Below are 268,628 nucleotides of genomic sequence, written 5' to 3' on the forward strand. Positions count from 1 at the left end.
GATTCTTTGGGAAAGGGAAGTTTTGAAGTCATCCAATGCAAAGATGGAGACTTCTCCCTGCTCCCCAGTCAGTCAAGACCCTTCATGTGGGACCAGCCCTCATGGAGGTCAAAGCTTAAATGCCCCAATCCTCACTGAGGCACTGCCAGGTGACACAAAGCTGCTCCCCGGATGTCCAACCCCAATTAAATTGTAGAATCACAAAATCACAGAATGGTTTGGGTTGGGAGGGACCTTAAAAGGTCATCTAGTCCACCCCCGCTGCCATGGGCAGTGACATCTCCCACTACATCAGGTTGGTCAAAGCTTTGTCCAGCCTGGCCTTGAACACTTCCAACGATGAAGCATCCACATCATCTCTGGGCAACCTGGTCCGGTGTCCCACCACCCTCAGCGTAAAACATTTCCTTATATCCTATCTAAATCTGCCCTCTTTCAGTTTAAAGCTGTTGCCCTTTGTCCTGTCGCTACAGGCCTTGGTAAAAAGTTTGTCCCCACCCTTCTTAGAAGTCCCCTTTCTATACTGAAAGGCCACAAGAAGGTCTCCCTGGAGCCTCCTCTTCTCCAGGCTGAACAGCCCCAGCTCTCTCAGCCTGGCCTCACAGCAGAGCTGCTCCAGCCCTCTCAGCATCTGCGTGGCCTCCTCTGGACCCTCTCCAACAGCTCCACGTCCTTCTGATGTTGGGGGCTCCAGAGCTGGACGCAGTGCTGCAGGTGGGGTCTCACCAGAGCGGAGCAGAGGGGCAGAATCCCCTCCCTCGCCCTGCTGCCCACGCTGCTGGGGATGCAGCCCAGGATGCCGTTGGCTTTTTGGGCTGCAAGTGCACATTGTCAGATTAAGTCCCATTTTTCACCCACCAGTCCCCCCCAAGTCCTTCTCCGCCGGGCTGCTCCCAATCCATCCATCCCCCAGTCTATATTGCTACTGGTGGTTGCCCTGACCCAGGTGCAGAACTTTGCACTTGGCCTCATTGACCTTCACAAGGTTTGCAGGGGCCAAATCCTGCCAGGGCTGCCAAAATTTCCATCCCTGCAACGTTCAGGTTCTGAAGACTCCATCACCAGGACCCTCAGGTGCCTGAGCCTCCATCCCCAGGACCCTCAGGTGCCTGAACCAGGAACACCAGGACCTTCAGGTTCCTAAGCCCCCATCACCAGGACCCTCAGGTGCCTGTGCCTCCATCACCAGGACTCTCGGGTGCCTAAGCCTTCATCACAGGGACCTCAGGGTGCCTGAGCCTCCATTGCCAGGACCCTCGGGTGTCTGAACCACCAACACCAGGACCTTCAGCTTCCTAAGCCTCCATCAGCAGGACCTCCAGGTGCCAGAGCCTCCATCCCTGCGACCCTGATATGTTCCAGGAGTCTCAGAGCCCCAGCACCACAAGATCCCCTCCTGGTCCAAATCGCCAAAGCGCGGTGAGGCTGGGGCGGAAGCCCCTGCCCACCCTCCCCGTCCCTGGTCCCACTTCGCACCCCTGGCTTGCCCCAAATCCCTGCACGATGCATCTGCCCCCATAGCATGGGGGAGTCTTTGGCCATCCGTCACCCATCAAAGGGACAAAAGAGGAGCTGTGTCACCAAGCCCTGTCCCCTGCTGCCTTCCCCCCTCCGTCTGCGTTTCTTTCCCCTCACCGCAGTCCCCAACCTTTTTTTTTTCCCTTATAGTTGAGGCAAGACAAAACTCATAACACCAATGACTCCAGTCGCAGTCGCTCACGGGGCTTCCAGTCCTAGACCAGTGTCACAGTGGGGGCAGCCAGGAGCTGAAGCCGCAGCAGCCACCTTCCTTACCTTGAACCCTTTTTTCCCCAAACATCCACATTTCCACCCAGGCGACACCCGTCCCCACCCCAGGGTGCCCCCCAGCCAGCAGCGGGGCCTGGAGCACCCCCACAAAACTGGTCCCCAGTTTGAGTTCCTCTAGATGTCACCCTCGGCCGCCTTTTCCCCTGCTCGGATTTTCCTTTCTCCAAGATCCTGCTTTTTTTTTTTTTTTTTTTTTTTTTAAATTCCTTTCTGATCTCTTTCCGGCCATGTGTGATTGCAGTTTCCTCTGGGCGTCCATTTCATCAGCCCGAAATTAAGGAGCGGAGGAGAGGGGCGGCGAGCAGCCGGTGGGAGCCCCCCCCCCGCCCCCACCAACCTCCTCCCCTTCCCCACCCACCACCACCCCAACCCCGCATCCCGCATCCCGCCAAGACCCCGCTGGCTCCCCAAACCGGGCGAGCACCCCTCGACACCCCCTCGCCGCACCCCCTCTCCCAACCCCGGCCCCGCTTGGCCTGGAGGCCGGGGTGGGGGGGAATCTGCTGCCTCAATGCAGGCACCGCCAGTTTTGGGGTGACTTTGCTTTTTTTTTTGGCTGGGTTCCCCCCCCTCGCCACGCCACCCTCTTCGCCCGCAAAGGTGCCCCCGCCACCCTGCGGTGACCGGATGGTTTTTCTCCCCCTCGGCTCTGAACCGCAAGGCCCTCGCCACCAACGCTGCCCATCTTCTCCCACCACCGCTGGATGCCAACGCCGGGGCCGGATCCAACCTCAGCGAGAAGGTCACCGTACCTCCAACCCACCCTTTTCCTCCTCGCCGCCGCCAAACCCGGCTCCGTGCCGTGGCCGTGGTGCGGCGGAGAAGACGTCGGCCGTAGAGGAAACCCAGCGGAGAAAATCCCCGGGGAGGTTTCGCCTCTTTGGTTTGTCCTCTCCTGCATGAGACAACCTCGGCTCTGCGGCTCCGCCGGGCGATGGCCGCGCAGTGAAGATGTCTGCGGCCAGGCTCAACAGCGTCAATGGCTTTCTGGAGGACGGCAGGATGGAGGCAGGGGACATGGGCAGGATCCTCCGCTGCCTGGAGATGGGCACCGTCCTCACTTTGTTCTATCAGAAGAAATCGCAGAGGCCGGAGCGAAGGACCTTCCAGGTGAAGCTGGAGACCCGACAAATCATCTGGAGCCGGACGCCCGAGAAGGTGGAGGGGGACAGTGAGTATTGGTGGCAGCGGCTCTGTGGGCTGGGGATGTGCCAGTGAGGTGCCCACCCATGGTGGGGTGCTTGGCTGGGGGGTGCCTGGCCGTGGTGGGGTGTCCTACCGTGGTGGGGTGCCTGGCTGTGGGGTGCCTGGCCGTGGTGGGGTGTCCTACCGTGGTGGGGTGCCTGGCCATGGTGGGGTGTCCTACCGTGGTGGGGTGCCTGGCTGTGGGGTGCCTGGCCGTGGTGGGGTGTCCTACCGTGGTGGGGTGCCTGGCTGTGGGGTGCCTGGCCGTGGTGGGGTGTCCTACCGTGGTGGGGTGCCTGGCTGTGGGGTGCCTGGCCATGGTGGGGTGTCCTACCGTGGTGGGGTGCCTGGCTGTGGGGTGCCTGGCCGTGGTGGGGTGTCCTACCGTGGTGGGGTGCCTGGCGATGATGGGGTGCCCAGCCCCGGTAGGGTGCCTTCTGCGGTGGGGTGACTGGCCATGGTTGGATACCTGGCCACGGTGAGGTGCCTGGCCGTGGTGGGTATCTGAGCCATAGTGGGGGTCCTGATGGGGACTGGTGGCACCGGGGTCCGGCACAGGAGACTCTCCCACTGGAGCATCCATAAAAATCGCCTTTCCTTGTGGATTCACTGGTGACTAGTAGGCTGTTGAGGCATACTGGGAGGAACCCAGTTTTGGGGTATCATCTCACTTGGATGATGGCAAAGCCCATCTTGGAGGTTTGGGAGGTGACAAGTGCCTTGTCCTTGGGAGGACTCAGGGGATGTCCTTACAAATCGCCCAATCACCCATCTCAAAATCCCCACCCGTCGCTAATTTTGCGCAAGATGGAGCAAAATTTCCGGGTGGGTTCAGTTTCTTACTCAGGGGCACCAACCTCGAGCCAGGCTGTCAGCCATGGCAAGATGGTGGCACAGGGAGGTGAACATCAGCATGAGGAGGACACGTGCTTGTCTGGACCTGCTGGGCACAGGAGCGGATTTATGGGAGGAGGAGGAGGAGGGATGGACGAGGGGAGGAAGGGCACCCATTTTTGGAAAGGTAGTTTTTGGTCCTCTTGGGGAAGAGCCTGTTCTCCACTCACGGAAACAACGCGTTTCCGGCTGCTTGGGTTTTTTTTTAGGAGCACCAAGCGCCACCGGGTCGGGGTCTCAGGTCGCTCTAGATGCCCTGCCTCAGTTTCCCCACCGGTGCCTCGGGATCTGGCTTCTCCTCTGCGATGGCCCAAAACAACCACATGAGTGAGCATCCTCTGAGGTCATCCAGAAGGGGGGAAAAACCCCCAAATCCCTCTGGGAATGATATAATCCTGCCACCCAACCCCACCACTCACTTCTCCCAGCCCTGAGTGCTGGACTGGAGCATCTTCACCTCCTTGTCCAGCCCTGCTCCGTGCTCCCACGTCCTTCCACTCGCCGTGATTTTACGGAAGCTCTAGGGTCTCCGATTCAATCCTGGGATCTCGATCTGACCCCGCACCCGGGGGTCATTTTAAATCCCCTCTCCAGCCAGGCACCCCGCTTGCACTGGGATTAGCGGGGACGACCCACGGCGCTGATGTCTCTGTTACGTGGATCCTGCCTCTCCCCGAGATGCCCCCGCAACGTGCGGGCTAATTACACGCTTCGTTAAGCAACCCATGGACGCCTGCCCCTACCGTCACCCGTAGCATCACCTCCAAAATCGACCTCATCCCGGAGGGTTTCCGGCTCATCGCCTTCGGCAGACCCTGGTCCCCAGTGCAAGGAGGAAATCTAGCGGAAAATAGCCCAAAAAGGGATCTTTGCAAGAAATCCATGGAAATGGGGGTGAAGGCAGCTTGGCAAACCCAAGGGCATTGCGGAGCGGTGGTTTGCAACGGTGACGGCGAATTGGGATCACGCCTCCAGCATCGCTAACGCCAAGTAATTAGAAAAAGGATCGTTTTGGGGAGGAGAAAATCCAGCTGGGGTTTAACGCCACTGGACCAGGGCGGGAAATCTTTTATTTCAGGTTTTCAATCAGCTTCACAACAGCGTGAGGAGCCCTGGGGGACGCGACCACCCGGTCCCCGCCACACAGGAGGGTCTGAGGTGGCCGTGTCCCGCTAGAAAGAAGCATGGACGCAACCACGACGGGACACGGCTTGTGCCACCGCGGCTCTTCCCCGGGCCAGCAGGATTTCCCAGCACAACCATTGACTCCAACCTCTTTGTTTTGCTTTTTTTCCTAACGCCTTCAGAAAATTCCCAGGCTCTCAGCATCCCTCAGACCCTGGCCCCACATCGTCTCCCCCCAACCCCTAGATTTAAAACCTCCTTTGCGCCGCGCCGCTCGTTTTGCATTAGAAGAGAAAAGGGATTTTCGCAGCTGGAACCGACTTCCAGAGTGTTTTAATCGCCCGGGACCCCTGAGACAATGCGGGGAGGAGTTTTGGAGACATAGTTCTGACATGATGGCTGCAAATCCGCTGCAGATGTGGTTTCCAGGAAGCCACCGGCCGCGTTGCATTGTGCGGCCCCGCGCCGCTCCCTTTTCCTCCAGCTCTTCGCTGGGCCGGGCTGTTTGCCCCGCAAAACAGGAACTGGGGGGACTGGTGGATGAGAAACTGGACAGGAGCTGGCAATGGGCGCTCGTGGCCCAGAGAGCCAACTGCACCCTGGGCTGCATCAAGAGGAGCGTGGGCAGCAGTTCGAGGGAGGGGATTCTGCCCCCCTGCTCTGCTCTGGTGAGACCCCACCCGGAGTACTGCGTCCAGTTCTGGGGTCCCCAGAATGACACAGACATGGAGCAGTTGGAGAGGGTGCAGAGGAGGCCACGCAGATGCTGAGAGGGCTGGAGCAGCTCTGCTGTGAGGCCAGGCTGAGAGAGCTGGGGCTGTTCAGCCTGGAGAAGAGGAGGCTCCGGGGAGAGCTGAGAGCGGCTCCCAGTGCCCAAAGGGGGCTGCAGGAAAGGTGGGGAGAGACTCTTCAGCAGGGCCTGCTGGGACAAGACGAGAGGTGATGGTTTTAAACTAAAAGAGGGGAGATTCAGACTAGGTCTAAGGAAGATGCTGAGGGTGGTGGAGCACTGTCCCAGATTGCCCAGAGAGGCGGTGGATGCCCCATCCCTGGAAACATTCCAGGCCAGGTTGGCCAGTCCTGTAAGCAACCTGATGTGGTTGGAGATGTCCCTGCTCCTGGCAGGGGGGTTGGACTGGATGGGCTTTAAGGGTCCATTCCAACCCAAACCTTTCAACAATTACTGGCAGCACCCAGAGGTCAAGTCTAGGCCAGATCCTGGAGACGTTGAATCGGAAGAGTGGCTGCATTGGACTTGTTGGCAGAGCCACAGTAGCCACTGGCTTCTCGTTCCTCTCTGTCACCCCATGGCTGGGCAGGTTTGGGGATGAGCATCCGGTTTTTTAACTACAAACCCATTTTTACCCCCAAATATGTGCCTGTTTGTACCAAAGTGGGTTTGCTCCAAGCCATGAGGACGGCACAGAATCAGCAACGGGGCTTCGTTTCTCGAGATCTGAAATCCCACCACCATCCTTGAAATTTGGCTTGCGGTCATCCAGCAAGGAAAGGCTGGATAAAGCCTCCAGTGTTTTCCCGAGCTTTTCTGCCAAGCAAAACTATTCTGCACCTCTTTTGTTGCTTAATCAGCCCAATTTCCCCCCCGTCCCCGATTCCTCCCTGCGTTCGGCTTTTCTTTCCCCGCTTCGGATTAGACCGCGGCTTTCCATCAAGGCACCGGCACGCCTGCGCCCTTCCCCAACCGCCACATCGGAAATGCGGCCGAGCTGGAAATTCTCCGGGAAATGACCCATTTCCTCGGCAGGACAATACCCCTGCGCGGTGGTCCGGCCACTTTTGGCCGCACAAAGCCCTTTCCGGTGCTGGCGCCTCAACCCTGGAGAGCAAAGCTGCCCAGAGGTGATGCTTGTGGTATGGAGACCAACTTTTTGTTGTCGTGTTATCATTTTTCTTCTCCTGGTGGCACACATCCACTCGGCAAAACCAGGGATTGGAAATCTGGTAGCGAAGCAGCGAGGAAGACCGCGGTCCGGAAACCCAACCCTCCTGCCGCCAGCGGGGCTTTATATAGCGAGATAATGAGAGAGCGGCGCGGCAGGAAAGAAACGCCCTGCGATCCGGGCTGCCAGGGCTCCAAATTGCCACCTTTGGACAGACGTCTTCAATTAAAAGATGAGCTCAGCCTGGCCCGGAGCAGGGTCTGTCTTGGGGAGAGCCTGGACAACACGTGGCATCCACAAAGCAGGGAAACCAGTGGGGAACAGTGTGGTGACACCCTGTCTTGGGAACATGGGTCCCTGGAGGACACACAGCAATGGGGTGCCATCACAAACCTAGGACCAGAGCTCTAAGGGCCTGAGGATGTGGGTCTTTGAAGGACGCATGGCCATGGGTGCTGCAGGAGCACCCTCTCTTGAGGATACGGTTCCTTGAAGGACACAGTTCCCTGAAGGACACGTGGCCATGGCACCCATGGTGCTGTCACACAGCTGCAATAGTCTTGGGGGACTATTTTTCCCTGTCTTGGGGATGTTGTTCCCTGGAAGACGCGTGGCCATGGCACCTATGGTGCCATCATGCACCAACAGGCAGTGCCACAGGGATGCCCTGTTCTGAGGACACGGTTCCCGGAAGGACGTGCAATACCCATGGTGCCATCACGCTAGCAGACATGTCACTGGAGGGCAGTGGGGACACATGGCCGCAGCATCCACAAAACCATCATACACCCGTGGGCAGTGCCATGGGGACACCCCACCCTGGGGACAAGGCTCCCCAGAGGGCACGTGGTCTCCTGGCAGTCCCATCTCCCCCGTCCCACACACGTGTCATGGTAGCAGGGTGGCTGGGGACAGTCCCATGTCCTTCTCTCCCCGCAGTCGACATTCGGGAGATCAAGGAGATCCGCCTGGGGAAGAACTCGCGAGACTTCGAGCGCTACCCCGAGGACGCTCGCAAGCTCGACTTCACCATGTGCTTCATCATCCTCTACGGGATGGACTTCAGGCTGCGGACACTCAGTGTGGCTGGTGCGTGGGCCCCTCCCCGTTCTCCCCGGCCACCCTCCTGCTCTGACCCCCTCCCCAGCATCCCATCTCCTCCATCCCAACCTCACCACCCTCCTCTTCCTCCTCCAGCTTTCTGTGAGGAGGACATCAACCTGTGGATAGCGGGCCTCAACTGGCTGGTGGCGGACACCCAGAAAGCCCAGACCCCATTGCAGATCGAGAGGTGAGGAAGGACCAGCAGGTCCCAGAAAGCCCAGTCCCTGTCTGGGGTCTGAGGGACAAAACCCCCCTGGGTTTGGTCGCCCCTGTGACTTCGCGTCATCTCTCCATCCCTTCCTTCCCAGGTGGCTGCGGAAACAGTTTGATGGGATGGACCGGTCGCGGGAAGGCAGGTGAGCACCAGCACAGCCCCGTGCTGGGAAGTGGCCGGTGGGTTCAGCTGGACAGGGCCCTATCCCTGCAGTTTCACCCCAAATCTGGAGGCTGAGGCGGGCTGGGAGCAGTGGTGGTGGGACAAGGTAGCACCAGGTTTTTTGGGGTGCTCAAAGGCACCAAAAATTGGGGACTCTAGTGCAGATCCCCTCCTCGCCACTATAGGGACCATGGGGACCTCGATGCCCCCTGTTGCATTTCCACCAGTGCCAAGAGGGGCCGGACCATTAATGCATCCCATAAACATCTCCCCAAGACAGGAAAAAAAATCCCAAATCAAGTGAATTTGGACTTAAATGATTATGGGGATGGGAATGGGCATCACCTCCAGACGGAATGATGGCTTGGAGCACCCAGTTGGTTCTTGGATGTGCTCCCTCTCCCTGACCTTCTGCTCACGCTCACACCAGACCCCGTGTAATTAGGGGTCCTGTGCCACTGCGGGCGTCCACAGCCCAGGAGGGTGGGAGCCCCACACCAGAGACACCAGAATTTGGGGTGAGACTTTTGGTGTCGGGAGCTGAGACCCATCCGGGGGTTGTCCGCCCTCTGCGGGGTCTGGCCGGTGCCCTGACGCCAGCTCGCTCTCCCACAGCATCACGGTGAAGGACCTGAAGGCCATGCTGCCCCAGGTGAACTACCGCGTCCCCAACATGAGGTTCCTGCGGGACAAGCTCGTGGTAAGGACCCCCTGGCCACCCCAACTGTGCAGGGAGAGGGTCTTCCAGCCCCCGCAGCCAGTCTGGAGCCAGCCCTGGTGTTGCTGGCTCCAGTTGGGTGGCCCCGCTCTCATCCATCACCCTCTCCCGCAGGAGGTGGAAGCCAGGAATGAGATGACTTTCTGCCACTTCATCCAGTTCTACAAAAACCTGATGTTTGATGCGCAGAAGTCGGTAAGAGCCACGACGTGTCCTCCCGAGCATCCCCCGCCCGGCGTGTTGTGTCCCCCACCAGCTAAACCTGGTCTCCTTTGCCTTGCAGATCATCGAGCAGTTGGAGCTCTCCTTCCCCTTGCGGTGAGTACCCAGGAGACCTCCAGCTCCCATCTTGGTCAAACCTCCGAGGGTTGGATCCATCGGATGGGCGACGCAGCCGGACCACGGGGCAGAGCCTGGGGAGAGCGGGGGGTCCGGGCGGCGCATGTGGCCCTGGATTGTCTCCCAGCATCGGGGCAGGATTGGGGTGGAGGGGATGGTGGGGATGGCACGGGTGGTGTGAGGGGCAGGGATGGGAGTGGGGATGAGAGAGGGGATGGGAGCAGGGAAGAGCAGGGATGGGAGAGGGGATGGGAGTGGAGATGGGAGAGGGGATGGGAGTGGGAATGGGAGTGGGGATGGAAGGGGGATAGAAGTGGGGATGGAAGTGGGGATGGGAGCAGGGACGGGAGCAGGAATGAACAGGGATGGAAGCAGGGATCGGAGGGGGAATAGGAGCAGGGATGGGAGAGGGAATGGGAGAGGGAATGGGAGTGGGGATGGAAGTGGGGATGGGAGTGGAGATAGCAGTAGGGATGGGAGCAGGGATTGGAGGGGGAATAGGAGCAGGGACGGGAAAGGGGATGGGAGCAGGGATGAGCAGGGATGGAAGTGGGGATGGGAGTGTGGAAGAGAGTGGGGATAGCAGTAGGGATGGGAGCAGAGATGAGCAGGGATGGAAGTAGGAATTGGAGCAGAGATGAGCAGGAATGGGAGTGGGGGTGGGAGCAGAGTTGAGCAGGGATGGGAGCAGGGATGAGCAGGGATGGGAGTGGGGATGGGAGTAGGGATGAGCAGGGATCAGGTGGAGACGGGAGTGGATATGGCAGTAGGGATGGAAGCAGAGACGAGCAGGGATGGGAGAGGGGATGGGAGTGGTGATGGGAGCAGGGACGGAAGAAGGGATGGGAGCAGGGATGAGCAGGGATGGGAGAGGGGACGGGAGTGGGCGTAGAAGAAGGGATGAGCAGGGATGGGAGAGGGGATGGGAGCAGGGATGGGTGTGGGGATAGCAGTAGAGATGGGAGAAGGGATGAGCAGGGGTGGAAGAGGGGATGAGCAGGGATCAAGTGGAGATGGGAGCAGATATGGCAGTAGGGAGATGGGAGCAGAGATGAGCAGGAGCAGGAGAGGGGATGGGAAAGGGAATGGGAGTGGGAACAGGAGTAGGGACGGGAGCAGAGATGATCCCAGAGGGGTGCAGGATTGGGAGCAGGGATTTGAGCCAGGATAGGCGTGGGGATGGAAGCAGGGATGGGAGCAGAGATGAGCGGGGAGGGATGCGGGGATGGGAGCAGGGATTTGAGCCGGGATGGGAGCAGGGGTGGGAGCTGGGATGGGAGCAGAGATGAGCGGGGAGGGATGCGGGGATGGGAGCAGGGATTTGAGCCGGGATGGGAGCAGGGGTGGGAGCTGGGATGGGAGCAGGGATGAGCAGAGGTGAGCGGGGATGGGAACGGGAATGTGAGGGGGAATGGGAGCAAGAATTCGAGCAGGGATATGAGCAGGGATGCATGCCAGGGATGCAGGGACATGTCACACTGTCCCCCTTCCCACATCCTTGGGCAGTGCTGTATGCTCTGTCTGGGTGCCTGCCTCTCCCAGATCACAGCGTGACACTGGGAGCGTTTGCTCTGGCAGCACCCAACAGCGCAAGGTGCCCCTGGTACCCCCATGGCCTGCACTTTCCCTGAGCCCCTTGCCAGCTCCACAGAGGGCAGGAGTGGGGCAGGAGTCAGGGGCATCAAGGGGGCGAGCTGCAGGTGGATGCTGGCAGCCTCGACTCCCCCCACCCCAACTCCTGCTCCCAGTCCTCGCTGACGGCCACTCCATGTCCCAGGAATGTGGACCGACCCGAGCTGTGCCAAGTCTCCCTTTATGACTTCCAGAAGTTTCTCCTCCACGACCAGAAGGTAGATCCTCTTAGAGACCCCTGTGGCATCCTTCTCAGCCCCAACCTAGGGCACCCTCATGGGATGCCCCAGCCCAGTTCCCACCATAACAGTGGCCACGTTTGCACCACAGGAACCCTGGGCCAGCGACGTGGGCATGGTGCGGGACTACATGTGCACCTACCTCAAAGAGAGCTCCAGCGAGGCAGCAGACCCCTCCTTCCAGCTGGATGAGGTGGGTGACCCCATGCAGCACCCACCCAGGGGTGTCTCCCCAGTCCCAGCAGGCTCTGACCTCTCTGCTTCCCCCCTAGTTCCTCACGTACCTCTTCTCCAAGGAGAACATGGTGATGGACGCCAAGTATGAGCGCGTGGTGCCCGAGGAGATGAACCACCCTCTGTCCCAGTACTGGATCTCCTCCTCCCACAACACGTAAGGACAGAGTGGGCTCTTCTTGGGGACCCTGATCACTCTGGCCGTGGCAGCTCTAGCCACTGATGGTCCTTCTCATTCTTCACAGGTACCTGACAGGGGACCAGTTCTCCAGCGAGTCCTCTCTGGAAGCGTACGCCCGCTGCCTGCGCATGGGCTGCCGCTGCATTGAGCGTGAGTCCCCTCAACACCCTGCAGAGATGCTGAGCCCCCCTCAGCGCTCTGAGTTGCGTCAGATGACCATCCCCTGTACCCATCCCATGGCACCAGGGTGGGGGGATCTTCCATGTCCTTAGGGGGCTCAAAAACACGGTCCTCAGTGCACAGTTGCTGATCAGCATGTGTTAACCGAGGTCTCTCCCCACTCAGTGGACTGCTGGGATGGCCCAGATGATCTCCCTATCATCTACCATGGCCACACTCTCACCTCCAAGATCAAGTTCCTGGATGTGCTGCACACCATCAAGGAGCATGCATTTGTCACCTCTGAGTAAGCCCCAGCCCCCAAACAACAGCCCAAATCTGTGCTGGGTGGGCAACCTCTCCTTTGCCTTCATCCCAAGCCACAATTCCCACCTGCTTCATCCAGGTTCCCCATCATCCTCTCCATCGAAGACCACTGCAGCATTGTCCAGCAGAGGAACATGGCCTCCCACTTCAAGAAGGTCTTTGGGGACATGCTGCTCACCAAGCCGGTGGACATCAATGCTGACGAGCTGCCCTCACCCACCCAGCTCAAGAAGAAGATCCTAATCAAGGTGCAGGGCGGGCACCACCCTGAAGCCCCTCTTTGTGGGAGGGATAAGGACCATGTTGGGCTGGGATGGATGGTGATTATCCCAAATCTTGGGACTCAAGAGCAATATCTCTCCGTGCACACACAGTAGGACACCAGAGAGATGTCCTACTGCAAGAGACGGTCAAGGGGAACAGGGGGTGGTGGAGGGGGATCTGCACGACTGCAAAAGTGACCAGAGGGCTGGGAGCTCAGCATGGTTGGGACACCATGCCCACCACTGAGCTCCTCTTTCCGGGCTGTCCCCAGCACAAGAAACTGGTCGAAGGGAACCTGTACGAGGAGGTCTCCACCGCCAGTTACTCAGAGAACGACATCAGCAACTCCATCAAGAATGGCATCCTCTACCTTGAAGATCCCATCGATCATGTAAGGGTCTCCTTGCTGATGGCAGCCAGAGGTGGAGGAGGGTCTGTCAGATGAGGATGACCATTGGGGTTTGGGTTGGGCAAGGGGCACGGGCTCTCCTAGATCATTGCAATGCTGTGGGGGACGGGGTGGGGCAGAAAGAGGGGTCTCAAAGCCCTGTCCCTCCATGCCATCATCCTCCCTGCCCTCTGATACTCTTCTTCCCTCCCAGACCTGGAGCCCCCATTATTTCGTCCTGACGAGCAACAAGATCTACTACTCGGAGGAGACGTCCCGCTACCAATTCAACGAGGATGAGGAGGAGGTGGAGCAGAAGGAGGTACGTGTGGGGCAGGATGCATCCACGTGGTAGGGGCATTTAGGGACGATTCCATGGGGAGGGCAAGAGGGCGGCAAAGGCCATTTTGGGGTGAACTTGCAGGAGTTCAACAACAACGAGCTGCACTTCATGGAGAAGTGGTTCCACGGGAAGCTGGGAGGCGGTCGTGACGGGCGGCAAATCGCCGAGAAGTTGCTGCACGAGTACTGCACTGAGACGGGCGGCAAGGACGGCACCTTCCTGGTGCGCGAGAGCGAGACCTTCGTGGGCGACTACACCCTCTCCTTCTGGTAGGAGCCCCGGGGGGGAGGCAGGATCCCACCCTCCTCGAGCCAGGCTGGGCATCCCACCGGGGGTCCAGCTGATCCCCAGTTTGGTGGCTGGCATGGCGTTTTGGGGTGGAAATGCTACGTTTTTTCGTGGCTTGTGGACCCCTGAGCGTGGGATGGTGGGAATGTGGACCCAAATTGACTCAGTCCTGCCTTCTCCCCACCCCCATGGCAGGAGGTCCAGCCGAGTGCAGCACTGTCGGATCCACTCGCGGCAGGAGGCCGGTGCCACCAAGTTCTACCTGACGGACAACTTGGTCTTCGACAGCCTCTACAGCCTCATCTGCCACTACCGCGAGGTGCCGCTCCGCTGCAACGAATTCGAGATGCGCCTCACCGACCCCGTCCCCCAACCCAACGCCCATGAGAGCAAAGAGTGAGGATGGTCCCCATCTCCATCCCCTTGGTCCCCTGGATCCGCCAGCCTCTTCCATCCCCATTGTCAGGTCTTGGGTGCCTCCTGGGGCACGGGAATGCCAGTGTCAGCCCATGACCTCCATTCTCTGCCCGGCCAGGTGGTACCACGCCAGCTTGACACGTCTGCAGGCTGAGCACATGCTGATGCGAGTCCCCCGGGATGGAGCCTTCCTGGTGCGCAAGCGCAGTGAACCCAGCTCCTACGCCATCTCCTTCCGGTGAGTGTGGCCATCCCGGCACCTCGAGGCTGGTCGGGGTGAGCCACGGTGCCCACGTTGCTGGCCAAGCTGAGAACTGCCTGGCTTGTCTCTGTTGTGACTCCATGCTGGGTGGCAGGGGTTTGCTCTGGGTCAGCAGGGTGACATGGTGGGACACATGATGCCATCACAGGGAGGCTGCGGTGATAGGAAAGCCACATCCTCATGGCGGTCACCCCGGTGACATCTCGCACTGATTTAGCACTGGGGCAAGGCATCATCTTCTTCCCGTCTCCATCATGGAGCCAGGGTCTGGCCACCACTCACGGCCACCCTGGCTTTCTTGGCCCCAGGGCGGAGGGGAAGATCAAGCACTGCCGCATACAGCAGGAAGGTCGGCTTTTCATGCTGGGCAGCTCGGCCGAGTTCGAGAGCCTCGTGGACCTCGTCAGCTACTATGAGAAGCACCCGCTCTACCGCAAGATGAAGTTGCGCTACCCCATCAACGAGGAGACTTTGGAGAAGATGGGCACCACCGTGAGTGCTCCTGGTAGTGGGGATGGTGGGGATGGGGCCTCTGTGCCATGGGCAACCAAGCCCCATTCCCAGCTCTACCATGGTGGGCAGGGCTCCTCCAGCCTCTTGGTTGAAGCCCAACCATAACCAGGCAAGCTCGTTCCGCAACCATTGCCCACGGTTATAACTCCACCGTAATTCCTTTCCAACAACTTTCAAAGGGATATTAGGTCCCTCTCAACCTCCTCTGGATCACACGTGGTGGCCCACATCCCCTTGTAGCCCCTGCCTGCATCCAGGTGACCCACTCAGGTGTCTCTCCTTGCAGGAGCTGGACTATGGAGCCCTCTATGAGGTGCGGACGCCCCACTTCTACGTAGAGGCCAACAAGATGCCAATGGCCAGGGTAAGGGGCCAAGCTGGTGTTCCTGGGAGGTGGAGGGTGGTGGGACATGGCGATTCTAGTGCTGGGGCTCCTGGGCAGTGTTCCCCCGGACCCATCGCATCTCCCACCACTGACCTGAGAAGTGGGGATGTTTTGCTGCATTTTTCTGACCCTCGAGTGATGCCAGTGGGACCTTCCCCACCTCCCCATCACTTGGGGACAGTCCGAGTTCCAGTGACAGCATCATAACCACGTGGTAGGTGAGGTCTGGAGAATGCCCACCCTGAAGAAAGGACCTGACACAAGTTTTCCCCAACAGTGAGGAAACCCCCATGGATCCCTTTGCACTGGAGAACCCCAAAAGAGCAGGTTTAGGGTCAGTTCCCAGGTGATGCAGTCTTCATCCTTGGAGGTTTTTGGGACCAGGCTGGTCTTGGAGGTGACCTAGTCTCCATCCTTGAAGGTTTTTGGTACAGAATTGGTCTTGGACCTGACCCAACTGTTCTTGGAGCTGGCCCAGTCTCCGTCCTCGGTGATTTTTCAGACCAGGCTGGTCTCAGAGCTGACCCAATGTCAATCCTTTGAGGTTTTTTTTGGACCAGGCTGGTCTCAGAGCTGACCCAGTCTCCATCCTTGGAGGTTTCTGGGACTCAGCTGTTCTTGGAGCTGACTTAGTCTCTACTCCTCGGAGGTTTTTGGGACTGGGCTGGTCTTGGAGCTGACCCTGGAGGAGGCTGACCTGCAGCCCCAAGGTTCCTTCCCTGTGATCCTACAATCCCATGGTCCAGCACTGCTGTGCCTTTAAGGCCCCTTTGCAGCAGAGCAGCTCTCAGGCTGAGACCAGACTCAGGAAAGCTTAGCCTAAAGGCTTTCTTTTCCAGGGAGTGTGGGACTATCAGGGGATTAACCCCTTCAGTACACCAGGAGAAACCACTGGGAGATACAAAGAAGGAACCTGCTTTGCACTGAACATGGTGGTCCTACGGGACACGGGCACCTCCAGCTCTCATTGCTGGCATGGGCAATTTTGGGGCATCATTTGGGGTGTTGGACCCTCAGGAGTCCCCGTGCTCCACCACGGGGGCTTGAGGCGCTGGGCCGAGTGGGACACTGGGTGGTGACACGTGTCCCTCTCCCCCGTGGTCCAGTGCACGGTGAAGGCTCTCTATGACTACAAAGCGCAGCGGGAGGACGAGCTGTCGTTCTGCAAGCAGGCCATCATCCACAACGTCGACAAGCAGGACGGTGGCTGGTGAGGGCGGTTGGGTGGCCCCTGGGCGGGCATCGCTGTGGGTGGAGGGGACACTCCGGGTTTTCCCACGGGTCTTCCCGTGGTGGGTTTTAACTGCCTCCTTTTCTGTCCCTTCACCCCTTCTCTGACCGCTCCCCGACATGGCATGCAGCATGAACACCTCCGTCCCCCCCCAAACTGGTCCACTTGCCTTGATCCTCTCACCCCTTGCAGGTGGCGAGGGGACTACGGGGGCAAGAAGCAACTGTGGTTCCCGGCCAACTACGTGGAGGAGATCGTCAGCACGCAAGCGCAGGAGCAGGATGAGGCAGTGAGTGCCCCATCCCCGCGCACCCGGGACCGATGCTGCCCGAGATGCTCCCAGCCTTGTGCCCACCCTTCTCCAGAGGCTGGGGGATGCTCAACAGCGGAGCAGAGCATGCCAAGGAGATGTTTTTTTTCTCAATTTTTGCTCAAACTTGGCCGATTCAGAGGGCTGGAGGGAGGCTGCCAAACGGAGTGGGCACCGGACTCAGCCCTGCGCGGCCACCCCTCACCGTCCCCTCTTCCTTCCTCTCTCGCAGTCGTCGGAAAACAGCCCCTTGGGGAACTTCTTGAAAGGCTTCATCGACGTGCCGTCCTGCCACGTCGGTGAGTGTCCCCGCCGCCTCCCCGCCACAGCTGGGATGGTGCTCACGCCCCGTGCTGAAGCTCAGTACCATGAGCTGAGGCTCCTCAAACTCATCACGCATTGCCAGCCAGGCTTATGCTTGGTGCAACGTGCCAGGGAAGAACGTGGGGCTGGGTTTGGGGGGAATTTGGCTGATTTTAGGGGGATTTGAAGGAATTTAGAGGTCCAGACGGTTTGGGGGATTAGTACCCCTGGCTGAAAGGAAAACACAGAAAACGGGACGGGACGAGGACTCCGAAGGCTGGAGGGGCGCCAGGTGGGGCTGGTGGGGGCCCGGGAGCGGGACCGCTGAGGTTTCGTTTGCTCCACAGAGCCATCCGTTGGGAATGTCTTCGAGTAAAGCCCCCCCTCTGATGTCCTTATAGTTATCTCCAAAGACGGGAGGAGCTCCAAACCATTTGTCTTCACCATCCATTCCCAGCAGATGTCCCACGCAGCCCAGTCGCTGGACGTGGCCGCGGACACGCAGGAGGAACTCAGCGAGTGGGTGGCCAAGATCCGAGAGGCCACGCAGAACGCCGACGCCAGGGTGAGGGGCACCGTGGTGCAGAGCATGGGGGTGGATGATCTGATCTGCCAGCAGATGCTCCTCAACATCTCCAAAGGAGGAGGCTGGGGGAAGACTTTCAGCTCCTCTTTTCCCTTGTGCAGATGCAAGAGGGGAAGATCATGGAGCGGAGGAAGAAGATTGCACTGGAGCTCTCCGAGCTGGTTGTGTATTGCCGCCCAGTGCCATTCGACGAGGACAGTAAGAGCTGGAGAAGGGGGGTGATGGGATGAACATGGGAAGAAATGGGTAGGGGGAACCAAGTGGTCATGGCGGACCAGCCACCAGGCCACTGGAGAGCCCTGTGTCCTCTGCTGATGGCCACCTCGGTGCTTTCAGAGATCGGCACGGATAAGGCGTGCTACCGGGACATGTCTTCCTTCCCGGAGACCAAGGCGGAGAAGTATGCCAACCGCAGCAAGGGCAAGAAGTTCCTGCAGTACAACCGGCGCCAGCTCAGCCGCATCTACCCCAAAGGGCAGCGCCTGGACTCCTCCAACTACGACCCGTTGCCCATGTGGATCTGCGGTAGCCAGCTCGTGGCCCTCAACTTCCAGACGCCCGGTAAATCCTGCTCCTGGGGCGGTTGCTGGGCTCATCCCTACAGGTCACACCAAAATTCACATCCCCAGTGGCTCTGCCCTGGGCCCTGTTGCTGGAGGTGGTTTGGATGATCTCTCCAACCTTTGTCCTCACCCCGATGGGGATCTCTCCATGCAATTCTTGGGTGCTTCATGCAAAAACCAGCTGCATCCCTTCACCAATTAGGGTTGGGGGCTCTTAGCAGGAGGTTTGGCAGGACCTTCTGCCCAAGGACCTTGGGGAGGTTCCTGAGACCCATGGCTCAGAGCTGCTCTGTCCTCACGGCCACAGACAAACCGATGCAGCTGAACCAGGCGCTCTTCATGCTGGGCGGCCGCAGCGGCTACGTCCTGCAGCCTGACATCATGAGGGACGAGACGTTCGACCCCTTCGACAAGAACAGCCTGAAGATTGTGGAGCCCATCACGGTGCAACTGCAGGCAAGTGAGCGAGGACAGCAAGTCCTCCCCGAGGTGGTTACCATGGGGATGGGGGCTTGCTTCTTCCACCATTTTTGGTCAACTGGGGGTGGTTTTTACATGTTTCAGCCCCGTATTTGCTTCATGGAGATCATTACCCTGTGATCTTTTCAGTTTGTTGGTCTTTCTCCACTTGTGACATCATTTTTCCCAGGGCAGAATCCCACAACTGCACAGAGCTGAGCCCAACATGAGCAGGAGCTGGGTAGAGGATGAAGTAGCTAAAACAAGCCCAGAAACACTTTACCCAATTCTTGGGTAATTTCGGTGTTAGAGCTGGGACGGGTTTGTTTTTGGGCACCTCACTTTTGAGCAGGTCATGAATGCAGCAAGCATTTCTAAAATAATTTGGCAAATACGGCTAAAATCAAGCTAAAACTCGCCCAAGGTCATAAATAAGGTGTGGTGTGGCTAATTGTGGCTATGAAGCCTTTGGCAAGCCCAAAACACTCCTTTTTTTTTTTTTACAATGAGGGTGATGAAACACTGGTACTGCCCAGAGAGGCGGTGGATGCCCCATCCCTGGAAACATTCCAGGCCAGGTTGGCCGGGGCTGTGAGCAACCTGATGTGGTTGGAGATGTCCCTGCTCCTGGCAGGGGGGTTGGACTGGGTGGGCTTTGAAGGTCCCTTCCACCCCAAACCGTTCCATGATTCTGTGATTCAAAAATGGCCAAGCCATGGGGTTGCCCTAGAGAGTCCTTCCTCGTCTGACATAGCCAGGCCTCACCCTCCTCTTCCTCTTGCAGATCCTCGGTGCCCGGCACCTACCCAAGAACGGGAGGAGCATCGTGTGCCCCTTCGTGGAGGTGGAGGTGTGCGGCTCCGAGTACGACAACAGCAAGAACAAGACGGATGTTGTAGGTGAGGGTCCACAATGGGCGACGTTCTCACCCAGCCCTTGCACCCCGGGGACAGTTGGAGACGCTGGGACAACCCTAACTGTGTCCTTTGGGGTCCTCTTGGACATGTGGGTGGTGGGGCTGGACGAGAGAAGAGGACAGGCATCTCCTGCTAACGTGCTGGTGCCATGTTGGTGGTGTCCATGTGTCCAGCCCCGCTCTGACCCTCTCGCTCTCTCCTCACCCCTCAGCCGACAACGGCTTCAACCCCGTCTGGCTCTTCAAGCAGTTTGTCTTCGACATCAACAACCCCGAGTTCGCCTTCCTCCGTTTCGTGGTGTACGAGGAGGACATGTTCAGCGACCCCAACTTCTTGGCGCAAGCCACATTCCCTGTCAAGGGCCTCAAAACAGGTATAGCTCCTCCATCCACACCATCATCATCATCGTCATCATCAAATAATAAAATGGTTTTGGTTGGAAGGGACCTTTAAAGGTCATCTAGTCCAACCCCCCTCCAATTATCATTATCATCATCATCTCCTTGGGGATCTGGTCATGGTGAGGGGCTTGAACCCTGCCATGGGGCTGAGCTCATGTTGTGGTGTTGTGTCCAGGCTATCGGTCGGTGCCATTGAAGAACAGCTACACCGAGGACCTGGAGCTCGCTGCCCTCCTCATCCACATCGAGATCATCAATGCCAAGGCAGGTGGCCCAGGCAGCTTGAGGAACCCCGTGCCTCAGTTGGCCCAGCTGGAGCAAGGGGGAACAGCACCCTGGGATGTCTTGTCCACCCCACCAGCCTCATACTCTTCTGTTGGAGCAGGAAGAAGATGAGGAGAACCTCTACTCATCCATCCAGCAGCTACGGGACCGCGCCAGCGAGCTCTCCAGCCAAGTCTCCAGCTACGAGCGCACCAACGGCTGCGACTCCCGCTACCAGCAGCGCCTGGACGAGTTACGGGCGGCCCAGGAGCGGCTCATGGAGCTCACCGAAGTCCGCAACCGCAAGTGAGTGTCCCCTCCCTGTGGCTTCAGAAAGTCCTTTTCAGGAAGGTCCCTAAGGCCACCACCCTGCTCCCCACCAGGTTGATGGAGAAGAAGAAGAGGGACAGGCAGATGGTCACCAAACGCAGCTGAGCTGGATGAGTGCGAGCCCACCAGCCCGCCGCAGGCCCCCCCCAGCCACCTCCTCTCCCGCCACAAAGGGAGATGAGGTGGCCGGATCCAGATCCCACCACACCTGGGGCTGGGCGATAGTGATGTGACAAATTGGGGGATGAAAGGAGATTTTGGGTAGCTCTACCTGGGACACTTCTCCGTCTGGGCGAGGCAGGAGGTGGGACGCTCTGGCGTAAATCCCGAGCACCTCCAGCTTCGTCCCATGTCCCCTGGGGCTGGTGGCCGCGTCCCAGTCCCTGCGGGGTGGTCACCATGGCTCCTCTTCATCTTGCATCGTCCATGTCCCACCACCCCATGGCGGGGGGGGAACTCTGAGCCCCACAACAGATGGGGAAACTGAGGCATAGGAAACGTCTCCCGGTATCCAGCCAGCCCAGGACAGGGCAGGACCGGCCACCTCCATCCTGGGGACAGGGGACAGGAGAGGCTGGCAGTGAAGCACCACAATGGGGACACTTTGCGGGGGCTAGGGGGGGACATTTTGTCCCCCCCCACTATAAATATCTGTATTTTCTTCTTTTATCTAGCGTGTACATACGGCGCGGGGAGGGGGGGTCTGCACCAGCCGCAGTATTAGGGCACAGGGGAGACCCCAAAATGGCCGGGGATGCCCCTGGGACAGGCACAAGGGAGCAGGGGAGCGGGTCTGGGGGTGCCCCGCAGGGCAGGGTGGCCAGTGACGGGGTGGCCCGGGCACCAAGGTGGCCCCGGGGACAGGGGGGACAGGGGTGTCCCCGAGGCGATGCCAGCACTGGCACCAAACCCTGGGAATGGGGACGGATCGTGCCGGTAAAGCCAACGGAGGTGGCGCCCGGTGGGGCGGTGGCTGGGGACATCTCGGGGTGTCCCCTGGAGTCAGGACATCCCGGCGGGGGGGGGATCTGTGTATTCTTTGTATGAAAATAAATCTATTTAGCCAATATTTATACCCCACCGCGTGGTCTGGTTCCCCCCCGTGCTCTGCCCCCGGTGCCGATGTCCCCAGGACGGGTGACGTCCCCACAGCGGTGGCTCGGTGGTCCCAGATCCGATGCGTCACCTTTGTCTTCGTGACACGTGTCCCAGAAGCGGTGGGGACACCCGGGTGATGTGTAGGCGTGTGACGCGGCGGGCAGCGCCGCCCAGGGAGGGGACATGGGGTGCAGGACGTGGGACACAGGGCACAGGGTCAGGGGGATGCAGGACACAGGGCCATGGGGACACAGGGACATGGGGACAGAGGGCTCAGGGGACACAGGGACATGGGGACATGGGGACACAGGGACATGGGGCTATGGGGACATGGGGACACAGGGACATGGGGACATAGGGCTATGGGGACATGGGGATGCAGGGACATGGGGACACATGGACATGGGGACACAGGGCTATGGGGACATGGAGACACAGGGACATGGGGACACAGGGACATGGGGATGTAGGGACATGGGGACATGGGGCTATGGGGACACAGGGACATGGGGACATGGGGACGCAGGGACATGGGGAGATGGGGCTATGGGGACACAGGGACATGGGGACAGAGGGCTCAGGGGACACAGGGACATGGGGACACAGGGACATGGGGACACGGGGCTATGGGGACACAGGGACATGGGGACACAGGGCTATGGGGACATGGGGATGCAGGGACATGGGGACACAGGGACATGGGGACACAGGGACATGGGGACACACGGCTATGGGGACGTGGGGATGCAGGGACATGGGGACACAGGGACACAGGGACACAGGGACATGGGGACACACGGCTATGGGGACATGGGGATGCAGGGACATGGGGACAAGGGGCTATGGAGAACAGGGACATGGGGACACAGGGCTATGGGGACACAGGGACATGGGGACACGGGGACATAGGGCTATGGGGACACAGGGCCATGGGGACATGGGGACATGGGGACACGGGGACACGGGGACATGGGGACACAGGGACATGGGGACACGGGGCTATGGGGACATGGGGACACAGGGACATGGGGCTATGGGGACTCGGGGACATGGGGACACAGGGACATGGGGCTATGGGGACACGGGGACATGGGGACACAGGGACACAGGACCACGGGGACACAGGACCATGGGGACACCGCGCTACGGGGCCATGGGACACGGTCCCGGGCGCACACAGCGAGCAGGACGCGGCGCCATGGGGACACTGGTGACCCGCACGGCCCCTCCCGCCCCCTGGGGGCCCGGCAGGGGGCGGGGCAGTGCCGCCCTAAGACCCGCCCCCTCCCCTTTCATTGGCCGCTTGCCCTACCCTCTCCTCTCCCCATTGGCTGCCGGCGGGGCGGACCGGAAGCGCTGGTGCCCGGCGGTGCCGCTCTGGGCCGCGGCCCTCCGCGACTCTGTGGTGGCGTCCCCTGAGGCGGAAGAGCGGGGCCGGGAGCCGGTGGGTGACGAGCGGGGGGGGGGGGGCGACACACACGGGACCCCCCACCCCACCCCACCCCACCCCACCCCCGGCCTCCCCTCCTCGGCCACCGCCCCACAGCGGGGCCTCCCCCCGCTGCCTTTTGGGGCCCTCCTGCCCCCCCTCAGACCCCCCCCCCAGGGAGCCTCAATCTCCTGCCTTAATTTCCCTTTAATTTTTAATTATCTGGCGCTCTCCGCGTCCCCCGTCACGGTTCAGCGCGCTCCGAAGCACGGCCAGCCCAAGTGTCGCACTTTTGGCCTGGATGTGCTTTTATGTCTCTTGCCCTGGGAGGGCACGGAGCCTGTTCCGTGTTAAACAGATGGTGCGGGCTTGGTTTTCATGAGCAAAACGGTTTATTCTTCATTTTTTGATGAGGAAAATGGTTTATTCTTGGCTTTTTGATGAGGAAAACGGTTTATTCTTCATTTTTTGATGAGCAAAATGGTTTATTCTTGGCTTTTTGATGAGCAAAACGGTTTATTCTTCATTTTTTGATGAGCAAAGTGGTTTCTTCTTGGGTTTTTTGACGAGGAAAATGGTTTATTCTTCATTTTTTGATGAGCAAAGCGGTTTATTCTTGGGTTTTTGATGAGGAAAATTGTTTATTCTTCGGGTTTTTAATGAGAAAAACGGTTTATTCTTGGCTTTTTGATGAGGAAAATGGTTTATTCTTGGGTTTTTTGATGAGGAAAATGGTTTATTCTTGATTTTTTGATGAGCAAAGCCGTTTATTCTTGGCTTTTTGATGAGGAAAACGGTTTATTCTTCATTTTTTGATGAGCAAAGCGGTTTATTCTTGGCTTTTTGATGAGGAAAACGGTTTATTCTTCATTTTTTGATGAGCAAAACGGTTTCTTCTTGGGTTTTTTGACGAGCAAAGCGGTTTATTCTTCATTTTTTTATGAGCAAAGTGGTTTCTTCTTGGGTTTTTTGATGAGCAAAATGGTTTATTCTTCATTTTTTGATGAGCAAAGCGGTTTATTCTTGGGTTTTTTTATGATAAAAAAGGTTTATTCTTGGGTTTTGGTGAGGAAAATGGTTTATTCTGGTTTCCCTCTTTTGGCAGTGTGTAAAGCACAGTAGGATTTGTTGTATTCCTTGTGGAGAGAGAACTTTTTTGGGAAAAAAAAAAAAAACAAAAATAAAATAAAACTGAGATCCTGAAAATGAAAGCTTGGGGGGGAGGGGGCAGGGCCACAGAATGTTATTTGTTGATTCTGCCCTTTAAAAATTGCAGCATTCCAAGCCTTTGCTGCGGCAGCAGAGTTACAAAACGTTGGCAGCGAGTTGCGTGGACGGGAAATAAGGGAACTGCCGCGCGCCGCAGGATTTCTTCCATTTGCACGCTCTGCTGTCGCCTCCCAGTTTGCTCATTGCAGAGCAGGAGCCTTGCCCTGGCACCAGTATCCCCAGAGTGCCCCGTGACTGGGAGGTGGACGTTCTGGAGGGAATCGCGCTGGGTTCCCTGCGGATTCGGCGTCCTGCTGGTGTCCCTTGGAGAAAGACGGAAGAGCGTGAGCGTGGTCCCGCCTCGGCGCCGCGCGTTCGGCTCTCAGATCGCTGGCTGTGCGCGTGAAATTAGCCACGCTGGCCGACACTTTAGGAGAGCCGTAGTTTTCTCTGGGATTATTCCTTTTTGAGACTGGACCTTCAGCCGCAGCGAACGAGCGTTGCCCGAAAGCGGTCCAGCAGCCTTTCATCACGTCTCCGAGCTCCAAGACCATCAGGTCTTCCCACCCGCTAAGGTTAGAAAACAGGAGTGAAAGGCAGATGTCTCCCATAGGAAGCTGCCACGATGCACCCAGACAGCTCTAGGATCCGACCAGGCGTCGGGTGGTTTCTCTTCCGACACAAAGAGTGATTTATCTTTTCCTAATGCTTTAAAAACTGAGCTCTCTCATATTCGTCTCCAGCGACGTGCCCAGTAGCGCTGCCCTCCTCGCTGAGCTCTGCGCAGCCTTTCTGTCCAAGCTCTGCCTACGTTTTCCTCCCAACCCACCCGTTTATTTTTCTTGCGTGCAGCTGCATTTGTGCTTCCTGCCGCAATGCCCCGAGTGTTTCTACTTCCCTTAATTGCATCTGCTCAATTCCTCCTCTCCTCACTTTGAACTCTTAAGAAACTTCTACCAGGTAAGCCCATAGCGGAGACATCTTTATTTTTTCTTTCTTAATTTCCTCCCCAGCCTAGAAACGAGCACGTCTCTGATCTTCTCTAGCTTGGACAACCAGTTCTGTCCTCTTGCAGGAAGAAGTTTCTATATTCACTCCTTTTTTTTTTTTTTTCACGTTGGAACAAAAAGTCTGGGTCCTAGCCATGCATGGTGCCATCAAAAGTGAGGTGGGAGGGGTAAACGGCATGAAAAGGGAATTTAGCTAGAAAATAAGCACCAAAATGCACTTCTGATTCCAGATATTTGAATTTCTTTTGACATATTTGTTTTGAAAGCTGGTGGTTTTTACTGCCTCAGCATAGTGCCGCCGTAGGTGCTGTGCTTTGCGTATGTTTTGAATATTAGCGTGCTTTAACACATCAAAGAGCTCGAGTTGCAGGCTAGAACTCTCTTTTTGGAGAAGTTTTAAAAGGCAGAATTTAGCCTTTGCCCCATTCCTGAAAGAGAGCAGGCGGTGGAATTTAACGAGGCCGTTCTGGCTGTACAGGGTTGTAGAGAACAGGACAGACGAGATGCTGCGCGGTGCAACTTCGTACTGGGAGGGTTGGGTAGAGAAGACGGAGCCAGGCTTGTCCCGTGGATGCACAGGGAGGGGCCAGGAGGCAACGGGGACAAGCAGGAATGTAGGAAACCTTGGTTAGATGGATTTTTTTTCTTCTCCACCGTGGGGGTGATCAAACTCTGGAAGAAGGGACCGAGGAGGCTGTGGGATCTCTGTCGTAGACACCCAAAATTCAACCGAGTGAGGCTTTGAGCACGGGGTTGGGCTCCAGACCTCTTCCAACCTGAATTCTTCTGGGACTCCGTGATATCCTGTGGGGTATCTTCACCGGTGTGACTTCTCTCCTTTCTCACAGCGCAGGGGAATGACGATGAGCAGCCTCCTGCCTTCAGCAGGGGACGGAAACTGCTACTACATCCTGACGGAAGACTGCGCCTACGGCAGCAAGTACTTCCAAGCTGGGAACATGTGCTTCTGCAGCGAGAGAAGTTACCTGCGCAACTTCTCCGATGACAGGCCCCCGGCTTGCTTCTTGAAAGTCATCATGCTGGATGACAGCTCCACCGTCACGATAAACGTAGGAATCCTTCAGCCTGTGCGCCAGGAGGCCGCCGTCTTCCTCCTGGCCGTCAGCGGCCACAACGAACGCTTAAATTACTTCTTGGAGAGGGTGAGCCTTGAAGCAGCGATGCGGGCTGTGCCAGGTCAAAAAGTGATGGTGGAGGTCGACCGGCAACATTTTCCCGGTGTCATCCGCTACGTCGGGAGCATTTACAAAAACACTTCGGCTGTGCTGTCGCCATTCTTCTTCGGGGTGGAGTTACAGGTAGAGCGGCCAAGAAAGCATAAGTTGCTTATTTTCCCGTAACGTTTGCGTGTGTAACGTGCGTTTGTGATGTGTTTTCAGGGCGAGGGTGAGAACAGGGGGCGCAGCGACGGATCTTATCACGGCACCGAGTATTTCAAGTGTAAGCGGAACTGCGGGATCTTCCTGCCATTTAGCAGAGTCCAGTTTGCTCCTGCGCCGGATGACAACTCTATGAAACAGAAGCCAAAACCGGACGCGGAGGAGGAGGTTCCTGTGAAAGTGGGAGATGCAGTTAGCTTCTACGTGGACGAGGTCCTCACGAAAGGAATAGCGATGGCGGTTTACAGGGAGGGAACCCAATGGTTCGTTAAAGTTTGTCCGGTAAGAGCAGTCCTGCTGCCTTCTTCTGATTTTTTTTTTTTTTTTAAACTACATTACAGTGAGATGTTAAAAAGAAGTAGGAAGGATTGCCCAAAAGGGACATGAGATTGCATGCAAACTTTCCAAGCCTGTTTGAAAAATTGGGGCATATTCCAGCAATTCCCCGTGTCTGATAAAGCATTTAGCTGATGGATTTTTGTCTCCTTTCAGGAAGAAGAAGGAACGACTGACATTTTCAGAGAAATCCCCATGGACGCTGTTGCGAAGGAAAGCTTGCAAAGTAGGTTATCACGGGATGTGTCTGCCCTGCGTACGTTCCTGGGGATTTCCCGTTTATTTCTTCGCTGCAGGGTGCTGATGAGCTGAAAGGCCAACAGAAGCTTCAGCTAGTCCCAGCTTAGTTGATCAAGAGGCAGAGGAGGTCTGTAGAAAAGTCTCAAGTTCTGGGCAAAATTCCTTGCGTTGGGCAACGAAAAGCCGAGTCTCCCTGTTTATCAGGAAGAAGAAGAGAGAGTGTGATTGCAGCACATACCTGTTTCCTGGGGGGCGAGACGCTAGTGATTAAAAAGTCTTTAATTTAGCAGCAGAAGGTGGAGCAGGAGCCTCATCCTGATGCCAGACAAATTCAGAAAGGCCCAGATGCCGGCAGTGATGGTGCGAGCCATCGGAGAAGACGAGAAATTAGTGGAATCTCTCTGTTGCCATCAAAGGACGATGGCAGCGAGGGGCTGGAGCGTGCAGCCTTGAGCAGGGAAACAAGGAGCAGAATCATCCTCTCCACCTGTTAGACCAGCTTGGCCATATTACTGGGAATTACACCTTGTTTCTCAGGTGCTCGGCTTCCTGCTTCTCCGTATGGTCTATAATTTCAAAACAGACCTGGAATTAGGTGAGATCCAGAGGTGTCTGTCGTTGGGCGTTGACTTCCTACCTGACCTGACATTTTGTATTGCCCACCAGGTTTATATTCACCGTTTGAGTCCGACATGGGCTTGGGACACCCAAACCAAATGAAACAAGAGATAAGCGAGAGCGGTGAGGAGTGTGAAGGTGGGAATTCGTCCCTGGAAGTGAACTCTATGGTCCAGATCACCTTGGACAAGGGGAATCAGGTTTCGGGAATCATCCGCTGGTTGGGCTACCTGCCCCAAATTAAGCACAAGATGGCAGGAGTTGAACTGGTAAGGAGATGGACAAGTCTTGGTTGCTTTTCTCTTCTCTTTGAAGTCCTTTGGCTTGTGGTTGCGTCTCTCACGGCTTGACCCGGGCCTCTGTCGTGTCGGAGTGTGAACTGGGAGGGCAAGCGCACGATTGTGCCCTCCCTTGGGCTGGGGAGGGAAGCCTGCGGAATGATTGGGAGGGTTGGATTGCTCTCTTCAAGAGCAAAGTTACTGGAACGTGGGATGGAATAAGCCTGAATCCTACGAGCGGCGTCAGTAGGTTCAAAGCTTAACCAGAAGAAATGAAAACAGCCAGCAAAATAGGGCCAACTTAAAATATTAAGTGGCCATGTGTGGGATCGCACATAATTTGTGGAAAGCCCGCTCTCATGTTAATCCTCAATGCCCTTTTCCCAGGATGAAGATAAGGGGGTCACTGCTGGCGAATGGCTGGGCAAATACTACTTCCGCTGCGCTCCAAAGCGCGGCCTCTTCGTGAAGCTGCAGTCCTGCCAGCCCGACGTTCGCTTCCAGTGTTCGCGCAACAGTGAGCTGAACCTCGTGGACTGCAGTAAGTTCTGTGAGGAGAGGGGAGACAGCGCCGTGCTGGGACAAGGCACGCTACGGAGAACCTCATGCGCAGTGTCCTCAACAGTGGTTTAATATTCATCACAGAATCATAGAATCATGGAATGGTTTGGGTGGGAAGGGACCTTCAAAGCCCACCCAGCACAACCCCCCTGCCAGGAGCAGGGACATCTCCAACCACATCAGGTTGCTCACAGCCCCGGCCAACCTGGCCTGGAATGTTTCCAGGGATGGGGCATCCACCACCTCTCTGGGCAACCTGGGACAGTGTCCCACCACCCTCAGTGGAAAAAATTTTTTCCTAATATCTGATCTGAATCTGCCTCCCTCTATTTTGAAACCATGACCCCTCGTCCTGTCACAGCAGGCCCTGCTGAAGAGTCTCTCCCCACCTTTCCTGCAGCCCCCTTTGGGCACTGGGAGCCGCTCTCAGGTCTCCCCGGAGCCTCCTCTTCTCCAGGCTCAACAGCCCCAGCTCTCTCAGCCTGGCCTCACAGCAGAGCTGCTCCAGCCCTCTCAGCATCTGCGTGGCCTCCTCTGCACCCTCTCCAACAGCTCCACGTCCTTCTGATGTTGGGGGCTCCAGAGCTGGACGCAGCGCTGCAGGTGGGGTCTCACCAGAGCGGAGCAGAGGGGCAGAATCCCCTCCCTCGACCTGCTGCCCACGCTCCTCTTGATGCAGCCCAGGATGCCGTTGGTTTCTGGGCTGTGAGCGCACATTGCCGGCTCATGTTGAGCTTCTCACCCACCAGCACCCCCAAGTCCTTCTCCTCAGGGCTGCTCTCCATCCATTCTCCGCCCAGCCTCTGTTGGGATTGCCCCAGCTCACCTGCAGGACCTTGCACTTGTCTTTGCAAGGCACTGTGAATGCTGCAAGCAAGGCAGGGCTCTTCTGCCTGTGGTTTTCAGGGCAGAAGAAACAGTCTTGTGAAATTGAGACCTGAACATGGACAAGTGTTTTGGCTGTAGGGCCTGGCCTAGACCATGCCCATGGCTCTGGAGAACTGGAATGGGTAGCTCAGGCCCACGGTTGAGATGTCAGGTGATAACGGTCTTGCGCCTGAGGACTGAGAAATAAGAGGGAGCTTGGAAAAGGAGAGGGGATTAAATCAATTTTAGTCATAGACTGTCTCGAGTTGGAATGGACCCATAAGGATCATCGAGTCCAACTCCCTGCTCCTCACGGGACTACCTAAAAGTAAGCCGTGTGACGAAGAGCATTGTCCAGAAGCTCTTTGAACTCTGACGGGCTTGGATGTAGAGCTTGATGTGACAATAAGACATTCCCAAGAAAATGCTGGCAGGAACAGGTCGGTATTTTCATTTGAAGAGGAAGAAATTCCTCCAGAGCAGAGAAGAAAGTCATCTAAAAACTAAATGAGATCATAGTAAACAAGAAGACAGGATTCCTGTAGGAACTGGCCAAAAACTGGGAGCAGGGACAAGTAAGAATGTCTGAAGGACATGCTGAAGAGAGGTTCCTTGCAGGGGGGTTGGACTGGATGACCTTTGAAGGTCCCTTCCAACCCAAACCATTCCATGATTCTAATTGCACGGGGAGAATGCTGAAGAAACCACGAAAGACCAGATTGAGAAAGCCACCTTTGAAGCTTCAGGAGAGGACAGGACAGCAGGATGAGGCCATTAAAGCCCAGTTGCCTGTTTGTCCTCTTCCTGCTGGGGTCGCAGGTCTTTCAACAGAGAGATCCCAAGCCAGCACCGGCTCGTTTGTAGCTCTTTTTATCTTCGTTGCACTTGGCATCACGATAGCAGAGACAGTACGGATTGCCAGGGCGTGGCTGTGGTGAAGAAGAGATGGTTTGGTTGTGTCTCCATTTCCAGCAGATGAATTACTAAAGAGAGAAGTCTTCATCCCAGCATGGTTGAGTCCCAGCAGGAGCAGCGTGGAAGAGCGTGGCGCTGACTTCTGAGCGGAGCAGACCTCTGGGGCGTCGGGGAAGGGAAGAGCCAACTGAGGAAGACCCAACTGAGGTGGGAAGCTAAAGGGAGTCACCTCTGTTGCTTCTCTTGCAGGAGGGCAGGAAGTTCTTCCACAGGCTCCAGACAGTTTTCCTCCCCTCAGGAACGAGGCGGCGGTGCGTGTCCTGCGAGGACGGATGAAAGGGATCCAAGGCCACTGTAATTCCTGCTATATGGACGTGGCGCTCTTCAGGTAAGGACCTGCTTGGGTGGTGCCGTTTCATTAAATGAGTACTTTTTTTAATTGGGCAGAGCCCTAAATTGCAACTGGAAATTTACCCAGTATAGAGCAGAACGTAACTGTGGAGATGCAGCCTCCGTGCTTGCTGCTTTTCGATCTCCTTCCTGCTCTGGTAGGTTCTCAGGCCCTGAAGAACCCCTCGTGAGTACCTAAGGTGTGTCTGTCATGCAGGGTGGTGAGAGATCGTAGCTCTCTGGACTCGGACCGTGCTGACTCCGTCACTGGAGGTAATGGCTGGAAACATTTCAAAGAAACTACCCAGGAGGTCCCAGCTTCACTGTTTGGAGAGGAAAAGACTCAGTGGTGCCCCCTCATGAGCAGTTTTGGCTGCAAAGTACGAGATTTCATTCTGTCTGAGCTGTTTCCTTGCTTACTACCAGTGTTCATTAAACCAGAACGTGGTTTATCTCACTGTCACTCACCTTGCTGTCGTTGCATGCATGAACTGTTGAAAATAAAAGCCACCAACTCACCAGGCGCAACGGTTTGGTTCGAACTTGCTGCCGCAAACGCATCAGGCTTACGCGGCGCCCTCTTTTCACAGCCTCTTCTCCTGTACGTCCGTGCTGGACTCCATGCTCTTCAAGCCTTTCCCACTGTGTGACAGGAACGTGCAGAGCATTCTGCGGGATGAGATCGTTCATCCCCTTCGAAAGTGAGTAGAGTGTGTGGGAATTCTGGAATTCATCCGTCTGCCCTCGTACCGTCCCTGCTGCTCTGTCAGATGGGACCTGTCGCTGAGGGAAGGGGTTACCTGGAGGGGTTAATCCTGTCAGCCACAGCCAAAGGCCTTGATATCAGGCTTATAGAATCATGGAATGGTTTGGGTGGGAAGGGACCTTCAAAGCCCACCCAGCCCAACCCCCCTGCAAGGAGCAGGGACATCTCCAACCACATCAGGTTGCTCAGAGCCTCATCCAACCTGGCCTGGAATGTTTCCAGGGATGGGGCATCCACCATCTCTCTGGGCAACCAGAAAGCCCAGATGAGGGGCTCACAGCCCAGAAAGCCAACAGCATCCTAGGGCACATCCAAAGCAGCGTGGCCAGCAGGTCGAGGGAGGGGATTCTGCCCCTCTGCTCCACTCTGGTGAGACCCCCATGGAGTGCTGCGTCCAGCTCTGGGGTCACCAGCACAAGAGAGACATGGACCTGCTGGAGGGGGTCCAAAGGAGGCCACGAAAACGATCAGAGGGCTGGAGCAGCTCTGCTGTGAGAGCTGGGGCTGTTCAGCCTGGAGAAGAGGAGGCTCCGTGGAGACCTTGCAGCCTTTCCTTCTAGGAAAGTTGGAGAGACTTTTTACCAGGGCCTGTAGGGACAGGAAAGGGGCAATGCTTTTAAACTGAAAGGTTTGATTTAGATTGGACATAAAGAAGAAATTTGAGATGAAGGTGGTAAGACACTGGTCCAGGTTGCCCAGAGAAGCTGTGGATCCTTGGAAATGTTCAACACCAGATTGGTTGGGGCTCTGAGCAACCTGATGTGGTTGGAGATGTCCCTGCTCCTTGCAGGGGCGTTGGACTGGGTGGGCTTTGAAGGTCCCTTCTATGATTTACCATTGGAGAGATCATCTGCTTCTTGTTTCTAGGACCGGCTTTGTCAGGGCTGGGAGTGTGATGCACCTCAGGGAGCAGCTAACCGAAAAGGGCCAGTGCTCAAGCTTTACCAACGCTGAGAAAGGTAACGTGCTTTTGGGGCCTTCCCCCGGCTGCTTCGCCACGCGTCGCCTCGTGCAGGCACCAGGCTGACAACTTAATTGTGTGCTTTTCCCGGGCACGTGCATTAATATGGAAAATGCTTTCAGCTTTTACATTTCTACAGGCTTTTCAGCTGACGTTCATCCTGAAGTCTGGAAATACTGGAATTGCTGGGTCTCTTCCTGGTGGCAGCTGTTGCCAGGAGGGGAGAGGAAGATCTGCGTGAACAGAATTTAAACCAGGGAAATTTCCTTGACCTTTATACTTTGAGTTACACCCTGATAAGTCCGTCCCTGCTGTCCCTGCTAGAATCCAGCTTGATTTCTCCTTTGCCATCAATTCTGGCTCTGAGACAGCGTCGCCGTGATGGCCCCGCTTGTAAGAGCGCTGTATCTGAGAGCTGGTTTGCTTTTTTCACGCGCAGCCTAGGATTTACGCATTGACCCATTACTCTCAGCTTTTAGCCCGATTGTCCCCTTATCTAGAGTGAAAGAGGAGATTCCAGGTTCACCAAACGTGTTTATCTGGCAGCTTTTGCCTTCTGGATGCAGCGGGCCAAGGCAGTGGTCCTGCTGTAGTGTGACCCTTGCTTTTCTCTCCCCTTCCAGATCCTGAGGAATTCCTCAACCTCATAATGCATCAGATCCTGGGAATAGAGCCGCTCCTGAAACTGCAGTAAGTTTCCCTATCTAAGGGATGCAATTAGGCTCGTTAGTTACCCACCTCATGATCACAGGGGGTTAACTTGCACCTTTTCACCCAGGCTTTAGAGGCAGAGCTCAGCGATTTGTTTGCGGCTCCTCTCTGCTGTCCGTGTGATCTTGCCTGTTGTGATCTTGTCCCAGGTGACGCATCCAGAAAAAGACGCTTCTAAGCTCTCCCTGGAGGTGCCGCCTTCCGAAAAGGCTGATAAAAACCCCTTCTCTCAACCTTAGGGAGAGCCAGCAGTGGTTTGTGAAGTGTAGTGTCCCACTTCAGTGCAGAGCCAGCGCTGTCTGACAGCCTTTGGATCGTTTTTTTGGGATGTGTCCAGACTCTCAAGCTGGCTCCGGTCCCGCAGCCTCTCAAAGAGGCAGTCCATGGATGCAGTCCCAGTTTTTCAGAACTCTACAAAAAAGATGAGAGGCTGAAGGAAGCCAAAAATAACTGCGCTGTTCAGGAGCACAAAAGGGGATTGTTGGGTTTCTGCGCTCCTTTGTGGAGATGTCAGTCAAGCCGTAAATGGTGGAGTACTCGGAAAGGCTGAGCACAAAACCTGCTCTGTGCTGCAGCTCCCCTGCAGAGGGTCATCCGAAGGAAATCCTTTCTGTGCTGGCTCAGGGGTGTGGGGGTTGTGGATGCACCCGGTTTTGCTCTGTGGCTTTTGTACGTGCAGTGATAAACAGACCTTTCACCTGAGGAGCTTGCTGATTGTGCCATAGTGCAGTTGATTTTAAAAATATTGAAGTGTTTTCTGATGTTTACATCAGTGAGTTTGGCTCGTAGGAACAGGATGTGACGCTATGGAGGGAGAATGAGACTGAAGTTGGTACTTGTAGCCTCCTCTCGTGGCTTGTATTGATTATTTGGAGAGGGCCAGTTGGAGAGGGTGCAGAGGAGGCCACGCAGATGCTGAGAGGGCTGGAGCAGCTCTGCTGTGAGGCCAGGCTGAGAGAGCTGGGGCTGTTCAGCCTGGAGAAGAGGAGGCTCCGGGGAGAGCTGAGAGCAGCTCCCAGTGCCCAAAGGGGGCTGCAGGAAAGGTGGGGAGAGACTCTTCAGCAGGGCCTGCTGGGACAGGACGAGGGGTCATGGTTTCAAAATAGAGGGAGGCAGATTCAGATTGGATATTACAAAAAATTTTCTACCCTGAGGGTGGTGGAGCACTGTCCCTGGTTGCCCAGAGAGGTGGTGGATGCCCCATTCCTGGAAACGTTCAAGACCAGGTTGGCCAGGGCTGTGAGCAACCTGATGTGGTTGGAGATGTCCCTGCTCCTTGCAGGGGGGTTGGACGGGGTGGGCTTTGAAGGTCACTTCCAACCCAAACCATTCCATGATTCTATTTCTGGGTGGAAAAAGCACTTCGTGTCCGTGTTGCACCAAGCAGCCCTGGTGCCTTGGGCCCAGAAGCTCTTGCAGGACAAAACCAGTACGTCCTCTGGGAGCTCAGATATTCACGGTGCCGCGTAAACAAGCCCCCTGACCACTCCTTGCAGGTCAGGAGGCCAGAAGGAGCAGGACTGTTACTGTTACCAGATATTTATGGACAAACAGGAGGACCTGGTGGTTCCCGACGTGCAGCAGTTAGTGGAACGCTCCTTCCTCTCCTCCGATTTGAAGCTAGTGGAGGTGAGCCCAGCTATCTTCCACCTACGCCGCTATCTCCTGCCTCTTTTTTTGCTTCCTCCAACGTACTCGCGCCTGCCAGGGATGCCGCGGCGGGGTCTAGTGTGTCTTATAGCCAACACTGCAAAGCAGCAGGATACAGCCTCAAGAGAAATGTCTCAGGGAACCGGAGCGTGACGTGGGAAGAGGGCTGTGCTTTCCCTGTTGCCATTTTGTCGTGAATAACCAGAGCGGAAAGTCTTTACTCCCAGCAGCGATGTGAAGAAAAGAGTCTCTAGGATTTGTCTCTTCTGGCCTGGTAACTCATTTGCTTTGCTTTTCCCAGATCCCGTCTTGCTTCATTATCCAAATGCCGCGTTTTGGGAAGGAATATAAAATGTTCAGCAAAATCATTCCTTCCTTGGAGCTGGATATAACCGATCTGCTGCTTGACAGTAAGTTGTTGGGCAACGGTAAAGCTGCTGGCTGGGACGGGGAGCAACTGGATTTCGGGTGAGACCCGGAGAAGACACATCCTCTGACTCCTCTTGCCCCTGCAGGTCCCAGGGAGTGCTGCGTGTGCGGCGATGTCGCCACCCTGGAGTGCTCAGAGTGTTTCAGAGACAAAGTATTCGCAGCTACGGGGCTGAAGCAGTTCTGCAGCTCCTGCTCCAGACAGGTATTCCCTTTCTCCGCGTGTTTGTGAATTCTGTCTTGGTGGCTGCCAGCGGATTGAACCCCCCCGAAACACCCGCGTTTCCCTTGCAGCCGTTCAGATTGGGCACAGAGGGGCACCAGTCCCACCACCCACTCCGTGAGCAGGGTTAGGTGTCACACGTTATTAAACCTGCTGCTTAGGTAGAGCCTAAGTAAGAGCCTAAGTAAGGCTCTGGGTAAGCAGATCCTGTGCTGACTGAGTGCTGGGCCCTCCGCACTGTCTCACCATGAGTATTCCTACAGCTTTCTGGCCTTTCTTGAAGGGTGGCATGCTCCCATCTCACCTTCTTGCTGCCAGCCCGTTGACACAACACTGTTCCTTGGCGCGCAGGGACCGTAGGAGTCAGATCAGCGGGGAGTAAACTGGGGGTCTGAGCCCTGCACGCTCCTCTTTCTGGCCAGGTTCGGTTCTGCCCGCTCAGCGGTGCTATCCCCTCGTCTCTCCTCAGGTTCACTCCCACTACCGACGCAAAACGCACAAGCCAACCAGGCTGCACGTCCCAGAAGAGTTTCACAGCTGGAGCCACCGAGGCAGCCAACAGGTCCCTCGCGAGAAGATGGAGCTCTTCGCAGTGCTCTGCATCGAGACCAGTCATTACGTCTCCTTCGTGAAATACGGCCCCGAGAACGAACACTGGATGTTCTTCGACAGTATGGCTGACAGGCATGGTGAGGACACGGTGGTGGGCCGGAGCTGGGCGCCACGCGGCGGGCAGACGCAGGGGTCTGCAATGCTCGTTTGTAGGCATTGGGCAATCTGCCTTTTCCTCTGAAGTCCCCTACGCAATTTAGAATCATGGAATGGTTTGGGTTGGAAGGGACCTTCAAAGCCCATCCAGCCCAACCCCCCTGCAAGGAGCAGGGCCATCTCCAACCACATCAGGTTGCTCACAGCCCCGGCCAACCTGGCCTGGAATGTTTCCAGGGATGGGGCATCCACCACCTCTCTGGGCAAGTCTCTCTGTGGAGTCTCTCTCTTCCAACGATGACCATTTAAGTAGGCCCCAGAGAAAAGTATGGCCAGGCCAAGCACGCATGAGTTCCTCCTCGTGCTTTCATCCTCTGGCTGCCTTCAAACGAGGGACATACCGAGCCAGCTGGGACTGGGTGCCGTGTGGGCGAGGACCCTGTCCTTCCCCACTTTGTTGGCTTCCAGATCTCTCAGCTACGGCACTAAGTTATGGTTGAGTGTGATGGTACCTGCTTGAGCTGTAGGTACTCATCCCTTGCGACCTGGTTTGGACTTTTCTTCTTTTTGGGTTAGGTGATGAAAACGGCTTCAACATTCCCACGGTAACGCTGTGCCCTGAAGTTGCCAAATACCTGGACCTGCCGCTGGCCATGCTGGCCCTGGAGCAGCCTCGGGACATGGACGGAGTGGCCAAGCGCCTCTTCTGCGACGCCTACATGTACATGTACCAGAGCAGGAAGATGGCGCTTTACAAATGACGCTGCCTCGGGCCGGTGCCGCAGAGCAGCGAGGAAACGTGAGCTTGGATCGACCCCGCAGCTCGTAATCGGGGAAAGCAGTGGAGTTTGGGTGCAACGAGCTTGCACTTCTGCCTCTTCTTACCTCTTCCAGCGTCTGGTATCAAGCTGTCCACGTCAGCCGGTCCGGGTTCGTTAAATCCTGTACCTGGCCTTACTGAGCGATAGTTTGTACTTCCAGCAGACCTGGACTCTGAATTATTTACACTCAAATTCATTCTCATTTCCTGCCTTCCCTTTCCACTCTCCTTCCTCCCTCGGAGTCCTCCCCAACATCCTTCCTTCCAGAGCTGAGGACCAGCATCTAGTCAAACCGCGAGCGGTTATCCTCAGGATTGCAAAGAGCAGGAGCAAACCACAGCCTCCCAGCGCAAGATGTCTTCACGTGGAGCGAGAAAACCAGGAGGTGTGAGCTGCACTGACGTGGTTAAGAGATGGGTCAGGACAAGGGTTTTTCTTGACGTCTGGGATGTGACCCCATCCCTAAAGCCGGGTCCGTAAGTTGTCTGTACTTCCCTTCTCCAGGAATTTTACCCCCCACCCCTTATTTTCAGCCATGAGATTAATTGGATGGCTTAAGCTGCAAATATGCTTTAAAAATACGATTTCATAAGAACAAAACTGGAAGAAAGATGGAGCGGAGGAACAGCGTGTAAGCTCATTATCCTGTCCTCTTTTTTTTTGCAAAGTCTGCACTGTTGCTACGTCGTCGGGCGTTTTAACCTCACTTTGAGCGCTGTCCCACCTTTGCGTCTGCTTCCGAGATCTGTGCCAAAGAGCAAAACAATTCCAAAGGCAAAAATGGAAAAAAAAAAAAAAGAGAACTTTTGGATTTTCTACTGTGACTGTAGTAAGGATTAGGGTCTCTGGGTGGGAACTGGTATTTCTTAAGTTAAATAACGTAAATTTGGAAAGTGGGGCTTCTCGCATGCTCTCCTGGCAGCGGGAAGCTGGTACAGGAGTCAGCGTCATGAACTGGGTTGCCCAGCTTCCAGATTTCCCTGACAGGACACCAAAACCTTGAGGGATGCAGCCAGGAACTGCAGATGTGCAGCTGTCATCTCCCTTCTGCTCTTTTTTTTTTTTTTTTCCTTCCTCTTTAACTGGGTCCAGTTTTGCGCTTCCCAGTATGAGAGAGATGAAGAAAGTCCAGCGAAGGACCACGAAGATGATGAAGGGGACTGGAGGATCTCTCATGTGAGGAAAGGCTGAGGGAGCTGGGACTCTTGAGGCTGGAGAAGAGAAGGCTCAGGGAGATCTCATCAAGGTCCATAAACACCTGAAGGAAGGGTGCAAAGAGGACAGAGCCGGGATCTTCTCCGTGGTGCCCAGTGGCAGGACCAGAGGCCCTGGGCACAAACTGAAACACAGGAGGTTCTCTGAGAACGTCAGGAAACGCTTTTTTTTTTTATGGTGAGGGTGACGAGCAGTGGCACAGGTTGCCCAGAGAGGTGGTGGAGTCTCCATCCTTGGAGATACTCAGAGTGGTCTTGGGCAAAGCCAAAGCACCAGCAGTTGAAGTCTCTCTAGGGGTAGGAGAGGTGGTGGAAGATCTATCAACGGATCGTCCCGAGGATGGATTTACCCTGCTTCTCCATGTGAACTGACCCACAGCCCGCTGGCTGATCCTCCGTGGCTACGGAGAGGGCCGAGGCGCTGCAGGGTGCTGCTGTCTCGCTGTCTTTCTTCATCTACTTAAAAGTTCTTCATTCCTTCTCTCTTAAGAACTCAGGACAATCTCTACTCAGGTATGCTGGAGGTTGGGCTTTTGTGTCTCTGGTACTTCTGCTCTAAAAATTGAAGTTTTAATAGCAAACTCTTGGTTTTCCTGGAGTTTTTTTTTTCCTCTCTTAAAACGCTGAGCGGGGTACAGTGCCCGCAGCTGGAGCAATGCAACAGGGAGCTCCAGGCTGTTGGGTTTTTTTTAGAAACGAGACCATCAGACCATGCTTCGTTAAGCTCTTTTAATAGTTTGGGTTTTTTTTTCCCCATCAACAAGCGTTGCAAAGATCTAAACCACGGCTGATCCTGGGAGGGCGCGCAATGCAGCTGCAGGATTGGTGCCTGGGGATGCGCCGGTGCATCGCGCCGGAGATTTCCCTCTCCGTTCTTGGGCTGTACCTTCTGCAAGCTCAGGAGAAAGGATTTACTGCCTCCCTGGTACAGATTTGGGTGGGATCAGAGAAAATACAGCTGTCTTGGATGTTTTCCCCCCCCTCCCATTCCACGCAACAACTTTTCTTGACCCGGTTTGGATAAAACCTTCAAGCAGTCATGGTCTGTGCATGAGACCCACCCCCAGTGGAGCTCCAAAGGGGTCTTCACCGGAATTTGAGTCCTGAGACGCCACGTGGCACCTGCTGGGGCCACCCCCAGATGCTCTTGGGGATCAGCTTTTTCATTCCAACTTTGTTTTCAGTCATAAACCATGAAGTGAAGGATGTTGAATGAAACGTTCAAGCCGAAGGCAACGAGTGTTTTGAAGGACCAGGGTGGCCACGCCGCGTGGCTGGAGCCAGGAAAGGCTTTTATTTCTTTTATTTCTTTTTTTTTTTGCTTAGGATGAAGTTAACTGCAGGGATTAGTGCCACGCTTCCTCTGTGAACATCAGATTAGAAAATGCAGGTGTCAGCCTGGAGCCAGGGTCAAGCTGGAGTTGGCCTCCATGCCCTAGGGAACGTGTACACAGTGGAAGGAGATGAAATGTGGCCGCAGAGCCAAAGCCGAGAAGAGAGAGGACAAAGTGCATCTGGCACGGATGGCCCGCAGGACGTGGGCTGGGGGACAGGCTGGCTCTTCCCGTTGTAGGACCTCTTCTTGTGCATTCAGGACTTGGTCTCTAGTGCCATCAAGGAGCTTCAGGGTGGGTGGCCACAGCAGAAGGCACAGGGTTGGTAGGGCCACCAACGTGGGCAGCGTGGCCACAGCAGAAGGCACAGGGTTGGTAGGGCCACCAAGGTGGGCAGCGTGGCCACAGCAGAAGGTGCAGGGTTGGCAGGGCCACCGAAGCGGGCAGGGAAGGACCATTGCTTCCAGAGGTGTGCCTCATCCCTCTCTGCTCAGCTTTGCTACTGGGACCCCAGCGTGCTCTTCCAGTTCCTGCTGGTTCCTTGGACCAGCACCACGCAGCAGCCAACATCATTAGAACCATTCATTCCCAGTGTCACCTGGTCTTCAAACGAGCGCGGAGGGAGGAAGAGCTGGTCCCAGGCAGGGGTTGGCGCAGCGCGGGGGGCGAGCGGGGACCCCCTCACTGGCTGGCCTGCCGCAGCTCGGTCAGGAGGCCATGCAGCCTCTCCGTCATGGCCACCTGGCAGGGGAGCGAGAGGGGACGGTGAGCGGGCCACCGGTGCCGGGCAATGGTCCTCGGTGCCTACAGATGGCGCCGGCAAGCAGCAGACGTACCGGGTACGGCTCGGGGTCACGGAGCCGGCGGTGAGCGGGGCTGAGCAGGTTGAGGGACACCTGCGCATGGTTCCTCACCTCCGACAGGCTCGGCAGCGGCTCACACACCTGTGGGATGGAGATGGACATCCCTGTCCACGTGGGGTGCTGGCCACCCAGCTCCAGTCCCCAGTGAGCCAGCTCCAGGCTGGACTCTGATGCCACCATGTCCACCTGCGTTCTTGTGCCATCTCAGATGCAAGGAAACCCTTTGAAACCCTTGTTGTTACTGCCGAGACACCACCAACCCCTCTGGCTTGGTCCTTCACCCAACGTGGGGGAGGGCACCACCTCTGACCTGGCCATCTCTGAAGTATGTGCGATGGAGAGGCTCCACAGTGGTGGGCACGACCTTGCTGATCTCACCGAGCTGCCCCAGGACACGGACCGCCAGCTCCTGCCCCGCGCTGGGTGAGGGCTCCTCTTCCAGGGCCATGAGGTCCATGAAGGGGTGACCTGGAGGATGCTAGGTTAGGGGGCGTGGGACAGCAGAGAAAGGGTTTTGGAGCAGGAGGAGGACGCAACTCAACGGGGCAGCACCGTGGCAAGGATCTCCCAGCTCACCGGCAGCGTCGTAGAGCCGATAGATGGTCTTAGTCCCTGGGATCGTCATCTTCTCCTCGTCTTCTGTGAGCTTCAGGCACGGGAAGCCATTGACCTCCACCAGCTGTAGAAGAAGGTGGTTATGGAGATGGCCACCAGCTCATGCTGGTGCTGGGACCACGCCGAGCACCCTTTGCTCCTTAGCTCCACGTGCGTGAAGCCCGGGAGAAGCCGGAGCACCCAACGCTCCACAAGCCAAGCGGGGCAGAGTGCCACCACCCCCACCTTGTACACGCAGCCCAGCGATGGCTGCAGGGGACACGTCACCAGGTTCGTCCCGACGCCGATCATGTCAATCTCGCTCCCCTGGTGCGGTGGAGAAGACAGCGGCCATCAACAGCCCAGACCCACCTCAGGGTTGGGCAGAGGACGCTCTGCCTGAAGGTGGCCTGTGCTTGTCCCACCCAAAAAACCTTTTTTAATCTGTTCTCACCCAGGGAGAAGGTCCCAGGTGACCCTCATGTCCACCCCACGTCGCCCCAAACCTCGGTGGCACCAGCGGAAGCCACGGTGACGTCCCCAGCCCCGACCTCACCTCCCGGCTGAACTCCTCCAGGCTCTGCTCACTGATGTCATTGCTGACGGCGATGGGGATGGTTCCCAACCAGGGCACCTGGAAACTGGAGAGGGGACGGGGGCAGCAAGCAAGGGAGATGGCGGGGGGCTTTAGGGGGGGTGATCTGCGAAGAGCGAGGGCTCCCACCCCAGCAGGACGAGGTGCTGGGTGCCCGAGGTGGGGTCTGGTGGCAACCAAGCCAGGCATGGTGGAGGGACTCACTGAGCGCCGCAGGCTCGGAGCATTTGGCGGATCTCCTTGGACTGCTGGGCCAGGTCCCCACTGTCCAGGCGCACCCCGATGGCCCGGTACCCCAACTGGTGCAAGGCCAACGCTACGGCGCAGAAGTTGGGCAAGCCGCTCCTGGCGCGGGTGAGGAGAAAGAACATCAGCGTCCCTCACCCGGTGGGACAGGGACAGAGGGCAGATCCAGCAGCGGGTCCAAGCCCTGCATCCGGCAACGGCGCAGCACGGGGACGCTTTGAGGCCACCAAGCAAGGAGGGACGCGACCATCCCCTCTGCCACGGTGACCTGGCCTCCTCACCGCCGGACGCAGTAGGTGTCCAGCAGCCCCTGGAAGTCCCGCGGGAAGGTGACGGCGTAGGACACGAAGGCGGCCAGCTCGCCCCGGATGGCCTTCTCGGGAGGGGTCCGCAGCACCTCGCACACCCGCCGCAGCCACCGCTCGGCCAGAGCCGGGAGATCCACCGGCTCTCCTCCCGCCAGCGGCGACAGCTCCTGCGCGGCGGGACGGGGCGGGGGGGCGTGGTGTCACCCTCCACCGCGCCGGGCCGTGGGGAGAGCATCCCACCCCGTCCCCGTTGCGATGCTCACCCGCGGCCGCACCTCCTCCAGCGAGGTGAAGGACACGATGAAGGAATGGGCGATGGTGCCGCGCACCGGGATGCCGTAGAGCTTCCCCGCCAGGACGTTACTGGTGTAGTCGAAGCCTGCGGGGACAGGGGGGACACGCGGGTAACGGCACGGCCGCGGCGCCGCAGGGCACGGCGGGGCGGCACTCACCCCCGACGTAGGAGTACTTGGACGCTGAAAGGGCGCCGTCCGGCCCTTGGGCGCGCCGGAGCCCCATCTCCATCAGCTTCACGTCCGGGCCGGCCAGGAGGCGGAAGCGAGCGGCGTTGGTGGCCACCAAGCTGGAGGAGGAAGGGAGAGGTGACACCAAGCCGTGGTGACTCGGGCACCCCGTGCGCCGTGGTCCCCGCCGCGTCTCGGAGATTTTGGCACGGCGGAGACAACCGCGGTCCCCAACGGCTGCGGGGGACCGGAGGAGGACGCGTCCCTACCTGGCGTAGCTGACCAGGCACAGCAAGGTGGTCTCCAGCAGCTGCACCACCAGCAGCGGCCCCTTCACCTGCAGGAATGGGACCTGCGGGGACAGCCCGGGCGGTGACGTCCCCGTCCTCCCTGGGGACGCGGGAGGCCCCGAAGCCGGGGAAGGCAGCGAACGCGTCCCACCCTGGCGAAGACGACGGAGCCCTCCGGCGCGGCGGACACGGTCACCTCCGAGGCGTCGAGGGTGGCCAGGTAGTCGAAGAAGGCGTCCTCCGTGGTGCTGGGCAGGACGGAGCGCAGGTAGGCGACGTCTGCGGGGACAAGCGGGGCGGGTGGCCCCCCCCCAGGTCACCCTGGAGGGACTGAACCCCCCTCCCTCGCCCCGTGCCACGGGCGGGTGACAGCTCGGGGGCAGCCAGCCCGTGGAAGGCACCGTGGTCCCCCAGGTCCCCTCCGAGGGCTTGTCCATGGGAGCGCTGTCCTCCTGGAGGGCGTCCCAGTGTCCCCCAGGTCCCCCCGAGGGCTGTCCCTGTCCCCCACGTCCCTCGAAAGGGCTGTCCATGTCCCCCGCTCACGTCCCTCTGTCCCTCTTTAGTCTTCTCTGTCCCTCCAGAAAGATGTCCCTGTCCCCACCGGATCCCCCACCAAGGGGTCTCCTGGTCCCTCGGAGGGACGTCCCTGTTTCCCCCAGGTCCCCCCGTGACTTAACCTTGTCACTTGGAGGGATGTCCCTGTCCCCACAAGCCTCCCTGAAGGGTCCCCTTGTCCCTTGGGTCCCCCTGAGGGCTGTCCCTGTCCCCCTCAAGTCCCCCTGTCCCTCTTTAGCCCTTCCTGTCCCTCCAGGTTCCCCTGAAAGATGTCCCTGTCCCCTCCAGGTCCCCCCGAAGGACCCTCTAAGGGATGTCCCTGTCCCACTCAGGTCCTTGTCACTTGGAGGGATGTCCCTCTCCTCACCAAGTCCCCCTTTAGCCCTTCCTGTCCCACCAGGTTCCCCTGAAAGGTGTCCCTGTCCCCACCAGGTCCCCCTGAGGGGTCTCCTAGTCCCCCTAAGGGATGCCCCTGTCCCCCCAAGTCCCCCTGTCCCCCAGGTCCCTCTAAGGGATGTCCCTGTCCCCCCAAGTTCCCCTGAAGGGTCCCCCTGTCCCCCTTAGGTCCCCCTGAGGGTTGTCCCTGTCCCCCCCAAGCCCCCTTGTCCCTCTTTAGCCTTCCTGTCCCTCCAGGTCCCAATGAGGGGGGTCTCCTGGTCCCTCTAAGGGACCCTGTCGTCCCCGTCCCCCCCCACCAAGTCCCCCTGCAGGGTCCCCCTGTCTCCCAGGTCCCCCTGAGGGATGTCCCTGTCCCCTCCCCAGGTCCCCTGTCCCCTTGAGGGATATCCCTGTCCCCCCCAAGTCTCCCTAAAGGGTCTCCCTGTCCCCCAGGTCCCCCTGAGGGCTGTCCCTGCCCCCTCCAGGTCCCTCTCGGGACTGTCCTTGTCACTTTGAGGGATGTCCCTGTCCCCTCCAGGTCCCCCTGTCCCCTCCGTCCCTCTGCAAGATGTCACTGTCCCCCCCCAAGTCCCCCTGTCCCCCAGGTCCCCCTGAGGGCTGTCCCTGTCCCCCCCAGGTCCCTCTGTGAGCTGTCCCTGTCCCCCAGCTCCCACCGGAGGGGGTGGGGGGATCCCCTTGTCCCCCAAGTCAGCCCCCGCGGGTTGCCCCCCCGGTCTCCCCAAAAGGCCTCCCCGTGGTGGGGGGGAAGGGGGGGTGTCCCGTCCCGCCCCAGCCCCACGCACCCGCGGCGGAGAAGCGGAAGGCGCGGAGGCCGCGCAGCCCCTCGGCCAGGCCGGCGGCCAGCGCGCAGGTGCCGCCGAAGGGCCCGCGGCGGAAGAAGAGCTCGGCGGCGGCGGGGGCGCGGTGGCGGCCGGCCCGCCAGTGCCCGTAGGCCATGGTGAGGTGGTAGAGATCGGCCAGCGGCGCCATGGCCCCGCCGCGGGGCAGCCTGGGAGCGGGGACGGGCGCGGAGGGCGGGAACGGGCGCGCGTGGGCCCCGGCGGGGGGGGGGGGGGGGGGGGGCGGGGCGGGGCGGGGGTACTGGGCGTGGAGGGGCACGCGGCACCGGGGACGGGGGGGACACGGGACACCGGGGACGGGGGGGCACGGGGGACACGGGGGATGGGGGGGACAGGGGACACGGGACACCGGGGACGGGGGGGGACAGGGGACACGGGGGATGGAGGGGGACAGGGGACACGGGACACCGGGGGTGGAGGGGCACGGGGGATGGGGGGGACAGGGGACACGGGGCACCGGGGATGGCGGGGGACAGGGGACACCGGGGATGGAGGGGCACGGGGGACACGGGGGATGGGGGGGACAGGGGACACGGGACACCGGGGACGGGGGGGGACAGGGGACACGGGGGATGGAGGGGGACAGGGGACACGGGACACCGGGGGTGGAGGGGCACGGGGGATGGGGGGGACAGGGGACACGGGGCACCGGGGATGGCGGGGGACAGGGGACACCGGGGATGGAGGGGGACAGGGGACACGGGGCACCGGGGATGGCCGGGACAGGGGACACCGGGGATGGCGGGGGACAGGGGACACCGGGGATGGAGGGGGACAGGGGACACGGGACACCGGGGGTGGGGGGGCACGGGGGACACGGGACACCGGGGGTGGGGGGGCACGGGGGATGGGGGGGACAGGGGACACGGAGCACCGGGGATGGGGGGGGACAGGGGACACACGGGGCACCGGGGATGGGGGGACAGGGGACACGGGGGATGGGGGGGATCGGGGGGACAGGGGACACGGTACACCGGGGGTGGAGGGGCACGGGGGACACGGGGGATGGGGGGGACAGGGGCACGGGGCACCGGGGATGGGGGGGACAGGGGACACAGGGGGCACTGGGGACGGGGGGGACAGAGGACACGGGGAACCGGGGATGGCGGGGGACAGGGGACACACGGGGCACCGGGGATGGCGGGGGACAGGGGACACACGGGACACCGGGGATGGTGGGGCACGGGGGACACCAGGGATCTCATCACAGAGGGGACACAGGGCACCGGGCATGGCGGGACACAGAGGACAGGGGACACCGGGGATGGTGAGGGACACGGGGGACACCGGGGATCTCATCATACAGGGGACACGGCACCAGGGATAGCAGGACACAGGGGACACACAGGACACCGGGGATGGTGGCACACGGGGGACAGGGGACACAGCATACAGGACACCAGGGATGGCGGCACACGGGGAATGGTGGCACACAGGGGACAGAAGGCACACGGGACACTGGGGATGGCGGGACACATGGGACTCGGGACACCAGGGATCTCATGATACAGGGGACACAGGGCACCGGGGATGGCGGGACACAGAGGACAGGGGACACCGGGGATGGCGGGACACAGAAGACACCGGGAATGGCAGGACAGAGGTGACACACAAGACACTGGGATGGTGGCACATGGGGGACAGGGGACACTGGGAATGGCAGGACACAGGGGACACGGGACACTGGGGACAGGGGACACAGGGCACCAGAGATGGCGGCACACAGGGGACAAAGGGCACACGGGACACGGGGAATGGCAGGACACCAGGGATGGCAGCACACAGGGGACAAAGGGCACAGGGAATGGCAGCACTCAGGGGACACACACGTGGCACCAGGGATGGCACCATACGGGTCACACAGGACACGGGGGATGGCGTCATGCGGGGGACACAGGACACACATGGCACCGGGGATGGCAGCACATGGGACACTGGGGACGGGGGAGAACAACCAGCACCAGGCACACAGGACACTGGTGGCACCGGGGAGAGGACACACACGCCACAGCCGGGAGAGGCGAGCACAGGACACTGAGCACGGGGACAGCTGGCGCAAGGGACACTGGGCAGCAGGGACAGCAGCGAAGGGGACACGTGCCGCGCACCGGGCGTGACAAAACACGGGCCACGCCAAGAGCAGGCGCCACACGCACGGACCCCAGGCCAGGACCGGAGCCATCGTCACTTGGCTGCTGCGGCTTGGGCCAGCGCTTCCCGTTTGCTCGGTGTCACCGCGCGACCGGTGCCAGGACCTGGGACTCCGGCTCCTAACGAGCCAAACGAGCGGCTGACCTGACCTGGGCAGGGCAGCGAGAGCAGGCAGGAGAAAAGGAGAGGGAAACTCAGCCCCAAACCAGCCGTGCTGAATGCTGCCCAGTGCTTCATCCTGGGTTTGTTTTTTTTTTTATTTACTTATTTATTTTTAAAAACAGAGCCTGAGCGGGGCGTCCACCTCGGGAAAGGTGAGAGGAAACCCCCTCAGCACAGGATGCCGCCGCTCAGAGCTTCATTCCAAGCCAGAACTGTGAGCCTGAGGGGGACAAGGAAGGGAAGCACCCCCAGGTCTCCCGCGAAATCACTGCGGAGAAGTCGCGTTCGGCAGAGAAAAACCACCACCTGATCTGCACTCCCAAGCTTCATCTTTATTGGTTACGGTTTCGGGGGCCGGGGTGGGGGGTACGGTTTTGCTTCTAGATCTTGTTGAAAGCAGCGATGTCAACGCTCTGCACCTGAAAGAGAACAAAAGCAGCGGCAGGAGGTCAGCCGCGGCGTTTGCAGCTGTTTAGAGCGGAGAAAGGCCCAGGTTAGGTGTAACAGCGGGGGATTCCCCGGAGGAACAGTCGGCGCGGGCTGGAGGAGCGGCAAGAGGCTGCAAAATGGCTCTACAGAACATCCGCGAGCTGTCTGCATCAGCCAGAAAAAAAAAAAAAATATATATATATTTAAATATACGAGCGTCTCAGCCAGCAGACGCCATCAGCTCCACGCAGTTTTCTTGTAAAAACCCGAAAAATCTGCAAATGAACCTGCGTTACGAACGACCCCGGGGCTCAGGCATCGCCCAGCCGGCTGACAGACTTACGTAGTCTTCAAACTTGGTGATCTCCTCCTCCAGGATGTCTGTCCCCACTTTGTCGTCCTCCACGACGCACTGGATTTGGAGTTTCTTAATGCCGTAGCCTACTGGGACCAGTTTGGAGGCCCCCCACACCAGCCCGTCCATCTGGATGGATCGGACGCACTCCTCCATCTTCGCCATGTCGGTCTCATCGTCCCACTGCAAAAGCGTGAAGCGCCAATTTTAGAATCATGGAATGGTTTGGGTGGGAAGGGACCTTCAAAGCCCACCCAGCCCAACCCCCTGCCAGGAGCAGGGACATCTCCAACCACATCAGGTTGCTCACAGCCCCGGCCAACCTGGCCTGGAATGTTTCCAGGGATGGGGCATCCACCACCTCTCTGGGCAACCTGGGACAGTGCTCCACCACCCTCAGTGGAAAAAATTTTTTCCTAATATCTGATCTGAATCTGCCTCCCTCTGTTTTGGAACCATCACCCCTCGTCCTGTCCCAGCAGGCCCTGCTGAAGAGTCTCTCCCCACCTTTCCTGCAGCCCCCTTTGGGCACTGGGAGCCGCTCTCAGCTCTCCCCGGAGCCTCCTCTTCTCCAGGCTGAACAGCCCCAGCTCTCTCAGCCTGGCCTCACAGCAGAGCTGCTCCAGCCCTCTCAGCATCTGCGTGGCCTCCTCTGCACCCTCTCCAACTGGTCCACGTCCTTCTGATGTTGGGGGCTCCAGAGCTGGACGCAGCGCTGCAGGTGGGGTCTCACCAGAGCGGAGCAGAGGGGCAGAATCCCCTCCCTCGCCCTGCTGCCCACGCTGCTGGGGATGCAGCCCAGGGTGCCGTTGGTTTCTGAGCTGTGAGCGCCCATTTCGGGCTCATGTTGAGCTTCTCACCCACCAGCACCCCCAAGTCCTTCTCCTCAGGGCTGCTCTCCATCCATTCTCCACCCAGCCTGGATTTGTGCCTGGGATTGCCACGACCCAGGTGCAGGACCTTGCCCTTGGCCTGGTTGAACTTCATGAGGTCTGCACAGGCCCACCTCTCCAGCCTGTCATTTTAGGGTATTTATTATTAGGGAATTTTAGGGTATTTAGGGAATTTTAGGGTATTTCTTATCTGTCTTTTCTTCAGAGAAGGGCTGGTCGTGGTCAGGGGAAATCTCAGATATCAGCCTGCGCTTGCCACGGTGCAAGGAGCAGGGCAGCAGATCCCAGCCGCAATATCCCACCTCGCTCTGACCCCTCGGTTTGGAAATCCGCAGGTCCTCTGTTCACCAATCCACCGGGACGTGCGCGCGAGGCGATTTACAGCCTCCTGCAGCAAAAGGCTCGCGGCTCCCCCGCTTCCGGTACTCACCGGCTTCACGTCCAGAAGGATGGAAGACTTGGCGATGAGACCCGGTTTCTTGGCCTTCTTCTCCGCGTACTGACGCAGCCTCTCCTCCCGGACTTTGGCAGCCTCTTGGTCTTCCTCTTCATCGTCACTACCGAAAAGGTCAATGTCATCATCATCATCTTCCTCCGCAGCGGCTGGCTCGACTTTCTTTGCCGGTGAAGCAGACGGGAGCTCCACTTTCTTGGAGGGAACACTGAACGGTTCCACTTTCTTCGTCGGGGCGAACGCGCGTTCAAGTTTGCGTTAAGGAAAAAAAGGAGAGAAGATGAACCGGAAGATGAATCACAGCAGCGCTCAGGAAGAGAAGTCTACGTTGCTCAAAATTGTGAGCATCACCCACACCACGTGTTTTTTGGGAAGAATCAGCTATCGGCCATCAAAGTAGGACAACTGAGCAGCTGTACCTTTGAAACGGCCCAGCATGAGCAAAACCCACCGCGTAGCCGAGAGCTGATCCTTCTCCTGAGGGCTCAGGGAATCCAGACGGGAAGAACCCGAGTGGGACAGCAGTTGGGGACACAACCAAGAACCTTCCCCTAGCGTGAGGGGCCTACGCGTTTCGTAGGCTTACTGCAGAGACCGCTGGTAGCAAGTTCTCCAAGCTACAAGGATCGAGCGTATCGTGGCAGCGAAGCATCCGAGAGCAGCGCTTTGCCGAGGCTCACCTGGGTCGGAGGAACCGGTGAGGGCTGGTGGGAGGTAGAGGACTTTTCCAGAGCATTCAGGCGGCTTTCCAACTTGAAGATGGCCATCTGAAGGTCTGCAACAACTGCGAGAAGGGGGGAAAGAAAAAAAAAATAAAGAGAACCTTATGTTGTAGGCTCTACAGCAGCTCACAAGTCAGGACAAACTTGCGTCTGCTCAAAGCGGGCTTTAAAAAACACCGGTTGTCCCAGTTAGGAAGCCTGCAAAGCTCTGACCAAGTCAGGTGCTCACCTGGTGCCAAAGTCAGCACGGGACACACCCCACAGGAGCAGGACCCCATCCACTTTTGCTTTCACGCCAGAAGATTCTCCCACTTACCACTGCGAAGGTTTTGATTTTCTACCTCCAGGTGAGAAATTCTGGAGAGGAGCTCGTTTTGGTCACCAACAGGCCCCGAAGAGGCTGCGCTTGCGCTCTGCAACAAGGAAAAGGGAGATGAAACCGATCTGTCCACCTGCTCCTCCCGAGCTCAGTGGTTCAGTGAAGCAAAGCAGGGTCATGCCTTCAGGGGAAAAAGAAAATACGAGAGCTAGGCTAAGAGCAAGGAGGTTTTCTCTAAAGCTTTTGTAAAAATAATAAAGTGGCTCTACAGAATAAAGCGTGGAACGCATCTCCAGAAATTCCAGCTGATGAGCAAAGGATAAAATTCCTCACAGTCTCGGCTGACAAATTGCCATTAGAAAAAAAAATAACTGAAATAAATTTTGAAAGTTTCCCACCGCGCCCCTTAAACGCGGCAGCTGGTCCCCTCTCACAACCTGAGGCACAGAGCGCGGAAGCGACCTGCGGAACGACACGCGGCGAGTCGCTGCGGAAGCTGGAAGGAGATCCCGGCATTTCTGTGCTCCCGCTTTCCCCGCTCCAGCCTTCGGCTCCTCTCAAAACAACTTAAACCTACTTCAGGACATCCTGAGGGAGCAACTATACCGATCTAGCTTCAAAAATATATATTTTTTTTTAATAAATTCAAATCACAAAGGGGAAAGAAAACAACAGGCCTTCACACTTGGCTTTAAGTAAAATTTATAACTGAATATACCAGAGAAAATCAGTTCTACTCTTTCAAGTGCACCCTGCGTCTAATTACGCCGCGGTTCTCGGTTGCAGATGACGGGCTTCCAACATCTCAGCCGTCACGGAAGACGGAGAGAGGGAAATACAGGGGTTAAGATGAGGAACAAGCGGCTCACAGACAGCAGGTTTGGGAGGTGCACGGAGCTGCTCCTAGCAGGAAGGTCAAAGAGACCCTTTTCCACCCCACCCGAAAAGGCGCGGGGGTGAGAGGACAGAAATCCACCTCCGACGCGGCCTTTGCAGCGGCTGCAGGCTCAGGAACGCGAGATCTTGTTACAAGCTCGATTCTATAGGGTGAGCTACGACCGCGTGCCGAAGGACAAACGCTTCTCGTCGGACGGAGGCAGAGCTCGGTCCGCCTCTCCAAGCTTGTCCATGCCCTACAACCTCCTCTCACCTCACGCACCCAGCTCCAGCCGCGCGCAGGTGACTTACAGTTGAGCGGCCTGACTGCCTCTTGTGACGGGCAGAAGGAGCTTCTTTGCTACGAGGAGCTGTCTTCTGCTGCAAAGGGCAAAAGGTTTGGAGGACGTTTGGTTCCGCGCGGAAGATAGGAACGGGTTTTGCTTCATGCTGGAGGCAGTTGAAGGGCAGGATGCGGATCCACATGCAGGACAAATGGTCAAGCAACGAGATGCAGCCTCACACTGACCGCACACCCAACAGAGCCCGCGCAGAAACGTTTATCCGCAAACTCTGCCACCTTCTCGTTAAACACCTCGACACCGGTCTGCGCTAACAACCTGATGAGACCCCCGCGGGGCGGGGGGGGGTGGTCTCTCACACGCCACAGCGCGCTCACCGCACCAGCCTAGCCCTCAGCCTTGCGCGCCCAGGAGAAAAATTAAAGCTCAGAGGAAGTCGTCGCCTGACCTCTTCCCGTTCTAGTCACACCGGCAGGGCCGAGGTCTAAGTTAATTCAGCGAAAAGTGAGTTCTGGCAACAGTCACATCCACCCCTGCCCTTCTTGTTTTGACTCCTGATCAAACACAGGAGCTCTGTCACCTGTAAGAGATACGCAGATTTTTATTTTTTTTTTAATTTTTTTTTTTCCCCCGCTGATATTTGGCGGTTTGAAGGCCCAGCCACGTTCTCAAGCCAAACGCCGAAGCATTTCGGCAGGCTGCGGCTATCCTGCGCGTGACCGCGGATATTTGAGACGCCGCAAGATGGCTTCGCTTGCTCGGTGCCGCGGAACAGCGCAATTTAAACCCTGGCTCTCAGGTTTAGCGGAAGCATTCGTCACAGAAACCAGCTGTGCCTCCACATTTCTCTTCCCTGTTGGTAATAACCCCTCAAAAAACTGAGAAGTCTAAATTGAGGCGGTACCGTCTACCTTTACACTTGTCGCCGCCATCAGAACAGGTCAAGCGTTGCTCCTCCCTGCAGTCCCGCAGGAAAAAAACATCTACGGCTCGGCAGGACGCCTCCAGCTCAGGACAAACCTGCCAGCCTTGTGTGGTGGTGTCATTTGGAAGAGCCTGAGGAGAAAAATCCCAGCCATTTTCCCAAAAGAGGCTGGTAAGAGTAAGATGAGAGGGCTTTGAAACCCTCTGCTCCGCACAAAGCTGTTCTCAAACAAGGAAGAGCGAGGAAATACGACTTTCTGTTACTGCAACAGACCTTTTGAGTAGCACAAAACCCTGGGATACAAACCCAGCTGTATATTGCTGCCAGGGAGCCGCGGAGAGCAAGGCAGAGCTCTACACCGCACAAATTCCTTCCCTTTTCACCCTTCCCTTGCCAGCTTACGCTAAGCCTGCAGGTGAGACGACACTAAGGTCCGCAAATACAGATCCTGAAGGCCCCAGAGGAGAGGCAGCACCCTCGGCGGGGCGTTTACGTACGCACCGACCCGTCAGTACGCGGTTAACGCGGGCAATGCAGGCGCTGGAGGAGCCGCAGCGCGGGTATCTGGGCGGCTCCGTGAGGAATCGTCTCACCTCTGGGATTTCTCAAGCTGCAAGTTGCTAGCGAGGTCTCCGCAGAAACGGCAGGATTAATTAACAGCCTGGATGCACCTACAGGTTAAACAGCCGCAAAATTCATACAAGTAGCTCAGTGTTGTCCACCTGGATGAACAGATTCAGCATTTTACATCTTAAACCCGGATTCGCTCGCTCCTCCGTGCTGTATTTTTCCCAGGGGAGGTTTTTTTTACAAGATGGAGAGGGCTCACAGGGCTCTCAAACGGCACCGCAGTTAAATCAGCGCCCCGGGGAACGCAGGCTCTTGTTAGTCCTCAGCAAACTCAGGACACAGCCATCTCTTGCTGGCAGGAAGAGAGCATCGCCTGCCCCCGGCTCAAGCGAGGAAAGAGATAAAAACTCTTCACAAATCAGGCCAGCTGTCCTTTGGGAACCTGTAACCTGCGTCAAGCAGAGTAAAAGAGGCAAAATGCTGAACCAAGTTCCCAATTCTGGGAGGTGATCAAGCCATACTTTCTGAAATTGTAGACAAGTTGTCTTTACGAGACTGTGGGCTTTCCCCCGAGGCGAGAACGTTCTAAGATTTGAGAGATGTGGTCACCAACCCAAGCTACACGCTACCTAGGGTGTGTTTTTTCCTCTCCTGACTCAACTATGCCAAGAGGAAACTGGAGACGAGCGTTTCTGAATTCTATCAAGGAGAATAATTCCAAATGCCAAAGGTGGGGAATTCCAGAGCTTGGCCTCAGTCACTTCCTGCACACTGTCTCATAAACAGAGCTCTTAAAACTTTTGTTTTTCCTAAGCTTAAGCCGCAGCTTTTGTGCTGAACCCACATTAGTGATACGCTGACCAGTGCTGCAACCTACTTGGAACATTCGTAGCGTAGAAGAAGCACTCAGCAAGCCTGAAGCCACACCAAGGACTGCATATAAATTTAATCACCCCAGCAAATTAAAACGCTAGGATTTTTTGCTTATGAAAGGTAGAAAACGGAGTCTCTAGCCTCAGCCTCAAAGGGCTTTCAACATCCGGCCCTTTCTAGTTTGACTCTTTAAAACAGACTTTAAAAATCAGAGACAGGAACACCGACAAAAGAAAATGTTGGCAAAGGTTACATTTCTACATATCAGCTCTGGAAAGACTGGAGGTTTAGCCACGCTCAGAAACACAAAACTGAACTGTGGGGAAATTATTTTGAAGAACTAGAAGAGGCTTTCCCGTGTCCGAGACCAGCAGGATGGATCCCGGCTGGTTTCCTGCAGAAGGTGTGAACGTTTCCCGCACAACAGATGCATTTCTGAATGTGGTTTCCAAACACTTCAGCAAGATGAGAGGTTTTCTGGGAGCTTTTTTTCTCCAAAACCCACAAATATGGCGGCTTTGTAAGAGGGAGCTTGGGCAGAGAGGGGAATGAGAGCTTCGGACTCCCACAGCAGCCACATCCCCTCTGTTACAGCCCCCAGGGAGGGTTTAGGAAGCGAGAGTTCAGTCACCCGCTCCGTCAGACTCGCTTACGACGGCAGGCAAGTCGATCCTTTCCGTGCCTGCGGTCCCCCGCCGTAAGATCTCCCACCACCACCTGCGGTCTCAGTGCCACCAGCTGCAGCACCGCGCGCGTTAAAACAAATCTAGGAAAGCACGAGCGATCGAGCAGATGTCAACCGGAGAAGCTGTCGAAAGCAGAGATGACCATGCAAAGCGAGATGGAAAGGTATGTGCAAACAAATGTTTCCAGCATCAGAGCTTCGCGTCCTCCTTCGGGAGCTACAAACCTTCACCTTGACCCTTCCAATGCTCCTTCACATGTTTCAGACCAACGCTACCCAGCTGAAGCAGATCTGGGACCGGCCTCGGCTGAATTTCACAACAGAAAGCATCTTATAAGAGCCAAGTCTTCACGCGCTACACCTTTAGAGTCCTGACAATAACTCTGCACGCTCAGGTGGAAGGAAAGGCTGAATTCTGACTATAAAAACACGCCTCACTATCATTCTGTAGATCCCACGGTGTAAATCTGGCTTTCCGGAACATAAAAGCAAAGTTTAAGCATGTTCTTAAGTCACGCCTGCTGTCCACGATGAACGATGATCCCTCCCAAGTGCACGCTACGAAATATTTCAGATTAATTTCTGAGCAGCTCGGTCTTTCTAACCCACGCGCTAAAAACGGATCCGACCGTGGTTTATCGCCTCGGGTTCCAGGGCAGAGAGACGGCAACGCGTGGAAAAAACTGAAAGGCTGAGCTCTCCGGGGTATCGCATCAGCCAAGGTAAGGCAGGATCAGGGGAATGCGATTCCAAAACGGAAGGGAGAGGTGGTCACCGTTGCCACGCGCTCTCCTCATCCGAGCAACTTCATATTTTGGGAGCAGAATGGCAGCTACGGGTTGGGTAAATTAACCCGATGCCCCGAACTGCGCTGCAGATCAGGGTGCGCAGATGTTTTCCTTAACGTATTAATGCTTTTTCTTCAAGCCTTCTCTGGAGAGTCCCAGTCCACCTCTTGCCACGCCCCAGTTTCCAGTTTCAAGGCCCTATGGCTCACTCCTGACCTTAAATCCTCAAGCCCACCAAAGCTTTCCTCACAGGAACAAAAATAAAATCCAGCAGATGATTTTTTTTTTTTATATTCAGCACTAACCCAAACAAGTGCCACAGGGGTACAGAGGATTTTACATCCCCAAATTTCTGTTCTGGTGCTTCGCCAGTTCCCCCACAGTCTTCCCCATTACAGGACCCAGACAATCCAAATTTACACGCTTCTTGCACAAAGCGGCTCTTGAACAGGAGTCACAGGCCAGGGCAAGAAACTCCTCGTCTTCGGCAAGCCACAGACCCTTCTGCAAGATGAGAACACGCCCCAGGGCGGCCCAGCAGCGCTGCTGGGCGATTTCTCTTTAGGTTTCCCGTCCCTGCTCACCACATCCAGCCTCTGCTCCTGGAGGAGGCAAGCTCTCGGAGGGAGAAGCAACCTTGCCCAGCTTGAAAATGCCTTCAGAAAGACATTTAAGACTACCTGTGCGAAGATTTCTCCGACCCTGTCTGGGATGGGGGCTCTTTTCCCCACTTTTTTGCCTTACTAAAGTCCAAACCAAAACTCTTTGCCAGGAGCTGACAGCCTACCGGAAAGCCAAACGCGTTATTTCAGATCTGAACTCAAACGAGGCAGTTCAGGAAAATCCTCCCTAAGCCGTCGGCTGAAATACTGACGTTGACGTAAGAAACCAGCATTAGAAAACTTCCAACTGTTCTCCTCCTCAACGTATTTTAGTTTGCTTTTAATATTACTCAGATGTTGCAACTTTCCGCTGATTCCCATGCTGTACACCGAATCTAACCAAAGCTAATTTAATCCTTTCCCAAAAATCCTTTCGTCACATTTGCCCTGCTCTTCCTGCATCCACGTCCAAGTTTCCAGTGCAGTACTGGCCACCTTGGATCGCTCACCCGAGCGGAAGTTGCTTTTTTTAGCGAGACCACCGTGGGGAAAGCAATTAGCCTAATTCCTTCGCGTCCACCCCAAATATCCGGCTCCCTTCTGCTTGTGGTGAGGAATACGAACTATTCCCCTTGAGGAAGGCTCGATTCCCTGTTTTTGTACTGGTTTAGATCCAAACTGAGGGTGTAAATACCCCAAAGAGGGAGTGAGGAGGCCCAATCAGTACAGATAAAGGATGGCTACCCTCAGGTGGAAGATGTGCGCAGGTACGCAGCAGTCCCACTGCAGAGAAACCGAGACACACGGGCTCTATTCTGTGAATTTTCTTCACCCATTAAACCACTCCACTTATTAATTTAAGATCTCAGCTATTTTGAAAAAAAAATTAAAAAATTCAAGAGTTTTAACACTGCTGGCTGTGCGGATCAGCACAAAAACACTTCCAAAAAAAGGATGTGACTGAACTTCAAGATGGCCCAAGCTTCGAGCTAGTAGCCAAGCCGGATTCCCTGGATGCAGCAGCTGTACGGTACCATTTTTTTGCACATACCCTAACTGAAAGCAAAATGGGAAAGAGAAGGTGGCAGCCCAGTGTACCCCAAGAGACACACACCCTCCTGCTGGCAGCTCAGTGCTCCGCTACTCAGCAAGGTTCTTTTAGCAGCGACTCGTAACTTGTTAGGTAAGACCCGTGGGAACAAACTCTAGCATTCCACCAGGAGAAAAAAAAAAGAAAAGAAATGCACAGTTGGAGACTTTGAACCCAAATGCAGTTAGTTTTACAAAGCACTGCAGGCTAGCAAGCAGGTAAGCAGCATGCACTCTAGCAGCAACGGTGCTCTTGATCGGATGGAGCTACGCTGGCGGTACACAGCGCTGCACACCTTAGTCTTCTCCTCTAACTCAAAAATAAGAGGTGATACGATCTACGAAAGTGGGCACAGCGGAGTTCTGTGAGATGCACCACAGCTAAAAATGGTTGCGGGTAGCCAGCTGGTGAGAGAGCTCGGGTACTCACTCCGGCCAGCGATTTCTGGATATTCTCCCTGGCTCTGGCAATGTCGCGTAGGATCGTGCTGGCTCCGTTCTCCTGCAAACAGTGCAGAAAGAACCAAGATTTTTTTTTAAAAAAAAATAAAAAATATAAAAAAATATACGAAACATGGGAAACTGGTCAGGGAAGTTAAAAAAAAAAAGGGGGGGGTAAAAGAAGGGGAGGGTTTCTTCTAATGACTCAGCGAGTATCACAAAATTAGCTGCAAGGAGGATTGGATCTCAATCAAGCAGCACCAACTGCAATCCCTGGTCACATCAGGCCACGTGGCCCGAAGATCAGCCAGTCAAGAGCTCTTCAAATTCTCTGATAATACCCCGCACGGCTCCAAGAGCTGCCAGCCAGGCAGAGGGCCGGGATCTCCTTCGAGATCCATCGTTAGGCAGCTCTCTTTTCGCAGCATCACCTATCACTGCGTTCAGGAAAGAAGCGACGGCCCTAACCGAAGGCTTCCGCCCAGAGAGGTGTGACCCAGAGCACGGCAGCAAAAATTCTTTCCCCCCACATCCTCCTGCCGCCATGCCTTCACCTGGATTTGGAAAATTTGCTTCCGAGGGCAAAAATTCAGTTTCCACGACCCGTTTACTCCTTGCCTCTCCCAGACCGCAAAACCCCACAAGCAAGATTTGAGACGTGAAACTGTACACGAGCCCAAAACCCCACGGAAGAGGAAAAGCCCGGACACGTTCTGGTGGATGCCACCTCCGGGTCGCAGGAAGGTTTTAAGGAGCGTGGATCTTTTCCCTTGGCAGGGAAGAGGTTGATAAACCGCTGCGGATTCTCCCCCAGGGCCTTCCCACCACCTCTGGCAGGCAGAACTTCACCGGAAGGCATGAAATAGCCTAACTGTTCTTCTAAGAGCACTGTAGAGGTTTGGACTTTAACATCTACTTCAAGCACTCTACAATCTACAGCTTCTGATTTTTATGCAAGTGTCCTAGGTGCTGTGCCACCGCTATACGAGCACGGGCAGCAGGAACAGACAGAGGGTGCCCAGAAGCTATTACTTCAGCAAAAAGCTTCCCCTTCAACACTTGCGAGACAGCCGTTTCGAATTCTTAAGCAGCTTTCTACATCACCAACCAAATGCATAAGCAGTTAACAGCTCTTGAGGCAGCAGGAAGAGGTTACGATAGCTCTGCACCTTTAAACAGGACTAATTTGGGGCTCATATTTAAGCTTGAACTACTTCAGCAGCACCATGCTTGCCTTCCGACTCACCGGTACCGCGATGCAGTCTTCTGCAGGAGCACACTGAGTATTGCAGGGGGGGACAAAGAGAGAAACATAATTCCTGCTCTCTCTGGAGCCACGGTGCTTCTCTTCAAAGATCAGGTCTTATATACCCACTACATCCCTCGCCGAGGGAAGCTTAGCCTCTCCAGAACGTCAATTCTTCACCCAATTTGGAGCTCAGCTGCTCCAAAAGGTCAATTCTTCGCCCAGTTTGGAGCTCAGCTGCTCCAAAAGGTCAATTCTTCACCCAATTTGGAGCTCAGCTGCCCCAAAAGGTCAATTCTTCGCCCAGTTTGGAGCTTAGCTGCCCCAAAAGGTCAATTCTTCGCCCAGACCAGCCAACAGAACCGCAGCTTTTGGGGCTGGTGGCTGGACCTGCGTCCCCGTTAGATTGCAGACAGCACTCACACCCTGCCAGAGCAGCCCGAAGAGATTTAAGAGTAACCGCTGCAACCTATAACTGGTTTGCACGTTGTTACAAGGGTGTCTGATCTGGTTGCACCAGAGAAATTCCTCACAGGCCACAGGAGATGGGCCGTAACTGGGGGGAGGCTTAGAGAGCCCCGGAGAAGACTCTCACACCCGGAAAAAAGCAGCACCCAGAGTGGAAATAATAAAGAAGCGCACGTCCAGGCGGATCGCGTCCTCTCGCCCAGCTCATAAAGCTCCAGCACTCTACGAAACCCCGTCAGAGAACGAGCGTTACCTGCTGCTGCGAAGAGCTGCTCACGGGCCCGTTCATCTGCTCGTAGTATCTTCTCTCCGCATCGTCGTACTTGTATTTCTCAAACCAGATCTTATCATGCAGGAAGTAGTCGACCGCCATTTTTCTGTAGAACGAGACACACACACAAAAAAAAAAAAACCACAAAAACAAACCCCAAAGTGAGTCTCTGGAAGTACTTAAGGTTAGAAGCTTGCAATGGGCTTGTCAGGAGAGCGGTTTCTTCCCCCGCAGAGCTGTGCCTGTGGCTCTCTGCTCACCGTTTTCCCCTCTGGTGGAAAGCTTTAAGTAAACAGGATCCTATTAACGAAGCAGGGCAGCCTAATCACCCACCCATCTGCCTGGCCTGACCCGCCGTTTAGCGACAGGGTACCGAGCGGGGACAGGATGAATCAGCTGATCTGTACCTTCTTCCACAAAAAAAAAAGCTTTCAGAGCGGGATTTTCTAGATCACGCTAGAGCCTGCTGCTAAGAAAGACGTCTTGTGTCTAAGAATCAAAAGGAGAACAATGCTTTTAATTCTTAAGACGCCTGGCCACGGTGAAAGCAAAGACAGGCAACTCCGGAGACTACGGCTCACAAATTTAAACGCGTTTCGGTCTTCCCTGAACACAACTCCACAGCAGCTGCTGGCTGTCTTAAGCTAGCACGTGTAAAACACTTCCACAGAAGCCAAGAGATTGACTTTTTTTTTTTCGGTAAAACAAGCACCCTGCTCATCCACCCGTTCAGAAGAAACCAGAGGCCACCACACCATCCAAGCCCTCTACGCTGAAGCCATTTCCCAGCGCCCAAGCCACCAAGACTCTGCTTGAGCCGACCGGGATCGTTAAAAAGAGAATCCCGGTTACAGACGACGACGACCCATGGGAAGGCACGACCGAGTAGCTAGAGAAAAGAGAAAGCTATCCCAAACAGGGTGAAAGACGTGCGCTCTGAAGCTTGGCTGTAACCCTCTGTACCACTTGACATAAAGATCTTAAAATTTTCCAAGAAATCCTAAGGAACTCAAGGATCCAAAGTGTCAAACAAGGATTGATGCCTTTTTTTTTTTTTCCCCCCCAAAAATATCAGTCACTGCAAAATAATATTTAAGCGCTGGCCTTCGGACAGGCTCCCAGGGCGCTACAGCCCTCCGTGTAGCAGATTTCAGGGCTCAGGCAGCGATCTAAAAAGCACATTTTGAACACAAAAAGCGCAGTATCACACCACACCTAATCCAGGAATTAAAAAAAAAAACCCAAAAAACCAAAGAGAACGCACTCTTCTTGCTTAGCTACACACATCAAACAAGCTGTAAGCCAGCTAGCCCTGTCTCCAAATTGACAGCAGCTTCCAGAAACGGTCTGACAAATGACATTCTCACACCAGACTGGTGCCCCGAATTATTATTTTACTGCCACCCCCAAGCCTCCTTCGAGCCGGACGTTGGCAGCGATGCTCAAACGTAGTCGCGCCTGGCACGGAGCTCGACGAGCAGCCTAAGTGCTCTGCAGGAGAAGTGAGGATAAGCGCTTCTCTGAAGGAACTTGTGGCCTTTTAACGGAAAAAAAACCAGCAAATAACCACCGCTAATTTCTCAAATTCAAACAGGAAACGCTGCATCCTCTGCCCTCTCAGCAGGGCTGTTTAAAATACGGGATTATTCCTCCAGCTTCTCGATTTTACGGCTTTTTGTGTGTAACAGGAATATGGAAAGGGGCACGGCCCTGGCTTTCCCCCGTGTAAAGAGAGGGTCAAAGCTTGGCTTACCTTAGCCCTGACTTTAAACGCTTAACCTCCAGCTCCACACAAACACTACCTTTAGCCATTCTTTAGCATTCCTCGGAGGGGTTTCCCCCCAGGTTACCCTGCCCACAAACAGGCTCCCCGGCTCAGGAGTCTCCCTACAGCCGCACGCACGCTCGGTCGGTCCCGCGGCTCCTACGCACGCAAATTCCTTCAGCTCAATCCCGACCCGGCAGTTTTTCAGGTGTGTTACCCCCCAGAATAAACATCTCCTACTTCGTTTCTGGCGCAGGTACGCTCGAAGCGTTAGCAGCTGGCCGGGAGGGTTTGACTACTGCGGGTTCCTGCACCTCCACGCTCTCTCCTGCTCCTGACATTTTCAGAGCCTCGGCTGCGTAGTATCGTGACTCAGCACTGTCATACGCCGGCTTCTGAAGCCACACGGTTTCGCTGTCCTCATGCAGGAAAAAGAAGGAAGGCGGAGGTTGCTCAGCATCACTGGGAAGCAGAGAGGTGGCGGCGATCTCCGCGTTTTTGTCGTCCGCTTGCTTTTCAGCGTTGTGGTTCTTCCCGTCCTCGGGGCGGTTCTCCAACGCTTCGGGGCAGCCGCGTTGCTGCTGTGTGTCTTTGCCTGACGGGTGACCATCAAACATGTTCTCGTAGAAGCTCTTCTCAGCGTCGTCATAGAGAGGTTTCTCTAACCACACCTCCGACATGAGGGCCTCCAAGCTGGAAAGCTGCGGCTTACCGTTTACCGTCTGGTGTTCGGGGTCAGGCGAACCGGTAACGGAGGAAGCGGCAGAATCGGCAACGACGTCTGGAGCGAAACTCGGCGTGGCAGGAGTAGGCAGGGCTGTCACGTAGCCCTCATCCGGCGTTCTCAGCCCAACGTAGCCAGCATCTGACTCCACGGCCGGGATGGCTAGGACGTTTGGAGGAACAAAGAACTGGGATTTTTCAACAAACGTCTCCTCGGCCTTATCAAAGTCAAACTTGTTGACCCAGACACCCTGAACGACATGGTGACAGGCAGACAGAACACCGTGGGAGCAGGGCTTGGGAACATCTTGGACAGCTTTTGACCTGGCCGCTAACGGGGACTGCTCCGCAGTTAGGGCGGGCTCGGGTGGCTCCTGGTTTTGACAATCCGCTATTTTTTTCCTGTACACGCTCTCAGCGTGATCATAGAGAGGCTTGTCAAACCACACGCTGTCAGCTAACAAACCGCTCAGAACAGAGTCTAACTTGGAGGCCAGGGCTTTGGGTTTTGGAGAACGCTTCCGTTTCCTTTGTTTCTTCCCATTCCTCGCTCTCTTCAGGTCTCCCTTCAGTTCACTTTCAACAGAGTCGTCGTTGCAAACTCCGTTTACAGCCTCTACCTCCTGGCAGTCCTCCGGGGCCGCGGCAGCTAGCATCGCTTCTCTTTCGTCATGCTGTCTCTCTGCTTCATCGTATTTCTGCTTGTCTACCCACACTTTTTCTAGCGGGCAGGGAGGCTTCCTCGTCCTCATCCTCCAAAGAGCGGCAGCATTAAAAGATAAGCACAACAATGTAGCGGCAGCAGAACTAAACAAAGCAAGGGCATGCATCAGACTTTAGTAATTCGTTAAGCAATACATGCTGTTACTGCTCGTGGTAAAAGAACCGAAGCGTTTAGTTCAATTTTCCCTTTGTTAGGAATTTTAAATCAAAGAAATTAAACTGCCTAAACACATCCAGTTTCTGAAGGCAAAATAAGCCTCCTCCTAAAAATACTTCAGCTGATCTGACAAGTATTCTGCACTTTACTGTTTGAAAATAAAGGCACTGGCTGAAAGCACTTCGAATTTCACTTTTGAAGACAACTGGCAGGAAAAAAAAAAACCACCACCAAGGTTTTGTTTAAATCCCTGGTAATGTAGATAATTTTCCAAGTTAGTAGATTAGCCCCTAATTACTTGTTAGGTATTTTCAAGCAGGCAGTGATTGAGGAAGACAGGCTGAAAACAGAAAGATGCTCTAAGTCTTGAGCACATTTAGAGGTCACTGCTTACAGATGTGTGTGTTCTGCTCCTAGAAAGCCAGCAGAGGGAGCTGACAGAAAAACTATGACTCCGTTTTCGTCCAAAACCCCAATTACTGGCGAATTAAAACCGACCAAGAGCTGGAGATCTCACTCTTAATTTAGCTTCGCAAAAAGATCTCCTATTGAAAGGAGAAACGTTGAATCTACTTTGCATCTTCCTGCCCTATTCATATTTTACAAGGAAAAAAAAAAATAAAAAAAATCAAGCGGTTCCAAGTATGTGTAGACGTTGCCAAATAAAATTCACGTTCAGCTGAAGCGTCCCTCAGACTTCAGTCCACGCTTACAGGTTCAACTATTTCTGGAGGATTTGACAAGCCTCAAGTCCAGGGCTTGACAGACCAGTAAAAAAAAAATAAACTATTATTACAAGTAAACACTTTTACCTTTTTAAACTTTTAATTTAAATGTACATAGCTTAAACCTGTAAAGTAACGTAATATTTCAAACGAGGAGAAGCAGAAGTAGATATTTATTTTTCACTGTGACACTGCTCTTCTACCAGCTGCTGAAAACACTGCGATAGAGCTAAAAACATTTAAAATATAAACTGATTTTGAAGTTTTTATTTAAATTGACACTCTTCTCTAACAAACAGCATCCCTTTTAAAAAATAAAAATCCTTATAGATGTCAATTTAAACGGGATTCTTGGAGGGAAGGCCACGTCTGCGAGAGAAATCCCTGCATTTCAGTCAGCCGGCAGACTGGAAAGGGATTAAACGACGCAAATTAAAAGCGTTGCGCACAAAGGTCCTGCCCTGGGGATCTGCCGTAGCAGCCCGTCAGCGCAAAATCCACGGGAAAAGCAAAACGAGCACGGCCATTTGATAAAAACAAAACTAAAATGCAGGGTTTAGCTTATTTTAAGAAAAAAAATTACAGGCGATTTCGCTCCATTCCGTAAGCAAACAGCTCCAAGCACCGGAGTTGTGGCCCCCGCGTCCGCTCACCTCAAGGGTGAGGCGCATTATTGAGGACTCCCAGCTATCAGGAGGGTCTCTCAAACCGAAGAACGGTCTTGCCTCAAAGCAAGACGCGGCCGAATTTAATAAACCCGAAAAAGCACACTTCTTTCCAGGGGAAATCAGAAAACCGTGCAATAATCTGGCCGGTAAGAAGCATCAGAGCAGTGCCTATATTCCCCTGATTTTCCTGAAAGCGTAAAAACCACACAACAACTAGAGAGTACTTACTTTTTTAGCTCCTACGATAGCATTAAGGAAAAAAAAAAAAGATAAAAGTTAGAGAAAGCTTCCAGCTCTAGAGACGCAGCAGCCGGTCAGCAAGGACGTTAATGCTCCCCACACACAATACAGTTAATTAAACTTACAGATCTACGTTATCTTCATGAACCAGCACCGCAGACACTCAGTTACTTTTAATTTTCAATAAAAAGCAATAAAAAAAAAATAAATTACACATATCCTAAAGGATTTACCCTTTAGGGAAGCAGCTAGAGAGGCTCCCAACCTGCCACACCAGTACCAGCAGCTGGTGCCAGAGCGAAGCCCCCCAGTTACCTGAAACTGGGGGGTCTAAACACCAGCAGCAAATAATTTAAAGAATTCTGAAAAATGTTAACAATTATCATGCCAAATAATGAGTTCACGTGACTGTAGTTGTTTCCACCAGAAGTCAGCGATCTGTACAACGTTTTGTGAACGAGATAGAAATAAAAAAACAGCAGCGCCAACACTCAGCCTACTAATTTTTCAATAAAAGCATCAGTGTGACACGGGAAAGCTTGCAGAAGAATTTAAGACTTAGAAAAAGCTTTTTCAGCGCAGCTACACCTTCAAAGTGCGGCGAGACGCGGCTTCTCACGTCCCCAGTTCAACGTTACTCATCAAAACGAGTATTTCCGCGCGGGACTCACACGAACCCTCAAGTCAAAGTCACCACAAACGTTCCCCATCGAATCTAGCTCACTGGAATTCAAGTGTTTTCACAAATATTATTACCAGGGGAAAAAAAAAAAAAAAAAATCTTTGTAAAGGGAATTTACCACAACAAGCAGCTTTTCCAAAAACGAGCCCCAAATACTTGCAGCACTTTTGTTTCCATGAGGGGCCAAACCTTAGGTCCAGTTGTGATAAAAACCAGATTTTCAGTGAATTAAAAGTTCGCAAACACAAGTAAAAATTGACAAAAAATAAAAAAAAATAAATAAATTCCACTCTGTGTTCCTAAGTTTTCCCAGAGGAAAATGGGAAAAGGCATGCGCAAGGATTTTAATTACACAAACCATCACCCGAGCGGGCGCAGCCAGCCCGATTAAAGAGAGACGAGCTGCAGACCAGAGCGCTACCAGTTCTCCCAGTAAAATCAGAGCAGAGAAGCTGGAGCTGAATTAGGGACCCACCGGTCCGCGTTTCTAGCGAAGCAACGCGACGTGAACGCGGCCACGCTCAGATCTCTCCCTCAAGCCGCTCTTGGGAACGCATTCATCCGCTGCCTCGTCGTATTTTTCAGAAGTGAAGCAGTTTTTCATTTAACCGGCGTTCATCCGCATTCATCCGCTGCCTCGTCGTATTTTTCAGAAGTGAAGCAGTTTTTCATTTAACCGGCGTTTTTTTAGCACGAAGATAAATTAATGCTTTGAGACAGAGGCAGGAAGCTTTCTTATAAAGTGTCTGAGAAACAAAAACTCGTGGGTGGAGTAGAAAAACGTAAGAAGGGCTCTCACTGCACGCACCAGAGACCGGCTCCTGCGTACCCAGGACAATTTTGCTTTTCCAGCGACAGCGCAGACAACCCACCAGCTGCTTCGCAAAGCACAAAGCAAAGGCAAACGCTATTATCAACATTTATCGATGCCAAATAATCAAATACCCCCAAGCAACACCAAGAAAAACCCCACAGGTCAACGCTGAGGCCTTACACGGACCCTTAAAGAGGGCTTACAAAAACCTGACAGAATTTTTAATCGTAGCCGCTGCTCCAGAGCGTTGGGCTTGGCCTCGTCACCAGTTCCTGGGTATTTCAGGCCAGAACAAACCTACGTCGTACGTCCAGCGCCGCGGGGAAAGGCGCGAAGTTTAAAACAGGCAATGAAAAGGTCCCTATTGTTCCCTAAATCCCAAATAAGCTCTGGACTTCAGCTGTTCGGCTGCATCATCCCCTGAAGCCTAGCTACTTTTCAAAAAGTCAGTAAAACAAAAGCGTACAGCAGATTACCCTAAGGCTGTGGCCAAAAAAAAAAGTTAACGCCGTTTACTGGTTTAACGAAAGCCACTCTTTCTCTTCTCGCCATGAGAAAGTCGCATTTCTCAGCAACTGAGAAGCCTATAAAATAAATGTGTGTTTTTGAGGGGGAAAATGTGTGTTTTCGAGGTTAGAAATAAGTTGGCCACAGCCTCCCAGAGAGCCAAATTCCGTCGGGCCCTGCGGAATCTCTCGCGCTGGAACTGAACGGCGATTTTAACCTCAGCTGCGCGCCGGGCTGACCTGTCAGCTCCCAACGAGGCACAGCAAGTCGGGCAGAAATAATCTAACAGTTTGATGTAGCTTCAGCTATCCCAACAGCCTTGAAAAAAAGATCTTTAGAGGAGCAAGAGAGCAAATCTAATCCGTCACTGGTTTCTGGAGGGATGTCACAGCTGCTTTCCGCAAACCGTAAGCAAGGGGGCGAGATTACAGTCAGGGTTCAAGCCCTTTCTTCAGAGGAGACGTCAAAAGCGGGTTTCGGGTGGCAGCGGGGGACACGGGGTGACAGAGACACAGGGCAGCTCGCTGCGGTTCGGGGCGTTATTCGCTCACGTGCCCTGGCGCAGCTGGTTTTGACCAGGTCAGCGCGGTTGCGTATTTAGCGCTCCCGTCCTATCGCACGTCACAGCGGCGGCTCCCGAACGCTCATCCCAGCAGCTGCCAGAAAAATAAAACGCCAGAAAACCCAGAAAGGGCTCACTTCATGTCAGAGAGAGGAGTGAGAACGTCCAGAGATCACCGAAAAAGGTGACTCTTCGCTCCCAGCAACGATGCTGCTGACGGCTAACGAGGAGATAATCAAGGACACGGGGAAATCAGCAGTAGGGAGAGACAGGGAAGAAGTCACCTTCAGAGGAAAAAGCCAAGTAGTTGAAAACAGCTTAGGTGAAGAGGGAAAAAAAAAAAAAAAAAGAGGCGTACCTGCAAAGTCAGGGACAGAGAGGGCACACCTAGAAAAGGAGAGGGAAGAATTACAGCTCCGCGGCCATGCAAAGTTATTTTCTCCTCCATACCGAGCACAACAGGACCGTGAACATCAAACTGCAATCCGTTCCAAAATATCAACGATCTAGACGCGAAAGAACAAACCCGTATCGATTTCGGCGAAAACGGGGAGGGGAGCAGGGGAGGAAGGACGGGCTGTAGCAGCCTCAGCAACTTTAGTTACTGCTGTAATCCTTCGCGAACCCGCGGGGAGCACGTTAGCAGCCTCCGCGCAACCGCTCCTCCCCGGCTCTGCCCGTTCCCCAAATATAGCTGTGACACAGATACCTCCCGAGAGAGCTGGGCGTTGAAACGAAACGCAAAAAAAAAAAAAAAGGAGAAAGAACAGGACGGGCCGCCGGAGGCACCGCCAAGGTTACAGAGGGATTGGGAACAGCGGGACGTGGAGAGAGACGAGACGAAGAGAGCGAGGGCAGGACGACGGGGAAGCCTGGGGCGCTCCCAGTTCCACACCAAGTTTGGAGAGGCGGCTGCGGGTGCCGGGCCACGGGCTGGATCGGGCCGCTGCTTCAGTTACGGAGGGCTGCCAGGCGCTCTGCGCCAGGACAGGCCGGCAGCTGGTGTTTCCCTTCGCAGCAGGCGACGAGAAACCCTGGCCAAGATGAGGAATCGGGAGAAAGGCAGACGCCCGAGAGCTGCTGGGGACAGGGGGGGTCCCCTAAACTCTCTCTCCTCCCTGCCAGGGCAGGAATCGCACTGACCCCCTCAGACTCAAAGGGGGGAGTATCAAAGTAGCAGGGGTATCCCCAAAATCCACACCCCAAAAAGAGAGGGAGTCTGCCCCTCTCCTTTACCAAAAGCTGGACAAATTTAGGGAGACCTCCAGCATCAACACCCCTACGATGGGATGCTCTTGCACGCTTCCCTAGGGCCCGAGAGGGGGAAGGGACCCCCCAGGGAAGGGAGAACGCTGTAACTCCTTCTCCCTAGGCCAAGGAAGGGAAAAGGGATCTCGCAGACGAGGGGCCACCCCACATCCTCCCTTCTTGGGGTGCGAGGGAAGAAAAGACTCCACAGGGAATGGTGGGGGGGGCGGGGGAATCTCCCACACCTCCCTTCCCAGATCTAGGGAGAGGAAAGGGACCTAGGAGATTGCGGGGGGCGTGGGGTGGAGGCCGTGTCACCCCGCTATCCCCTGAGACTCTGAGTGGGGAAGAGCAATCCCAAAGAGCAAGGGCACCCTGAGCCCTCTCGCTCAGGACTCTGGGGTGAAGGGACCCCACAGATAATGGGGGAGAGGGAAAGAACCACCCCAATTCCCACCCCCTGTTCCCCAGGTCGTGAAGAGGCAGGGACCCACAGACAAGGAGGGGGAAATCCACGACCTCCCTTTCCCTGGGAGGGATTCCCACATTGGATGGGAGTCCCTCACACCCCCCCTTCCGCCATAGTGGGGGCCGGGGGCCTCACCGACAACGAGGGACCCTCAAAACCCCCTCCCCTCGGCCTACGAGGGGGAAAGGACCCCACAAATTCGGGAGGGGTGGTCCTGGGCGCCGTGAGAGGAGAAAAAGACCCCACAACCCCCTCCTCACGGCGCCCGAGCGGGAAAAAGGCCCCACGGATCACGAGGGGCTCCCACACAGGCCGGTGAGGGGAACAAGGGACCCTTGGGCGGCTCAGAACTCCCATCAGCGAGGCCCGGCGAGGGGGCGAAGGGCCCCACGGAGCCTCCCCGGTGACGGGAGGCGGCGGGGGAGAGGGGGCAGCACTCACCGGCAGCGCTGGGCCCCGGTCAGGCCGCGGCCCGCTCCGCTCGGCTCGGCCTCCACCAGGCAAAGGGAGGCGGCGCCCGCCGCGCGGGGGGTTGTGGGGGCGGCGCGGACCACGCGGGGCGGGGGTGGGGGGGGGTGTGAAGACAACGCGGGGAGGGGAGACAACGCGCCGCACTCACAGCGTGGGTGCGCTCCCCCCCCCCTCTTTTCCCTCCCCTTCCCCACGGTGGAACAGGCGGGGGAAAAAAGAGGGAAAGGGGGGAAGCAGGGAAGCGGGGAGGCGCGCTCCCCCTCTTGGCGCTGAATGGTACAACCCGAACGCGGTGGCTGAGCTGCGGGGAAGAATCCAACAGGGCAAGGTAGCGGGGGGGGGGGGGGCGGGGAGAGCGGCTCAACATCATCCTTACTGGGCGGGGCGGGGCGGGGGGGGCCGCGCATGCGCACTGCGCGTCGCCCCGCCCCACCGGCTCGGCTCGGGGCCGGAGCGGAGACAAAGCCGCCGCGCCCCCCCCCCCCCCCCCCATTCCCCACCCCGCCCCGGTTATAACGCGCCCCCCTCCTCCCTCTCAGTACCGCGCCGGCCCATGGCTGCGGGGGCTCCTTCATGCCCGGGGGGGAGCCGGAGGCGGGCGGGGGGCCGGCCGGTATGGCGGGAGGGCGGCGGAGCGGGAGCGGCGCAGGCGGGGGAGTGTCGGTGAAGATGGCGTTGCGACGGGCCTACTCCATCAAAGACAAGCTGCAGGCCATCGAACGGGTGAAGAAGGGAGAGCGGCAAGCGTCGGTGTGCCGGGCCTTCGGGGTGCCGGGGGGGACGCTGAGGGGCTGGTTGAAGGACGAGGCCAAGCTACGGTGGTTCCTGGAGCAGCTGGGGGGTGAGGTGGGCACCCAACGCAAGAAAATGCGCTTGGCCAACGAGGAGGAGATCGACCGCGCCGTCTACGCTTGGTTCCTCGCCCTCCGCCAGCATGGCGTCCCGCTCTCCGGACCCCTCATCCAGGCCCAGGCCGAGGCTTTCGCCCGACAGATCTACGGCCCCGAGTGTACCTTCAAAGCCAGCCACGGTTGGTTCTGGCGCTGGCAGAAGCGTCACGGCATCTCCAGCCAGCGCATCTACGGCGAGGGCGGCCTCCCCGCCGAGCCCGAGCGGGCTCCTGCCGCCTGCCCCGAGATCTCGCCCGTGCCGGCCGCCGATGCCGGGGGCTACGGCGACGAGCAGATCTACAACGCCAACGTCACCGGCCTTTACTGGAAGCTGCTGCCGGGGCAGGCTGGCGGGGTAGCGGTGGCAGCACGGCGGCGGCCGGCTCCCCGCGAGCGGGTCACCGTGCTGCTGGCCGCCAATTTGACCGGCTCCCACAAACTCAAACCGCTGGTGGTGGGGGGTTTTCGTGATCCCCCCAGCCTCCGTCATCACAACCAGGACAAATTCCCCGCTTGCTACCGCTACAGCCCCGAAGCCAGACTGGGGCCGGCGCTTCTCCGGGCTTGGTTCTTTGAGGACTTCGTGCCGGGCGTCAAACGCTACCTGCGCCGGAGCTGCTTGCAGCAGAAGGCCGTCTTGCTGCTCAGCTCCCCTCCGCCCTCCTCCGGGACGGGCCCGGAGGAATCCCCTCCGCTGCAGACGCCCGACGGCTCCATCCGCGCCCTCTTCCTCTCCAAGGGCCCTGCCGGGAGCGGCTCGGCCGGAGGAGGAGGAGGAGGAGGCCGAATCCCGGCCCCGCTGGAGCAGGGGGTGGTGTCTGCCTTCAAGCAGCTCTACAAGCGGGAGCTGCTGCGCCTGGCCGTCTCGTGCGTGGCCGGTGGCTCCGGCGGTCCCATGGATTTTGTGCGGTCTTTCCTCCTCAAGGACATGTTGTACCTGGCTGGCCTCTCCTGGGACCTCATCCCACCCGGCTCCATCGAGAAATGTTGGCTGCTGGGGCTGCGGGCTGCCTTCGAGCCTCACCCCGGGGAGGAAGAGCACGGAGACGCCCCGCGCGGGGAGGAAGGCAGCGGGGACAGCAAAGTCTTTAGCGACCTGACCCACCTGGCCGCGTTGGCCTACAAGCGCTTGGCTCCCGAGGAGGTGGCCGACTGGTTGCACTTGGACGACGCGGCGCCGGGTACGGAGGAGGACGATGGGGAAGAGGATGCCGAGGAGGAAGGCCCTGGTGGCTTCAGGGCAGAGGAGGATGAGGAGGAGGAGGCAGCTGGTGGAGACGGGGGCGGCAGAAGGGGTGGAGAAGGAGGGGACGGCTTGTTGCCCACGGCTCGGGAAGCCATCAGAGGTCTGGAGACGGCGCTGCGCTGGCTGGAGGGTCAGGACCCCCGGCAAGTGGGGCCGCTGAAGCTGGTGCAGCTCCGGTCCCTCATCAGCGTGGCCCAGCGGCTCCAGCGCGGCGGCAGCCCCCGTTCCTAGGGCAGGGCGAACCGCGACCTCTCGGCTACCGACCGCCCCGGTCGGGGTGGAGGGGGGGGGGCGGAACGCGGGGTCGGGGACACCCCGAGGTGCCAGCTCCCCTCGCCCCTCTGTCGCGAGCGGTTCCCGGGGCTCCGGAGGCTCGAATGCCCCTGGGTCGCCACGACTAAGGGAGGGGGGGGGTGTTACAATTTAGGGCTAACGGGGGGGGTTTTTTGGCGCAATGACCCCTCCGCACGTTGCGTATGCGAGGGTGTTCCTCACCCCGAGCGCGTTTAGGAGGTGCTGTTTTTTTTAAAAATCCCACGAGACTGAGCAGGGGTGGCCCCCTGGTCACTGGCACCGCCAAAAAGGGGTGGACGCCCCCCCCGCGCCGCCCGCTCCCCCCGGGGAGAGAGGGGCGAGGGAGGGAGCTGCTCGGCGTCGGAACGCGGGGAAGTGACGCTGAGTAACTCCTCACGTCTCGGAGCGGGGCTGAGGCGGACGGGGACCGCTCCTGGGGTGCTGTAAGGCGAACGTCCTGCCCCGGAAGAGGCTGGTGAATTTAGGAGCTCTTGACCTAATTTGGGTTAAATTTTCGCCTGCTTAGCTAAATTATTGAAAGAAAGGGAAAAAAAAAAAAAAACCCCAAAAAAAAAACCCCACCCAACTCATCAGAGCTGCCGTGCCCCGCGTGGGCAGGCAGGGTGGGTGACGTTACTTGTCGGGTCTGCCTCAAAACTTCCGAGTTTATGAAAATTAAATGGATTTTTATTCCCACTTCGGGGCTGTCGCCTGTAAAGGGTCACGCGGAGCCATCCCAGCGGGATGGGGTGGAGGGGGCGGCAGAAGAGGGATCTCCGTGCGGTTGTGTCCTCTCGGCGTGGTCTTCTCCATCACGTTCGCCGCCTCTCCGCAGCCCATCTCACGCGGCGGGGCCGGGGAGGCGCCCGAGTTGCCGCAGCCGCTTCCCGAAACCGTTTTGGAACTTGGGATTGTGGCTCGCTGCAAGCAGGGGTTCGTGAACTGAAGGAGCCTTCAGCTGTTTTGAGGAAAAAATGTTGCCAAGCTCAGCAGAAGGTACTGGGCTGGAGGTCTGCGCTTCTCCCGTAGGTCAGCCTGGAAGTGCTCACAGCACCGTTTGGCCTGGTTTGGGGAGGTGAGGACATCCAATCATGAATGGTTTGGGTGGGAAGGGACCTTCAAAGCCCACCCAGCCCAACCCCCCTGCCAGGAGCAGGGACATCTCCAACCACATCAGGTTGCTCACAGCCCCGGCCAACCTGGCCTGGAATGTTTCCAGGGATGGGGCATCCACCGCCTCTCTGGGAAACCTGGGACAGTGCTCCACCACCCTCACAGTGAAGAATTCCTTCCTTATCTCCAACCTAAACCTCTTCCAGTTTAAAACTTGCTCCATCTTTCTTACAAGCCCCCTTTGGGCACTGGGAGCCGCTCTCAGCTCTCCCCGGAGCCTCCTCTTCTCCAGGCTCAACAGCCCCAGCTCTCTCAGCCTGGCCTCACAGCAGAGCTGCTCCAGCCCTCTCAGCATCTGCGTGGCCTCCTCTGGACCCTCTCCAACAGCTCCACGTCCTTCTGATGTTGGGGGCTCCAGAGCTGGACGCAGCGCTGCAGGTGGGGTCTCACCAGAGCGGAGCAGAGGGGCAGAATCCCCTCCCTCGACCTGCTGGCCACTCTTGATGCAGCCCAGGATGCCGTTGGCTTTCTGGGCTGCGTGCGCGCACCGTCAGCTCATTTTCCATTTTTCATCCAACAACACCCCCGAGTTCTTCTCCACAGGGCTGCTCTCCACCCCTCCGTTCCCCCAGCCTGTACCGATATCGGGAATTGCCCCAACCCACGCGCAGGACCTTGCACTTGGCCTTGTAGAACCTCAAGAGGTTCACACGGGCCTGCTCCTCCAGGCTCTCCAGGTCCATCTGGATGGCATCCCTTCCCTCCAGCAAACGAAGCGCACCACGCAGCTTGGTGTCATCTGCAGACTCGCTGAGGGTGCGCTCAATCCCGCTGCCCATGTCGCTGTTGAAGATACTCAATAGTATTGCTCCCAGTACGGACCCTTGAGGGACGCCATTCGTTACTGGTTTCCACTTGGACATTGAGCACCCTTCGGACACGGCCATCTAGCCGATTCCTGATCCGTCGAAGAGTCCATCTGTCAAACCCACGTCTTTCCAATTTAGCAGCAGGAACGTTGCGTGGGACCATCTCAAAGGCCTTACGGAAGTCTACGCAGGTGACATCTCTAGCAGCAAGGTAGCAGCAATAATTTACTTGCAGTGAGTGCTGGATTTTTTTAATAAAATTCATGAAATTTAAGCCATTTTTGTTAAAACTAGCGCTTAGCAAAACAATGAAGGTCATCAACGCCTTGGCTTTGGGGTTGGACACGCCGCTTCTCCAAAAAGACAACCTGAAAACCCAAAGCTCAAAAGCCTTTAGGAGGACACGTGGCGGTGGGGAATGGACAGGGGCTGGGGTCGGCCACGTCGCGAGCGGTGGGGACGGATTCAGCCGAGGCTTTTTGGCCAGCTGGAGGGGTGTGGAGGACACAGAAGGGATGGAGGCGCCCGCGAATGACATCAGAAGGCCGCGTATTTCAGAGAGGTCGGCGGAATCGCCTTGAGGGACACAGAAGGACAAAGGAGCTACCAGGTGGCTTGGAGACCTCGAGGACCACAGCTTCCTTGCGCCGTCAGCCTGTAGAGATGGGCAAGCTCGAGCTCCATCTCCAGTTCGTTTGCAGCTTTGTTAATTAATTAGGTGCCTCATGAAGGTGCCCGGGGAGGTCACGCCTTGGCACGACCCGGCTGCGGCATCTTTCCTGGCTTGGCACCATCGGCGTCCGAGGTGACGGGGTCAAACCCAGAGGCTCAGCACCCAGCTGTTTCTCCAGCTGTTTTGCCTGGAAGAAGCCTTTCATCTTCAGAGCGGTTCACAAATCATCACTAATTGCACCCGTGCAGGTGCCGGGAGGCAAACGAAGCTTAATTATGGCGTGTAAGACTCCAGTCCTCTCCGGATTGGCCACCTTTGAGTTTCTCCTCCCTTGACGTGCAGCACCGCGAGGCGGAGAGCGGGTCTGGGCTTCCATCCCGCCGCCGGAGCCGGACCCGTCTGCAGGACCACGGCGCGATGCCGGTGCCTGGCCAGTTGGGAAATCATCCTGCCAGCTCCTCATTTTTCGAGGTCCCTCGACATGCTCACGGCACCCGCCACGGTCCTTCCTTCAGGCCGCAAGCTTGGCTTGGGCTCACCTCGTCCCCAGTGCCACCCATCCCGGCACGGCGCTGGCGAGCGCGGAGCCAGCGTGGCATCAGCTTCCGTCCCTGCTGGCCCGGGGACCCGTGGCTGTCACCTCCCCGTGGAGGTGGCACCGCGTTGGGCGCGGGATGGAAGGGACCAAAAAAAAGAGCCGAGCCTACCGTCGTGCTGCCCACGTTTATTTGGTCCCAGCCCTGCAGAGGTAGCACGTGGCACGCACGCGGGTCCGCGCCGTCTCCCACCCCCAGCCAGGGTCTCCTGGGGGTGTCAGGGTCCCCTCGCTCCCTCAAGGGGTTCGGTCTGGTCCCCGTCGCCCCTCTTGCTCCGCGGGGGACGGGATGGAGGGGCTCGTTCCCAGCCAGGATGCTACTCCTTGGCCATGTCACATGCCCGGTTGGTGGCCGCCTCCACGGCGTTCATGACGGTGGCCCGCAGCGCGCCCTTCTCCAGCTGGTGCAGCGCGTGGATGGTGGTGCCCCCGGGGGTGCAGACGTCTCCTCGTAGCTTCGCCGGGTGTTCCCCCGTCTCCAGCATCATCTTCGCTGCGCCCTACAGGAGACCGGGGTGGGTCAGAGAGACGGGGACCTCCCAAATTCCCCTCTCCTTGCCCCGGGGATTGGGTGGCAGCATCCTCCCGCTGGCAGGGGACAAGGTGCTGAAGCACCTGTCCCACCACCATGCCCTTCACGGTCTCCTGGTGGCCTTGCCTTTGGTTTCAAGAGGGGAAACTGAGGCAGGAGGCCATTCAGTACGTCCTCCCTCGCTCTGCCACCATGCCGGGTGCCACAGAGGCCAGGGCAGCGACGGTGACCGAGTCCCCGAGCTGGGTGGGAGCCGGGGAGCAGGAGGGAGAGGAGCGATGGACGCTGGGTGTCCCCGAGCGATGGCACCGACTCACCAGCAACGTCTGAGCCGCGATCTTGCTGGCTAAGCCGCCCGGCATGCCCATCTTCACCGCTCCCTCCGCCAAGGCTTCGGCAAACAGGTAGACCTGGGGGGGGAGAAGAGCATCGGGGGTGAGCGTGGCAAAAGAGGGGACCCCCAAACCCCAACCCCGTGCGCGGGGTGGGATTTCGGCCGGCGTCCCACGTCCCGCCGGTGAGCCGGTGCCCGCCGAGCGCGGGTGCTTACGTAGGCCACCCCGCTGCCGCTCAGGCCGGTGTGGATGTTGATGTAGGATTCGGGGACCTCCTCGCAGAGCCCGCAGGAGGACAGCAGGTTCTTCAGCAGAGCGGCTTCCTCATCACCGGCACGGCTGCCCCGGGCGAAGACCATCGCCCCCGCCTGCACCACGCACGGCAGGTTGGGCATGAGCCGCAGCACCTTGGTCCCGGCGGGGAGAAGCTGGGGAGAGACAGGGATGGGAGAGAGGTGCCAGCTCCGGGCAGCACCCAAGGGTGCCCTGAGATGCTGGTGGGTATCACCCGTTGGGGCCGGTGGAGAAGCGAGGTCCGTGGGTTGGACCTGGGTGGAGACAGAGCCGCAGCGGCGTGTCCTTCTCCGCGGGTGCGAGTGGGAGGAGGAGGAGGAAGAGGAGGCTCACCCGCTGCAGTGTCTGGAGCGCGACGCCGGCCACCAGCGAGACGACGACGTGGTGGGGTCCCACGGCAGGACGGATCTCCTGCAGGACCCCCGGCAGGACGTGGGGTTTGGTGGCCAGGAAGACCAAGGTGCTCTCCTGCAGCACCTCCAGGTTGCAGTGCGTGGTCCGGCAGCCCGACTCCTGCCCGCGGGCGGGGAGAGGTGTCACAGCCTGGCCACCCGTCACCTCCCCAGCACCCTCACGGGCACGTTCACGTGCCTCCCGCCACCGCGGCCACCGAGCGGGATGGCTTCTCACCCCGCGTCCCCACTCACCCGCCAGGCATCCAGGTTTTTGTCCGAAGGAGCGCTGGCCAAGATGCTGCTGGCTGGTACCTTCCCTTGGGGAACAAAGGGGGACCTGGGTGAGCAGCCGAGGTGGCCCCAGGGTGGCGGGGACCGATCTCAGCCGGGCTGTGCTCCTCTCCTCCCAGCACGGTCAGCCTGGGGGACACGGGAGCAAAGGGGGCCAGATCCTGCCAGTCTGGCTGGCACGGGGACGGCTGTGGGCACCCGGTCGTGCCACCGTGCAGTGACAAGGGAGGTGACCCCCAAAAGCAGGGGCCATCTCCTGGCTTCTGAGTACAAGCAGGGCTGTCCCCACACTGCCCTATGGGGCAGGGACCCCAAGGAGGGAGGCAGGACAGGGTTGTCCCCATGTCCCTGCACTGGTCTGTGGGGCAGGGACTCCAGGGAGGGCACAGGATAGGGCTCTTCCCCTGTCCCCAAACTGATCTGTGGGACAGGGACCCCAGAAGGGGAACAGAACAGGGCTGTCCCCGTGTCCCCACACTGCTCTATGGGGCAGGGACCCGATGGAGGGCAGGGACCTCAGGGAGGAAGGTAAGATGGGGCTGTCCCAATGTCCCCGTGCCACTGTATGGGGCAGGGACCCCCAGGAGTGGACAGGACAGGGCTGTCCCCACACTGCCCTATGGGGCAGGAACCCCATGGAGGGCAGGGACCCCAGGGGGGGATAGGACAGAGCTGCACCCATGTCCCTAAACTGATCTATGGGGCAGGGACCCAATGGAGGGCAGGGAGCCCAGAGAAGGAGGCAAGACAGGTCTGTCCGCATGTCCCCACATCGCTCTGTGGGGCAGGCACCCCATGGAGGGCAGAGAGCTCGGGTAGGATGGGGCTGTCCCCATGCTACTTTATGGGGCAGAGGCCTCATGGAGGGGACAGGACAGGGCCATCACCGTGTCCCCAAACTGATCTATGGGGCAGAGGCCTCATGGAGGGGACAGGACAGGGCTGTCCCCAAACTGATCTATGGGGCAGAGGCCTCATGGAGGGGACAGGACAGGGCTGTCCCCGTGTCCCCAAACTGATCTATGGGGCAGAGGCCCCACGGAGGGAACAGGACAGGGCTGTCCCCGTGTCCCCAAACTGATCTATGGGGCAGAGGCCCCACGGAGGGGACAGGACAGGGCTGTTCCCATGTCCCCAAACTGATCTGTGGGGCAGAGGCCCCACGGAGGGAACAGGACAGGGCTGTCCCCGTGTCCCCAAACTGATCTATGGGGCAGAGGCCCCACGGAGGGGACAGGAAGGGCTGTCCCCGTGTCCCCAAACTGATCTATGGGGCAGAGGCTCAATGGAGGGGACAGGACAGGCCTGTCTAGATGTCCCCACGCTGCTCTATGGGGCAGAGGCCCCACGGAGGGAACAGGACAGGGCTGTCCCCGTGTTCCCACGCCGCTCTATGGGGCAAAGGCCCCACGGAGGGGACAGAACAGGGCTGTCCCCGTGTCCCCAAACTGATCTATGGGGCAGAGGCCTCACGGAGGGGACAGGACAGGCCTGTCTAGATGTCCCCACGCTGCTCTATGGGGCAGAGGCCCCACGGAGGGGACAGGACAGAGCTGTCCCCGTGTCCCCACGCCGCTCTATGGGGCAAAGGCCCCACGGAGGGGACAGAACAGGGCTGTCCCCGTGTCCCCAAACTGATCTATGGGGCAGAGGCCTCACGGAGGGGACAGGACAGGCCTGTCTAGATGTCCCCACGCTGCTCTATGGGGCAGAGGCCCCACGGAGGGGACAGGACAGAGCCGTCCCCGTGTCCCCACGCCGCTCTATGGGGCAGAGCCCCCCCCCGGGCCGCCCCCCTTGCCCCTACCTGCCTGCAGCAGCCCCCGGGCCAGGCCCCCCGCCATCCGCCCGGCGCCCACGAACCCGACCCGCAGCTCCGCCGCCTCCATCCCCCGCCGGCCGCCGCGCGGACACGCCCCCTCTTCCCCACCTCTCGGCTCCCATTGGCCGCCCTTTCCCGCCCCGCGCCCGCCCATTGGTCGCGCTTGGCTATAAGGGGAGGGGCCACAAGACCGGTGCCGGTGAGCGGGCGCCATTTTGGGGGAGGCGGGGAAGCGATGGCTGCGGCCGGGGTGGAGCCGGTCCCGTTCACGCGTGGGCGAGGGGCCGGGCGATCCGCAGCCCTTCCCACCGCCTCCAGGCTGCGGTCGAGGCCCCTGGTAGCCCTGGGTGTATGGGGGACAGGTCCCCTCAATGGAGGGGGGAGAATCCCCTCAATGGGGAAGGGTCCCCCAAACCTCTCCCTGGATTTGGGGTGGGGGAAGCTGCTCACCCCTTTTCTCCCCGCAGGACCCCACCACCACCACCACCACCACCACCATTATGCGGCCCTGGAGCTGCTGGGTTTTGCTGTTCCTCTGCGGTGCTGCCGGTTTTTTTGGGTGGCTGGGCCTCAGGACCCGCCCACAGGAGCTGGGGAGCCCCCCAAACGTTCCCTTCGAGGTGACCACGGGTGACAAGAGGTTCCAGGCTGAAGCCACGCGCTGGGAGATGTCACCCCCAGACTCCTGTCACCATCAGGTGTGGCAGTGGGGCTCCCCCTCCCACCCCAGCTGGAAAATGGGGGTCCCTGGGAGCCCCCCACCCTGGGCTTTGTCAGGTGTGGGGTGCCGCCGTGTCCACATAAGATGGTTTTGGGGAGGGGGGGGGGTGAAGGCCAAGTGCTGGGGTGGGTTCCCACCTTCCTCCTTCATTTCCCGCCCAAAAAGCACCCCTCTGCACCCCCTGCCCCCTCTGTGCTGGGAGCACCCATGGGTGCTGAGCCCATCACTGCCGCCAGGTCATGGGGCAGCTCCACCTGAGCGAGGAAGAGGAGGATGAAGAGAAGGCAGCCAAGCTGGGGTTGGACCTGTTCAACTGTCAGGCCAGCGCCAAGTGTCACCGGACAAAACCCCGCACCCCAGGCATGGTAAGATGCTGGGACAGGGCACCCCAAATCCTGTTTTCTCCAATTCCACCCCAAATCCAATGCAGTACCCCGCCAAAATTCCAAATGTTGTAGCCACAGCACCCAAACTGTACCCCGCTCCTTCTCCTCAGCCCCTCATCATCATTTTGGGGTAAAACCAGCCCTGTTTAGCCCATTTCCCCCATAGCAGGTGGGGATTTCCGCTCCTGATCCCCTTCCCACCCCCAGCATTGCTCGCTTTCAAAGGTTTTTTTTCCAAAGTCTTTTCCCCCAGCGCCATGGGATGGAGATTAAACGCTGAGGGCTCATTTTGGGATGCCCGTGGGGAAAGCCAGCATCCACCGGGTACCTGGTGGTGGGCATCGCTCTGAGGGGGGCTGTGGGGCCACCACCCCAATATGCATCCCCAGGAGGAGCTGCGACAGTCGGCGCTGGATGTGACCCTCATCGCCAGCAGGCAGCACCGGATGGCCCAGCTCATGGAGGACGTCGCCCAGCAGATAAGTAAGAGCTGCCGGCTGGGGTGCCGCTACGTCCCCTTGCCTCACCTTGGGGACCAGCCCAAGCTTTTGTGCCTCCTTACAGGGAACATGAGCAGCCGTGGGGCCACGGGGCTCCGGGAAGAGCACCGGGTTGTCCTGTCCAACCTCGACCACGTGCAGGAAAGAGCTCGGCATATCTATTCCCAAATAGGTGGGAACGCGGCAAACCCCGTTCCCGGCTCTTTTGGGACCAGGACACCCCTGGGTGCAGCTTCCCCGGCTCATCCCGCTGCCGTATCCGTCTCTTCCTCTTGCAGAGAGCAACCTGGCCCTTCTCCTGGCCCAGGAGCGCTGGGTAGAGGAGGCGATGGAGGAGCTGCAGCGGGTCAACCACAGCTGGGGGCTGATTCTGGTGGCCACGGAGGGCGCACGGAGCTGGCTGGAGAACCGTCTGCAGCGCCTCCACGCCGTCTTCTACCCAACCGGTGAGCCGGGGATGGGTGCTGGAGGGTGGATGGGTGCTGGTGGGCGCCAACGCCGGGCTCTTACTCCTCGTCCCTGCAGGTCAGAACCCAAGTGCCGTCTCCACCTGCATCCAACACGGCTCCTACTTCGTGTTACTGGTCGCTCTGCTGGTGGCCACGCCACCCCGTGCCATCCTCCTCCCCCTCTTCCTCGCCTCCAGCGTCCTCGGCAAGCTCCTCGGCATCCCGGCACTCTCCGCTCTCCTGGCCGTCGCCGTTGCAGGTGGGGACCTGGGTGGGGACACACCACCCTGGGGGTGCTGCAGGGGTGGGCTGGGGGGGGTGTTTTGCCCTCTCCCACCCTCTCGCTTCCCCACAGGCCACTGGCTGGTGGTGGCCACCCGCCGCAATGCTCTGGAAGCCCGTTCAGTGTTTCACCGCCACCGGCTCACCTCCACGCCAAACAGGTAGGAGATGGTTGTGGGGAACAGGAGGAGCACCCTTGGGACCTGCTAGGACCCAACCTGGGCACCCGTCCTGGATGTCACCTCTTGCTGCCACCTGGCAGGGGTCCTCAGGGTGGGCTGCTGGTCTCCAAAAGGGAGCAGGACACATCTTGATGGCTCGCCTGCAGCTTTTGGGCGCTTCGTCCCAGCTCTCTGCCCCATTTCTGCCCAGAGCAGGGTGCGGGGAGGCTGGAGAGGGGGTTGCCATCGTGATGGGGGTGAGGAAGGAGCTGCCAAGGTGATGGAGCTGCCAAGGTGATGGAGCTCCGGGTGTCCTTCTTCCCGCGTAGGGAACACAACGTGGAGCTGTTGCGGGAGGAGCTGGACAGGATGGAGATCAGCTGCCTGCGAGGTGAGAGCTGACCGGGCAGCGGCGATGCGGGAGGGATGGCCGTGGCGTGGGAGGTGCGGTGGCTGTAGGACAGGGGTCTGAAACGCAACGTGTCCCTTCTTGCAGAGCCCTCGTGCCTGGAGCACCCCCCAGCGACGGCAGGGGACGCCCCCGGCTTGGCGGGACGGCCGTCGTCCGTCTCCGGCCGCTGGAGGACAAAGCTGACCTCGTGTCGGGTAAGCTTGAGCTGGGGGTAGGCGCTGGGCGGGATGTCCTCGGGTTGGGCCAGACCCTGCTCCTGGGGGCCGGCTGAGACCCTCTGAGGGTCATGTCCTCTAGGGCTGGGGTGTCCTTGTCGTGATGGCGCATCTGGGTGCTGGACACCCCGTTGGGAGAGGGGCAAGGGCTGGTCCCGCAGCGCTTGTGGGGACATGGCGCCCAAGGAGGACTTCTGGGTGGACGAGGTGTCCTCCAAGGATGGATGGCCAAGGCACCTACCCTGGATGACCCACATGTGCCCAGGTGACAAGGGACATCTCCTGCAGGACAGAAGGGTCACCGGGGACAGAAGGTGCCCTGCCCAACCTCTTCTTCCCCAACCAGGTGATGCTGGAGCCGGCCCTGGGTGCCAGGGAGCGTTGGGAGCCCAAACCCTGCAGCCCGAGCCAGTCTCCGGCCAACGACCCGTGAGTGCCAACCGCAGGGGACATCCCTTCTCCAGGGACACGCTGGGGCTGGTGTCACCTTGGCGTGCAGTCCCTCTGGGACCTTCCCGGGGTGCTGATGGGTCTCTCCTCCCTAGGTCCCCGCGGTCCCCGTGCCAGGGGCTCACCAAGGCCGGGCAGCGATGCCGGAAGACGGCCACCCCTGGGCAGAACTTCTGCCACGTCCACGCCACCCCTCGAGCCTCGTGCGGTGGCTTGGCCGTGGACTCCCCCGTCTCGTGTCTGACTCCACACCCCTTCCCAAACAGGTTTTGAACCTTTTTGGGTCTTCCAGACCCTGGTGGAGAACACGTGGGGGTGCTCAGGACCCCAAGGGTGCCATGTGACGTGGGTACGGGGCTGTCGTGGGGGGCGGACGCCCCTCATCACACCAGTTTTATATTATTTGCGTATATTTTAATAAATGCTGAATTTACAGCCGGAGCCTTCCCCGCTCTGGTTCCTCCACCCCCATCCTGACGCTGGGGCTTTGCTGGAGACCTCAGGACCACCTCCACGTGCCCAAAGCAACAGCAAACGCCCGGCTGCCGTTCCTGTGCCAGAGGAACCCCGGTCACCTTCCCTTAATTACAGCCTAATTACAGGTAATTGGCAGTGTAGCCCGTTACGGCTCAGGCAGAGCCGCCAGCCTCTTTGGACGTGGCCAAGGTGGTGGCTCCGGTTGGGTGCCACCACCTGGTCTGAGGATCCAGCCCTCGCCCCGGGGGCGTCCTGCGGGCGGGAACGTGGGGGGCTGCTCCCTGGGCTTTGGCCCCTTCTTACTTTGGAAATGTCACTGTCACCCCCCCACCCCCGCCTCCCCCAGCCCCGTCCTCTGCCCCAGCAAAGGACAGCCCTGAGATGAAGAGGATGATGCCGGTCCCGGGGCCGCGTCGGCCCGTCACTTCCTGGCGTTGGCGTAGTTGGCGCTGAACCAGGCGCAGGTCTCCTTCACGGCTGGGGAGGGAGAAGGCGGGATGGGTTTTGGGATCGGGAAGGCAGGTTCTTCACAGAATCACGGAATGGTCTGGGTGGGAAGGGACCTTCAAAGCCCACCCAGCCCAACCCCCTGCAAGGAGCAGGGACATCTCCAACCACATCAGGTTGCTCAGAGCCCCGGCCAACCTGGCCTGGAATGTTTCCAGGGATGGGGCATCCACCGCCTCTCTGGGCAACCTGGGACAGTGCTCCACCACCCTCAGCGTCAAAAATTTCTTCATCTACTCTGCATCCCCCCTTTTTTAGCTTAAAACCATCCCCCCCCTTGTCCTATCGCTGCAGGCCCCTCTGTCCCCATCTTTCTTAGAAGCCCCCTTTAAGTCCCGCAAGGATGGAGCACCCCGCTGCCGCCAAGGCTGACTGCAGCAGGTAGGACCTCCGTGTTTCGTGGAGCGCCCCCCTCCATCTCACCTTGCCTGAAGGGCGTGAACCGGAAGCCGGGCAGGTAGCGCCGTAGCTTGGCGTTGCTGGCCGTTTTCTTGAACTGCCCGTCCGCCTTGGTGCCGTCGAACTGGGACGCGAAGGATTAAGGGAAACCAAAACGGGGGGAGAAAAAAAAAAAAAAACCAAAAAAAAACCAAGCAGCTCTGTCCCACCGCGTCCTGGCTTGGAGCAGTGGAGGAGGTGCTCTTGGAGCCCCATGGCTGCTGGTGGAAACTGGGGTGCCCCCCACGCCGCAGCAGCCTTGCGTTGAAGGATACGACAAGTTCTCCCCTGAAGTCCATGGCCTCTGCGATCGCCTCCGCAGCCTCCTTGATGGAGACCTCATCTTCTTCTCCCACTGCGGAGAAGAGCACGGTTGTGGCCGTTCCTCCATCTTCTTGGAGCCCCTTGCAGGGGGGAGCAGCTGGGGCTTACCTGACAAAATGATGGGCTCCACCTCATCGTATTCCCGCAGGACCCACAGGAAGAGCCGGGCCAGGTCCTGCAGATGGACAGACGGCTCTTGAAGTGGTGGCTGCTGTCTCCCAACCCTCCCGTTGCAGGGGAACCCAACCCAACGGTGCCCAGGACAACCCAGGCCCCAGCCCCAAGCGCTGCCCTCCCGCCGAGGCCGCGCGTACCAGGGAGTAGATGAACTGTCTCCTGGGCTTGCCCGTGCCCCAGACGGTCAGAGCTGAGCCGGTCTCTGTGGGACGAAGGAGAGCACGTCCATGAGGATCGAAGCCACCTCAGCTCCTCCACCCACCCTGTCTACGCTGCAAAGCAGCTCGTGGAGCAGGCAAGGGGCAAAAAAAAAACAAAAAAAAAAAAAAACCAAAACCAAACCCACAAAAAAAACCCAAAACCAAACCAACTCTCCCCAAAAAAAAAAACCCGTAAGTTGTCCTGCCGCGCTCACGTTTGGCCAGGTAGACCTTATGGATGAGCCCCGGCAAGACGTGGCCGTCCTCAATGTTGAAGTTGTCGTGCGGCCCGAAGACGTTGGTGGGGATGACGGCGGTGAAGCGGCGGCCGTGCTGCTCAAAGTAGCCCCTGGGTGAGAGCAGGGGAGGTGAAGATGGGTGGTCAACCAGCCGCAGTCGCCTCCGGCACAGAGGTGTCCCCCAGAAGACCTCCCCCAACCAGCAGCGTCTCCATCTCCAGGTATCTCCCCATCTCCATGTAACTCCTGGGAGCCCCAGGGGGTTCTCCTTGCCCTGACAACTGGAGGATCTCCGTCCCGTACCTATTTTGGATGTCGATCATCCTCTTGGCGTAGGAGTAGCCGAAGTTGGAGCTATGCGGTGGCCCGTTGTGAATCTGGGGACAAAGAGAGCGGCGAGTTAAGCGGGGCAGAGCCCCCTCCTCGGGCCGCGCATCGCGACGGAGACGCTCACCATGCTCTCATCGATGGGGTATGTCGTCTTGTCCGGGAAGATGCAGGTGGACAGGCAGGAGACCACCTTCTCCACCCCCATCTCATAGGCCGAGTGCAGGACGTTGTCGTTGATGTGGACGTTTCTCCTCTAGGGATGGAGATCAGCGGGGCTGAGGACCTCCAAAACCCTGAACCCTACGTGTAGTAACTCCAGAAACCGGAGGAGCTCCGGTCTGGCCCCGGGGACCAGAGCAAGCCCCATCCCCATGTCCCACCTTCGGGAGCGGGGAGGGTTGCGGCATCCTCGGGGATCCCAGTACCACCCGTTTGCCAGGCGCTCACCCAAAAATCCAAGTTGTAGCGGATGTTTTTGAAGAGGCCACCAACCATGGCGGCCAGGTGGATGACGTGGGTGGGCTTGTGCCGCTCGAACAGGGCTTTGGTCTCCGCGGCATTCCTGGGGTGGGAAATTTTGGGGGTTCAGTGGTGTCAGGGGGAGAAGACCCGGAGAGCTTCCAAGTGCAAACCCAACGCGGTCAACTCACGTCAAGTCGGCGTCTTTGGAGGACGCGAAGATCCACTCCTCGTCCGGCCTCCCCTCTCCATCCGCCACCGCCTTCTCGATGGCTCTTCCCACCAAACCGGTGCCACCCGTCACCAGGACGCGCTTGGTCACCCGTCCCGCCGCCTCCGTCATGGCCAAAACCCTGCGGGGAGCGGTGGCGGGGGTGCTCAGGGTGCACCCCGCCGTGGACCACCCCCCCACCCTGGCACGGGCACCCACGAGCATCGGCCGCGTGCCGGGCCGGTGGGGTTATTTTTTGGGGGGTGGGCTTCCGCTGGCCGAAGCGGAGTGTTTGGCGGTGACGCGGGCGGGCGGGGGCGGCAGCCCCCACACCTCCCCGGAGTGCCCGGTCTGCACCCCAGATCTGCGCCCCAAATCTCCTCCTGCACCCCAACTCCCAGGTGTGCACCCCGCACCCTGAACCCCAGCTCTGCGCCCCAAATCTCCTCCTGCACCCCAACTCCCAGGTGTGCACCCCGCACCTTAAACCCCAGCTCTGCACCCCAAATCTCCTCCTGCACCCCAACTCCCAGGTGTGCACCCCGCACCCTAAACCCCAGCTCTGCACCCCAAATCTCCTCCTGCACCCCAACTCCCAGGTGTGCACCCCGCACCTTAAACCCCAGCTCTGCGCCCCAAATCTCCTCCTGCACCCCAACTCCCAGGTGTGCACCCCGCACCCTGAACCCCAGCTCTGCGCCCCAAATCTCCTCCTGCACCCCAACTCCCAGGTGTGCACCCCACACCTTAAACCCCAGCTCTGCACCCCAAATCTCCTCCTGCACCCCAACTCCCAGGTGTGCACCCCATGCCTGCCCTGCACCCCAAACCCCAGGCTGGCACCCAAGCCTGTACCCCGCACCTCCCCTGCACCCGAAACTCCAGGTTGCGGCCAGACCTGCACCCCACAGCTCCTCTGCACCCCAAACCCCAGGTCTGCACCCAGGCCTGTACCTCAGACCCCTCCCTGCACCCCAAACTCCATGTTTGCACCCAGACCTGCACCACACACTTCCCCTGCGCCCCAAACTCTATGTCTGCACCCAGATCTCCACCCCACAGATCCCCTGCACCCCAAATCCCAGCTCTGCACCCTAACCCCCAGGTCTGCACCCCATGCCTCCACCTGCACCTAGATCTGCACCCCAGGCCCGCTCCCCACGCCTCCCCTGCGCCCCAAACTCTATGTCTGCACCCAGATCTCCACCCCACAGATCCCCTGCACCCCAAATCCCAGCTCTGCACCCTAACCCCCAGGTCTGCACCCCATGCCTCCACCTGCACCTAGATCTGCACCCCAGGCCCGCTCCCCACGCCTCCCCTGCGCCCCAAACTCTATGTCTGCACCCAGATCTCCACCCCACAGATCCCCTGCACCCCAAATCCCAGCTCTGCACCCTAACCCCCAGGTCTGCACCCCATGCCTCCACCTGCACCTAGATCTGCACCCCAGGCCCGCTCCCCACGCCTCCCCTGCGCCCCAAACTCCAGGGCTGCACCCAGATCTGCATCCCACAGCTCCCCTGCACCCCAAACCCCAGGTGTGCACCCAAACCTGCACCCCATGCCTGCCCTGCACCCCAAATCCCAGCTCTGCACCCCACACCACCCCCGCACTCCAAATCCCCGCCCTGCACCCCAGCCCCTCTCCCGCAGCACAGCCTAGGCCCCCCCCAAACCCCCACCCCCCTGGGGCTCAGCCCTCCGTACCGCCCCCTCCCTTTGGGGACCACCCACGTGTCCCCCCCCCCCCCCCCGAGCACCCCTGCGTGGGGGGAGGCTGCCCCCCAAACGCCCCACGACGGGAACGGGGGGGGGGTCCCGTCTCACCCCGCCACGGGGCTCGGCTGCGTTCGGCTCGGCTCGGCTGAGTTCGGCTCAGCTCGGCCACGTTCGGCTGGGTTCGGCTGGGTTCGGCTCAGCTCGGCCACGTTCGGCTCGGCTCGGTAGATCCCGGACGGGTTCGGCGATGCTCGGCTGAGTTCGGCTCGGCTCGGCGGTGCTCGGCTGGGTTCGGCTCGGAGAGGCTCGGCTGGCTCTGTCTGGCCTTCGGCTCTGCTCGGCTGGATTCGGCACACCTCGGCCGGGTTCGGCAGGATTCGGCCGGGTTCGGCGGAGCTCGGCCGCGCTTCCTGCCGCCCCGCCGCCATCACCGGGCGCCGCCGCTCGGCTCCTCGGGAAATGGAGTCCGCGGCCGGGGTGACCGGTACGGGGACCTCTCACAGCACCGGGGGACACCGGTACCACCACCCGTCACACAGCGGTGCAGGGAAAGGGGGTGCGCAGGCTCCCTCCCCTCCTCCCTAACGCAAAGGGCTCCTCAAAAGGGATTTTGATGAGAAAAAGCTTAATTACCGTTAATGCTCTTAAGCTGAGATTAAAAATGAGCAGGGCTTTGTGGTGGGTGGCTTCAAAGACAACCCCCTTCCAGCTGGCTTTTCCTTGGGGATTTCTGCGAGGCGATGGCACTGCTCTAAATGAAAATGTTGGAAAATAAAGATTAAGGGAGACGCAGCCAGGAATTCCCATTTTCCCCGCAAAAGCGCTACGGCCCCGATGTCAAGGAGAAGCAGGATACCGTGAGTTTCCACTCCTCCCCTCCTCTTTTCTCCTTGGTGAGACCTCCCGTTCCCGCTCGGGAGAAGAAGAACGCGCTGTTGTCCTTTGGGAAAGTGAGGAACAGCCGAATCCTCGGGGTCATTTTTCCCTCCTGCGCATCCAAAGATGTCGCCTTGTGCTCCCGTGCCCAGCCGCGTCCCGTAGGAGCGTCCCAGCATGTCCCCAGCCCTTCCAGGGCTTTCCCAGCTCCAAAATCCCGCTCCCCCGAGCGACTCCGACCTCGGTGCTATTCCCCCTGCGCCCCCCGGCCACGATGCCCGGGCTGATCTCGTACGCGGAGACAGAGATGAAGCACTGAAGCTCCGTCTCCATGCCGGCTAATCCGCCCTGCGAACAGCGTCGCCTCTTTCATCCTCAGCCAGACACCAAGGTTGGGCAAGGAGAAACCTCATGTTGATGTTTTCTGCATGTCCCACCCCACCTGCAGCAGCTGAAGGCAGAGGGACAAATCGCAACCACCCCACGTCCAGCGGCATCCACGCTTCCAGCTTGCCATGCGGTAAAAATTCTAGAATAGAAGGGTTTGGGTTGAAAGGAACTTTTAAAGATCAGCTGGTCCAACTCCCCTGCCCCAGGCAAGGACATCTTTCTCTAGATCAGCTTTCTCAAAGCCCCATCCCACCTGACCTTGAAGACTTCCACTGATGGGGCATCCATTAGCTGAGCTGTGGAAATGTTTTTGCCCAGGAAGATTTTCCAGGTGCCAGGAGGACAGGAGCCTCGGATAATCCCCGTTTTGGCCAAGGAACCGCTGGTACGTGGTGTAGCCAGAGCTGTGGCGGCGGCAGCTGAATAACCACGGTGCTGGATTTAAGTATGGAAATTTTGGAGCTAATTAATGAAGCAACGTTAGGGCATGAGGGAAGATCACAGGGGAGAGGTGTAAGCTTGCGGTGACTGCATGGGATGGAGCAGGACTCTCTTGTTAACAAAATATCACCCAGGCTTTTGATATTGCCTAGGAAGATCTTGCGAGTTGAGGATGACAGCCTGGAGGAGACCCATTGGCTCAACTGGGCAGGTCCCCGGCGTGACACGAACCGGAGGACAGCCCGGGACCTTGCGGTAGGCAGGATAAAGCTTGGGTGGCTTGGTCAGATCCCGTCGCCGTCAGAGAACCGCTGCTTCATCTGTTGTTTCCATAACGAAGCTTCCTTGTAGGTGACCTCTGAGCACCTTGAACTGCTCCAGTTTCGGCTCCAGCCCCACTCCCTGCTCTGCCTTCCTCACTCCTCCTGGGAAAGTGGGGCAGATGGGTACGAGCTGCTCGGACAGAGTCCGTCCCAGCGTGGAAGCCAGCTCGTGATGATGCCGCGTGGCTGCAGCCAAGCTCCAGGAACCCAGGTGAGACGCACCAGCTGTAAGCGTGCCTCTCCCACTTGGATTTCAGTTTTGTACCTCTTTTTTTTTTTATGTTTTTAGGTAGACAGCACACCAGCAGTGTCACGTCTTGCAGCGCAGCCTGTGCCTCCCTCCACGCGTGATTTCTGCCGGACGAAGCGCATTTTGTCCCAAGGAGCTCCCACCAGTTTCCGTAGGGGTTGGAGCGACAGGACAAGGGGGGATGGTTTTAAACTAAAAGGGGGTGGATTCAGACTGGATCTAAGGAAGAAATTTTTGACGCTGAGGGTGCTGGGACACTCTCCCAGGTTGCCCAGAGAGGTGGTGGATGCCCCATCCCTGGAAACATTCCAGGCCAGGTTGGCCGGGGCTGTGGGCAACCTGATGTGGTTGGAGATGTCCCTGCTCCTGGCAGGGGGGTTGGGCTGGATGGCCTATGAAGGTCCCTTCCAACCCAAACCATTCTGTGATCATATGAAATATGAACCAGGAGCAGTTCGAATGGAAAATTTCTGACTTGGGGTGGGACAGGAACAAACTGGACCCCTTGCAGACTCTTGGTTTGTGGATCAGGAGGAGCTGCTGCGCAATAATGTCCTTGCCGTCATCTCTTTGCAGTTGGCCCTGCTGAGTCCAGTCCTCTTGGAAGGAGAGAGACAAGGGAAAAGACCATGCATGGGTGCTGCTCTGAGACCGGGGTGCTGGCTGGGTGGCTGAGAGTCCCGTTGAGAGCCAGATACTGGGAGAGGTGCCACCCATTTCACCTGCATCTCAGGAGGTTGCCCTCCAGCACGTCCCTCCTGCTGCGTGCCTGCCTTGGGGTCTTCTAAGGAGGTACAGAGAGCTGGGCTGGGGGCAGCCAAAGGGACCTGGCTTCCCCAAGGTGAAAGGGGGAGAGGCTTGTGCTGGTCCATCCATCCTCTGGGCAGAGGGCAACGTGGCTATGAGCCACCTCCCAGCGCTCCCTTGAACCCATCCGAGCTGACTGTGCCCGAAATGAGCGGCTCTGGAGCAAGTTTGGGCTGAGACGTGCTCTGAAGCACGAGGCAGACATCCCTCTGGGCTTGGCTGCTCGGGCACATCGCGGAGCTGCGAGGAGGTGAGATCCTGCACCCATCTCGGTCCAAGGGTCGATGTCAAGCTGGCTGAAGACCAAGGTGAACAACAATAAAAGCAGGTGTTGCTTGAGTTTGTCTTCTATTGATTGGACATCAAGATGAGCTGACGTAAGCCCATCCAGGCCGATGAAGCAGGTCTGCAGGGGAGATGCTCTATTTACACTAAATCACGGGGGAAAAAAAAGGCCAAACAGATCCAAACCCACCCCCCTTCTCCTTGCTCAGCTCCAGGGCAGGTGATGTTTGGTTTGGATTTTAGGGAAGGGCTTTGTTCCTAGGCAAACCCTTTGAAACCAGGCCAACTCCAGCCGTGCGCAGACCTCTCCGACACGCTGGACTCCCGCTGCTCTGGAGACGTTCACTTAATTTGCTTTTGACAAATATTTCGGTGCCAACAGCCCTGGAGATGGTAAGCTCCTGTCTGAGTCCAAAGCTCACCTGTTCTGCAGGAGCCTTTTCACAGAGAGAGAAAAATAAAAGACAACAAAGGAGAAGAAAGAGTGAGCGGCTGGTGATGAGGAATTTTGAGGGGGACCAAAGGTCTTTGGTACTCAAAGATCTGGGTCTGAGCGCTCGATCTGGAAGACCTAGAGGTATGAGGGTGGCACAACAGAACATGCACACCCTTGCCGGCTCCTTGGCCGGGCAGCCCCGCAGGAGCCCCATCTCCACAGCAGAGCAGGGTCACAGGCTCGTTCCGTGGGCCATGATGGGAAGAAGCCACGAATGCTGATGCCGCTGGATGGTGTCACTGGCTGATGTCACTGTGAGGGCAGCGTCGATAATGTTTGAAGGTTCCTGGGGAGTGCGGAAGGTGTGTGAGGACTGGAGGAAAGCAGATGTCACTCCTGTCTTGAAGAAGGGCAGGAAGGAGGACGCAGGGAACTGCAGGCCAGTCAGCCTCCCCTGGATCGGTGGGAAGATGCTGGAGCAGCTAATCCTGGAAACCATTTCCAGGCACATGAAGGAGAAGAAAGCCACCAGGAGTAGTAAGCATGGGTTCACCAAGGGAACGTCATGCTTAACCAACCCGTTAACCTTCTGTGTTGACAAGAGCAGCTTGGTAGATGATGAGGGGAGAACAAGCTGCCTTGCCAGGCAGCAAAGCACCCCTGGGGCAAAAGAGGCCAAGAGTCTCCAGGGCGGCATTGGGAAGAGCGTTGACTGGAGGTCGGCAGAGGCGATCTGTCTGTCTCTCTTCAGCACGGGGGAGGAACCATGTGGAGTCCTGTGTCCAGCTGAGGGCTCCCGAGTGGTAGAAGGCCATGGAGTTAGTGGAGCAAGTTGAGTGCGTGGCCACCAACACGCTAAGGGGACTGGAGCACCATTCCTATGAGGAGAAGCTGGGAGGTGTTTCAGGAAGAGGCAAGGCAATGCAGGGGAGATGTCATCAATGTGTCCAAATCCTGGATGGGAGAGCATGGAGACAGGGGAGTCAGACTCTTCTCGTCGATTTCAGCAACCACTGCAAGGGGAGTGGAGAAAGCTCCAAAGACGTGTCGTGTGCTTGGAAGAGAAAGCAACCCCTTTTCAGCGTGAGGGTGGTCAAACAGTGGAAGCGGTTGTGCAGAGAGGTGTTGGTGTCTCCATCCTTGGTGATACTGCAAACCTGACATAGGACATGGTCGTGGACAGCCGGCTTGAGGTGACCCTGCGTGAGCAGGTTGGGTTGAACTGGATGCTCTGCAGAGGTTCCTTGTGCTCTCAGTGATTCTGTTGGCAGTGATTCTGCTGCTGTGATGGGCAGAGAGTCGTTCTGGGGAAGAGACCTTGTCAAGTGCATGCTGGCGTGGGTCACTTCCAGCAGAGATTTGGGTAGATGTGCACTAGCATGTCCAAGACTGCGTTTGGTTACATGAAGGGCTTGTGTCCCATTCTGGAAGCTGCCCTGTCCTGCTCTGCGTTGTTGTTGATGGGGACACACTTCCTAAGCGAAGGCTTGTAGCCCTTTCCCACCCACCCCGAGGGGCTGTTGAGCCCTGGCTTTGTGCTGGGTGAGACGGGAAGAGCCTTGGGAGAAGAAAGGAAGAGGAGGCGTCTCAGGCTGGGATGCAGGAGAACTTTATTGAGGGGAAAAAAAGAGTGAAAAGGCAGGAGCACCAAGTGGAAGGGAGCCAGTCTGAGGTGCCAGTCAGGCGACCATCAGTCGAGGTCCCTTGTGTGAGCAGGATGTTGCCAGAGCACCAGGATCTTCCTGCTCTGTGGTTGCAGTGTCACAGTGGAGGACCCTGGAGATCTTTGGCTTGTCAGCAGGTGGATGCAGCAGAGCATACCAGGAATACTAGAAGAGGCAATGCAAAAAATGAAGTGGAAGAAGAGGAGGAGATACACGGACCATGTTTCCAGGCAATGCAGGCTGGTCCCCATCCGTGCTTCCTTTGCTTTGTGGCGTGAGAGAAGGAGCCATGGATGGAGACCCGATGGGCCAGCAATGGCCTGGAGTTGCGTCTTCAATCCATGAGATGGCTTCCATGGTGTGGGTGGTTGGTGTCAGGGGTGGTGTCAGGGTCCTTAGCAGGGGTAGCAGGCTCTTGTGCCACGGAAGCAGCCCAGGCCTCCAAAGCCGTAGCCGTAGCCAGCGGCAGCGGAGGAGACGGGCACTCCCTGGTCGCTGAGGACGTTGCCCACGGCAGCCGATGCGGAGGATCCGACGGCGGTGTTCTGGGGGAAGGAGCTGAGGATGGGTCCTGGCAGGGTGACCAGCACGGCGGGAGGCTGGATGAGGACGCGGGAGTCCTGGCACTGCCTGACGCAGGGCTGGTTGCAGCTGTCGGCCAGCGGGGTGGGTGCGCAGGGGCGGCAGAGGTCGTAGCAGGCCATGTGTGTGGTGTGGAGGGGCCCTGGAAGAGAGGGTGTTGAGAAAGCGGAGGGGCGTGGGGGTGTTGGGGGCGGTGTTTGCGGAGGGCGAGGGAGTGGGGAGGCCTGGTGTGGGGCTGTGGGGAGCGTGGTGGTGGGGAGGGGTGAGGGCTGCTGGGGCTGGGGCAGAGCGTGCTGGCAGAGGTGGGGCAGGTGGGGCAGGAGAAGGAGGGGCAGGGGCTTGAGGCTCACCTTGTTGAGCGTGGAGGAGAAGGCGTCAGGGGAAGTGTGTGAGGGAGAGCGGCGCTGGGCCGGCTTTTATGCTGCTCCCCAGGTGCCCGAGGGCTCAGACACCTTTGCCGTGACAGCGTTTTGCAGCAAGCAGCTCTGGCACGGCACCGCCTCACCGGGAATGAGGTGGGGTGTGTTCTCCTGCCCACAACACTCCCTTTTCTGTGTCCTTCTCTTGAGGCCGTGTCCATCTGACCCCGGCGGCAGCTTTGAAGTGAGAGTAGGCATTTGGGAACAATTCCATGGGATGCGCGTGTCAGGGCCTTTGGCAGACACGACCAAAGCACAGGAGAGGTGAGGTGTCATCGTTCAGCTCATCCGGTGGCCCTTGAGTGGTTTGGTTTGTGGGTGCGGAAGGAAGGCACGCTGTGCGAGGAGGCCGTTCTGTGAGGTCAGGAGGGGACCCTGCTCCCCAGAGGCTGCTGTAGCCCCTCCCTAGAGCTCCCCTTAGCTGAGGCCGGCACATTTGCAGCGTGGGCGCTGGCGTGATGCATCCAAAAAAGAGCAACAAAGCTTCTGAAGGCTCTAGAGAACAAGACTTGTGAGGAGCGGTTGAGGAGCTGAGGGTGTTTAGGCTGGAGAAAAGGAGGCGGAGGAGACCACCTCTCTACAGTTACCTGAAGGGAGATTGGAACGACACGGGTGTCAGTGTGTTCTGCGTAATAACCAGTGATTATTGACAGGCTGGAGAGGTGGGGAGTATCTCATGAAGCTGGTCATGCCTGACCAATTTGTTGTCCTTCTCTAATGGGGTGACAGCATTGGTGGACAAGGGTCGAGCAATGGACATCATCTACCTGGACTTGTGCAGGGCATTTGACCCTGTCCCGTACGACATCCTTCTCTCTAAACTGGAGGAGACGTGGGTTTGATGGACGGAGCACTCAGTGGACAGAGAACTGGCTGGATGGCCGCACTCAGAGAGTGGTGAACGGCTCGATGTCCAAGTGGAGACCGGTGAAGAGTGGCGTTCCTCAGTGGTCTGTGTTGGACCCCTTTCTGTTCAACATCTTTGTTGGTGACATGGACAGTGGGATAGAGTGCACCCTCAGCAAGTTTGCTGACAACACCAAGCTGTGCGGTGCCAATGACACGCTGGAAGGGAGGGATGCCATCCAGAGGGACCTTGACAGGCTGGAGAGGTGGGCCCGTGCCAACCTCATGAAGTTCAACCAGGCCAAGTGCAAGGTCCTGCACGTGGGTCAGGGCAATCCCGAGCACAAATCCAGGCTGGGCAGGGAATGGATGGAGAGCAGCCCTGAGGAGAAGGACTTGGGAGTGCTGGTGGATAAGAAGGTCAACATGAGCCGGCAATGTGTGCTTGCAGCTCAGAAGGCCAACCACATCTTCGGCTGCATCAAGAGGAGCGTGGCCAGCAGGTTGAGGGAGGGGATTCTCCACCTCTACTCTGCTCTGGTGAGACCCCACCTGAAGTTCTGTGTACATTCGTGGAGTCCCCAACATCAGAAGGACATGGAGCAGTTGGAGAGGGTGCAGAGGAGGCCACGAAGTTGATGAGAGGGCTGGAGCACCTCTCCTGTGAGGCCAGGCTGAGAGGGTTGGCAAAGTTCTTCAGGCTGGAGAAGAAGAGGCTCCAGAAAGACCTTATAGCAATCTTCCAGTACCTAAAGGGGCCTACAGGAAAGAGAAGGAAAAACTCTTCAGTTTGACCTGTTGTGACAGGACAAGGGGTGATGATTTCAAAATAGAGGGAGGCAGATTTAGTTCAGATATGAAGAAAATTTTTTTTTGTGCCGATGGTGGTGGAATACTGTCCCAGGTTGCCCAGAGAAGTGGTGGATGCCCCATCCCTGGAAACATTCCAGGCCAGGTTGGCTGGGGCTCTGAGCAACCTGATGTGGTTGGAGATGTCCCTGCTCCTGGCAGGGGGATTTTACTAGGTGACCTTTAAAGGTCCCTTCTGACTCGAACTATTCTATAAGTCTATGATGATCAAGTTCTTCTAGGGAAGGTTTAGATTGGCTATTTCAGAAAAAAATTTGTTCACTTGATTCATTGTCAAGCATTGGAAGAGGGCCATCAGGGAAGCGTTTGGGTCACTGTCCAAGGACGTATTTAAGACACGTGCGGACGGGTCTCTTAGGGTGATGTTTATTGATAGACTTGTCCATTCTGGGTTTACGGTTGGAATCAAAGTTATGGATCTTTTGCAACCGAAATGATTCTGTGATTGTATATGGGGAGCCCTGCAAGGGCAGGGGAGATTCTGGGGAGCCCATGAGTGTGGTGAGAGTGCATATCCAAAACTCTGGGTAAATGAAGAGCTTGTGTCCCATTCTGGAAGCTGCCCTGTGCTGCTCTGCGTTGTTGTTGCTGGGGACACACTTCCTAAGCGAAGGCTTGTAGCCCTTTCCCACCCACCCCGAGGGGCTGTTGAGCCCTGGCTTTGTGCTGGGTGGGATGGGAAGAGCCTTGGGACAAGAAAGGAAGAGGAGGCGTCTCAGTCTGGGATGCAGGAGAACTTTATTGAGGGGGGAAAAAAGAGTGAAAAGGCAGGAGCACCAAGTGGAAGGGAGCCAGTCTGAGGTGCCAGTCAGGCGACCATCAGTCGAGGTCCCTTGTGTGAGCTGGATGTTGCCAGAGCACCAGGATCTTCCTGCTCTGTGGCTGCAGTGTCACAGTGGAGGACCCTGGAGATCTTTGGGTTGTGAGCAGGTGGATGCAGCTGAGAGTACTGGCAATTCTAGAAGAGGCAATGCAAAGAATAAAGTGGGAGAAGAGAAGGAGAGACATGGGCATGTTTCCAGGCAATGCAGGCTGGTCCCCATCCGTGCTTCCTTTGCTTTGTGGCGTGAGAGGAGGAGCCACGGATGGTGAGCCCATGGGCCAGCAACGGCCTGGAATTGCGTCTTCAATCCATGAGATGGCTTCCAGGGTGTGGGTGGTTGGTGTCAGGGGTGCTGTCAGGGCCCTTAGCAGGGGTAGCAGGCTCTTGTGCCGCGGAAGCAGCCCAGGCCTCCAAAGCCGTAGCCGTAGCCAGCGGCAGCAGAGGAGACGGGCACTCCCTGGTCGCTGAGGACGTTGCCCACGGCAGCCGATGCGGAGGATCCGACGGCGGTGTTCTGGGGGAAGGAGCTGAGGATGGGTCCTGGCAGGGTGACCAGCACGGCGGGAGGCTGGATGAGGACGCGGGAGTCCTGGCACTGCCTGACGCAGGGCTGGTTGCAGCTGTCGGCCAGCGGGGTGGGTGCGCAGGGGCGGCAGAGGTCGTAGCAGGCCATGTGTGTGGTGTGGAGGGGCCCTGGAAGAGAGGGTGTTGAGAAAGCGGAGGGGCGTGGGGGTGTTGGGGGCGGTGTTTGCGGAGGGTGAGGGAGTGGGGAGGCCTGGTGTGGGGCTGTGGGGAGCGTGGTGGTGGGGAGGGGTGAGGGCTGCTGGGGCTGGGGCAGAGCGTGCTGGCAGAGGCGGGGCAGGTGGGGCAGGAGAAGGAGGGGCAGGGGCTTGAGGCTCACCTTGTTGAGCGTGGAGGAGAAGGCGTCAGGAGAAGTGTGTGAGGGAGAGAGGCGCTGGGCCGGCTTTTATGCTGCTCCCCAGGTGCCCGAGGGCTCAGACACCTTTGCCATGACAGCGTTTTGCAGCAAGCAGCTCTGGCACGGCACCGCCTCACAGGGAACGAGGTGGGGTGTGTTCTCCTGCCCACAACACTCCCTTCTCTGTGTCCTTCTCTTGAGGCCGTGTCCATCCGACCCTGGCGGCAGCTTTGAAGTGAGAGTAGGCATTTGGGAACAATTGCATGGGATGCGCGTGTCAGGGCCTTTGGCAGACACGACCAAAGCACAGGAGAGGTGAGGTGTCACCACTCAGCTCATCCGGTGGCCCTTGTGTGGTGTGGTTTGTGGGTGCGTTGTGAAGAGGAGGCCCCATTTCCTCGCAGCCCTGGAATGCTGTCTGGGCTTTTTAGGTGTGCTGGGCTCAATGGAGTGCCCTGCCAACACATTCACGTCCTCCCCGCGTTGTCTCCAGCTTGCTAAGCCTGTCTTAGGCCTGGCCTTTCCTGTTGGGCGTGATGGGTGCCATGGTGCCCCTTTGTACCTGTAAGGTTTCAGCTGTGAGTACTGGGTTTGTGTGGCAAGGTTTTGGAGTGGGGGTCTGCAGGGGTGACTTCTGTGAGAAGGTGCCAGAAGCTTCCCCCATCTCTGATGGAGCCATTTCCAGCTGAGTCGGAGATGGACCCGCCGCTTGCCAATGCTGAGCCAATCAGCGATGGTGGTAGGGCCACTGTCCTAATTTATTAAAGAAGGGAAAAACGTGCCGTCAAAGGGCAGATGGAAGAGACAACAGAGAATGTGTGGGAGAAAAAATTCTGCAAGCTCCATGGTCAGTAATGGAGGAGGACGAGGTGCTCCAGACGCCAGAGCAGGGATTCCCCTGCAGCCCCTGGTGAAGACCATGGTGAAGCAGGTTGCCTCCCTGAGTCCGTGGAGGTCCATGGAGTAGCAGATATCCACCTGGTGCCCTTCGAGGACGTGATGCTGGAGCAGATGGTTGTGCCCAAAGGAGGCTGTGGCTCCGTGGAGACCCGGCATTGAAGCAGACTCCTGGCAGGAGCTGTGATCCCGTGGGGCCCACGCTGGAGCAGTCCTTGTCTGAAGAGTGCACCCCGTGGAAAGGAGCCATGCTGGAGTGTGTTGAGGAGAACTTCAGCCTGTGGGAAAGAGCCACAGCGGAGAAATTTGTGACGGACTGTCTCCCGTGGGTGGGACCCCAGGCTGGAGCAAGGGAAGACTGTGAGCAGGAAGCAGCAGCAAATGCAGCGCGTGATGAACTGACTGCCGCCTCCGTTCCTGCTTCCCTGGGACGCTCGGGGGTAGAACGTGGAGAACCTGGGAGTGAAGTTGAGCCTGGAAGAAGGGAGGGGTCAGGAAAACATAGTTCTTTTTTTTCTGATTTCTTATTATCACATTCTGCCTTTTGATTGGCGGTTAATTAGGTTCATTTCCCCCATTCAGGTCCATTCTGCCCGTGACATTAATTGGTGAGTGCCTTCCCTGTCCTTATCTCGACTCAGGAGCCTTTTGTCACATTTTTCTCCCCGCTGTCCATTGGAGGAGGGAAGTGACAGAGCGGCTTGGTGGGCACGTGCCATCCATCCAAGGTCACCCCAGCACAGAGCCCCATCTCCCCAGCAGAGCAGGGTCACAGGCTGGTTCCTGCCCCTGGCCCTCAGTGCCCCGTGCTGTGCCTCAGGGACCCCAGAGCGAGGAGGATGGTGACCTCACAGAGGGGCTTATGTGTGACGTCACAGCAGAGGGGTGGGGACCACAGCAAGGGGGGGCCGTGACAGGGGACCTCGTATGGGTGTCCCCGGCCCCCTGCAGCAGGGCCAAGGAGCGCAGGGTCTGTTGCCGTGGTTGTTGACGGCAGCTGGTTCGGGGCAGAGCTGTTTAACCCGGGCATTTCCCTCCCTCCGACCCCTCCGAGTCCCCCGACCGCTTGTGTGCCCGGCGTTTGGTTTGGTTCTCGGCAGCTTTTCTCCTCATCCGTTCCCCCGTTCACCCCCCACCCCTCCCAGCAGTGGTTCTGGGGCTGTTTGGTGACAATTATCTCTTCAGTGTAGGGGAGGTGTTGATTTTGGGTCCAGCCTGCTGCCTTCTGGGAGCTTCTGGAAGCTTCTGCAGCAGCTGAGACCTGTCAGCTGCCCCCTGATTGGCCGGTTGGTTGGTGCCCCCAGACTGGCAGTTAGTTATGTGCCCCCTGATTGGCTGGTTGCTGTGGGTGTGGAGGCAGTGCCTGGCTGTGGGGCGGGAGCTGTGGGAGGGCTGGTGGGGCCGGTGAGAGCCCCAGGGGGAGTGGGACCAGGCGACGGGGGAGGCTGGGGAGTTATGGCCTTTGGGGGCTTAATTTGGGGTGAGGCCATTTCTCTGGGCAGAGTTCGTGGGGCCGGAGGGGGATTGGACGTAGCGGAGGGGAAATGGGAGACGTGGATGCTGGGCTGTGCGCCTGAGAACCTCGAGGTGATGTTTGCGCGCCATAGGGTGATGAAGCAGAATAGACCCGAGCAGAGCAGTGAGGTTGGAAGGGTCCAGCTGCCTGAGCACTTCAGGGCTGACCACACGTTACAGCGCGTCAGTAGGGGAATTGTCCAGCTGCCTCTGAAGCACCGAAATGGGGGGCATCAGCCACCTCTCTAGGCAGCCTGTTGCAGTGTGTTCATTCCAGCATTCCAGCCCTTCCGTGAGCTGCTTTGGCCTCCTCTGGATGCTTTCAGGTATCTTAACATCCAGCTCATTGATCAAAATCTGGAACAGAACTGGCCCTAGAATGGAGCCCCGAGGAACACCACTGGTGAGCGGTGGCAAGCCAGATGTAGCCCCATTCACTACAACCCTTGGAGCCCTGCCCTTCAGCCAGTTCCTCACCCAGCGCATCGTGTACCCGCTCATCTCACAGCTGGACAACTTGAGCAGAAGGCTGCTCTGAGGGACAGGATGAAAAGCCTTGCTGAACTCCAGAAGAACTACATCCATCCCGTCCCTTCATCCAGGAGATGGGTGACCTTACTGTAGAAGGACATCAAATTATTTAGACAGCACTTTCCCTTTGTGAGCCGGTGTCGACTGTGCCTGATGATTGCCTTGTCCTTTAAAGGGAAAGATGGTGTGAACCTACGAGTGCTGAGGGATGTACCTGATTTCCTTGCCCTGCACAGAGAGGAATCTCATGGAGCTGAGCAAGGGGAGAAGCCAAGTCCTGTTTCTGGGCAGGAGTCACTCCAGGTAGCAGGAATGGAGGGGGACCAACTGGCTAGAAAGCAGCTTAGCAGAGAAGGACCTCGTGGTCCTGGTGGAGAAGAAATGGACCATGAGGGAGCAGGGAACCCTTGTGACAAAAGGGGCCAGCAGTCTCCAGGGCAGCGTTAGGAAAAGAGTTGCCAGCCGGTCGTTGGAGGTGACCCTTGCTGTCTCCTCAGCACTGGTGAGGAGCACTGTGGGGTTCTGTGTGCAGGTCTGTGCTCCTCAGTGGAAGAAGGACATGGAGTCAGTGGAGCAAGACCAGAGCAGGGCCTCCAAGACGCTGAAGGTCCTTGAGCGTCTTTTCTCTGAGGAGAGGGTGAGAGAGCTGGGATTGTTTAGCCAGGAGAGAAGAACGCAGAGGGACGGTGTCATCACTGTTCCTAAATCCCGTATGGGAGGGAATGAAGTCAGGGGAGCCTGGCTCTTCTCCGCAGTGCGCACTGCCAGGACCAGAAGTCATGGGCAGAAGTGAAAACAGATGGAAATCCATGGGCCAAGAGGGCAAGGCTTTTCCAAGGTGAGAAGAGTGGAAGAGGTGGTGGAGTCTCTGTCCTGGGAGATCAGAAACGGTCCATGGTTCCGGACAACCTGCTGTGGGGGCCGTGGTTGATCAGGGGAGTTTGAAGCACACGCTCTGCAGAGTTCCTGCGGAACTGGATAACGGTGTGGTGGTGTGTGCTGGGAGTGCTGGAGAGTCCTGCTGGGGAAGAGTCAAGTGTGTGCTGGCATGGGGAGAGTTCATCAGAGGCGTGCGCAGGGGAGCGTTGTCCTGTTACGGCTTTGTCTGAGCCAGCGATGGGCTTATGTCACGTTCTGGAAGCCCCTCAGCTGCTGACAGACATTGTAGGAGAGGTTCTTGTGACCCTTAGTCACCCACCACAATGGCCTCCTGAGCCCTGGCTTTGTGCCGGTTGGAAGAGCCTTGAAAGGCAGAGAAAGAAGAAAGGCAGAGGAGGCATCTGACGGTGGAATGCAGGAGAACTTTATTAAGGGAAAATATTGAAGAAGCCGGAGAATCAAGTGGAAGGGAGAGGGTCTAAGGTGCAAGTAGGGTGACCATCAGCCGAGGTCCTTTGCTTGCAGAGATGTTGCCACAGCACTGGGAACCAATGTTTGCAGCGCAGTGTACTGGCCATGGCAGAAGGGGCGATGCAAAGAAGCAAGTAGAAGAGCAGGCGGCACGTGGGCCACGTTTCCGGGCAGCTTGGGGTGTCCCCTTCTCTGCTTCCTTGCTCGATGGCTTCAGAGGAGGAGCTGTGAAGGGTGAGTCCATGTGCCAAGAAGGGCCCGTAGATGCGTCCACAATCCATGCTGTGGCTTGTAAGGTGTAGGTGGTTGCTGTACTGGCGAGGGCCCTTAGCAGGGGTAGCAGGCTCCTGTGCCGCGGAAGCAGCCCAGGCCTCCAAAGCCGTAGCCGTAGCCAGCGGCAGCGGAGGAGACGGGCACTCCCTGGTCGCTGAGGAGGTTGCCCACGGCAGCCGATGCGGAGGATCCGACGGCGGTGTTCTGGGGGAAGGAGCTGAGGATGGGTCCTGGCAGGGTGACCAGCACGGCGGGAGGCTGGATGAGGACGCGGGAGTCCTGGCACTGCCTGACGCAGGGCTGGTTGCAGCTGTCGGCCAGCGGGGTGGGTGCGCAGGGGCGGCAGAGGTCGTAGCAGGCCATGTGTGTGGTGTGGAGGGGCCCTGGAAGAGAGGGTGTTGAGAAAGCGGAGGGGCGTGGGGGTGTTGGGGGCGGTGTTTGCGGAGGGCGAGGGAGTGGGGAGGCCTGGTGTGGGGCTGTGGGGAGCGTGGTGGTGGGGAGGGGTGAGGGCTGCTGGGGCTGGGGCAGAGCGTGCTGGCAGAGGCGGGGCAGGTGGGGCAGGAGAAGGAGGGGCAGGGGCTTGAGGCTCACCTTGTTGAGCGTGGAGGAGAAGGCGTCAGGAGAAGTGTGTGAGGGAGAGAGGCGCTGGGCCGGCTTTTATGCTGCTCCCCAGGTGCCCGAGGGCTCAGACACCTTTGCCGTGACAGCGTTTTGCAGCAAGCAGCTCTGGCACGGCACCGCCTCACCGGGAATGAGGTGGGGTGTGTTCTCCTGCCCACAACACTCCCTTTTCTGTGTCCTTCTCTTGAGGCCATGTCCATCCGACCCTGGCGGCAGCTTTGAAGTGAGAGTAGGCATTTGGGAACAATTCCATGGGATGCGCGTGTCAGGGCCTTTGGCAGACACGACCAAAGCAGAGGAGAGGTGAGGTGTCATCGTTCAGCTCATCCGGTGGCCCTTGTGTGGTGTGGTTTGTGGGTGCGTTGTGAAGAGGGGACCCCATTTCCTCCCAGCCCTGGACTGCTGTCTCAACTTTTAGGTGTGCTGGGCTCAATGGAGTGCCCTTCCACCACATTCACGTCCTCCCCGCGTTGTCTCCAGCTTGCTAAGCCTGTCTTAGGCCTGGCCTTTCCTGTTGGGCATGATGGGTGTCTTGGTGCCCCTTCGTACCTGTAAGGTTTCAGCTGTGAGTACTGGGTTTGCGTGGCAAGGTTTTGGAGTGGGGGTCTGCAGGGGTGACTTCTGTGAGAAGGTGCCAGAAGCTTCCCCCATCTCTGATGGAGCCATTTCCAGCTGAGTCGGAGATGGACCCGCCGCTTGCCAATGCTGAGCCAATCAGCGATGGTGGTAGGACCACTGTCCGAATTTATTAAAGAAGGGAAAAACGTGCCGTCAAAGGGCAGATGGAAGAGACAACAGAGAATGTGTGGGAGAAAAAATTCTGCAAGCTCCGTGGTCAGTAATGGAGGAGGACGAGGTGCTCCAGACGCCAGAGCAGGGATTCCCCTGCAGCCCCTGGTGAAGACCATGGTGAAGCTGGTTGCCTCCCTGAGTCCATGGAGGTCCATGGAGTCGCAGATATCCACCTGCTGCCCTTCGAGGACGTGATGCTGGAGCAGATGGTTGTGCCCAAAGGAGGCTGTGACTCCGTGGAGACGCGGCATTGAAGCAGACTCCTGGCAGGAGCTGTGATCCCGTGGGGCCCACGCTGGAGCAGTCCTTGTCTGAAGAGTGCACCCCGTGGAAAGGAGCCATGCTGGAGTGTGTTGAGGAGAACTTCAGCCTGTGGGAAAGAGCCACAGCGGAGAAGTTTGTGACGGACTGTGTCCCGTGGGTGGGACCCCAGGCTGGAGCAAGGGAAGACTGTGAGCAGGAAGCAGCAGCAAATGCAGCGCGTGATGAACTGACTGCCGCCTCCGTTCCTGCTTCCCTGGGACGCTCCGGGGTAGAACGTGGAGAACCTGGGAGTGAAGTTGAGCCTAGAAGAAGGGAGGGGTCAGGAAAAGGGGTTTTTTTTTAAGATTTATTTCCCATGATCCTACTCTGCCTCTTGATTGGCGGTTAATTAGGTTCATTTCCCCCATTCAGGTCCATTTTGCCCGTGACAGTAATTGGTGAGTGCCTTCCCTGTCCTTATCTCGACTGAGGAGCCTTTTGTCACATTTTTCTCCCCGCTGTCCATTGGAGGAGGGAAGTGACAGAGCGGCTTGGTGGGCACGTGCCATCCATCCAAGGTCAACCCAGCACAGAGCCCCATCTCCCCAGCAGAGCAGGGTCACAGGCTGGTTCCTGCCCCTGGCCCTCAGTGCCCCGTGCTGTGACTCAGGGACCCCAGAGCGAGGAGGATGGTGACGTCACAGAGGGGGTTCTGTGTGACCTCACAGCAGAGGGGTGGGCACCACAGCAAGGGGGGGCCGTGACAGGGGACCTCGTATGGCTGTCCCCGGCCCCCTGCAGCAGGGCCAAGGAGCGCAGGGTCTGTTGCCGTGGTTGTTGACGGCAGCTGGTTCGGGGCAGAGCTGTTTAACCCGGGCATTTCCCTCCCTCCGACCCCTCCGAGTCCCCCGGCCGCTTGTGTGCCAGGCGTTTGGTTTGGTTCTCGGCAGCTTTTCTCCTCATCCGTTCCCCCGTTCACCCCCCACCCCTCCCAGCAGTGGTTTTGGGGCTGTTTGGTGACAATTATCTCTTCAGTGTAGGGGAGGTGTTGATTTTGGGTCCAGCCTGCTGCCTTCTGGGAGCTTCTGGAAGCTTCTGCAGCAGCTGAGACCTGTCAGCTGCCCCCTGATTGGCCGGCTGGTTGGTGCCCCCAGACTGGCAGTTAGTTATGTGCCCCCTGATTGGCTGGTTGCTGTGGGTGTGGAGGCAGTGCCTGGCTGTGGGGCGGGAGGGCTGCGGCCGTGGGGCCGGGAGCTGTGGGAGGGCTGGTGGGGCCGGTGAGAGCCCCGGGGGGAGTGGGACCAGGTGGCGGGGGAGGCTGGGGAGTTATGGCCTTTGGGGGCTTAATTTGGGGTGAGGCCATTTCTCTGTGCAGAGTTTGTGGGGCCGGAGGGGGATTGGACGTAGCGGAGGGGAAATGGGAGACGTGGATGCTGGGCTGTGCGCCTGAGAACCTCGAGGTGATGTTTGCGCGCCGTAGGGTGATGAAGCAGAATAGACCCGAGCAGAGCAGTGAGGTTGCAAGGGTCCAGCTGCCTGAGCACTTCAGGGCTGACCACACGTTACAGCGCGTCAGTAGGGGAATTGTCCAGCTGCCTCTGAAGCACCGAAATGGGGGGCATCAGCCACCTCTCTAGGCAGCCTGTTGCAGTGTGTTCATTCCAGCATTCCAGCCCTTCCGTGAGCTGCTTTGGCCTCCTCTGGATGCTTTCAGGTATCTTAACATCCAGCTCATTGATCAAAATCTGGAACAGAACTGGCCCTAGAATGGAGCCCTGAGGAGCACCACTGGTGAGCGGTGGCCAGCCAGATGTAGCCCCATTCACTACAACCCTTGGAGCCCTGCCCTTCAGCCAGTTCCTCACCCAGCGCATCGTGTACCTGCTCATCTCACAGCTGGACAACTTGAGCAGAAGGCTGCTCTGAGGGACAGGATGAAAAGCCTTGCTGAACTCCAGAAGAACTACATCCATCCCGTCCCTTCATCCAGGAGATGGGTGACCTTACTGTAGAAGGACATCAAATTATTTAGACAGCACTTTCCCTTTGTGAGCCGGTGTCGACTGTGCCTGATGATTGCCTTGTCCTTTAAAGGGAAAGATGGTGTGAACCTACGAGTGCTGAGGGATGTACCTGATTTCCTTGCCCTGGACAGAGAGGAATCTCATGGAGCTGAGCAAGGGGAGAAGCCAAGTCCTGTTTCTGGGGAGGAGTCACTCCAGGTAGCAGGAATGGAGGGGAACCAACTGGCTAGAAAGCAACATAGCAGAGAAGGACCTCGTGGTCCTGGTGGAGAAGAAATGGACCGTGAGGGAGCAGGGAACCCTTGTGACAACAAGGGCCACCAGTCTCCAGGGCAGCATTAGGAAAAGAGTTGCCAGCCGGTCGTTGGAGGTGACCCTTGCTGTCTCCTCAGCACTGGTGAGGAGCACTGTGGGGTTCTGTGTGCAGGTCTGTGCTTCTCAGTGGAAGAAGGACATGGAGTCAGTGGAGCAAGACCAGAGCAGGGCCTCCAAGACGCTGAAGGTCCTTGAGCGTCTTTCCTCTGAGGAGAGGGTGAGAGAGCTGGGATTGTTTAGCCAGGAGAGAGGAACGCAGAGGGACGGTGTCATCACTGTTCCTAAATCCCGTATGGGAGGGAATGAAGTCAGGGGAGCCTGGCTCTTCTCCGCAGTGCGCACTGCCAGGACCAGAAGTCATGGGCAGAAGTGAAACCAGATGGAAATCCGTGGGCCAAGAGGGCAAGGCTTTTCCAAGGTGAGAAGAGTGGAAGAGGTGGTGGAGTCTCTGTCCTGGGAGATCAGAAACGGTCCATGGTTCCGGACAACCTGCTGTGGGGGCCGTGGTTGATCAGGGGAGTTTTAAGCACACGCTCTGCAGAGTTCCTGCGGAACTGGATAACTGTGTGGTTGTGTGTGCTGGGAGTGCTGGAGAGTCCTGCTGGGGAAGAGTCAAGTGTGTGCTGGCACGGGGAGAGTTCATCAGAGGCGTGCGCAGGGGAGCGTTGTCCTGTTACGGCTTTGTCTGAGCCAGCGATGGGCTTATGTCACGTTCTGGAAGCCCCTCAGTTGCTGACAGACATTGTAGGAGAGGTTCTTGTGACCCTTAGTCACCCACCATGATGGCCTCCTGAGCCCTGGCTTTGTGCCGGTTGGAAGAGCCTTGAAAGGCAGAGAAAGAAGAAAGGCAGAGGAGGCATCTGACGGTGGAATGCAGGAGAACTTTATTAAGGGAAAATATTGAAGAAGCCGGAGCAGCAAGTGGAAGGGAGAGGGTCTAAGGTGCAAGTAGGGTGACCATCAGCTGAGGTCCTTTCCTTGCAGAGATGTTGCCACAGCACTGGGAACCAATGTTTGCAGTGCAGTGTACTGGCCATGGCAGAAGGGGCGATGCAAAGAAGCAAGTAGAAGAGCAGGCGGCACGTGGGCCACGTTTCCAGGCAGCTTGGGCTGTCCCCTTCTCTGCTTCCTTGCTGGATGGCTTCAGAGGAGGAGCTGTGAAGGGTGAGTCCATGTGCCAAGAAGGGCCCGTAGGTGCGTCCTCAATCCATGCTGTGGCTTGTAAGGTGTAGGTGGTTGCTGTGCTGGTGAGGGCCCTTAGCAGGGGTAGCAGGCTCTTGTGCCGCGGAAGCAGCCCAGGCCTCCAAAGCCGTAGCCGTAGCCAGCGGCAGCGGAGGAGACGGGCACTCCCTGGTCGCTGAGGACGTTGCCCACGGCAGCCGATGCGGAGGATCCGACGGCGGTGTTCTGGGGGAAGGAGCTGAGGATGGGTCCTGGCAGGGTGACCAGCACGGCGGGAGGCTGGATGAGGACGCGGGAGTCCTGGCACTGCCTGACGCAGGGCTGGTTGCAGCTGTCGGCCAGCGGGGTGGGTGCGCAGGGGCGGCAGAGGTCGTAGCAGGCCATGTGTGTGGTGTGGAGGGGCCCTGGAAGAGAGGGTGTTGAGAAAGCGGAGGGCGTGGGGGTGTTGGGGGCGGTGTTTGCGGAGGGCGAGGGAGTGGGGAGGCCTGGTGTGGGGCTGTGGGGAGCGTGGTGGTGGGGAGGGGTGAGGGCTGCTGGGGCTGGGGCAGAGCGTGCTGGCAGAGGCGGGGCAGGTGGGGCAGGAGAAGGAGGGGCAGGGGCTTGAGGCTCACCTTGTTGAGCGTGGAGGAGAAGGCGTCAGGAGAAGTGTGTGAGGGAGAGAGGCGCTGGGCCGGCTTTTATGCTGCTCCCCAGGTGCCCGAGGGCTCAGACACCTTTGCCGTGACAGCGTTTTGCAGCAAGCAGCTCTGGCACGGCACCGCCTCACAGGGAATGAGGTGGGGTGTGTTCTCCTGCCCACAACACTCCCTTTTCTGTGTCCTTCTCTTGAGGCCGTGTCCATCCGACCCCGGCGGCAGCTTTGAAGTGAGAGTAGGCATTTGGGAACAATTCCATGGGATGCGCGTGTCAGGGCCTTTGGCAGACACGACCAAAGCACAGGAGAGGTGAGGTGTCACCATTCAGCTCATCCGGTGGCCCTTGTGTGGTGTGGTTTGTGGGTGCCTTGTCAAGAGGGGACTCGATTTCCTCGCAGCCCTGGAATGCTGTCTGGGCTTTTATAGGTGTGCTGGGCTCAATGGAGTGCCCTGCCAACACATTCACGTCCTCCCCGCGTTGTCTCCAGCTTGCTAAGCCTGTCTTAGGCCTGGCCTGTCCTGTTGGGCGTGATGGGTGTCTTGGTGCCCCTTCGTACCTGTAAGGTTTCAGCTGTGAGTACTGGGTTTGTGTGGCAAGGTTTTGGAGTGGGGGGTCTGCAGGGGTGACTTCTGTGAGAAGGTGCCAGAAGCTTCCCCCATCTCTGATGGAGCCATTTCCAGCTGAGTCGGAGATGGACCCGCCGCTTGCCAATGCTGAGCCAATCAGCGATGGTGGTAGGGCCACTGTCCTAATTTATTAAAGAAGGGAAAAACGTGCCGTCAAAGGGCAGATGGAAGAGACAACAGAGAATGTGTGGGAGAAAAAATTCTGCAAGCTCCGTGGTCAGTAATGGAGGAGGACGAGGTGCTCCAGACGCCAGAGCAGGGATTCCCCTGCAGCCCCTGGTGAAGACCGTGGTGAAGCAGGTTGCCTCCCTGAGTCCATGGAGGTCCATGGAGCAGCAGATATCCACCTGGTGCCCTTCGAGGACCTGATGCTGGAGCAGATGGTTGTGCCCAAAGGAGGCTGTGACTCCGTGAAGACCCGGCATTGAAGCAGACTCCTGGCAGGAGCTGTGATCCCGTGGGGAGCACGCTGGAGCAGTCCTTGTCTGAAGAGTGCACCCCGTGGAAAGGAGCCATGCTGGAGTGTGTTGAGGAGAACTTCAGCCTGTGGGAAAGAGCTACATGGAGAAGTTTGTGACGGACTGTCTCCCGTGGGTGGGACCCCAGGCTGGAGCAAGGGAAGACTGTGAGCAGGAAGCAGCAGCAAATGCAGCGCGTGATGAACTGACTGCCGCCTCTGTTCCTGCTTCCCCTGGGACGCTTGGGGGTAGAACGTGGAGAACCTGGGAGTGAAGTTGAGCCTGGAAGAAGGGAGGGCTCAGGAAAACATAGTTCTTTTTTTTCTGATTTCTTATTATCACATTCTGCCTCTTGATTGGCGGTTAATTAGGTTCATTTCCCCCATTCAGGTCCATTTTGCCCGTGACAGTAATTGGTGAGTGCCTTCCCTGTCCTTATCTTGACTCAGGAGCCTTTTGTCACATTTTTCTCCCCGCTGTCCATTGGAGGAGGGAAGTGACAGAGCGGCTTGGTGGGCACGTGCCATCCATCCAAGGTCACCCCAGCACAGAGCCCCATCTCCCCAGCAGAGCAGGGTCACAGGCTGGTTCCTGCCCCTGGCCCTCAGTGCCCCGTGCTGTGCCTCAGGGACCCCAGAGCGAGGAGGATGGTGACGTCACAGAGGGGGTTCTGTGTGACCTCACAGCAGAGGGGTGGGCACCACAGCAAGGGGGGGCCGTGACAGGGGACCTCGTATGGGTGTCCCCGGCCCCCTGCAGCAGGGCCAAGGAGCGCAGGGTCTGTTGCCGTGGTTGTTGACGGCAGCTGGTTCGGGGCAGAGCTGTTTAACCCGGGCATTTCCCTCCCTCCGACCCCTCCGAGTCCCCCGGCCGCTTGTGTGCCCGGCGTTTGGTTTGGTTCTCGGCAGCTTTTCTCCTCATCCGTTCCCCCGTTCACCCCCCACCCCTCCCGGCAGTGGTTTTGGGGCTGTTTGGTGACAATTCTCTCTTCAGAGTAGGGGAGGTGTTGATTTTGGGTCCAGCCTGCTGCCTTCTGCGAGCTTCTGGAAGCTTCTGCAGCAGCTGAGACCTGTCAGCTGCCCCCTGATTGGCCGGTTGGTTGGTGCCCCCAGACTGGCAGTTAGTTATGTGCCCCCTGATTGGCTGGTTGCTGTGGGTGTGGAGGCAGTGCCTGGCTGTGGGGCGGGAGGGCTGTGGCCGTGGGGCCGGGAGCTGTGGGAGGGCTGGTGGGGCCGGTGAGAGCCCCGGGGGGAGTGGGACCAGGCGGCGGGGGAGGCTGGGGAGTTATGGCCTTTGGGGGCTTAATTTGGGGTGAGGCCATTTCTCTGGGCAGAGTTTGTGGGGCCGGAGGGGGATTGGACGTAGCGGAGGGGAAATGGGAGACGTGGATGCTGGGCTGTGCGCCTGAGAACCTCGAGGTGATGTTTGCGCGCCATAGGGTGATGAAGCAGAATAGACCCGAGCAGAGCAGTGAGGTTGGAAGGGTCCAGCTGCCTGAGCACTTCAGGGCTGACCACACGTTACAGCGCGTCAGTAGGGGAATTGTCCAGCTGCCTCTGAAACACCGAAATCCTGGGGCATCAGCCACCTCTCTAGGAAGCCTGTTGCAGTGTGTTCATTCCAGCATTCCAGCCCTTCCGTGAGCTGCTTTGGCCTCCTCTGGATGCTTTCAGGTATCTTAACATCCAGCTCATTGATCAAAATCTGGAACAGAACTGGCCCTAGAATGGAGCCCCGAGGAACACCACTGGTGAGCGGTGGCCAGCCAGATGTAGCCCCATTCACTACAACCCTTGGAGCCCTGCCCTTCAGCCAGTTCCTCACCCAGCGCATCGTGTACCTGCTCATCTCACAGCTGGACAACTTGAGCAGAAGGCTGCTCTGAGGGACTAAATTGAAGTCCTTTCCTTCATCCAGGAGATGGTGACCTTACCATAGAAGGACATCAAATTAATTAGACAGCACTTTCCCTTTGTGAGCCGGTGTCGACTGTGCCTGATGATTGCCTTGTCCTTTAAAGGGAAAGATGGTGTGAACCTACGAGTGCTGAGGGATGTACCTGATTTCCTTGCCCTGCACAGAGAGGAATCTCATGGAGCTGAGCAAGGGGAGAAGTCAAGTCCCGTTTCTGGGCAGGAGTCACTCCAGGTAGCAGGAATGGAGGGGAACCAACTGGCTAGAAAGCAGCTTAGCAGAGAAGGACCTCGTGGTCCTGGTGGAGAAGAAATGGACCATGAGGGAGCAGGGAACCCTTGTGACAACAAGGGCCACCAGTCTCCAGGGCAGCATTAGGAAAAGAGTTGCCAGCCGGTCGTTGGAGGTGACCCTTGCTGTCTCCTCAGCACTGGTGAGGAGCACTGTGGGGTTCTGTGTGCAGGTCTGTGCTCCTCAGTGGAAGAAGGACATGGAGTCAGTGGAGCAAGACCAGAGCAGGGCCTCCAAGATGCTGAAGGTCCTTGAGCGTCTTTCCTCTGAGGAGAGGGTGAGAGAGCTGGGATTGTTTAGCCAGGAGAGAAGAACGCAGAGGGACGGTGTCATCACTGTTCCTAAATCCCGTATGGGAGGGAATGAAGTCAGGGGAGCCTGGCTCTTCTCCGCAGTGCGCACTGCCAGGACCAGAAGTCATGGGCAGAAGTGAAAACAGCTGGAAATCCGTGGGCCAAGAGGGCAAGGCTTTTCCAAGGTGAGAAGAGTGGAAGAGGTGGTAGAGTCTCTGTCCTGGGAGATGAGAAACGGTCCATGGTTCCGGACAACCTGCTGTGGGGGCCGTGGCTGATCAGGGGAGTTTGAAGCACACGCTCTGCAGAGTTCCTGCGGAACTGGATAACTGTGTGGTGGTGTGTGCTGGGAGTGCTGGAGAGTCCTGCTGGGGAAGAGTCAAGTGTGTGCTGGCACGGGGAGAGTTCATCAGAGGCGTGCGCAGGGGAGCGTTGTCCTGTTACGGCTTTGTCTGAGCCAGCGATGGGCTTATGTCACGTTCTGGAAGCCCCTCAGCTGCTGACAGACATTGTAGGAGAGGTTCTTGTGACCCTTAGTCACCCACCATGATGGCCTCCTGAGCCCTGGCTTTGTGCCGGTTGGAAGAGCCTTGAAAGGCAGAGAAAGAAGAAAGGCAGAGGAGGCATCTGACGCTGGAATGCAGGAGAACTTTATTAAGGGAAAATATTGAAGAAGCCGGAGCAGCAAGTGGAAGGGAGAGGGTCTAAGGTGCAAGTAAGGTGACCATCAGCTGAGGTCCTTTCCTTGCAGAGATGTTGCCACAGCACTGGGAACCAATGTTTGCAGCGCAGCGTACTGGCCATGGCAGAAGGGGCGATGCAAAGAAGCAAGTAGAAGAGCAGGCGGCACGTGGGCCACGTTTCCGGGCAGCTTGGGGTGTCCCCTTCTCTGCTTCCTTGCTGGATGGCTTCAGAGGAGGAGCTGTGAAGGGTGAGTCCATGTGCCAAGAAGGGCCCGTAGGTGCGTTCTCAATGCATGCTGTGGCTTGTAAGGTGTAGGTGGTTGCTGTACTGGCGAGGGCCCTTAGCAGGGGTAGCAGGCTCTTGTGCCGCGGAAGCAGCCCAGGCCTCCAAAGCCGTAGCCGTAGCCAGCGGCAGCGGAGGAGACGGGCACTCCCTGGTCGCTGAGGAGGTTGCCCACGGCAGCCGATGCGGAGGATCCGACGGCGGTGTTCTGGGGGAAGGAGCTGAGGATGGGTCCTGGCAGGGTGACCAGCACGGCGGGAGGCTGGATGAGGACGCGGGAGTCCTGGCACTGCCTGACGCAGGGCTGGTTGCAGCTGTCGGCCAGCGGGGTGGGTGCGCAGGGGCGGCAGAGGTCGTAGCAGGCCATGTGTGTGGTGTGGAGGGGCCCTGGAAGAGAGGGTGTTGAGAAAGCGGAGGGGCGTGGGGGTGTTGGGGGCGGTGTTTGCGGAGGGCGAGGGAGTGGGGAGGCCTGGTGTGGGGCTGTGGGGAGCGTGGTGGTGGGGAGGGGTGAGGGCTGCTGGGGCTGGGGCAGAGCGTGCTGGCAGAGCCGGGGCAGGTGGGGCAGGAGAAGGAGGGGCAGGGGCTTGAGGCTCACCTTGTTGAGCGTGGAGGAGAAGGCGTCAGGAGAAGTGTGTGAGGGAGAGAGGCGCTGGGCCGGCTTTTATGCTGCTCCCCAGGTGCCCGAGGGCTCAGACACCTTTGCCGCGACAGCGTTTTGCAGCAAGCAGCTCTGGCACGGCACCGCCTCACAGGGAATGAGGTGGGGTGTGTTCTCCTGCCCACAACACTCCCTTTTCTGTGTCCTTCTCTTGAGGCCGTGTCCATCCGACCCCGGCGGCAGCTTTGAAGTGAGAGTAGGCATTTGGGAACAATTGCATGGGATGCGCGTGTCAGGGCCTTTGGCAGACACGACCAAAGCACAGCAGAGGTGAGGTGTCATCGTTCAGCTCATCCAGTGGCCCGTGTGTGGTGTGGTTTGTGGGTGCCTTGTGAAGAGGGGACCCCGTTTCCTCCCAGCCCTGGAATGCTGTCTCAGCTTTTTAGGTGTGCTGGGCTCAATGGAGTGCCCTTCCACCACATTCACTTCCTCCCCACTTTGTCTCCAGCTTGCTAAGCCTGTCTTAGGCCTGGCCTTTCCTGTTGGGCATGATGGGTGTCTTGGTGCCCCTTCGTACCTGTAAGGTTTCAGCTGTGAGTACTGGGTTTGCGTGGCAAGGTTTTGGAGTGGGGGTCTGCAGGGGTGACTTCTGTGAGAAGGTGCCAGAAGCTTCCCCCATCTCTGATGGAGCCATTTCCAGCTGAGTCGGAGATGGACCTGCCGCTTGCCAATGCTGAGCCAATCAGCGATGGTGGTAGGGCCACTGTCCTAATTTATTAAAGAAGGGAAAAACGTGCCGTCAAAGGGCAGATGGAAGAGACAACAGAGAATGTGTGGGATAAAAAATTCTGCAAGCTCCGTGGTCAGTAATGGAGGAGGATGAGGTGCTCCAGACGCCAGAGCAGAGATTCCCCTGCAGCCCCTGGTGAAGACCATGGTGAAGCAGGTTGCCTCCCTGAGTCCATGGAGGTCCATGGAGCAGCAGATATCCACCTGCTGCCCTTCGAGGACCTGATGCTGGAGCAGATGGTTGTGCCCAAAGGAGGCTGTGACTCCGTGGAGACCCGGCATTGAAGCAGACTCCTGGCAGGAGCTGTGATCCAGTGGGGACCACGCTGGAGCAGTCCTTGTCTGAAGAGTGCACCCCGTGGAAAGGAGCCATGCTGGAGTGTGTTGAGGAGAACTTCAGCCTGTGGGAAAGAGCCACAGCGGAGAAGTTTGTGACGGACTGTCTCCCGTGGGTGGGACCCCAGGCTGGAGCAAGGGAAGACTGTGAGCAGGAAGCAGCAGCAAATGCAGCGCGTGGTGAACTGACTGCCGCCTCCGTTCCTGCTTCCCCTGGGACGCTCGGGGGTAGAACGTGGAGAACCTGGGAGTGAAGTTGAGCCTGGAAGAAGGGAGGGCTCAGGAAAAGGGTTTTTTTTTTTTTTAAGATTTATTTCCCATGATCCTACTCTGCCTCTTGATTGGCGGTTAATTAGGTTCATTTCCCCTATTCAGGTCCATTTTGCCCGTGACAGTAATTGGTGAGTGCCTTCCCTGTCCTTATCTCGACTCAGGAGCCTTTGTCACATTTTTCTCCCCGCTGTCCATTGGAGGAGGGAAGTGACAGAGCGGCTTGGTGGGCACGTGCCATCCATCCAAGGTCACCCCAGCACAGAGCCCCATCTCCCCAGCAGAGCAGGGTCACAGGCTGGTTCCTGCCCCTGGCCCTCAGTGCCCCGTGCTGTGCCTCAGGGACCCCAGAGCGAGGAGGATGGTGACGTCACAGAGGGGGTTCTGTGTGACGTCACAGCACAGGGGTGGGGACCACAGCACGGGGGGGCCGTGACAGGGGACCTCGTATGGCTGTCCCCGGCCCCCTGCAGCAGGGCCAAGGAGCGCAGGGTCTGTTGCCGTGGTTGTTGACGGCAGCTGGTTCGGGGCAGAGCTGTTTAACCCGGGCATTTCCCTCCCTCCGACCCCTCCGAGTCCCCCGGCCGCTTGTGTGCCCGGCGTTTGGTTTGGTTCTCGGCAGCTTTTCTCCTCATCCGTTCCCCCGTTCACCCCCCACCCCTCCCAGCAGTGGTTTTGGGGCTGTTTGGTGACAATTATCTCTTCAGAGTAGGGGAGGTGTTGATTTTCGGTCCAGCCTGCTGCCTTCTGGGAGCTTCTGGAAGCTTCTGCAGCAGCTGAGACCTGTCAGCTGCCCCCTGATTGGCCGGCTGGTTGGTGCCCCCAGACTGGCAGTTAGTTATGTGCCCCCTGATTGGCTGGTTGCTGTGGGTGTGGAGGCAGTGCCTGGCTGTGGGGCGGGAGGGCTGCGGCCGTGGGGCCGGGAGCTGTGGGAGGGCTGGTGGGGCCGGTGAGAGCCCCGGGGGGAGTGGGACCAGGCGGCGGGGGAGGCTGGGGAGTTATGGCCTTTGGGGGCTTAATTTGGGGTGAGGCCATTTCTCTGTGCAGAGTTTGTGGGGCCGGAGGGGGATTGGACGTAGCGGAGGGGAAATGGGAGACGTGGATGCTGGGCTGTGCGCCTGAGAACCTCGAGGTGATGTTTGCGCGCCGTAGGGTGATGAAGCAGAATAGACCCGAGCAGAGCAGTGAGGATGGAAGGGTCCAGCTGCCTGAGCACTTCAGGGCTGACCACACGTTACAGCGCGTCAGTAGGGGAATTGTCCAGCTGCCTCTGAAACACCGAAATCCTGGGGCATCAGCCACCTCTCTAGGAAGCCTGTTGCAGTGTGTTCATTCCAGCCCTTCCATGAGCTGCTTTGGCCTCCTCTGGATGCTTTCAGGTATCTTAACATCCAGCTCATTGATCAAAATCTGGAACAGAACTGGCCCTAGAATGGAGCCCTGAGGAGCACCACTGGTGAGCGGTGGCCAGCCAGATGTAGCCCCATTCACTACAACCCTTGGAGCCCTGCCCTTCAGCCAGTTCCTCACCCAGCGCATCGTGTACCCGCTCATCTCACAGCTGGACAACTTGAGCAGAAGGCTGCTCTGAGGGACAGGATGAAAAGCCTTGCTGAACTCCAGAAGAACTACATCCATCCCGTCCCTTCATCCAGGAGATGGGTGACCTCACCGTAGAAGGACATCAAATTATTTAGACAGCACTTTCCCTTTGTGAGCCGGTGTCGACTGTGCCTGATGATTGCCTTGTCCTTTAAACGGAAAGATGGTGTGAACCTACGAGTGCTGAGGGATGTACCTGATTTCCTTGCCCTGGACAGAGAGGAATCTCATGGAGCTGAGCAAGGGGAGAAGCCAAGTCCCGTTTCTGGGCAGGAGTCACTCCAGGTAGCAGGAATGGAGGGGGACCAACTGGCTAGAAAGCAACTTGGCAGAGAAGGACCTCGTGGTCCTGGTGGAGACGAAATGGACCATGAGGGAGCAGGGAAGCCTTGTGACAAAAGGGGCCACCAGTCTCCAGGGCAGCATTAGGAAAAGAGTTGCCAGCCGGTCATTGGAGGTGACCCTTGCTGTCTCCTCAGCACTGGTGAGGAGCACTGTGGGGTTCTGTGTGCAGGTCTGTGCTCCTCAGTGGAAGAAGGACATGGAGTCAGTGGAGCAAGACCAGAGCAGGGCCTCCAAGATGCTGAAGGTCCTTGAGCATCTTTCCTCTGAGGAGAGGGTGAGAGAGCTGGGATTGTTTAGCCAGGAGAGAGGAACGCAGAGGGACGGTGTCATCACTGTTCCTAAATCCCGTATGGGAGGGAATGAAGTCAGGGGAGCCTGGCTCTTCTCCGCAGTGCGCACTGCCAGGACCAGAAGTCATGGGCAGAAGTGAAACCAGATGGAAATCCGTGGGCAAAGAGGGCAAGGCTTTTCCAAGGTGAGAAGAGTGGAAGAGGTGGTGGAGTCTCTGTCCTGGGAGATAAGAAACGGTCCATGGTTCCGGACAACCTGCTGTGGGGGCCGTGGTTGATCAGGAGACTTTGAAGCACGCGCTCTGCAGAGTTCCTGCGGAACTGGATAACTGTGTGGTGGTGTGTGCTGGGAGTGCTGGAGAGTCCTGCTGGGGAAGAGTCAAGTGTGTGCTGGCATGGGGAGAGCTCATCAGAGGCGTGCGCAGGGGAGCGTTGTCCTGTTACGGCTTTGTCTGAGCCAGCGATGGGCTTATGTCACGTTCTGGAAGCCCCTCAGCTGCTGACAGACATTGTAGGAGAGGTTCTTGTGACCCTTAGTCACCCACCATGATGGCCTCCTGAGCCCTGGCTTTGTGCCGGTTGGAAGAGCCTTGAAAGGCAGAGAAAGAAGAAAGGCAGAGGAGGCATCTGACGGTGGAATGCAGGAGAACTTTATTAAGGGAAAATATTGAAGAAGCCGGAGCAGCAAGTGGAAGGGAGAGGGTCTAAGGTGCAAGTAGGGTGACCATCAGCCGAGGTCCTTTCCTTGCAGAGATATTGCCACAGCACTGGGAACCAATGTTTGCAGCGCAGTGTACTGGCCATGGCAGAAGGGGCGATGCAAAGAAGCAAGTAGAAGAGCAGGCGGCACGTGGGCCACGTTTCCGGGCAGCTTGGGCTGTCCCCTTTTCTGCTTCCTTGCTGGATGGCTTCAGAGGAGGAGTTGTGAAGGGTGAGTCCATGTGCCAAGAAGGGCCCGTAGATGCGTCCTCAATCCATGCTGTGGCTTGTAAGGTGTAGGTGGTTGCTGTACTGGCGAGGGCCCTTAGCAGGGGTAGCAGGCTCGTGTGCCGCGGAAGCAGCCCAGGCCTCCAAAGCCGTAGCCGTAGCCAGCGGCAGCGGAGGAGACGGGCACTCCCTGGTCGCTGAGGACGTTGCCCACGGCAGCCGATGCGGAGGATCCGACGGCGGTGTTCTGGGGGAAGGAGCTCAGGATGGGTCCTGGCAGGGTGACCAGCACGGCGGGAGGCTGGATGAGGACGCGGGAGTCCTGGCACTGCCTGACGCAGGGCTGGTTGCAGCTGTCGGCCAGCGGGGTGGGTGCGCAGGGGCGGCAGAGGTCGTAGCAGGCCATGTGTGTGGTGTGGAGGGGCCCTGGAAGAGAGGGTGTTGAGAAAGCGGAGGGGCGTGGGGGTGTTGGGGGCAGTGTTTGCGGAGGGCGAGGGAGTGGGGAGGCCTGGTGTGGGGCTGTGGGGAGCGTGGTGGTGGGGAGGGGTGAGGGCTGCTGGGGCTGGGGCAGAGCGTGCTGGCAGAGCCGGGGCAGATGGGGCAGGAGAAGGAGGGGCAGGGGCTTGAGGCTCACCTTGTTGAGCGTGGAGGAGAAGGCGTCAGGAGAAGTGTGTGAGGGAGAGAGGCGCTGGGCCGGCTTTTATGCTGCTCCCCTGGTGCCCGAGGGCTCAGACACCTTTGCCGCGACAGCGTTTTGCAGCAAGCAGCTCTGGCACGGCACCGCCTCACAGGGAATGAGGTGGGGTGTGTTCTCCTGCCCACAACACTCCCTTTTCTGTGTCCTTCTCTTGAGGCCGTGTCCATCCGACCCCGGCGGCAGCTTTGAAGAGAGAGTAGGCATTTGGGAACAATTGCATGGGATGCGCGTGTCAGGGCCTTTGGCAGACACGACCAAAGCAGAGGAGAGGTGAGGTGTCACCATTCAGCTCATCCGGTGGCCCTTGTGTGGTGTGGTTTGTGGGTGCGTTGTGAAGAGGGGACCCCATTTCCTCGCAGCCCTGGAATGCTGTCTCAGTTTTTAGGTGTGCTGGGCTCAATGGAGTGCCCTGCCAACACATTCACGTCCTCCCCGCGTTGTCTCCAGCTTGCTAAGCCTGTCTTAGGCCTGGCCTTTCCTGTTGGGCGTGATGGGTGTCTTGGTGCCCCTTCGTACCTGTGAGTACTGGGTTTGCGTGGCAAGGTTTTGGAGTGGGGGGTCTGCAGGGGTGACTTCTGTGAGAAGGTGCCAGAAGCTTCCCCCATCTCTGATGGAGCCATTTCCAGCTGAGTCGGAGATGGACCCGCCGCTTGCCAATGCTGAGCCAATCAGCGATGGTGGTAGGGCCACTGTCCTAATTTATTAAAGAGGGGAAAAACGTGCCGTCAAAGGGCAGATGGAAGAGACAACAGAGAATGTGTGGGAGAAAAAATTCTGCAAGCTCCGTGGTCAGTAATGGAGGAGGACGAGGTGCTCCAGACGCCAGAGCAGGGATTCCCCTGCAGCCCCTGGTGAAGACCATGGTGAAGCAGGTTGCCTCCCTGAGTCCATGGAGGTCCATGGAGCAGCAGATATCCACCTGCTGCCCTTCGAGGACGTGATGCTGGAGCAGATGGTTGTGCCCAAAGGAGGCTGTGGCTCCGTGGAGACCCGGCATTGAAGCAGACTCCTGGCAGGAGCTGTGATCCAGTGGGGACCACGCTGGAGCAGTCCTTGTCTGAAGAGTGCACCCCGTGGAAAGGAGCCATGCTGGAGTGTGTTGAGGAGAACTTCAGCCTGTGGGAAAGAGCTACATGGAGAAGTTTGTGACGGACTGTCTCCCGTGGGTGGGACCCCAGGCTGGAGCAAGGGAAGACTGTGAGCAGGAAGCAGCAGCAAATGCAGCGCGTGATGAACTGACTGCCGCCTCCGTTCCTGCTTCCCCTGGGACGCTCGGGGGTAGAACGTGGAGAACCTGGGAGTGAAGTTGAGCCTGGAAGAAGGGAGGGCTCAGGAAAAGGGTTTTTTTTTTTTTTAAGATTTATTTCCCATGATCCTACTCTGCCTCTTGATTGGCGGTTAATTAGGTTCATTTCCCCTATTCAGGTCCATTTTGCCCGTGACAGTAATTGGTGAGTGCCTTCCGTGTCCTTATCTCGACTCAGGAGCCTTTGTCACATTTTTCTCCCCGCTGTCCATTGGAGGAGGGAAGTGACAGAGCGGCTTGGTGGGCACGTGCCATCCATCCAAGGTCACCCCAGCACAGAGCCCCATCTCCCCAGCAGAGCAGGGTCACAGGCTGGTTCCTGTCCCTGGCCCTCAGTGCCCCGTGCTGTGCCTCAGGGACCCCAGAGCGAGGAGGATGGTGACGTCACAGAGGGGGTTCTGTGTGACGTCACAGCACAGGGGTGGGGACCACAGCAAGGGGGGGCCGTGACAGGGGACCTCGTATGGCTGTCCCCGGCCCCCTGCAGCAGGGCCAAGGAGCGCAGGGTCTGTTGCCGTGGTTGTTGACGGCAGCTGGTTCGGGGCAGAGCTGTTTAACCCGGGCATTTCCCTCCCTCCGACCCCTCCGAGTCCCCCGACCGCTTGTGTGCCAGGCGTTTGGTTTGGTTCTCGGCAGCTTTTCTCCTCATCCGTTCCCCCGTTCACCCCCCACCCCTCCCAGCAGTGGTTTTGGGGCTGTTTGGTGACAATTATCTCTTCAGAGTAGGGGAGGTGTTGATTTTCGGTCCAGCCTGCTGCCTTCTGGGAGCTTCTGGAAGCTTCTGCAGCAGCTGAGACCTGTCAGCTGCCCCCTGATTGGCCGGCTGGTTGGTGCCCCCAGACTGGCAGTTAGTTATGTGCCCCCTGATTGGCTGGTTGCTGTGGGTGTGGAGGCAGTGCCTGGCTGTGGGGCGGGAGGGCTGCGGCCGTGGGGCCGGGAGCTGTGGGAGGGCTGGTGGGGCCGGTGAGAGCCCCGGGGGGAGTGGGACCAGGCGGCGGGGGAGGCTGGGGAGTTATGGCCTTTGGGGGCTTAATTTGGGGTGAGGCCATTTCTCTGTGCAGAGTTTGTGGGGCCGGAGGGGGATTGGACGTAGCGGAGGGGAAATGGGAGACGTGGATGCTGGGCTGTGCGCCTGAGAACCTCGAGGTGATGTTTGCGCGCCGTAGGGTGATGAAGCAGAATAGACCCGAGCAGAGCAGTGAGGATGGAAGGGTCCAGCTGCCTGAGCACTTCAGGGCTGACCACACGTTACAGCGCGTCAGTAGGGGAATTGTCCAGCTGCCTCTGAAACACCGAAATCCTGGGGCATCAGCCACCTCTCTAGGAAGCCTGTTGCAGTGTGTTCATTCCAGCCCTTCCATGAGCTGCTTTGGCCTCCTCTGGATGCTTTCAGGTATCTTAACATCCAGCTCATTGATCAAAATCTGGAACAGAACTGGCCCTAGAATGGAGCCCTGAGGAGCACCACTGGTGAGCGGTGGCCAGCCAGATGTAGCCCCATTCACTACAACCCTTGGAGCCCTGCCCTTCAGCCAGTTCCTCACCCAGCGCATCGTGTACCCGCTCATCTCACAGCTGGACAACTTGAGCAGAAGGCTGCTCTGAGGGACAGGATGAAAAGCCTTGCTGAACTCCAGAAGAACTACATCCATCCCGTCCCTTCATCCAGGAGATGGGTGACCTCACCGTAGAAGGACATCAAATTATTTAGACAGCACTTTCCCTTTGTGAGCCGGTGTCGACTGTGCCTGATGATTGCCTTGTCCTTTAAACGGAAAGATGGTGTGAACCTACGAGTGCTGAGGGATGTACCTGATTTCCTTGCCCTGGACAGAGAGGAATCTCATGGAGCTGAGCAAGGGGAGAAGCCAAGTCCCGTTTCTGGGCAGGAGTCACTCCAGGTAGCAGGAATGGAGGGGGACCAACTGGCTAGAAAGCAACTTGGCAGAGAAGGACCTCGTGGTCCTGGTGGAGACGAAATGGACCATGAGGGAGCAGGGAAGCCTTGTGACAAAAGGGGCCACCAGTCTCCAGGGCAGCATTAGGAAAAGAGTTGCCAGCCGGTCATTGGAGGTGACCCTTGCTGTCTCCTCAGCACTGGTGAGGAGCACTGTGGGGTTCTGTGTGCAGGTCTGTGCTCCTCAGTGGAAGAAGGACATGGAGTCAGTGGAGCAAGACCAGAGCAGGGCCTCCAAGATGCTGAAGGTCCTTGAGCATCTTTCCTCTGAGGAGAGGGTGAGAGAGCTGGGATTGTTTAGCCAGGAGAGAGGAACGCAGAGGGACGGTGTCATCACTGTTCCTAAATCCCGTATGGGAGGGAATGAAGTCAGGGGAGCCTGGCTCTTCTCCGCAGTGCGCACTGCCAGGACCAGAAGTCATGGGCAGAAGTGAAACCAGATGGAAATCCGTGGGCGAAGAGGGCAAGGCTTTTCCAAGGTGAGAAGAGTGGAAGAGGTGGTGGAGTCTCTGTCCTGGGAGATAAGAAACGGTCCATGGTTCCGGACAACCTGCTGTGGGGGCCGTGGTTGATCAGGAGACTTTGAAGCACGCGCTCTGCAGAGTTCCTGCGGAACTGGATAACTGTGTGGTGGTGTGTGCTGGGAGTGCTGGAGAGTCCTGCTGGGGAAGAGTCAAGTGTGTGCTGGCATGGGGAGAGCTCATCAGAGGCGTGCGCAGGGGAGCGTTGTCCTGTTACGGCTTTGTCTGAGCCAGCGATGGGCTTATGTCACGTTCTGGAAGCCCCTCAGCTGCTGACAGACATTGTAGGAGAGGTTCTTGTGACCCTTAGTCACCCACCATGATGGCCTCCTGAGCCCTGGCTTTGTGCCGGTTGGAAGAGCCTTGAAAGGCAGAGAAAGAAGAAAGGCAGAGGAGGCATCTGACGGTGGAATGCAGGAGAACTTTATTAAGGGAAAATATTGAAGAAGCCGGAGCAGCAAGTGGAAGGGAGAGGGTCTAAGGTGCAAGTAGGGTGACCATCAGCCGAGGTCCTTTCCTTGCAGAGATATTGCCACAGCACTGGGAACCAATGTTTGCAGCGCAGTGTACTGGCCATGGCAGAAGGGGCGATGCAAAGAAGCAAGTAGAAGAGCAGGCGGCACGTGGGCCACGTTTCCGGGCAGCTTGGGCTGTCCCCTTTTCTGCTTCCTTGCTGGATGGCTTCAGAGGAGGAGCTGTGAAGGGTGAGTCCATGTGCCAAGAAGGGCCCGTAGATGCGTCCTCAATCCATGCTGTGGCTTGTAAGGTGTAGGTGGTTGCTGTACTGGCGAGGGCCCTTAGCAGGGGTAGCAGGCTCGTGTGCCGCGGAAGCAGCCCAGGCCTCCAAAGCCGTAGCCGTAGCCAGCGGCAGCGGAGGAGACGGGCACTCCCTGGTCGCTGAGGACGTTGCCCACGGCAGCCGATGCGGAGGATCCGACGGCGGTGTTCTGGGGGAAGGAGCTGAGGATGGGTCCTGGCAGGGTGACCAGCACGGCGGGAGGCTGGATGAGGACGCGGGAGTCCTGGCACTGCCTGACGCAGGGCTGGTTGCAGCTGTCGGCCAGCGGGGTGGGTGCGCAGGGGCGGCAGAGGTCGTAGCAGGCCATGTGTGTGGTGTGGAGGGGCCCTGGAAGAGAGGGTGTTGAGAAAGCGGAGGGGCGTGGGGGTGTTGGGGGCAGTGTTTGCGGAGGGCGAGGGAGTGGGGAGGCCTGGTGTGGGGCTGTGGGGAGCGTGGTGGTGGGGAGGGGTGAGGGCTGCTGGGGCTGGGGCAGAGCGTGCTGGCAGAGCCGGGGCAGATGGGGCAGGAGAAGGAGGGGCAGGGGCTTGAGGCTCACCTTGTTGAGCGTGGAGGAGAAGGCGTCAGGAGAAGTGTGTGAGGGAGAGAGGCGCTGGGCCGGCTTTTATGCTGCTCCCCTGGTGCCCGAGGGCTCAGACACCTTTGCCGTGACAGCGTTTTGCAGCAAGCAGCTCTGGCACGGCACCGCCTCACAGGGAATGAGGTGGGGTGTGTTCTCCTGCCCACAACACTCCCTTTTCTGTGTCCTTCTCTTGAGGCCGTGTCCATCTGACCCCGGCGGCAGCTTTGAAGAGAGAGTAGGCATTTGGGAACAATTGCATGGGATGCGCGTGTCAGGGCCTTTGGCAGACACGACCAAAGCAGAGGAGAGGTGAGGTGTCACCATTCAGCTCATCCGGTGGCCCTTGTGTGGTGTGGTTTGTGGGTGCGTTGTGAAGAGGGGACCCCATTTCCTCGCAGCCCTGGAATGCTGTCTCAGTTTTTAGGTGTGCTGGGCTCAATGGAGTGCCCTGCCAACACATTCACGTCCTCCCCGCGTTGTCTCCAGCTTGCTAAGCCTGTCTTAGGCCTGGCCTTTCCTGTTGGGCGTGATGGGTGTCTTGGTGCCCCTTCGTACCTGTGAGTACTGGGTTTGCGTGGCAAGGTTTTGGAGTGGGGGGTCTGCAGGGGTGACTTCTGTGAGAAGGTGCCAGAAGCTTCCCCCATCTCTGATGGAGCCATTTCCAGCTGAGTCGGAGATGGACCCGCCGCTTGCCAATGCTGAGCCAATCAGCGATGGTGGTAGGGCCACTGTCCTAATTTATTAAAGAGGGGAAAAACGTGCCGTCAAAGGGCAGATGGAAGAGACAACAGAGAATGTGTGGGAGAAAAAATTCTGCAAGCTCCGTGGTCAGTAATGGAGGAGGACGAGGTGCTCCAGACGCCAGAGCAGGGATTCCCCTGCAGCCCCTGGTGAAGACCATGGTGAAGCAGGTTGCCTCCCTGAGTCCATGGAGGTCCATGGAGCAGCAGATATCCACCTGCTGCCCTTCGAGGACGTGATGCTGGAGCAGATGGTTGTGCCCAAAGGAGGCTGTGGCTCCGTGGAGACCCGGCATTGAAGCAGACTCCTGGCAGGAGCTGTGATCCAGTGGGGACCACGCTGGAGCAGTCCTTGTCTGAAGAGTGCACCCCGTGGAAAGGAGCCATGCTGGAGTGTGTTGAGGAGAACTTCAGCCTGTGGGAAAGAGCTACATGGAGAAGTTTGTGACGGACTGTCTCCCGTGGGTGGGACCCCAGGCTGGAGCAAGGGAAGACTGTGAGCAGGAAGCAGCAGCAAATGCAGCGCGTGATGAACTGACTGCCGCCTCCGTTCCTGCTTCCCCTGGGACGCTTGGGGGTAGAACGTGGAGAACCTGGGAGTGAAGTTGAGCCTGGAAGAAGGGAGGGCTCAGGAAAACATAGTTCTTTTATTTCTGATTTCTTATTATCACATTCTGCCTCTTGATTGGCGGTTAATTAGGTTCATTTCCCCCATTCAGGTCCATTTTGCCCGTGACAGTAATCGGTGAGTGCCTTCCCTGTCCTTATCTCGACTCAGGAGCCTTTTGTCACATTTTTCTCCCCGCTGTCCATTGGAGGAGGGAAGTGACAGAGCGGCTTGGTGGGCACGTGCCATCCATCCAAGGTCACCCCAGCACAGAGCCCCATCTCCCCAGCAGAGCAGGGTCACAGGCTGGTTCCTGCCCCTGGCCCTCAGTGCCCCGTGCTGTGCCTCAGGGACCCCAGAGCGAGGAGGATGGTGACGTCACAGAGGGGGTTCTGTGTGACCTCACAGCAGAGGGGCGGGGACCACAGCACGGGGGGGCCGTGACAGGGGACCTCGTATGGGTGTCCCCGGCCCCCTGCAGCAGGGCCAAGGAGCGCAGGGTCTGTTGCCGTGGTTGTTGACGGCAGCTGGTTCGGGGCAGAGCTGTTTAACCCGGGCATTTCCCTCCCTCCGACCCCTCCGAGTCCCCCGGCCGCTTGTGTGCCAGGCGTTTGGTTTGGTTCTCGGCAGCTTTTCTCCTCATCCGTTCCCCCGTTCACCCCCCACCCCTCCCAGCAGTGGTTTTGGGGCTGTTTGGTGACAATTATCTCTTCAGTGTAGGGGAGGTGTTGATTTTCGGTCCAGCCTGCTGCCTTCTGGGAGCTTCTGGAAGCTTCTGCAGCAGCTGAGACCTGTCAGCTGCCCCCTGATTGGCCGGCTGGTTGGTGCCCCCAGACTGGCAGTTAGTTATGTGCCCCCTGATTGGCTGGTTGCTGTGGGTGTGGAGGCAGTGCCTGGCTGTGGGGCGGGAGGGCTGCGGCCGTGGGGCCGGGAGCTGTGGGAGGGCTGGTGGGGCCGGTGAGAGCCCCGGGGGGAGTGGGACCAGGTGGCGGGGGAGGCTGGGGAGTTATGGCCTTTGGGGGCTTAATTTGGGGTGAGGCCATTTCTCTGGGCAGAGTTTGTGGGGCCGGAGGGGGATTGGACGTAGCGGAGGGGAAATGGGAGACGTGGATGCTGGGCTGTGCGCCTGAGAACCTCGAGGTGATGTTTGCGCGCCGTAGGGTGATGAAGCAGAATAGACCCGAGCAGAGCAGTGAGGTTGGAAGGGTCCAGCTGCCTGAGCACTTCAGGGCTGACCACACGTTACAGCGCGTCAGTAGGGGAATTGTCCAGCTGCCTCTGAAACACCGAAATCCTGGGGCATCAGCCACCTCTCTAGGAAGCCTGTTGCAGTGTGTTCATTCCAGCATTCCAGCCCTTCCGTGAGCTGCTTTGGCCTCCTCTGGATGCTTTCAGGTATCTTAACATCCAGCTCATTGATCAAAATCTGGAACAGAACTGGCCCTAGAATGGAGCCCTGAGGAACACCACTGGTGAGCGGTGGCCAGCCAGATGTAGCCCCATTCACTACAACCCTTGGAGCCCTGCCCTTCAGCCAGTTCCTCACCCAGCGCATCGTGTACCTGCTCATCTCACAGCTGGACAACTTGAGCAGAAGGCTGCTCTGAGGGACAGGATGAAAAGCCTTGCTGAACTCCAGAAGAACTACATCCATCCCGTCCCTTCATCCAGGAGATGGGTGACCTTACTGTAGAAGGACATCAAATTATTTAGACAGCACTTTCCCTTTGTGAGCCGGTGTCGACTGTGCCTGATGATTGCCTTGTCCTTTAAAGGGAAAGATGGTGTGAACCTACGAGTGCTGAGGGATGTACCTGATTTCCTTGCCCTGCACAGAGAGGAATCTCATGGAGCTGAGCAAGGGGAGAAGCCAAGTCCTGTTTCTGGGGAGGAGTCACTCCAGGTAGCAGGAATGGAGGGGAACCAACTGGCTAGAAAGCAACATAGCAGAGAAGGACCTCATGGTCCTGGTGGAGAAGAAATGGACCGTGAGGGAGCAGGGAACCCTTGTGACAACAAGGGCCACCAGTCTCCAGGGCAGAATTAGGAAAAGAGTTGCCAGCCGGTCGTTGGAGGTGACCCTTGCTGTCTCCTCAGCACTGGTGAGGAGCACTGTGGGGTTCTGTGTGCAGGTCTGTGCTCCTCAGTGGAAGAAGGACATGGAGTAAGTGGAGCAAGACCAGAGCAGGGCCTCCAAGACGCTGAAGGTCCTTGAGTGTCTTTCCTCTGTGGAGAGGGTGAGAGAGCTGGGATTGTTTAGCCAGGAGAGAAGAACGCAGAGGGACGGTGTCATCACTGTTCCTAAATCCCGTATGGGAGGGAATGAAGTCAGGGGAGCCTGGCTCTTCTCCGCAGTGCGCACTGCCAGGACCAGAAGTCATGGGCAGAAGTGAAAACAGATGGAAATCCGTGGGCCAAGAGGGCAAGGCTTTTCCAAGGTGAGAAGAGTGGAAGAGGTGGTGGAGTCTCTGTCCTGGGAGATGAGAAACGGTCCATGGTTCCGGACAACCTGCTGTGGGGGCCGTGGTTGATCAGGGGAGTTTGAAGCACACGCTCTGCAGAGTTCCTGCGGGACTGGATAACGGTGTGGTGGTGTGTGCTGGGAGTGCTGGAGAGTCCTGCTGGGGAAGAGTCAAGTGTGTGCTGGCATGGGGAGAGTTCATCAGAGGCGTGCGCAGGGGAGCGTTGTCCTGTTACGGCTTTGTCTGAGCCAGCGATGGGCTTATGTCACGTTCTGGAAGCCCCTCAGTTGCTGACAGACATTGTAGGAGAGGTTCTTGTGACCCTTAGTCACCCACCATGATGGCCTCCTGAGCCCTGGCTTTGTGCCGGTTGGAAGAGCCTTGAAAGGCAGAGAAAGAAGAAAGGCAGAGGAGGCATCTGACGGTGGAATGCAGGAGAACTTTATTAAGGGAAAATATTGAAGAAGCCGGAGCAGCAAGTGGAAGGGAGAGGGTCTAAGGTGCAAGTAGGGTGACCATCAGCCGAGGTCCTTTCCTTGCAGAGATGTTGCCACAGCACTGGGAACCAATGTTTGCAGTGCAGTGTACTGGCCATGGCAGAAGGGGCGATGCAAAGAAGCAAGTAGAAGAGCAGGCGGCACGTGGGCCACGTTTCCGGGCAGCTTGGGCTGTCCCCTTCTCTGCTTCCTTGCTCGATGGCTTCAGAGGAGGAGCTGTGAAGGGTGAGTCCATGTGCCAAGAAGGGCCCGTAGATGCGTCCTCAATCCATGCTGTGGCTTGTAAGGTGTAGGTGGTTGCTGTACTCGCGAGGGCCCTTAGCAGGGGTAGCAGGCTCTTGTGCCGCGGAAGCAGCCCAGGCCTCCAAAGCCGTAGCCGTAGCCAGCGGCAGCGGAGGAGACGGGCACTCCCTGGTCGCTGAGGAGGTTGCCCACGGCAGCCGATGCGGAGGATCCGACGGCGGTGTTCTGGGGGAAGGAGCTGAGGATGGGTCCTGGCAGGGTGACCAGCACGGCGGGAGGCTGGATGAGGACGCGGGAGTCCTGGCACTGCCTGACGCAGGGCTGGTTGCAGCTGTCGGCCAGCGGGGTGGGTGCGCAGGGGCGGCAGAGGTCGTAGCAGGCCATGTGTGTGGTGTGGAGGGGCCCTGGAAGAGAGGGTGTTGAGAAAGCGGAGGGGCGTGGGGGTGTTGGGGGCGGTGTTTGCGGAGGGCGAGGGAGTGGGGAGGCCTGGTGTGGGGCTGTGGGGAGCGTGGTGGTGGGGAGGGGTGAGGGCTGCTGGGGCTGGGGCAGAGCGTGCTGGCAGAGGCGGGGCAGGTGGGGCAGGAGAAGGAGGGGCAGGGGCTTGAGGCTCACCTTGTTGAGCGTGGAGGAGAAGGCGTCAGGAGAAGTGTGTGAGGGAGAGCGGCGCTGGGCCGGCTTTTATGCTGCTCCCCAAGGGGCGGGACAGCGTTGGAGCATGGTGGCATTTTTCAGCAAGGCGTCCTTGTGTGGTGCCACAGCCATGCCAGCAATGAGGCCAGGGGTGTTTCCCGTGCCACAATTCTCATTTTCGTGTGCTCCTGTTGGGTACGTGTCCATCCGACCCTGGCGAAGGCTTTTAAGTGAGCGTGTGAGAAGCCGGAGTCATGGTGTTGATGGTTCGTGTCCAGGCGGGCAGGAGACGCCACCAAGAGGTGGAAGAGGCGGCGTGTCGTCAGTGAGGTCATCCTCTGTCACTGGTGTGTTGTGGTTTGCGGGTGTGTTGTGACGCTGGGGCCCCAGTTCCTGGCAGCCCTGGCAGCTGGTCTGGGCTCTGGAGGTGTGCCACGCGTGAGGACAGACTCCCCCTTCCATCACGTTCGGTCACTCTGCGCCTTGCTCCCAGCTCGCTAAGCCTGTCCTTAGGCTTGGCCTTCCCTGTTGGGTGTGCTCTGTGGGTGTCGTGGTGCCGCTCTTGCTTGTAAGGTTGTAGCTGGGAGAAAGGAGGCCGCCTGTTTGGGGCTGTGGCCCCTTGGTGCCCTCCCTGGAGGTAACAGTGTGGTCAGGCCGAGGAGCGCTGTGTGGGAGAGCAGGACGTTGTCCTGGCAGCGTTGGTTCAGAGCTCACACGTGCTGTGCCATCAGGAGCCCCGCCATGCTCCCCAGGGCTGGTGTTGGCCCCTCCGTAGCGCTGCCCTGAGCTGGGGCCGACACGTTTGCAGCCTTGGTCTGGTGAGATGCAGTGCTTGATGTGGATCACCCTCGCAAGGCCCGGTGCGTTTGTGGAGAGCCCCTGAGTGTGGCGAGAGGCAGAGGGGGAACAGGATGACCAGGGAGAGGATGTGGTGAAGCAGGGCCTTTGGGGTCTTCACTTGGGGTGAGCTGCGAAGGCTGAGGCCACTTCTGAGCACAGCGTCTGACAGGTAGAAAGAGGATGTGGAGCTGGCAGAGGGCACTGGAGGTGAGCGTGCAGCAGCGGCTGCAGAGCCGAGGCCGTGATGGTGGTGGATGCATGGCCGTGCATTCATGCGTTGGTGCATGGCAAGGCCTGCCGCAGTTCAGACGAGGGGAAGCTCTTGCAGGCTGTTTGTCAGGCCAGCAGTGCTCGTGGCTGAGGAAGATGAAAGGAGGCAGGTAGGAGCGCTTGGGGACTGGATGTATGTGAGTCCATGCAGCCTGAGGGGTCATAGCCACGAGTGCTGACGGACCTGGCTGGTGAGTGGCCCTGGGTGGCCACTCTCCATTATCTTGGAGAAGTCTTGCTGCCTTGGAGCAGTACCTGCTGGCTGGAAGGGAGCTGATCGTCCTCCTGTCTTTGGGAAGATCAGGAAGATTTGGGAAAGTAGAGGCTGGTGAGCCTGACCTCGTCCCTGGTGAAGGTGATGGATGAAATGGTCCCAGCAAGCAATGCCAAGGCCAGGAAGGACAAGAATGTGGTGGGGAAAGGCTGCCATGAATCTACAAAACAGAAATTGTGCTTGACCAACCTCCATGACTACTATGTTGAAGTGACAGTGTTTCCAGATTAAGAGAGAGCCGTGGCCGGTGTTCACCTAAGTTTTCAGTAAAGCCTTGGACACTTTCTCCCGTTGTGTGGTCATAGAGAAGCTGAGAAGGTGTGGGTTGCGTAAGTGGCCAGTGAGGTGGGGTGCACAGTGGTTGATGGTCTGGGCCCAGAGGCTTGTGCTGAGTGTTCCAAAGTGCAGTTGGAGGCCAGTCTCAAGTGGTGTAGCCCAGGACCCAGATCCGTGGGGCCAGCACTGTTGAGCGTCCTCAACAACCCTTGCGCTTGGTTTAAGCGAGGCCAAGAGTTTACAGGGCAGCGGTGAGAAGATTGTTGCAGCAGTTCGGGGAAGGTGACCTGGCTCTGTCTCTTCAGCACTGGAGAGGACCCCTGTGAATTCCTGTGCCCAGTTGAGGGCTCCCCAGTGGAAGAAGGCCATGGAGTTAGCGGAGCGAGTCAGGTGCAGGGCCACCCAGAGCTGATAGGTTGGAGAATCCTTCCTTTGAGGAGAAGCTGGGAGAGCTGGGAGGTGTTTTGTTCTAGAGGCAAGGCCCCGCAAGGGAGAAGTCATCAATGTGTCCAAATCCTGGATGGGAGGGAATGGAGAGAGGGGAGTCAGACTCTTCTTGTCAGTGCCCACGACCACTGCAAGTGGAATGGAGAAAGCTCCAAAGACGTGTTGTGTGCTTGGAAGAGAAAGCAACACTTTTTCATTGTGAGGGAGGTCAAACAGTGGAAGCGGTTGTGCAGAGAGGTGTTGGTGTCTCCGTCCTTGGTGATACTGCAAACCTGACATAGGACATGGTCGTGGACAGCCGGCTTGAGGTGACCCTGCGTGAGCAGGTTGGGTTGAACTGGATGCTCTACAGAGGTGCCCAAGGGCTCAGACACCTTTGCCGTGACAGCGTTTTGCAGCAAGCAGCTCTGGCACGGCACCGCCTCACAGGGAATGAGGTGGGGTGTGTTCTCCTGCCCACAACACTCCCTTTTCTGTGTCCTTCTCTTGAGGCCGTGTCCATCCGACCCTGGCGGCAGCTTTGAAGTGAGAGTAGGCATTTGGGAACAATTGCATGGGATGCGCGTGTCAGGGCCTTTGGCAGACACGACCAAAGCACAGGAGAGGTGAGGTGTCATCGTTCAGCTCATCCAGTGGCCCTTGTGTGGTGTGGTTTGTGGGTGCCTTGTCAAGAGGGGACCCCATTTCCTCGCAGCCCTGGAATGCTGTCTCAGCTTTTTAGGTGTGCTGGGCTCAATGGAGTGCCCTTCCACCACATTCACTTCCTCCCCACTTTGTCTCCAGCTTGCTAAGCCTGTCTTAGGCCTGGCCTGTCCTGTTGGGCATGATGGGTGTCTTGGTGCCCCTTCGTACCTGTAAGGTTTCAGCTGTGAGTACTGGGTTTGTGTGGCAAGGTTTTGGAGTGGGGGTCTGCAGGGGTGACTTCTGTGAGAAGGTGCCAGAAGCTTCCCCCATCTCTGATGGAGCCATTTCCAGCTGAGTCGGAGATGGACCCGCCGCTTGCCAATGCTGAGCCAATCAGCGATGGTGGTAGGGCCACTGTCCGAATTTATTAAAGAAGGGAAAAACGTGCCGTCAAAGGGCAGATGGAAGAGACAACAGAGAATGTGTGGGATAAAAAATTCTGCAAGCTCCATGGTCAGTAATGGAGGAGGACGAGGTGCTCCAGACGCCAGAGCAGATATTCCCCTGCAGCCCCTGGTGAAGACCATGGTGAAGCAGGTTGCCTCCCTGAGTCCATGGAGGTCCATGGAGCAGCAGATATCCACCTGGTGCCCTTCGAGGACCTGATGCTGGAGCAGATGGTTGTGCCCAAAGGAGGCTGTGACTCCGTGGAGACCCGGCATTGAAGCAGACTCCTGGCAGGAGCTGTGATCCCGTGGGGCCCACGCTGGAGCAGTCCTTGTCTGAAGAGTGCACCCCGTGGAAAGGAGCCATGCTGGAGTGTGTTGAGGAGAACTTCAGCCTGTGGGAAAGAGCCACAGCGGAGAAATTTGTGATGGACTGTCTCCCGTGGGTGGGACCCCAGGCTGGAGCAAGGGAAGACTGTGAGCAGGAAGCAGCAGCAAATGCAGCGCGTGATGAACTGACTGCCGCCTCTGTTCCTGCTTCCCCTGGGACGCTCGGGGGTAGAAGTGGAGAACCTGGGAGTGAAGTTGAGCCTGAAAGAAGGGAGGGGTCAGGAAAACATAGTTCTTTTTTTTCTGATTTCTTATTATCACATTCTGCCTCTTGATTGGCGGTTAATTAGGTTCATTTCCCCCATTCAGGTCCATTTTGCCCGTGACAGTAATTGGTGAGTGCCTTCCCTGTCCTTATCTCGACTCAGGAGCCTTTTGTCACATTTTTCTCCCCGCTGTCCATTGGAGGAGGGAAGTGACAGAGCGGCTTGGTGGGCACGTGCCATCCATCCAAGGTCACCCCAGCACAGAGCCCCATCTCCCCAGCAGAGCAGGGTCACAGGCTGGTTCCTGCCCCTGGCCCTCAGTGCCCCGTGCTGTGCCTCAGGGACCCCAGAGTGAGGAGGATGGTGATGTCACAGAGGGGGTTCTGTGTGACCTCACAGCAGAGGGGTGGGGACCACAGCAAGGGGGGGCCGTGACAGGGGACCTCGTATGGGTGTCCCCGGCCCCCTGCAGCAGGGCCAAGGAGCGCAGGGTCTGTTGCCGTGGTTGTTGACGGCAGCTGGTTCGGGGCAGAGCTGTTTAACCCGGGCATTTCCCTCCCTCCGACCCCTCCGAGTCCCCCGACCGCTTGTGTGCCCGGCGTTTGGTTTGGTTCTCGGCAGCTTTTCTCCTCATCCGTTCCCCCGTTCACCCCCCACCCCTCCCGGCAGTGGTTTTGGGGCTGTTTGGTGACAATTATCTCTTCAGAGTAGGGGAGGTGTTGATTTTGGGTCCAGCCTGCTGCCTTCTGGGAGCTTCTGGAAGCTTCTGCAGCAGCTGAGACCTGTCAGCTGCCCCCTGATTGGCCGGCTGGCTGGTGCCCCCAGACTGGCAGTTAGTTATGTGCCCCCTGATTGGCTGGTTGCTGTGGGTGTGGAGGCAGTGCCTGGCTGTGGGGCGGGAGGGCTGCGGCCGTGGGGCCGGGAGCTGTGGGAGGGCTGGTGGGGCCGGTGAGAGCCCCGGGGGGAGTGGGACCAGGTGGCGGGGGAGGCTGGGGAGTTATGGCCTTTGGGGGCTTAATTTGGGGTGAGGCCATTTCTCTGGGCAGAGTTTGTGGGGCCGGAGGGGGATTGGACGTAGCGGAGGGGAAATGGGAGACGTGGATGCTGGGCTGTGCGCCTGAGAACCTCGAGGTGATGTTTGCGCGCCGTAGGGTGATGAAGCAGAATAGACCCGAGCAGAGCAGAGCAGTGAGGTTGGAAGGGTCCAGCTGCCTGAGCACTTCAGGGCTGACCACACGTTACAGCGCGTCAGTAGGGGAATTCTCCAGCTGCCTCTGAAACACCGAAATGGGGGGCATCAGCCACCTCTCTAGGCAGCCTGTTGCAGTGTGTTCATTCCAGCCCTTCCGTGAGCTGCTTTGGCCTCCTCTGGATGCTTTCAGGTATCTTAACATCCAGCTCATTGATCAAAATCTGGAACAGAACTGGCCCTAGAATGGAGCCCTGAGGAGCACCACTGGTGAGCGGTGGCCAGCCAGATGTAGCCCCATTCACTACAACCCTTGGAGCCCTGCCCTTCAGCCAGTTCCTCACCCAGCGCATCGTGTACCTGCTCATCTCACAGCTGGACAACTTGAGCAGAAGGCTGCTCTGAGGGACAGGATGAAAAGCCTTGCTGAACTCCAGAAGAACTACATCCATCCCGTCCCTTCATCCAGGAGATGGGTGACCTTACTGTAGAAGGACATCAAATTATTTAGACAGCACTTTCCCTTTGTGAGCCGGTGTCGACTGTGCCTGATGATTGCCTTGTCCTTTAAACGGAAAGATGGTGTGAACCTACGAGTGCTGAGGGATGTACCTGATTTCCTTGCCCTGCACAGAGAGGAATCTCATGGAGCTGAGCAAGGGGAGAAGCCAAGTCCTGTTTCTGGGGAGGAGTCACTCCAGGTAGCAGGAATGGAGGGGAACCAACTGGCTAGAAAGCAACATAGCAGAGAAGGACCTCGTGGTCCTGGTGGAGAAGAAATGGACCGTGAGGGAGCAGGGAACCCTTGTGACAACAAGGGCCACCAGTCTCCAGGGCAGCATTAGGAAAAGAGTTGCCAGCCGGTCGTTGGAGGTGACCCTTGCTGTCTCCTCAGCACTGGTGAGGAGCACTGTGGGGTTCTGTGTGCAGGTCTGTGCTTCTCAGTGGAAGAAGGACATGGAGTCAGTGGAGCAAGACCAGAGCAGGGCCTCCAAGACGCTGAAGGTCCTTGAGCGTCTTTCCTCTGAGGAAAGGGTGAGAGAGCTGGGATTGTTTAGCCAGGAGAGAGGAACGCAGAGGGACGGTGTCATCACTGTTCCTAAATCCCGTATGGGAGGGAATGAAGTCAGGGGAGCCTGGCTCTTCTCCGCAGTGCGCACTGCCAGGACCAGAAGTCATGGGCAGAAGTGAAAACAGATGGAAATCCGTGGGCCAAGAGGGCAAGGCTTTTCCAAGGTGAGAAGAGTGGAAGAGGTGGTGGAGTCTCTGTCCTGGGAGATGAGAAACGGTCCATGGTTCCGGACAACCTGCTGTGGGGGCCGTGGTTGATCAGGGGAGTTTGAAGCACGCGCTCTGCAGAGTTCCTGCGGAACTGGATAACTGTGTGGTGGTGTGTGCTGGGAGTGCTGGAGAGTCCTGCTGGGGAAGAGTCAAGTGTGTGCTGGCACGGGGAGAGTTCATCAGAGGCGTGCGCAGGGGAGCGTTGTCCTGTTACGGCTTTGTCTGAGCCAGCGATGGGCTTATGTCACGTTCTGGAAGCCCCTCAGTTGCTGACAGACATTGTAGGAGAGGTTCTTGTGACCCTTAGTCACCCACCATGATGGCCTCCTGAGCCCTGGCTTTGTGCCGGTTGGAAGAGCCTTGAAAGGCAGAGAAAGAGGAAAGGCAGAGGAGGCATCTGATGCTGGAACGCAGGAGAACTTTATTAAGGGAAAATATTGAAGAAGCCGGAGCAGCAAGTGGAAGGGAGAGGGTCTAAGATGCAAGTAGGGTGACCATCAGCCGAGGTCCTTTCCTTGCAGAGATATTGCCACAGCACTGGGAACCAATGTTTGCAGCGCAGTGTACTGGCCATGGCAGAAGGGGCGATGCAAAGAAGCAAGTAGAAGAGCAGGCGGCACGTGGGCCACGTTTCCGGGCAGCTTGGGCTGTCCCCTTCTCTGCTTCCCTGCTGGATGGCTTCAGAGGAGGAGCTGTGAAGGGTGAGTCCATGTGCCAAGAAGGGCCCGTAGATGCGTCCTCAATCCATGCTGTGGCTTGTAAGGTGTAGGTGGTTGCTGTACTGGCGAGGGCCCTTAGCAGGGGTAGCAGGCTCTTGTGCCGCGGAAGCAGCCCAGGCCTCCAAAGCCGTAGCCGTAGCCAGCGGCAGCGGAGGAGACGGGCACTCCCTGGTCGCTGAGGACGTTGCCCACGGCAGCCGATGCGGAGGATCCGACGGCGGTGTTCTGGGGGAAGGAGCTGAGGATGGGTCCTGGCAGGGTGACCAGCACGGCGGGAGGCTGGATGAGGACGCGGGAGTCCTGGCACTGCCTGACGCAGGGCTGGTTGCAGCTGTCGGCCAGCGGGGTGGGCGCGCAGGGGCGGCAGAGGTCGTAGCAGGCCATGTGTGTGGTGTGGAGGGGCCCTGGAAGAGAGGGTGTTGAGAAAGCGGAGGGGCGTGGGGGTGTTGGGGGCGGTGTTTGCGGAGGGCGAGGGAGTGGGGAGGCCTGGTGTGGGGCTGTGGGGAGCGTGGTGGTGGGGAGGGGTGAGGGCTGCTGGGGCTGGGGCAGAGCGTGCTGGCAGAGGCGGGGCAGGTGGGGCAGGAGAAGGAGGGGCAGGGGCTTGAGGCTCACCTTGTTGAGCGTGGAGGAGAAGGCGTCAGGAGAAGTGTGTGAGGGAGAGAGGCGCTGGGCCGGCTTTTATGCTGCTCCCCAAGGGGCGGGACAGCGTTGGAGCATGACGGCATTTTTCAGCAAGGCGTCCTTGCGTGGTGCCACAGCCACGCCAGCAATGAGGCCAGGGGTGTTTCCCGTGCCACAATTCTCATTTTCGTGTGCTCCTGTTCGGTACGTGTCCATCCGACCCTGGCGAAGGCTTTTAAGTGAGCGTGTGAGAAGCCGGAGTCCTGGTGTTGATGGTTCGGGTCCGGGCGGGCAGGAGACGCCACCAAGAGGTGGAAGAGGCGGCGTGTCGTCAGTGAGGTCATCCTCTGTCACTGGTGTGTTGTGGTTTACGGGTGTGTTGTGACGCTGGGGCCCAGTCATCCGGTGGCCCTTGAGTGGTGTGGTTTGTGGGTGCGGAAGGAAGGCACGCTGTGCGAGGAGGCCGTTCTGTGAGGTCAGGAGGGGACCCTGCTCCCCAGAGGCTGCTGTAGCCCCTCCCTAGAGCTCCCCTTAGCTGAGGCCGGCACATTTGCAGCTTGGGCTCTGGTGTGACGTGTCCAATTAAGAGCAACAAAGCTTCTGAAGGCTCTAGAGAACAAGACTTGTGAGGAGCGGTTGTGGAGCTGAGGGTGTTTAGGCTGGAGAAAAGGAGGCGGAGGAGACCACCTCTCTACAGTTACCTGAATGGACATTGGAATGACACGGGTGTCAGTGTGTTCTATGTAATAAGAAGTGATTGGACCTTGACAGGCTGGAGAGTTTGGTGCATGAAAAGCTCATGAAGTTTAACCAGGCCAAGTGCAAGGTCCAGCATATGGGTTGGGGCAATCTCAGGCACAAATCCGGACCAGGCAAGAACTCAGGGCAGCGCTGAGGACAAGGACTTGTGAGTAATGGTGGATGAGAAGCTCAACATGAGCCAGCAATGTGCACTTGGAGGCCAGACAGCCAACCACATCCTGGGCTGCATCAAAACTGTGGCCAGCAGGTTGATGGAGAGGATTCTGCCCCTCTGCTGCACTCTTGTTACACCCCACCTGCAGCACTGGGTCCAGCTCTGGAGCCCCCGACATCAGAAGGACGTGGAGCAGTTGGAGAGGGTGCAGAGGAGGCCACGCAGATGCTGAGAGGACTGGAGCAGCTCTGCTGTGAGGCCAGGCTGAGAGAGCTGGGGCTGTTGAGCCTGGAGAAGAGGAGGCTCCGGGGAGAGCTGAGAGCGGCTCCCAGTGCCCAAAGGGGGCTGCAGGAAAGGTGGGGAGAGACTCTTCAGCAGGGCCTGCTGGGACAGGACGAGGGGTGATGGTTTCAAAATAGAGGGAGGCAGATTCGGATCAGATATTAGGAAGAAATTTCTTGCACTGAGGGTGGTGGGTCACTGTCCCAGGTTGCCCAGAGAGGTGGTGGATGCCCCATCCCTGGAAACATTCCAGGCCAGGTTGGCCGGGGCTGTGAGCAACCTGATGTGGTTGGAGATGTCCCTGCTCCTTTCCATGGCGTTTGACTAGGTGGGCTTTGAAGGTCCCTTCCAACCCAAACTGTTCTAGCATCCTATGATGCTATGACAAGAGTTAACACTCTCAAGCTGAGCCAGGGAAGGTTTAGATTGGATGTTAGGACAAAACTGTTCACCGAATGCGCTGTGAAGCATTGGAACAGGGCCCTCAGGGAAGTGTTTGAGTCACCGTCCAGGGCCATATTTAAGAGTCATACAGACATGGCCTTAGGGACATGGTTTAGTGGTGGACTTGGCCATGATGCGTTTACAGATGGACTCCATGCTGTTATGGGTCTTCTGCAACCTGAATGATTCTGTGATTGGGGCGCCCTGCAAGGACAGGGGAGTTTCTGGAGAGCCCGTGAGTGTGGGGAGAGGGAGAGGGGGAGCGGGAGCAGCAGGCAGGGGAGGTTGGTGAGGCAGGGCCTTTGGGGTCTTTAGTTGGAGTGCGTGCTGAGGGGTGAGGCCACTTCTCTGCGCGTTGTTTGGCAGAGAGAAAGAGCCTTTGGAGATCGCTGAGCTCACTAGAGGGGAGCATGCAGCACGCGGCTGCAGAGCCGAGGTTCTGGTGGTGGTGGATGCATGGCCAAGGGTTGATGAACGGCAGGGCTTGCCCCAGTTGAGGTGAGTGTTCTGGAGACTTTTTGTCAGTTGAGCAGAGCTTGTTGGTGAGGAAGATGAAGGGTGGTGGGAAGGAGTGCTTTTGGTTTGATGTAAGCAAGTCCATGGGGCCTGACTGGTCCTAGCCACAAATGCTGAGGGAGCTCGCTCAAGTCCTTAGGAGGCCACTCTCCAAGAGCTTGGAAAGACCACGGTGCCTGGGAGCAGTTCCTGGTGTCTGGAAGAGGACTCATAGTCCTCCCATCTTGAAGAAGAGCTGGAAACAAGATCCGGTAGGCCAGAAGCAGCCGAACCTGACCTTGTTTTGGAGAAATGTGGTGGAGGAAATCATCCAAGACAGCACTGCCAAGCCCAGGAAAGATGAAGTAGATCGGGAGTCGTCGGAGTGAATTTATGGAAGGGAAACCACCCTTGACCAACCTCAGTGTCCTCTGCATTGGAGTGACTGGCTTTGTGGACAAGGAGAGAGCTGTGGCTGGTGCTTGCCTCGAAGTTTTACTAAAGCCTTTGACGCTTCCTCCCCTTGTGGGCAGTGGCTCCTTGTGGGCAAGAGACTCCAGGGCCTAATATGGAGGAGCGTTGCCAGCAGGGTGGGGAAGGTGATGTGTCTGTCACTCTTCAGCACTGGCAAGGAGAATGGAGAAAGCTCCAAAAACGTGCCCTGTGTTTCAAGAACAAATGAACCCTTTTTCAGTGGTAGAGTGGTCAAACAGTGGAAGCAGAGAGATGTGGGAGTCTCCATCCTCGGAGATACCAAAAAGCTGAAAGGACATGTTTGTGGACAGCCTGCTTGAGGTGACCCTGAGTGAGCAGGTTGGGTTGAACTGGATGCTCTGCAGAGGTTCCTTGTGCACTGAGTGATTCTGTTGGCAGTGATTCTGCTGCTGTGATGGGCAGAGAGTCGTTCTGGGGAAGAGACCTTGTCAAGTGCGTGCTGGCGTGGGTCGCTTCCAGGAGAGATTTGGGTAGATGTGCACTAGCATGTCCAAGACTGCGTTTGGTTACGTGAAGGGCTTGTGTCCCATTCTGGAAGCTGCCCTGTGCTGCTCTCTGTTGTTGTTGCTGGGGACACACTTCCTAAGTGAAGGCTTGTAGCCCTTTCCCACCCACCCCAATGGGCTGTTGAGCCCTGGCTTTGTGCTGGGTGAGATGGGAAGAGCCTTGGGAGAAGAAAGGAAGAGGAGGCGTCTCAGTCTGGGATGCAGGAGAACTTTATTGAGGGGAAAAAAGAGTGAAAAGGCAGGAGCACCAAGTGGAAGGGAGCCAGTCTGAGGTGCCAGTCAGGCGCCCATCAGTCGAGGTCCCTTGTGTGAGCTGGATGCTGCCAGAGCACCAGGATCTTCCTGCTCTGTGGTTGCAGTGGCACACTGGAGGACCCTGGAGATCTTTGGCTTGTCAGCAGGTGGATACAGCAGAGCATACCAGGAATACTAGAAGAGGCAATGTTAAAAATGAAGTGGAAGAAGAGAAGGAGAGACATGGGCCATGTTTCCAGGCAATGCAGGCTGGGCCCCTTCCGTGATTCCTTTGCTTTGTGGCGTGAGAGAAGGAGCCATGGATGGAGAGCCCATGGGCCAGCAACAGCCTGGAATTGCGTCTTCAATCCATGAGATGGCTTCCAGGGTGTGGGTGGTTGGAGTCAGGGGTGGTGTCAGGGCCCTTAGCAGGGGTAGCAGGCTCTTGTGCCGCGGAAGCAGCCCAGGCCTCCAAAGCCGTAGCCGTAGCCAGCGGCAGCGGAGGAGACGGGCACTCCCTGGTCGCTGAGGACGTTGCCCACGGCAGCCGATGCGGAGGATCCGACGGCGGTGTTCTGGGGGAAGGAGCTGAGGATGGGTCCTGGCAGGGTGACCAGCACGGCGGGAGGCTGGATGAGGACGCGGGAGTCCTGGCACTGCCTGACGCAGGGCTGGTTGCAGCTGTCGGCCAGCGGGGTGGGTGCGCAGGGGCGGCAGAGGTCGTAGCAGGCCATGTGTGTGGTGTGGAGGAGCCCTGGAAGAGAGGGTGTTGAGAAAGCGGAGGGGCGTGGGGGTGTTGGGGGCGGTGTTTGCGGAGGGCGAGGGAGTGGGGAGGCCTGGTGTGGGGCTGTGGGGAGCGTGGTGGTGGGGAGGGGTGAGGGCTGCTGGGGCTGGGGCAGAGCGTGCTGGCAGAGCCGGGGCAGGTGGGGCAGGAGAAGGAGGGGCAGGGGCTTGAGGCTCACCTTGTTGAGCGTGGAGGAGAAGGCGTCAGGAGAAGTGTGTGAGGGAGAGAGGCGCTGGGCCGGCTTTTATGCTGCTCCCCAAGGGGCGGGACAGCGTTGGAGCATGGCGGCATTTTTCAGCAAGGCGTCCTTGCGTGGTGCCACAGCCGCGCCAGCAATGAGGCCAGGGGTGTTTCCCGTGCCACAATTCTCATTTTCGTGTCCTCCTGTTGGGTACGTGTCCATCTGACCCTGGCGGCAGCTTTGAAGTGAGCGAATGAGAAGCCGGAGTCCTGGTGTTGATGGTTCGTGTCCGGGCGGGCAGGAGACGCCACCAAGAGGTGGAAGAGGCGGCGTGTCGTCAGTGAGGTCATCCTCTGTCACTGGTGTGTTGTGGTTTGCGGGTGTGTTGTGACGCTGGGGCCCCAGTTCCTGGCAGCCCTGGCAGCTGGTCTGGGCTCTGGAGGTGTGCCACGCGTGAGGACAGGCTCCCCCTTCCATCACGTTCGGTCACTCTGCGCCTTGCTCCCAGCTCGCTAAGCCTGTCTTTAGGCCTGGCCTTCCCTGTTGGGTGTGCTCTGTGGGTGTCGTGGTGCCGCTCTTGCTCGTAAGGTTGTAGCTGGGAGAAAGGAGGCCGCCTGTTTGGGGCTGTGGCCCCTTGGTGCCCTCCCTGGAGGTAACAGTGCGGTCAGGCCGAGGAGCGCTGTGTGGGAGAGCAGGACGTTGTCCTGGCAGCGTTGGTTCAGAGCTCACACGCGCTGTGCCATCAGGAGCCCCGCCATGCTCCCCAGGGCTGGTGTTGGCCCCTCCGTAGCGCTGCCCTGAGCTGGGGCCGACACGTCTGCAGCCTTGGTCTGGTGAGATGCAGTGCTTGATGTGGATCACCCTCGCAAGGACAGGACAACTCTTGAGTGTGGCAAGATGCAGAGTGGGACTAGGAGTGGCACGTAGGGGAGGTAGATGAGCAGGGTCATTCAGTTCTTTACTTGTGATGAGTGTTGAGGGCTGTGGCCACTTCCCTGCAGTGGGAAAAGGATTTGGAGATGGCAGAGGCCATTGGAGGTGAGCGTGCAGCACCGGGCCGCAAGGCCGAGGCCCTGGTCGTGGCGTCTGCATGCTCAAGGATTGATGAATGGCAGGCTGATGGCCTTGGGTGGCCACTCATCATGACCTTTACAAGGTAATTGAGCCTCGCAGAAGTTCTTGAAGACTGGAAGAGAGCTCCTACCCCTCCTATCTTCAATAAGGTCAGGAAGGAAGATCTGGGAAACTAGAGACTGCTGAGCCTGATGTTGTTTCCAGCTAAGGATCGAGAAAATCCTCCTGGAAGGCAATGTCAAACCCACAAAGGCCAAGAAGCTGATGACATGTCATCAGCATGGTTTGACCAAGAGGAATTTGTGCTTGATTGACCTCTGTGTCTTCTGCGTTCAAGTGACTAGCTTTCTGGATGAGCAGAGAGCTTTGCCTGGTGCTTACCTTTCTTGTACCACCTGTGCTGCTTTCCCCTCATTGCATGCACATAAAGAATCTGACAAAGCACCTGTTGTGTAAGCGGCAAGTGAGGTGGACTGCGAAGAGGATAAAGGACTGGGCGCAGAGCTTTGTGATGAGTGGGCCAAAGTCCAGCTGGAGGCTGGTCTCAAGTGGTGTAACCCAGGACTCAGCCGTGAGACCAATGATGTGTAACGGGCTGGAAGCTCACCAGCTGCCAGTGCGTGGTGTTGCTGGGGTCATACTTCCTAAGAGAGATCTTGTGGCCCCTTTCCACAACTCCCCATGGCCTGTTCTGCTGAGTGAAGTTGGAAGAGCCTTGGGAGAAAAAACGAAGAATGGAAGGCTTGGGTAGGGAGGGGACTGCAGGGTTGCTTTCTTTGGGGAGATACCAGCAGCTTTCCCCGTGTCAGATAGAGTCAGTTGCTGCTGCCTGAAAGACGGACCCACCATGGGCCAAAACGCAGATGATCAGCAACATCTACGTATTAATTTATGTGATAACGTACTTAAGAAGGGGAAAAACCTGCTGCACAACAGCAACCAGAAGATAGGAGTGAGAATATGTGAGAGAGAGAACTCTGTCAAGGTCTTTGAAGAAGGAGGGGCAGGAGGTGCTCCAGGCACCAAAGCAGAGATTCCCCTGCAGCCCGTGGTGAGGACCATGAAACACGTTGTCCCCCTGCAGTCCCTGGAGGTCCACAGTGGAGCAGAGATCCAAGTGCAGCCCATGGAGGACTCCACGCTGGGCAGGTGGATGTGCGCAAAGGAGGCTGTGACCCTGTGGAGAGGAACCCCCGCTACAGCAGGCTCCCAGGAGGACCTGTGACCCTGTGGAGAGGAGCCCGTGCTGGAGCAGGTTTTGTAGCAGGATCTGTGACCCTGCAAGGAACCCACACTGGAGCAGTTCACTCCTGAAGGCCTGCACCCTGTCAAAGGACCCATGCCGGAGCAGGTGGTGAAGAAATGCAGCCTGCGGAAGGAGCCACATTGGAGAATTTTGTGAAGGACTGTCTCCCTTGGGAGGGACCCCACGCTGGAGCAGGGTAAGAATGGGAGGAGGAAAGATCGGCAGAGAAAATGTGCGACGTACTGACCGCAACCCCTATTCCCCATCACCCTGGACCGCTCAGGGGCAGGACATGTTAAGATTTGTTTTTATTTCTCATTATCCTACTCTAATTTTGATTGGCAATAAATTAGATTAATTTCCCTGAGTGCAGTCTGTTTTTCCCATGACTAATTGAGGCGTGATCTCCCCCACCTTATCTCAACTCAGGAGCCTTTGGTGTGTTTTCCTCCCCCCTGTATGGCAGAAGAGGGGGAGCGACAGAGTGGGGTGGTGGGGAGGGGGCAAGGGGACCTGACTGTTCACACAACTGCTCAGCTCCACCACCGCAGGGGCCTCAGCTCTACATTCCCGTGCCAAATGCTTGCCCCCAACTCCCCTCTGCCATCTCCAAATCTCTTTTATCCTTTGCAGAGAAGTGACCTCACCCCTTGGCACTCACTCCAAGTAAAGACCCCAGAGGCCCTGGCTCACCAAGCTCTGGCTACACACATGGGCCCTTCAAAAACTCACCTGACCGCGTGAGGCGACCCACATCTAACACTTGTTACACCACGGCCCAGGCTGCAAACATCATGGCTTCAGCTAAAGGGAGCACTACGGAGGGGTCAACACCAGACATGGCGGAGCAGGAGAGGGCTCCCGGCTGCACAAGGATTGTGAGATCTCAACCAGGGCTGCCAGGACAACGTCCTGCTCTGAAAACAACCCTCTTCTCCTTGTTTGCATTGCCACTCCCGGAGAAGGCACCAAGGAGGCACCTTACAAGACAAAGGTGCACCAAGACACGCACAGAGCACATCCAACGGGAAAGGCCAGGCCCAAAGACATGACTAGCAAGATGGCTGCAAGCCAGAGAGAGATAGAAGGTGATGGAAGGGGGAAAGCCTCACGCCTGGCACACATGCAAAGCCCACAGCAGCCTGCTAGGACTGCAAGGAAATGGGGTCCCCTCTTCACAACGCACTGGGAAACCAAACCACACAAGTGCCATGGGATGACACCTCTGATGACAGCCCACCTCCCCTGTGCTTTGGCCCATCTTCTGCCCAGTCTGACACATGCTATAAACATCCAGATTTTGGCATTTTATATTCTCACTTAAAAGCTGCCACCAGGGTCGGATGGACACGTACTCAACAGAACATAAAAAGGGATCATTGCAGCAAGAAAAACACACCACGGGTCATTACTTGTCAGGCGGTGCCATGCAGTAGGTGCTTCCGACAAACTGCCGCCATGCTCCAACGCTGTCCCGCCCCTTGGGGAGCAGCATAAAAGTCGGCCCAGCGCCTCTCTCCCTCACACACTTCTCCTGACGCCTTCTCCTCCACGCTCAACAAGGTGAGCCTCAAGCCCCTGCCCCTCCTTCTCCTGCCCCACCTGCCCCGCCTCTGCCAGCACGCTCTGCCCCAGCCCCAGCAGCCCTCACCCCTCCCCACCACCACGCTCCCCACAGCCCCACACCAGGCCTCCCCACTCCCTCGCCCTCCGCAAACACCGCCCCCAACACCCCCACGCCCCTCCGCTTTCTCAACACCCTCTCTTCCAGGGCCCCTCCACACCACACACATGGCCTGCTACGACCTCTGCCGCCCCTGCGCACCCACCCCGCTGGCCGACAGCTGCAACCAGCCCTGCGTCAGGCAGTGCCAGGACTCCCGTGTCCTCATCCAGCCTCCCGCCGTGCTGGTCACCCTGCCAGGACCCATCCTCAGCTCCTTCCCCCAGAACACCGCCGTCAGATCCTCCGCATCGGCTGCCGTGGGCAACCTCCTCAGCGACCAGGGAGTGCCCGTCTCCTCCGCTGCCGCTGGCTACGGCTACGGCTTTGGAGGCCTGGGCTGGTTCCGTGGCACAAGAGCCTGCTACCCCTGCTAAGGGCCCTGACACCACCCCTGACTCCAACCACCCACACCCTGGAAGCCGTCTCATGGATTGAAGACGCAATTCCAGGCCGTTGCTGGCCGATGGGCTCACCACCCATGGCTCCTTCTCTCACGCCACAAAGCAAAGGAAGCACGGATGGGGACCAGCCTGCATTGCCTGGAAACATGGCCCATGTGTCTCCTCCTCTTCTTCCACTTCATTTTTTGCATTTCCTCTTCTAGTATTCCTGGTATTCTCCTCTGTATCCACCTGCTGACAACCCAAAGATCTCCAGGGTCCTCCAGTGTGCCACTGCAACCACAGAGCAGGAAGATCCTGGTGCTCTGGCAGCATCCAGCTCACACAAGGGACCTCGACTGATGGGCGCCTGACTGGCACCTCAGACTGGCTCCCTTCCACTTGGTGCTCCTGCCTTTTCACTCTTTTTTTCCCCTCAATAAAGTTCTCCTGCATCCCAGCCTGAGACGCCTCCTCTTCCTTTCTTCTCCCAAGGCTCTTCCCATCTCACCCAGCACAAAGCCAGGGCTCAACAGCCCCTCGGGGTGGGTGGGAAAGGGCTACAAGCCTTCGCTTAGGAAGTGTGTCCCCAGCAACAACGCAGAGCAGCACAGGGCAGCTTCCAGAGTGGGACACAAGCCCTTCACGTAACCAAACGCAGTCTTGGACATGCTAGTGCACATCTACCCAAATCTCTGCTGGAAGTGACCCACGCCAGCACGCACTTGACAAGGTCTCTTCCCCAGAAGCACTCTCTGCCCATCACAGCAGCAGAATCACTGCCAACAGAATCACTGAGTGCACAAGGAACCTCTGCAGAGCATCCAGTTCAACCCAACCTGCTCACTCAGGGTCACCTCAAGCAGGCTGTCCATGACCATGTCCTCTCAGCTTTTTGGTATCTCCGAGGATGGAGACTCCAAAACGTCTCTGCACAACTGATTTCACTGTTTGACCACTCTACCACTGGAAAAGGGTTCATTTGTTCTCCAAGCACACTCACGTCTTTGGAGCTTTCTCCATTGTCCTTGCCAGTACTGAAAAGAGACAGATCACCTCCACCAACCTGCTGGCACTGCTCTTCCCTGGAGACTCTTGGTGTCTTTTGTCCCGAGGGTGCTCTGCTGCCTGGGAAGGCAGCTTGATCTCCACCAGCACCACAACGTCGTGCTCAGCAAAGCTGCTTTCCAGGCTCCACTCACCCTCCCCCTAGCCAGTGGGATGCAGGAGAGAAACTGGGAAGAAAGGAAAACTCATGGGTTGAGATAAAGACAGTTTACTAAAATAGCAAAGGAAAACTACAAAAATTACAGAATACAAGGATATTAATATATACAAAATATCCACAACGACCAATGTACGATTTCTCACCCAGCAATGTCCAGGTCATTCAGCAGGGATGGAGTTAATGTTCCTGACAGTAGCTGCTGCGTTTTGGATTTGGTGTGTGAAGAATGTTGACGAACACCCTGATGATACCAGTTGTGGTGAATGAGACCAAGGACACCGTCCTGCTTTCCAAGTCTTGCTGATGTGCAGGTGCAGGAAGCTGGGAGAAAGAGACAGAATAATTCACCCAACCGGCCAAAGAGAGCGTTCCATGCCATGAACGTCACGCTCAGTATAGAAGCGGGGGCTGGCCAGGGCGGGTATCTGCCTTCCTGGCATCCGTCTCGCGCTCTCGTTCGCTGGCACGTTCCCCCTGCCTGGCTGGCTCCCTTTCGCTCCTTTCCTTGCTGCTCAGTTTCATTGCCGTGGTCGCTGCTGGGGACGGGCTGTATCGGTCATTGGGACACCGGGTGGTGACAAAACACACATCGCTCATTTTGTATATGTTAATATCCTTATATTCTGTTACTATTGTCGTTTTCCTTTGCTGTTTTAGTAAACTGCCTTCATCTCAACCCACAAGTTTTCCTTTCTTCCCAATTCTCTCCCCCATTCCTGCTGGGGAGGGGGAGGGTGAGCGAGGAACTCTGTGGTAACTCGGGCTAAACCATCACGCTGCCCCGTTCTCCTGTCTCTCCAGCTCCCTCATGGCGCTGCACCATTTCATCCAGCACATTTCCCAGGGGCGAGGTCAGGCTCACCAGCTGCTTCTTTCCCAAATCTTTTTTCCTGACCTTCTCAAAGACAGGAGGACGATCAGCTCCCTTCCAGACAGCAGGTGCTGCTCCAAGGCAGCAAGACTTCTCCAAGTATGGTACAGTGGGCGAAATCAGTTCCTCTAAGGTTCACCCTTGGAGAAGAACTTGTAGGGTAAAACGGAGTTGCTACTTCCCGGATAAAAAGCGGTTGGCGTGCTCCCTGCAGCAGATCCATAGGCAACACTCCCTGCCTCCCTTGGCACACGCTAAGGCGACCGGAACGAACAGAACGGAGGGTGGAGTGGAGACACCGCGGCCAAACTCTGTGACACTCCCTGCCGGGAAGGGAACTTGATGGTACCTGGTGGCCAAGGGGCCGTCCAGCAGCTGATGAACTGCAACTGTCCAACAATAAACCAAGAACACCAGTTGCTTAGCCAAGAATTGTGGTGAAATCGTGTCCTTGAGATGAGCTTGGCTCATGATAATACCAAAACACACCTCCATCCCAAGTGCGACCCGCCTCCGAGGTGCGACCACCCCTGACTGAGCAGGCCTTCTCAATTTGTTCTACTCTACACCTTTAAAAGCAAAGCGAGAAAAATTCACACCAATGCTAACAAAGGTATGGATGACTACAGCCACTCAAGCTCAACGTAGAAGTCAAACCCGAATAAAAATAGCTAATGAGACGAGGCACTGTCAGCATGAGCCTGACAGGTTGGCCAAACCGCAAAGACTTGGGGGAAACCAACCTTCTCCTTAAACGGAGAGTGGCAGGCTGGTCGGTACAAAGGTCTCGCCTTCCTTGGGAAACCGGCAGGCTGGTCAAATTGAAAAGGGTTCGAGGTAACCCCCACATCTCTCCTCTATCAACACAACATCGTGTCTTTTCATGACACCAGGCCACGGTCTCACCTTGCTCTGGGGTCACCAACCGATCCGTTGGGGGGATCCCCAGGCCACCTTCCCTTCTTCGCTGCAGGGTCCAACAGTGACCCATGCAGAGGGTCTCTGCACCACCACCCTCCCTGCTGCAGGGTCCCTGGACCACCTGTGCAGGGCACCCGAGCCACCACCCCTCTGCTGTGAGGTCACACAGAACCCCCTCTGTGACGTCACCATCCTCCTCGCTCTGGGGTCCCTGAGGCACAGCACGGGGCACTGAGGGCCAGGGGCAGGAACCAGCCTGTGACCCTGCTCTGCTGTGGAGACGGGGCTCTGTGCTGGGTTGACCTTGGATGGATGGCACGTGCCCACCAAGCCGCTCTGTCACTTCCCTCCTCAAATGGACAGCGGGGAGAAAAATGTGACAAAAGGCTCCTGAGTCGAGATAAGGACAGGGAAGGCACTCACCAATTACTGTCACGGGCAAAATGGACCTGAATGGGGGAAATGAACCTAATTAACCGCCAATCAAGAGGCAGAGTAGGATCATGGGAAATAAATCTTAAAAAAAAACCCCTTTTCCTGACCCCTCCCTTCTTCTAGGCTCAACTTCACTCCCAGGTTCTCCACGTTCTACCCCGGAGCGTCCCAGGGAAGCAGGAACGGAGGCGGCAGTCAGTTCATCACGCGCTGCATTTGCTGCTGCTTCCTGCTCACAGTCTTCCCTTGCTCCAGCCTGGGGTCCCACCCACGGGAGACAGTCCGTCACAAACTTCTCCATGTGGCTCTTTCCCACAGGCTGAAGTTCTCCTCAACACACTCCAGCATGGCTCCTTTCCACGGGGTGCACTCTTCAGACAAGGACTGCTCCAGCGTGGGCCCCACGGGATCACAGCTCCTGCCAGGAGTCTGCTTCAATGCCGCGTCTCCACGGAGTCACAGCCTCCTTTGGGCACAACCATCTGCTCCAGCATCACGTCCTCGAAGGGCAGCACGTGGATATCTGCGACTCCATGGACCTCCATGGACTCAGGGAGACAACCTGCTTCACCATGGTCTTCACCAGGGGCTGCAGGGGAATCCCTGCTCTGGCGTCTGGAGCACCTCGTCCTCCTCCATTACTGACCACGGAGCTTGCACAATTTTTTCTCCCACACATTCTCTGTTGTCTCTTCCATCTGCCCTTTGACGGCACGTTTTTCCCTTCTTTAATAAATTAGGACAGTGGCCCTACCACCATCGCTGATTGGCTCAGCATTGGCAAGCGGCGGGTCCATCTCCGACTCAGCTGGAAATGGCTCCATCAGAGATGGGGGAAGCTTCTGGCACCTTCTCACAGAAGTCACCCCTGCAGACCCCCACTCCAAAACCTTGCCACACAAACCCAGTACTCACAGCTGAAACCTTACAGGTACGAAGGGGCACCAAGGCACCCATCAGGCCCAACAGGAAAGGCCAGGCCTAAGACAGGCTTAGCAAGCTGGAGACAACGCGGGGAGGACGTGAATGTGCTGGAAGGGAAGTCCATTGAGCCCAGCACACCTAAAAGCTGAGACAGCATTCCAGGGCTGCGAGGAAATGGGGTCCCCTCTTCACAACGCACCCACAAACCACACCACTCAAGGGCCACCGGATGAGCTGAACGATGACACCTCACCTCTCCTGTGCTTTGGTCGCCTCTGCCAAAGGCCCTGACACGCGCATCCCATGCAATTGTTCCCAAATGCCTACTCTCACTTCAAAGCTGCCGCCAGGGTCAGATGGACACGGCCTCAAGAGAAGGACACAGAAAAGGGAGTGTTGTGGGCAGGAGAACACACCCCACCTCATTCCCTGTGAGGCGGTGCCGTGCCAGAGCTGCTTGCTGCAAAACGCTGTCACGGCAAAGGTGTCTGAGCCCTCGGGCACCTGGGGAGCAGCATAAAAGCCGGCCCAGCGCCGCTCTCCCTCACACACTTCTCCTGACGCCTTCTCCTCCACGCTCAACAAGGTGAGCCTCAAGCCCCTGCCTCTCCTTCTCCTGCCCCACCTGCCCCGCGTCTGCCAGCACGCTCTGCCCCAGCCCCAGCAGCCCTCACCCCTCCCCACCACCACGCTCCCCACAGCCCCACACCAGGCCTCCCCACTCCCTCGCCCTCCGCAAACACCGCCCCCAACACCCCCACGCCCCTCCGCTTTCTCAACACCCTCTCTTCCAGGGCCCCTCCACACCACACACATGGCCTGCTACGACCTCTGCCGCCCCTGCGCACCCACCCCGCTGGCCGACAGCTGCAACCAGCCCTGCGTCAGGCAGTGCCAGGACTCCCGCGTCCTCATCCAGCCTCCCGCCGTGCTGGTCACCCTGCCAGGACCCATCCTCAGCTCCTTCCCCCAGAACACCGCCGTCGGATCCTCCGCATCGGCTGCCGTGGGCAACGTCCTCAGCGACCAGGGAGTGCCCGTCTCCTCCGCTGCCGCTGGCTACGGCTACGGCTTTGGAGGCCTGGGCTGCTTCCGCGGCACACGAGCCTGCTACCCCTGCTAAGGGCCCTGACACCACCCCTGACTCCAACCACCCACACCCTGGAAGCCATCTCATGGATTGAAGACGCAATTCCGGGCCGTTGCTGGCCCATGGGCTCACCATCCGTGGCTCCTTCTCTCACGCCACAAAGCAAAAGAAGCACAGATGGGGACCAGCCTGCATTGACTGGAAACATGGCCCATGTGTCTCCTCCTCTTCTTCCACTTCATTTTTTGCATTGCCTCTTCTAGAATTGCCAGTACTCTCAGCTGCATCCACCTGCTGACAAGCCAAAGATCTCCAGGGACCTCCACTGTGACACTGCAACCACAGAGCAGGAAGATCCTGGTGCTCTGGCAGCATCCAGCTCACACAAGGGACCTCGACTGATGGGTGCCTGACTGGCACCTCAGACTGGCTCCCTTCCACTTGGTGCTCCTGCCTTTTCACTCTTTTTTTCCCCTCAATAAAGTTCTCCTGCATCCCAGCCTGAGACGCCTCCTCTTCCTTTCTTCTCCCAAGGCTCTTCCCATCTCACCCAGCACAAAGCCAGGGCTCAACAGCCCACTGGGGTGGGTGGGAAAGGGCTACAAGCCTTCGCTTAGGAAGTGTTTCCCCAGCAACAACAACGCAGAGCAGCACAGGGCAGCTTCCAGAACGTGACACAAGACTTTCAGTTGCATAAAGAGAGTCTTGGACCTGCACTCTCATGAGCTCTCCAGAACGTCCCCTGCCCTTGCAGGGTGCCTTATATGCAATCAAAGAATCATTCAGGTTGGAGAAGAACCATAACATCGACTCCAACTGTAAACCCAACATGGCCAAGCCTACCACTAAACCATGTCCCTAAGGGCCACGTCTACATGCGTCTTAAATATGGCCCTGGACGGTGACTCAAACACTTCCCTGAGGGCCCTGTTCCAGGGCTTGACAGCGCATTCGGTGAAGAATTTTTTTTCTAATATCCAGTCTAAATCTTCAGTGGCAGACGTTAAGCATCCTGGAATGACAGAGTGGTTTGGGTTGGTAGGGACCTTCAAAGCCCACCCAGTCCAGCCTGTCAAGGTCCCTATCACTCGTTATTATGCAGGACACACTGACACCCATGTCATTCCACTCTCCCTTCATGTAATTGTAGAGAAGCCTCCTTTTCTCCAGCCTAAACACCCTGACTTCTTCAACTGCTCTTCAACAAGTCTTGTTCTCTAGGTCCTTCAGAAGCTTTGTTGCTCTAAATTGCATGTGTCACACCAGAGCCGAAGCTGCAAGTCAGCCGGCCTCAGCTAAGGGGAGCGCTAGGGAGGGGCTACACCAGCCTTTAGGGAGCAAGGGAGGCCTCCTGACCTCACAGGAATTGCAAACTCTGACCCAGGGCTGCAAGGACAAAGTCCTGCTCTCAGACTTCAGCCTGCTTGCCCTGCCACCCCCGTGGACGGCACCACGGGAGCACAAGCCCAAACAGGCAGCCTCCTTTCTCCCAGCTACAGCCTGACAAGCCAAGGGGCACCACGCCACCACCCACACAGCACAGCCCATGGGAAAGGCCAGGCCTAAAGACAGGCTTTCCAAACTGGGAGCAAGGGAGGGAGGGACTGAAGCAATGGAAGGGGTCACCACTCATTCCCGGAACACCTGCAAAGTCCTGACCAGACCTCAAGGCCTGTGAAGGGATGGGGCCTCCTCTTCACAACACACCCACAAGTCACACCACACAAGAGCCTCGAGATGACATCATGATGACACCCAACCACTCCTATGCTTTGCTCATGTCTTCAGCCCACCTCAACATGCGCCATGAACAGCAAGTTTTTGGCCACTAATGCTCTCACGTCAAAGCTGCTACCAGGGTCAGATGGACAAGCCCTCAAGAGAAGGACAAGAAAAGGCAGCGTTGCCGGAAGGAAAGCGCTCCCCACCGTGTTACTTGCAAGGCTGTGGCAGGACAGAGCTACTTGCTGCAAACTGGTGTGAGGTGTGAAGGCTTTCGTACCTTTTTGCCACCAAAACTGATCCCAGCCACCCACATCATTGAAATCACATCAGGGATGGCAAAAGCACTTCTGGTCCTCCACGCACCACAGGTGGATCACTTCTGCCCCATAAACCTCCATGGGCTGCAGGGGAACAGCCTGCTTCACCACAGACTTCACCGTGGTCTTCATCACGGGCTACAGGGGAATCTCTGCTCCCGTGCCTGGAGCACTTCCTGCCCCTCCTTCTTCAGAGACCTTGGTGTCTACAGAGGTTTTCCCTTCCTTTGATATGTTAACACAGAGGTGTCACCACCCTCGCTGATGGGCTTAGGTCTTGGCAGATGCGGATCCATCTTTAAGCCAGGTGGCATTGGCTTGGTCAAACATGGGGTAAGCTTCTGGCATCTTCTCACAGAAGACACTCCTGGAAACCCTGCACTACCAAAACCTTCCCACAAAACCCAACAGACATGGGTACAAACTGAAAAGCCAGAGGGGCATCAAGAAACTCACAGAGCACACCCAACAGGAAAGGCCAGGCCTAAAGACAGGCTTAACGAGCTGGGAGCAAGGCGCAGAGTGACCGAACGTGATGGAAGGGGGAGTCTGTCCTCACGCGTGGCACACCTCCAGAGCCCAGACCAGCTGCCAGGGCTGCCAGGAACTGGGGCCCCCAGCGTCACAACACGGCCGCAAACCACAACACACCAGTGACAGAGGATGACCTCACTGACGACACGCCGCCTCTTCCACCTCTTGGTGGCGTCTCCTGCCCGCCCGGACACGAACCATCAACACCAGGACTCCGGCTTCTCACACGCTCACTTAAAAGCCTTCGCCAGGGTCGGATGGACACGTACCCAACAGGAGGACACGAAAATGAGAATTGTGGCATGGGAAACACCCCTGGCCTCATTGCTGGCGTGGCTGTGGCACCACGCAAGGACGCCTTGCTGAAAAATGCCGCCATGCTCCAACGCTGTCCCGCCCCTTGGGGAGCAGCATAAAAGCCGGCCCAGCGCCTCTCTCCCTCACACACTTCTCCTGACGCCTTCTCCTCCACGCTCAACAAGGTGAGCCTCAAGCCCCTGCCTCTCCTTCTCCTGCCCCACCTGCCCCGCGTCTGCCAGCACGCTCTGCCCCAGCCCCAGCAGCCCTCACCCCTCCCCACCACCACGCTCCCCACAGCCCCACACCAGGCCTCCCCACTCCCTCGCCCTCCGCAAACACCGCCCCCAACACCCCCACGCCCCTCCGCTTTCTCAACACCCTCTCTTCCAGGGCCCCTCCACACCACACACATGGCCTGCTACGACCTCTGCCGCCCCTGCGCACCCACCCCGCTGGCCGACAGCTGCAACCAGCCCTGCGTCAGGCAGTGCCAGGACTCCCGCGTCCTCATCCAGCCTCCCGCCGTGCTGGTCACCCTGCCAGGACCCATCCTCAGCTCCTTCCCCCAGAACACCGCCGTCGGATCCTCCGCATCGGCTGCCGTGGGCAACCTCCTCAGCGACCAGGGAGTGCCCGTCTCCTCCGCTGCCGCTGGCTACGGCTACGGCTTTGGAGGCCTGGGCTGCTTCCGCGGCACAAGAGCCTGCTACCCCTGCTAAGGGCCCTGACACCACCCCTGACTCCAACCACCCACACCCTGGAAGCCATCTCATGGATTGAATACGCAACTCCAGGCTGTTGCTGGCCCATGGGCTCACCATCCATGGCTCCTTCTCTCACGCCACAAAGCAAAGGAAGCACGGATGGGGACCAGCCTGCATTGCCTGGAAACATGGCCTATGTGTCTCCTCCTCTTCTCCCACTTCCTTCTTTACTTTGCCTCTTCTTGCATCACCGGTAATCTCTGCTGCATCCACCTGCTGACAAGCCAAAGATCTCCAGGGTCCTCCACTGTGACACTGCAACCACAGAGCAGGAAGATCCTGGTGCTCTGGCAACATCCAGCTCACACAAGGGACCTCGACTGATGGGCGCCTGACTGGCACCTCAGACTGGCTCCCTTCCACTTGGTGCTCCTGCCTTTTCACTCTTTTTTTCCCCTCAATAAAGTTCTCCTGCATCCCAGCCTGAGACGCCTCCTCTTCCTTTCTTCTCCCAAGGCTCTTCCCGTCTCACCCAGCACAGAGCCAGGGCTCAACGGCCCCTCGGGGTGGGTGGGAAAGGGCTACAAGCCTTCGCTTAGGAAGTGTGTCCCCAGCAACAACAACGCAGAGCAGCACAGGGCAGCTTCCAGAACGTGACACAAGACTTTCAGTTGCATAAAGAGAGTCTTGGACCTGCACTCTCATGAGCTCTCCAGAACGTCCCCTGCCCTTGCAGGGTGCCTTATATGCAATCAAAGAATCATTCAGGTTGGAGAAGAACCATAACATCGACTCCAACTGTAAACCCAACATGGCCAAGCCTACCACTAAACCATGTCCCTAAGTGCCACGTCTACATGCGTCTTAAATATGGCCCTGGACGGTGACTCAAACACTTCCCTGAGGGCCCTGTTCCAGGGCTTGACAGCGCATTCGGTGAAGAATTTTTTTTCTAATATCCAGTCTAAATCTTCAGTGGCAGAACTTAAGCATCATGGAATGACAGAGTGGTTTGGGTTGGTAGGGACCTTCAAAGCCCACCCAGTCCAGCCTGTCAAGGTCCCTATCACTCGTTATTATGCAGGACACACTGACACCCATGTCATTCCACTCTCCCTTCATGTAATTGTAGAGAAGCCTCCTTTTCTCCAGCCTAAACACCCTGACTTCTTCAACTGCTCTTCAACAAGTCTTGTTCTCTAGGTCCTTCAGAAGCTTTGTTGCTCTAAATTGCATGTGTCACACCAGAGCCGAAGCTGCAAGTCAGCCAGCCTCAGCTAAGGGGAGCGCTAGGGAGGGGCTACACCAGCCTTTAGGGAGCAAGGGAGGCCTCCTGACCTCACAGGAATTGCAAACTCTGACCCAGGGCTGCCAGGACAAAGTCCTGCTCTCAGACTTCAGCCTGCTTGCCCTGCCACCCCCGTGGACGGCACCACGGGAGCACAAGCCCAAACAGGCAGCCTCCTTTCTCCCAGCTACAGCCTGACAAGCCAAGGGGCACCACGCCACCACCCACACAGCACAGCCCATGGGAAAGGCCAGGCCTAAAGACAGGCTTTCCAAGCTGGGATCAAGGGAGGGAGGGACTGAAGCAATGGAAGGGGTCACCACTCATTCCTGGAACACCTGCAAAGTCCTGACCAGACCTCAAGGCCTGTGAAGGGATGGGGCCTCCTCTTCACAACACACCCACAAGTCACACCACACAAGAGCCACCAGATGACATCATGATGACACCCAACCACTCCTATGCTTTGCTCATGTCTTCAGCCCACCTCAACATGCGCCATGAACATCAAGTTTTTGGCCACTAATGCTCTCACGTCAAAGCTGCTACCAGGGTCAGATGGACAAGCCCTCAAGAGAAGGACAAGAAAAGGCAGCGTTGCCGGAAGGAAAGCGCTCCCCACCGTGTTACTTGCAAGGCTGTGGCAGGACAGAGCTACTTGCTGCAAACTGGTGTGAGGTGTGAAGGCTTTCGTACCTTTTTGCCACCAAAACTGATCCCAGCCACCCACATCATTGAAATCACATCAGGGATGGCAAAAGCACTTCTGGTCCTCCACGCACCACAGGTGGATCACTTCTGCCCCATAAACCTCCATGGGCTGCAGGGGAACAGCCTGCTTCACCACAGACTTCACCATGGTCTTCATCACGGGCTACAGGGGAATCTCTGCTCCCGTGCCTGGAGCACTTCCTGCCCCTCCTTCTTCAGAGACCTTGGTGTCTACAGAGGTTTTCCCTTTCTTTGATATGTTAACACAGAGGTGTCACCACCGTCGATGACGGGCTTAGGTCTTGGCAGATGCGGATCCATCTTTAAGCCAGATGGCATTGGCTTGGTCAAACATGGGGTAAGCTTCTGGCAAATTCTGACAGAAGACACTCCTGGAAACCCTGCACTACCAAAACCTTCCCACAAAACCCAACAGACATGGGTACAAACTGAGAAGCCAGAGGGGCACCGAGACACCCACAGAGCACACCCAACAGGAAAAGCCAGGCCTAAAGAGGCTTAGCGAGCTGGGAGCAAGGCGCAGAGTGACCGGACGTGATGGAAGGGGGAGTCTGTCCTCACGTGTGGCACACCTCCAGAGCCCAGACCAGCTGCCAGGGCTGCCAGGAACTGGGGCCCCAGCGTCACAACACACCCGCAAACCACAACACACCAGTGACAGAGGATGACCTCACTGACGACACGCCGCCTCTTCCACCTCTTGGTGGCATCTCCTGCCCGCCCGGACACGAACCATCAACACCAGGACTCCGGCTTCTCATTCGCTCACTTAAAAGCTGCCGCCAGGGTCGGATGGACACGTACCCAACAGGAGCACACGAAAATGAGAATTGTGGCACGGGAAACACCCCTGGCCTCATTGCTGGCGTGGCTGTGGCACCACGCAAGGACGCCTTGCTGAAAAATGCCGTCATGCTCCAACGCTGTCCCGCCCCTTGGGGAGCAGCATAAAAGCCGGCCCAGCGCCTCTCTCCCTCACACACTTCTCCTGACGCCTTCTCCTCCACGCTCAACAAGGTGAGCCTCAAGCCCCTGCCCCTCCTTCTCCTGCCCCACCTGCCCCGCCTCTGCCAGCACGCTCTGCCCCAGCCCCAGCAGCCCTCACCCCTCCCCACCACCACGCTCCCCACAGCCCCACACCAGGCCTCCCCACTCCCTCGCCCTCCGCAAACACCGCCCCCAACACCCCCACGCCCCTCCGCTTTCTCAACACCCTCTCTTCCAGGGCCCCTCCACACCACACACATGGCCTGCTACGACCTCTGCCGCCCCTGCGCACCCACCCCGCTGGCCGACAGCTGCAACCAGCCCTGCGTCAGGCAGTGCCAGGACTCCCGCGTCCTCATCCAGCCTCCCGCCGTGCTGGTCACCCTGCCAGGACCCATCCTCAGCTCCTTCCCCCAGAACACCGCCGTCGGATCCTCCGCATCGGCTGCCGTGGGCAACGTCCTCAGCGACCAGGGAGTGCCCGTCTCCTCCGCTGCCGCTGGCTACGGCTACGGCTTTGGAGGCCTGGGCTGCTTCCGTGGCACAAGAGGCTGCTACCCCTGCTAAGGGCCCTCGCCAGTACAGCAACCACCTACACCTTACAAGCCACAGCATGGATTGTGGACGCATCTACGGGCCCTTCTTGGCACATGGACTCACCCTTCACAGCTCCTCCTCTGAAACCATCGAGCAAGGAAGCAGAGAAGGGGACAGCCCAAGCTGCCCGGAAACGTGGCCCACGTGCCGCCTGCTCTTCTACTTGCTTCTTTGCATCGCCCCTTCTGCCATGGCCAGTACACTGCGCTGCAAACATTGGTTCCCAGTGCTGTGGCAATATCTCTGCAAGGAAAGAACCTCGGCTGATGGTCACCCTACTTGCACCTTAGACCCTCTCCCTTCCACTTGCTGCTCCGGCTTCTTCAATACTTTCCCTTAATAAAGTTTTCCTGCGTTCCAGCATCAGATGCCTCCTCTGCCTTTCTTCTTTCTCTGCTTTTCAAGGCTCTTCCAACCGGCACAAAGCTAGGGCTCAGGAGGCCATCATGGTGGGTGACTAAGGGTCACAAGAACCTCTCCTACAATGTCTGTCAGCAGCTGAGGGGCTTCCAGAACGTGACATAAGCCCATCGCTGGCTCAGACAAAGCCGTAACAGGACAACGCTCCCCTGCGCACGCCTCTGATGAACTCTCCCCATGCCAGCACACACTTGACTCTTCCCCAGCAGGACTCTCCAGCACTCCCAGCACACACAACCACACAGTTATCCAGTTCCGCAGGAACTCTGCAGAGCGCGTGCTTCAAACTCCCCTGATCAACCACGGCCCCCACAGCAGGTTGTCCGGAACCATGGACCTTTTCTTATCTCCCAGGACAGAGACTCCACCACCTCTTCCACTCTTCTCACCTTGGAAAAGCCTTGCCCTCTTCGCCCACGGATTTCCATCTGGTTTCACTTCTGCCCATGACTTCCTGTCCTGGCAGTGCGCACTGCGGAGAAGAGCCAGGCTCCCCTGACTTCATTCCCTCCCATATGGGATTTAGGAACAGTGATGACACCGTCCCTCTGCGTTCTTCTCTCCTGGCTAAACAATCCCAGCTCTCTCACCCTCTCCTCAGAGGAAAGACACTCAAGGACCTTCAGCATCTTGGAGGCCCTGCTCTGGTCTTGCTCCACTGACTCCATGTCCTTCTTCCACTGAGGAGCACAGACCTGCACACAGAACCCCACAGTGCTCCTCACCAGTGCTGAGGAGACAGCAAGGGTCACCTCCAACGACCGGCTGGCAACTCTTTTCCTAATGCTGCCCTGGAGACTGGTGGCCCCTTTTGTCACAAGGCTTCCCTGCTCCCTCATGGTCCATTTCTTCTCCACCAGGACCACGAGGTCCTTCTCTGCCAAGCTGCTTTCTAGCCAGTTGGTTCCCCTCCATTCCTGCTACCTGGAGTGACTCCTGCCCAGAAACGGGACTTGGCTTCTCCCCTTGCTCAGCTCCATGAGATTCCTCTCTGTGCAGGGCAAGGAAATCAGGTACATCCCTCAGCACTCGTAGGTTCACACCATCTTTCCCTTTAAAGGACAAGGCAATCATCAGGCACAGTCGACACCGGCTCACAAAGGGAAAGTGCTGTCTAATTAATTTGATGTCCTTCTATGGTAAGGTCAGCCATGTCCTGGATGAAGGGATGGGATGGATGTAGTTCTTCTGGAGTTCAGCAAGGCTTTTCATCCTGTCCCTCAGAGCAGCCTTCTGCTCAAGTTGTCCAGCTGTGAGATGAGCAGGTACACGATGCGCTGGGTGAGGCACTGGCTGAAGGGCAGGGCTCCAAGGGTTGTAGTGAATGGGGCTACATCTGGCTGGCCACCGCTCACCAGTGCTGCTCCTCAGGGCTCCATTCTAGGGCCAGTTCTGTTCCAGATTTTGATCAATGAGCTGGATGTTAAGATACCTGAAAGCATCCAGAGGAGGCCAAAGCAGCTCACGGAAGGGCTGGAATGCTGGAATGAACACACTGCAACAGGCTTCCTAGAGAGGTGGCTGATGCCCCAGGATTTCGGTGTTTCAGAGGCAGCTGGACAATTCCCCTACTGACGCGCTGTAACGTGTGGTCAGCCCTGAAGTGCTCAGGCAGCTGGACCCTTCCAACCTCACTGCTCTGGTCTGCTCTATTCTGCTTCATCACCCTACGGCGCGCAAACATCACCTCGAGGTTCTCAGGCGCACAGCCCAGCATCCACGTCTCCCATTTCCCCTCCGCTACGTCCAATCCCCCTCCGGCCCCACAAACTCTGCCCAGAGAAATGGCCTCACCCCAAATTAAGCCCCCAAAGGCCATAACTCCCCAGCCTCCCCCGCCGCCTGGTCCCACTCCCCCCGGGGCTCTCACCGGCCCCACCAGCCCTCCCACAGCTCCCGGCCCCACGGCCGCAGCCCTCCCGCCCCACAGCCACGCACTGCCTCCACACCCACAGCAACCAGCCAATCAGGGGGTACATAACTAACTGCCAGTCTGGGGGCAACAACCAACCGGCCAATCAGGGGGCAGCTGACAGGTCTCAGCTGCTGCAGAAGCTTCCAGAAGCTCCCAGAAGGCAGCAGGCTGGACCCAAAATCAACACCTCCCCTACACTGAAGAGAGAATTGTCACCAAACAGCCCCAAAACCACTGCCGGGAGGGGTGGGGGGTGAACGGGGGAACGGATGAGGAGAAAAGCTGCCGAGAACCAAACCAAACGCCTGGCACACAAGCGGTCGGGGGACTCGGAGGGGTCGGAGGGAGGGAAATGCCCGGGTTAAACAGCTCTGCCCCGAACCAGCTGCCGTCAACAACCACGGCAACAGACCCTGCGCTCCTTGGCCCTGCTGCAGGGGGCCGGGGACACCCATACGAGGTCCCCTGTCACGGCCCCCCCTTGCTGTGGTCCCCACCCCTCTGCTGTGAGGTCACACAGAACCCCCTCTGTGACGTCACCATCCTCCTCGCTCTGGGGTCCCTGAGGCACAGCACGGGGCACTGAGGGCCAGGGGCAGGAACCAGCCTGTGACCCTGCTCTGCTGGGGAGATGGGGCTCTGTGCTGGGGTGACCTTGGATGGATGGCACGTGCCCACCAAGCCGCTCTGTCACTTCCCTCCTCCAATGTACAGCGGGGAGAAAAATGTGACAAAAGGCTCCTGAGTCGAGATAAGGACAGGGAAGGCACTCACCAATTAATGTCACGGGCAAAATGGAACTGAATGGGGGAAATGAACCTAATTAACCGCCAATCAAGAGGCAGAGTAGGATCATGGGAAATAAATCTTAAGAAAACCTTTTCCTGACCCCTCCCTTCTTCTAGGCTCAACTTCACTCCCAGGTTCTCCACTTCTACCCCCGAGCGTCCCAGGGGAAGCAGGAACGGAGGTGGCAGTCAGTTCATCACGCCCTGCATTTGCTGCTGATCTTGCTCACAGTCTTCCCTTGCTCCAGCCTGGGGTCCCACCCACGGGAGACAGTCCGTCACAAAGTTCTCCGCTGTGGCTCTTTCCCACAGGCTGAAGTTCTCCTCAACACACTCCAGCATGGCTACTTTCCACGGGGTACACTCTTCAGACAAGGACTGCTCCAGCGTGGGCCCCACGGGATCACAGCTCCTGCCAGGAGTCTGCTTCAATGCCGGGTCTCCACGGAGTCACAGCCTGCGTTGGGCACAACCATCTGCTCCAGCATCAGGTCCTCGAAGGGCAGCAGGTGGATATCTGCTGCTCCATGGACCTCCACGGACTGCAGGGAGGCAACCTGCTTCACCATGGTCTTCACCAGGGGCTGCAGGGGAATCCCTGCTCTGGCGTCTGGAGCACCTCGTCCTCCTCCATTACTGACCACGGAGCTTGCAGAATTTTTTATCCCACACATTCTCTGTTGTCTCTTCCATCTGCCCTTTGACGGCACGTTTTTCCCTTCTTTAATAAATTAGGACAGTGGCCCTACCACCATCGCTGATTGGCTCAGCGTTGGCAAGCGGCAGGTCCATCTCCGACTCAGCTGGAAATGGCTCCATCAGAGATGGGGGAAGCTTCTGGCACCTTCTCACAGAAGTCACCCCTGCAGACCCCCACTCCAAAACCTTGCCACACAAACCCAGTACTCACAGCTGAAACCTTACAGGTACGAAGGGGCACCAAGACACCCATCACGCCCAACAGGAAAGGCCAGGCCTAAGACAGGCTTAGCAAGCTGGAGACAACGCGGGGAGGATGTGAATGTGTTGGCAGGGCACTCCATTGAGCCCAGCACACCTAAAAGCTGAGACAGCATTCCAGGGCTGCGAGGAAATGGGGTCCCCTCTTCACAACGCACCCACAAACCACACCACACAAGGGCCACCGGATGAGCTGAATGGTGACACCTCACCTCTCCTGTGCTTTGGTCGTGTCTGCCAAAGGCCCTGACACGCGCATCCCATGGAATTGTTCCCAAATGCCTACTCTCACTTCAAAGCTGCCGCCAGGGTCGGATGGACACGGCCTCAAGAGAAGGACACAGAAAAGGGAGTGTTGTGGGCAGGAGAACACACCCCACCTCATTCCCTGTGAGGCGGTGCCGTGCCAGAGCTGCTTGCTGCAAAACGCTGTCACGGCAAAGGTGTCTGAGCCCTCGGGCACCTGGGGAGCAGCATAAAAGCCGGCCCAGCGCCTCTCTCCCTCACACACTTCTCCTGACACCTTCTCCTCCACGCTCAACAAGGTGAGCCTCAAGCCCCTGCCCCTCCTTCTCCTGCCCCACCTGCCCCGGCTCTGCCAGCACGCTCTGCCCCAGCCCCAGCAGCCTTCACCCCTCCCCACCACCACGCTCCCCACAGCCCCACACCAGGCCTCCCCACTCCCTCGCCCTCCGCAAACACCGCCCCCAACACCCCCACGCCCCTCCGCTTTCTCAACACCCTCTCTTCCAGGGCCCCTCCACACCACACACATGGCCTGCTACGACCTCTGCCGCCCTTGCGCACCCACCCCGCTGGCCGACAGCTGCAACCAGCCCTGCGTCAGGCAGTGCCAGGACTCCCGCGTCCTCATCCAGCCTCCCGCCGTGCTGGTCACCCTGCCAGGACCCATCCTCAGCTCCTTCCCCCAGAACACCGCCGTCGGATCCTCCGCATCGGCTGCCGTGGGCAACCTCCTCAGCGACCAGGGAGTGCCCGTCTCCTCCGCTGCCGCTGGCTACGGCTACGGCTTTGGAGGCCTGGGCTGCTTCCGTGGCACAAGAGCCTGCTACCCCTGCTAAGGGCCCTGACACCAACCACCCACACCCTGGAAGCCATCTCATGGATTGAAGACGCAACTCCAGGCCGTTGCTGGCCCATGGGCTCACCACCCGTGGCTCCTTCTCTCACGCCACAAAGCAAAGGAAGCACGGAAGGGGACCAGCCTGCATTGCCTGGAAACATGGCCCATGTGTCTCCTCCTCTTCTCCCACTTCATTTTTTGCATTTCCTCTTCTAGTATTCCTGGTATGCTCTGCTGCATCCACCTGCTGACAAGCCAAAGATCTCCAGGGTCCTCCACTGTGACACTGCAACCACAGAGCAGGAAGATCCTGGTGCTCTGGCAGCATCCAGCTCACACAAGGGACCTCGACTGATGGGCGCCTGACTGGCACCTCAGACTGGCTCCCTTCCACTTGGTGCTCCTGCCTTTTCACTCTTTTTTCCCCCTCAATAAAGTTCTCCTGCATCCCAGCCTGAGACGCCTCCTCTTCCTTTCTTGTCCCAAGGCTCTTCCTGTCTCACCCAGCAGAAAGCCAGGGCTCAACAGCCCACTGGGGTGGGTGGGAAAGGGCTACAAGCCTTCGCTTAGGAAGCGTGTCCCCAGCAACAACAACGCAGAGCAGCACAGGGCAGCTTCCAGAACTGACACAAGCCCTTCACACAGCCAAGCACAGTCTTGGACATGCCAAGGCACTTCTACCCATGCTTCTGAAGCAAGTTTCCCATGCCACCATGCACTTCACCAACCCTCTTCCCCAGAACGACTCTCTGCCCATCACAGCAGCAGAATCACTGCCAACAGAATCACTGAGTGCACAAGGAACCTCTGCAGAGCATCCAGTTCAACCCAACCTGCTCATGCAGGGTCACCTCAAGCCGGCTGTCCACGACCATGTCCTATGTCAGGTTTGCAGTATCACGAAGGAAGGAGACACCAACATCTCTCTGCACAACCGCTTCCACTGTTTGACCCTCACGCTGAAAAGGGGTTGCTTTCTCTTCCAAGCACACGACACATCTTAGCAGCTTTCTCCATTCCCCCTTGCCATGGCCGTGGGCGTGATGAGAAGAGACTGAATCCCCTGTCCCCATTCCCTTCCATCCAGGATTTGGACACATTGATGACGTCTCCACTGTGTCGCCTTCCCTCCAGACCAAAAACACCTGCCGGCTCTCCCACGTTCTCCTCAGATGAAGGATGCTCCAGGCCTATCAGCTCTTGGTGGTCATGTACTCAACTCACTAAGTCCATGTTCTTCTTCTGCTGGAAAGCCCTCGACTGGATGCAGGACTCCACACGGGGCCTCCCCAGTTCTAAAGAGAGAGTAACAGTTCAATTCTGCCCATCTGCTGGCAACGGTCTTCCCAACGCCACCCTGGAGACTCTTGGCCTCTTTTGCCCCAAGGGTGCTTTGCTGCCTGGCAAGGCAGCTTCTTCTCCACCAGCACCACAACGTCGTGCTCAGCAAAGCTGCTTTCCAGCCTGGTGGCCCACAGCATGTCCTGGTGACCAGCGCTGTTCCTACACAGATGCAGGACTCTGCATTTCCCCCTGCTGAACTTCAGGAGATTCCTCTCTGCCCCGTTCTCCAGCCTCTCCAGCTCCCTCTGAGTGGTGACACAACCACGTCGTGCCTCAGACACTCCTCCAAATTCTGCAGCATCTGATAACCAGCTCTGGGGGCACTCTGTCCCACTGCCCAGGGCGTCGATGAGGATGTTGAACAGTGGTGACCCCACGGATCTGAGTCCTGGGCTACACCACTTGAGACTGGCCTCCAACTGCACTTTGGGACACTCAGCACAAGCCTCTGGGCCCAGACCATCAACCACTGTGCACCCCACCTCACTGGCCACTTACGCAACCCACACCTTCTCAGCTTCTCTGTGACCACACAACGGGAGAAAGTGTCCAAGGCTTTACTGAAAACTTAGGTGAACACCAGCCACGGCTCTCTCTTAATCTGGAAACACTGTCACTTCAACATAATAGACATGGAGGTTGGTCAAGCACAATTTCTGTTTTGTAAATTCATGGCAGCCTTTCCCCACCACATTCTTGTCCTTCCTGGCCTTGGCATTGCTTGCTGGGACCATTTCAGCCATCACCTTCACCAGGGACGAGGTCAGGCTCACCAGCCTCTACTTTCCCAAATCTTCCTGATCTTCCCAAAGACAGAAGGACGATCAGCTCCCTTCCAGCCAGCAGGTACTGCTCCAAGGCAGCAAGACTTCTCCAAGATAATGGAGAGTGGCCACCCAGGGCCACTCACCAGCCAGGTCCGTCAGCACTCGTGGCTATGACCCCTCAGGCTGCATGGACTCACATACATCCAGTCCCCAAGCGCTCCTACCTGCCTCCTTTCATCTCCCTCAGCCACGAGCACTGCTGGCCTGACAAACAGCCTGCAAGAGCTTCCCCTCGGCTGAACTGCGGCAGGCCTTGCCATGCACCAACGCATGAATGCACGGCCATGCATCCACCACCATCACGGCCTCGGCTCTGCAGCCGCTGCTGCACGCTCACCTCCAGTGCCCTCTGCCAGCTCCACATCCTCTTTCTACCTGTCAGACGCTGTGCTCAGAAGCGGCCTCAGCCTTCGCAGCTCACCCCAAGTGAAGACCCCAAAGGCCCTGCTTCACCACATCCTCTCCCTGGTCATCCTGTTCCCCCTCTGCCTCTCGCCACACTCAGGGGCTCTCCACAAACGCACCGGGCCTTGCGAGGGTGATCCACATCAAGCACTGCGTCTCACCAGACCAAGGCTGCAAACGTGTCGGCCCCAGCTCAGGGCAGCGCTACGGAGGGGCCAACACCAGCCCTGGGGAGCATGGCGGGGCTCCTGATGGCACAGCGCGTGTGAGCTCTGAACCAACGCTGCCAGGACAACGTCCTGCTCTCCCACACAGCGCTCCTCGGCCTGACCACACTGTTACCTCCAGGGAGGGCACCAAGAGGCCACAGCCCCAAACAGGCGGCCTCCTTTCTCCCAGCTACAACCTTACAAGCAAGAGCGGCAATACGACACACACAGAGCACACCCAACAGGGAAGGCCAAGCTTAAGGACAGGCTTAGCGAGCTGGGAGCAAGGCGCAGAGTGACCGAACGTGATGGAAGGGGGAGTCTGTCCTCACGCGTGGCACACCTCGAGAGCCCAGACCAGCTGCCAGGGCTGCCAGGAACTGGGGCCCCAGCGTCACAACACACCCGCAAACCACAACACACCAGTGACAGAGGATGACCTCACTGACGACACGCCGCCTCTTCCACCTCTTGGTGGCGTCTCCTGCCCAGCTGGACACGAACCATCAACACCAGGACTCCGGCTTCTCATTCGCTCACTTAAAAGCTGCCGCCAGGGTCGGATGGACACGTACCCAACAGGAGGACACGAAAATAAAAATTGTGGCACGGGAAACACCCCTGGCCTCATTGCTGGCGTGGCTGTGGCACCACGCAAGGACGCCTTGCTGAAAAATGCCGCCATGCTCCAACGCTGTCCCGCCCCTTGGGGAGCAGCATAAAAGCCGGCCCAGCGCCTCTCTCCCTCACACACTTCTCCTGACGCCTTCTCCTCCACGCTCAACAAGGTGAGCCTCAAGCCCCTGCCCCTCCTTCTCCTGCCCCACCTGCCCCGCCTCTGCCAGCACGCTCTGCCCCAGCCCCAGCAGCCCTCACCCCTCCCCACCACCACGCTCCCCACAGCCCCACACCAGGCCTCCCCACTCCCTCGCCCTCCGCAAACACCGCCCCCAACACCCCCACGCCCCTCCGCTTTCTCAACACCCTCTCTTCCAGGGCCCCTCCACACCACACACATGGCCTGCTACGACCTCTGCCGCCCCTGCGCACCCACCCCGCTGGCCGACAGCTGCAACCAGCCCTGCGTCAGGCAGTGCCAGGACTCCCGCGTCCTCATCCAGCCTCCCGCCGTGCTGGTCACCCTGCCAGGACCCATCCTCAGCTCCTTCCCCCAGAACACCGCCGTCGGATCCTCCGCATCGGCTGCCGTGGGCAACGTCCTCAGCGACCAGGGAGTGCCCGTCTCCTCCACTGCCGCTGGCTACGGCTACGGCTTTGGAGGCCTGGGCTGCTTCCGCGGCACAAGAGCCTGCTACCCCTGCTAAGGACCCTGACACCACCCCTGACTCCAACCACCCACACCCTGGAAGCCATCTCATGGATTGAAGACGCAATTCCAGGCTGTTGCTGGCCCATGGGCTCACCATCCATGGCTCCTACTCTCACGCCACAAAGCAAAGGAATCACGAAAGGGGACCAGCCTGCATTGCCTGGAAACATGGCCCATGTCTCTCCTTCTCTTCTTCCACTTCATTTTTTGCATTGCCTCTTCTAGTATTCCTGGTATGCTCTGCTGCATCCACCTGCTCACAACTCAAAGATCTCCAGGGTCCTCCACTGTGACACTGCAACCGCAGAGCAGGAAGATCCTGGTGCTCTGGCAGCATCCAGCTCACACAAGGGACCTCGACTGATGGGCGCCTGACTGGCACCTCAGACTGGCTCCCTTCCACTTGGTGCTCCTGCCTTTTCACTCTTTTTTCCCCTCAATAAAGTTCTCCTGCATCCCAGCCTGAGACGCCTCCTCTTCCTTTCTTCTCCCAAGGCTCTTCCCATCTCACCCAGCACAAAGCCAGGGCTCAACAGCCCATTGGGGTGGGTGGGAAAGGGCTACAAGCCTTCGCTTAGGAAGTGTGTCCCCAGCAACAACAACGCAGAGCAGCACAGGGCAGCTTCCAGAACGTGACACAAGACTTTCAGTTGCATAAAGAGAGTCTTGGACCTGCACTCTCATGAGCTCTCCAGAACGTCCCCTGCCCTTGCAGGGTGCCTTATATGCAATCAAAGAATCATTCAGGTTGGAGAAGAACCATAACATCGACTCCAACTGTAAACCCAACATGGCCAAGCCTACCACTAAACCATGTCCCTAAGGGCCATGTCTACATGCGTCTTAAATATGGCCCTGGACGGTGACTCAAACACTTCCCTGAGGGCCCTGTTCCAGGGCTTGACAGCGCATTCGGTGAAGAATTTTTTTTCTAATATCCAGTCTAAATCTTCAGTGGCAGAACTTAAGCATCATGGAATGACAGAGTGGTTTGGGTTGGTAGGGACCTTCAAAGCCCACCCAGTCCAGCCTGTCAAGGTCCCTATCACTCATTATTATGCAGGACACACTGACACCCATGTCATTCCACTCTCCCTTCATGTAATTGTAGAGAAGCCTCCCTTTCTCCAGCCTAAACACCCTGACTTCTTCAACTGCTCTTCAACAAGTCTTGTTCTCTAGGTCCTTCAGAAGCTTTGTTGCTCTAAATTGCATGTGTCACACCAGAGCCGAAGCTGCAAGTCAGCCGGCCTCAGCTAAGGGGAGCGCTAGGGAGGGGCTACACCAGCCTTTAGGGAGCAAGGGAGGCCTCCTGACATCACAGGCATTGCAAACTCTGACCCAGGGCTGCCAGGACAAAGTCCTGCTCTCAGACTTCAGCCTGCTTGCCCTGCCACCCCCGTGGCAGCCTCCCGCCGTGCTGGTCACCCTGCCAGGACCCATCCTCAGCTCCTTCCCCCAGAACACCGCCGTCGGATCCTCCGCATCGGCTGCCGTGGGCAACCTCCTCAGCGACCACGGAGTGCCCGTCTCCTCCGCTGCTGCTGGCTACGGCTTTGGAGGCCTGGGCTGCTTCCGTGGCACAAGAGCCTGCTACCCCTGCTAAGGGCCCTCGCCAGTACAGCAACCACCTACACCTTACAAGCCACAGCATGGATTGAGGACGCATCTACGGGCCCTTCTTGGCACATGGACTCACCCTTCACAGCTCCTCCTCTGAAGCCATCCAGCAAGGAAGCAGAGAAGGGGACAGCCCAAGCTGCCCGGAAACGTGGCCCACGTGCCGCCTGCTCTTCTACTTGCTCCTTTGCATCGCCCCTTCTGCCATGGCCAGTACGCTGCGCTGCAAACATTGGTTCCCAGTGCTGTGGCAATATCTCTGCAAGGAAAGGACCTCGGCTGATGGTCACCCTACTTGCACCTTAGACCCTCTCCCTTCCACTTGCTGCTCCGGCTTCTTCAATATTTTCCCTTAATAAAGTTCTCTTGCGTTCCAGCATCAGATGCCTCCTCTGCCTTTCTTCTTTCTCTGCCTTTCAAGGCTCTTCCAACCGGCACAAAGCCAGGGCTCAGGAGGCCATCATGGTGGGTGTCTAAGGGTCACAAGAACCTCTCCTACAATGTCTGTCAGCAACTGAGGGGCTTCCAGAACGTGACATAAGCCCATTGCTGGCTCAGACAAAGCCGTAACCGGACTCTCCAGCACTCCCAGCACACACCACTACACAGTTATCCAGTTCCGCAGGAACTCTGCAGAGCGTGTGCTTCAAACTCCCCTGATCAACCACGGCCCCCACAGCAGGTTGTCCGGGACCATGGACGTTTCTTATCTCCCAGAACAGAGACTCCACCACCTCTTCCACTCTTCTCACCTTGGAAAAGCCTTGCCCTCTTGGCCCATGGATTTCCAACTGTTTTCACTTCTGCCCATGACTTCTGGTCCTGGCAGTGCGCACTGCGGAGAAGAGCCAGGCTCCCCTGACTTCATTCCCTCCCATACGGGATTTAGGAACAGTGATGACACCGTCCCTCTGCGTTCTTCTCTCCTGGCTAAACAATCCCAGCTCTCTCACCCTCTCCTCAGAGGAAAGATGCTCAAGGACCTTCAGTGTCTTGGAGGCCCTGCTCTGGTCTTGCTCCACTGACTCCATGTCCTTCTTCCACTGAGGAGCACAGACCTGCACACAGAACCCCACAGTGCTCCTCACCAGTGCTGAGGAGACAGCAAGGGTCACCTCCAACGACCGGCTGGCAACTCTTTTCCTAATGCTGCCCTGGAGACTGGTGGCCCCTTTTGTCACAAGGGTTCCCTGCTCCCTCATGGTCCATTTCTTCTCCACCAGGACCACGAGGTCCTTCTCTGCTAAGCTGCTTTCTAGCCAGTTGGTTCCCCTCCATTCCTGCTACCTGGAGTGACTCCTGCCCAGAAACAGGAATTGGCTTCTCCCCTTGCTCAGCTCCATGAGATTCCTCCCTGTCCAGGGCAAGGAAATCAGGTACATCCCTCAGCACTCGTAGGTTCACACCATCTTTCCGTTTAAAGGACAAGGCAATCATCAGGCACAGTCGACACCGGCTCACAAAGGGAAAGTGCTGTCTAATTAATTTGATGTCCTTCTATGGTAAGGTCACCCATCTCCTGGATGAAGGAAAGGACTTCAATTTAGTCCCTCACAGCAGCCTTCTGCTCAAGTTGTCCAGCTGTGAGATGAGCAGGTACACGATGCGCTGGGTGAGGAACTGGCTGAAGGGCAGGGCTCCAAGGGTTGTAGTGAATGGGGCTACATCTGGCTGGCCACCGCTCACCAGTGCTGCTCCTCAGGGCTCCATTCTAGGGCCAGTTCTGTTCCAGATTTTGATCAATGAGCTGGATGTTAAGATACCTGAAAGCATCCAGAGGAGGCCAAAGCAGCTCACGGAAGGGCTGGAATGCTGGAATGAACACACTGCAACAGGCTTCCTAGAGAGGTGGCTGATGCCCCAGGATTTCGGTGTTTCAGAGGCAGCTGGACAATTCCCCTACTGACGCGCTGTAACGTGTGGTCAGCCCTGAAGTGCTCAGGCAGCTGGACCCTTCCAACCTCACTGCTCTGCTCTGCTCGGGTCTATTCTGCTTCATCACCCTACGGCGCGCAAACATCACCTCGAGGTTCTCAGGCGCACAGCCCAGCATCCACGTCTCCCATTTCCCCTCCGCTACGTCCAATCCCCCTCCGGCCCCACAAACTCTGCCCAGAGAAATGGCCTCACCCCAAATTAAGCCCCCAAAGGCCATAACTCCCCAGCCTCCCCCGCCGCCTGGTCCCACTCCCCCCGGGGCTCTCACCGGCCCCACCAGCCCTCCCACAGCTCCCAGCCCCACAGCCGCAGCCCTCCCACCCCACAGCCAGGCACTGCCTCCACACCCACAGCAACCAGCCAATCAGGGGGCACATAACTAACTGCCAGTCTGGGGGCACCAACCAGCCGGCCAATCAGGGGGCAGCTGACAGGTCTCAGCTGCTGCAGAAGCTTCCAGAAGCTCCCAGAAGGCAGCAGGCTGGACCCAAAATCAACACCTCCCCTACACTGAAGAGAGAATTGTCACCAAACAGCCCCAAAACCACTGCCGGGAGGGGTGGGGGGTGAACGGGGGAACGGATGAGGAGAAAAGCTGCCGAGAACCAAACCAAACGCCTGGCACACAAGCGGCCGGGGGACTCGGAGGGGTCGGAGGGAGGGAAATGCCCGGGTTAAACAGCTCTGCCCCGAACCAGCTGCCGTCAACAACCACGGCAACAGACCCTGCGCTCCTTGGCCCTGCTGCAGGGGGCCGGGGACACCCATACGAGGTCCCCTGTCACGGCCCCCCCTTGCTGTGGTCCCCACCCCTCTGCTGTGAGGTCACACAGAACCCCCTCTGTGACGTCACCATCCTCCTCGCTCTGGGGTCCCTGAGGCACAGCACGGGGCACTGAGGGCCAGGGGCAGGAACCAGCCTGTGACCCTGCTCTGCTGGGGAGATGGGGCTCTGTGCTGGGGTGACCTTGGATGGATGGCACGTGCCCACCAAGCCGCTCTGTCACTTCCCTCCTCCAATGGACAGCGGGGAGAAAAATGTGACAAAAGTCTCCTGAGTCGAGATAAGGACAGGGAAGGCACTCACCAATTACTGTCACGGGCAAAATGGAACTGAATGGGGGAAATGAACCTAATTAACCGCCAATCAAGAGGCAGAGTAGGATCATGGGAAATAAATCTTAAAAAAAACCCCCTTTTCCTGACCCCTCCCTTCTTCCAGGCTCAACTTCACTCCCAGGTTCTCCACGTTCTACCCCCGAGCGTCCCAGGGAAGCAGGAACGGAGGCGGCAGTCAGTTCATCACGCGCTGCATTTGCTGCTGCTTCCTGCTCACAGTCTTCCCTTGCTCCAGCCTGGGGTCCCACCCACGGGAGACAGTCCATCACAAACTTCTCCACTGTGGCTCTTTCCCACAGGCTGAAGTTCTCCTCAACACACTCCAGCATGGCTCCTTTCCACGGGGTGCACTCTTCAGACAAGGACTGCTCCAGCGTGGTCCCCACTGGATCACAGCTCCTGCCAGGAGTCTGCTTCAATGCCGGGTCTCCACGGAGTCACAGCCTCCGTTGGGCACAACCATCTGCTCCAGCATCAGGTCCTCGAAGGGCAGCAGGTGGATATCTGCTGCTCCATGGACCTCCACGGACTGCAGGGAGGCAACCTGCTTCACCATGGTCTTCACCAGGGGCTGCAGGGGAATCCCTGCTCTGGCGTCTGGAGCACCTCGTCCTCCTCCATTACTGACCATGGAGCTTGCAGAATTTTTTCTTTCACACGTTCTCTGTTGTCTCTTCCATCTGCCCTTTGATGGCACGTTTTTCCCTTCTTTAATAAATTAGGACAGTGGCCCTACCACCATCGCTGATTGGCTCAGCATTGGCAAGCGGCGGGTCCATCTCCGACTCAGCTGGAAATGGCTCCATCAGAGATGGGGGAAGCTTCTGGCACCTTCTCACAGAAGTCACCCCTGCAGACCCCCACTCCAAAACCTTGCCACGCAAACCCAGTACTCACAGCTGAAACCTTACAGGTACGAAGGGGCACCAAGACACCCATCACGCCCAACAGGAAAGGCCAGACCTAAGACGGGCTTAGCAAGCTGGAGATAACGCGGGGAGGACGTGAATGTGTTGGCAGGGCACTCCATTGAGCCCAGCACACCTAAAAAGTTGAGACAGCATTCCAGGGCTGCGAGGAAATGGAGTCCCCTCTTCACAAGGCACCCACAAACCACACCACACACGGGCCACCGGATGAGCTGAATGGTGACACCTCACCTCTCCTGTGCTTTGGTCGTGTCTGCCAAAGGCCCTGACACGCGCATCCCATGGAATTGTTCCCAAATGCCTACTCTCACTTCAAAGCTGCCGCCGGGGTCGGATGGACACGGCCTCAAGAGAAGGACACAGAAAAGGGAGTGTTGTGGGCAGGAGAACACACCCCACCTCATTCCCTGTGAGGCGGTGCCGTGCCAGAGCTGCTTGCTGCAAAACGCTGTCACGGCAAAGGTGTCTGAGCCCTCGGGCACCTGGGGAGCAGCATAAAAGCCGGCCCAGCGCCTCTCTCCCTCACACACTTCTCCTGACGCCTTCTCCTCCACGCTCAACAAGGTGAGCCTCAAGCCCCTGCCCCTCCTTCTCCTGCCCCACCTGCCCCGGCTCTGCCAGCACGCTCTGCCCCAGCCCCAGCAGCCCTCACCCCTCCCCACCACCACGCTCCCCACAGCCCCACACCAGGCCTCCCCACTCCCTCGCCCTCCGCAAACACCGCCCCCAACACCCCCACGCCCCTCCGCTTTCTCAACACCCTCTCTTCCAGGGCCCCTCCACACCACACACATGGCCTGCTACGACCTCTGCCGCCCCTGCGCACCCACCCCGCTGGCCGACAGCTGCAACCAGCCCTGCGTCAGGCAGTGCCAGGACTCCCGCGTCCTCATCCAGCCTCCCGCCGTGCTGGTCACCCTGCCAGGACCCATCCTCAGCTCCTTCCCCCAGAACACCGCCGTCGGATCCTCCGCATCGGCTGCCGTGGGCAACCTCCTCAGCGACCAGGGAGTGCCCGTCTCCTCCGCTGCCGCTGGCTACGGCTACGGCTTTGGAGGCCTGGGCTGCTTCCGTGGCACAAGAGCCTGCTACCCCTGCTAAGGGCCCTGACACCACCCCTGACTCCAACCACCCACACCATGGAAGCCGTCTCATGGACTGAAGATGCCATTCCAGGCTGTTGCTGGCCCATGGGCTCACCATCCATGGCTCCTTCTCTCACGCCACAAAGCAAAGGAAGCACGGATGGGGACCAGCCTGCATTGCCTGGAAACATGGTCCATGTGTCTCCTCCTCTTCTCCCACTTCCTTCTTTACTTTGCCTCTTCGAGCATCACCGGTACTCTCTGCTGCATCCACCTGCTGACAAGCCAAAGATCTCCAGGGTCCTCCACTGTGACAGTCCAGCCGCAGAGCAGGAAGATCCTGGTGCTCTGGCAACATCCAGCTCACACAAGGGACCTCGACTGATGGGCGCCTGACTGGCACCTCAGACTGGCTCCCTTCCACTTGGTGCTCCTGCCTTTTCACTCTTTTTTCCCCCCTCAATAAAGTTCTCCTGCATCCCAGCCTGAGGCGCCTCCTCTTCCTTTCTTCTCCCAAGGCTCTTCCCATCTCACCCAGCACAAAGCCAGGGCTCAACAGCCCCTCGGGGTGGGTGGGAAAGGGCTACAAGCCTTCGCTTAGGAAGTGTGTCCCCAGCAACAACAACGCAGAGCAGCACAGGGCAGCTTCCAGAATGGGACACAAGACTTCCACGTAGCCAAAAAGAGTTTTGGACATTCCAAGGCACTTCTACCCATGCTTCTGACCAAAGCTCCCCACATCAGCCCTCACTTCACCAACTCTATTCCCCACAATGACTCTCTGCCCATCACAGCAGCAGAATCACTGCCAACAGAATCACTGAGTGCACAAGGAACCTCTGCAGAGCATCCAGTTCAACCCAACCTGCTCACGCAGGGTCACCTCAAGCAGGCTGTCCACAACCATGTTGTCTCAGTTTTTCAATATCTCCAAGGACAGAGACTCCAACAACTTTCTGCACAACTGCTTCCACCGTTTGACCACCCTCACACTGGAGAAGGGTTGCCTTCTCTTCCAGGAAAATGGCACATCTTTGCAGCTTTCTCCACTCCACCGTGCCATGGCCACTGACAAGAAGAGTATGACTCCCTGCGCCCATTCTCTCCCATCCAGCATTTGGACACATTGATGACATCTCCCCTGTGTCCTTGCCTCCAGGCTGAAGCACCTCCCAGCTCTCCCAGCTTCTCCTCACAGCAAGGATGCTCCAGTTCCATCAGTGTCTTGGTGGCCCTGCACTCGAGTCGCTCCACTAACTCGTATGTTCTTCTTCCACTGGGGACTCCACATGGGACCTCCCCAGTGCTGAAGAGAGACAGACAGATCTCCTCCGCGAACCTGCTGGCAACGATCTTCCCAACGCCACCCTGGAGTCTCCTGGCCTCTTTAGCCCCAAGGGTGCTTTGCTGCCTGGCAAGGCAGCTTTTTCTCTACCAGCACCACAACCTCATGCTCAGCAAAGCTCCTTTCCAGCCTGGTGGCCCCCAGCATGTCCTGGTGCCCAGCGCTGTTCCTACACAGATGCAGGACTTTGCTTTTCCCCCTGCTGAACTTCAGGAGATTCCTCTCTGCCCCATTCTCCAGCCTCTCCAGCTCCCTCTGAATGGTGATACAACCACGTGGTGCCTCAGACACTCCTCCAAATTCTGCAGCATCTGACAACCAGCTCTGGGGGCACTCTGTCCCACTGCCCAGGGCGTCGATGAGGATGTTGAACAGTGGTGACCCCACGGATCTGAGTCCTGGGCTACACCACTTGAGACTGGCCTCCAACTGCACTTTGGGACACTCAGCACAAGCCTCTGGGCCCAGACCATCAACCACTGTGCACCCCACCTCACTGGCCACTTACGCAACCCACACCTTCTCAGCTTCTCTGTGACCACACAACGGGAGAAAGTGTCCAAGGCTTTACTGAAAACTTAGGTGAACACCAGCCACGGCTCTCTCTTAATCTGGAAACACTGTCACTTCAACATAATAGACATGGAGGTTGGTCAAGCACAATTTCTGTTTTGTAAATTCATGGCAGCCTTTCCCCACCACATTCTTGTCCTTCCTGGCCTTGGCATTGCTTGCTGGGACCATTTCAGCCATCACCTTCACCAGGGACGAGGTCAGGCTCACCAGCCTCTACTTTCCCAAATCTTCCTGATCTTCCCAAAGACAGAAGGACGATCAGCTCCCTTCCCGCCAGCAGGTACTGCTCCAAGGCAGCAAGACTTCTCCAAGATAATGGAGAGTGGCCACCCAGGGCCACTCACCAGCCAGGTCCGTCAGCACTCGTGGCTATGACCCCTCAGGCTGCATGGACTCACATACATCCAGTCCCCAAGCGCTCCTACCTGCCTCCTTTCATCTCCCTCAGCCACGAGCACTGCTGGCCTGACAAACAGCCTGCAAGAGCTTCCCCTCGGCTGAACTGCGGCAGGCCTTGCCATGCACCAACGCATGAATGCACGGCCATGCATCCACCACCATCACGGCCTCGGCTCTGCAGCCGCTGCTGCACGCTCACCTCCAGTGCCCTCTGCCAGCTCCACATCCTCTTTCTACCTGTCAGACACTGTGCTCAGAAGCGGCCTCAGCCTTCGCAGCTCACCCCAAGTGAAGACCCCAAAGGCCCTGCTTCACCACATCCTCTCCCTGGTCATCCTGTTCCCCCTCTGCCTCTCGCCACACTCAGGGGCTCTCCACAAACGCACCGGGCCTTGCGAGGGTGATCCACATCAAGCACTGCGTCTCACCAGACCAAGGCTGCAAACGTGTCGGCCCCAGCTCAGGGCAGCGCTACGGAGGGGCCAACACCAGCCCTGGGGAGCATGGCGGGGCTCCTGATGGCACAGCGCGTGTGAGCTCTGAACCAACACTGCCAGGACAACGTCCTGCTCTCCCACACAGCGCTCCTCGGCCTGACCGCACTGTTACCTCCAGGGAGGGCACCAAGGGGCCACAGCCCCAAACAGGCGGCCTCCTTTCTGCCAGCTACAACCTTACAAGCAAGAGCAGCACCACGACACCCACAGAGCACACCCAACAGGGAAGGCCAGGCCTAAAGACAGGCTTAACGAGCTGGGAGCAAGGCGCAGAGTGACCGAACGTGATGGAAGGGGAAGTCTGTCCTCACGCGTGGCACACCTCCAGAGCCCAGACCAGCTGCCAGGGCTGCCAGGAACTGGGGCCCCAGCGTCACAACACACCTGCAAACCACAACACACCAGTGACAGAGGATGACCTCACTGACGACACGCCGCCTCTTCCACCTCTTGGTGGCGTCTCCTGCCCGCCCGGACACGAACCATCAACACCAGGACTCCGGCTTCTCACACGCTCACTTAAAAGCCTTCGCCAGGGTCGGATGGACACGTACCCAACAGGAGGACACGAAAATGAGAATTGTGGCACGGGAAACATCCCTGGCCTCATTGCTGGCGTGGCTGTGGCACCGCGCAAGGACGCCTTGCTGAAAAATGCCGCCATGCTCCAACGCTGCCCCGCCCCTTGGGGAGCAGTATAAAAGCCGGCCCAGCGCCGCTCTCCCTCACACACTTCTCCTGACGCCTTCTCCTCCACGCTCAACAAGGTGAGCCTCAAGCCCCTGCCCCTCCTTCTCCTGCCCCACCTGCCCCGGCTCTGCCGGCACGCTCTGCCCCAGCCCCAGCAGCCCTCACCCCTCCCCACCACCACACTCCCCACAGCCCCACACCAGGCCTCCCCACTCCCTCGCCCTCCGCAAACACCGCCCCCAACACCCCCACGCCCCTCCGCTTTCTCAACACCCTCTCTTCCAGGGCCCCTCCACACCACACACATGGCCTGCTACGACCTCTGCCGCCCCTGCGCACCCACCCCGCTGGCCGACAGCTGCAACCAGCCCTGCGTCAGGCAGTGCCAGGACTCCCGCGTCCTCATCCAGCCTCCCGCCGTGCTGGTCACCCTGCCAGGACCCATCCTCAGCTCCTTCCCCCAGAACACCGCCGTCGGATCCTCCGCATCGGCTGCCGTGGGCAACCTCCTCAGCGACCAGGGAGTGCCCATCTCCTCCGCTGCCGCTGGCTACGGCTACGGCTTTGGAGGCCTGGGCTGCTTCCGCGGCACAAGAGCCTGCTACCCCTGCTAAGGGCCCTCGCCACCAACTCTGACACCAACCACCCACACCCTGGAAGCCATCTCATGGATTGAAGACGCAACTCCAGGCCGTTGCTGGCCCATGGGCTCACCATCCATGGCTCCTTCTCTCACGCCACAAAGCAAAGGAAGCACGGATGGGGACCAGCCTGCGTTGCCTGGAAACATGGTCCATGTATCTCCTCCTCTTCTCCCACTTTATTTTTTGCATTTCCTCTTCCAGTGCTCCTGGTATGCTCTGCTGTATCCACCTGCTCACAACCCAAAGATCTCCAGGGTCCTCCAGTGTGACACTGCAACCACAGAGCAGGAAGATCCTGGTGCTCTGGCAGCATCCAGCTCACACGAGGGACCTCGACTGATGGTCGCCTGACTGGCACCTCAGACTGGCTCCGTTCCACTTGGTGCTCCTGCCTTTTCACTCTTTTTTTCCCCTCAATAAAGTTCTCCTGCATCCCAGCCTGAGACGCCTCCTCTTCCTTTCTTCTCCCAAGGCTCTTCCCATCTCACCCAGCACAAAGCCAGGGCTCAACAGCCCACTGGGGTGGGTGGGAAAGGGCTACAAGCCTTCGCTTAGGAAATATGTCCGCACCAAAAACAAAAACACAGAGCAGCACAGGGCAGCTTCCAGAACTGACACAAGCCCTTCACACAGCCAAGCACAGTCTTGGACATGCCAAGGCACTTCTACCCATGCTTCTGTAGCAAGCTCGCCAGCCCATTATGCACTTCACCATCTCTCTTCCCCAGAACCACTCTCTGCCCATCACAGCAGCAGAATCACTGCCAACAGAATCACTCAGTGCACAAGGAACCTCTGCAGAGCATCCAGTTCAACCCAACCTGCTCACTCAGGGTCACCTCAAGCAGGCTGTCCACAACCATGTCCTTTCAGGTTTTCGATAGCACCAAAGACAGAGACTCCAACACTTCTCTGTGCAACTGCTTGCACTGTGTGACCACCCTCACACTGGAGAAGGGTTGCCTTCTCTTCCAAGAAAATGGCACATCTGTCCAGCTTTCTCCATTCCCATTTGCCATGGCCGTGGACATCGATGAGAAGAGTCTGCCTCCCTGTTCCCATTCTCTCCCATTAAGGATTTGGACACATTGATGACATCTCCCCTGTGTGGCCTTGCCTCCCAGCTGAAACACCTCCCAGATCTCCCAGCTGCTCCTCAGAGGAAGGATTCTCCACTTAGTCCATCTTCTTCTTCCATTGGGGAGCCCTCAACTGGACACAGGACTCCACACGGGGCCTCACCACAACTGAAGGAAGAGTCACATCACCTCTGCCAAAGTGCTGGCAACGCTCTTCCCAATGCCGCCCTGGAGACTCCTGGCATCGTTTGCCCCAAGGGTGCTTTGCTGCCTGGCAAGGCAGCTGGATCTCCACCAGCACCACAACGTTGTGCTCAGCAAAGCTGCTCTCCAGCCTGGTGGCCCCCAGCATGTCCTGGTGCCCAGCGCTGTTCCTACACAGATGCAGGACTCGGCATTTCCCCCTGCTGAACTCCAGGAGATTCTTCTCTGCCTGTTCTCCAGCCTCTCCAGCTCCCTCTGAATGGCGACACAACCACGTGGTGCCTCAGACACTCCTCCAAATTTTCCTCTTTTTTCCCCGCCAATAAAGTTCTCCTGCATCCCAGCCTGAGACGCCTCCTCTTCCTTTCTTCTCCCAAGGCTCTTCCCATCTCACCCAGCACAAAGCCAGGGCTCAACAGCCCACTGGGGTGGGTGGGAAAGGGCTACAAGCCTTCACTTAGGAAATATGTCCCCAGCAACAACAACACAGAGCAGCACAGGGCAGCTTCCAGAATGGGACACAAGCCCTTCACGTAACCAAACGCAGTCTTGAGCACGCACTCTCACCACACTCATGGGCTCTCCAGAAACTCCCCTGCCCTTGCAGGGCTCCCCATATACAATCACAGAATCATTTCAGTTGCAAAAGATCCATAACATTGATTCCAACCGTAAACCCAGAATGGACAAGTCTATCAATAAACATCACCCTAAGAGACCCGTCTGCATGTGTCTTAAATACGTCCTTGGACAGTGACCCAAACGCTTCCCTGATGGCCCTCTTCCAATGCTTGACAATGAATCAAGTGAACAATTTCTTTTTTCTGAAATAGCCAATCTAAACCTTCCCTAGAAGAACTTGATCATCATAGATTCATAGAATAGTTCGAGTCAGAAGGGACCTTTAAAGGTCACCCAGTAAAATCCCCCTGCCAGGAGCAGGGACATCTCCAACCACATCAGGTTTCTCACAGCCCCAGCCAACCCTTTTTCCAGGGATGGGGCATCCACCACTTCTCTGGGCAACCTGGGACAGTGTTCCACCACCATCGGCACAAAAAAAAAATTTTCCTCATATCTGAACTAACTCTACCTCCCTCTATTTTGAAAACACAACCCCTTGTCCTGTCACAACAGGTCAAACTGAAGAGTTTTTCCTTCTCTTTCCTGTAGGCCCTCTTTAGGTACTGGAAGATTGCCATAAGGTCTTTCTGGAGCCTCTTCTTCTCCAGCCTGAAGAACTTTGCCAACTCTCTCAGCCTGGCCTCACAGCAGAGCTGCTCCAGCCCTCTCATCATCTGCGTGGCCTCCTCTGCACCCTCTCCAACAGCTCCACGTCCTTCTGATGTTGGGGGCTCCAGAGCTGGACGCAGTGCTGCAGGTGGGGTCTCACCAGAGCAGAGTAGAGGTGGAGAATCCCCTCCCTCGACCTGCTGGCCAGGCTCCTCTTGATGCAGCCGAAGATGTGGTTGGCCTTCTGAGCTGCAAGCACACATTGCCGGCTCATGTTGACCTTCTTATCCACCAGCACTCCCAAGTCCTTCTCCTCAGGGCTGCTCTCCATCCATTCCCTGCCCAGCCTGGATTTGTGCTCGGGATTGCCCTGACCCACGTGCAGGACCTTGCCCTTGGCCTGGTTGAACTTCATGAGGTTGGCACAGGCCCACCTCTCCAGCCTGTCAAGGTCCCTCTGGATGGCATCCCTCCCTTCCAGCATGTCATTGGCACCGCACAGCTTGGTGTTGTCAGCAAACTTGCTGAGGGTGCACTCTATCGCACTGTCCATGTCACCAACAAAGATGTTGAACAGGACCGGGTCCAACACAGACCACTGAGGAACGCCACTCTTCACCGGTCTCCACTTGGACATCGAGCCATTCACCACTCTCTGAGTGCGGCCATCCAGCCAGTTCTCTGTCCACTGAGTGCTCCGTCCATCAAACCCACGTCTCCTCCAGTTTAGAGAGAAGGATGTCGTGCGGCACAAGGTCAAATGCACTGCACAAGTCCAGGTAGATGATGTCCATTGCTCGACCCTTGTCCACCAATGCCGTCACCCCATCAGAGAAGGACACCAAATTGGTCAGGCATGACCAGCTTCATGAGATACTCCCCACCTCTCCAGCCTGTCAATAATCACTGGTTATTACACAGAACACACTGACACCCGTGTCGTTCCAATCTCCCTTCAGGTAACTGTAGAAAGGTGGTCTCCTCCGCCTCCTTTTCTCCAGCCTAAACACCCTCAGCTCCTCAACCGCTCCTCACAAGTCTTGTTCTCTAGAGCCTTCAGAAGCTTTGTTGCTCTTTTTTGGATGCATCACGCCAGCGCCCAAGCTGCAAATGTGCCGGCCTCAGCTAAGTGGAGCACTAGGGAGGGGCTACAGCAGCCTTTGGAGAACAGGGTCCCCTCCTGACCTCACAGAACGGCCTCCTCGCACAGCGTGCCTTCCTTCCGCACCCACAAACCACACCACTCAAGGGCCACCGGATGACTGGGCCCCAGCGTCACAACACACCCGCAAACCACAACACACCAGGGACAGAGGATGACCTCACTGATGACACGCCGCCTCTTCCACCTCTTGGTGGCATCTCCTGCCCACCTGGACACGAACCATCGACACCAGGACTCCGGCTTCTCACACGCTCACTTAAAAGCCTTCGCCAGGGTCGGATGGACACGTACCCAACAGGAGGACACGAAAATGAGAATTGTGGCATGGGAAACACCCCTGGCCTCATTGCTGGCGTGGCTGTGGCACCACGCAAGGACGCCTTGCTGAAAAATGCCGCCATGCTCCAACGCTGTCCCGCCCCTTGGGGAGCAGCATAAAAGCCGGCCCAGCACCACTCTCCCTCACACACTTCTCCTGACGCCTTCTCCTCCACGCTCAACAAGGTGAGCCTCAAGCCCCTGCCCCTCCTTCTCCTGCCCCACCTGCCCCGCCTCTGCCAGCACGCTCTGCCCCAGCCCCAGCAGCCCTCACCCCTCCCCACCACCACGCTCCCCACAGCCCCACACCAGGCCTCCCCACTCCCTCGCCCTCCGCAAACACCGCCCCCAACACCCCCACGCCCCTCCGCTTTCTCAACACCCTCTCTTCCAGGGCCCCTCCACACCACACACATGGCCTGCTACGACCTCTGCCGCCCCTGCGCACCCACCCCGCTGGCCGACAGCTGCAACCAGCCCTGCGTCAGGCAGTGCCAGGACTCCTGCGTCCTCATCCAGCCTCCTGCCGTGCTGGTCACCCTGCCAGGACCCATCCTCAGCTCCTTCCCCCAGAACACCGCCGTCGGATCCTCCGCATCGGCTGCCGTGGGCAACGTCCTCAGCGACCAGGGAGTGCCCGTCTCCTCCGCTGCCGCTGGCTACGGCTACGGCTTTGGAGGCCTGGGCTGCTTCCGCGGCACAAGAGCCTGCTACCCCTGCTAAGGGCCCTGACACCACCCCTGACACCACCCCTGACACCACCCCTGACACCCTGGAAGCCATCTCATGGATTGAAGACGCAACTCCAGGCTGTTGCTGGCCCATGGGCTCACCATCCATGGCTCCTTCTCTCACGCCACAAAGCAAAGGAAGCACAGAAGTGGACCAGCCTGCATTGCCTGGAAACATGGTCCATGTGTCTCCTCCTCTTCTTCCACTTCATTTTTTGCATTGCCTCTTCTAGAATTGCCAGTACTCTCAGCTGCATCCACCTGCTGACAAGCCAAAGATCTCCAGGGTCCTCCACTGTGACAGTCCAGCCGCAGAGCAGGAAGATCCTGGTGGTCTGGCAACATCCAGCTCACACAAGGGACCTCGACTGATGGTCGCCTGACTGGCAACTCAGACTGGCTCCCTTCCACTTGGTGCTCCTGCCTTTTCACTCTTTTTTCCCCCCTCAATAAAGTTCTCCTGCATCCCAGCCTGAGACGCCTCCTCTTCCTTTCTTCTCCCAAGGCTCTTCCCGTCTCACCCAGCACAAAGCCAGGGCTCAACAGCCCACTGGGGTGGGTGGGAAAGGGCTACAAGCCTTCGCTTAGGAAGTGTGTCCCCAGCAACAACAACGCAGAGCAGCACAGGGCAGCTTCCAGAACGTGACACAAGACTTTCAGTTGCATAAAGAGAGTCTTGGACCTGCACTCTCATGAGCTCTCCAGAACGTCCCCTGCCCTTGCAGGCTGCCTTATATGCAATCAAAGAATCATTCAGGTTGGAGAAGAACCATAACATCGACTCCAACTGTAAACCCAACATGGCCAAGCCTACCACTAAACCATGTCCCTAAGGGCCACGTCTACATGCGTCTTAAATATGGCCCTGGACGGTGACTCAAACACTTCCCTGAGGGCCCTGTTCCAGGGCTTGACAGCGCATTCGGTGAAGAATTTTTTTTCTAATATCCAGTCTAAATCTTCAGTGGCAGAACTTAAGCATCATGGAATGACAGAGTGGTTTGGGTTGGTAGGGACCTTCAAAGCCCACCCAGTCCAGCCTGTCAAGGTCCCTATCACTCGTTATTATGCAGGACACACTGACACCCATGTCATTCCACTCTCCCTTCATGTAATTGTAGAGAAGCCTCCTTTTCTCCAGCCTAAACACCCTGACTTCTTCAACTGCTCTTCAACAAGTCTTGTTCTCTAGGTCCTTCAGAAGCTTTGTTGCTCTAAATTGCATGTGTCACACCAGAGCCGAAGCTGCAAGTCAGCCGGCCTCAGCTAAGGGGAGCGCTAGGGAGGGGCTACACCAGCCTTTAGGGAGCAAGGGAGGCCTCCTGACCTCACAGGCATTGCAAACTCTGACCCAGGGCTGCCAGGACAAAGTCCTGCTCTCAGACTTCAGCCTGCTTGCCCTGCCACCCCCGTGGACGGCACCACGGGAGCACAAGCCCAAACAGGCAGCCTCCTTTCTCCCAGCTACAGCCTGACAAGCCAAGGGGCACCACGCCACCACCCACACAGCACAGCCCATGGGAAAGGCCAGGCCTAAAGACAGGCTTTCCAAACTGGGAGCAAGGGAGGGAGGGACTGAAGCAATGGAAGGGGTCACCACTCATTCCCGGAACACCTGCAAAGTCCCGACCAGACCTCAAGGCCTGTGAAGGGATGGGGCCTCCTCTTCACAACACACCCACAAGTCACACCACACAAGAGCCACGAGATGACATCATGATGACACCCAACCACTCCTATGCTTTGCTCATGTCTTCAGCCCACCTCAACATGCGCCATGAACAGCAAGTTTTTGGCCACTAATGCTCTCACGTCAAAGCTGCTACCAGGGTCAGATGGACAAGCCCACAAGAGAAGGACAAGAAAAGGCAGCGTTGCTGGAAGGAAAGCGCTGCCCACCGTGTTACTTGCAAGGCTGTGGCAGGACAGAGCTACTTGCTGCAAACTGGTGTGAGGTGTGAAGGCTTTCGTACCTTTTTGCCACCAAAACTGATCCCAGCCACCCACATCATTGAAATCACATCAGGGATGGCAAAAGCACTTCTGGTCCTCCACGCACCACAGGTGGATCACTTCTGCCCCATAAACCTCCATGGGCTGCAGGGGAACAGCCTGCTTCACCACAGACTTCACCATGGTCTTCATCACGGGCTACAGGGGAATCTCTGCTCCCGTGCCTGGAGCACTTCCTGCCCCTCCTTCTTCAGAGACCTTGCTGTCTACAGAGGTTTTCCCTTTCTTTGATATGTTAACACAGAGGTGTCACCACCGTCGATGACGGGCTTAGGTCTTGGCAGATGCGGATCCATCTTTAAGCCAGATGGCATTGGCTTGGTCAAACATGGGGTAAGCTTCTGGCAAATTCTGACAGAAGACACTCCTGGAAACCCTGCACTACCAAAACCTTCCCACAAAACCCAACAGACATGGGTACAAACTGAGAAGCCAGAGGGGCACCAAGACACCCACAGAGCACACCCAACAGGAAAGGCCAGGCCTAAAGACAGGCTTAGCGAGCTGGGAGCAAGGCGCAGAGTGACCGGACGTGATGGAAGGGGGAGTCTGTCCTCACATGTGGCACACCTCGAGAGCCCAGACCAGCTGCCAGGGCTGCCAGGAACTGGGGCGGCGTCACAACACGGCCGCAAACCACAACACACCAGTGACAGAGGATGACCTCACTGACGACACGCCGCCTCTTCCACCTCTTGGTGGCGTCTCCTGCCCAGCTGGACACGAACCATCAACACCAGGACTCCGGCTTCTCATTCGCTCACTTAAAAGTTGCCGCCAGGGTCGGATGGACACGTACCCAACAGGAGGACATGAAAATGAGAATTGTGGCACGGGAAACACCCCTGGCCTCATTGCTGGCGTGGCTGTGGCACCACGCAAGGACGCCTTGCTGAAAAATGCCGCCATGCTCCAACGCTGTCCCGCCCCTTGGGGAGCAGCATAAAAGCCGGCCCAGCGCCGCTCTCCCTCACACACTTCTCCTGACGCCTTCTCCTCCACGCTCAACAAGGTGAGCCTCAAGCCCCTGCCCCTCCTTCTACTGCCCCACCTGCCACGCCTCTGCCAGCACGCTCTGCCCCAGCCCCAGCAGCCCTCACCCCTCCCCACCACCACGCTCCCCACAGCCCCACACCAGGCCTCCCCACTCCCTCGCCCTCCGCAAACACCGCCCCCAACACCCCCACGCCCCTCCGCTTTCTCAACACCCTCTCTTCCAGGGCCCCTCCACACCACACACATGGCCTGCTACGACCTCTGCCGCCCCTGCGCACCCACCCCGCTGGCCGACAGCTGCAACCAGCCCTGCGTCAGGCAGTGCCAGGACTCCCGCGTCCTCATCCAGCCTCCCGCCGTGCTGGTCACCCTGCCAGGACCCATCCTCAGCTCCTTCCCCCAGAACACCGCCGTCGGATCCTCCGCATCGGCTGCCGTGGGCAACCTCCTCAGCGACCAGGGAGTGCCCATCTCCTCCGCTGCCGCTGGCTACGGCTACGGCTTTGGAGGCCTGGGCTGCTTCCGCGGCACAAGAGGCTGCTACCCCTGCTAAGGGCCCTCGCCAGTACAGCAACCACCTACACCTTACAAGCCACAGCATGGATTGTGGACGCATCTACGGGCCCTTCTTGGCACATGGACTCACCCTTCACAGCTCCTCCTCTGAAGCCATCCAGCAAGGAAGCAGAGAAGGGGACAGCCCAAGCTGCCCGGAAACGTGGCCCACGTGCCGCCTGCTCTTCTACTTGCTTCTTTGCATCGCCCCTTCTGCCATGGCCAGTACACTGCGCTGCAAACATTGGTTCCCAGTGCTGTGGCAATATCTCTGCAAGGAAAGGACCTCGGCTGATGGTCACCCTACTTGCACCTTAGACCCTCTCCCTTCCACTTGCTGCTCCGGCTTCTTCAATATTTTCCCTTAATAAAGTTCTCCTGCGTTCCAGCATCAGATGCCTCCTCTGCCTTTCTTCTTTCTCTGCCTTTCAAGGCTCTTCCAACCGGCACAAAGCCAGGGCTCAGGAGGCCATCATGGTGGGTGACTAAGGGTCACAAGAACCTCTCCTACAATGTCTGTCAGCAGCTGAGGGGCTTCCAGAACGTGACATAAGCCCATCGCTGGCTCAGACAAAGCCGTAACAGGACAACGCTCCCCTGCGCACGCCTCTGATGAACTCTCCCCGTGCCAGCACACACTTGACTCTTCCCCAGCAGGACTCTCCAGCACTCCCAGCACACACCACCACACAGTTATCCAGTTCCGCAGGAACTCTGCAGAGCGCGTGCTTCAAACTCCCCTGATCAACCACGGCCCCCACAGCAGGTTGTCCGGAACCATGGACCGTTTCTTATCTCCCAGGACAGAGACTCCACCACCTCTTCCACTCTTCTCACCTTGGAAAAGCCTTGCCCTCTTGGCCCACGGATTTCCATCTGGTTTCACTTCTGCCCATGACTTCCTGTCCTGGCAGTGCGCACTGCGGAGAAGAGCCAGGCTCCCCTGACTTCAATCCCTCCCATACGGGATTTAGGAACAGTGATGACACCGTCCCTCTGCGTTCTTCTCTCCTGGCTAAACAATCCCAGCTCTCTCACCCTCTCCTCAGAGGAAAGACGCTCAAGGACCTTCAGCATCTTGGAGGCCCTGCTCTGGTCTTGCTCCACTGACTCCATGTCCTTCTTCCACTGAGGAGCACAGACCTGCACACAGAACCCCACAGTGCTCCTCACCAGTGCTGAGGAGACAGCAAGGGTCACCTCCAACGACCGGCTGGCAACTCTTTTCCTAATGGTGCCCTGGAGACTGGTGGCCCCTTTTGTCACAAGGGTTCCCTGCTCCCTCATGGTCCATTTCTTCTCCACCAGGACCACGAGGTCCTTCTCTGCCAAGCTGCTTTCTAGCCAGTTGGTTCCCCTCCATTCCTGCTACCTGGAGTGACTCCTCCCCAGAAACGGGACTTGGCTTCTCCCCTTGCTCAGCTCCATGAGATTCCTCCCTGTCCAGGGCAATGAAATCAGGTACATCCCTCAGCACTCGTAGGTTCACACCATCTTTCCGTTTAAAGGACAAGGCAATCATCAGGCACAGTCGACACCGGCTCACAAAGGGAAAGTGCTGTCTAATTAATTTGATGAGGTCACCCATCTCCTGGATGAAGGGACGGGATGGATGTAGTTCTTCTGGAGTTCAGCAAGGCTTTTCATCCTGTCCCTCAGAGCAGCCTTCTGCTCAAGTTGTCCAGCTGTGAGATGAGCAGGTACACGATGCGCTGGGTGAGGAACTGGCTGAAGGGCAGGGCTCCAAGGGTTGTAGTGAATGGGGCTACATCTGGCTGGCCACCGCTCACCAGTGCTGCTCCTCAGGGCTCCATTCTAGGGCCAGTTCTGTTCCAGATTTTGATCAATGAGCTGGATGTTAAGATACCTGAAAGCATCCAGAGGAGGCCAAAGCAGCTCACGGAAGGGCTGGAATGCTGGAATGAACACACTGCAACAGGCTTCCTAGAGAGGTGGCTGATGCCCCAGGATTTCAGTGTTTCAGAGGCAGCTGGACAATTCCCCTACTGACGCGCTGTAACGTGTGGTCAGCCCTGAAGTGCTCAGGCAGCTGGACCCTTCCAACCTCACTGCTCTGCTCTGCTCGGGTCTATTCTGCTTCATCACCCTACGGCGCGCAAACATCACCTCGAGGTTCTCAGGCGCACAGCCCAGCATCCACGTCTCCCATTTCCCCTCCGCTACGTCCAATCCCCCTCCGGCCCCACAAACTCTGCCCAGAGAAATGGCCTCACCCCAAATTAAGCCCCCAAAGGCCATAACTCCCCAGCCTCCCCCGCCGCCTGGTCCCACTCCCCCCGGGGCTCTCACCGGCCCCACCAGCCCTGCCACAGCTCCCGGCCCCACGGCCACAGCCCTCCCGCCCCACAGCCAGGCACTGCCTCCACACCCACAGCAACCAGCCAATCAGGGGGCACATAACTAACTGCCAGTCTGGGGGCACCAACCAGCCGGCCAATCAGGGGGCAGCTGACAGGTCTCAGCTGCTGCAGAAGCTTCCAGAAGCTCCCAGAAGGCAGCAGGCTGGACCCAAAATCAACACCTCCCCTACACTGAAGAGATAATTGTCACCAAACAGCCCCAAAACCACTGCCGGGAGGGGTGGGGGGTGAACGGGGGAACGGATGAGGAGAAAAGCTGCCGAGAACCAAACCAAACGCCGGGCACACAAGCGGCCGGGGGACTCGGAGGGGTCGGAGGGAGGGAAATGCCCGGGTTAAACAGCTCTGCCCCGAACCAGCTGCCGTCAACAACCACGGCAACAGACCCTGCGCTCCTTGGCCCTGCTGCAGGGGGCCGGGGACACCCATACGAGGTCCCCTGTCACGGCCCCCTTGTGCTGTGGTCCCCACCCCTCTGCTGTGACGTCACACAGAAGCCCCTCTGTTAGGTCACCATCCTCCTCACTCTGGGGTCCCTGAGGCACAGCACGGGGCACTGAGGGCCAGGGGCAGGAACCAGCCTGTGACCCTGCTCTGCTGGGGAGATGGGGCTCTGTGCTGGGGTGACCTTGGATGGATGGCACGTGCCCACCAAGCCGCTCTGTCACTTCCCTCCTCCAATGGACAGCGGGGAGAAAAATGTGACAAAAGGCTCCTGAGTCGAGATAAGGACAGGGAAGGCACTCACCAATTACTGTCACGGGCAAAATGGACCTGAATGGGGGAAATGAACCTAATTAACCGCCAATCAAGAGGCAGAGTAGGATCATGGGAAATAAATCTTTAAAAAAAACCCCTTTTCCTGACCCCTCCCTTCTTCCAGGCTCAACTTCACTCCCAGGTTCTCCACGTTCTACCCCCGAGCGTCCCAGGGGAAGCAGGAACGTACGTGGCAGTCAGTTCATCACACGCTGCATTTGCTGCTGCTTCCTGCTCACAGTCTTCCCTTGCTCCAGCCTGGGGTCCCACCCACGGGAGACAGTCCGTCACAAACTTCTCCACTGTGGCTCTTTCCCACAGCCTGAAGTTCTCCTCAACACACTCCAGCATGGCTCCTTTCCACGGGGTGCACTCTTCAGACAAGGACTGCTCCAGCGTGGGCCCCACGGGATCACAGCTCCTGCCAGGAGTCTGCTTCAATGCCGGGTCTCCACGGAGTCACAGCCTCCTTTGGGCACAACCATCTGCTCCAGCATCACGTCCTCGAAGGGCAGGAGGTGGATATCTGCTACTCCATGGACCTCCATGGACTCAGGGAGGCAACCTGCTTCACCATGGTCTTCACCAGGGGCTGCAGGGGAATCTCTGCTCTGGCGTCTGGAGCACCTCATCCTCCTCCATTACTGACCAGGGAGCTTGCAGAAATTTTTATCCCACACATTCTCTGTTGTCTCTTCCATCTGCCCTTTGACGGCACGTTTTTCCCTTCTTTAATAAATTAGGACAGTGGCCCTACCACCATCGCTGATTGGCTCAGCATTGGCAAGCGGCGGGTCCATCTCCGACTCAGCTGGAAATGGCTCCATCAGAGATGGGGGAAGCTTCTGGCACCTTCTCACAGAAGTCACCCCTGCAGACCCCCACTCCAAAACCTTGCCACGCAAACCCAGTACTCACAGCTGAAACCTTACAGGTACGAAGGGGCACCAAGACACCCATCACGCCCAACAGGAAAGGCCAGGCCTAAGACAGGCTTAGCAAGCTGGAGACAACGCGGGGAGGACATGAATGTGGTGGAAGGGCACTCCATTGAGCCCAGCACACCTAAAAGCTGAGACAGCATTCCAGGGCTGCGAGGAAATGGGGTCCCCTCTTCACAACGCACCCACAAACCACACCACACGAGGGCCAGCGGATGAGCTGAATGCTGACACCTCACCTCTCCTCTGCTTTGGTCGTGTCTGCCAAAGGCCCCGACACGTGCATCCCATGCAATTGTTCCCAAATGCCTACTCTCACTTCAAAGCTGCCGCCAGGGTCGGATGGACACGGCCTCAAGAGAAGGACACAGAAAAGGGAGTGTTGTGGGCAGGAGAACACACCCCACCTCATTCCCTGTGAGGCGGTGCCGTGCCAGAGCTGCTTGCTGCAAAACGCTGTCACGGCAAAGGTGTCTGAGCCCTCGGGCACCTGGGGAGCAGCATAAAAGCCGGCCCAGCGCCTCTCTCCCTCACACACTTCTCCTGACGCCTTCTCCTCCACGCTCAACAAGGTGAGCCTCAAGCCCCTGCCCCTCCTTCTCCTGCCCCACCTGCCCCGGCTCTGCCAGCACGCTCTGCCCCAGCCCCAGCAGCCCTCACCCCTCCCCACCACCACGCTCCCCACAGCCCCACACCAGGCCTCCCCACTCCCTCGCCCTCCGCAAACACCGCCCCCAACACCCCCACGCCCCTCCGCTTTCTCAACACCCTCTCTTCCAGGGCCCCTCCACACCACACACATGGCCTGCTACGACCTCTGCCGCCCCTGCGCACCCACCCCGCTGGCCGACAGCTGCAACCAGCCCTGCGTCAGGCAGTGCCAGGACTCCCGCGTCCTCATCCAGCCTCCCGCCGTGCTGGTCACCCTGCCAGGACCCATCCTCAGCTCCTTCCCCCAGAACACCGCCGTCGGATCCTCCGCATCGGCTGCCGTGGGCAACCTCCTCAGCGACCAGGGAGTGCCCGTCTCCTCCGCTGCCGCTGGCTACGGCTACGGCTTTGGAGGCCTGGGCTGCTTCCGCGGCACAAGAGCCTGCTACCCCTGCTAAGGGCCCTGACACCACCCCTGACACCAACCACCCACACCCTGGAAGCCATCTCATGGACTGAAGATGCCATTCCAGGCTGTTGCTGGCCCATGGGCTCTCCATCCATGGCTCCTTCTCTCACGCCACAAAGCAAAGGAATCACGGAAGGGGCCCAGCCTGCGTTGCCTGGAAACATGGTCCATGTCTCTCCTCCTCTTCTTCCACTTCATTTTTTGCATTGCCTCTTCTAGTATTCCTGGTATGCTCTGCTGCATCCACCTGCTGACAAGCCAAAGACCTCCAGGGTCCTCCACTGTGACACTCCAACCACAGAGCAGGAAGATCCTGGTGCTCTGGCAACATCCAGCTCACACAAGGGACCTCGACTGATGGGCGCCTGACTGGCACCTCAGACTGGCTCCCTTCCACTTGGTGCTCCTGCCTTTTCACTCTTTTTTCCCCCCTCAATAAAGTTCTCCTGCATCCCAGCCTGAGACGCCTCCTCTTCCTTTCTTCTCCCAAGGCTCTTCCCATCTCACCCAGCACAAAGCCAGGGCTCAACAGCCCCTCGGGGTGGGTGGGAAAGGGCTACAAGCCTTCGCTTAGGAAGTGTGTCCCCAGCAACAACAACACAGAGCAGGACAGGGCAGCTTCCAGAATGGGACACAAGACTTCCACGTAGCCAAAAAGAGTTTTGGACATTCCAAGGCACTTCTACCCATGCTTCTGACCCAAGCTCCCCACATCAGCCCTCACTTCACCAACTCTATTCCCCACAATGACTCTCTGCCCATCACAGCAGCAGAATCACTGCCAACAGAATCACTGAGTGCACAAGGAACCTCTGCAGAGCATCCAGTTCAACCCAACCTGCTCACGCAGGGTCACCTCAAGCAGGCTGTCCACAACCATGTTGTCTCAGTTTTTCAATATCTCCAAGGACAGAGACTCCAACAACTTTCTGCACAACTGCTTCCATTGTTTGACCACCCTCACACTGGAGAAGGGTTGCCTTCTCTTCCAGGAAAATGGCACATCTTTGCAGCTTTCTCCACTCCACCGTGCCATGGCCACTGACAAGAAGAGTATGACTCCCTCGCCCATTCTCTCCCATCCAGCATTTGGACACATTGATGACATCTCCCCTGTGTCCTTGCCTCCAGGCTGAAGCACCTCCCAGCTCTCCCAGCTTCTCCTCACAGCAAGGATGCTCCAGTTCCATCAGTGTCTTGGTGGCCCTGCACTCGAGTCGCTCCACTAACTCTATGTTCTTCTTCCACTGGGGACTCCACATGGGACCTCCCCAGTGCTGAAGAGAGACAGACAGATCTCCTCCGCGAACCTGCTGGCAACGATCTTCCCAACGCCACCCTGGAGTCTCCTGGCCTCTTTTGCCCCAAGGGTGCTTTGCTGCCTGGCAAGGCAGCTTCTTCTCCACCAGCACCACAACGTCGTGCTCAGCAAAGCTGCTTTCCAGCCTGGTGGCCCCCAGCATGTCCTGGTGCCCAGCGCTGTTCCTACACAGATGCAGGACTTTGCTTTTCCACCTGCTGAACTTCAGGAGATTCCTCTCTGCCCCATTCTCCAGCCTCTCCAGCTCCCTCTGAATGGTGATACAACCACGTGGTGCCTCAGACACTCCTCCAGATTCTGCAGCATCTGACAACCAGCTCTGGGGGCACTCTGTCCCACTGCCCAGGGCGTTGATGAGGATGTTGAACAGTGGTGACCCCACAGATCTGAGTCCTGGGCTACACCACTTGAGACTGGCCTCCAACTACACTTTGGGACACTCAGCACAAGCCTCTGGGCCCCGACCATCAACCACTGTGCACCCCACCTCACTGGCCACTTACGCAACCCCCACCTTCTCAGCTTCTCTATGACCACACAACGGGAGAAAGTGTCCAAGGCTTTACTGAAAACTTAGGTGAACACCAGCCACGGCTCTCTCTTAATCTGGAAACACTGTCACTTCAACATAGTAGAAGAGGTTGGTCAAGCACAATTTCTGTTTTGTAAATTCATGGCAACCTTTCCTCACCACATTCTTGTCCTTCCTGGCCTTGGCATTGCTTGCTGGGACCATTTCATCCATCACCTTCACCAGGGACGAGGTCAGGCTCACCAGCCTCTACTTTCCCAAATCTTCCTGATCTTCCCAAAGACAGGAGGACGATCAGCTCCCTTCCAGCCAGCAGGTACTGCTCCAAGGCAGCAAGACTTCTCCAAGATAATGGAGAGTGGCCACCCAGGGCCACTCACCAGCCAGGTCCGTCAGCACTCGTGGCTATGACCCCTCAGGCTGCATGGACTCACATATATCCAGTCCCCAAGCGCTCCTACCTGCCTCCTTTCATCTCCCTCAGCCACGAGCACTGCTGGCCTGACAAACAGCCTGCAAGAGCTTCCCCTCGGCTGAACTGCGGCAGGCCTTGCCATGCACCAACGCATGAATGCACGGCCATGCATCCACCACCATCACGGCCTCGGCTCTGCAGCCGCTGCTGCACGCTCACCTCCAGTGCCCTCTGCCAGCTCCACATCCTCTTTCTACCTGTCAGACACTGTGCTCAGAAGCGGCCTCAGCCTTCGCAGCTCACCCCAAGTGAAGACCCCAAAGGCCCTGCTTCACCACATCCTCTCCCTGGTCATCCTGTTCCCCCTCTGCCTCTCGCCACACTCAGGGGCTCTCCACAAACGCACCGGGCCTTGCGAGGGTGATCCACATCAAGCACTGCGTCTCACCAGACCAAGGCTGCAAACGTGTCGGCCCCAGCTCAGGGCAGCGCTACGGAGGGGCCAACACCAGCCCTGGGGAGCATGGCGGGGCTCCTGATGGCACAGCGCGTGTGAGCTCTGAACCAGCGCTGCCAGGACAACGTCCTGCTCTCCCACACAGCGCTCCTCGGCCTGACCGCACTGTTACCTCCAGGGAGGGCACCAAGGGGCCACAGCCCCAAACAGGCGGCCTCCTTTCTCCCAGCTACAACCTTACAAGCAAGAGCGGCACCACGACACACACAGAGCACACCCAACAGGGAAGGCCAGGCCTAAAGACAGGCTTAGCGAGCTGGGAGCAAGGCGCAGAGTGACCGAACGTGATGGAAGGGGGAGTCTGTCCTCACGCGTGGCACACCTCCAGAGCCCAGACCAGCTGCCAGGGCTGCCAGGAACTGGGGCCCCAGCGTCACAACACGGCCGCAAACCACAACACACCAGGGACAGAGGATGACCTCACTGACGACACGCCGCCTCTTCCACCTCTTGGTGGCGTCTCCTGCCCGCCTGGACACGAACCATCAACACCAGGACTCCGGCTTCTCATTCGCTCACTTAAAAGCCTTCGCCAGGGTCGGATGGACACGTACCCAACAGGAGCACACGAAAATGAGAATTGTGGCACGGGTAACACCCCTGGCCTCATTGCTGGCGTGGCTGTGGCACCACGCAAGGACGCCTTGCTGAAAAATGCCGCCATGCTCCAACGCTGTCCCGCCCCTTGGGGAGCAGCATAAAAGCCGGCCCAGCGCCTCTCTCCCTCACACACTTCTCCTGACGCCTTCTCCTCCACGCTCAACAAGGTGAGCCTCAAGCCCCTGCCCCTCCTTCTCCTGCCCCACCTGCCCCGCCTCTGCCAGCACGCTCTGCCCCAGCCCCAGCAGCCCTCACCCTCCCCACCACCACGCTCCCCACAGCCCCACACCAGGCCTCCCCACTCCCTCGCCCTCCGCAAACACCGCCCCCAACACCCCCACGCCCCTCCGCTTTCTCAACACCCTCTCTTCCAGGGCCCCTCCACACCACACACATGGCCTGCTACGACCTCTGCCGCCCCTGCGCACCCACCCCGCTGGCCGACAGCTGCAACCAGCCCTGCGTCAGGCAGTGCCAGGACTCCCGCGTCCTCATCCAGCCTCCCGCCGTGCTGGTCACCCTGCCAGGACCCATCCTCAGCTCCTTCCCCCAGAACACCGCCGTCGGATCCTCCGCATCGGCTGCCGTGGGCAACGTCCTCAGCGACCAGGGAGTGCCCGTCTCCTCCGCTGCCGCTGGCTACGGCTACGGCTTTGGAGGCCTGGGCTGCTTCCGCGGCACAAGAGCCTGCTACCCCTGCTAAGGGCCCTCACCAGCACAGCAACCACCTACACCTTACAAGCCACAGCACGGACTGAGGACGCATCTACGGGCCCTTCTTGGCACATGGACTCACCCTTCACAGCTCCTCCTCTGAAGCCATCCAGCAAGGAAGCAGAGAAGGGGACAGCCCAAGCTGCCCGGAAACGTGGCCCACGTGCCGCCTGCCCTTCTACTTGCTTCTTTGCATCGCCCCTTCTGCCATGGCCAGTACGCTGCGCTGCAAACATTGGTTCCCAGTGCTGTGGCAATATCTCTGCAAGGAAAGGACCTCGGCTGATGGTCACCCTACTTGCACCTTAGACCCTCTCCCTTCCACTTGCTGCTCCGGCTTCTTCAATATTTTCCCTTAATAAAGTTCTCCTGCATTCCACCGTCAGATGCCTCCTCTGCCTTTCTTCTTTCTCTGCCTTTCAAGGCTCTTCCAACCGGCACAAAGCCAGGGCTCAGGAGGCCATCATGGTGGGTGACTAAGGGTCACAAGAACCTCTCCTACAATGTCTGTCAGCAACTGAGGGGCTTCCAGAACGTGACATAAGCCCATCGCTGGCTCAGACAAAGCCGTAACAGGACAACGCTCCCCTGCGCACGCCTCTGATGAACTCTCCCCGTGCCAGCACACACTTGACTCTTCCCCAGCAGGACTCTCCAGCACTCCCAGCACACACCACCACACAGTTATCCAGTTCCGCAGGAACTCTGCAGAGCGTGTGCTTCAAACTCCCCTGATCAACCACGGCCCCCACAGCAGGTTGTCTGGGACCATGGACCGTTTCTTATCTCCCAGGACAGAGACTCCACCACCTCTTCCACTCTTCTCACCTTGGAAAAGCCTTGCCCTCTTGGCCCACGGATTTCCATCTGTTTTCACTTCTGCCCATGACTTCTGGTCCTGGCAGTGCGCACTGCGGAGAAGAGCCAGGCCCCCCTACTTCATTCCCTCCCATACGGGATTTAGGAACAGTGATGACACCGTCCCTCTGCGTTCTTCTCTCCTGGATAAACAATCCCAGCTCTCTCACCCTCTCCTCAGAGGAAAGATGCTCAAGGACCTTCAGCATCTTGGAGGCCCTACTCTGGTCTTGCTCCACTGACTCCATGTCCTTCTTCCACTGAGGAGCACAGACCTGCACACAGAACCCCACAGTGCTCCTCACCAGTGCTGAGGAGACAGCAAGGGTCACCTCCAACGACCGGCTGGCAACTCTTTTCCTAATGCTGCCCTGGAGACTGGTGGCCCCTTTTGTCACAAGGCTTCCCTGCTCCCTCATGGTCCATTTCTTCTCCACCAGGACCACGAGGTCCTTCTCTGCCAAGCTGCTTTCTAGCCAGTTGGTTCCCCTCCATTCCTGCTACCTGGAGTGACTCCTCCCCAGAAACAGGACTTGCGTTCTCCCCTTGCTCAGCTCCATGAGATTCCTCCCTGTCCAGGGCAAGGAAATCAGGTACATCCCTCAGCACTCATAGGTTCACACCATCTTTCCCTTTAAAGGACAAGGCAATCATCAGGCACAGTCGACACCAGCTCACAAAGGGAAAGTGCTGTCTAAATAATTTGATGTCCTTCTACAGTAAGGTCACCCATCTCCTGGATGAAGGGACGGGATGGATGTAGTTCTTCTGGAGTTCAGCAAGGCTTTTCATCCTGTCCCTCAGAGCAGCCTTCTGCTCAAGGTGTCCAGCTGTGAGATGAGCAGGTACACGATGCGCTGGGTGAGGAACTGGCTGAAGGGCAGGGCTCCAAGGGTTGTAGTGAATGGGGCTACATCTGGCTGGCCATCGCTCACCAGTGGTGTTCCTCGGGGCTCCATTCTAGGGCCAGTTCTGTTCCAGATTTTGATCAATGAGCTGGATGTTAAGATACCTGAAAGCATCCAGAGGAGGGCAAAGCAGATCATGGAAGGGCTGGAATGAACACACTGCAACAGGCTGCCTAGAGAGGTGGCTGATGCCCCCCATTTCGGTGTTTCAGAGGCAGCTGGACAATTCCCCTACTGACGCGCTGTAACGTGTGGTCAGCCCTGAAGTGCTCAGGCAGCTGGACCCTTCCAACCTCACTGCTCTGCTCGGGTCTATTCTGCTTCATCACCCTACGGCGCGCAAACATCACCTCGAGGTTCTCAGGCGCACAGCCCAGCATCCACGTCTCCCATTTCCCCTCCGCTACGTCCAATCCCCCTCCGGCCCCACAAACTCTGCCCAGAGAAATGGCCTCACCCCAAATTAAGCCCCCAAAGGCCATAACTCCCCAGCCTCCCCCGCCGCCTGGTCCCACTCCCCCTGCGGCTCTCACCGGCCCCACCAGCCCTCCCACAGCTCCCGGCCCCACGGCCGCAGCCCTCCCGCCCCACAGCCAGGCACTGCCTCCACACCCACAGCAACCAGCCAATCAGGGGGCACATAACTAACTGCCAGTCTCGGGGCACCAACCAACCGGCCAATCAGGGGGCAGCTGACAGGTCTCAGCTGCTGCAGAAGCTTCCAGAAGCTCCCAGAAGGCAGCAGGCTGGACCCAAAATCAACATCTCCCCTACACTGAAGAGATAATTGTCACCAAACAGCCCCAAAACCACTGCCGGGAGGGGTGGGGGGTGAACGGGGGAACAGATGAGGAGAAAAGCTGCCGAGAACCAAACCAAACGCCTGGCACACAAGCGGCCGGGGGACTCGGAGGGGTCGGAGGGAGGGAAATGCCCGGGTTAAACAGCTCTGCCCCGAACCAGCTGCCGTCAACAACCACGGCAACAGACCCTGCGCTCCTTGGCCCTGCTGCAGGGGGCCGGGGACACCCATACGAGGTCCCCTGTCACGGCCCCCCCATGCTGTGGTCCCCACCCCTCTGCTGTGAGGTCACACAGAAGCCCCTCTGTGACGTCACCATCCTCCTCGCTCTGGGTTCCCTGAGGCACAGCACGGGGCACTGAGGGCCAGGGGCAGGAACCAGCCTGTGACCCTGCTCTGCTGGGGAGATGGGGCTCTGTGCTGGGGTGACCTTGGATGGATGGCACGTGCCCACCAAGCCGCTCTGTCACTTCCCTCCTCCAATGTACAGCGGGGAGAAAAATGTGACAAAAGGCTCCTGAGTCGAGATAAGGACAGGGAAGGCACTCACCAATTACTGTCACGGGCAAAATGGACCTGAATGGGGGAAATGAACCTAATTAACCGCCAATCAAGAGGCAGAGTAGGATCATGGGAAATAAATCTTTAAAAAACCCCCCTTTTCCTGACCCCTCCCTTCTTCCAGGCTCAACTTCACTCCCAGGTTCTCCACGTTCTACCCCCGAGCATCCCAGGGGAAGCAGGAAAGGAGGCGGCAGTCAGTTCATCACGCGCTGCATTTGCTGCTGCTTCCTGCTCACAGTCTTCCCTTGCTCCAGCCTGGGGTCCCACCCACGGGAGACAGTCCGTCACAAACTTCTCCGCTGTGGCTCTTTCCCACAGGCTGAAGTTCTCCTCAACACACTCCAGCATGGGTCCTTTCCACGGGGTGCACTCTTCAGACAAGGACTGCTCCAGCGTGGGCCCCACGGGATCACAGCTCCTGCCAGGAGTCTGCTTCAATGCCGGGTCTCCACGGAGTCACATCCTCCTTTGGGCACAACCATCTGCTCCAGCATCACGTCCTCGAAGGGCAGCAGGTGGATATCTGCTACTCCATGGACCTCCATGGACTCAGGGAGGCAACCTGCTTCACCATGGTCTTCACCAGGGGCTGCAGGGGAATCTCTGCTCTGGCGTCTGGAGCACCTCGTCCTCCTCCATTACTGACCATGGAGCTTGCAGAATTTTTTCTTTCACACGTTCTCTGTTGTCTCTTCCATCTGCCCTTTGACGGCACGTTTTTCCCTTCTTTAATAAATTAGGACAGTGGCCCTACCACCATCGCTGATTGGCTCAGCATTGGCAAGCGGCGGGTCCATCTCCGACTCAGCTGGAAATGGCTCCATCAGAGATGGGGGAAGCTTCTGGCACCTTCTCACAGAAGTCACCCCTGCAGACCCCCACTCCAAAACCTTGCCACGCAAACCCAGTACTCACAGCTGAAACCTTACAGGTACAAAGGGGCACCAAGGCACCCATCAGGCCCAACAGGAAAGGCCAGGCCTAAGACAGGCTTAGCAAGCTGGAGATAACGCGGGGAGGACGTGAATGTTGTGGAAGGGCACTCCATTGAGCCCAGCACACCTAAAAAGTTGAGACAGCATTCCAGGGCTGCGAGGAAATGGAGTCCCCTCTTCACAAGGCACCCACAAACCACACCACACACGGGCCACCGGATGAGCTGAATGGTGACACCTCACCTCTCCTCTGCTTTGGTCGTGTCTGCCAAAGGCCCTGACACGCGCATCCCATGCAATTGTTCCCAAATGCCTACTCTCACTTCAAAGCTGCCGCCGGGGTCGGATGGACACGGCCTCAAGAGAAGGACACAGAAGAGGGAGTGTTGTGGGCAGGAGAACACACCCCACCTCATTCCCTGTGAGGCGGTGCCGTGCCAGAGCTGCTTGCTGCAAAACGCTGTCATGGCAAAGGTGTCTGAGCCCTCGGGCACCTGGGGAGCAGCATAAAAGCCGGCCCAGCGCCTCTCTCGCTCACACACTTCTCCTGACGCCTTCTCCTCCACGCTCAACAAGGTGAGCCTCAAGCCCCTGCCCCTCCTTCTCCTGCCCCACCTGCCCCGGCTCTGCCAGCACGCTCTGCCCCAGCCCCAGCAGCCCTCACCCCTCCCCACCACCACGCTCCCCACAGCCCCACACCAGGCCTCCCCACTCCCTCGCCCTCCGCAAACACCGCCCCCAACACCCCCACGCCCCTCCGCTTTCTCAACACCCTCTCTTCCAGGGCCCCTCCACACCACACACATGGCCTGCTACGACCTCTGCCGCCCCTGCGCACCCACCCCGCTGGCCGACAGCTGCAACCAGCCCTGCGTCAGGCAGTGCCAGGACTCCCGCGTCCTCATCCAGCCTCCCGCCGTGCTGGTCACCCTGCCAGGACCCATCCTCAGCTCCTTCCCCCAGAACACCGCCGTCGGATCCTCCGCATCGGCTGCCGTGGGCAACCTCCTCAGCGACCAGGGAGTGCCCGTCTCCTCCGCTGCCGCTGGCTACGGCTACGGCTTTGGAGGCCTGGGCTGCTTCCGCGGCACAAGAGCCTGCTACCCCTGCTAAGGGCCCTGACACCACCCCTGACTCCAACCACCCACGCCCTGGAAGCCGTCTCATGGATTGAAGACGCAACTCCAGGCCATTGCTGGCCCATGGGCTCTCCATCCATGGCTCCTCCTCTCACGCCACAAAGCAAAGGAAGCACGGATGGGGACCAGCCTGCATTGACTGGAAACATGGCCTATGTCTCTCTATCTCTTCTCCAACTTTATTCTTTGCATTGCCTCTTCTAGAATTGCCAGTACTCTCAGCTGCATCCACCTGCTGACATGCCAAGCACCTCCAGGGTCCTCCACTGTGACACTGCAACCGCAGAGCAGGAAGATCCTGGTGCTCTGGCAACATCCAGCTCACACAAGGGACCTCGACTGATGGGCGCCTGACTGGCACCTCAGACTGGCTCCCTTCCACTCGGTGCTCCTGCCTTTTCACTCTTTTTATCCCCTCAATAAAGTTCTCCTGCATCCCAGCCTGAGACGCCTCCTCTTCCTTTCTTCTCCCAAGGCTCTTCCCATCTCACCCAGCACAAAGCCAGGGCTCAACAGCCCCTCGGGGTGGGTGGGAAAGGGCTACAAGCCTTCGCTTAGGAAATATGTCTGCACCAAAAACAAAAACACAGAACAGCACAGGGCAGCTTCCAGAACTGACACAAGCCCTTTACACAGCCAAGCACAGTCTTGGACATGCTAAAGTACTTCTACCCATGCTTCTGAAGCAAGTTTCCCATGCCACCATGCACTTCACCAACTCTCTTCCCCAGAACCACTCTCTGCCCATCACAGCAGCAGAATCACTGCCAACAGAATCACTGAGAGCACAAGGAACCTCTGCAGAGCATCCAGTTCAACCCAACCTGCTCACGCAGGGTCACCTCAAGCCGGCTGTCCACGACCATGTCCTATGTCAAGTTTGCAGTATCACGAAGGAAGGAGACACCAACATCTCTCTGCACAACCGCTTCCACTGTTTGACCTCCCTCACGCTGAAAAAGTGTTGCCTTCTCTTCCAAGCACACGACACGTCTTAGCAGCTTTCTCCACTCCCCCTTGCCTTGGCCGTGGGCATGATGAGAAGAGACTGAATCCCCTGTCCCCATTCCCTTCCATCCAGGATTTGGACACATTAATGACGTCTCCACTGTGTCGCCTTCCCTCCAGACCAAAAACACCTGCCGGCTCTCCCACGTTCTCCTCAGATGAAGGATGCTCCAGGCCTATCAGCTTTTGGTGGTCATGTACTCAACTCACTAAGTCCATGTTCTTCTTCTGCTGGAAAGCCCTCGACTGGATGCAGGACTCCACACGGGGCCTCCCCAGTGCTAAAGAGAGAGTAACAGTTCAATTCTGCCCATCTGCTGGCAACGGTCTTCCCAACGCCACCCTGGAGACTCTTGGCCTCTTTTGCCCCAAGGGTGCTTTGCTGCCTGGCAAGGCAGCTTCTTCTCCACCAGCACCACAACCTCGTGCTCAGCAAAGCTGCTCTCCAGCCTGGTGGCCCCCAGCATGTCCTGGTGCCCAGCGCTGTTCCTACACAGATGCAGGACTTTGCTTTTCCACCTGCTGAACTTCAGGAGATTCCTCTCTGCCCCATTCTCCAGCCTCTCCAGCTCCCTCTGAATGGTGACACAACCACGTGGTGCCTCAGACACTCCTCCAGATTCTGCAGCATCTGACAACCAGCTCTGGGGGCACTCTGTCCCACTGCCCAGGGCGTCAATGAGGATGTTGAACAGTGGTGACCCCACGGATCTGAGTCCTGGGCTACACCACTTGAGACTGGCCTCCAACTACACTTTGGGACACTCAGCACAAGCCTCTGGGCCCAGACCATCAACCACTGTGCACCCCACCTCACTGGCCACTTACGCAACCCACACCTTCTCAGCTTCTCTGTGACCACACAACGGGAGAAAGTGTCCAAGGCTTTACTGAAAACTTAGGTGAACACCGGCCACGGCTCTCTCTTAATCTGGAAACACTGTCACTTCAACATAGTAGAAGAGGTTGGTCAAGCACAATTTCTGTTTTGTAAATTCATGGCAGCCTTTCCCCACCACATTCTTGTCCTTCCTGGCCTTGGCATTGCTTGCTGGGACCATTTCAGCCATCACCTTCACCAGGGACGAGGTCAGGCTCACCAGCCTCTACTTTCCCAAATCTTCCTGATCTTCCCAAAGACAGGAGGACGATCAGCTCCCTTCCAGCCAGCAGGTACTGCTCCAAGGCAGCAAGACTTCTCCAAGATAATGGAGAGTGGCCACCCAGGGCCACTCACCAACCAGGTCCGTCAGCACTCGTGGCTATGACCCCTCAGGCTGCATGGACTCACATACATCCAGTCCCCAACACTCCTACCTGCCTCCTTTCATCTCCCTCAGCCACGAGCACTGCTGGCCTGACAAACAGCCTGCAAGAGCTTCCCCTCGCTGAACTGCGGCAGGCCTTGCCATGCACCAACGCATGAATGCACGGCCATGCATCCACCACCATCACGGCCTCGGCTCTGCAGCCGCTGCTGCACGCTCACATCCAGTGCCCTCTGCCAGCTCCACATCCTCTTTCTACCTGTCAGACGCTGTGCTCAGAAGCGGCCTCAGCCTTCGCAGCTCACCCCAAGTGAAGACCCCAAAGGCCCTGCTTCACCACATCCTCTCCCTGGTCATCCTGTTCCCCCTCTGCCTCTCGCCACACTCAGGGGCTCTCCACAAACGCACCGGGCCTTGCGAGGGTGATCCACATCAAGCACTGCATCTCACCAGACCAAGGCTGCAAACGTGTCGGCCCCAGCTCAGGGCAGCGCTACGGAGGGGCCAACACCAGCCCTGGGGAGCATGGCGGGGCTCCTGATGGCACAGCGCATGTGAGCTCTGAACCAACGCTGCCAGGACAACGTCCTGCTCTCCCACACAGCGCTCCCCGGCCTGACCGCACTGTTATCTCCAGGGAGGGCACCAAGGGGCCACAGCCCCAAACAGGCGGCCTCCTTTCTGCCAGCTACAACCTTACAAGCAAGAGCAGCACAACGACACCCACAGAGCACACCCAACAGGGAAGGCCAGGCCTAAAGACAGGCTTAGCGAGCTGGGAGCAAGGCGCAGAGTGACCGAACGTGATGGAAGGGGGAGTCTGTCCTCACGCGTGGCACACCTCCAGAGCCCAGACCAGCTGCCAGGGCTGCCAGGAACTGGGGCCCCAGCGTCACAACACACCCGCAAACCACAACACACCAGGGACAGAGGATGACCTCACTGACGACACGCCGCCTCTTCCACCTCTTGGTGGCATCTCCTGCCCGCCCGGACACGAACCATCAACACCAGGACTCCGGCTTCTCACACGCTCACTTAAAAGCTGCCGCCAGGGTCGGATGGACACGTACCCAACAGGAGGACACGAAAATGAGAATTGTGGCACGGGAAACACCCCTGGCCTCATTGCTGGCGTGGCTGTGGCACCACGCAAGGACGCGTTGCTGAAAAATGCCGCCGTGCTCCAACGCTGTCCCGCCCCTTGGGGAGCAGCATAAAAGCCGGCCCAGCGCCTCTCTCCCTCACACACTTCTCCTGACGCCTTCTCCTCCACGCTCAACAAGGTGAGCCTCAAGCCCCTGCCCCTCCTTCTCCTGCCCCACCTGCCCCGCCTCTGCCAGCACGCTCTGCCCCAGCCCCAGCAGCCCTCACCCCTCCCCACCACCACGCTCCCCACAGCCCCACACCAGGCCTCCCCACTCCCTCGCCCTCCGCAAACACCGCCCCCAACACCCCCACGCCCCTCCGCTTTCTCAACACCCTCTCTTCCAGGGCCCCTCCACACCACACACATGGCCTGCTACGACCTCTGCCGCCCCTGCGCACCCACCCCGCTGGCCGACAGCTGCAACCAGCCCTGCGTCAGGCAGTGCCAGGACTCCCGCGTCCTCATCCAGCCTCCCGCCGTGCTGGTCACCCTGCCAGGACCCATCCTCAGCTCCTTCCCCCAGAACACCGCCGTCGGATCCTCCGCATCGGCTGCCGTGGGCAACCTCCTCAGCGACCAGGGAGTGCCCGTCTCCTCCGCTGCCGCTGGCTACGGCTACGGCTTTGGAGGCCTAGGCTGCTTCCGCGGCACAAGAGGCTGCTACCCCTGCTAAGGGCCCTGACACCACCCCTGACACCACCCCTGACACCAACCACCCACACCGTGGAAGCCGTCTCATGGATTGAAGACGCAACTCCAGGCCATTGCTGGCCCATGGGCTCTCCATCCATGGCTCCTTCTCTCACGCCACAAAGCAAAGGAAGCACAGAAGGGGACCAGCCTGCGTTGCCTGGAAACATGGCCCATGTGTCTCCTCCTCTTCTTCCACTTCATTTTTTGCATTGCCTCTTCTAGAATTGCCAGTACTCTCAGCTGCATCCACCTGCTGACAATCCAAAGATCTCCAGGGTCCTCCACTGTGACACTGCAACCACAGAGCAGGAAGATCCTGGTGCTCTGGCAGCATCCAGCTCACACAAGGGACCTCGACTGATGGTCGCCTGACTGGCACCTCAGACTGGCTCCCTTCCACTTGGTGCTCCTGCCTTCTCACTCTTTTTTACCCCCTCAATAAAGTTCTCCTGCATCCCAGCCTGAGACGCCTCCTCTTCCTTTCTTCTCCCAAGGCTCTTCGCATCTCACCCAGCACAAAGCCAGGGCTCAACAGCCCCTCGGGGTGGGTGGGAAAGGGCTACAAGCCTTCACTTAGGAAGTGTGTCCCCAGCAACAACAACGCAGAGCAGCACAGGGCAGCTTCCAGAACGTGACACAAGACTTTCAGTTGCATAAAGAGAGTCTTGGACCTGCACTCTCATGAGCTCTCCAGAACGTCCCCTGCCCTTGCAGGGTGCCTTATATGCAATCAAAGAATCATTCAGGCTGGAGAAGAACCATAACATCGACTCCAACTGTAAACCCAACATGGCCAGGCCTACCACTAAACCATGTCCCTAAGGGCCACGTCTACATGCGTCTTAAATATGGCCCTGGACGGTGACTCAAACACTTCCCTGAGGGCCCTGTTCCAGTGCTTGACAGCGCATTCGGTGAAGAATTTTTTTTCTAATATCCAGTCTAAATCTTCAGTGGCAGAACTTAAGCATCATGGAATGACAGAGTGGTTTGGGTTGGTAGGGACCTTCAAAGCCCACCCAGTCCAGCCTGTCAAGGTCCCTATCACTCGTTATTATGCAGGACACACTGACACCCATGTCATTCCACTCTCCCTTCATGTAATTGTAGAGAAGCCTCCTTTTCTCCAGCCTAAACACCCTGACTTCTTCAACTGCTCTTCAACAAGTCTTGTTCTCTAGGTCCTTCAGAAGCTTTGTTGCTCTAAATTGCATGTGTCACACCAGAGCCGAAGCTGCAAGTCAGCCGGCCTCAGCTAAGGGGAGCGCTAGGGAGGGGCTACACCAGCCTTTAGGGAGCAAGGGAGGCCTCCTGACCTCACAGGAATTGCAAACTCTGACCCAGGGCTGCCAGGACAAAGTCCTGCTCTCAGACTTCAGCCTGCTTGCCCTGCCACCCCCGTGGACGGCACCACGGGAGCACAAGCCCAAACAGGCAGCCTCCTTTCTCCCAGCTACAGCCTGACAAGCCAAGGGGCACCACGCCACCACCCACACAGCACAGCCCATGGGAAAGGCCAGGCCTAAAGACAGGCTTTCCAAGCTGGGAGCAAGGGAGGGAGGGACTGAAGCAATGGAAGGGGTCACCACTCATTCCCGGAACACCTGCAAAGTCCCGACCAGACCTCAAGGCCTGTGAAGGGATGGGGCCTCCTCTTCACAACACACCCACAAGTCACACCACACAAGAGCCACCAGATGACATCATGATGACACCCAACCACTCCTATGCTTTGCTCATGTCTTCAGCCCACCTCAACATGCGCCATGAACATCAAGTTTTTGGCCACTAATGCTCTCACGTCAAAGCTGCTACCAGGGTCAGATGGACAAGCCCTCAAGAGAAGGACAAGAAAAGGCAGCGTTGCCGGAAGGAAAGCGCTCCCCACCGTGTTACTTGCAAGGCTGTGGCAGGACAGAGCTACTTGCTGCAAACTGGTGTGAGGTGTGAAGGCTTTCGTACCTTTTTGCCACCAAAACTGATCCCAGCCACCCACATCATTGAAATCACATCAGGGATGGCAAAAGCACTTCTGGTCCTCCACGCACCACAGGTGGATCACTTCTGCCCCATAAACCTCCATGGGCTGCAGGGGAACAGCCTGCTTCACCACAGACTTCACCATGGTCTTCATCACGGGCTACAGGGGAATCTCTGCTCCCGTGCCTGGAGCACTTCCTGCCCCTCCTTCTTCAGAGACCTTGCTGTCTACAGAGGTTTTCCCTTCCTTTGATATGTTAACACAGAGGTGTCACCACCGTCGCTGACGGGCTTAGGTCTTGGCAGATGCGGATCCATCTTTAAGCCAGATGGCATTGGCTTGGTCAAACATGGGGTAAGCTTCTGGCAAATTCTGACAGAAGACACTCCTGGAAACCCTGCACTACCAAAACCTTCCCACGAAAACCCAACAGACATGGGTACAAACTGAGAAGCCAGAGGGGCATCAAGAAACTCACAGAGCACACCCAACAGGAAAGGCCAGGCCTAAAGACAGGCTTAACGAGCTGGGAGCAAGGCGCAGAGTGACCGAACGTGATGGAAGGGGGAGTCTGTCCTCACGCGTGGCACACCTCCAGCGCCCAGACCAGCTGCCAGGGCTGCCAGGAACTGGGGCCCCAGCGTCACAACACACCCGCAAACCACAACACACCAGTGACAGAGGATGACCTCACTGACAATACGCCGCCTCTTCCACCTCTTGGTGGCGTCTCCTGCCCGCCCGGACACGAACCATCAACACCAGGACTCCGGCTTCTCACACGCTCACTTAAAAGCTGCCGCCAGGGTCGGATGGACACGTACCCAACAGGAGGACACGAAAATGAGAATTGTGGCACGGGAAACACCCCTGGCCTCATTGCTGGCGTGGCTGTGGCACCACGCAAGGACGCCTTGCTGAAAAATGCCGCCATGCTCCAACGCTGTCCCGCCCCTTGGGGAGCAGCATAAAAGCCGGCCCAGCGCCGCTCTCCCTCACACACTTCTCCTGACGCCTTCTCCTCCACGCTCAACAAGGTGAGCCTCAAGCCCCTGCCCCTAGTTCTCCTGCCCCACCTGCCCCGCCTCTGCCAGCACGCTCTGCCCCAGCCCCAGCAGCCCTCACCCCTCCCCACCACCACGCTCCCCACAGCCCCACACCAGGCCTCCCCACTCCCTCGCCCTCCGCAAACACCGCCCCCAACACCCCCACGCCCCTCCGCTTTCTCAACACCCTCTCTTCCAGGGCCCCTCCACACCACACACGGCCTGCTACGACCTCTGCCGCCCCTGCGCACCCACCCCGCTGGCCGACAGCTGCAACCAGCCCTGCGTCAGGCAGTGCCAGGACTCCCGTGTCCTCATCCAGCCTCCCGCCGTGCTGGTCACCCTGCCAGGACCCATCCTCAGCTCCTTCCCCCAGAACACCGCCGTCGGATCCTCCGCATCGGCTGCCGTGGGCAACCTCCTCAGCGACCAGGGAGTGCCCGTCTCCTCCGCTGCCGCTGGCTACGGCTACGGCTTTGGAGGCCTGGGCTGCTTCCGCGGCACAAGAGCCTGCTACCCCTGCTAAGGACCCTGACACCACCCCTGACTCCAACCACCCACACCCTGGAAGCCATCTCATGGACTGAAGACGCAATTCCAGGCCGTTGCTGGCCCATGAGCTCACCATCCATGGCTCCTTCTCTCACACCACAAGGAAAGGAATCACGGAAGTGGACCAGCCTGCGTTGCCTGGAAACATCGTCCATGTATCTCCTCCTCTTCTCCCACTTCATTTTTTGCATTTCCTCTTCTAGTATTCCGGGTATGCTCTGCTGTATCCACCTGCTCACAACCCAAAGATCTCCAGGGTCCTCCACTGTGACACTGCAACCACAGAGCAGGAAGATCCTGGTGCTCTGGCAGCATCCAGCTCACACAAGGGACCTCGACGGATGGTCGCCTGACTGGCACCTCAGACTGGCTCCCTTCCACTTGGTGCTCCTGCCTTTTCACTCTTTTTTTCCCCTCAATAAAGTTCTCCTGCATCCCAGCCTGAGACGCCTCCTCTTCCTTTCTTCTCCCAAGGCTCTTCCCGTCTCACCCAGCACAAAGCCAGGGCTCAACAGCCCCTCGGGGTGGGTGGGAAAGGGCTACAAGCCTTCACTTAGGAAGTGTGTCCCCAGCAACAACAACGCAGAGCAGCACAGGGCAGCTTCAAGAACGTGACACAAGCCCTTCACACAGCCAAACACAGTCTTGGACATGCCAAGGCACTTCTACCCATGTTTCTGTAGCAAGCTCGCCAGCCCATTATGCACTTCACCATCTCTCTTCCCCAGAACGACTCTCTGCCCATCACAGCAGCAGAATCACTGCCAACAGAATCACTGAGTGCACAAGGAACCTCTGCAGAGCATCCAGTTCAACCCAACCTGCTCACGCAGGGTCACCTCAAGCAGGCTGTCCACAACCATGTCCTTTCAGGTTTTCGATAGCACCAAAGACGGAGACTCCAACACCTCTCTGTGCAACTGCTTGCACTGTGTGACCACCCTCACACTGGAGAAGGGTTGCCTTCTCTTCCAAGAAAATGGCACATCTGTCCAGCTTTCTCCATTCCCATTTGCCATGGCCGTGGACATCGATGAGAAGAGTCTGCCTCCCTGTTCCCATTCTCTCCCATTAAGGATTTGGACACATTGATGACATCTCCCCTGTGTGGCCTTGCCTCCCAGCTGAAACACCTCCCAGATCTCCCAGCTGCTCCTCAGAGGAAGGATTCTCCACTAAGTCCATCTTCTTCTTCCATTGGGGAGCCCTCAACTGGACACAGGACTCCACACGGGGCCTCGCCACAACTGAAGGAAGAGAGTCACATCACCTCTGCCGAAGTGCTGGCAACGCTCTTCCCAATGCCGCCCTGGAGACTCCTGGCATCGTTTGCCCCAAGGGTGCTTTGCTGCCTGGGAAGGCAGCTGGATCTCCACCAGCACCACAAATTTGTGCTCAGCAAAGCTGCTCTCCAGCCTGGTGGCCCCCAGCATGTCCTGGTGCCCAGCACTGTTCCTACACAGATGCAGGACTCGGCATTTCCCCCTGCTGAACTCCAGGAGATTCCTCTCTGCCCGTTCTCCAGCCTCTCCAGCTCCCTCTGAATGGTGACACAACCACGTGGTGCCTCAGACACTCCTCCAAATTTTCCTCTTTTTTCCCCTCAATAAAGTTCTCCTGCATCCCAGACTGAGACGCCTCCTCTTCCTTTCTTCTCCCAAGGCTCTTCCCGTCTCACCCAGCACAAAGCCAGGGCTCAACAGCCCACTGGGGTGGGTGGGAAAGGGCTACAAGCCTTCACTTAGGAAGTGTGTCCCCAGCAACAACAACGCAGAGCAGCACAGGGCAGCTTCCAGAATGGGACACAAGCCCTTCACGTAACCAAACGCAGTCTTGAGCACGCACTCTCACCACACTCATGGGCTCTCCAGAAACTCCCCTGCCCTTGCAGGGCTCCCCATATACAATCACAGAATCATTTCAGTTGCAAAAGATCCATAACATTGATTCCAACCGTAAACCCAGAATGGACAAGTCTATCAATAAACATCACCCTAAGAGACCCGTCTGCATGTGTCTTAAATACGTCCTTGGACAGTGACCCAAACGCTTCCCTGATGGCCCTCTTCCAATGCTTGACAATGAATCAAGTGAACAAAATTTTTTTCTGAAATACCAATCTAAACCTTCCGTAGAAGAACTTGATCATCATAGACTCATAGAATAGTTCGAGTCAGAAGGGACCTTTAAAGGTCACCTAGTAAAATCCCCCTGCCAGGAGCAGGGACATCTCCAACCACATCAGGTTGCTCAGAGCCCCGGCCAACCTGGCCTGGAATGTTTCCAGGGATGGGGCATCCACCACCTCTCTGGGCAACCTGGGACAGTGTTCCACCACCATCGGCACAAAAAAAAAAATTTCCTCATATCTGAACTAACTCTACCTCCCTCTATTTTGAAACCATCACCCCTTGTCCTGTCACAACAGGTCAAACTGAAGAGTTTCTCCTTGTCTTTCCTGTAGGCCCTCTTTAGGTACTGGAAGATCGCCATAAGGTCTTTCTGGAGCCTCTTCTTCTCCAGCCTGAAGGACTTTGCCAACTCTCTCAGCCTGGCCTCACAGGAGAGGTGCTCCAGCCCTCTCATCATCTTTGTGGCCTCCTCTACACCCTCTCCAACTGCTCCATGTCTTTCTGATGTTGGGAATTGAACAGCTGGACACAGAACTTCAGGTGGGGTCTCACCAGGGCAGAGCAGAGGGGGAGAATCATCTCCCTCGACCTGCTGGCCAGGCTCCTCTTGATGCAGCCCAAGACGTGGTTGGCCTTCTGAGCTGCAAGCACACATTGCCGGCTCATGCTGACCTTCTTGTCTACCAGCCTTGCCCAAGTCCTTCTCCTCAGGGCTGCTCTCCATCCATTCCCTGCCCAGCCTGGATTTGTGCTCGGGATTGCCCTGACCCAGGTGCAGGACCTTGCACTTGGCCTGGTTGAACTTCAGGAGGTTGGCACGGGCCCACCTCTCCAGCCTATCAAGGTCTCTCTGGATGGCATCCCTCCCTTCCAGCGTGTCATCGGCGCCGCACAGCTTGGTGTCGTCAGTGAATGTGCTGAGGGTGCACTCTATCCCACTGTATATGTCACCAACAAAGATGTTGAACAGGACCGGGTCCAACACAGACCACTGAGGAACACCACTCGTGACCGGTCTCCACTTGGACATCGAGCCGTTGACCACCACTCTCTGAGTGCGGCCATCCAGCCAACTCATTATCCACCGAGTGGTCCGTCCATCAAACCCATGTCTCCTCCAGTTTAGAGAGAAGGATGTCGTGCGGGACAGGGTCAAATGCCTTGCACAGGTCCAGGTAGATGATGTCCATTGCTCGACCCTTGTCCACCAATGCCGTCACCCCATCAGAGAAGGACACCAAATTGGTCAGGCATGACCAGCTTCATGAGATACTCCCCACCTCTCCAGCCTGTCAATAATCACTGGTTATTACGCAGAACACACTGACACCCGTGTCGTTCCAATCTCCCTTCAGGTAACTGTAGAGAGGTGGTCTCCTCCGCCTCCTTTTCTCCAGCCTAAACACCCTCAGCTCCACAACTGCTCCTCACAAGTCTTGTTCTCTAGAGCCTTCAGAAGCTTTGTTGCTCTTAATTGGACATGTCACACCAGAGACCAAGCTGCAAATGTGCCGGCCTCAGCTAAGGGGAGCTCTAGGGAGGGGCTACAGCAGCCTTTGGGGAGCAGGGTCCCCTCCTGACCTCACAGAATGGCCTCCTCGCACAGCGTGCCTTCCTTCCGCACCCACAAACCACACCACTCAAGGGCCACCGGATGAGCTGAACGATGACACCTCACCTCTCCTGTGCTTTGGTCGCCTCTGCCAAAGGCCCTGACACGCGCATCCCATGCAATTGTTCCCAAATACCTACTCTCACTTCAAAGCTGCCGCCGGGGTCAGATGGACACGGCCTCAAGAGAAGGACACAGAAAAGGGAGTGTTGTGGGCAGGAGAACACACCCCACCTCGTTCCCTGTGAGGCGGTGCCGTGCCAGAGCTGCTTGCTGCAAAACGCTGTCACGGCAAAGGTGTCTGAGCCCTCGGGCACCTGGGTAGCAGCATAAAAGCCGGCCCAGCGCCGCTCTCCCTCACACACTTCTCCTGACGCCTTCTCCTCCACGCTCAACAAGGTGAGCCTCAAGCCCCTGCCCCTCCTTCTCCTGCCCCACCTGCCCCGCCTCTGCCAGCACGCTCTGCCCCAGCCCCAGCAGCCCTCACCCCTCCCCACCACCACGCTCCCCACAGCCCCACACCAGGCCTCCCCACTCCCTCGCCCTCCGCAAACACCGCCCCCAACACCCCCACGCCCCTCCGCTTTCTCAACACCCTCTCTTCCAGGGCCCCTCCACACCACACACATGGCCTGCTACGACCTCTGCCGCCCCTGCACACCCACCCCGCTGGCCGACAGCTGCAACCAGCCCTGCGTCAGGCAGTGCCAGGACTCCCGCGTCCTCATCCAGCCTCCCGCCGTGCTGGTCACCCTGCCAGGACCCATCCTCAGCTCCTTCCCCCAGAACACCGCCGTCGGATCCTCCGCATCGGCTGCCGTGGGCAACCTCCTCAGCGACCAGGGAGTGCCCGTCTCCTCCGCTGCCGCTGGCTACGGCTACGGCTTTGGAGGCCTGGGCTGCTTCCGTGGCACAAGAGCCTGCTACCCCTGCTAAGGGCCCTGACACCACCCCTGACACCAACCACCCACACCCTGGAAGCCATCTCATGGATTGAAGACGCAATTCCGGGCCGTTGCTGGCCCATGGGCTCACCATCCATGGCTCCTTCTCTCACGCCACAAAGCAAAGGAAGCACGGATGGGGACCAGCCTGCGTTGCCTGGAAACATGGCCCATGTCTCTCCTCTTCTTCCACTTCATTTTTAACATTTCCTCTTCTAGTATTCCTGGTATGCTCTGCTGCATCCACCTGCTGACAATCCAAAGATCTCCAGGGTCCTCCACTGTGACACTCCAACCACAGAGCAGGAAGATCCTGGTGCTCTGGCAGCATCCAGCTCACACAAGGGACCTCGACTGATGATCGCCTGACTGGCAACTCAGACTGGCTCCCTTCCACTTGGTGCTCCTGCCTTTTCACTCTTTTTTCCCCCTCAATAAAGTTCTCCTGCATCCCAGCCTGAGACGCCTCCTCTTCCTTTCTTCTCCCAAGGCTCTTCCCGTCTCACCCAGCACAAAGCCAGGGCTCAACAGCCCATTAGGGTGGGTGATTTAGGGCCACAAGACCTCTCCTACAATGTCACCTCACCATAACCAACAACAACACAGACCGGCATCTTGGGGGCTTCCAAAACCTGACACAAGCCCATCCCTGCGTTAAGCAAAGGCTTTGATGTGACAACGCTCCCTCACATGGGAGATGGAGTGGGAAATGCCCCTCCCCAAAACAGCTGCAATCAATGAACACATCAACTGCTGGGGCAGCAAGAACAAACTGCTGGAGACAGAATCACAGGATCACAGACTGGTTTGGGTGGGAAGGGACCTTCAAAGCCCATCCAGCCCAACCCCCCTGCAAGGAGCAGGGACATCTCCAACCACATCAGGTTGCTCACAGCCCCGGCCAACCTGGCCTGGAATGTTTCCAGGGATGGGGCATCCACCGCCTCTCTGGGCAACCTGGGACAGAGCTCCACCACCCTCAGCACAAAAATTTTTTCCTTATGTCCAATCTGAATCTGCCTCCCTCTGTTTTGGAACCATCACCCCTCGTCCTGTCCCAGCAGGCCCTGCTGAAGAGTCTCTCCCCACCTTTCCTGCAGCCCCCTTTGGGCACTGGGAGCCGCTCTCAGCTCTCCCCGGAGCCTCCTCTTCTCCAGGCTCAACAGCCCCAGCTCTCTCAGCCTGGCCTCACAGCAGAGCTGCTCCAGCCCTCTCAGCATCTGCGTGGCCTCCTCTGGACCCTCTCCAACAGCTCCACGTCCTTCTGATGTTGGGGGCTCCAGAGCTGGACGCAGCGCTGCAGGGGGGTCTCACCAGAGCGGAGCAGAGGGGCAGAATCCCCTCCCTCGTCCTGCTGCCCACGCTGCTGGGGATGCAGCCCAGGATGCCGTTGGTTTCTGGGCTGCAAGGGCACATTGCCGGCTCATGTTGAGCTTCTCACCCACCAGTCCTTCTCCTCAGGGCTTCATGGCCCTTTGATGGACCATTTAGGATGGCAGGAAATCCTGGACATACCAGCCCCTCTTGCTTGTCCCACCATGGGCACATAGAATCATAGAATCATAGAATGGTTAGGGTTGGAAGGGACCTTCAAAGGTCATCTAGTCCAACCCCCCTGCAAGGAGCAGGGACATCCCTGACTAGGTCAGGTTGCTCATAGCCTCTTTTTGCTGTTTGCGTGCCACCTTGGTTTGGGCTTGGGGTAAGCAAGCTGGGTCTAGAAGAGGTAAAGCCCACCAGGATAAAGCCCAAGAGCTGGGTGCAGGGACACGCAGACATGAATTGACCACAATGGGCCACCCTTAGCTTTGACTGAGTAGATCTAGGCACCATGAGGATGCTCCCCCTGAACCCTCCTTGGCAGGGAGCAGCCATCCCGTTGGCCGGGTTAGAGGTGGAGGAAGCTCTCCTTGTGCTTGCCTTCAAGGGCGTGCCCACGTCTTTATGTCCTTGCAGCCCCTGGCTGATCCCAGAACCTCCCTCTCCCAGCGCAATGCGGAATGACAAGGAGATGCGGACAACGGGTGGACGGTTGGACTTGATGATCTTAGAGGTCTTCTCCAACCGTAATTTTTCTATGATTCTGTGATTCTATAAATGTGACCGTGGTGGAGCCGTTAACGGGAGGGGGGTTGATGCCACTGCGACTTTTGCAAACGTTCCTTGATGGAAGGGTGCTCCTCTTGTTTAATCGTCAGGGGTTGGAAAGATGTTTCACGTCTTTGTACAGCTTAAAAATATTAAAACATCATAGTCTTCTGTTTCCATGGCAACAGAGACAGCGGGTATTCATGGGCCATCATGAGATGTTGGCACCTTGCGTTCATCACCAGGTTTAAAAGACAGGACAATTTGCTTCAAGGCTGCCAGAAAGCACCACGCGGAGGGAAGGAGACCGTGGCCTGGAAGGGACGAGGACCATCTAGGGACTGAGGGCACCTCACTGCCGTTCATAGAATCATAGAATCTTAAGGCTGGAAGAGACCTCCAAGATCATCAAGTCCAACCATCAACCCAACACCACCATGCCTACTAAACCATGTCCCACAGTGCCACGTCTACACGTTCTTTGAACACCTGCAGGGATGGTGACTCCACCACTGCCCTGGGCAGCCCGTTCCAATGTCTGACCACTCTTTCAGTGGTCACTCTTTCCTAATATCCAACCTAAACCTCCCCTGCCACCACTTGACGCCATTTCCTCTCATCCTATGACAAGTTATTTGGGAGAAGAGACCAACACCCACCTCCCTACAACCTCCTTTCAGGCAGTTGTAGAGCACGGTAAGGTCTGTCCTCAGCCTCCTCTTCTCCAGACTGAACAACCCCGGGTCCCTCAGCCGCTCCTCATAATTCTTGTGCTCCAGACCCTTCACCACCTTCATTGCCCTTCTCTGGACGCGCTCCAGCACCTCAACGTCCCTCTTGTGCTGAGGGGCCCATCCGACTCGAATATGAGGAGAAGGCAGGTACAGACTGCCTGCCCTTGGCCCACCTCGCATGTTCATAGAATCACGGAATGGTTTGGGTGGGAAGGGACCTTTAAAGGTCATCTAGTCCAACCCCCCCTGCAAGGAGCAGGGACATCTCCAACATCCTCAGTGTTCGTTACCAGTGGTAACGAGGCGGGTGCCTCTCCCATGAGACCCACTGTTCTGCTTGTCCCAAGTGATGCTGGGTCGGCATCCCAGATGTCCCTCCGCAGAAACCCTGAGCATGGGGCTGGCAGTGTAAGGAGGACTCCAAGCTCCATCTTCTCTCCAGACTGAAAGAGGGGAGATCTAGATGAGATATTAGGAAGAAATTATCTACCATGAGAGTGGTGGAGCGCTGGAAGAGGTTGCCCAGAGAAGCTGTGGATGCCCCATCCCTGGAAGTGTCCAAGGCCAGGTTGGATGGGGCTTTGAGCAACCTGGTCTGGTGGAAGGTGTCCCTGCCATGGCCAGGGGGGTTGGAACTGGATGATCTTTAAGGTCCCTTCCAACACAAACCATTCTATAATTCTATGACTTTATGTGTCCTTGTTTCTCAGCTAGCGTACGTGCCTCCAGCCTTCCCCTTCCCCACCTCTCCCAGGCAGCTCATCCCCCTCCATGGCACTTGCAGCTCATTTGCTGAGACCACCACCATCCTCTGCTGGCATTTCTAATCCTCTGGCCTCAGGTAACGAGCACATCTTGGGCAGAGTCTCTATGCCACCACCACGCAGTCTGAACCGCTAACTCCATGCTCCCCATCTCCATCGTATCTGATGGCACCAACCTGGGCAGAAGTGTTGACCTGCTTGAGGGGAGGAAGGTTCTGCAGAGGGATCTGGACAGGCTGGATCGATGGGGTGAGGTGTACTCCATGAGGTTCAACGAGGCCAAGTGTTGGGTCCTGCACTTGGGTCACAACAACCCCACGCAACGCTGCAGGCTTGGGGAAGAGTGGGTGGAAAGCTGCCCAGCAGAAAAGGACCTGAGGGTGATGGTCAACAGCCAGCTGAACATGAGCCAGCAGAGTGGCCAGGTGGCCAAGAAGGTCAGCAGCATCCTGGCTGGTGTCAGGAACGGTGTGGCCAGCAGGAGCAGGGAAGTGGTCATCCCTCTGTATTCAGTGTTGGTGAGGCCACACCTTGACCACTGTGTGCAGTTTTGGGCCCCTCCGCACAAGGAGAACATTGAGGTGCTGGAGCGCGTCCAGAGAAGGGCAACGAAGCTGGTGGGGGTCTGGAGCACCAGTGTGATGGGGAGCGGCTGAGGGACCCGGGGTTGTTCAGCCTGGAGAAGAGGAGGCTGAGGGGAGAGCTCATCGCTCTCCAGCTCCCTGAGAGGAGGGTGTGGGGAGGCAGGGATTGGTCTCTTCTCCCAGGTGACTTGTGATAGGACGAGAGAAAATGGCCTCAAGTTGCAGCAGGAGAGGTTTAGATGGGATATTAGGGAGTATTTCTTCACCAAAAGGGTTGTCAAGCATTGGAACAGGCTGCCGAAGGAAATGGTGGAGTCACCATGCCTGGAGGTGTTCAAAGAACATGTAGACGTGGCACTGCAGGACATGGTTTAGTGGTGGACTTGGTGGTGTTGGGTTGACGGTTGGACTCAAAGACCTTAAGGGTCTTTGCCAACCTAAATGATTCCATGATTCTGTGATTCCGGTATCCTCAGCCAGATTTCCTACCCAGTGCAACCACCCTTGAGCTTCTCAGAGCTCCCCTGAGCACCCAAAGCGCGTCTGATGACATTTAAGTGACGCCGCGGGGACGGAAGGTATGTTATGGAAGTTCTCACCATTCAAGATGTGTCCAGATATTCACAGTTCCGTTGCGTCAAAACGTCCGGGTCACCCGTGGCTTTTGTTGTGACCATGTCCCCAGGTGTTTGCTCTCCAGCATCCAAAGTCGTGGCAAACCAATAAATTTCCTGCTTACAGCTTGGAAAATAAAGATGGATAAAAAGTGGGAATCAAAACCAAGAAGACTACAAAATAGGACACCTATCTTCTTAATTTTTTAGACAAAATTCCACTATTTGAAGAAAAGGGGTTGACATTTTTTACGCTGAGGGTGGTGGAGCACTGTCCCAGGTTGCCCAGAGAGGCGGTGGATGCCCCATCCCTGGAAACATTCCAGGCCAGGTTGGATGAGGCTGTGAGCAACCTGATGTGGTTGGAGATGTCCCTGCTCCTGGCAGGGGGGTTGGGCTGGGTGGGCTTTGAAGGTCCCTTCCAACTCAAACTGTTTGATGATTCTACAAATAACTGATGATTGCCCATGTTCGGTCTTTCCACTTCATATTCAGAAACCCTTCTTTAGAAACGTCTTTCGTATTGGAACGGGTCAAGTTGCACCCATGTGTGTCCAGGCTGGGTGCGTGTGCACCAGGAGAACGTTGCTCTCCATTGCATTGACCCCGCTCAACCATCTCTGTTGCCAGTGTGACATCCCCCCAGTCCACTCTGGGGGACCCAGTTTCCCAGGTTGGACGTGGTCTGTGACTCCCACCACTGGTCCTTCTCTACTAGGCCGTTGCATGGAGCAGAATCAATCTCCCACCACGTGTGGTTGCTCAGCAAACACACAGTGAAGTTTGCTGCAGGGCTTTGGACCTGCTCCAGGACTGGAAAGTTGGCTCTTTGGAGCAAGGTTGGTGTGCAGGGTGCAGAACGACCTCGGCTGCAGGCTGGTCCAGTCCAACATCTTCATTAATGGTGTGGATGATGGGACTGAGCTGATGGTGCCAAGCTGGGAGGAGTGGCTGATACGCCAGAGGGTCATGCTGCCATCCAGAAGGACCTCACCAGGCTGGAGAAATCGGCTGACGAGAACCTCGTGCAGTTCCTCAAGGGGAAGTTCAAAGTTGCGGAGGAACCAGGCCAGGCCTCAGGAGATGCTGGCGTCACCCACCCGGAAAGCAGCTGTGCAGAAAAGGCCCTGGGGGTCCTGGTGGGCACCAAGAGGAAGATGAGGCAGCGATGCGGCATTCCAGGAAAGAAAGCTGACAGCGTCCTTGTCTGTGTTACGAGGAGCATTGCCAGCACGTCTCAGCCCTGGTGAGACCCCACCTGCCCACCTGGGCTTTGAAGGTCCCTTCCCACCCAAACCATTCCATGATTCCATGATTCTCCTCTTGACCCTCAGCTCCAAAGGGTTGGGGACAAAGGTCCTGGTCAACTTAGTGGCACAGGAATGGGAGGAATGGCATTGGGTGGGGAGAAGTTGTCTTAGCCCTAAATCCTTCTGGCCTTCAAGTTTGGTTTCCTTGTGCGGTCTGCCAAGCCCACGCTGGTCCTCCAAGGATGCCCTGCAAACTGGTGGGTACTGGGGCAGAGCCCAGGGTAACTGGGGCTGACCCAGTCACTGCTGAGTCACGACCCCCAAAGCAGGGGATGGTGTCTTCCAGTCAACCTGGGATGGTGCCCTCCAGTAAAGGTGAGCTTATGTTCTCCACTAAAGCTGGGATGGTGTCCTCCCGTGAAGCAGGGGATGGTGCCTTCCAGTCAAGCTGGGATGGTGTCCTCCAGTGAAGCTGGGATGGTGTTCTCCAGTAAAGCTGGGATGGTGTCCTCCAGTGAAGCTGGGATGGTGTCCTCCAGTGAAGCTTGGTTGGTGTCCTCCAGTAAAGTTGGGTTGGTGTCCTCCAGTGAAGCTGGGATGGTGCCCTCCACTAAAGCTGGGATGGTGTCCTCCAGTGAAGCTGGGATGGTGCCCTCCACTAAAGCTGGGATGGTGTCCTCCAGTAAAGTTGGGTTGGTGTCCTCCAGTGAAGCTGGGATGGTGTCCTCCAGTAAAGTTGGGTTGGTGTCCTCCAGTGAAGCTGGGATGGTGTCCTCCAGTCAAGCTGGGATGGTGTCCTCCAGTGAAGCTGGGTAGGTGCCCTCCAGTAAAGTTGGGTCGGTGTCCTCCAGTGAAGCTGGGTTGGTGCCCTCCAGTCAACCTTGGATGATGTCCTCCAGTGAAGCTGGGTTGGTGCCCTCCAGTAAAGTTGGGTCGGTGTCCTCCAGTGAAGCTGGGTTGGTGCCCTCCAGTCAACCTTGGATGATGTCCTCCAGTGAAGCTGGGATGGTGTCCTCCAGTGAAGCTGGGATGGTGTCCTCCAGTAAAGTTGGGTTGGTGCCCTCCAGTAAAGTTGGGTTGGTGTCCTCCAGGGAAGCTGGGATGGTGTTCTCCAGTAAAGTTGGGTTGGTGTCCTCCAGTGAAGCTGGGATGATGTCCTCCAGTGAAGCTGGGATGGTGTCCTCCAGTCAAGTTGGGATGGTGTCCTCCAGTGAAGCTCGGATGATGTCCTCCAGTCAAGTTGGGATGGTGTCCTCCAGTGAAGCTGGGATGATGTCCTCCAGTCAAGCTGGGATGATGTCCTCCAGTCAAGCTGGGATGGTGTCCTCCAGTCAAGCTGGGATGATGTCCTCCAGTCAAGCTGGGATGGTGTCCTCCAGTGAAGCTGGGATGGTGTCCTCCAGTGAAGCTGGGTTGGTGTTCACCAATCAAGTTGGGATGGTGTCCTCCAGTCAACCTGGATTGGTGTCCTCCAGTGCAGCTGGGTTGGTGTCACGGTCACGTCTCACCTCGGTGCCGGCGAAGGCGACGGCGGTGGTTTTTCTGGGAGGAGGGCGCCCGGGGGGACAGAGGTGACCGGAAACGGACGTCGCGGCGAGCAGCCCTGGATGGAGCAGGAGGTGATGGGAAGTGGGTGGAACGCGGTGAAAGCAGACTGGGAGGAGAAGATTTTGGACTGGAGGGGGCAAATCGCAGCCGGGACCCCCAAACTGGGGAGACTGGGCAGCACTGGCATGGCCCCGGGGCGGGGGGGGGGGCAGTCACACGGGGTGCAGGGGGGCGCAGGGGGGCACAGGTCCTGGGGGGGCTACGGGGCGCAGGGGGTCGTCGCGGGGTGCAGGTCCTGGAGCATGGTGGGACACAGCGTGTGCATGCGTGTGCCCACGCACACGCGTGTGACGTGCGTGTGCTGTCGCCCGTGCCGTTTGCGTGTGCGCGGTGAGCGTTAGCGCACGTGGGCGAGCACCGCGCGCATACGTGCACACGCATGCAGCGTGTCGTGCTGGCACACGTCTGCGCGTGTGGACACACACCGGCACCGTGCAAGAGGGCACACGCGTGTGCGCGCAGCGTCTGCGTGCACGTGCGGCGGGTATACCTAACACGTGCGTGTGCGGCATGTGCACATACACGTGCTTGTGTGCACGCGGCATCCGTGCCCACAGATGGGCCGACGCACGCATGCGTGTGCAAGGCGTGTGCGGCGTTGACACCTGCACCCGCGTGCCGCGCTTGCACACGCGTGTGCACCCGCAGCGTGCGCGCGTGTGCCGTGTGTAGGTGTCTCGCGCCCCAGGACACGTGTGCGCACCGCTCGCACGAGGCGCACACACCACGTGTCCTTGCACTACGTGCACGCGCGTGTGCACGGTGGGCGTACGTACACACGCGTGCCCGCGCGGACACGTGTGCACGCCGGCGCGTGCAGGCGCGCGCCGTAAGCGTGCGCGCCGTGAGCAACACGCGCACGGGCCCCCCCGCGCGTCCGCGTCAGCGAGCCGCACGGACGCGCGCACGCGGGAACAAGCCGTGCGCGAGGCCACGCGCACGCGTGTGTAAGCGCACGCGGGTGTACGCGCGCACGCGGCTGTACGCACGCACGCACGCACGCGCGGCCGCCCCCCCCCCCCCGCACACGCATCCCCGCACACGCGCGTGCAAACCAAGCCGCGCACGCGCGCCGCCGCCTCTCCGCGTGCGCCCTGCGCGCCCGCCGCCGAACTACAACTCCCAGCACCCCCCGCGCTTCACACCCCCCCCCCACCTCCGGGCGGGGCGGGGCTTTGCGGCGGCGAAGGGGGGCGTGGTTAAGCCCCTCCGGGCTCCGCCCCCTCCGCCGCTCCCCATTGGCCGCGCCGCCGTTGTCGCTGGTGACGGCGGGACGCGGCGGGGCCGCGGCGCGAGCGCCGGCCTCAGTCGGCGGCGGGGCGGCCGCGGGGTCCGGTCGCCGCCTCCTCCTCCTCCTCCTCCTCCTCCTCCTCCTCCTCGTCCGGTTCCTTTTCGTCTTCTTTTCCCCCTTTTTTTTTTTTTTTTTTTTTTTTTTTTTTCTCTTTCTACCGGAACCATGAGAAGCCCAACCGGGACCGGGGCCGCCGCCGAGCGGTAGGGGCCGCCGGGAACATGGCGGAAAGGTGAGAACCGGTACCGCGGGGTGGGGTTTGGGGGTTGGGGGGGGGGGGGCTGAGGCCTACGGAGGGGCCACTCCCCCCATCCTAAGCGGCCCAGACCCCCCCCAGGGCCCCCGGGGGGGGCTTTAGCCCCCCCCGGGGGCCCTGGGGGGGGTCTGGGCCCCATTTTATCACCCTGGGGGGGTTCTCTGTGGGGGTGCCCCCATCATTTTGGGGTGCCCTGAGGGGTGTTTTCCACCCCCCCCCACCCCGTTTGTACCCATTTTTGGGGAGAGGGTGTTTTCTCCTCCTTCTGGATATATGGGGGGGGGGGAGTGTGTCAGCAGCACCCTGGGGTTTTTTTTTTAATTTTTTTGGGGGGGGTGGAGCCCCACGCTGCGTGGGTGCGTGGGGTGGGGGTGAATCCTGTCGTCCCCCCCCCCAATTTTTTGGTGCAGGGGGAAGGGGGGGGGGCTGGATGCCCCCACCTGGGTCTGTGTGGTTGCAGGTGGGAGGGGGAGCACAACCCCACCCGTGTTTTTTGGTGTGGGGGGGCGTTGGTGAAGGGGGGGGGGGGGGGGCTGGATGCCCCCGTGCTCCCCATGGAGGGGGGGTTATGAGGGGCTGGATCCCCCCCCTTTCTTGTTCCCTGTGGAGGGGCTGGATCCCACCCTGCTCCCCGTGGTGGGGGGGTTATGAGGGGGCTGGATCCCCCCCTGCTCCCTATGGAGAGAGTGGATCCCACCCTGTTTGTCTTGGGGGGGTTACGGAGGGGCTGGATCCCACCCTGATCCCTGTGGGGGGGGGCTGGATCCCACCCTGATCCCTGTGGAAGGGCTGGATCCCACCCTGCTTAGGGTGAGGGGGATGTGGGGGGGGGCTGAATCCCACCCTGCTCCCCAGGGAAGGGCTGGATCCCACCCTGCTCCCTATGGGGGGGGGGGGGCTGGATCCCACCCTGCTCCCTGTGGAAGGGCTGGATCCCACCCTGCTCCCTATGGGGGGGGGGGGGGGCTGGATCCCACCCTGCTCCCCAGGGAAGGGCTGGATCCCACCCTGCTCCCTCTGGGGGTGGGGGGGGCTGGATCCCACCCTGATCCCTGGGGGGGGGGGCTGGATCCCACCCTGCTCCCCAGGGAAGGGCTGGATCCCACCCTGCTCCCCGTGGTGGGGGGGGGGGGCTGGATCCCACCCTGATCCCTATGGGGGGGGGCTGGATCCCATCCTGCTCCCCAGGGAAGGGCTGGATCCCACCCTGCTCCCCGTGGTGGGGGGGGGGAGCTGGATCCCCCCTTGCTCCCCGTGGAGGGGCTGGATCCCACCCTGCTCCCCATGGTGGGGGGGTTATGAGGGGGCTGGACCCCCCCTTGCTCCCCATGGGGGGGCTGGATCCCACCCTGCTCCCCGTGGTGGGGGGGTTATGAGGGAGCTGGATCCCCCCCTTGCTCCCCATGGGGGGGCTGGATCCCACCCTACTCCTCGTAGTGGGGGGGTTATGAGGGGGCTGGACCCCCCCTTGCTCCCCATGGAGGAGCTGGATCCAACCCTGCTCCCCATGGTGGGGGGGTTATGAGGGGGCTGGACCCCCCCTTGCTCCCCATGGAGGAGCTGGATCCAACCCCATCCTGCTCCCTATGGATGCCCTGGGGAGGGGGGGGGGCTCATGGATTGGGACGGATCCCCCCCCGGGATGCAGCCAGGATTTTGCTGGAGGTGTGAGGTGTGGCAGGGCGAAGGGGGGGTGCGTGGGGGGGGGGACACACGCGGGATGTTGTGCGGGTGGGTGTGGATGCGGGGATCCGGCTGCAGGCAGGGGCTGGGGGGGCTGCAGCAGGGAGTGCAGAGGTTTTGGGGGGGGTGTGGGGGGGGCTGCTGTGGTCTGGGAAAGGAGAGAAACGGCCAATTTGTGGTGTTTGTGCTGGAACGGGGTTTATTTATTTCACATGTGCGAGCTGCTCCTTGGGTTTTATTATATTTTTATTTTTTTTTTCCCCTCTCTGCGCTGCTCTGCCGCTTCCCCAGCCCTGCATTCTCCGGCTGCAAAAACTGCAGGATGGGAAATTTTTTTTTTTTAATTATTTTTTTTTTATTTTTTTTAATTTTTTTTTTTTTCCCCTCCTCGGTGATAGCAGATTAATCAACCCTTGAGTGACCTCTACGGATAAACCCGCTGCTGCCGCGCTCCAGGACCTCACCTGGCGCGTGCAGCTGGATGGGCGTAAGGGGGAGAAAACAAAAAAAAAAAAAAAATTTTTAAAAGGAAATTAATGACATTAGAAAGCTTGGCGTGAGCTCTCGGGTGCCTGCGAGCAGCAGGTGGCTCGGCCAGGGCCGGGTGTATCCGGAGCGGTCGTTACGCGCGACGCTGCGCTGCGCTTCGTGTCGGTGGCCGTGCCGTTGGCGTCGCCGCCCGTGGATGGTGGGTCGGTCGGTCGGTGGGTCGGTCGATCTCCTCGGTGAAGCGTCGGCCGCCCGGGAGGTAGCTGCGGTTGAATGTTAATGCGCCACATGATCGTTAAAACCGGCGTGATTGCACCTTGCTGGGGAGAAAAAAAAAAAAAAAAATTAAAAAAAAAAAAATCCGTTGCCTTCGTTCGCGGCGATGCTGAGAGCTGAATTCTTTGGTGCTAGGGGGAACCAACACCCTCGCGATTTCCCTCAGCTGCCTGCTGCAAACGGGCTCGCTGCCGGTTTTGGGGAGGGTGAATGAGGCCCTGGATTTTTTTTTTCTTCTTTGTTTTTTTTTTTTTTTGGAAGGGAGAAGCTGTGCGTTGCTTCCCCATCGCTCAGGATGGGTGCGGGAGGGACCCATCTAGTGGGTTACCCTTCCTGCAGGCGAAGGGAAACACAGCCATCTCCCACGGGGTTTTAGAAACCCTTGCCCGGTAACTTTATTTTTTTTTTTTTTTATTTTTTTTTTTTTCCTGTGTACGTACGCTCGGCTTGATCAGGAGCTCTTCTTCCCAGCCTCCAGTTTGGATTCGCCTAACTCGGCGCTGGAGCCGCTGGCGGCAGCGCACCTCGTTCCGCCGGTACCTGGGGCGCCTCTCAAGCCTAAATAATTCCTTAACGTTAATCCTAACGACTCGAGTTACGCCAAGAGCCTTGGGTGGGATCGTTCCAGTGCTCTTCCTTTGGGAAGAGACGCGTTGAGGCCCTCAATCTCTAGGGAAGCTTCTCCTCTGGCGCTAAACGGGATGTTTCCCGCTGAAATCCGCCCTTGCCGTATATTCATCCCGCTGCAGATGAAGGCAAAAAAAAAAAAAAAATCCAAACCCAAGGTCTGGCCTGTCTGCGAGCCAGATGGGAGCTGGAGGTGGGTTCAAAGGAGCTTTTTTTCAAAGGAGGCCGCCGGCGGGACGTGGAGATTCGTCAGCGGCGTTAAAAAGAGGGGAGGGAGCCGACTCGCTGCCCTCCCGGTGAAATAAATTCTGCCCGCAAAGCGCTCGCAGGTGAATTTCCAGGACTTACTGTAATTCCTGGGGATGCTCTACGGCGGCTTAAACGAGGTTCGTTAACCGCGCTCATCAGAGGAGCAGGAATGCCGTGGTCTCCCGAAAGCCGCAGCTCTGAGGGAGCGGGAGAGGGGAGATCCAGCCGCTTGGCCCAGAGCCCGGCGCTCCGTAGCTTGCGGTGGGTAGACGGGCGGCAGGAGGATGGAAACGCGGTCAAATCGGCTTCGCTGCCAACGTCCCGACTTGCGTTGGGGTGGCGGGAGCGCGGAGGGGTCGGAGAAGGAGGCTCCTTAAGCTCCGGACTCCTGAAGGTTGTCCAGGTCCTTGCGTTTCACAAGGGATTTTCGTCACACGCCTCATGGTAAGCGTGTGGTTGGCGCTTAGACAGGTTTCATTTTAATTTTGGGGACTTATTTTTTTTTTTTTTTCCCCCCTGTTTGCGCCCACAAAGTTAATCCCAGGCAGATGTTGAGTTGAACGGCGATGCTGGACGTCCTCTTGCCCCGCTTTACGAAGACGACTGAAGCTTTTGTACGCTAACCAACCTGGCAACGTAAGAGCAGTGAGATGATACAGGCTGTGTGGATTTTTACTCTGATTTAAAAGTATTTTCCTTCTGCCTCGTACCTCCTAGCCCACGTTGGGCGTTTTGGACCCGTGGTCGTGGATTATAAATATTTGAGCAGTAAGGTGGCATCGTCTTGAAGCAGGAACACAGGGCCTGCACCTTGATGGTTGAGAAAGGCGATGGCTTGGAGAAGCTCGTTCTCGGGTTTCCAGGTGCTTTAGGTAACGCAGTCGAATCCCAGATCTGTCTAAAATAATCATAATTATTTTAAATATCTATATTTTTATGGAAAACTCTTGCTTTTCTCGATGTCTGGCTTTGGAAAAATACGAAAATAACGACCGTGCGTGTGCGAGATTGGTTTGACATCAGAGCTCCCGGGCGCGTGTTGTCACGGGCAGAGCCGCTCGGGAGCGCGGCGCCGCTGGTGGTGGGACTGGTGCCCGTTTGTTTTGTTTCCCTGTTTACCGAGCTGCTCCTCCACCTCTTTAATATTTAAAAAAAAAAATGGGAAAATCTGGGACAATCCCAGCAGCCTGTCTGTGCGTAACTTCAGAGCGGTGGCTTTCGACAGTTCGACGCTGCCACGTTGCCCGTGGTTGTGATATCTCCAACTCCTCTTCCAGCTAGGAGCCCGAGTCTCCAAAATCCTTAAGCCTGTCCCAGCAGGATCATAGAATCATGGAATGGTTTGGGTTGGAAGGGATCTTAAAGATCATCCAGTCCAACCTCCCTGTCCTGAGCAGGGACACCTTCCGCTAGACCAGGTCACTCAAAGCTTCATCCAACTTGACCAGGAACGCTTCCAGGGAGGGGTAAGGGATGTCCAGGCTGCGTGTGACAAACCATGAAACCTCTCTTCCTGGAGAAATGATGGAGTCGTCTTTGCTGAAGTATTTCAGCTTAGACTGGACAAAGCATCGGAAAAATCTGTTGCGTGGACCAACGTCTTCGGTAGGAAGGTGGAGGAGGCATCATGTAGGTCTTCCCCAAGGATAACTCTGTTGTTCTCAGGTAGAGCTCCAGGGAAGGACTTCTCTCAACTCTGTGCTTCTTTCAAGCTTTTTGAGGAGCTATCCCCGAGGATTAGGCGAATCCACAGTTCTGTCCCTGGATCTGAAGGTGACCTACTTGGGTCTTGCTCAAGTCCTTAAGCTGCATGCCATCGGCTCCTGCCACCGCGTCGGGGTTGTCGTCTGGGAAACGTTTGTGGGATTGAAGTCTTGAGCTGTAGAAACGTGCAGTGTGTTGGTGCAGACAACTTTCCCCCCTCACCTCCCAAAATATTTGCTTTGTTTAGATACGAGTAGCTTCCTCAATCCAACAGTGAACGTTGTGGCTTCTCCTTCTTCAGGTCAACTGACCTGACCATTGTTTCTCCTGGGTCAATGTGCTTTGACAGGTCAATCTGAGTTTAGGCTGGTGAAGCTGAGGATCCAGGGCAAGTTTTTCTGGATAAGTCTCTGGGTAAACTATAATTTAAATAGCAGACATCAAAATCATAGACTGGTTTGGGTGGGAAGGGACCTTCAAAGCCCATCCAGCCCAACCCCCCTGCAAGGAGCAGGGACATCTCCAACCACATCAGGTTGCTCAGAGCCTCATCCAACCTGGCCTTGAACATTTCCAGGGATGAGGCATCCACCGCCTCTCTGGGCAACCTGGGACAGTGCTCCACCACCCTCTCATCATCTGCGTGGCCTCCTCTGGACTCGCACCAACAGTTCCATGTCCTTCTGATGTTTGGGACCCCAGAGCTGGATCCAGGTGGGGTCTCACCAGAGCGGAGCAGAGGGGCAGAATCCCCTCCCTCGCCCTGCTGCCCACGCTGCTGGGGATGCAGCCCAGGATGCCGTTGGTTTCTGGGCTGTGAGCGCACATTGCCGGCTCATGTAGAACTTCTCCTCCACCAGCACCCCCAAGTCCTTCTCCTCAGGGCTGCTCTCCATCCATTCTCCGCCCAGCCTGGATTTGTGCCTGGGATTGCCACGACCCACGTGCAGGACCTTGCACTTGGCCTGGTTGAACGTAAGGAGGTTCTCATGGGCCCACGTCTCCAGCCGGTCAAGGTCAAGAGTGGGTACCTTGGTTTGAGAGCGATTTGGGCACGGCTGAAGTTCCCCCACGCGGAGGGGACTGGCGCTGGGGGATGGATCGTAAATAATCAGGATTTTTAGGCTTGGCTGCAGCCACCGGCACCGTACAACAGCGGTTTTGGGCGTGTTTGCCCCGGAACAATAAATATCGGTGAGAACTTTGTTTCGGTTGCTGGTTACGGTCGCTACGAACGTTACCGTGCCCTCTTCCCTCTGGTACCGTGAAAAAAATAATTCCTCCTTCCCATCTTCAGCATCCTCCTGCTTTTTTGCTTCAGTGATTATTTCCTTACATGCTCTAGATAACGCATTGAACCTGGACGTTTCCTCTTCCTCCTCTGTCTCTCCTCAAAAATAAACATTTCTGCTGTAATACCGTTCTTTTTTTTAAATTTTTTTTAATTTTTTTTTTTCATTTTGCAACTAATCCAGGCTGGCTATTTTTAATTCCAGTTGCCAAGAAGCAGCGAGCGAGGGATAAATTCGCTCCAGGTGCCGAGGGGAAGAAGCGGAACGCTCCCTAGACGGCACCGTGCCCTTGGAATTCAGTTTTCCTCCTTAAATTCCTGGCAGGAAGCCCCCCCCCAAAAGCTGGATTTCTCGCTTTACCGGCTCCTGGCGAGGAGTGAAAGAGCCGCATTGTGCCGTTACAATGGGAGGTGCCTCCTTTCTGGAATTCTTCATCCCTCGGCCCGTTTCTCTGCCCTTAATAGATCAGGTGATGGTGTTTATTTTCTTCCTCTTGCTGCTGGGGTTGCTCCCGCCCTTTCGGCGTTCTCGCAAGAGGCAATCCTTCCGGATGCTCGATTTTTAGGGAGCTAAACGCATCGCTCTGGCTTTGGGTGCTGTCCCAGCTGATTGGCAGGCAGCTGGATCGCTTCATCTCTGCGCTCTCAAACGACCAAAAAAAAAAAAAAAATTAAAATTATTGAAGTATTTTTAAACAATAAATGGGAAGGAGATGGAAACGGGCGGAGAGGGCTCGTGAACTGTGACGTGTAGTAACCCAGGGGGGTAATTTAGAGAGCAGAAACCGCTGTTCCTGCGGTGAAAGATGTGGAAATTTTTGATTGTTGATTAACACCTCATAAAATTTGCAGCAAATGAGCCCTGAAATGAACTGTCAGAGGGAGAAAGCTTTGCTTCTTGTGTTTTACAGACAGCCCGATCCCGGAAGGTTTGGTTCCTGGATTGGACGTTGATTGGAAGATTATGTTTCTGGTTCGTGTTGAAGTTTCCTCGTTAGTGCTGGCTTTAAAAGGCGGTTTGGGAAGCAAACCCTTGCGGGAAGGGAGGGAAGGGGATTGGGGATATCTGGGCTTGGACGCGGCGCGGTGGAAGGGTGCCTGGGGGTTCACCGGTGGCTTAGCCGGCCTTGGATCAGTTGGTACCTGGCCTAAAGGTGGGTTGTGGGTCGCTCTTCTCTTACAGCGCTGTGTGGAAGGACTTGGGGTTATAAATTAGAGTAGAAACCTCAGCAAATGTTGGATAAAAATGCGATGTTGCTTCTCAAAACTTGAGATTTCTGACCTTGCCGTAAGACGGGGGTGTCCTGCATTTGTGTACATGGAATCGTAGACTGGTTTGGGTTGGAAGGGGCTTTAAAGATCACCCAGTCCAACCCCCCTGCCAGGAGCAGGGACATCTCCAACCACATCAGGTTGCTCACAGCCCCGGCCAACCTGGCCTGGAATGTTTCCAGGGATGGGGCATCCACCGCCTCTCTGGGCAACCTGGGCCAGTGTCCCACCACCCCCACAGTGAAGGATTTCTTCCTAATTTCTAACCTAAATCTCCTCTCAGTTTAAAACCGTTACGCATCACCCTGTAACTACAGTTCCTGGTGAGAAGTCCCTCCTCATCTCTCCTGTAGACCCCCTTTGGGTACTGGAAGGCCGCTCTCAGGTCTCCCCGGAGCCTCCTCTTCTCCAGGCTGAACAGCCCCAACACCGTTCCCATTCTACAACTGGGAAGAGAAGAGACCTTCCTGTGTCAAAACCGGTGTAGAAAAGTAATACCAGAGCCTGGGATCTGAGCTCTCTGGGCCACAACTGCTTTTGACCATGAGGCCTCCTTCCTCTTGACCACTGAGAAGTAGAGAAAAATCTCTTGAGTTGAAGCGAGGTGCCTTCCTTGGGGTGTAGCCCCTACAGAAAACACGCGTGTCTGCTCCGTTGTGCTCTCGCCCGACGCACGCGGTTCCTGGGCTGCCTCTTCCCGAGGTGATGGCATTTCTCTGTCTGCCTCGTTGCGTTTTTATTGATCTTCCCTCTCTGCCCTGCGCTCTGCTTGAATGTAAATGACTTCCAGGGATGACGTGTTTGGAAACCGAAGCTTTTTCCCATCCAGAAACGTTACTTAACTCGGCAAATTGAAGCCGTACTATTATGATTTTTTTTATTGATCTTTCTGTAGAGCTCCGCGCGAGCCCGAGAGGACTTTGCGCGCGGCTGGGAGAGACCGTTGCGTTAGTTGGAAGAGCGCGATCGCTCGTTGACTGCGATGTGGCAGTTGTCTCCTTCTAGAAGAGAAGGATGGACAATAGGTTGCGGTTTTAAATAATGGGTGGAATTCCAGTGACTGGAGTCAACTAGAGCCTGACTGGGATGTTGTCCCTGCCTCTTGCAGGGGGTTGGACTAGATGACCTTAGAAGGTCCTTTCCAACCCAAACCATTCCGTGATTTCATGATTTAGGCCGATAGTCCCTCTTTGAAGTCTAAATCCTTGAAAAGACTAGAAATAAAACAGCGACGCGCTGTCCCTGGCAGCGCTGAGGTGCCAAGTTCTACGTGGACTCGAAAGTGTTGCTTCTTGAAGAGCCGGTCTTGCTTCCTCTTGGTATGCTGAGGTGGTTTTTTTGGTTATTTTTTTTTTTTATGATGTCCATCTGTTAAATTACTCACGTTGAGGAACGCATCTCAAGCTGGCCAAGCAGCGCGCGGAGCCCGCACGCGAGGCTTTGGAGGATATAGGGATGTATCATCGGTTTTATTAGTAATTAAGCCGGCTCTTAAGTACTTTCTGAATCCTGTTGTCGACCTGGAGCTGGCGTTCTGGATGCCGTTGTTTCTGCTTCCTAAGCTGCTTTGCTGCCTTTAATCTGCCGCGTGTGTGCGTCTGTGAAGCCACGGCCCCTCAAAAGCCGGGGCGGGAGAGCCTTCTCCGCGTGCCTGGTGCGCCGCGGTGGCTGAGGCTTGGGGAAAAAAAAAAAAAAAATAACAAAACCACAAACGCCTCTGACTCTGGCAACGCTTAATGTGGTCAGAAACATTTGGGAAGAATTAGAAAAGGGGAAAAAAAAAAAAAACCACAAAAAAAACCCCCCACCAAACCAAAAAAAACCACCAGGCAGAAGAATCGCTGTTTGGAGCAGAGGAGCGGAGGGATTTGTGCTCCCAGCGAGGCGTGTGGTTTTCTTCCATTTCCCAGAAAAACTGTGGGATTTGGGTGAAACGAGCGCGGAGGAGGTCATTTGCTGAGGCTGCTGGACTCCAATTCCCTGCTTTGCGTCCACGTGACTACACGTGACCTCTGCTACTTGCTGCTGGGGTTGGGTTTCTTTTAATTTTCTTTCCTTTTCTTTTTTTTTTCTTTTTGGAGTTGAGATCACGTTTCGGCTCTCGCTGGAATTAAATCCAGTGGCTGTGCAGAGGAGGGAGCAGGTTGGGTCAAAAAGGGAATGTAGGGAGGAGAACAAGAGGTTGCTGAAGGATCTACCGTGGGCTTGGGGCCATGGAAGGGACCTTTGAAGCCCACCCAGTCCAACCCCCTGGCAGGAGCCAATTTCCTGGCCAATTTGACCTGGAATGTTTCCAGGGATGGGGCATCCACCGCCTCTCTGGCCAACCTGTGTCCTCAGCGTAAAAAAATTTCCTCCTTGTATCTTGTCTGAACGCACTCAGTTCCCTACTTCCACCTTCTCAGCCATGATCAAGAGACGCTGCTCAATCCGTCAGACCTCCCAGCAGCCCAGTTGTATGGGAAAAAAAAAAAAAAAAAAAATTGGAAATGAATACGTCACCGCTGCTTTCATTTAGAAGCCCTTTCTTTTTCCCCTTCCAGTTCTGCATGTCTAACATCTCCCGAATGTCACCTTGAGGAATCTGTGGTGCCATGTGGCCGATGAGCGCGGTGGATCGTGTTTGTGGAAGTAGGTGGAGCGTGTGCTCAAAAAATCTCCCTCCCCTGAAAAAAAAAAAATCAACAATGGTTTAGAGAACATTTTAGCACATTTTCTGTCTTAGATATTTTTTTTTTTTTTCCCCGGTAAGAAGTTCTCCAGGTTTCTGTTCAAAGTCATGTGCCTGGAACTTCAAACCATGACGAGTGCCTCTGCAGTCATTATTTTTCTGTCAAACCCCAGCTTGCCCGAGCAACGCGCCTTTCTTCTTCTTCTGGCAGGGAGAAGGTGCGTGGACAGGGTTTTCGTTCCAAATCAAAGCAGGAGTAGGCGCTGTGAGGAGAGGACGCTTGCTCTGAACGTGTTGGTCGGGGTTTTTAAAGCCACGTGGCTCGAGAAGGCGCAATGCCTGCCTTCCTCAAAATCTGGAAGTTCACCAACTTGATTGTTGTAGCTTTTTCTTGAGAGTAAGTGGTTTAATGGTGAATCCCTGCATCACCTCTGCTTCTGGAGCTGATGTTCTCCACCGCTCTTTCACGACCGTTGGAAGAGCTTCCAAGCTGAGGCAAGCCTCCTCAGAAAAGCCGCTCTTCTCCGAATTGTCTTAACGGCGTCAAAAAGTAGGGTCTTGTACTGGAGGGTGAAAAGAATCAACCTTGTGTCCCCAGGCCTGGCTTTACTTCTTCAAAGACAGCACAAAATGAGGTTGAGGAGGGCTTGTGTGGAGAACACTTCAGAAGGATAACGCAGTGTGGGAGGGAAACCAGGGCTGGTTTTGTCATCTCCTCAATCCCCCAGGTTGTTTTTTGGAACAGATGGCGCTCCAAACGTGGAGAATAATACAAACCCTTGGTAGAAACCAAGCTTGGTGTGCAGGAGGAACGGGTTTGGCAGCAGAACCCTCCGTTGTCTGATGCTCCTCTACGTAGGAAGCATCTGATCCGGATTTGTAAGCCACGGGTTGCGTTTGTTTTTCCATAACTGGTTCCGACAGGCGTACTTGTGTCTATTAAATGGGAACCTGTTGGAAGTTTCCTCAAAGAGGTGGTGCTCCAAACACAAGAAAGAGAAGTTTGGCTGGAGTTTGTGGCCGCTGGCTATCCGTTTGGAATGTTCTGCTGTCGTGAGCTCGATCTCACCTCAATATGGAATGAGTTTTCCGTCAACTCTTGCTACACCGTGCGCCGCCGCGGGCGTTACTTGGTGCGCGCCTTGCTTTAGTGAATCGATGTGTCCCGTAACCGAACGCAGGGGTCCGTAGCCCTCTGAATCTTGAGGTGCCGATCCTTTTAGCCTTAGAGAAAAGACAAAAATCTGTGTATGTATGTTTGGATGCTCGTGGCGTATGTCTCTCCGCACCTAGAGCACGCGGATAACACGGCTAAAAACACGCGTGCGGATAACGCTGTATAAATTTCCCCCCCCGTGTGCGGTGCAAATATCTCTCGTTAAAACTTCCAAATAGGCAAAAAGCAACCTTTTGGGGAGGATTTTGCAGGAATAGCTACGTATAAAGCAAGTCTACCCAGGCATTATGGATAAGCCTTGTGTCTCCTAGCATGACCGCACGGGTCCAAGCAGCCTACCAGCGGCCGATGACAAGGCAAGCCTTCCGGACGGAAGCGTGCTCCCTTTGCGTGAGCGTGGAGGGCCGCAGACATTAGGTGTAGCTGCCCGTGCGGTCAAAACCAGAAGAGAAAATACCTCGTTTTGGCACCCTGGGGTTCAGTGCTGTAAGGTAGTTTCGGATCTAAATAGACTGAGCTTAAGAGTAGGCACTCGCTGTTGTAGATCCCACTGCGAAGACTTGAATTCCGATTCCCGTCTCTGTTCCCTTTCACTGGAATGAAAGATGCCAAATCCCCAAATTGAGGCCAGAGCAGTGTATTTGATCTGCTATGCCGCGAGCAGATGTTCTGGAGTTGGTTTTGTTCTGGCAGTCCCGGGCACAAATCCAGGCTGGGCGGAGAATGGATGGAGAGCAGCCCTGAGGAGAAGGACTTGGGGGTGCTGGTGGGTGAGAAGCTCAACACGAGCCGGCAATGTGCGCTCACAGCTCAGAAACCAACGGCATCCTGGGCTGCATCCCCAGCAGCGTGGGCAGCAGGGCGAGGGAGGGGATTCTGCCCCTCTGCTCCGCTCTGGTGAGACCCCACCTGCAGCGCTGCGTCCAGCTCTGGAGCCCCCAACATCAGAAGGACGTGGAGCTGTTGGAGAGGGTCCAGAGGAGGCCACGCAGATGCTGAGAGGGCTGGAGCAGCTCTGCTGTGAGGCCAGGCTGAGAGAGCTGGGGCTGTTGAGCCTGGAGAAGAGGAGGCTCCGGGGAGAGCTGAGAGCGGCTCCCAGTGCCCAAAGGGGGCTGCAGGAAAGGTGGGGAGAGACTCTTCAGCAGGGCCTGCTGGGACAGGATGAGGGGTGGTGGTTCCAAAACAGAGGGAGGCAGATTCAGATCAGATTTAGGAAGAAATGTTTTCCACTGAGGGTGGTGGAGCACTGTCCCAGGCTGCCCAGAGAGGCGGTGGATGCCCCATCCCTGGAAACATTCCAGGCCAGGTTGGCCGGGGCTGTGAGCAACCTGATGTGGTTGGAGATGTCCCTGCTCCTGGCAGGGGGGTTGGGCTGGGTGGGCTTTGAATGTCCCTTCCCACCCAAACCATTCCGTGATTCTCTGGGGAATTTGTGAGTTGGGGAGCTACGGACGTTACTGGGGAAGGCTGCAAATCTACGCATCGAAGTAATGAGAAGTTATCGATGACTCGCATATCTCCCCCCACCCATGTAACCGCGATACGAGCACTTGCGTTCTCTTTTCTTATCCATTTCAGCCTACCCCGTACGGTAGGAACTGTTTAACCCTCAGGATTGTCTCGGCGTTTTCAGCTCCCGTCCCGGGGTGGGCCTTTGGCTTCAGCGGCTGCGCGGCAGGAAAGCGGCTCTCACGTCGCTGCTTTCATCTTCTCTCCAATCACTCAACTCAATTTTGTGTGGCTGCTGGGATCTTGCCTAGCAGCAGGATTTATTTTTTTTTTTCTTTTTTAACAAAGTGCTGTCTTAGCTCTAGAGTATTTTTTTTTTTTTCCCTTTGATTCTTCAGTATATTGACAACTTAAAGTCAGCGCTCAAAGCGCCGTCTTTCCGTTCTGAATACGGGCGCAGGATTTATCCCAAAGGGGTGAGACTCTTCTGTGTGCTCATCTCCAGGACGTGGCGCCGAAATTAAGAATATTTGGGGTAAGTTCTAGCTCAGTCTCGCTGTGCTGACTGTTTTACAAGTGGAGATGAAGTGATTTTTCGGCAGAGGTTTGAAAAGGTAGAAGTTTTCTGGTGATCTGTTGATTGATATTGCTAAAAGAGGTGTTGGTACCGTATTGAGAGACCAAAACTGAAATTAGCGCTTCCCAGGTGTGTTAGCGTGCTCCTCCGGTGCATTTAGAATCGCAGAATGGTTGGGTTGGAAGGGACCTTCAAAGCCCACCCAGTCCAACCCCCTGCAAGGAGCAGGGACATCTCCAACCACATCAGGTTGCTCACAGCCCCGGCCAACCTGGCCTGGAATGTTTCCAGGGATGGGGCATCCACCGCCTCTCTGGCCAACCTGGGACAGTGTCCCACCACCCTCAGTGGAAAACATTTCTTCCAAATATCTGATCTGAACCTCTCTCCCTCTGTTTTGAAACCATCACCCCTCGTCCTGTCACAGCAGGCCCTGCTGAAGAGTCTCTCCCCACCTTTCCTGCAGCCCCCTTTGGGCACTGGGAGCCGCTCTCAGCTCTCCCCGGAGCCTCCTCTTCTCCAGGCTCAACAGCCCCAGCTCTCTCAGCCTGGCCTCACAGCAGAGCTGCTCCAGCCCTCTCAGCATCTGCGTGGCCTCCTCTGCACCCTCTCCAGCAGCTCCACGTCCTTCTGATGTTGGGGGCTCCAGAGCTGGACGCAGCGCTGCAGGTGGGGTCTCACCAGAGCGGAGCAGAGGGGCAGAATCCCCTCCCTCGCCCTGCTGCCACGCTGCTGGGGATGCAGCCCAGGGTACCGTTGGTTTCTGGGCTGTGAGCGCACATTGCCGGCTCATGTTGAGCTTCTCACCCACCAGCACCCCCAAGTCCTTCTCCTCAGGGCTGCTCTCCATCCATTCTCCGCCCAGCCTGGATTTGTGCCTGGGATTGCCCCCACCCACGGGCAGGACCTTGTGTGATTACGGCTCTGATTGCAGAATATCATGCCTAAACCCTGAAAAGCAGAGCTGCCTCAGGTGATATTTGTTGCAGGATTGCATCACGGAGACCTCAAAACTCTGAAGTTTGGCACCCTGAGGGTCAACCACCTGCCCTAGAGGAAGGAGCGCGGTCCCTGCCTCTCTGAAATGGGGAATTCTGGAGGGGTTTTGGGTACTATCAGCTGTCCTGCTTTTTAGCTGCAGGTTCCCACACCTCTCCATAGTATTAGAGACCGGGAACATCAGACCGTGTCGGCGTTGAGCCAAGTTGGAGGTGGACCTCAACTGGGAATCCAGTCTGGCACGAAACCTCTTTATCTGTTTGGGGGCAGTGTCTTAGGCTGGGGCTTAGACATGAGTTCAGGAGGGAAAGGAGCTGGAATAGGTTTGTTTATCCCAAGCTGGAGCAAAGGTTTCCTAGCCCAGTGTCCTGTCTCCTGACAGTGGACCTTGTCTTCATCTTCTGTGGTCATGGGAGATTGGGAGGTAGCCACCACAGTTCTGGGTCCGTGGCTTTGTTGTTGGATTTTGTGAGTGCTGGTGGAGTTTTAAGGGGACTGGACTCCAGCAGGACGGCGTGAAGAGAAGTCTAGCATTTTTGGTGATCCTAGTGTCCTCTTCACAAAGTTCTAGGACTTGTCTTGGCTCTGCTGGGAGCACGTGAACTTAAATATCTTCGAGGTGAGTATCTCCTCATGCTTCAAATATTGCTGAGTATTCTTTCTTTTCCCGTTCCCTCAGTGCTATCTTAATCCTCAAGTTTGCTGAAATCTAATTGCCGTGCTCTTCCGTGAGTACAGACTCTTGGAAGATCTTTATCCTGGAGCTATGTAAAGGCTGGTTGGTTTTTTTTTTTTTTTTTCAAACGAGCCTTTGTGGGAGGCAAAGGCCCAGCTCCCTCCAGGAGGTAGGAGACCTTCCCTTCCTCGTTAGCTCTCCAACGTGGACGTAAACTAGCGGCTGTAACGAAGTTCTGGGCAAGGTAACTCGGTCCCTAGCATTTCAAAGTATATCCAGAGTGTTTCATCCGCTCCAGCGTCCCAGCCGTGTGATAACGTGAACCTTCTTGCCCGGAAAGCGAGGAATTGGCCGCTCTAAGACAAGATCCCATTAACTGCAGTGATCGATGCCCATCGATTAAAAACTGCACTCCCTGGCCTATGAAACTCCAGGAACATCTGTCCATCGTACCCTTGAAGGCCAGGCGTGGCCGTTGAGCGTGTTTTCTGCCGTTAGCTTAGTAAGGACTTCCAGCTACGTGAAGCTTGAGACCGGTTTTGACTCCAGCAGCATCCTTGCTGAGCGACCGACCCACTCCGGGGTCCCGAAATCATATTTGCTCTCTAATCCATCCCTAAGCGGTGCTCAGACTGGGAACAGAAGGGCAGAAATATCCAAAAAGGCTACGGAAACGTTCAAAGGTCTGTCAAAGCACAGAGGTCAGCACGTAGACGATAAGAAAGGAATGAGCAATAAATGACTGGAGCCCCAGATAGGAAATAAGTGGTAGGGACAAGGCGGAGCATCGGGAAGACGGGATTGATTGGCGAAGCAGAAATGCGAGGGGGAAACCGGCGTGACCGTAGCGTTAATACGGAGGGACGTGAACTAGCGAGAAGAAAAATAGATGTGAAGGAGGGAGAGGGTGCTCCAGGCTACACGTCAAAGTTGCATGCAGCGGGAGGGACGCGGAGGCTGGTTGATAGTGATAAGGGGTGAAGGGGAGCGCAGGCTCGGAAACGCGGTGAGGTTCGGAGCGGTTGCGATGAGAATGCGGACAGCGCTTCGGTCCCGGGTGGCTGCTGGGTTCCTAAGTGATGTTTGTATTTAATGCGTTGTCTTTGCCTCTTTAATTCACCTCTGAGAGAAGTCGTTTGGGCACAACGTTGAAAAAGGAGAATGTAAAAATATTCAGGCAAAACTTAATTCAGGGAGAATATCAGGAGAGTTCAAGTCTCTTCTGAAATTTTTTTTCTTTAGCCATTCTTGTCCTGGAAAGTTGGGCAATTAGGAATGCCCTCAAGGTGTTTGGTTAGGCAGTGCAGAAATTTATGAATTTAAGCTCAACATGAGCCGGCAATGTGCACTCACAGCCCAGAAGGCCAACGGCATCCTGGGCTGCACCCCCAGCAGCGTGGGCAGCAGGGCGAGGGAGGGGATTCTGCCCCTCTGCTCCGCTCTGGTGAGACCCCACCTGCAGCGCTGCGTCCAGCTCTGGAGCCCCCAACATCAGAAGGACGTGGAGCTGCTGGAGAGGGTCCAGAGGAGGCCACGCAGATGCTGAGGGGGCTGGAGCAGCTCTGCTGTGAGGCCGGGCTGAGAGAGCTGGGGCTGTTGAGCCTGGAGAAGAGGAGGCTCCGGGGAGAGCTGAGAGCGGCTCCCAGTGCCCAAAGGGGGCTGCAGGAAAGGTGGGGAGAGACTCTTCAGCAGGGCCTGCTGTGACAGGACGAGGGGTGATGGTTCCAAAACAGAGGGAGGCAGATTCAGATTGGATATCAGGAAAAAAATTTTTAGGCTGATGGTGGTGGAGCACTGTCCCAGGTTGCCCAGAGAGGCGGTGGATGCCCCATTCCTGGAAACGTTCAAGACTGGGTTGGATGGGGCTCTGAGCAACCTGATGTGGTTGGAGATGTCCCTGCTCCTGGCAGGGGGGTTGCACTGGGCTTTGAAGGTCCCTTCCAACTCAAAGCTTTCTAAGATTCTAAGAATTGCTGCCCTGGAGATCTGCCTGAAGCAGTAGGACCTGGACTGGACTGGACAGACTTTGTAAGCAAGAGACTTACATGGGTCTTTTGGAGCGGTGGCCAATATTGGAGGTAGCAACATCAATGTGTAACACCCCTTCTTGCATCAGTAGAAACTGCTGGAGCAGAAACAGTGTGTACCTCAGTACAAACACTGATGTATGGGGAAAAATTATTGGAAAAATAAATTTCAAAGACTCCAGGTGAAGCCTGGCATGGATAACTGGAGTAGCGCAGGTTAACAAATCGATAGCGCTGCCGGCCGCCTGTGCGGTTGCAATCTTCTGCTCAAGGGAGTGGAAGTAACGTTGCAAACTCTACTCCGTTTCTGGGGGTGAAATGCCCAGGGTTCCTCCCGCGTGGCCGGTGTTTTCCAGAAGTAGCCGTGCTCTCGGCACTTCCCTTCCTCTTTCTTCCAGGCCGCTGTTGAGGATAGAGTTGGCCATCGGTATTTGAGGATCTTGTAGCTCTTGCTTCTCTTTGCTTCAGAGAACCAAAAACTCAACAGAAAAACTTGTGTTGTCGTTTGTCCTGACCAACTGAGAGACGCGAACTGAGCGTTAACAGCCAAGAGGCCGGAGAGCAAGGTTGGTCATCCTGAAGTATAAAAAAAGAAAATGGTCTTTGGGATGCCGCAGGGCAGAGGCATCCTGATCCTCCTTGGTGAATGGGAGCTTGTCTTGTAGACAACGCTTTGCCTAGAAATGTGTTAGATGCTTCAAACAGGACGTGAGATTTTTAGAAACACAGACTGGTTTGGGTTGGAAGGAACCCTCAAAGCCCATCCAGTCCAACCCCCCTGCAAGGAGCAGGGACATCTCCAACCACATCAGGTTGCTCACAGCCCCGGCCAACCTGGCCTGGGATGTTTCCAGGGATGGGGCATCCACCACCTCTCTGGGAAACCTGGGACAATGCTCCACCACCCTCAACATGAAAAATTTCTTCCATAGATCTAGACTAAATCTCCCCTCTTTTAGTTTAAAACCATTCACCCTTATCCTGTCGCTACAGGCCCAACTAAAAAGTCTCTCCTCATCTTTCTTGGAAGTCCTCTTTAGCTACTGGAGGACCACTTTCATGTCTCCCCGGAGCCTCCTCTTCTCCAGGCTCAACAGCCCCAGCTCTCTCAGCCTGGCCTCACAGCAGAGCTGCTCCAGCCCTCTCAGCATCTGCGTGGCCTCCTCTGGACCCTCTCCAACAGCTCCACGTCCTTCTGATGTTGGGGGCTCCAGAGCTGGACGCAGCGCTGCAGGTGGGGTCTCACCAGAGCGGAGCAGAGGGGCAGAATCCCCTCCCTCGACCTGCTGGCCACAAAAATTACTCAAAATACTCCGTAGAGGGAAAATGTCTGGAGCAGATTTTTACATCCGGCTGAGGAACTCTTGTGTCAGCTGGAGAAGGAGAAAGACAAGTAATTGAAAATATTCAATACTTCATGAGCCGCAGCCCGAGAAAATTTCCAATGCAGCTGTAATACGATTTGGTTTGTAGAGCTCTCCGTATTGATTTGTCATTCGAAAACTGTCGTGCTCTGCGTCCGTTGTACGAGGAGGGAGGAAAAAGAAAACGCTTTATAAATAAATTTCCGAGGAGGTACGGAGTGCGCTTGGGGTAATGGCTGGGCCGCGGTGGAGTCGCTTCTTGGCTCTCGCGTCGCGCTTTGGCTGTTAACGGTGTGTAAATTTTATTTCTATTTAAAGCCACCCTGGGACTTAATTTTTCACATTACTAGTGCAAAGGGAAGAACGGGGAGGATCTCTCTGGTGACTTTAGGAGGCATCTCGGCGGGTATCTACCCGTGTCCCACCTCAAATTGTAGCCTTGCCTGGTTATCGGAGGACAAGCTCGTTTTATACTAAACGTCTGCGTCACCTTTGCCTCTGATTACGGCGCTTGGCCGTTTGTCAGCCTAAGTAGCAATAAATTATGAATGTGCTAGGAAAAAAAAACCCAAACCCTTGATGTTTAAGAAATTTTCATCCTCTACTCGTCATCTTGCCTCATTTTTAGCTACAATTTAGACCGTGGCTTCTAAGAGCACGGGTCGTTGACTTTCAGATTGGCAGGCAGGCTCCCTTCCAGCTCGGATGTTGCTCTGAGCAATTAATGTCCGGAAAGGCTGAATCGAGCGGAGCGGGCATGTTGGGTGAAGCGATGGCTGGTACCGAGCGCGGTGAAGATATTGCTTAGGGCTGTGCAGAAGACACCCTTGAACCCTGGTCAGCGTGTCTGGTAGTTCATAGAATCACGGAATGGTTTGGGTGGGAAGGGATCTTCAAAGCCCACCCAGTCCAACCCCCCTGCAAGGAGCAGGGACGTCTCCAACCACATCAGGTTGCTCGCAGCCCCGGCCAACCCGGCCTGGAATGTTTCCAGGGATGGGGCATCCACCGCCTCTCTGGGCAACCTGGGCCAGTGCTCTACAAACACCGAGTTGCAAGCGTTCTCTAAAACCCATCCTTTGCAAGACAGGCAAAGCAAGTTTGGAAGACGAAGGAGCCTTGTTCGTGCCTCAAGTACAACTGTTGTCCCCCAAGCTCCAGAAAATGTTGCGGTAGGATCGCTTATCCCAAAAAGCAACGAGCAGCCGGTGTTTCCTGCCAGTCGTTAAGTAGCGTCTGCCTGATGATTTGACTAATTTTCCTGCTGCAGCGCTCCGCTCGAGGGATCTAATCAGCGAGCAAATTGCAGGGCTGGCCGATTCCGCAGCCCGTGCCTGATCTTCCCATCTTGCCGTTCGGGTTCAACGGACCCGCTTGGCTTCGTCATTTGAAAGCAAGCTCCTAAACTTTTTTTTTTAGGGGTGGTTTTACTGGATTAAAGGCTTTACCGGAAGGCTGGGGCGCACAATAGCTGCTGGTTTAAGTAGCTTCTCCGTAAAAGCCACGTTGCGGCAGCGCGCGCGCGCGCCGGCTTTCTGTCAGTGGCGTTGCTGAACCGCGGGAAGCTCGTTGGGGGCTCTTTGAATCGCCGTGGTGGGTTAAGAGCCTATCCTGCCCCGATAATCACGTTAAATACAGCCGTTCTGTCCAAATTCTCGTGTCATCCTGAAAAATTCTGCTACGTAGCATCCTTTTAACCTGATTACCTGGTTTTCCGTGGCCTTTCAAAGGGATCCCTCCGTTTCCTCTGCCCTATTTTCCCTCGGCATCTTGGTCGCAAGGATGACACGAATAGAATAGGAATTTTTCCTCTACCGCAGGGACTGATTCGCTCGCGTGAGGCATCGCTCATGTAATCAAGCCGCTCGGTTTCTTTGTTCTAGGCACCAATTATTGGAAGAGGAGGACGCTGTGAATCGCTGACGACTCTTACAAAGAGCTAGGAGGGTTTGAATAAAAAGGGGGCCAGGTTCAGAAGAAGGATTTGGTAGCCTGTAGTCGTCTTCTCGCCGCGTATAACACGTGGGAGTTGAGACTTGGGTCGCTTGTCAGTCCTACGTAATAAAAACGACCCTAATTCCTAGCAATCCTTGGCCACGTTACACCAAAATTGCTGTAAGAGGTAAAAATTTGTCAAAAAATCATTATATAGAAAATTGATCGCTTTTGTAACCATACCTTCCCTGTTTCTCTAGCCCGGAGCTCCAGATCTTAGGATGTGGGCGATGGGTGGGTTGGCTGAGACTCTTCCAGTTCAACAGCAGCTTCTCTCCTGTTTTGTTCTCTGGAGTGGTGGAACTTGGCCTTCTGCATCTTTGAGCGTTTGTTTCGGGGTGTTGAGATCTTGAGAAAGCCCAGGAAAATGGGCCAGGAATAACTTGGCTTTAAAATCATGCTCCTGGCTTTTGGGTGCAGAATAATTCGATTTTAAACGGAGAGGGGGTGAGGGAGGGGAGCTCTGTTCTAGGAGCTTGGTTGGTGGCTTTGCTGTAGACCTCATCACTACCTGACTTGTAAAAATGTTTTATCTAATGGATCTTCTTTATGAGCACCTGAGACCTCTCTGGCTGCTGTGTCCACCTGTTCTTCCTTCAAAGAACCAAGGTGACCAGCACTGCTAGAATCAGAGAATGGTTTGGGTTGGAAGGGACCTTCAAAGCCCACCCAGTCCAACCCCCCTGCAAGGAGCAGGGACATCTCCAACCACATCAGGTTGCTCACAGCCCCGGCCAACCTGGCCTGGAATGTTTCCAGGGATGGGGCATCCACCGCCTCTCTGGGAAACCTGGGACAGTGCTCCACCACCATCAGTGGAAATATTTCTTTCCTAATATCTGATCTGAATCTGCCTCCCTCTGTTTTGAAACCATCACCCCCCGTCCTGTCCCAGCAGGCCCTGCTGAAGAGTCTCTCCCCACCTTTCCTGCAGCCCCCTTTGGGCACTGGGAGCCGCTCTCAGCTCTCCCCGGAGCCTCCTCTTCTCCAGGCTCAACAGCCCCAGCTCTCCCAGCCTGGCCTCACAGCAGAGCTGCTCCAGCCCTCTCAGCATCTGCGTGGCCTCCTCTGCACCCTCTCCAACTGCTCCACGTCCTTCTGATGTTGGGGGCTCCAGAGCTGGACGCAGCGCTGCAGGGGGGTCTCACCAGAGCGGAGCAGAGGGGCAGAATCCCCTCCCCTGATCTCATGTTGAGCTTCTCACCCGCCATCACCCCCAAGTCCTTCTCCTCAGGACTGCTCTCCATCCATTCTCCGCCCAGCCTGGATTTGTGCTTGGGTTACTAGCCTGAGTTTGCTAGCTGCTGGCCAACTTTAATTTTCTGCTCTGATGAGCCATCTTAAAATAGCGCCATAGCCTCGCTTTAAAAATCTCCTTGGACTCCTCAAGTCTGGGAAAGATCTATTTAAATACGCCTCATGCAAAACCAAGTTCCTGCCTGGACTGGTCCTGCCGGTATTTCAATGACTAGCCTTGCTCTACAGCTTGGTTGTCCCACACCAGTCTCTTCCAGGCTGTAACTCCGGCCACAAATCCCAAAGTTTTGAGTCAGCTCCTCATCTCTGCTGGCTCCGGAGTCTTTCTCCCCGCAATTCCTCTTCCACTTGCCAGCGCAGCAATCATCACCTGCTTTGGCACAGAATAAATAGTAATTAATCATCCTGACAACGATGCGATGACTTCCAGGGCACCTACTATTAAATGAGAGAAGACCAAAAAGTGGGTGAAGCCTTGACCTAAAAAAATGCCCCTCTATCCCATGATGGTTGGGCGATGGTTTTAGGTCTCAGGATTTCCTGGGCACGTCTAGAAGTTTTTGTAGAGAATCATAGAACAGTTTGGGTTGGAAGGGACCTTCAAAGCCCACCCAGTCCAACCCCCCTGCCAGGAGCAGGGACATCTCCAACCACATCAGGTTGCTCACAGCCCCGGCCAACCTGGCCTGGAATGTTTCCAGGGATGGGGCATCCACCGCCTCTCTGGGCAACTTGGGCCGGTGTCCCACCACCATCAGTGGAAAAAATTCTTCCTTATGTCCAATCTCAACCCACCCTCTGTCAGTTTAAAACCATGACCCCTCATCCTGTCCCAGCAGGCCCTGCTGAAGAGTCTCTCCCCACCTTTCCTGCAGCCCCCTTTGGGCACTGGGAGCCGCTCTCAGGTCTCACCAGAGCCTCCTCTTCTCCAGGCTCAACAGCCCCAGCTCTCCCAGCCTGGCCTCACAGCAGAGCTGCTCCAGCCCTCTCAGCATCTGCGTGGCCTCCTCTGCACCCTCTCCAGCTGCTCCACGTCCTTCTGATCTTGAAGAACTCACAACCTTGAGAGTTCTTCTACAGGTGATCGTGTCAAAATACGGCAAACCATTCCATGATTATCTCCTTGCTCCAGCAGCAGGCATTACAAAGACCGCCAACGAGGACGCCATTTTCTTAAACTCATTACAGTTGCTGGGCTGCTCCTCCCAGAAGACCTTTCTCTGCCTCATTATGTTGGGTTGGGTTTTTTTCCTTCTCTTTTCATCTTACGCCTTCTCAGGCTTTAAAATACAGCGTTCCGCTCAACTTCTGTTTCTGCTCCTGCCTGTTGTACCCGAGACCGCTAAGCCGGGATTTGCTGAGCTGTCCCCGTGGTTGTAACGGGCCAGGGAGGTCTGAGGAACGTACTGGGCAGCCCTGTGGGATCTGCTGGGAAATTTACCCTCTTCCGCCTTGATTTCTCACTTCTTTCTTCTGCTCCATTTTCACTCTCCTGCTTTTTCACACCTTTGGCTTCTTCCTTCTCGGCTCTAGCAAAAAAAAAAAAACGCTCAACTGCCTTCATCCCTGGGACGAGAGACGCGGTGTTCTGGCAGAAAGCTGCAGAAACAACAAAAAAAAAAAACGAAAACAAAAACCTTCTGGCTGCTTTTCCTGTAGCTGCCTGAGTCCGGTGGCACTGCAGAGGTGCGCTAACTCAATTTGTGGAGAAGGAGCTTCATGAATCTGCTTCTCATTTTGCAACACAAGGGCCTCTGTCCCGCACCCCTGGGATCACTCGTGGAATCATAGAGTCGTCAAATGGCTTGAGTGAGAAGGGACCTTCAAAGGTCATCTACTCCAACCCCCCTGCCAGGAGCAGGGACATCTCCAACCACATCAGGTTGCTCACAGCCCTGGCCAACCTGGCCTGGAATGTTTCCAGGGATGGGGCATCCACCGCCTCTCTGGGCAGCCTGGGACAGTGCTCCACCACCCTCAGCGTCAAAAATTTTTTCCTAATATCTGATCTGAATCTGCCTCCCTCTGTTTTGAAACCATGACCCCTCATCCTGTCACACCAGGCCCTGCTGAGGGTCTTGTGGGTTCGCTTCTCCTCCCACCATTTTTTTTGGCCGTTCTCTGAACAATGTTGCATCTCGCTGCAGAATGTTGCTCTTTCCCAATGTTCTTGGCGCGACTGCTTTCCTTGTGCCCGAGTCGCTCTTTCTACTCTTCTTTTAGCTTGGTTTTTCTCCAAATTTTGAGCTCCAGCTACAGCCACGCTTTTGGTTTTGGTTTTTTTTTTCTCTCCTCTTCTCCTGTCCTCCCACCCCCGTTGATCTCGCTCCCGTTCCTTCGGTATCTCGTGGGGAAAAGATGTTTTCACGCTTCAGGATCTCGCAAAGACTTTGATGCTTATGCAAGCTTATTTACATCGTCTTTGTGCCACCGGTACCTTGCTGCGTCTTTCAGGTGGCGTGCCGTTGATCTAGCTCGGCTGTGTCCTGCTGGGATTTAACCGTCATGCCGAGAGACTGTTGCTAGCAGCTATCCCTGCGAAAAAAGGCATTAATTTTTGGCTCATTTAGTGGGTGGGGAGAGTCAATTGACCACTGCGAACTGTAACCACGTGTTAACAAGAGGCTGAAATGGAAATCCTGGGTGTGGGACTTGGAAAAATACGGTGAAAACAGAAGCTATGCAAGGAATGTCCTCTGATCTTCGTTTGAGCTGCGGTGAAACGGCTCGGAGTTGGGTCAAATTGTGATGAAATGATAAAGTCCTTGATTGCTGTCGGCTTGTTTCATAGAATCACAGAATTATGGAATGGTTTAGGTTGGAAGGGACCTTTAAAGGTCATCTACTCCAAGCCCCCTGCCAGGAGCAGGGACATCTCCAATCGGATCAGGTTGCTCACAGCCCCGGCCAACCTGGCCTGGAATGTTTCCAGGGATGGGGCATCCACCGCCTCTCTGGGCAACCTGGGACAGTGCTCCACCACCCTCAGCATAAAAATTTTTTTCCTAATATCTGATCTGAATCTGCCTCCCCCTCTTTGGAACCATCACCCCTCGTCCTGTCACAGCAGGCCCTGCTGAAGAGTCTCTCCCCACCCTTCCTGCAGCCCCCTTTGGGCACTGGGAGCCGCTCTCAGCTCTCCGCGGAGCCTCCTCTTCTCCAGGCTCAACAGCCCCAGCTCTCTCAGCCTGGCCTCACAGCAGAGCTGCTCCAGCCCTCTCAGCATCTGCGTGGCCTCCTCTGCACCCTCTCCAACAGCTCCACGTCCTTCTGATGTTGGGGGCTCCAGAGCTGGACGCAGCGCTGCAGGTGGGGTCTCACCAGAGTGGAGCAGAGGGGCAGAATCCCCTCCCTCGACCTGCTGCCCACGCTCCTCTTGATGCAGCCCAAGATGTGGTTGGTCTTCTGGGGCTGTGAGGGCGCATTGCCGGCTCATGTTGAGCTTTTCGTCCGCCATCACACCCAAGGGCTGCTCTCCATCCATTTCCGCGAGAGTAACCTGGTTTTGAGCCATTTGGGAGGGTGGCTTGAGGCTCTGTCCCTGCTGCGTGAGGTGCCTTCAAAGTGGGGATTTTGAAGGCTCTGTCTTAGCTGTGAGTCCGCGTGCGTGTTGGTGGTGGGGTTTCTTGAAAACGGGAGCTTTTCACCGCTGTTCTGCTCGAATCCACAATTTGATCATTTTTTTTTTTTGAGTCATGCATGCAAAAGCCATTGATGAATCTCTGTTTCTTTCGCTAGTAGAATGAGTGCAAATGATTCCTGCCCACGGATGTCCATCCCATTTGCCTTGGGCAGAAATACTGCCACGGTCGCTCCGTGGAGGAACTTACCGCTTGCGAGGTGTTTTGAGGGAAGGAGAAGGTTGGGTAATTCAACTCCTTGTAACTGAGTTGTGATATGGGGAAGGCTTGGCTCCGTGCGATGGAGGTGGGGACGTGATGGGCTGGCTGGGAAACCAAAATAAATAGTACAGAGTAGGAGAGAGATTTTATTGTCTGACCGGTGTAGGCTGATGTGGAGTTGCTTTGAGCGTTGAAGATGGGAGGAATTTAACCTGCGTTCTTGCACAGGACCTGAAGGTGAGTTGCCCATTTGCTTCTGGTATGTTGATGGGCAGCATTGTTTTGCCCTGCTGCCGATCTCTCTATAATTTATTTTTTGGAGAGCCCCTAGTGCAACTGCAGCTGAGAGGAACGCTCTGGTGTAGAAGGTCATAGAATCGTAGAATGGTTTGGGTTGGAAGGGATCTTGAAGATCATCCAGTCCAACCCCCCTGCAAGGAGTAGGGACATCTCCAACCGGATGAGGTTGCTCAGAGCCCCGGCCAACCTGGCCTTGAATGTTTCCAGGGATGGGGCATCAGTGGACTCATGCGATTGATCCCACCAGGTCAACCGTGTTTCGGGGAGCCCACAAACCACGCACGGCGACAGATCGTAGAATCATAGAAAGGTTTGGGTTGGAAGGGCCCCTCAAGGGTCATCCAGTCCAACCCCCCTGCAAGGAGCAGGGACGTCTCCAACCAGATCTGCGCGTGACGTTTGGAGGTGACATGCTGAGCCCACCCTCAATGACAGCTGCGGCAGGAGTTTGAGCTCTGAAGCAAAACCTGGTTTATGATCCCGCTCCATGGGTACGTTACAAAGCTAATAACGATGTCGAGGCGTGTTCTGGCTACCGGCAATTAAACACTGCTAATGAAGAAACTCCTCATGACTTCCCTCGTGATCGCAAGGGGGACGCGCCCGGTGCAGCCCCCTCGCGCTGCAGCCATTTTATGAGCATCCTCAAATGCAGTTATGCAGCAATTAAAAATAAATAAATAAATAAAATGTGCATATTTTAAGGAGACAGATTGCTGCCTTCATCTGTCTCCCTGATTAGATGCCAGGGCTGCACTGTGCTACAGAAACTTCTCTTTTCAGCACGCACCTTCCATAAATCACCATTTTTTATTGAAATATTATTTTTCTGGGTGACTTTGAGCGTCTAGAAAGGCTTACCACTGCAGGCAGGCACCCAGCTGTCTCCTTGCTGGCTGGACTCGTGAAAACCTTGAGGTGTTCAGGCCCAAAAGTGACCTGCAAAGCAGCAGGAGTAAGAGAGGAACGGGAAGAGAGCGGAGACGGCGTTCTTGGCACCAGGAAAGGCTGATTTACAGCAAAACTTCTGCTTGTTTTATTGTGACATTCCTCATCAAAATCTGAATTTTTAATGCGGTTTTCAAAGGTTTCTAAGCAACCGTGGTTGGTTTGACTTGGCGTGATCCCAACATCCTCTCTCTTCCTTTGGGTTGTCACCAGCCAGGAAGCTTCCTGCTGACTTGGGGCGGTAGGAGATGGCCGTCAACGTCCTCCACGTCGGAAACCCGCTGCCTGCTGCCGCCAGCCGAGGTAGCCGGTTGCGTTGCTCCCTGGAGATCTGCAGGGCGGTGCCGATAATGAGGGTTCAAGACGTTCTGAGATCACATGCGGAGCACGATTTGGGCAGAATCCCCTTGATGTCATAAATGCAACCCCTCAACGCAGGGATAGGTGGCTGCCGTCAACCCAGCTGGATTTGGCAAGCGTCCATCGTGGCTTTTAAGGCAGCCTAAACTGCTTGCTCTGCCGTGCTCTTTTCCGTGACGCGATGCTTTTTTCTTGTTTGCTACACGTACACGGTATAAAAAACTAATACTGCGTCCAGTTCTGGAGCCCCCAACATCAGAAGGACGTGGAGCTGCTGGAGAGGGTCCAGAGGAGGCCACGCAGATGCTGAGAGGGCTGGAGCAGCTCTGCTGTGAGGCCAGGCTGAGAGAGCTGGGGCTGTTGAGCCTGGAGAAGAGGAGGCTCCGGGGAGAGCTGAGAGCGGCTCCCAGTGCCCAAAGGGGGCTGCAGGAAAGGTGGGGAGAGACTCTTCAGCAGGGCCTGCTGGGACAGGACGAGGGGTGATAGTTCCAAAACAGAGGGAGGCAGGTTTAGATCAGATATTAGGAAAATGTAGGTCCATGGGCAGGTGTCCACTGCGATGTCCCAGGACCGGAGAGTAGGTCCAGGGTACGAGGTGATGGATGCCCCATCCCTGGAAACATTCCAGGCCAGGTTGGCCGGGGCTGTGAGCAACCTGATGTGGTTGGAGATGTCCCTGTTCCTGGCAGGGGGGTTGGACTGGGTGGGCTTTGAAGGTCCCTTCCCACCCAAACCATTCCGTGATTCTATGATTCAACTCTGTCTCTGCACTCCAGATTTTTGAGCGCTTACATCTTAATGTCGTCATTTGACGTGCTGCTTCCTCTTTGTTCCTCCTGGCCCGTTGCAAATCTGAAGATGGAAAAATGAGCCTCGTTGTGGACTGGATAGCACATTTTGTGGGGGGGATTAATTTTTGTTTCCGTAATGAAGTTGCTTTGTTGGCTCTCCTGCTGTCGCACGCAACGCTGAATAGGTATCTAACTGCGCGAAATATCGTAATTCACGTTTGCGTGGCTTCTTAGAAAGGTGACGCCGTCGAACTGTGAAATTGCGCAATGTTGTTTTTGCAGGAGCCGCAGGAGTTCAGCTGCTCTTCAAGAAGTCCTCTTGTGTAATACTGAACTTAGGGAAATGAAAAGATAATTTATGCCGTTGAGAGCGTATACTTAAGTCCTCCACTGGTACTCAACTCGGTTTCTTAGGCAATCTTTCTAGGTAATAATAAAAATTAGAGGAGTAAAACACAGAGTGTCCTGCTTTATATAGTTGAACAAATGGAACGTGGAAAGAAACCCGTGTGACTCCCTGTAAAGAGTCATTCTGTTGAGGTTGACAGGCTCTGCTCTTAAATCGTTGTCTTCATTCTGGCAGTCTTTCTCTAAAACGATGAATTCTCGTGGCCTTGGGGTTTGGTTGAAGCACGACTTCCCATCACTTCTGCTGAGGCTCCTCCGATGCGGAGGAACCTGGGCGCCCTCCGCGCGGGGCAAGATGGGGGTTCTGACAATGCAATCATAGAATCCTAGACTGGTTTGGGTTGTAAGGGACCTTCAAAGCCCACCCAGTCCAACCCCCTGCAAGGAGCAGGGACATCTCCAACCACATCAGGTTGCTCACAGCCCCGGCCAACCTGGCCTGGAATGTTTCCAGGGATGGGGCATCCACCGCCTCTCTGGGCAACCTGGGACAGTGCTCCACCACCCTCAGTGGAAAAAATTTCTTCCTAACATCTGATCTGAATCTGCCTCCCTCTGTTTTGGAACCATCACCCCTCGTCCTGTCCCAGCAGGCCCTGCTGAAGAGTCTCTCCCCACCCTTCCTGCAGCCCCCTTTGGGCACTGGGAGCCACTCTCAGCTCTCCCCGGAGCCTCCTCTTCTCCAGGCTGAACTGGAGCAAATCTTGGAGTGACGAAATGTGGCCGACGGACTTGCTTCCTGCTGGAGCACTCGTGTTTTCTGTTAAAAGTTTGATTTGAGTAAAAACTGCTCTTAAATTGCAGCAGCAGCATTTTCCTGAGGGCTCCTGTTGAACTCGATGGATTTTTGGAGGAGTGAAATGACAACGGAGGGAGGAAAAGCTAGGCGGTGTCTTGTGTTGGGGGATAACCATCCCAAACAGTCCCATCACCAAAATATTGCTGCTGTTCTTGCTCATTGTCTCAAATCTGCAAGATACAAGGTTGGGAGGAGCACTTCAGCTGTGACGCTCTGAGGATGAGGCTCTGAGCAACCTGATCTGGTTGGAGATGTCCCTGCTCCTGGCAGGGGGGTTGGGCTGGATGGGCTTTAAGGGTCCCTTCCAACACAAACCATCCCATGATTCTATGATTACGCGGAGCTGGTGTTAGGATGGCCTTGAGGACACCCTGCGCCACGTCTCCTCTATTTAAAACGCCGTCGGTGGCCGAGGCCATCAGGCGATGACGACCTCCCGCGTACCGAGAGAAGTGGAAGAACCGCAGTAGGCATCTGACACACTGATGATATGAAACTATTTCTAGCAACTGTCCCCGTCATGGCATATGACCTAACTCTCCATACGTCGCTGTCATGGCAACTGGAAAGGTCAGCGTACGTTCTAGCGAATATTTAAGGTGGGCGGATAATAATTTTCTGCCTTGGGCAAATGAGCGTCTGTTTGGTTTGAAGCTTGGGACAAGAAGTCTGGTCTGGGTTGTCTGAGCTTTTTCTCGAACCTCCAGGACTTCAGGTGGCCCTGAAAGGAACGGAGGTTGCTCAGCTGTCCTAATGTACTGCTACCAGGAGAAAATGAAAAGTAAAATTCCCCTTCAGCAGCGTGTAATCGTCCCTTGCGTTTGTTTGCTGCTTGAGACACGGCGGCTGTGTCGCAAGGTAGAGCGAGGCCTCCTGGCTGGCTGTTGGTGGACTGGGCGTTTGTCTCCGCGTCTGTTGGGTTTTGCACATTCCGGTCGTCAGAGCTTGGTGAGTTGCGATGCTTTGTTTAGGTCCAGAGCAGCAGAACCTCACTAGCGAGCAACCCCTATGGCCAGTAGCTGCACCGGGATTGCCCAGTAGGCATAGAGATTCTGGATTTTGGTTGTAACTTCGTTGCCTTGGGGATGGCCAGCGCTGCTGGGAGGGACAGTGCAGCTGTGAGGGGGCATCTGGTGATGGTGGTGACAGGCTTGGGTCCCTGGAGGTTGGGTTTGTTGTTATTATGGAAGATAGTGGAAAGAGGGCAGATACTGACCACACTGAGTCACTTGGAGACACTTGCTCTTGGCTGCAGACCTCAGAGGCTCCATAACAGTTTGGATTTTGGTTTTGGGTCGGTTTCTTTTCCTTTGAAGGTCAAAGTTTTCATCTCCTTGACCTGGTTTTCCAAAAGCTGCAGCCTCAAGACTTCTTGAAGCCGCCCTACAGAGGTTGGCAGACAAAGAGCAGTCGCTTGTGCTTATGTAGCGTAGGAAACGATAAATCCGCTGGGGACCTGATTCAGCTGAAAAATTAATGGCCAAAAACTGTTAATGCTCCGGTGAGATAGGGTAAAAAGGGGCTCCTGGTGATGGAGAGAATCTGAGGAGGGAGGTAGATGATGATCATAAGGCTACTCTTCTGTTGGCTGGCATTTGTTGCCTTGAGGTGACCGCGGGAAATCGCAGATCTCAGGACTGGGTAAAATCTCTTCTGATGACACCGAAGTCGTGATTGAGGATGCCTTTGCTGATTCTTCCAGCAACAGGAGAAGTCTTTGTCATGGACTCCTGCATCCAGATGCATTGATTTTAAGGGTCAAACCCAACCGCTGAAGCCGATTCTGTGCACCAAACACCCGGAGAGCTGGTGTGCTCTCAGCCCTCAGGTCCAGAAGTTGCGTCTCCATTTTGATCCTACACACAGATGGAAAGAACTTCTCCCAGTGCCCTTTTTACGCGGTACGGAACCAAATATAAACTCTGGTTTTATTAAATAGAATTAACAGACCAAAGCCCTAATTAAGAAAGGCTTACAATAATCTCTCAGAATACGTGACGTCATGGTGCCCAAGTCCTGCCGGTGGACTTGGCCTTCCTCCTCTTCCTGGTTTTTTTGGGAAGTTTTGTAATACAGCCTTTGTAATACTGTTTTGTGAAGCACTTGTGTCTCTCTCTGACTAAGAGTTTGCCTTCAAAGCCGTCCCTCCCAGAGGATGACAGAGAAAAGGGCTGGTGGAGTGTGGTGGAGTCATCTTCTGTTGACTTCTAAGTCAATATCTCTTAAGTATTTTGGTTTGGCTTTTTTTGAGTCGGTTTTTGTTTGGTGTAGGTGAAGCGAACCACATTTTACCAAACCGAAATTACTGCCTCGCCCCGAATAATTCGGTTGAGTCTGGGAAACGGTCAGTGAATTTTCAAGAGATATTATTGTCGTAGAAGGAGCAAGCTCCGAACGTGAAATTCATGAATGTCAACTTTAACATTTTCACTGCCGTCCTACGCTTTCCCAGAATCAACCAGCCAAGTGGGTTTCTTGCCCTGTCAACCTTTGGAGATGAATATTCCCTTTATCATGCTGCCTTTCTTTCGGCTACGACGTACGTCGCACGGCATGACGTCGGAGAAGCTTAAATGCTGCCGGGTGACAAACGCATGCTGTGAGGACTGGAACGAAAGTGGGCGTCTTAATGGGAAGACGAACAGCAGTGAAAACCTGCCAGCCTCTCTTTCTTCGGCGTTAGGGCCGCTCTTGCGGTGCAGGCAGTTCAGTAAGAGCTCAAGGTCTTGCAAAATGAAGTTGAGAGCGTCTGCTTTGAAGGACAACGGGAATATGAGGCTGCTCTTCTAATGTGCTTGACTCCAGAGGGACCTGGACAGGCTGGAGAGGGGGGCCCATGCAAACCTCATGAAGTTCAACCAGGCCAAGTGCAAGGTCCTGTATGTGAGTTGGGGCAATCCCAGGCACAAATCCAGGCTGGGCGGGGAATGGATGGAGAGCAGCCCTGAGGAGAAGGACTTGGGGGTGCTGGTGGGTGAGAAGCTCAACATGAGCCGGCGATGCACCCTTGCAGCCCAGAAGGCCAACCGCATCCTGGGCTGCATCACGAGGAGTGTGGGCAGCAGGGGGAGGGAGGGGATTCTGCCCCTCTGCTCCGCTCTGGTGAGACCCCACCTGCAGCACTGCGTCCAGCTCTGGAGCCCCCAACATCAGAAGGACGTGGAGCTGTTGGAGAGGGTCCAGAGGAGGCCACGCAGATGCTGAGAGGGCTGGAGCAGCTCTGCTGTGAGGCCAGGCTGAGAGAGCTGGGGCTGTTGAGCCTGGAGCAGAGGAGGCTCCGGGGAGAGCTGAGAGCGGCTCCCAGTGCCCAAAGGGGGCTGCAGGAAAGGTGGGGAGAGACTCTTCAGCAGGGCCTGCTGTGACAGGACGAGGGGTGATGGTTTCAAAATAGAGGGAGGCAGATTTAGATCAGATACGAGTGAGAATTTTTTTACGCTGAGGGTGGTGGAGCACTGTCCCAGGTTGCCCAGAGAGGCGGTGGATGCCCCATCCCTGGAAACATTCCAGGCCAGGTTGGCCGGGGCTGTGAGCAACCTCATCTGGTTGGAGATGTCCCTGCTCCTGGCAGGGGGGTTGGACTAGGTGACCCTTGAAGGTCCCTTCCAACCCAAACCGTTCTATGATTCTATGACTGTTCTTCAGTAGCATTTAAATTTTTTTAGCATTTTAAATTTTTTTAGAGACTGATTCTTTGAGGAACTCCTGTCTCCACCAGAAAATACAGTCTGACATCTTGGACAGACGTCATGACAAGTGCTGCGGGAAGAGTTAAGCAATGAGATCTTTATGAACGCGTTGTCCTAGGCGTGCGAGGAAGGGAAGGAAACTGAAGCTGCTTTTCTAGAGAGATGAGCATGAATCACTTGGGTTTCTGTCGTTTGTGAGTAATGCTGCGAATCTGTGGTGCTTGCAGCGATGCTTTCACAACCCACCCGTGCCACACGGCCTGCGTATAAACTTCTACGGAGTGAAATCTCTTAGCTGTGCCTCCAGTTGGGTAAACTAAAGTTTAAAATTTAAAAAAAAAAAAAAAAAGCGTTAACGACGTGTCCTTTCTAAAAATACGAGCACACTTTCCTGGGGACGGTATTAGCACGGTTAAACTCTTGTCACTGACGTCGCGAATTTACAAGGCGCCGAGCAGACACAGCTGAAGGAACGTGTCTGAAACAGGATTTGTCGTAGAATCATAGAATCATAAAATATTTTGGGTGGGAAGGGACCTTCAAAGGTCATCTAGTCCAGTCCCCCTGCAAGGAGCAGGGACATCCCCGACTAGATCAGGTTGCTCAGAGCCTCATCCCACCTGGCCTTGAACTCATCTGCAAGCTGTCCTGGTTCCCATGGCCACCTATTTTGTGAGAAACTCTTCAGGTTGGAAATTTGCTTTGTGGTCGCAAATATACCTAAGGAGTGGGTCGCTACTTGGGATGATTTTTTTTATTATTATTATTTTTGTAGTAGTTCCACCTGTGCAAGCAACCCAGTGAAGGAGAGGATCTGGACCACAGGGCAAACTAGATATAATCCAAAAAGCTGTGAGTCCACCGTGCGTATACTCTGAAAGATGCCTTCAGCTCAAGGAATTATTTTGGTTGCTCCTGTTTTACAAGTGGAATTCTCCTTTCTGCGGAAACCTCCTTTCCACCCTCGCTGGCTGGTGGTGATGCTCGATATCAAGAATCATAGAATCCTAGACTGGTTTGGGTGGGAAGGGACCTTCAAAGCCCACCCAGTCCAACCCCCCTGCAAGGAGCAGGGACATCTCCAACCACATCAGGTTGCTCACAGCCCCGGCCAACCTGGCCTGGAATGTTTCCAGGGATGGGGCATCCACTGCCTCTCTGGGCAACCTGGGACAGAGCTCCACCACCCTCAGTATAAAAAATTTCTTCCAAATATCTGATCTGAATCTGCCTCCCTCTGTTTTGAATCTGTAGAATCAGGCAAAAGGTGAAGGCACCATGCACTTCCCCGGGGTCGTACCCTTATCTCAGTTCTTTGGTTTCTAAATTGCACCTTTCCAAATTCATCTCGAAAGCCCAAATCCGCTCTAGCGAACAGTTTTGCTCGCCTTCTTTTTACTCGCAAACGCTGCTTTGGACTTGCGGCGGGCCGTGCCGCTGCGAGGTGCTCCTCGTCGTCGGTGTGGAATAGCAGAAACGTTCCTGTATGTTTTTATTATCCTTCCTTTTCCGCTTCGGGTCTCTAAAGCGGTATGGGAGCGCTGCTTGCTGGACGCAGACCGGGTGCTTAGGCGGTGACCTGCCAAGTTGATGTCATGCTGCTGCGCGGCGGATATTTAAAGTCGGCAGGCTGGAAGGAGGAAGGAATCCTTCAGAGAGACGAGGAGAACTGTGGTGACGAGCTCTCAGCCCTGGCATCGCTAAGCCCTTCCGCTCCAGATCCACGCGGAATGCAGGCTGACCTTGATTTTAGCACCTAAGCCCCGCTCTTGGGCGTTAACTGCGTGCATACGCGTTCCGTGACACTTGGATATAGTAGAAGCTGAAAGGAATTGAATAGATTTCCTAACCTGATGATCCGTGTGGCCAAGATGCTGCGTGGTGCCTCTGAAATTTACTGGAAGGAGCAGCCAGGTGATAAAAATTCCCTGCTGCTGAGCTCTGTCTGCTCTACCTGGTGCTGGTGACCTCAGCTGGCACTGGCCTGTGTGCAGCGTCATCGCATTCAGCCTGAAAATTGATGTAGCGTCTCCTCGTTCTTCAGCAGTTGGCATTTGGCTGGCTTCACCTTCCAACCTTCACGTATGGTAGTACTGGGCTAAAGGGGCGAGAAGGCTGGTGCAAGACTAAAGGATGGGGAGGTCTTACTGGGAGAGCAGGCTTTTGATGACAGTGTGGGCTTTGGACGCAAAGCGGTTGGATTTGGTTTCAAGGCCGCACGACATCAGGACATGGAGCAGTTGGAGAGGGTGCAGAGGAGGCCACGCAGATGCTGAGAGGGCTGGAGCAGCTCTGCTGTGAGGCCAGGCTGAGAGAGCTGGGGCTGTTCAGCCTGGAGAAGAGGAGGCTCCGGGGAGAGCTGAGAGCGGCTCCCAGTGCCCAAAGGGGGCTGCAGGAAAGGTGGGGAGAGACTCTTCAGCAGGGCCTGCTGTGACAGGACAAGGGGTGATGGTTTTAAACTGACAGAGGGTAGGTTGAGATTGGACATCAGGAAGAAATGTTTTCCGCTGAGGGTGGTGGAACACTGTCCCAGGTTCCCCAGAGAGGCGGTGGATGCCCCATCCCTGGAAACATCCCAGGCCAGGTTGGCCGGGGCTGTGAGCAACCTGATGTGGTTGGAGATGTCTCTGCTCCTGGCAGGGGGGTTGGGCTGGGTGGGCTTTGAATGTCCCTTCCAACCCTAATGGTTCTATGATATTTCTTTGAATCCCTGTGTTTTAACCAGACCCACAATGGGTGGTACCACCACAGGGTGCAGAGATGCAATTGAGGAGCTCCAGGGAGCAAACCATGAGAGCAGAAGGAATTTGAAGGCACCAGAGGGAATTTGGAGGCACCAGCCGACGAGAGGCGTGTTCTCACTGCCGGTGGAGTTGGGTGGCGTCAGAGCAGCATGCTACTTAATTCCCCCCAGTGCATCTATGCCTTTAAACAAAAGTCTGAATTAGTTTATCCCAAAATAACGACGCGATGCCAAGCAACAGCCGTAACTCGAACCCCAGCGCGCCCAAGGTGCATCTCTCCTTTTATGTAACTGGTATTTCCCAGCTGACCGACAGACGAGACCACGCCGGCTTCTTGAAACGTTTCCTGGTGTGGTGATGATGAACGGTGATCCGTGACGGGAGGGAGGAAACAAAAGGCGCTCCTGAATATTTGATTCCTTCTCCTCTCAACGTTGCGGTTGTTAGAACCGAAAGGTTAAGCGGAGATCAAAAACCAAATAGGCAACTTGGGCTGAGGAAGCTGTGTTACTTGAGAGCCTTTGCCAGGCTCTCTGGGAGGCACCGTGGAAAGGTTAAAATTTGCAGCTCAAATGTTAGCTGTGATCTCGCTTGACCGAGCGTCTCAAAATAGATCCCGAGTCTTGGTTTGCAAACTGAAAGCTTAGAAGCCTCTTCTCGGCGGAGAGGCGGCGGGGCTGAAGGGCACGGAAGCAGCGACTTGGGAACCTCCGAGATATTGCCTCACCCCCTTGGAATGGCTCGTCACGCAGCCTGGACCGCAGAGCGCGATGCGGCGGGTTAAACAAGGGGGTCATTGAAGGAGCGGGTGTTCGGCCAGATGTTTTTCAAGGACCTTGACAATAGCCCTTTCATTTCCTGCGCCCGAGATCCCGTCAAAATCTGGAGCGGCTCTGCAAGGAGGGAGGCTCGTGGTGGTAGATGTGGGTGCAGCCCAGGATAAGAGGCTCAGGGGTGGGGTGAATGTCCCAGAAGAAGAGGCTGTGGGTGAACTGTGGAACCCCTCTGGAAGAGGGAAACCATATCCTGGATCTGTCAGAAGTGCAAAGTGGAGAGTAGAAGGAGGGAAAGCTAGTTCTGATTGGTTATCTCTGTGAGACTCGGGGGAAAACGTGACCTGGGTTGGATTTCTCAGACCCTTGAAAGCTGATATTTGCGTCAAATGTTTCTTTGGTACCAAGTCCGGTCTCGGGTTTTTTAAAGTTTGCTCCGTTTTTTGTTGTTCTACACCTGTGAAAGGGGTGCCAGATAATACAACAACTCGTTCCTTCCCACGAAGTTAAAGAACTTGTCTTGAAGGTCGATCTGTGAAGCTGTTACGGGTGCTTTGAAGCGGAGGGTCTCATACGTAAAGTCATATAATCCCTATCTGTGGAGAAACTGGTGTCCAGCTCTGGAGCCCCCAACATCAGAAGGACGTGGAGCTGCTGGAGAGGGTCCAGAGGAGGCCACGCAGATGCTGAGAGGGCTGGAGCAGCTCTGCTGTGAGGCCGGGCTGAGAGAGCTGGGGCTGTTCAGCCTGGAGAAGAGGAGGCTCCGGGGAGAGCTGAGAGCGGCTCCCAGTGCCCAAAGGGGGCTGCAGGAACGGTGGGGAGAGACTCTTCAGCAGGGCCTGCTGTGACAGGACGAGGGGTGATGGTTCCAAAACAGAGGGAGGCAGATTCAGATCAGATATTAGGAAGAAATTTTTTATGCTGAGGTTGGTGGGACACTGTCCCAGGTTGGCCAGAGAGGCGGTGGATGCCCCATCCCTGGAAACATTCCAGGCCAGGTTGGCCGGGGCTGTGAGCAACCTGATGTGGTTGGAGATGTCCCTGCTCCTGGCAGAGGGGTTGGACTGGGTGGGCTTTGAAGGTCCCTTCCCACCCAAACCATTCCATGATTCTATGATTCTTTAATTTTTTCATTATAGTTTCAGTAAGAGAATTGTCACAATTGCTTCATCATTTCATCCTACCTTTTATTCCAGAGGAATAAAAACTGCCCAAAACCAACCAACCAAACAAAAAAACCCAACAAAACCCCTCATTTACCAAAAATTTGTGTCCTGTAGTATTTTGCCGCAGCCATACAACTTTTTTTTTTTTCCTGTTTGGAGACCCGGACACAATCTGTTAGGCTGTACAGAGAGATTTGAGGTCGTCGTTCGACGCCAGGCACGTAGAGAGAATGGATGGTCGTAAATTCTGGGGAAGCTGATGAGGGAGAGGAAGCATTTCTCACATGGGATGAAGAGCGTAGCTCTGCAGAGAGCTTATTTTCCTGTCCAAGGATGAAAATACTGCAGCGCCGAACCAGCAATTGCTTAGGAACGTCGAGGGTATTTTTAAATTCGCAATAAAAATTGGAGCATAACTCGTATTTGATTATTTCAGTTTTATTATTGAATCCAAACCCCATTTCCTGTTAATTCCTCGGAGCTCCCTTGCCGTTCACGGCATGGCGCTAGAGTGGAAGACATGTTTATGAATTCAGAACTTAACAGGGAAATAAACGGCAATTTATACGGCGGAGCTGCTCCGTCCGGCCTCGCTCAGGGGAATTATAAGTACGGCTAATAAAACGTGCGGGGGAGCATGGATCTCAGTGCTCTGATCCTTCTGTCTCCTCATCCTTGGCCAAAACACCGAATCAAAAGCTCAAATGTAGAGTAGGAATTTTTTTTCCAACACCTACCTGATGCTGAACACTCATGAAATCATCTAGGGCTTTCAAAATACAACTCTTATTTTAGACCTGAGGGCGCTTCCATGCCCAGAAGCACGTGATCTCGCCTCCGATATATTTGTTGATCAAAAAGATCCGTCTTCTCGGAAGAAGAGCGGTGAGGCTTATAAGGAATAACAAAACATCAAAGATGGAGTTACTGGGTGGTAGCTGGAACTGGTTTACGGCGCTATGGAGTTGGGGGAATCGCTGCCTTCTGCAGCCTGCCCGCTCCCGTGTCCCGTTGCCACATTCGGCCTTCTTGGGCCTGTTGACCAAAGTGCTGGAAATCCTCTCCCATACGGAGTTTCAGAAATCTTAAAATCATAGAATCATGGAATGGTTTGGGTTGGAAGGGACCTTCAAAGCCCACCCAGCCCAACCCCCCTGCCAGGAGCAGGGACATCTCCAACCACATCAGGTTGCTCACAGCCCCGGCCAACCTGGCCTGGAATGTTTCCAGGGATGGGGCATCCACTGCCTCTCTGGGCAACCTGGGACAGTGCTCCACCACCCTCAGTGGAAAAAATTTTTTCCTAATATCTGATCTGAATCTGCCTCCCTCTATTTTGGAACCATCACCCCTCGTCCTGTCCCAGCAGGCCCTGCTGAAGAGTCTCTCCCCACCTTTCCTGCAGCCCCCTTTGGGCACTGGGAGCCGCTCTCAGCTCTCCCTGGAGCCTCCTCTTCTCCAGGCTCAACAGCCCCAGCTCTCTCAGCCTGGCCTCACAGCAGAGCTGCTCCAGCCCTCTCAGCATCTGCGTGGCCTCCTCTGCACCCTCTCCAGCAGCTCCACGTCCTTCTGAAGTTGGGGGATGGCTCCTGCTCTGAAGAATTTATGGCCTGGATAGAGAGGGTCGAAAAAAGTGGAAATAAACTACGCAAAATGATGAACACAGTGGTAGTTATTGTGTTCTCCGGGATGCTTACCTTGAGGATAAAGCCATGCTTAGGGTTGAGCGCACTAGTGCAAGCTTAAAGGTGTTGAGGAATTTTTTTTTTTTTTTTTTTTTTTTGCTCCAGTTCCATAGTCACAGCAAAAAATCCAAATTTTGGAAGCAAACTCCCAACTCCTTCACACAGAAACTCAAGCCTATCTCTGCTTTTTAATTGTCAACCCACAAACCCGTACCAAATCAACTGGGTCGAAGATGCTTATACGCTTTCTTGCTGCTTTTTTTGTCTCCCAAATGAGGCCCACCACGAGGGTTCTGACCTTCAGCTGCTGCTCGTTCATGTTCTGCCTTTGGTTTTAATCGGAGAGGCCTGGCCGGCCGCGTTTCCACCCTGATCCCGTGTCTGAAGGGCGATGGGAGGGTGGATGTCGTGGCTTTACAGGTGTGGAAATCAAGATGAAGTAGCGAGTGCCTGGAGTTCACCCAAGCCTTTGGATGGACGCCCAGCGCAAGACCTGGACTTGGCTGGAAAACTCACCCCGCTTCTAAATGATCAGATATTAGCGTCGCCGTCACAGAGCTCGTTATAATCTGCAATTTATGGGCGATAAAACCCGAGTGTGAGATACCAGTTCCTAGAGAGAGGCTGGTGAAAGCGCTGAATCTGTATTTGCCCAATTTTCCGTTACTGAAATGAGCGTGTCAGCGGCGATTTTCTCCGCGCGTCCTTTCAAACGTCGGTTCGATAGATCCCCGGCGTGGATGTCTCGTAGAAACAGACTGCGACGAGTTGGTACTGGAGCTTCCAGTTCCCACGCTGATTCTTATCAAAGAAGATTAGTTCCCAGCCAAAGGGTTGGGTTTTTGGTTTGTTTTTTTTTCTTTCTTTCAAGGGATTTATCGCATCAAAACAAGTCTGCGGCTTACTTGCAGTGCCGAAACCGCCACGCTTACGTACTCGGGGGGGGGGGGTAATGAGCTGCTGAGCCATTAGAAAGTGGGTTGCTTTAGCCCTCCCCGCCTTCTTCATTCAAACTGGAACTGGGACCAGGTTCCTGTCTGGCAGCGTTGGGTTTGATAATCACCTGCGGGTGAGAGGTGAGACTGAGCGGTGACACTTCCATTTTGTATTCCCGGCTTCGGAGCGCGTTGAGCAGTTGATAGCTTGATGGCATCAGCTTTTTTTTTTTTTTTTTAATAGCGAGTGCTTGTCTACGTCTTGACATTGCTGGCATGATGTGATACGACCGGCTCCTCCGCTGATTGCCATAGCAGCCAGCGCTTCAGGCTCTGCGGGGAAAACTAAAACTGGAGGCGAGTTCGTTTGAGGATTAGGTGTTTGCAAGATGCCTGTAATTGCCCCGCCAGACCAGAGCCGGAGAGAGAAATCAGGATGGCGCAAATCCCCGATAGCATCAGGACCTCTTGAAGTGGCAGAGGAGCTGCTGCTCGTGACTGGAGCTGTGTGGTGTCGTAGTTCAGCCCCGATCGGGACCAGACTACGCAGTCGCTCTCTCACCCCCCCACCCTCCCAGAGAATAGGGAGAGATAATATAAGAAAAATGGCTTGAGGTTTGAGATAAGGAGGGGGAGAAATCCTTAAAGTCACCGTTACGAGCAAAACAGACTCGGCTTGGAGAAAATTATTCATTTATTACTAAAAATAGCAGGATAATGACAGGGAACAAGATAGCCTCCCCCCACCCCTCCATCTTCCCAGGCTTAACATTATCTCTGCCACCTTCCGCCCCCCAGAGCGGCACAGGGGGGAAGAGGGAATGGGGGTCACGGTCAGTTCATCACACGTTGTTTTGTGCCACTGCTTTGTTGCCAGGGGAAGAACTCCTCACATTCCTCCCCTGCTCCTTCGTGGGGTCCCTCCCACAGGCCACAGTCCTTCGTGAAACTGCTCCGGCATGGGTCATCTCTTCCACGGGGTGCAGTCCCTCCAGAACAGCTGCCCCAGCGGGCCCTCCATGGGCCACAGCCTCCTTCAGGCCTCCACCTGCCCCGGCGTGGGGTCCTCCATGGGCTGCAGGTGGATCTCTGCCCCTCCGTGGACCTCCATGGGCTGCAGGGGGACAACCTGCTCCACCATGGGCTGCACCACGGGCTGCAGGGGAATCTCTGCCAGGAGCCGCATTACTCCTCCCCCTCCTTCTGAACTGACCTTGGCGTCTGCAGCCGTTCCTCTCACAAGAAATTCTTCACAACAGGCTGGCAGACGCCTCTCAGGATCCTTTTTACATCTTATTAACTTCTCATCTCCTCTCCACTTCTTACAGCCGGGCCGGGCCGAGTTGGGCCCAGTCGCCGCCCGGCGAGAGGCCAGAGGGTGAGGCCTGCAAGGCCCACAAGGCTTACACCTCCCCATCTCTGCCCCTACTCGGTTTCTCCACATCTTTTTTTTATTATTATTTTTCCATTTCTTAAATACATTATGACAGAGGCGTTATCACGGAACATTCTGCTACCAATCGGCTTGGCCTTGGCCAGCAGCAGGTCTGCCCTAGGCCTGGCCGAGTCCACTGAACAAAGGGGAGCGACTTCCAGCAGTTTCCTACAGAAGCTGCCACCGTAGCCCAACTCACTAAACAAAACCAGAACAACCATTAAGAAACCAAAGTGTGCGGGCTCTGTGGAGAACGTATCCATACGGATAATATCCCGATAGCCCTGCTGCGGGAACATCAACTTCTTCAAAAAGAAGCTTAGGGTTCCTCAGACCGAATGCTCAGTTAGCGTTTGGGATCCTCCAAAACCTGATTTCTTTCAACTCTTTGTCCTTCCGATTCTTCGCGCTTACGGTACGCTATGTGTTTAATTCCCGTTGCTAAATTGGAAATAAAATTAGGAAATGGGTAAACTCTTGCCGTGGAGAACCGAACCCCTGTGGTATTAGAGCGTGATGCATTTTTGCATAATAAAACTTAAAAGATACGCTCGCTGACGCTGCTATGGGTGTTAATAAAAGATTGTTTTCTTCAGGGGCTACATCATCTGTGAATAGTTTTTTTCCTGAGAATTTCTGCAGGGAACGATGCTCTACAACCAACAAAGTCTGAAGTACGTCATGAAAAGGGCCTGAATAAAATCTTCTCCAATTGGGCGGCCCAGCGGATCAGATCTTTGAATACCCTTGAGAATGTTTATTGCCTTCATTAAAATCATTATATAAGAGTTTTGGAAGCAATTCTGGCCCTTTCCTTGTCTGAGTGGCGTAGTTGGGACGGGAAAAACCTGTGCCACCAGCAAGTCACATCTCTGGAGTTGATATTTGGGGGGAAATCTCTATGTTGATACCCAGTGTCTCTCATATCAAAAAGCTTGTATTTTCCCTGCTTTTCTATTTTTCCTATTAATCTAAGATTTCTGGTGGCCTTTTCCAGTAGAAGCCTACGCACGTTACTCACGTGGCTGCTGGCCAGATGGGTGATGGCTGTACCTGGAGAGCAGACGGAAGTTTGGCATCTCCCTGACCCAAATCATAGAATCATAGAATCATAGAATGATTTGGGTGGGAAGGGACCTTCAAAGCCCACCCAGCCCAACCCCCCTGCAAGGAACAGGGACATCCCCAACTAGATCAGGTTGCTCACAGCCCCGGCCAACCTGGCCTGGAATGTTTCCAGGGATGGGGCATCCACCACCTCTCTGGGAAACCTGGGACAGTGCTCCACCACACTCAGTGTAGAAAATTTTTTCCTAATGTCTCATTTAAATCTGCCTCCCTTTATTTTTGGAACCATCGCCCCTCGTCCTGTCCCAGCAGGCCCTGCTGAAGAGTCTCTCCCCACCTTTCCTGCAGCCCCCTTTGGGCACTGGGAGCCGCTCTCAGCTCTCCCTGGAGCCTCCTCTTCTCCAGGCTCAACAGCCCCAGCTCTCTCAGCCTGGCCTCACAGCAGAGCTGCTCCAGCCCTCTCAGCATCTGCGTGGCCTCCTCTGCACCCTCTCCAACAGCTCCACGTCCTCCTGATGTTGGGGGCTCCAGAACTGGACGCAGTGCTGCAGGTGGGGAGTACTGAAATCTGAGCTTTCGATTTGAAAGCGTAGGTCACGTGGCAAAGATCTCTGGCAATCAAGCCGACGTGTGAAATACTCTTCAGTGATCTAAACGAACGGGTAGATGGGAGGAAGGTCATGAGGGTGCAAGTGCAGACTCAGCTGTGCTTCAATATTTAAGTGGATTGGCATTGTGACTCTGAACATTCAGTCGGTGACGTATTGATGGAAATAAAACTCTAGATTTTTTTTATTTATTGCTGTCCTTGGTCTTGTATTGCTTCTGCACATAATTCCAAGCACTGAGATTCCCGGTGTTTGATCCGTTACTGATATATCCCGGGTAGATAAAGGTCTATCTGTTATCTACTGTCGTCTAAATGGTAGGGTAGGGCGTTTGCATCACCAGCAGCATGGGCAGCAGGTCGAGGGAGGGGATCCTCCCCCTCTGCTCCGCTCTGGTGAGACCCCACTGGAGCGCTGTGTCCAGTTCTGGGGTTTTCAGTACAAGACCAATACAGAACCTGCAGGAGGGGGTCCAGAGGAGGCCACGCAGATGCTGAGAGGGCTGGAGCACCTCTGCTAATGGAGGAAGGTTGAGAGAGTTGGGGCTGTTCAGCCTGGAGAAGAGGAGGCTCTGGAGAGACCTGAGAGTGGCTCCCAGTGCCCAAAGGGGGCTGCAGGGAAGGTGGGGAGAACAACAGGCCCTTCAGCAGGGTCTGGTGTGACAGGACGAGGGGTAATGTTTTAAACTGTCAGAGGGTAGGTTGAGATTGAACATAAGGTAGAAATTTTTTACACTGAGGGTGGTGGGACACTGTCCCAGGTTGCCCAGAGAGGTGGTGGATGCCCCATCCCTGGAAACATTCCAGGCCAGGCTGAGCAACCTGATGTGGTTGGAGATGTCCCTGCTCCTTGCAGGGGGTTTGGACTGGATGACCTTTGAAGGTCCCTTCCAACCCAAACCGTTCGATGGTCCCACCACATCCCTCCTGTCACTGACGCGGTGACATTCACATGGAGCGGGCGGAAGGAAGTAACCCCATCCTGGTTATCTGCAGAAACGCGATCAGGGCCAGTTACTAATTACGCGTGGCTTTAATACCGAAACACAGCTTTGGCATGGAGATAGCTCGTGTAAATGATGCGGTGCCTCTTAATTGTGAATGAGAGGGGAGGGGGTGATCCGTCGAGGGAGAGATTTGGGTCGCGTTGTCTCCTGCTCGCGTGTACTCGCAGAGCCAAAATAAAAGACGAGGAGATTGCAAAGTGCTGACTGCCCCATCCTGCACGGTGCGGGATTTTTTCGGCGGCTGCGTGGCTGGAGCTTCCGGGGTGAAGGGTAGTGCTTCAACCTGAATATCGCTGAATAGCCGCGCAGAACGCAGGCGTTGGGAGCAAATATAGCGCCGTTTGTCAAACCGCGCGTCAGCTGTCTGCAGCTAATTACGGAGCTGTCAGGGAGTTTTGAGTTTGTCAGCTGAATTGAAGATCGTAGAACACGGCTTGGAAAATGTCTGTGTTAAACCCCCAAAAATCCCTCAAAGAACAGCGAATTTATTTGTGAGGTTTCTGGGGTTCTGGCCCAGACTGGTTTCGGAGCTGCTGAGGGAAACGTAAAGGTGAGCAGTGGTCCCAGCAGGGTCAAGGAGCTGGAAGGCAGCGTGCGCCCAACTGGCCAAAACTCCACTGCCCGTCCTTGGCCAGGTCCCTGGTCCACTTCCATCTGCAGAGGGGCAGAGGTGTTACCCATCCTTCAGCTCTCCAGTCTACCAGAGCACTGGGTGGACACATCCCAGGCCCTGTGAAGGCGGGTGGGCTCTACCAGGTAGATTCACCAAGGCAACAGTCGCAGAGAACACAACGGCTACAATTTTCTTCATCATTTTCATGATTAATTTATCTCCACTTTCTTGGCCCTCTCTATCCAAGCCGTAAGTTCTTCAGATCAGGAGCCATCTCCTGCTCTGCAATGTCTTAGATGTGCTACTAGACTCCGTGAAGGCGGGTGGAGAAGCTGTTGAAGGGACATTTGTGTGAGGGCGATAAGAGGCACCATGTAAAGTCCAGGTGACATGTGACCAACACAGCTGGGAGCATCTCTGAGACGTTGCTTTACCTTATTTTAAGCAGTTTTCAGGACAGAAGGGGTTCCTGGCTCTCAGCTCGTTGTTGACTAAGTCACAACTCGGTGTCTTTGCCCGAATCCTCCCTTGTTGATTCAAGCCACCTCAGGCTTGGGGTGGTAGGGCTTGAGGTCAGGATGGGCGTTCCTTCCCGGCTCCACTGAGGAGAATGTGGCCTTGAATGGAATGGGGCAGGATGGGAAAATGAGGTGGCAGTGGACCTTTCTTGGAGGGCCGGTGAGTCTGAACAGCCTGGCTTGGCTTTGCGCATCAGTGAAGGCTTTGTCCCTCAGCTGTGATGCTCCTTGGTTCACCTCGTAGGCAGTCTTCAGCACAGAGACACTCCGGACCATTTTTTGGACCTTCAGCTACAGGATTTTCTGATTTTATCTCTCAAGGTCCTCTGTGCCGTAGGGGATATTGTCATTTTACATGGTTTTGTTATGAATTTTACATTTGTGGTGAATAGACAGTGGCAAACAAATGCAGAAGCTCTTCCCATTGCGAAGCTCTGACAGTAAAGCGCTCTCCAAAGGAACATTAATCTGACCGTTACTCTTCAGCTGTTGGTAGGTTCTGGTAGAGGATGAAGTCCATTGCGGTAGGTGTTGACAAACCTGTGGTGAGACGCCTTGTCCCCAGAGCTTTCGCATTTTCTAGAAGGAATCATAGCATCATAGAATCACAGAATGGTTGGGTGGGAAGGGACCTTCAAAGCCCACCCAGCCCAACCCCCCTGCAAGGAGCAGGGACATCTCCAACCAGATCAGGTTGCTCAGAGCCCCAGCCAACCCGGCCTGGAATGTTTCCAGGGATGGGGCATCCACCGCCTCTCTGGGCAACCTGTTCCAGTGTTCTACAACTCGCATTATGAAAAATTTTTTCCTGTGGATGAAGAAGGTTGGACATGAGTTGGAGCTGGATGCCTGAAATCCTCCCACTTTGGTTTTTTATTTTCCGTGTGGAAGTTTTGGTGTACCTCAGGCAGATATTCAGCGCGGGGAGCTTTCCAAGTCACAAGAGCACGAACATGCTGCCGTTCTCCAGAACAAGGTCGGTCTGTAACGTCGTTACGTGGGCACTGGCCACGAGCTGGGAGCCTGGCTCTGCCTTTGTCTGCCCCTGTCCCTACGGAGCGGATCCGGCCCCGAAACCAAATGCCATCGCCGTGTGGGAACAAACGGCCCTTTTTTCCAAAGGGAGAGAAGCCTTTTCACGCGGCCGGTGGAGGGCTCGAGCATCCCAGTGTGTGGGACAAGGGGAAGAGGTAGCGATGGCGAGCTGCGAGCCTCAGCCGCTGCCTTCCGTGGCGGACGAGATAGAGCCAAACTAAATCTCGCTGCAGGGCACGAGCAGGCTTAGCTCTGCTCTTGAGAAAAGAGCAGCAGACCCTCATGAAGTCCTACACCATGATGGTAGGAACAGGCTTCACTTTGCACAGGTTCCCTGCTGCGCCTTAGTTGTGATTTATTTGGACTAGATCATCATTGTAGATCTCCTCCCCTCCCTTCCCCTCCCCTCCCCTCCCCTCCCCTCTCCGAACCTCTCCTCTCT

At 56.9% G+C, this 268,628-nt stretch overlaps 36 protein-coding genes across 49 annotated transcripts in view; 21 read left to right on the plus strand and 15 right to left on the minus strand.

The window, feature by feature from the left end:
* Positions 1–2,158: 2,158 nt before the first annotated feature.
* LOC104477730 (1-phosphatidylinositol 4,5-bisphosphate phosphodiesterase gamma-1-like) lies at positions 2,159–21,516 on the plus strand. The gene is made up of 32 exons (XM_086741363.1): positions 2,159–2,980; positions 7,854–8,003; positions 8,112–8,205; positions 8,327–8,374; positions 9,010–9,094; positions 9,227–9,307; positions 9,396–9,430; positions 11,229–11,301; positions 11,414–11,515; positions 11,595–11,713; positions 11,802–11,887; positions 12,083–12,203; positions 12,303–12,471; positions 12,759–12,878; positions 13,090–13,197; positions 13,300–13,487; positions 13,702–13,902; positions 14,042–14,161; positions 14,494–14,677; positions 14,985–15,062; positions 16,190–16,293; positions 16,507–16,603; positions 16,857–16,923; positions 17,329–17,492; positions 17,615–17,711; positions 17,850–18,074; positions 18,384–18,532; positions 19,320–19,434; positions 19,664–19,825; positions 20,029–20,121; positions 20,243–20,423; positions 20,501–21,516. The coding sequence occupies exons 1-32, from the start codon at positions 2,761–2,763 to the stop codon at positions 20,550–20,552; spliced, it is 3,888 nt and encodes a 1,295-aa protein (XP_086597489.1). The 5' UTR covers positions 2,159–2,760; the 3' UTR covers positions 20,553–21,516.
* Positions 21,517–22,926: 1,410 nt separating this feature from the next.
* LOC104475995 (ubiquitin carboxyl-terminal hydrolase CYLD) lies at positions 22,927–38,846 on the plus strand. Of its 4 annotated transcripts, none has more exons than XM_086741365.1 (15): positions 22,927–22,989; positions 26,042–26,512; positions 26,594–26,875; positions 27,086–27,155; positions 27,836–28,056; positions 28,453–28,606; positions 30,658–30,796; positions 31,389–31,499; positions 32,432–32,523; positions 33,149–33,215; positions 34,733–34,865; positions 35,188–35,296; positions 35,402–35,520; positions 36,008–36,227; positions 36,823–38,846. In XM_086741365.1, exons 2-15 carry the CDS (start codon positions 26,051–26,053, stop codon positions 37,005–37,007), a joined length of 2,364 nt encoding a protein of 787 aa, XP_086597491.1. In that variant the 5' UTR covers positions 22,927–22,989; positions 26,042–26,050; the 3' UTR covers positions 37,008–38,846. The 4 variants fall into 4 exon arrangements, 3 of the variants coding, with proteins under 3 accessions (XP_086597491.1, XP_086597493.1, XP_086597492.1); XM_086741367.1 differs by having other exon boundaries at positions 22,937–22,989; positions 26,047–26,512; XM_086741366.1 differs by lacking the exon at positions 22,927–22,989 and adding an exon at positions 23,354–23,801 and having other exon boundaries at positions 24,022–26,512.
* Positions 38,847–38,996: 150 nt separating this feature from the next.
* NAPRT (nicotinate phosphoribosyltransferase) lies at positions 38,997–44,898 on the minus strand. The gene is made up of 13 exons (XM_086741368.1): positions 44,712–44,898; positions 43,127–43,254; positions 42,955–43,037; positions 42,674–42,804; positions 42,485–42,600; positions 42,195–42,388; positions 41,872–42,012; positions 41,629–41,713; positions 41,319–41,399; positions 41,055–41,157; positions 40,789–40,946; positions 40,452–40,559; positions 38,997–40,356 (listed from the first exon to the last, which is right to left on the minus strand). The coding sequence occupies exons 1-13, from the start codon at positions 44,896–44,898 to the stop codon at positions 40,297–40,299; spliced, it is 1,575 nt and encodes a 524-aa protein (XP_086597494.1). The 3' UTR covers positions 38,997–40,296.
* A 2,495-nt stretch (positions 44,899–47,393) lies between these two features.
* On the minus strand, positions 47,394–69,267 carry EEF1D (eukaryotic translation elongation factor 1 delta). 6 transcript variants are annotated; one of them, XM_086741370.1, is made up of 10 exons: positions 67,314–67,331; positions 61,395–62,630; positions 59,372–59,495; positions 57,394–57,465; positions 51,442–51,507; positions 50,251–50,347; positions 49,893–49,996; positions 49,189–49,437; positions 47,854–48,048; positions 47,394–47,500 (listed from the first exon to the last, which is right to left on the minus strand). In XM_086741370.1, exons 2-10 carry the CDS (start codon positions 62,627–62,629, stop codon positions 47,462–47,464), a joined length of 2,181 nt encoding a protein of 726 aa, XP_086597496.1. In that variant the 5' UTR covers position 62,630; positions 67,314–67,331; the 3' UTR covers positions 47,394–47,461. The 6 variants fall into 6 exon arrangements, with proteins under 6 accessions (XP_086597496.1, XP_086597495.1, XP_086597499.1 ...); XM_086741369.1 differs by having other exon boundaries at positions 51,442–51,510; XM_086741373.1 differs by lacking the exons at positions 61,395–62,630; positions 67,314–67,331 and adding an exon at positions 69,114–69,267 and having other exon boundaries at positions 51,442–51,510.
* A 327-nt stretch (positions 69,268–69,594) lies between these two features.
* On the plus strand, positions 69,595–71,569 carry TIGD5 (tigger transposable element derived 5). The gene has a single exon (XM_086742698.1). The coding sequence runs from the start codon at positions 69,717–69,719 to the stop codon at positions 71,508–71,510; it is 1,794 nt and encodes a 597-aa protein (XP_086598824.1). The 5' UTR covers positions 69,595–69,716; the 3' UTR covers positions 71,511–71,569.
* A 41-nt stretch (positions 71,570–71,610) lies between these two features.
* LOC147601873 (uncharacterized) lies at positions 71,611–74,208 on the minus strand. Its single transcript, XM_086741381.1, has 2 exons — positions 73,361–74,208; positions 71,611–72,531 (listed from the first exon to the last, which is right to left on the minus strand). The coding sequence occupies exons 1-2, from the start codon at positions 73,631–73,633 to the stop codon at positions 72,415–72,417; spliced, it is 390 nt and encodes a 129-aa protein (XP_086597507.1). The 5' UTR covers positions 73,634–74,208; the 3' UTR covers positions 71,611–72,414.
* A 724-nt stretch (positions 74,209–74,932) lies between these two features.
* On the minus strand, positions 74,933–78,559 carry PYCR3 (pyrroline-5-carboxylate reductase 3). Its single transcript, XM_086741380.1, has 6 exons — positions 78,478–78,559; positions 76,632–76,696; positions 76,318–76,497; positions 75,906–76,118; positions 75,673–75,765; positions 74,933–75,323 (listed from the first exon to the last, which is right to left on the minus strand). Exons 1-6 carry the CDS (start codon positions 78,557–78,559, stop codon positions 75,141–75,143), a joined length of 816 nt encoding a protein of 271 aa, XP_086597506.1. The 3' UTR covers positions 74,933–75,140.
* Positions 78,560–78,981: 422 nt separating this feature from the next.
* Positions 78,982–82,503, plus strand: LOC147601875 (protein brambleberry-like). 4 transcript variants are annotated; one of them, XM_086741376.1, is made up of 11 exons: positions 78,982–79,190; positions 79,450–79,578; positions 79,989–80,082; positions 80,164–80,291; positions 80,410–80,545; positions 80,625–80,807; positions 80,904–80,991; positions 81,321–81,382; positions 81,488–81,597; positions 81,965–82,047; positions 82,164–82,503. In XM_086741376.1, the coding sequence occupies exons 1-11, from the start codon at positions 78,993–78,995 to the stop codon at positions 82,339–82,341; spliced, it is 1,389 nt and encodes a 462-aa protein (XP_086597502.1). In that variant the 5' UTR covers positions 78,982–78,992; the 3' UTR covers positions 82,342–82,503. The 4 variants fall into 4 exon arrangements, with proteins under 4 accessions (XP_086597502.1, XP_086597501.1, XP_086597503.1 ...); XM_086741375.1 differs by having other exon boundaries at positions 80,164–80,271; positions 80,378–80,545; XM_086741377.1 differs by lacking the exon at positions 78,982–79,190 and adding an exon at positions 79,213–79,269 and having other exon boundaries at positions 80,164–80,271; positions 80,378–80,545.
* GFUS (GDP-L-fucose synthase) lies at positions 82,461–87,330 on the minus strand. The gene is made up of 11 exons (XM_086741379.1): positions 87,261–87,330; positions 85,411–85,572; positions 85,208–85,322; positions 84,885–85,013; positions 84,734–84,807; positions 84,407–84,540; positions 84,129–84,193; positions 83,923–83,989; positions 83,766–83,845; positions 83,476–83,575; positions 82,461–83,022 (listed from the first exon to the last, which is right to left on the minus strand). Exons 2-11 carry the CDS (start codon positions 85,560–85,562, stop codon positions 82,967–82,969), a joined length of 972 nt encoding a protein of 323 aa, XP_086597505.1. The 5' UTR covers positions 85,563–85,572; positions 87,261–87,330; the 3' UTR covers positions 82,461–82,966.
* A 5,689-nt stretch (positions 87,331–93,019) lies between these two features.
* LOC147601876 (feather keratin 4-like) lies at positions 93,020–93,328 on the minus strand. Its single transcript, XM_086741382.1, has one exon. It carries the CDS (start codon positions 93,326–93,328, stop codon positions 93,020–93,022), a length of 309 nt encoding a protein of 102 aa, XP_086597508.1.
* Positions 93,329–96,528: 3,200 nt separating this feature from the next.
* LOC147601877 (feather keratin 4-like) lies at positions 96,529–96,837 on the minus strand. The gene has a single exon (XM_086742699.1). It carries the CDS (start codon positions 96,835–96,837, stop codon positions 96,529–96,531), a length of 309 nt encoding a protein of 102 aa, XP_086598825.1.
* Positions 96,838–101,703: 4,866 nt separating this feature from the next.
* LOC147601878 (feather keratin 4-like) lies at positions 101,704–102,012 on the minus strand. The gene has a single exon (XM_086742700.1). It carries the CDS (start codon positions 102,010–102,012, stop codon positions 101,704–101,706), a length of 309 nt encoding a protein of 102 aa, XP_086598826.1.
* Positions 102,013–106,901: 4,889 nt separating this feature from the next.
* On the minus strand, positions 106,902–107,210 carry LOC147601879 (feather keratin 4-like). The gene has a single exon (XM_086742701.1). It carries the CDS (start codon positions 107,208–107,210, stop codon positions 106,902–106,904), a length of 309 nt encoding a protein of 102 aa, XP_086598827.1.
* A 4,858-nt stretch (positions 107,211–112,068) lies between these two features.
* Positions 112,069–112,377, minus strand: LOC147601880 (feather keratin 4-like). The gene has a single exon (XM_086742702.1). It carries the CDS (start codon positions 112,375–112,377, stop codon positions 112,069–112,071), a length of 309 nt encoding a protein of 102 aa, XP_086598828.1.
* A 4,887-nt stretch (positions 112,378–117,264) lies between these two features.
* LOC147601881 (feather keratin 4-like) lies at positions 117,265–117,573 on the minus strand. The gene has a single exon (XM_086742703.1). The coding sequence runs from the start codon at positions 117,571–117,573 to the stop codon at positions 117,265–117,267; it is 309 nt and encodes a 102-aa protein (XP_086598829.1).
* Positions 117,574–122,445: 4,872 nt separating this feature from the next.
* Positions 122,446–122,754, minus strand: LOC147601882 (feather keratin 4-like). Its single transcript, XM_086742705.1, has one exon. It carries the CDS (start codon positions 122,752–122,754, stop codon positions 122,446–122,448), a length of 309 nt encoding a protein of 102 aa, XP_086598831.1.
* Positions 122,755–127,630: 4,876 nt separating this feature from the next.
* On the minus strand, positions 127,631–127,939 carry LOC147601883 (feather keratin 4-like). The gene has a single exon (XM_086742706.1). The coding sequence runs from the start codon at positions 127,937–127,939 to the stop codon at positions 127,631–127,633; it is 309 nt and encodes a 102-aa protein (XP_086598832.1).
* A 7,283-nt stretch (positions 127,940–135,222) lies between these two features.
* LOC147601884 (feather keratin 4-like) lies at positions 135,223–135,531 on the minus strand. Its single transcript, XM_086742707.1, has one exon. The coding sequence runs from the start codon at positions 135,529–135,531 to the stop codon at positions 135,223–135,225; it is 309 nt and encodes a 102-aa protein (XP_086598833.1).
* A 4,034-nt stretch (positions 135,532–139,565) lies between these two features.
* On the minus strand, positions 139,566–139,874 carry LOC147601885 (feather keratin 4-like). The gene has a single exon (XM_086742708.1). The coding sequence runs from the start codon at positions 139,872–139,874 to the stop codon at positions 139,566–139,568; it is 309 nt and encodes a 102-aa protein (XP_086598834.1).
* Positions 139,875–144,216: 4,342 nt separating this feature from the next.
* LOC147601886 (feather keratin 4-like) lies at positions 144,217–144,525 on the plus strand. Its single transcript, XM_086742709.1, has one exon. The coding sequence runs from the start codon at positions 144,217–144,219 to the stop codon at positions 144,523–144,525; it is 309 nt and encodes a 102-aa protein (XP_086598835.1).
* Positions 144,526–149,724: 5,199 nt separating this feature from the next.
* Positions 149,725–150,033, plus strand: LOC147601887 (feather keratin 4-like). Its single transcript, XM_086742710.1, has one exon. The coding sequence runs from the start codon at positions 149,725–149,727 to the stop codon at positions 150,031–150,033; it is 309 nt and encodes a 102-aa protein (XP_086598836.1).
* Positions 150,034–153,286: 3,253 nt separating this feature from the next.
* On the plus strand, positions 153,287–153,595 carry LOC147601888 (feather keratin 4-like). Its single transcript, XM_086742711.1, has one exon. It carries the CDS (start codon positions 153,287–153,289, stop codon positions 153,593–153,595), a length of 309 nt encoding a protein of 102 aa, XP_086598837.1.
* Positions 153,596–156,845: 3,250 nt separating this feature from the next.
* LOC147601889 (feather keratin 4-like) lies at positions 156,846–157,154 on the plus strand. Its single transcript, XM_086742712.1, has one exon. The coding sequence runs from the start codon at positions 156,846–156,848 to the stop codon at positions 157,152–157,154; it is 309 nt and encodes a 102-aa protein (XP_086598838.1).
* A 4,886-nt stretch (positions 157,155–162,040) lies between these two features.
* On the plus strand, positions 162,041–162,349 carry LOC147601890 (feather keratin 4-like). The gene has a single exon (XM_086742713.1). The coding sequence runs from the start codon at positions 162,041–162,043 to the stop codon at positions 162,347–162,349; it is 309 nt and encodes a 102-aa protein (XP_086598839.1).
* Positions 162,350–166,152: 3,803 nt separating this feature from the next.
* On the plus strand, positions 166,153–168,072 carry LOC147601891 (feather keratin 4-like). The gene is made up of 2 exons (XM_086742714.1): positions 166,153–166,438; positions 168,026–168,072. Exons 1-2 carry the CDS (start codon positions 166,153–166,155, stop codon positions 168,070–168,072), a joined length of 333 nt encoding a protein of 110 aa, XP_086598840.1.
* Positions 168,073–172,864: 4,792 nt separating this feature from the next.
* On the plus strand, positions 172,865–173,173 carry LOC147601892 (feather keratin 4-like). Its single transcript, XM_086742716.1, has one exon. The coding sequence runs from the start codon at positions 172,865–172,867 to the stop codon at positions 173,171–173,173; it is 309 nt and encodes a 102-aa protein (XP_086598842.1).
* A 3,796-nt stretch (positions 173,174–176,969) lies between these two features.
* LOC147601893 (feather keratin 4-like) lies at positions 176,970–177,278 on the plus strand. The gene has a single exon (XM_086742717.1). The coding sequence runs from the start codon at positions 176,970–176,972 to the stop codon at positions 177,276–177,278; it is 309 nt and encodes a 102-aa protein (XP_086598843.1).
* A 4,443-nt stretch (positions 177,279–181,721) lies between these two features.
* On the plus strand, positions 181,722–182,030 carry LOC147601894 (feather keratin 4-like). The gene has a single exon (XM_086742718.1). The coding sequence runs from the start codon at positions 181,722–181,724 to the stop codon at positions 182,028–182,030; it is 309 nt and encodes a 102-aa protein (XP_086598844.1).
* Positions 182,031–185,291: 3,261 nt separating this feature from the next.
* On the plus strand, positions 185,292–185,600 carry LOC147601895 (feather keratin 4-like). Its single transcript, XM_086742719.1, has one exon. The coding sequence runs from the start codon at positions 185,292–185,294 to the stop codon at positions 185,598–185,600; it is 309 nt and encodes a 102-aa protein (XP_086598845.1).
* Positions 185,601–190,483: 4,883 nt separating this feature from the next.
* LOC147601896 (feather keratin 4-like) lies at positions 190,484–190,792 on the plus strand. The gene has a single exon (XM_086742720.1). The coding sequence runs from the start codon at positions 190,484–190,486 to the stop codon at positions 190,790–190,792; it is 309 nt and encodes a 102-aa protein (XP_086598846.1).
* Positions 190,793–194,582: 3,790 nt separating this feature from the next.
* On the plus strand, positions 194,583–194,891 carry LOC147601897 (feather keratin 4-like). Its single transcript, XM_086742721.1, has one exon. The coding sequence runs from the start codon at positions 194,583–194,585 to the stop codon at positions 194,889–194,891; it is 309 nt and encodes a 102-aa protein (XP_086598847.1).
* A 4,882-nt stretch (positions 194,892–199,773) lies between these two features.
* On the plus strand, positions 199,774–200,082 carry LOC147601898 (feather keratin 4-like). Its single transcript, XM_086742722.1, has one exon. It carries the CDS (start codon positions 199,774–199,776, stop codon positions 200,080–200,082), a length of 309 nt encoding a protein of 102 aa, XP_086598848.1.
* Positions 200,083–203,898: 3,816 nt separating this feature from the next.
* Positions 203,899–204,207, plus strand: LOC147601899 (feather keratin 4-like). Its single transcript, XM_086742723.1, has one exon. The coding sequence runs from the start codon at positions 203,899–203,901 to the stop codon at positions 204,205–204,207; it is 309 nt and encodes a 102-aa protein (XP_086598849.1).
* A 2,685-nt stretch (positions 204,208–206,892) lies between these two features.
* On the plus strand, positions 206,893–207,780 carry LOC147601900 (feather keratin 4-like). The gene is made up of 2 exons (XM_086741505.1): positions 206,893–207,015; positions 207,454–207,780. Exons 1-2 carry the CDS (start codon positions 206,893–206,895, stop codon positions 207,778–207,780), a joined length of 450 nt encoding a protein of 149 aa, XP_086597631.1.
* Positions 207,781–212,177: 4,397 nt separating this feature from the next.
* Positions 212,178–212,486, plus strand: LOC147601901 (feather keratin 4-like). Its single transcript, XM_086742724.1, has one exon. It carries the CDS (start codon positions 212,178–212,180, stop codon positions 212,484–212,486), a length of 309 nt encoding a protein of 102 aa, XP_086598850.1.
* Positions 212,487–221,471: 8,985 nt separating this feature from the next.
* Positions 221,472–268,628, plus strand: part of ARHGAP39 (Rho GTPase activating protein 39) — a 126,168-nt gene continuing 79,011 nt past the window's right edge. For all 3 annotated transcript variants that reach the window (XM_086741383.1, XM_086741385.1, XM_086741384.1), the window contains exon 1: positions 221,472–221,659. In XM_086741383.1, coding sequence (XP_086597509.1) covers positions 221,649–221,659 — 11 coding nt within the window. In that variant the 5' untranslated portion in view covers positions 221,472–221,648. The remainder of the gene's footprint in view (positions 221,660–268,628) is intronic.

The sequence above is a fragment of the Chlamydotis macqueenii genome, chromosome 2 (assembly GCF_036417535.1).
Source record: "Chlamydotis macqueenii isolate bChlMac1 chromosome 2, bChlMac1.mat, whole genome shotgun sequence".
Lineage (NCBI taxonomy): Eukaryota > Metazoa > Chordata > Aves > Otidiformes > Otididae > Chlamydotis > Chlamydotis macqueenii.

Excerpts from the sequence above, each read along its gene's own strand:
- LOC104477730 (XM_086741363.1), top strand. The coding sequence starts at position 2,761 with ATGTCTGCGGCCAGGCTCAACAGCGTCAATGGCTTTCTGGAGGACGGC. Across the intron at positions 9,308-9,395 it reads TGTTTGATGCGCAGAAGTCG|ATCATCGAGCAGTTGGAGCT; the intron begins GTAAGAGCCACG and ends TTTGCCTTGCAG. Across the intron at positions 12,204-12,302 it reads CATGCATTTGTCACCTCTGA|GTTCCCCATCATCCTCTCCA; the intron begins GTAAGCCCCAGC and ends TGCTTCATCCAG.
- LOC104475995 (XM_086741365.1), top strand. The coding sequence starts at position 26,051 with ATGACGATGAGCAGCCTCCTGCCTTCAGCAGGGGACGGAAACTGCTAC. Across the intron at positions 26,876-27,085 it reads GGTTCGTTAAAGTTTGTCCG|GAAGAAGAAGGAACGACTGA; the intron begins GTAAGAGCAGTC and ends GTCTCCTTTCAG. Across the intron at positions 35,297-35,401 it reads AACCGATCTGCTGCTTGACA|GTCCCAGGGAGTGCTGCGTG; the intron begins GTAAGTTGTTGG and ends TTGCCCCTGCAG.
- NAPRT (XM_086741368.1), bottom strand. The coding sequence starts at position 44,898 with ATGGCGCCGCTGGCCGATCTCTACCACCTCACCATGGCCTACGGGCAC. Across the intron at positions 42,601-42,673 it reads CAAGTACTCCTACGTCGGGG|GCTTCGACTACACCAGTAAC; the intron begins GTGAGTGCCGCC and ends CTGTCCCCGCAG. Across the intron at positions 41,158-41,318 it reads CGCTGGGCTGCGTGTACAAG|CTGGTGGAGGTCAATGGCTT; the intron begins GTGGGGGTGGTG and ends CTTCTTCTACAG.
- EEF1D (XM_086741369.1), bottom strand. The coding sequence starts at position 62,629 with ATGAGGACGAGGAAGCCTCCCTGCCCGCTAGAAAAAGTGTGGGTAGAC. Across the intron at positions 50,348-51,441 it reads GGCAGTCAGGCCGCTCAACT|AGCGCAAGCGCAGCCTCTTC; the intron begins GTAAGTCACCTG and ends TCCTTGTTGCAG. Across the intron at positions 47,501-47,853 it reads TCACCAAGTTTGAAGACTAC|GTGCAGAGCGTTGACATCGC; the intron begins GTAAGTCTGTCA and ends GTTCTCTTTCAG.
- TIGD5 (XM_086742698.1), top strand. The coding sequence starts at position 69,717 with ATGCCCGGGGGGGAGCCGGAGGCGGGCGGGGGGCCGGCCGGTATGGCG.
- LOC147601873 (XM_086741381.1), bottom strand. The coding sequence starts at position 73,633 with ATGGCCGTGTCCGAAGGGTGCTCAATGTCCAAGTGGAAACCAGTAACG. Across the intron at positions 72,532-73,360 it reads TCTACAAGGCCAAGTGCAAG|CTGAAGGCTCCTTCAGTTCA; the intron begins GTCCTGCGCGTG and ends TCCTCAAAACAG.
- PYCR3 (XM_086741380.1), bottom strand. The coding sequence starts at position 78,559 with ATGGAGGCGGCGGAGCTGCGGGTCGGGTTCGTGGGCGCCGGGCGGATG. Across the intron at positions 76,697-78,477 it reads CCGGGGGCTGCTGCAGGCAG|GGAAGGTACCAGCCAGCAGC; the intron begins GTAGGGGCAAGG and ends TTGTTCCCCAAG. Across the intron at positions 75,766-75,905 it reads GCGGCAGCGGGGTGGCCTAC|GTCTACCTGTTTGCCGAAGC; the intron begins GTAAGCACCCGC and ends CTCCCCCCCCAG.
- LOC147601875 (XM_086741375.1), top strand. The coding sequence starts at position 78,993 with ATGCGGCCCTGGAGCTGCTGGGTTTTGCTGTTCCTCTGCGGTGCTGCC. Across the intron at positions 80,272-80,377 it reads GCATATCTATTCCCAAATAG|AGAGCAACCTGGCCCTTCTC; the intron begins GTGGGAACGCGG and ends TTCCTCTTGCAG. Across the intron at positions 80,808-80,903 it reads CCTGGCCGTCGCCGTTGCAG|GCCACTGGCTGGTGGTGGCC; the intron begins GTGGGGACCTGG and ends GCTTCCCCACAG.
- GFUS (XM_086741379.1), bottom strand. The coding sequence starts at position 85,562 with ATGACGGAGGCGGCGGGACGGGTGACCAAGCGCGTCCTGGTGACGGGT. Across the intron at positions 84,808-84,884 it reads ACCCCATCGATGAGAGCATG|ATTCACAACGGGCCACCGCA; the intron begins GTGAGCGTCTCC and ends CTTTGTCCCCAG. Across the intron at positions 83,990-84,128 it reads GACAGTTCATCTACTCCCTG|GACCTGGCCCGGCTCTTCCT; the intron begins GTACGCGCGGCC and ends GTCCATCTGCAG.
- LOC147601876 (XM_086741382.1), bottom strand. The coding sequence starts at position 93,328 with ATGGCCTGCTACGACCTCTGCCGCCCCTGCGCACCCACCCCGCTGGCC.
- LOC147601877 (XM_086742699.1), bottom strand. The coding sequence starts at position 96,837 with ATGGCCTGCTACGACCTCTGCCGCCCCTGCGCACCCACCCCGCTGGCC.
- LOC147601878 (XM_086742700.1), bottom strand. The coding sequence starts at position 102,012 with ATGGCCTGCTACGACCTCTGCCGCCCCTGCGCACCCACCCCGCTGGCC.
- LOC147601879 (XM_086742701.1), bottom strand. The coding sequence starts at position 107,210 with ATGGCCTGCTACGACCTCTGCCGCCCCTGCGCACCCACCCCGCTGGCC.
- LOC147601880 (XM_086742702.1), bottom strand. The coding sequence starts at position 112,377 with ATGGCCTGCTACGACCTCTGCCGCCCCTGCGCACCCACCCCGCTGGCC.
- LOC147601881 (XM_086742703.1), bottom strand. The coding sequence starts at position 117,573 with ATGGCCTGCTACGACCTCTGCCGCCCCTGCGCACCCACCCCGCTGGCC.
- LOC147601882 (XM_086742705.1), bottom strand. The coding sequence starts at position 122,754 with ATGGCCTGCTACGACCTCTGCCGCCCCTGCGCACCCACCCCGCTGGCC.
- LOC147601883 (XM_086742706.1), bottom strand. The coding sequence starts at position 127,939 with ATGGCCTGCTACGACCTCTGCCGCCCCTGCGCACCCACCCCGCTGGCC.
- LOC147601884 (XM_086742707.1), bottom strand. The coding sequence starts at position 135,531 with ATGGCCTGCTACGACCTCTGCCGCCCCTGCGCGCCCACCCCGCTGGCC.
- LOC147601885 (XM_086742708.1), bottom strand. The coding sequence starts at position 139,874 with ATGGCCTGCTACGACCTCTGCCGCCCCTGCGCACCCACCCCGCTGGCC.
- LOC147601886 (XM_086742709.1), top strand. The coding sequence starts at position 144,217 with ATGGCCTGCTACGACCTCTGCCGCCCCTGCGCACCCACCCCGCTGGCC.
- LOC147601887 (XM_086742710.1), top strand. The coding sequence starts at position 149,725 with ATGGCCTGCTACGACCTCTGCCGCCCCTGCGCACCCACCCCGCTGGCC.
- LOC147601888 (XM_086742711.1), top strand. The coding sequence starts at position 153,287 with ATGGCCTGCTACGACCTCTGCCGCCCCTGCGCACCCACCCCGCTGGCC.
- LOC147601889 (XM_086742712.1), top strand. The coding sequence starts at position 156,846 with ATGGCCTGCTACGACCTCTGCCGCCCCTGCGCACCCACCCCGCTGGCC.
- LOC147601890 (XM_086742713.1), top strand. The coding sequence starts at position 162,041 with ATGGCCTGCTACGACCTCTGCCGCCCTTGCGCACCCACCCCGCTGGCC.
- LOC147601891 (XM_086742714.1), top strand. The coding sequence starts at position 166,153 with ATGGCCTGCTACGACCTCTGCCGCCCCTGCGCACCCACCCCGCTGGCC. Across the intron at positions 166,439-168,025 it reads CCTGGGCTGCTTCCGCGGCA|GAGGCCTGGGCTGCTTCCGT; the intron begins CAAGAGCCTGCT and ends GCTACGGCTTTG.
- LOC147601892 (XM_086742716.1), top strand. The coding sequence starts at position 172,865 with ATGGCCTGCTACGACCTCTGCCGCCCCTGCGCACCCACCCCGCTGGCC.
- LOC147601893 (XM_086742717.1), top strand. The coding sequence starts at position 176,970 with ATGGCCTGCTACGACCTCTGCCGCCCCTGCGCACCCACCCCGCTGGCC.
- LOC147601894 (XM_086742718.1), top strand. The coding sequence starts at position 181,722 with ATGGCCTGCTACGACCTCTGCCGCCCCTGCGCACCCACCCCGCTGGCC.
- LOC147601895 (XM_086742719.1), top strand. The coding sequence starts at position 185,292 with ATGGCCTGCTACGACCTCTGCCGCCCCTGCGCACCCACCCCGCTGGCC.
- LOC147601896 (XM_086742720.1), top strand. The coding sequence starts at position 190,484 with ATGGCCTGCTACGACCTCTGCCGCCCCTGCGCACCCACCCCGCTGGCC.
- LOC147601897 (XM_086742721.1), top strand. The coding sequence starts at position 194,583 with ATGGCCTGCTACGACCTCTGCCGCCCCTGCGCACCCACCCCGCTGGCC.
- LOC147601898 (XM_086742722.1), top strand. The coding sequence starts at position 199,774 with ATGGCCTGCTACGACCTCTGCCGCCCCTGCGCACCCACCCCGCTGGCC.
- LOC147601899 (XM_086742723.1), top strand. The coding sequence starts at position 203,899 with ATGGCCTGCTACGACCTCTGCCGCCCCTGCGCACCCACCCCGCTGGCC.
- LOC147601900 (XM_086741505.1), top strand. The coding sequence starts at position 206,893 with ATGACCTCACTGACAATACGCCGCCTCTTCCACCTCTTGGTGGCGTCT. Across the intron at positions 207,016-207,453 it reads ACTTAAAAGCTGCCGCCAGG|GGCCCCTCCACACCACACAC; the intron begins GTCGGATGGACA and ends CCTCTCTTCCAG.
- LOC147601901 (XM_086742724.1), top strand. The coding sequence starts at position 212,178 with ATGGCCTGCTACGACCTCTGCCGCCCCTGCACACCCACCCCGCTGGCC.